General features: G+C 41.1%; 6 protein-coding genes and 1 long non-coding RNA gene across 20 annotated transcripts; 1 reads left to right on the forward strand and 6 right to left on the reverse strand.

Annotated features, from left to right (window-relative positions):
* The first annotated feature begins 25,658 nt into the window (after positions 1-25,658).
* LOC132866630 (interferon-induced protein 44-like) lies at positions 25,659-53,752 on the forward strand. Of its 2 annotated transcripts, XM_060899422.1 has the most exons (9): positions 25,659-25,716; positions 25,914-25,955; positions 26,261-26,290; positions 28,958-28,988; positions 29,169-29,361; positions 45,838-45,981; positions 46,268-46,439; positions 52,520-52,620; positions 53,300-53,752. In XM_060899422.1, exons 2-9 carry the CDS (start codon positions 25,916-25,918, stop codon positions 53,477-53,479), a joined length of 891 nt encoding a protein of 296 aa, XP_060755405.1. In that variant the 5' UTR covers positions 25,659-25,716; positions 25,914-25,915; the 3' UTR covers positions 53,480-53,752. The 2 variants fall into 2 exon arrangements, with proteins under 2 accessions (XP_060755405.1, XP_060755406.1); XM_060899423.1 differs by lacking the exon at positions 26,261-26,290.
* Positions 53,753-89,227: 35,475 nt separating this feature from the next.
* On the reverse strand, positions 89,228-112,553 carry LOC132866631 (interferon-induced protein 44-like). Its single transcript, XM_060899425.1, has 7 exons — positions 112,204-112,553; positions 110,765-110,795; positions 110,394-110,586; positions 98,356-98,499; positions 97,898-98,069; positions 89,871-89,971; positions 89,228-89,696 (listed from the first exon to the last, which is right to left on the reverse strand). Exons 3-7 carry the CDS (start codon positions 110,520-110,522, stop codon positions 89,517-89,519), a joined length of 726 nt encoding a protein of 241 aa, XP_060755408.1. The 5' UTR covers positions 110,523-110,586; positions 110,765-110,795; positions 112,204-112,553; the 3' UTR covers positions 89,228-89,516.
* A 2,697-nt stretch (positions 112,554-115,250) lies between these two features.
* On the reverse strand, positions 115,251-120,917 carry LOC132865980 (protein NYNRIN-like). The gene is made up of 3 exons (XM_060898508.1): positions 120,839-120,917; positions 117,981-118,063; positions 115,251-117,909 (listed from the first exon to the last, which is right to left on the reverse strand). Exon 3 carries the CDS (start codon positions 117,652-117,654, stop codon positions 115,339-115,341), a length of 2,316 nt encoding a protein of 771 aa, XP_060754491.1. The 5' UTR covers positions 117,655-117,909; positions 117,981-118,063; positions 120,839-120,917; the 3' UTR covers positions 115,251-115,338.
* Positions 120,918-130,439: 9,522 nt separating this feature from the next.
* LOC132865981 (interferon-induced protein 44-like) lies at positions 130,440-155,540 on the reverse strand. Of its 4 annotated transcripts, none has more exons than XM_060898510.1 (8): positions 155,462-155,540; positions 155,139-155,217; positions 154,287-154,320; positions 150,212-150,410; positions 142,295-142,444; positions 141,927-142,098; positions 132,701-132,801; positions 130,440-132,515 (listed from the first exon to the last, which is right to left on the reverse strand). In XM_060898510.1, the coding sequence occupies exons 2-8, from the start codon at positions 155,173-155,175 to the stop codon at positions 132,348-132,350; spliced, it is 861 nt and encodes a 286-aa protein (XP_060754493.1). In that variant the 5' UTR covers positions 155,176-155,217; positions 155,462-155,540; the 3' UTR covers positions 130,440-132,347. The 4 variants fall into 4 exon arrangements, with proteins under 4 accessions (XP_060754493.1, XP_060754494.1, XP_060754492.1 ...); XM_060898511.1 differs by having other exon boundaries at positions 150,212-150,407; positions 155,441-155,537; XM_060898509.1 differs by having other exon boundaries at positions 155,441-155,537.
* A 92-nt stretch (positions 155,541-155,632) lies between these two features.
* Positions 155,633-157,964, reverse strand: LOC132865983 (uncharacterized). Its single transcript, XR_009650533.1, has 3 exons — positions 157,644-157,964; positions 155,904-155,962; positions 155,633-155,767 (listed from the first exon to the last, which is right to left on the reverse strand). It is a non-coding gene; the product is annotated as an uncharacterized LOC132865983 (long non-coding RNA).
* A 1,229-nt stretch (positions 157,965-159,193) lies between these two features.
* LOC132866633 (SCAN domain-containing protein 3-like) lies at positions 159,194-160,864 on the reverse strand. The gene has a single exon (XM_060899426.1). It carries the CDS (start codon positions 160,855-160,857, stop codon positions 159,451-159,453), a length of 1,407 nt encoding a protein of 468 aa, XP_060755409.1. The 5' UTR covers positions 160,858-160,864; the 3' UTR covers positions 159,194-159,450.
* A 10,435-nt stretch (positions 160,865-171,299) lies between these two features.
* Positions 171,300-220,840, reverse strand: LOC132865984 (interferon-induced protein 44-like). 10 transcript variants are annotated; one of them, XM_060898519.1, is made up of 12 exons: positions 220,422-220,840; positions 213,543-213,622; positions 205,496-205,569; positions 180,201-180,347; positions 179,941-180,023; positions 175,454-175,535; positions 174,901-174,934; positions 174,418-174,616; positions 173,122-173,268; positions 172,794-172,965; positions 172,061-172,161; positions 171,300-171,901 (listed from the first exon to the last, which is right to left on the reverse strand). In XM_060898519.1, the coding sequence occupies exons 6-12, from the start codon at positions 175,500-175,502 to the stop codon at positions 171,713-171,715; spliced, it is 891 nt and encodes a 296-aa protein (XP_060754502.1). In that variant the 5' UTR covers positions 175,503-175,535; positions 179,941-180,023; positions 180,201-180,347; positions 205,496-205,569; positions 213,543-213,622; positions 220,422-220,840; the 3' UTR covers positions 171,300-171,712. The 10 variants fall into 10 exon arrangements, with proteins under 10 accessions (XP_060754502.1, XP_060754497.1, XP_060754499.1 ...); XM_060898514.1 differs by having other exon boundaries at positions 180,201-181,162; XM_060898516.1 differs by lacking the exon at positions 213,543-213,622 and having other exon boundaries at positions 180,201-181,162.
* Between the last annotated feature and the right edge of the window lie 16,982 nt (positions 220,841-237,822).

The following is a 237,822-nucleotide window of genomic DNA, read 5'->3' on the forward strand; positions in this document are numbered from 1 at the left end:
TATGTAGGGCTGGGTTCAAAAGATCGATCCACGATCCGATATCGATTCACGTTCAAAAAATACGAGATCGATTCAAAAATGTGTGGATCGATCTCTTCCAGGTGGCTATAGGCACTATTTTCTCGACCGCGCAAGGACCACTATAAAAAGCGGGTGCCAGCAAACGAAACCGAAACTTAAGAACGCGCGATGGCTGAAGCTGCACAGCTAAAATCACCGCCTGGCCTGAAAGCTGATGTATGGCATTACTTTGGATTCAAACGTTACAAGGACAGAGACGAAGTCGACAGAACAAAAGCAGTGTGCAAACTGTGCCACATAGAGGTAAAATATAGTGGCAATCGAGGGCGTGTCTACGGGGGGGGGGGGGCAGGGGGGGGCAGTGCCCACCCTGAGATAAGCCTTGCCCACCCTGATAAATTGGTTGCCCATCCTATAAAAAACACCTGTGAATATCATCACAATATGCGCGATTTTGCTCGGAGGTGGCGTCTTGTGTTCTCCTTTAAATCCATTTTGCACTCTACTGCTTTCTCATTGGCCATTTCGAAAGGGAAGGGGAGGGGGGGGTGCCCTGCCCACCCTATATATAAAAAGCTGCGTGCGTACTCGCTCTACGCACATGCGGTAGTAGCAAAGTCAGTGTGTACGGCAGTACTGTAGATTCCGAGTTAATAGTTAACAGTAATACATTGCTTACTTTCCCTTCTGATAGTCATGCATAGGTTTCTCATTAAAAAGCAGACACCCTCACCCCCCGTGCCCAGCACTTCCTCCGATACTGAGGACGTTTCTCAGCCCAGCACCTCTGCCCTCAACCAAAGTTGCCTCAACTCGCGCTGCATCTTTGTCGGTGGGTGCTAACATCGTACATGTCTCTGTTCCCGTTGACGCTAGCACCTCTGCTACAACAGATATTACCGATAAAGATGCATTGCTCTGCACAAACGTTACAGGCATACAGTCTTCCGTTCCCCTTGATTTAAACACGGATAGCCCATCTCAGCCCATTCTAAAAATTTATCCAAAACGCCTTTTTGGCCAAACCTACCGGTCATTTAGTGCAGGCTGGTTTCAGTCACGGCCATGGTTGGAATATTCAGTCTTGCAAGATGTCAGCTTTTGCTTTGCCTGTCACAAATTTAGTTTAAATTCGGACAACATATTCACCAAACATGGGTACACTAATTGGAAAAAGGCTCTGGAAAAAGACGGTGGCTTTAACAAGCACGCTTCCAGCCTTGTGCACATTAGGGCGATGTCCGCCTGGCAGGAGTGTCAACGCCGTGGAGAGACAGGAGAAAGTATCGTTCACCTTCTCGGTCAAACTCAGATTGAAAAGAACAGATACTATGTGAAAAGTGTAGGTGAAGTCATACAATTCCTCGCAGTAAATGAACTGGCTTTTCGGGGGCACACTCACGGGGCTGAGAATGAGGAAGGGCTTTTAATCTGGCTGTTCGAGTATACACTCCTCAAAGATCAAAAACTGAAGGATATCGCAAAATGCATCCCCGAAAATGCTAAATACACGTCTAACACCATCCAAAACGAGATAATTGAAACTCTGGCAAAAATGGTTCTAAAAGAAATCAAAAGGAAATATGATGAGGCTGACACCCCTGGCATGAGCATCAAGTGTGATGGCACCAGGGACCGCTGTAACATTGAGAACCTGTCAATAATAATTTGGTTTGTCCGGAATTCCATTCCAGAGGAACATTTAATTGGCTTAGTTGAATTGGACCAGCTTAATGCTGAATATATGTGCAATCAAATCCTTTCACATTTGTCTGATCTGGGTTACAGTGCAAATAATTTGGTCTCCCAATGCTATGATGGTGCTTCTGTTATGTCAGGAGTGAGGGGTGGTGTCCAGGCCTTGCTACAGAGCAAAGTTGGCAAAGACATCCCTTATGTCCACTGTTACAATCACCAACTACATCTGGCAGTGGTACATGCAATGCAGTCTGAGCCTCTAGCAAAGAAGTTCTTTGACTGGTCTGGTGCAATGAACACATTTTGTCACAGACATTATGTTGTACATAGATATGACACCCCCACACTGAAAAGACTCCTTGAAATCCGATGGACCAGTCATCATGATGTCACAAAATCAATTGTTGACAATGAGGATGCCATCAGGCAGCTTCTGTCTGAGGTAGCAGACGATAACACTGCTCCTTTTGACCTCTGTACAGAAGCGTGTGGTCTTCTGACCCAGCTGAACTGCCTGAACTTCTTTGACACTGGTAGATTTCTCCTTCGTGTGCTTGGTGCGCTGAAGCCAGCCAATTCAATTCTCCAGTCACAAACAGTAGATTTATGCACTGCAGGAGAGGTGGTGGCAGCCTCACTGAGTACACTGAAGGAGTTACATTGCGACTCCTTCTGGGAGGAGCATTTCTCTCACTGTGGAAGCACTCCTAATCCACCTAAAAGGAGATGGACAGTTAACTCCCAGCTTGATGGTAGCATTATTTTGTCAAGTATAGGGCATGGTGACTCCAACAACCTAGCAAGTGCTCCTAATCAGGCATTTAAAAGGGCTATGTACAACATTCTTGGCAGAGCTATTGTGGAAATGGAGACAAGGTTCTGTCAAAAAAATGTTGACTTAATGAAGGCGACATCATTCCTCCTGCCCAAATCTGTGTCTCTTCTTGACCCCTCTCTCCTACAGCCACTTCAAGTGCTTGCAGGCCAGGAACTTAATGATGTGGGCTTACAAAATGAAATTGCTGTGGCAAAAACACTGTTAGTCAATAATCTAAGCACAGATGCTAACCTCTCTGAAGTGTGCAAATGCATCCAGCAGTACAAGGAGGCCTTCCCCATGCTGCATAAACTGTATGTCACCGCAATCATCATTGGTGTGTCATCAGCAGCATGTGAAAGCTCTTTCTACTCTGACTCGCATTCTCACACCTCTCCGAAGAACAATGCTGCATTCAAGGAAGACACATTTAGTCATTCTGGCACATGAAAAACAAATAACAAAGAATTTGGATATGAATGAATTTGTTTTAGAATTTTCCAAATCTAACCGCAGACTAATACTGTAGATATTCCAGGTTATACACTAGAAACTGATCACTTATCTAACTAGACTGAGAGCAATTTTCCACTATTCTTGTTCTCTAGTAGGTATAGTTCTTTAATACACCTATATTGCAGCCTATAAGTTCTGTTTGTATTCATAAAAAAGGGAAAAAATATTGATATAAAAATGTTCCATTGCTTCTATTAATCACACAAGTCCATGTAATGACAGGTCATTTCCTTTTATCACTAGATGCAGATATGGTGCATAATGAAGCCCAACCTTTTTTTCATGTGTCTGTTTTTTTCATGTTTGACCCTCTGAATGTTTATGTGTGAGTATGGATCTCAACTTACACTACATTCCAAATTATTATGCAAATGACTTTTTTCACTGATTTTCCTGAAGAGTCAATAGAAATGACAATCGTCCTAATTTTCAAGTCATCAACCGTCAGTGTACAAATCAACTGTTTTTGAACGAACCTTCCAATGCTAACTGTATTTTTTTTAATTAAAAAAAACTAAAAATGGACTGTTCCAAATTATTACGCAAAATAGAGTTTCAAAAGATTTTTGTTCTTGTAAAGAACTAAAAATGGCCATTTGTGAAATTGGAAGCATTAGTAGGTGATAATTACTGGAATCAAAACCTAGTTCAATCAAAACATCTTATAGATCAAATTGCATTACTGGATTTGTAGCAGATTCAGAGCCCAGTGGGGCTACCCAACTCCCTGGGGTCAAGCAGATGATGATGGTGAGGACGATGATGATAAAAAGTAGCAAATGTCACAAGAGCAATAAACAAAACCTCTTCCAAGCAGTGCAGATTTCCCACCATTATGTTATTTTATCCACTTTGCTTCAACCAATCACCAGCAACTATCATTTAGGAAATTTTTGTCCTATTAATTTGCTCATACCCGTCTGAATGCGCTATTAATCATGGGAAACACGTCTGATCACGAAAATGGGGGACTTATACACACATACATATACACATACACTACAATAAGAAATGTAATTTGTTGCCCCTCCAAATAAACCAAATGCCCACCCAAGCATGACATCCTGGCAACGCCTCTGGTGGCAATACAACCAATCTCTGCAACCACTTATCCAGGCACCACGCTGACACAGTTTCAGCTAAACCTGCGGCGAATCAAACTGCACTGGAGAAGGCATTTGGTGTTAAATTACATGCACAAACACATATGGGGCTGTTCCTGTCAATAGGGACAGTTTTTACTTTAAAGTGACAATCCAGCAATATCTAAGTAAATCAATATCGAATCGGAATCGAATCGATCCAGGAAATCTGGATCGATTCCCAGCCCTAGACATATGATGTCACAAATTGAAAATGCCATTAAGAAAAGATATTTTTTCGATGTTTTGTTAATTTTTGTACCTGTCCCAGAGGTTTTTGTCAGTTCTGTTACCGTGATTAATCACATAACAAAAATAAATGCTCCCAAAAGCTATTATTGAAATTATTTGTTGCCAAGGATCTACATATTCTCACCTTTTATATGGATGGCAGAATGAACTGAATCTGAGAATATTTACTTAAAAATTTCAGTTTTGGTAAGTAGTCTATGCATGACTAATTTTTTTGTGTCAATCCTGTTACCCTGTCTAAACGGGGTGTGCAGTAACTTAATCAAATATTAGAAGTTGCCATACATAAGAAGCAAAGCGGGAGACTACCAGGAGCAATAGAGTTTAATAAATAATGGTGGATGAATTCTTATGTTGCATCATGTTTGTTTGAAAAGGCACATTTAGGTATGTTCAACTTCTACAGTAATTGAAAGTATAAATTTTGTTTTTCCTTATACAATTTTCTATTTATTCTAATGCAGATGATTTAATTTAGAATGACATTTTTAGGTTTCATGTTTTGGCTTTTTGTCAGTTAAGAATCATTGAATTTACTATAGGGGCTCAGAGTTGCATGTTGACCATTAAATTGGCTTGAATTTGTTAATCATGACAAGTTTTTTCTTGTGTGTTTGCTTGCCATTTTAGTACAATTTTTAAGTCAGAAAACCCCAGAACCCAGGAGCTTCGGGGGGCTTCGCCCCCCTTGTCCCCCCACCAGAGCGCTGCCCTGGACCAGCTGGGGGCCACAGGCCCCCAGACCCCCGGCTAAAATTTTCAGATAATTTCACCAGCCCCAAATCACATCCCTGAATATAGGTCTTAAACTATTTTTATACATACTTATATATATTATACAGAGTCTACCTGTAATGTGCATTTTTTTCCAAGCCTAGATAATGCAAATAGCCCTCTGTATTTAATCTTTCGTTTGTCTAATTTTTATTTCAGTTTTATTTTGTTATCTGTATGACATTTTCTTGCTACTGTAACACGTGAATTTCCCCGATGTGGGATCAATAAAGTGAATCTAATCTAATCTAACTTTAGGACTGCAGTTGTCATGAACAGTTTTGCATTCAAGTTTCCATCAATGAAGAGTTATAACATCAATGAAACTGACTTCATGTTAAAACTGTTAATGTTATAGTCATGTTGTCTGTTGTTGCCCAAATAAGGATGGGTTCCCTTTTGAGTCTGGTTCCTCTCGAGGTCTCTTCATGTTGTCTGAGGGGTTTTTTCCTTGCCACCGTCGCCACAGGCTTGCTCACTGGGGATAGATTAGGGATAAAATTAGCTCATGTTTTAAGTCATTCAAATTCTGTAAAGCTGATTTGCAACAATCTTTATTGTTAAAAGTGCTATACAAATAAACTTGACTTGTTCCTCAAATCTGTCTTTCCATATTGTTGAATGTGAAAAAGTGTAATAAAGTGCAAAGAGAGTTCAGGATCTTAATCATTGACTTCTATTTAACATGGAGGGCTAGAATGCATCACAAAAGTATAAGCCTTGGAAGCTTATAACTTTGCAAAGCTATCTCAGCTAATTTGTAATAAATTACACTGCCCAGTGTACTAACCTTATTTCCAGAAAAGTTGGGATATTTTCCAAAATGCAATAAAAGCAAAAATCTGTGATTTGTTGTTTCACGTGAACCTTTATTAAACTGACAAAAGGACAAAAAAAAGATTTACAATAGTTTTATGGACCAAATTAGGAAGCATACAAAATGGGAAAGAAGGGGGGGGGGATACCCACAGAAGAGCCACAACACTGAATAAAAGGCTTGGCCACAACATGCAAAGAACACCATGTATTGCTTTCCACTCTGTGTATGTGAGGAGTCCTTTTAAAGCTTGTGTTGTGTAATGAGCTGCAGGTGTAACTGGTTAATAATCAGAGACTGAGAGCATGGCAGTGACGGGTGTGTGTGTGTGTGTGTGTGCGCGCGCGCATGTATGTGGGTGTTGTAGTCTTGGGCGGCCATGTTTATAGGCTGCAAGTGCTCATGTAATTTGGAGTTCATGATTGAGGCTTGTGGTATGGACATAACCAAATGTGCAATAACCTGGTTGCATAAGTGTGCACACCTTTAAACTAATTCCCACTTGAATAACCTTTTGATTATTTTTATGCCATTCATTATTTTTGGGCAAGAGTCAATCAGTTTGTTACATCTTGACTTCGAAATATTTTTTAATTATTTCTTGCAAAAGCATTCTAACTCTGTTAAATTGGCTGGGCATCTCCTGTGCACTGCCCTCTTCAGGTCACCCCACAGATTTTCAATTGGTTTTAGATCTGGACACTGGCTGGGCCATTCCATAGGGTGATGAAATGTCCCTGTTCTCCGGGGACAGTCCCCGTTTTTGGTGGCCTGTTCCCAGCTGGAGCTGTCCCCGGAAATGTCCCCATTTTTAACCATGACTGACAGACCCCCCGATTGAAACATCCACCAGATTTCACCAGACACCTCATGTATTGTTTTGTGGATCCCTTTAAGACGGGCTCAGGCTGATAGCAGAGATGTTCTAGAACACCTCTGATGATAGCCTTTCTAGTATTTTGATTGGTGGAGCTGAGGAACAACTTTTTACCAGAATACTTAATCTTTGCCTAAACTAAAGTTATTAATTCAGCTTTGACAGATCACTTCATCCGCTCCTGGACAGGTGAACCATAGTCTTTTCTTGTAAGCCTAAATGAAATTGTTTGTCACCTATGTTATTCAGTTTTGAAATGTGTCAGCTATGTTTTGCAATGTTTTATATGACATAACATTGCTTGTCACACTGTATTGAGATGTAGTGGTTGACTGAACAAACCATAGCCTACTGCAGCCAATGCTAGCAGGAGAAAGCTCAGTGTAGCACCAGTCAGTCAGCTGAAGTTGTTGCTAGATGTACCGTAGCGTTGCTGTAACAGAAATCCAGCTGAGGTAAAATTGTAACAGTTCAACTGCATAAACTAACTTACACACAAATTGGTGTGTTATCCCACAGAGTAGCTGGCTGTGTAAAGCTGTAGGCTTATGGTAATGTTACCAAAGTGTCAGTAATTTGTATAATTTGTTGTGATATGTAGCAGACTACGCATTTTGATTAAGGTTACTCATTTAAGCTAAGTCATCAATTCAGCTGTGGCTACAATTTAGGCTATGGAAGATCAAGAATCATTTGTATCCTCAATACTACTACTACTACTACTACTAATAATAATAATAATAATAATAATAATAATAATAATAAAAATTATGTTAACATACCTTGAAATTGCTTTGATTGGAGTAAACCATTTATTTAAATTGTGTTGTGTTTTGTATATTTTTAAATACATTGTCCATTACTAGTGGCATACAGTGCCTTGCAAAAGTATTCATCCCCATTCATACAATCTGGAATTAAAATGGATTTTTGGGGGGTTCACACCATTTGATAACTGCTGGTGGGATAAAAAAAAGAAAGTGGGAAACAAAAAGAAAGTTGTGAGCTGCCTACAACAACTAGAAAAGGACCATGCCATCAACTGATCTCTGTACTACAGACTGTACCCTGGGGAAGCCGTTCCTCTCATTTATGGACTCCCCAAGATTCACAAGGAAGGAGCTCCACTCAGACCCATCATCAGCAGTATAAACTTGGTCACCTATAACATTGTCAAACACCTAGCCACCATCCTGGCTCTTTTTGTCAGAAACATGCCACATCACGTCAGTAACTCCCAAGATTTTGCCACTAAAGCTGCAGACCTGAAGCTAGACTCAGATGAAACCATGGTTTCCTATGATGTCACTTCTCTTTTCACCTGCATTCCCACCACAGAAGCAGTCAACTCGGTTAGGAAATGACTTCTTCAAGACCGCACCTTACTGGACACTCGTTTCAGGACTGCAATGTATGAATTTTAGCCAAAGAAGGCTGGTGGTTTGAAAGAGGAGTAAAAGAAGCCATCTTTGTCAACCTGGAATGACCATCACTGAACAGAGGAGGTGGTCTGAGACACCATTTACCTGCCACCTACAACACAGTCCTTGGCACACTTCCCAGAAAACTGAATACACATCCACACCAAGACTCAGCTGACTTCAGTGACTCACATGATGGCAAAGATAGCCAGTAACCCACAGATCACCCTAACGACTCTTTAGACTGCTAACATCGTTCACACTTGGCCCCCAGTGACCTACAGTACACCTACAGGATGACTCAACAACCCATGTGACCTCAACGACTCTCCTTAGGTTTGCTTTTGGTCCACTAGAGGATAAATACCTGGAGCTCCCCACCAGTCAGACAGAACTGAAGAAGCCTTTTGGATGAGAGGTGAAACGTCTTCAATAATCTCAAGCAAGTCCAGTTGCCTTCTTTAGTACCTACGGTTGGGCTGTGAATTTGATCTGTCTGATTTTAATTCTTCTGATTATTTGTCTGATTGGGCCAAGTTATTATCTCAGTGTTTCTGGGAATAAAAGTGTCTTTGAGTCTTACTCAACCACACATATTCTAAAGCTGTCATATACTACCAGTATGTGGATATGGTCTCAGTGGTGTTCCCAGAGACAGATTGAGAGATTTATACACTCTAAGCTAAAAAAATATTTCCCAGTATTATTTTTATTGAAAATTTTACCTTACTCTCTGTCAAGGAAATTCTCCTCCTTTGTGTTTTCTATTTTGTCTTTTGTGTGTGTTGTATTTTTTGTGTGTAAAAAATGGGTGGGAGTGGTCAGTCTAAGAATGAATATAGTACTTCAAATCAATTCATGTATGACAAGGGCTTTGGCTATTTTTTGCAACCTTTTACTGATAATTTGGCCGGATGGACAGAGGGCCACCTTATCTTAGGTACCTTTGATGAGAACTATTTGTTAAGTATTAGTTTGATGATAAATAATAAGCTACCATGGCCATGCTCATAAGAAAAAGGTTGATGGCACTGACAGATAAAAGAGTAGCTCAAAAAGTGTGAAATTATCTAGACCTGTAAATGTGTGTGTGCAGGCTTCACTGCCTCCTTAAGCTCCACTGTATGAAAAATTTCTGAGTTTTATTCAACATGAGCTGTAATGCTTGAACAGTTAAAAATAAATGTTGATCTGCTTCTAATGTCTCCCAAGCAACAGGTGTGACACTATGTGACACTATGTTTTTTCATAACAACCATTTTTAATAACTTGCTTCCTGAAAATACTGGTGTTTTGAGAATTTCTACTGTAGGTGTCCTCAGTGACATGACCATTGAGGAGGAGAGTTGCAAGACTCAAGACTTCTCATCTCATCTCATTATCTCTAGCCGCTTTATCCTTCTACAGGGTCGCAGGCAAGCTGGAGCCTATCCCAGCTGACTACGGGCGAAAGGCGGGGTACACCCTGGACAAGTCGCCAGGTCATCACAGGGCTGACACATAGACACAGACAACCATTCACACTCACATTCACACCTACGGTCAATTTAGAGTCACCAGTTAACCTAACCTGCATGTCTTTGGACTGTGGGGGAAACCGGAGCACCCGGAGGAAACCCACACGGAGACGGGAAGAACATGCAAACTCCACACAGAAAGGCCCTCGCCGGCCCCGGGGCTTGAACCCAGGACCTTCTTGCTGTGAGGCGACAGCGCTAACCACTACACCACCGTGCCGCCGTAAAGTTCTCTTGTTCAGGATTTTTTTTTTTTTCAGGAAAACATTTGTGTCTTACATCACTGGCTGTCATGGTCTCATATTTTCAGATTGAGCAGTTTTTCTCCTAAAATTAAAATACAGTCTTGTTGTAGAAGAGCTTCTAATGTGAAGATGACAAATTCTAATGACTACTAGATTTCTTTCTAGAATGCTTCATTAACAGTTATTGTCCCTGATATTCAGAAATATATTAAAAAAATGAATAAAAGAATGAACTCTAAAAAAACCATATTCATTGTAAATTATATTACATGGCATTTAGCAGATGCATTTGTCCAGAACGACGTACAACAGGTGCAAAATAGACATCACTTCAGTAAACTTGCGTTAAGTGCTTATCGCTTTATCATTCCCCTTTTAATCTATTAGGTCATGATATTTTGACAAAGCTCAATTGTTCTTCTTTTGAACAAGGATGTACTGTTCTATGCACACCACATAACCTATCTTTTGCTTTTGCTGAATATGACCTGAAGGACAACATGGGCACTGAAGTCTCTGTTCCTCAGATTTTGAATCAGATGCCTCAAACTCTCAGGGTGTCGCAGCCCAATGAGGTTAGACATGTACAGGTAACCCCATATACTGCCAGTCTGAAAACACCTGTTTGTACACATTAATCAATTGGTTATATCTGTCAAACCTCCGATATCAGACATTTTTTTCCATGTTTTTTATCTCTTCCTAGTCAACAGGGTTCCCTCTGGGTTCTGAAAAATATTCTCCACTTTTTTCCTTGAAAAATCAAGTCAAAGAAATATTCATTTTTTTCTTCACTTAGTCTGCATTTTTTCTTCATTACTGACTTATCAAAGTGGACTTAATACAGGTTTATACCAACCAAACTGGCACAATTCAAATATTTGTACAGATACAGCTAAGCCTCTCCATTACATATACAATTTGGGCTCCACTCCAGCATCTGATAAGAAAGACTTGATTTTGGGCACCCTGTGCACCGTCAAACTAAAATAAACCTCTTTGGGTTGAGCTTACTTAAGGATATTTTAGCATGGAATTATTCAAAAGAGATATGAGGACTCCCCTTACCTTTTACTTCAACACAAAACTTGATTTACAATTGAACAGAATCAAGAAGAGTCTTGGACCAAACAACAGTGAAGGATGATCTTCTTCTTCTTCAGGTTTTTATGGAGTGAAGGAATCTGAATTTGCTGTTGATTTCCGAACCGAAAACAGAATCACACTGCATTTTTCATCATAATTCTGCCATGGGGACTCAACACGCCATGGCCCCCGAAACATAGAATGCTTTTGTCGCTTGCTGGCTGACAGCACTTTCACTTTGGCATATTATTTAAAAAAATTACATCGACCCCTGTATAGAGATCTTGCAGTCACGTGACCAGAAAGTACACAACCGCCATCGTGTCGGTCAAAAACACCGCTGAATACTGCTGCACTCGTGTACAGAATGGATCAATTTCAACCGACGGACTACACGGCTCATTTTTCTAATGAACAGATATCAGATATATGTCTAAAATAAACGATCTACAGATTTGTGACCCTTATGGCTTACCGGACGGAGTTTTCACGACCGGATGTTGACCTGCCAGCGGAATACCCGGACGTGTATAATTACCTCATCAACTTTCCCTCGCTGTTCAGTGGTGAAGCACTGCGTGCTTATAAATCTCTGGACAGTTATCTTTACAGAATTTCAGGATTTGTCAGCGACTCAGATGTGGCATCTTGTAAACAAGAATATGATCCTCACTGGATGGGTAAGTCACTTAAGTATTGAGTATAGCACTGACCAGCCGATTATAGAATAAGGTAATTCCAAATCGTCCGTGTTGTTTACATGGATCTGGCGTTGGAGAGGTAGAGGCTTGGCAGTGGAGGTTTGAGTGGCTGTTTTCTGAGCTTCGTCAACAGGCCGGCTCTGCCTGTAGCCTCGCTTTTGCTTCGGCTCCCGGCGCCGCCTCCTTCGCTTTGCTTCCGATAACAATCCACGGAGACCCTGCTGGTCTCGCAATCTGGTCTCGTCCGGAATGTTTTTTTTTTTCTCGTCCAGAATGTTGTGCATGCGATGGAAATCACTACAAACCGTCATTTTCTGCTGGAAACCAATGTCCAGTAAGTCCATATGGTTGTAGTGGATATTGAAGTCCGGTACAGACGAACAACACGCAAAAATACACACAAAAAACATAAAAACCGTGCACAGGTAGGGAGACATTGTAGCCACAGCCGTTGTAGTAGAATTGTATATAGTAGGGTTTTCCAGAAGAAAAGGTAGAAGTAAAAGCAGAAGTAGAACCAGAAGTAGAAGTAGAAGGCGGAATATGGCGTTTGACCTACAAGATGGCATCTGACACAATCTGGATCGGCTGTGACGTCACATGCAAGATCTCTATTACTGACACTGTCCGATGTGCCCGGGGATGGTTGGGGCACTGAGTGTGCTTCCCCTGTGAATGTTTCAGCCCTTAAATCATCTTCAGTGCTTGGAGAAGCCCACCCAAAAAACTTCATCAGTTTAGCCTGCCCCATTGTTTGGTTCATGCAGAGATGATTACACCACCACACCAGGCCGATTAAGACGCACTGCGATTGGTTAAAAGCTTGGCACTCATGTGGTCATTATGTGTAGTCAATTTTTATTGGTCACAAGCATGTGCTCATTGTTTACACTCTGGCTTCCTGCCATCTCTTCATCAGGGTTGGATTTCAGCAAATGGAGGTTTTTCTATAAAAGATGACATGGTAAATATGAAAAATACATTCGTCACTGTGATGACTGCTCGTAATTTTCTCTTCATCACTGATGGATTATATTGGTCAATGACGAGCATGATGAGCACCAGTGGGAACTCTGAGTCAATGTACCCATTTCACTGTCATTGATCTTTGCAGTGCATTTTTCAGTGTCCCCGTGAGTATTGAGACTCAACCCATATTTGCTTTTACTTTTAAGGAGCAAAAATACACATAGAACCTCAAGGGTTCATTGACTCCCCAGCAGTTTTCTCTGGTGTTGTTTGAGACTCACTGACCTCTCTGACCCTCCCTGATACCTGCACATTGCTCCAATACACAAACAACATTCTACTCTCAGTTGAAGATGATTTCATGTGTGAACATGCCTCTCTGGCTCTTCTCGTGCATCTGGCTGGTGTGGATTTAAAGCCTCACAGTCCAAGCTGCAGTTCTGTAAGCCTTTTGCGATACCTCGGCTATGATATCTCTCAAGGGGACTGTCATTTCTCATTTGATTGACTCTTTGTGATACTCAAGGTCGCTCCTCCCTTGAATAAGACTGCCATGTTATCTTTTTTTGGACTCATTAACTACTGTCATCAGTACATTCCAGACTGTTCTCATCATGACAAGATCTTGAGAAAGTCCTGTCTCAAAGAGCAACCCAATGACATTGTATGATCCTCTGAAATGATGCACTCATTTTGTTATCTGTATTATCATCGGCTATCACATCAGCTCCAGCACTGGTTCTACCTGACTCCAGTCTGCCATTCCACCTGTATGTCTTGGAGGATGGAGTGACTGTGGTAGGGGTCCTGGCCCAAGAGCATGGTGGACATTGTCATCCTGTCACTTATTTATCAAAGATGCTGGACTCTGTGGTCCAAGATATACCTGCATATGTGTGCTGTTGCAGCCTCTGCTCTCATGGTGACTGACACTGAAAAACTGGCACTGTCTCACTCTCTGATTTTACATGCATCATATCAGGTATGCTTGATAGTAAATAATTTGTAGGACTGCTCAGCAGCATTCTTGGTTATGAGTCTATTCTGTGTGCCACTCAAAACTTGTCTATTATGCCTGTCATGTCAGCTAATTCCCCAGCTCTTTTGTTACACCACCTGATGTTATCCTGCAGATCCAACCCAGATCCAGCATGGTTGGAAGATGACTGTCTAGCAGAAATTACCTCCACCTCAGTGCTGAGGTCTGATATGTGTCAGACTCCCTTTGAGCATGGTGTGCACGTTTGTTGATGGCTCTTGTTCAAAAGAGTGGCATGGTAGTGTAGTGGTTAGCACTGTTGCCTCACAGCAAGAAGGTTCTGGGTTTGAGCCCAGCAGTTGATGGGGGGGCCTGTCTGTGTGGAGTTTGCATGTTCTCCCCATGCCTGCATGGATTTCCTCCAGGTGCTCCAGTTTCCCCCACAGTTCAAAGACATCTGGTTAGGTTAACATGAGATGGCCTTGGGCTGAAGTGCCCTTGAGCAAGGCACCTAACCCCCAACTGCTCCCCAGACACTGTAACATGGCTGTCCACTGCTCTGGGTGTGTGTGCTCATTGCTGGTTCAGATGGATTTCACTGTGCCTAAGTGTATGTGTGATTGATAAAGTTCTTCTTCAAAATACAATGATTTAGATTTTCTGTGTGGGTATTCTGTTTGTTCTACTGATTCCCATTATGCCTCTGAGGTAGCTCATGATTTTCTGAAAATTTGGCACTCATGCGGCTTTAAGCCCACGAAGGGTAACCTATATTGCATGCCTCTCTTGGCACAGATCTTTTGGAAGCATGTTCCTTGCCTAAACAATTGTCCATCATTGAAAGCAAAGGTCATGACTCTGGTGACTCAACTCAGGCCAGTGGGAACTGCTTAGCAGACCAAGCTGCTAAGTGGGCAGCCAAAGAGGGCAAACCTTGCCCAAATGTTTCTGAATTACCCATTTATTCAATTATTTCTCATTTTTATTTAGACATAGCTTTTCTACAGACTCAGGCTACTGAACCTGACTTGACCTTCTACTGTCCATCCCTTGTGAAATTAGAATGACTCCCAATTTGACATCCAAACTGTTTCTTTTTGAGGTAATAATAGGCAGACCATTCCCAACCCCTTAGACCAAAAGTAACCTTGGTGTTTCATTTACAGGTGATTTGAATGTGACTGTCAGTGATTACTTAAGCTTTGATTGAAAACTTGAACACTGCACATAGTCATGTCTCTGCGTCTGTCCCTCTGCTTGCAGAAAAGATCCTTTCAGGATCTAAGAGGGCATTGGTAGAGATATTTGCTTGGCATGCTTGAAATTGGTACAGACTGTTCTGATTGCTATTTGTTTTGCTAAGTTAAATCCTTGAGATTTATATTTGCTCGCACATCTGATCTCTGTTTAATTATGGTTATTCTAGCCACTGATGTAATGCTTCATTACCCATTAATGTTACACAGATAATTTAGCTTCATCAATAACATCACCATCATCATCCAATCAGATAGCTACAGTACAGTGGTGCTTGAAAGTTTGTGAACCATTTCAAATTTTCTATATTTCTGCATAAATATGACCTAAAACATCATCAGACTTTCACACAAGTCCTAAAAGTAGATAAAGAGAACCCAGTTAAACAAATGAGACAAAAATATTATACTTGGTCATGTATTTATTGAGGGGCGGCACGGTGGTGTAGTGGTTAGCGCTGTCGCCTCACAGCAAGAAGGTCCGGGTTCGAGCCCCGTGGCCGGCGAGGGCCTTTCTGTGTGGAGTTTGCATGTTCTCCCCGTGTCCGCGTGGGTTTCCTCCGGGTGCTCCGGTTTCCCCCACAGTCCAAAGACATGCAGGTTAGGTTAACTGGTGACTCTAAATTGACCGGGAATGTGAGTGTGAATGGTTGTCTGTGTCTATGTGTCAGCCCTGTGATGACCTGGCGACTTGTCTAGGGTGTACCCCGCCTTTCGCCCGTAGTCAGCTGAGATAGGCTCCAGCTTGCCTGCGACCCTGTAGAACAGGATAAAGCGGCTAGAGATAATGAGATGAGATGTATTTATTGAGGAAAATGATCCAATATTACATATCTGTGAGTGGCAAAAGTATGTGAACCTCTAGGATTAGCAGTTCATTTGAAGGTGAAATGAGAGTCAGGTGTTTTCAATCAATGGGATGACAATCAGGTGTGAGTGGGCACCCTGTTTTATTTAAAGAACAGAGATCTATCAAAGTCTGATCTTCACAGCACATGTTTGTGGAAGTGTATCATGTCATGAACATAGGAGATTTCTGAGGACCTCAGAAAAAGCATTGTTTATGCTCATCAGGCTGGAAAAGGTTATCAAACCATCTCTAAAGAGTTTGGACTCCACCAATGCACAGTCAGACAGATTGTGTACAAATGGAGGAAATTCAAGACCATTGTTCCCCTCCCCAGAAGTGGTCGACCAACAAAGATCACTCCAAGAGCAAGGCGTGTAATAGTCGGCGAAGTCACAAAGGACCCCAGGGTAACTTCTAAGCAACCGAAGGCCTCTCTCACATTGGCTAATGTTAATGTTCATGAGTCCACCATCAGGAGAACACTGAACAATAATGGTGTGCATGGCAGGGTTGCAAGAAGAAAGCCACTGCTCTCCAAAAAGAACATTGCTGCTCACCTGCAGTTTGCTAAAGATCACTTGGATAAGCCAGAAGGCTATTGGAAAAATGTTTTGTGGATGGATGAGACCAATATAGAACTTTTTGGTTTAAATGAGAAGTGCTATGTTTGGATAAAGGAAAACACTGCATTCTAGCATAAGAACCTTATCCCATCTGTGAAACATGGTGGTGGTAGTATCATGGTTTGGGCCTGTTTTGCTGCATGTGGGCCAGGATGGCTTGCCATCATTGATGGAACAATGAATTCTGAATTATACCAGCAAATTCTAAAGGAAAATGTCAGGACATCTGTCCATGAACTGAATCTCAAGAGAAGGTGGGTTATGCAGCAAGACAACGACCCTAAGTACACAAGTCATTCTACCAAAGAATGGTTAAAGAAGAATAAAGTTAATGTTTTGGAATGGCCAAATCACCGTCCTGACCTTAATCCAATCAAAATGTTGTGGAAGGACCTGAAGCGAGCAGTTCATGTGAGGAAACCCACCAACATCCCAGAGTTGAAGCTGTTCTGTACAGAGGAATGGGCTAAAATTCCTCCAAGCCGGAGTGCAGGACTGATCAACGGTTACCGGAAACATTTAGTTGCAGTTATTGCTGCACAAGGGGGTCACACCAGATACTGAAAGCAAAGGTTCACATACTTTTGCTGCTACTCAGATATGTAATATTGGATCATTTCCCTGAATAAATAAATTACCAAGTCTAATATTTTTGTCTCATTTGTTTAACTGGGTTCTCTTTATCTACTTTTAGGACTTGTGTGAAAGTCTGATGATGTTTTAGGTCATATTTATGCAGAAATATAGAAAATTCTAAAGGGTTCACAAACTTTCAAGCACCACTGTACAACACACTCTTGAATGTGGTTATATATGTACTCATGTTTGTCCTAATAAACTGAGAAACATCTCTGAACAGCTGTGTCTGTGTCAGTGACCTTTGCTCCCGGATCTGTGAGGTAGAATCTCCTGGGTGGCAGAAGTCTACATTCCTAGATCATGCTTTGTGAATCCAACCTCTGTCTGTACAGACACATCAAAACCTATCAGGAATAATAATCAAAGGAAATTTAAATTAAGGCAAAGGTCCTGTCATTCTATATACCATATAACCTTTCATGTTCTGATGCACTTTTCTGGAATCAATTTTTTATACTTGGCATTTCATACATACTGTAGTTTGATTGTCCTCTGAGAAGAAAGGTGGTGTTTTTTAATTGCTGAGGTTTTATACAGATTGGAATTGCTGCCCGATTAATGATTACTAGCCTTGCCAAAGAAATGAAGTATACCGTACTAATACTAAATCTGTAGTCAGGTCTTGTTTATCACTTTACCCCATATTTGAGTCGAGTACATCAAAAGTAGTGTAGAGACATGACCCATTTATCATCTTGGAATGGGGGACTGATGGAGTAGAGGAATTTTTCTCATTGTCTTTCCTTTCTCATATGAACTGTATTGTTTTGTATCTGCATTTTATTTGGACATTTTTTAAACTTCTGTTTGTACTTGATCTTCTGCACTCATCTTTCTCACGATCCACTACATGTTTCTTTTTTTCTTGTCATGTGCTTGTGGTTGCTGAGGTTGCAATAACGCAGTGTGTGATCTTTACACTGCATAGTGCTGTACATTAGAAGTGGAACAAAGCATTTAAAACTATAATCAGCATGAATGGCTCATTAAATTGAGAAAAGTAACGATTCAATTGAAAATATATTGGGAAGTTTAAAGACTATTAAAATGTTCAATCTTACTGATGAACAGTAAGATTGAAATTTACAAGCTGATGCTCCACTTACAATGCTGTAATCCTCAGTCATACTTATATACAATGAGTATTCATTGAGTCAAAACTTTTATGTTACATGTTAAAAATTATAAATATTAAAGTATGTAAATGAAAAAGACAAAACTCTGCACTTTGTTCAATTTAAAATGCTTCTTAAATGATAAATACATAATTTTTACTTCACATTACAAAATGAATGTAAAAAAATAGAAATTACTTCATAGATTAAAAAAGTAATTTTGACATTTGTTTCAAACATTGAACTGATTTTAATCAATTGTGTGATATTGCATATCTGGCTTTTTCTTATCCACTATTTCAATATTCCTTGAAACTCCATGGCTTCATATTGTATTGTCTAGGTGATACCATGTTGTAATTGTAGGATTTCCTGTGCATATGAGAAATAACTCATGATTGTTATTATTATTACTCTTATCACTGTTATTCACTGTTGTGTTGGTGGAAACTGCCATGCCATGCTCTGCATTGTGCAGCTCGGTGAGTTGTGCATGTAACTTGATTTAATGGAGCGAGAGCGGGCCGAGAGGTTGCGCGGGAGCGAAGCTGCGCGAGAGCGGGCCGAGAGGTTGCGCGAGAGCGGGCCGAGAGGTTGCGCGGGAGCGAAGCTGCGCGAGAGCGGGCCGAGAGGTTGAGCGAGAGCGGGCCGAGAGGTTGCGCGGGAGCGAAGCTGCGCGAGAGCGGGCCGAGAGGTTGCGCGAGAGCGGGCCGAGAGGTTGCGCGAGAGCGGGCCGAGAGGTTGCGCGGGAGCGAGGCTGCGCGAGAGCGGGCCGAGAGGTTGCGCAGGAACGGGCCGCGTAATAACAAACGCAATGCCCCCGAAGAAAGCTCCTACGGTCGAGGAGATTGAGGATATTAAAAAATCCCTCGACTTTCTGGGGGAAGAAATCTCTGCTGTCAGGGTGCAGCAGAAGACCATCCTGGACCTGGTAGAAGAGGTCAAAGCTCTGAGGCTGCAGAATTCAGAGAAGGCAAAGAGGATCGCCATTCTCGAGAACCGAGTGGAGGAGCTGGAGCAGTACACCCGGATGAATGACATCATTGTGACCGGACTGCAAATTCAACCCCGCTCATATGCTGGAGCAGTGGCGAGAAGAGACGGAGAGGAACTGAACGAGGAGGATGCTAACTCTGTGGAGAAACAGGTGTTAGCATTCCTGCACTCCAAGGGGATTGAGGTAAAAAGCAATAACATCGAAGCATGTCACCCTCTCCCACGGAGAAGCAACACAGGCAAACCAGCTGTAATAATGAGATTTGCCAACAGAAAGCATAAGATGCAATTGTTAAAACAAGGGAAGAAACTGAAAGGCTCAGATGTGTTTTTAAATGAGCACTTAACAAAAAAAAATGCAGATATTGCAAAAAAGGCGAGACTACTAAGGAAACAGGGGAAAATCCAAAACACTTGGACACAAAACTGCAAGATTTTCATCAAGTTGAGGGGATCTCCAGAAGAGGCCAAGATCTTGGTCATCCGAGATATTGGGGAACTGGACAAATTCTGAGGGAGCCAAATAAAGCAATTTACAATCATGACACAAGGACTGGACGCTGGACACTGGACACAAGAACTGGACACTTTCCATTATACTGAGCACAAAATACAAGATATGGAAAATAATATTGATCCGGAAAATAATCTTTTCAGCAACATCAATATCAGCTGCCGGTATTACACTGAATATCAATACAATGCAAAGATCAGAGACGGAAATAAGATATCAATTATTCATTTCAATATCAGAAGTCTGTATGCCAATTTCCATAAAATGAAGGAATATCTCAGTCAGTTCAATACTCCATTCAATATAATAGCCATATCAGAAACTTGGATCAACGATGAGATGGGAGTAGATTTTGAGCTGAACGGGTATGAATTAAATTATATCAATAGAAAGAACAAAAGAGGAGGGGGAGTGGCAATATATGTTGATAATAGTTTGGAATATAAAATTAATAATAAAATGACGGTAGCTGTTGATGATTGGATGGAGTGTATTACAATAGAAATATGCTGTGAAAAAATGAAAAATATAATGGTGAGCTGTATATACAGATCTCCTGGATCAAGCATAGAAGTTTTTATAGATTGGATGGAAAGTATGTTTATAAAATCAACTCAGAAGGTCATGTACATCTGTGGTGATTTTAACATCGACCTCTTAAATCATAAGAAACATAAAATGACAGAAGAGTTCATTAATTCAATGTTAAGTATGGGACTGTACCCAACTATTACCAGACCAAGCAGGATCACTTCTCACAGCACCACTTTAATAGATAATATATTTACTAATATCCTGGAAAATAATATAGAGAGCGGTCTACTATTAACAGACATCAGTGACCATCTACCTATTTTTAATGTATATTACTGTAATTATAGCAAGAAAAAGGATAATAAAAATTATAAATATATAAGAATGAAAACTGAAGAAACCATGATTGCACTAAAAAATGACTTAATAATACAGGACTGGAATGTAGTTTATAAAGAAAAAGATGTTGATAAAGCATATGAGGAATTTTTAATAATATTCAATGAACTATATAATAAAAATTGTCCTATAAAGAAATACAGTAATATACATAAATATACAAATAGTCCGTGGGTCACCAAGGGGCTACAAAATGCCTGCAAAAAGAAAAATATATTATACAGACAATTCTTAAAGCATCGAACTATAGAGGCAGAGGAAAAATATAAAAAATATAAAAATAAATTAACTAATATTATGAGGATATGTAAGAAAGACTATTATAATAAATTAGTGGAGAAAAATAAAAACAATATTAAAGGTATATGGACTGTATTGAATGGTATTGTGAGAAATGGATCCAAAACTACAAATTACCCAGAGTACTACACTGTAAATGATAAGACCATAAATAATATGGAGGATGTGGTGAATGGTTTTAATCAATTCTTTGTAAATGTGGGACCAGATTTAGCGGCAAAAATAAAGGAACCCGAAACAACACAATGTGGGGACATAGAAGATATGGGGGACAGAAATCCAAGTACAATTTTTCTAACTGCAACTGATGAGGAAGAAATTATCCAAATTGTAAGAAAATGTAAAAACAAAACTTCTGCAGACTGGAATGATATAGACATGTCAACAGTAAAGACAGTTATTGAGGGAATTGTGAAACCACTCACCCACATCTGCAATTTATCTTTTCAATCAGGTACATTTCCAGACAAAATGAAAATTGCAAAAGTGATACCATTGTTTAAAACCGGAGATAGACACCATTTCACAAACTACAGGCCTGTTTCTTTACTCCCCCAATTCTCCAAAATACTCGAAAAACTTTTTTCAGATAGACTGGACAAATTCATTGAAAAACACAACCTCCTTACAGACAGTCAATATGGATTCAGAACGGACAGATCAACATCGATGGCACTAATGGAACTAATAGAGGAAATCACAAAATGTATAGACAATAAAAAAATAGCAATTGGAGTATTTGTGGACCTAAAAAAAGCATTCGATACTATTGATCATAGTATATTATTAAGTAAACTAGAAAAGTGTGGTGTTAGGGGAGTTGGGTGGAGCTGGCTGTCGAGCTATCTAAGAAACAGGCAACAGTTTGTGCAGATAGGTGACCATAAATCTGATTTCATGAACATTACATGCGGGGTACCACAGGGGTCAATATTAGGTCCGAAATTATTCATAATATACATCAATGACATATGTACAATTTCGCAAGAATTGAAATTTGTTTTGTTTGCAGATGACACCAATATTTTTTGTTCCGGTGAGAATTTGCAGCAGACTTTAGAGATAATCACAACTGAAATAAATAAACTAAAACTATGGTTTGACAAAAATAAATTATCATTAAATCTAAGCAAAACAAAGATTATGTTGTTTGGGAGACATAAAATAGATTGTAATGTAGAATTGATAATAGACAATACTAAGATAGAAATGGTAGAGGAAATTAAATTTCTTGGTGTGATTTTGGATCCTAAAGTCTGCTGGAAACCTCATGTAGGATACGTACGAGCAAAACTGGCAAAGTGCTCGGCAATTCTGTGGAAAACAAAATATATTCTTGATTGTAAATCTTTGCATACTATATATTACTCATTATTTTTGCCATATCTGACTTATTGTGTCGAAGTCTGGGGAAACACCTACAAAACCACTCTGCAGCCGATATGTACAATACAGAAAAGAGCAATAAGGACAATAAACAAAACAGGATACAGAGATCACACAAACCCACTATTCATAAAATCACACATGTTGAAATTTATGGATCTGGTCAAATTCAGAACAGCACAAATAATGTACAAAGCAAGAAATAATCTATTGCCAAAAAATATACAAGGAATGTTTAGTGAGAGAGAGGGGGGATATAATCTAAGGGGAGACCTAAATTTTAAAAAACCAAAGGTTCGAACAAATATGAAAAGCATGTGCGTATCGAGCTGTGGGGTGACTTTATGGAACAGACTGGAGACAGAAATAAAACAAAGTGCAAATATAATTCTGTTTAAAAAAAGGTACAAAAAAATATTTTTAAACAAGTATATTGCAGAGGAAATATGTTAATGGAGGATGATGAGGGATAAATAGAATAGGGTTGATTGTTATATTAGAACTAGCTTAGTATATGGTATATATTTATTTATGGGGATAGATATCTTCATATTTACAGGGATAAGTATGTAGTAGATATTTTTTTTTTTTGTAATTATATATTTATATAGATAGTTATGTGTATATGTATATATATGTATATGGATATGGTATGTAGTATATATTTATTTTTGTAATTATATATTTATATGGATAATCATGAAGTGTATATGTGGTATATATTTTTATAAGTGTATTAATGTAGTTTGGATTTCGGGGTAGTTAAAAAGGGGTGGGAAATTAAAAAAAGTATTGTACTTCTTCCCACTCCTTTTTCGAACAATGTGCGGTGTATTGTAATGTAATAGCTCTTTATATTATTTTATTTATTCTTTTTTTGTCACTTTTTTCATTTTCTTTCTTTTGTATGTATAAATAGTTACATACATTTTTATACATGTTCGAAATAAATAAATTCATTCATTCATTCATTCATTCATTCATTCATAATCTGAACCACTGAGTGAGTCTTTTTTTTTTTTTGCAATGTTTAAGAGTGCATAATACTCATTTTCATTATGGTCTGTACAATAAGGTGCACAGTGAATATGCAATACAAGAAGAAACAACGATGAGGAAGGAGGTGAAGTGTCTTAAGTGATTTAGTACGCAGTGTGTCTCATGCATGGCACACATATCACTGGCAACCACAGGTTTCAGAAAAAAACGTTTCCTGTTTTTTTTTTTTTTTTTCTGGTTCTAGATTTGTTCTTTGCAGAAACAAAAAGATCACATACATTTCTTTGATTTTTAATTACATAAATTATAAAACTGCAGGATCTGTCCAGTTCAACAATGTCTGACAAATGTTTAATGACATTAATTTTCTTTTCAGGAGTTATTCTTCACAGAAACAGGTTCAAGAATGTTCAATAAAAATGTTTCATTTCCTTTCTGCCATTGTGTGACTGCCTAATTGGCTTTATTTTACACGCACATACATTTTATATATATATATATATATATATATATATATATATATATATATATATATTCATTCACAATGCTCAGCGTAAATGAGTACACCCCCTTTGAAAAGTAACATTTTAAACAATATCTCAATTAACACAATTTCAAAAATGTTGACGAGACAAAGTTTAATATAACATCTGTTTAACTTATAATGGGAAAAAGTAAGGCTAATAATATAACTAAGATGACACATTTTTCAATTTTACTCAAATTAGGGTGGTGCAAAAATGAGTACACCCCACAACAAAAACTACTACATCAAGTACTTTGTATGGCCTCCATGATTTTTAATGACAGCACCAAGTCCTCTAGGCATGGAATGAACAAGTTGGTGACATTTTGCAACATCAATCTTTTTCCATTCTTCAACAATGACCTCTTTTAGTGACTGGAAGCTGGATGGAGAGTGATGCTCAACTGAACTCTTCAGAATTCCCCAAAGAAAATAATTTCTTTACACCACAAAGGTGAAAGCTACAAGAAGATCAACAAAGCTTTACTTATCAGTCAGAATACTGTAGCAAAATTGGTACAAAAATTTAAGAAAGATGGAACTGCAACCATCTCACAGAGACGTCCAGGTCATCCACGGAAGTTAACACCTCGACAGGAACGTCTTCTGATGAGAAGGGTTGAAGAAAATCAGCATGCAAGTTCACTGCAGTTATCTAAAGAAGTAGAAAGTCAAACTGGGGTGACTATTTCCCGTGACACAATACGGCGTACACTGCAGAGGAATGGCATGCATGGATGCTGTCTACGAAAGAAGCCTCTCCTAAAGCCCAGGCACTAAAAAGCTTGCCTAGACTTTGCCAGGGCCCATGCTGACAAAGATGAAGACTACTGGGACTCATCTACTCTGGAGTGATGAGACCAAGATAAACGTTTTTGGAACTGATGGCTTCAAAACTGTATAGCGTCGCAAAGGTGAGGAATACAAAGAAAAATTCATGGTGCCTACAGTGAAACATGGTGGAGGCAGTGTCCTTATGTGGGGCTGCATGAGTGCTGCTGGTGTCGGGGAGCTGCATTTCATTGATGGCATCATGAATTCTCAGACGTATTGCTCCATACTGAAAGAGAAGATGCTACCATCACTCCGTGCCCTTGGTCATCGTGCACTTTTCCAACATGACTAAATACACATCTAAGGCCACTGTTGGATTTCTGAAGAAGAACAGGGTGAAAGTGATTCAGTGGCCAAGTATGTCTCCTGATCTGAACCCAATCGAATACCTATGGGGAATTCTGAAGAGACAGGTTGAGCATCGCTCTCCATCCAGCATCCAGTCACTAAAAGAGGTCATTGTTGAAGAATGGAAAAAGATTGATGTTGCAAAATGTCGCCAACTTGTTCGTTCCATGCCTAGAAGACTTGGTGCTGTCATTAAAAATTATAGAGGCCATACAAAGTACTAGATGTAGTAGTTTTTGTTGTGGGGTGTACTCATTTTGCACCACCCTAATTTGAGTAAAACTGAAAAAATGTGTAATTTAAGTTATATTATTAACCTTACTTTCACATTATAAGTTAAACAGATGTTATATTAAACTTTGTCTTGTCAACATTTTTGAAATTGTTTGTGTTCATTGAGATATTGTTTAAAATGTTACTTTTCAAAGGGGGTCTACTCATTTACACTGAGCACTGTAGCTCACATAATGGGCTATAGGTTATTCAGAAAGTGAAACTATTTCACAAACAAGGGCATACTGTAGCCAGATTTGAAAAACTCTCAATAGCAGTACGATCATCCAAGGTAATGGAGTCTTTTTCCCCCACCCACAATATCAATATTAAATGAAAAGTTTATACTGTAAATATAATTAACAAGTACACTTTAGAAGCAAAATATTTCTAAGTAAAGTATTCTTATGATACCACAGAAGTATGTTGCGGTAAATTGTCATACATTCTTTGTCTTTATTTCATCTTTGTCACCTACATGTTACACAGAAATGGGAAATCAATCATCCACTCCGACTCCTTCCTCACCAGGTGAGTTTGATATTTTAAGGATGATTGAGAGGTTTTTTTTTTCATGAAAAAAAAATGAGTGCAACAATAAAACTAAACACCAGCACAGGGGGCATAAGAGTAGAATGAAGTAGATTGGTGTTTCATAAACCTGGTCCTGGAGAATGTTACTCAAATTATACAAACATTTTAAAGCTTTTTTCAACTGATCGAAATATGTTCTATTTTCATACAAGTTTGCCATTTAGTGTCCTGTTTGGAATGTAGCCAGTGGCAGTTAGCTTAATTAAAACTGTTGAAAAAGAATGTGATTTTTCTGGTTCCAGACTTGTTTTTGCCAGTTCCTGAACCAGCTGGTAAGACTCACACAGTGTTTTTTCACCTGAATGCATTGGTATGTTGTGCTGTGATTAAAAATGCACACAACATTTAGTAATATAATTTTAGAACCCCGATTCCAAAAAAGTTGGGACAAAGTACAAATTGTAAATAAAAACGGAATGCAATGATGTGGAAGTTTCAAAATTCCATATTTTATTCAGAATAGAACATAGATGACATATCAAATGTTTAAACTGAGAAAATGTATCATTTAAAGAGAAAAATTAGGTGATTTTAAATTTCATGACAACACCACATCTCAAAAAAGTTGGGACAAGGCCATGTTTACCACTGTGAGACATCCCCTTTTCTCTTTACAACAGTCTGTAAACGTCTGGGGACTGAGGAGACAAGTTGCTCAAGTTTAGGGATAGGAATGTTAACCCATTCTTGTCTAATGTAGGATTCTAGTTGCTCAACTGTCTTAGGTCTTTTTTGTCATATCTTCCGTTTTATGATGCGCCAAATGTTTTCTATGGGTGAAAGGTCTGGACTGCAGGCTGGCCAGTTCAGTACCCGGACCCTTCTTCTACGCAGCCATGATGCTGTAATTGATGCAGTATGTGGTTTGGCATTGTCATGTTGGAAAATGCAAGGTCTTCCCTGAAAGAGACGTCGTCTAGATGGGAGCATATGTTGCTCTAGAACCTGGATATACCTTTCAGCATTGATGGTGTCTTTCCAGATGTGTAAGCTGCCCATGCCACACGCACTAATGCAACCCCATACCATCAGAGATGCAGGCTTCTGAACTGAGCGCTGATAACAACTGGGGTCGTCCTTCTCCTCTTTAGTCCGAATGACACGGCGTCCCTGATTTCCAAAAAGAACTTCAAATTTTGATTCGTCTGACCACAGAACAGTTTTCCACTTTGCCACAGTCCATTTTAAATGAGCCTTGGCCCAGAGAAGACGTCTGCGCTTCTGGATCATGTTTAGATACGGCTTCTTCTTTGAACTATAGAGTTTTAGCTGGCAACGGCGGATGGCACGGTGAATTGTGTTCTCAGATAATGTTCTCTGGAAATATTCCTGAGCCCATTTTGTGATTTCCAATACAGAAGCATGCCTGTATGTGATGCAGTGCCGTCTAAGGGCCCGAAGATCACGGGCACCCAGTATGGTTTTCCGGCCTTGACCCTTACGCACAGAGATTCTTCCAGATTCTCTAAATCTTTTGATGATATTATGCACTGTAGATGATGATATGTTCAAACTCCTTGCAATTTTACATTGTTGAACTCCTTTCTGATATTGCTCCACTATTTGTCGGCGCAGAATTAGGGGGATTGGTGATCCTCTTCCCATCTTTACTTCTGAGAGCCGCTGCCACTCCAAGATGCTCTTTTTATACCCAGTCATGTTAATGACCTATTGCCAATTGACCTAATGAGTTACAGTTTGGTCCTCCAGCTGTTCCTTTTTTGTACCTTTAACTTTTCCAGCCTCTTATTGCCCCTGTCCCAACTTTTTTGAGACGTGTTGCTGTCATGAAATTTCAAATGAGCCAATATTTAGCATGACATTTCAAAATGTCTCACTTTCGACATTTGATATGTTGTCTATGTTCTATTGTGAATACAATATCAGTTTTTGAGATTTGTAAATTATTGCATTCCGTTTTTATTTACAATTTGTACTTTGTCCCAACTTTTTTGGAATCGGGGTTGTACATTTAGGGCGGCACAGTGGTGTAGTGGTTAGCGCTGTCGCCTCACAGCAAGAATGTCCGGGTTCAAGCCCCGTGGCCCGCGAGGGCCTTTCTGTGCGGAGTTTGCATGTTCTCCCCGTGTCCGCGTGGGTTTCCTCCGGGTGCTCCGGTTTCCCCCACAGTCCAAAGACATGCAGGTTAGGTTAACTGGTGACTCTAAATTGACCGTAGGTGTGAGTGTGAATGGTTGTCTGTGTCTATGTGTCAGCCCTGTGATGACCTGGTGACTTGTCCAGGGTGTACCCCGCCTTTCACCCGTAGTCAGCTGGGATAGGCTGCAGCTTGCCTGCGACCCTGTAGAACATGATAAAGCGGCTAGAGATAATGAGATGAGATGAGAATTTTACATTTATTTATTTTAGTATATTGCAATATAGTTATCACAAGGGCTGGGAAATGATTGTATGCATTTCGAGATTATGAGGAGAGAAAACACCAAAAAGTGCAGGGTGGTTGTACTTTAGAACCAGGATTGAGAAACACTGAAGTGCTTTTCCCCCCTTTTTTTGTGTGGAACAATGTGTCATTTAAAAAAAAAAAATCTATACAGTGCCTTAAGAAGCTAGATTGAAAAATGTTGAATTGCTTATGATTTACTTATTACTAATAGAAAATACCAGAAAATTAAATTTATTTAAGGAAAAATAAGTTTACAAGCTATATAACTGCTCATACTGGTATAATGACTCATGAAGCTAAAATGAATAAACAATCTGTCTTATTATTAATAATATTTTCCCTCATATATTCAGTGCAATGCTCTGCAGAATGAATGAGTAACATTTTAAATCTTAAGTCAAAAAGGCATTAAAATATAAATAAACTAGAGTAAGGTCTATATTGTTTTATCCAGAAGAATGAGGATACTGAAAATGTATCATTCTGCGATCCAGAAAATGAGTAACATTTAAACTATTTTTATTTTATTAAGAGCTCCAGAAACCATGGAGAGAAAGAGTCTGGTAAGAATTTATGTTCAAATCATTTTATTCTATAAACAGTTACTTACCATGACACCACCCCACACCCCTGTCAAATATATTGAGCATACCTCAGTTCAAACTGCGTAACATTGTACTGCTAGTGCTGGAAAGACTTGTAGTCTACAAAGTCTTCACAAAACTCTTTCTGCTGATTCACAGTGAAAAAGATGAAATACTGCAGGAAGTGAAAGAATTCAAGCCCAGCACTGAGGTCCTCAGAATTATGTTGTATGGACCGATTGGAGCTGGGAAATCATCCTTCATCAACTCAGTCCAGAGGGTCCTCTTAGGCCGCAATGCCATGATAGCTCTGGAAAACTCCACAATAATTGGAGGAAGATTCACAAAAAAAGTAAGTAACAATCAATTATGAGGTACAGAGACAATATAATAGACTTCCACTTCAGCAGTGGCATCTTCTTCCTGTCCTGATTCTCCCTCAAAAGATGGTTGGTAGTCTGGACCATGTTTTAGACCATGCTTGTCTTCTGTTTTAGACCCTTCTTCCTCCATATCTGGGCACATTTCTTCTTTATCAGAGCCATAATCAGAATGTAAACAATCCTCACAGGGTTGTATTCAGAGCTGGAGACTTGAGTCCAAATGATGACCCATTTCAGAGGTTTGCCAGATTTTGTTGAGTAGAAAGTTGAGAATTGTCCTTGAGTAACAGCCTTTAAGCAAGAAAGAAAAAAAAAAGTGAACTGAAGAAGGAAACAATTTTTCTTTGTCACAAGTGGAGCTAATTAGAATTAGATTTATGCTGCCCACTCAGGGACGGACTGGGACCAAAAAACGGCCCTGGACTTTCCCCCCAAATAGGCCCACTATACTATCCCTTTGCAAAAAGAAGTTTATTCAAGCGTACTATGAGTATACTTATTTTTTTACTAAAACTGAGGAAGTATACTTGAAGTTGACTTTTTATGAACTATATTTTATATACTTAAGAATAGTATAGTGAAGTATACTTGGCTTATACTGAAAAGTATAAACAAAAGTCTAAGACTAAGTACATTAATACTAAGACTTATACGGTACTTATACTTTAATACTAAAACTTGTACTTTAGTATACTTTTTACGTTTTTCTGCCACAAAGTACTAATACTTAGTGTATCTTGCTCCAAGTGCATAATAAGGTCAAGTCATTGACTCATGCTTAACATTTAATTTATATATTAATATAATATTATGCTGGAGTTTAAAACTTTGCAGTATATAGTGTGTGTGCTCAATTGCATTATCTTTATGTACCTTAAAATCATACACAAAAACAGAAAAACTTTTGACTTGACTTTATTGATCAAGCTAGTCCCTTTCATAAGGGTTTGGCAATGGTGTTATGTACATAGCGTCACCTGTTTCAACACGAACACATTTTGTTTTGATCATGTCAGGCCAGACAGCATTAACAGTTTCAGTTTTTTTTAACAACATATAAGAAAGTACTTTGTACATTGATTTGTGAATTTTTACATACAGGCCTGTCTGATCATAAAAGTACAGATTTTGTTTCTATCTAGTTATTTATTTTTGGTTCCAAAGGTGTGCACTCGGTGGTGTAGTGGTTAGCGCTGTCGCCTCACAGCAAGAAGGTCCGGGTTCGAGCCCCGTGGCCGGCGAGGGCCTTTCTGTGCGGAGTTTGCATGGTGTCCGCGTGGGTTTCCTCCGGGTGCTCCGGTTTCCCCCACAGTCCAAAGACATGCAGGTTAGGTTAACTGGTGACTCTAAATTGAGCGTAGGTGTGAATGTGAGTGTGAATGGTTGTCTGTGTCTATGTGTCAGCCCTGTGATGACCTGGCGACTTGTCCAGGGTGTACCCCGCCTTTCGCCCGTAGTCAGCTGGGATAGGCTCCAGCTTGCCTGCGACCCTGTAGAACAGGATAAAGCGGCTAGAGATTGAGAGATGAGGTGTGCACTTTTCTTTTACCTTTTTTGACAAGGAAGGACGTTAGTTCTCAGTTGAAGATGTTATGTTTACATTTTTACAAGCATATGCACAAGTTTTGCTTTACCACTTTTTACAAATAAGGACTTGATCTTGGAGAGACCATTATGTTTACATTTTTACATGCAAATGTGCACTTTTTCTTTTCATTTTCTCCAGTAAGGACTTGATTTCATAGGTCTTTGTTTTTGAAATGTTTGAAAATATATCAAACTTGTTTTCAACATTCTGTCTTGTGATTTTGTAAATACATCACACTCTTGTGTACATACAGTATGAGTAAACTTTAAGAATACTTTAAGGAGTATATTTCCAGTATATAAATAGTAAGCTACAAGTAATATGCCAAGCAAACTTAAAGTATAACAAGTAAACTAGTGAAATAACCAATGTTTATAACAGTATACTTAAAGTATACAATAATAAACTAAAAATAGGGACTCGAAGTATATAATGAGTACAATGGCAGTATATCGATAAGTGTACTTGTGGTATACTTTTAGCATACGAGAGGGATATACCAAGTACATTGATAGTATATAGATGAGAGTACTTGTTGTATACTTTAAAGTGTACTTTTGCAAACTTAAAATGAACTTTAAAAGTATACTTTTATAAACTTGAAATGTTCCAATTTAGTCCGAAAAAGTATTAAATTTGTATACTTTCTAGTACACTAAAAGTACATGGTCTGTAGTATACTTGCTATACTTATACTGAAGCATACTTAATAAAATGAACTTTAAGTATACTACTTTTTGCTAAGGGATAGTATACTATACTATAGTGCTATAGTAAAGTGCTATAGTGGTATATTGTCCGTCATAACAAAACCCACACAGATGAACTATTTTCATAGCATTTTTTTTTGTCATACCAAAACCCATTTACAGATGAACAGGTTTTTGGGCTTTTGCTGGGGGTGGTAACTGAAAAACTGCTCCAGGCTGTAACTGTCTGAACTGGGGCGGCTGAAATATTGGGGCACTGATCCCTCATTCTGGCACTTTCCTGGACTCTCCCTGTCATCTTTTGAGCTGCCACTATCTTCAACCTGAATAAACAAACAATTGAAAAGATGAAGTTGGATGCTAAATGCTATTGTTGATTATATCTAAACTTTGCAATGGCATCTAGGAAAACCCTTCACACTGTGCACTGACATACACTACTGTTCAAAAGTTTGGGGTCAGTTTGAAATTTCCTTATTTTTGAAAGAAAAGCACTGTTCTTTTCAATGAAGATCACTTTAAACTAATCAGAAATACACTCTATATATTGCTAATGTGGTAAATGACTATTCTAGCTGCAAATGTCTGGTTTTTGGTGCAATATCTCCATAGGTGTATAGAGATCTTGCAGTCACGTGACCGGAAAGTACACAACCGCCCTCGTGTCGGTCAAAAACACCGCTGAATACTGCTGCACTCGTGTACAGAATGGATCAATTTCAACCGACGGACTACACGGCTCATTTTTCTAATGAACAGATAACTAGATATATGTCTAAAATAAACGATCTACAGATTAGTGACCCTTATGGCTTTCCGGACGGAGTTTTCACGACCGGATTTTGAACTGCCAGCGGAATACCTGGACGTGTATGATTACCTCATTAACTTTCCCTCGCTGTTCAGTGGTGAAGCACTGCGTGCCTATAAATCTCTGGACAGTTATCTTTACAGAAATTCAGGATTTGTCAGCGACTCAGATGTGGCATCTTGTAAACAAGAAAATGATCCTCACTGGATGGGTAAGTCACTTAAGTATTGAGTATAGCACTGACCAGCCGATTATAGAATAGAATACGGTAATTCCAAATCGTCCGTCTTGTTTACATGGATCTGGCGTTGGAGAGGTAGAGGCTTGGCAGTGGAGGTTTGAGTGGCTGTTTTCTGAGCTTAGTCAACAGGCCGGCTCTGCCTGTAGCCTCGCTTTTGCTTCGGCTCCCGGCGCCGCCTCCTTCCCTTTGCTTCCGATAACAATCCACGGAGACCCCGCTGGTCTCGCAATCTGGTCTCGTCCGGAATGTTTTTTTTTTTCCTCGTCCGGAATGTTGTGCATGCGATGGAAATCACTACAAACCGTCATTTTCTGCTGGAAACCAATGTCCAGTAAGTCCATACGGTTGTAGTGGATATTGAAGTCCGGTACAGACGAACAACACGCAAAAATACACACAAAAAACATAAAAACCGTGCACAGGTAGGGAGAGCTTGTAGCCGCAGCCGTTGTAGTAGAATTGTATATAGTAGGGTTTTCCAGAAGAAAAGGTAGAAGTAAAAGCAGAAGTAGAACCAGAAGTAGAAGTAGAAGGCAGAATATGGCGTTTGACCGACACGATGGGGTCTGTCACAATCTGGATCGGCTGTGACGTCACATGCAAGATCTCTATAGAGGCCCATTTCCAGCAACTATCACTCCAGTGCGCTAATGGTACAATGTGTTTGCTCATTGCCTCAGAAGGCTAATGGATGATTAGAAAACCCTTGTACAATCATGTTAGCACAGCTGAAAACAGTTTAGCTCTTTAGAGAAGCTATAAAACTGACCTTCCTTTGAGCAGATTGAGTTTCTGGAGCATCACATTTGTGGGGTCGATTAAATGCTCAAAATGGCCAGAAAAATGTCTTGACTATATTTTCTATTCATTTTACAACTTATGGTGGTAAATAAAAGTGTGACTTTTCATGGAAAACACAAATTGTCTGGGTGACCCCAAACTTTTGAACGGTAGTGTATGCTTGATTAACATTCGTTTAATAGTATTATTTGGAATGACAGCCTTTAAACCTGTACTTATACCTCAAAATTCTATTTTTAAAAAACAGCCAAAAGTTTGGATAAACATAGCATTTGATACCTAGGCTACAGACAAGAAGAATAAAACAGATTTGGAGGTTTTTCCTAAATCCTAATTACACTTTTAGCCTTTTAGGTCTATTCTGTGTAAGAATTAGCCTGCTTGACACATTTTATAATTTTAATATTATGCTGATTTTTTGGTAGGTAAGCCTGACAAACCGATCTAAAATTAGGCTATTAACAAATTGCACAATGCAATGCTGCTGTGATTAGTTATGATACCATTCAACCAATCATCCTTCAAACAACATTTGTAGCCTATTCCACAGACATTCCACCACGCACCACGAAAGAGAAGACAAAGATAAATAGTGCCAAAATGGAAAACACTTCTCCCCCTCAAACTTTTGGTTAATGATAGGCTAGAGCTTTGGTTCTCTTGAACGTAAAGAGCCTAATCTGCATGAATTATGCAGAGGTGAACATATGAAATCGCGGCCATTTGTGCTTGCCTATCTATTTATAATTGGCTTGCTTGGTAGTTATGTGTTTGTTTTGACAGCAATAAACCACATATTTCTCATCATCACACCGCAAATCCAGTCAATAGAAGATTGGCCTACTATGAGAGGGGTCTATGAGTGGCCTTTACGTAACCTGTTTTATGCTATGGTTTTATGTCGTCACTTACCGGTACCTCCTCCTCTGGTGAAATTCCCTCAGCTGCCTGCCCCTCATCGTGACTATCATCATCAGCATGTGGTTGGTCAGGTTGGATGTCCTCCTGGTTCTCAGTCTCGCTCAGTGATAACGTGACATGAACGTTACTGCTGCTGCTTGCAGTTGCACTACTGCCAAAAAGCTCTGTGAGCTTTCTACATTTTGAAGCATCTTCTTCAAGTGACTTCACTTTCTTTTGTTTTAACTTTTCCCATCCACCTTTCTCCTTACGTTTTCTGCTTGCCATCTTTCTGTTGACAGACACTAACGTTACTCTTCTTTGTTGGCTTTTAGGCCTATGGAATAATGATTGACGGATAAATTATCGTCTTAGCGCCACCTGTTAGTTGATAGACTGAAAAGTTTGGTTATTGAACAGGGCCGATGGCCGTAGACCGGACAGCCGTTCTGGACTTTTCCAGAACGCACAGATTGTCAGTCTGCCCCTGTGCCCGCTTATTTGAATATCACCAGATAACTGCCTTTGCGAATGAATATTCATGAAAAAAGTGCTGGCAGAAGACGGGGTGGGGTGAGCAGTTGCTCATTATCATTTAAATGAGCAGGCACTCAAATTGAACAGGGGTGAGTTTCCTGAAAGCCCCTTAGCCCATGTTTACATTAGACCGTATCAGCGGATCATCAGATTAACGTTTTTAAAACGATTAGTGTGCACACAGCAACACCAATACACGATTTGCGTGCACACAGCAACACCAATACACGGATACGCTCAGCTCCGCAGGCATCCTGTGCTCCAAATCACTCCGCCCTGAACAGCGAGTGCCCTCTGGAGGGTGCGCACTCCGGCCCTGCGCAGCTCACAGAGCACGTGAGTGAAGTGCACGAGCCACGATTCGGGACTGAGCCGCTGTGTGTGTGATCCCAGCGCATATCACTTACCACTTGCAAGTGGAAGGATGGCAAGCCTAAAGACAATCATAACTACACAATGGGCAGTATTTGCATCAGTATTTGCAGTATTTTCATACTTTTATACTCTTTAATGAAAGGTGATACAAGGCGGAAGTCCGCGCCGTTTTTCAGCAGTCGCGTCACATGACCAACGCCAGCGAATCAGGAAGGTGGATGTCACAGTGACGTTGTCCAATGACGACGCCAGCTAGAGCTCAGCACAGCGTATTCGCGTATTCTCAATGTTTACACAGCACCGGAGCTGACACGATCTGGATTGAATACGTGGACCCTGGCGGATTCCCATTTCCCGGCGTTTCCAGGCGGTTTAATGTAAACGGACAGTGCATCCGCGAAGAAAGCGAGACAGATATGGTCTAATGTAAACTTGGCCTTAAAGTGCTGATGACACGAACATGACTCTATGCAATTTCTTAAATAAACTATACAACATGGCAAACATGTTAGATTTCTGTTATAATTACGTGAAAAGAAGCTGTTGTTACGCGAATATCCAACTTTTAATTGCACAGCGCAAGAAAACTGGGTCCGTGGCTCGCGGCCATGTTGTGACGTCAGCGGAAGAACACGCTGCGGTTCACTGGCTGTTCTACTCAATGGAAATGGCGCATGGAAACGCCGGTGAACTCCCTAGTGCTAGCTCTTCAACAACCAAATACTGGTACTTTAAGCAGTGATCATGATGGCATGATTTTATCTGATTTTAAATAAATGAGATTGATAATAATGTGAATGTTCACAACTAGTACATACAAACTCTGCAGCTTCTGATTCAGCAGCTGCGTCATACTCCGCAAAAACATCAGCAAGAACCTACAATATAAATGGAAATGCAATACACTAAGCTCAAATGACTTTTGGAAAGTATAATTTCTAAATTTTTTCTACATATTCTTGAAGTCGGTCATCGGGGTACTTGCTACCGTTCCCTAACAACGCATGGCAAAGGGTAAAGTGTAGTGTTGCTACGAGTACTTGCTAAAGCCTCCGGTGGAAGATCCTCGATGTGCTGATAAGACATACAGTTCTATATAACACACAAGTGTCACGATAATCACAAAACAGATGCAAATTGTTAAAATACCTAATTTTTAAGCAATCATGTGTTGATCTCTTCCGAATAGAATCTATGATAGCCTACCCTCTTTACCCTTTGCCTCTCGTTGCTAGGCGGCAGTTACATGAAAGCCGCAAGCTTTCACAAGCAAATACATGGCTGATATCACGCCGACTTTATGATTACATTTATGATTATCATGAATGTGTACTCTATGATGTGTACTCTATGAGCGCTCTGGAGCGAGTCACTTCCAAGATGGCCGTGCAGACCGCATGGTTACTATTTTTAGCATCATGTCGGAGCACTCTATAGCTCTACGTACCTTTATCTTATGTCGTTTCTCAACACATGTTCTGACAGGAGGACTGTCTTTGGAGGAGTCGCCTTGTCCCAGGCGACTGCTGGATCCAGCATAGCTACTAGTAGACCCCCTCCGGAATACTGTAGGCACTGCTGATGGTAGCAGCACACGTTTGTGCTGAACTGAACACCCAAGAGATTCCTTTAAGCTGGGAAGGATGTCAAAACAATCCAAATCGAAGTGTTCAGAGCACAGGATGGATGTTGGTGAGGGCTCCCACTTCTCACGAGTGCGCCTGACTTGCCTCACCCACTTCGCATGCAGCTCGGGATCTCTGGGAAACTTGAATAAACTTACCCCATCCTTGTGGGTTTTGGAGCAAAAGCCGGCAACACAACGCGAAGGCATAATAACTTATATATTAGTGCTGTCAAAAATGTCGCGTTATTAACGCGTTAACTTGACTCAATTTTAACGGCGATAATTTTTTTATCGCGAGATTAACGCTCTGTGACATGATGCCACGCCCCGCACAGCCAGAGTCCTCTGCCCTCCCCCGAAGAGCCACGGTGCTCCGATCGTTTTCCCATCGGCGGCTCCAGCCCCACTTTGCAATGGTTGTGACAAGATGTGTTATGCTGTGCAATAAAAAAAAAAAAAAATTGGTACAACCAGGGGGCGGCACGGTGGTGTAGTGGTTAGCGCTGTCGCCTCACAGCAAGAAGGTCCTGGGTTCGAGCCCCGGGGCTGGCGAGGGCCTTTCTGTGTGGAGTTTGCATGTTCTCCCCGTGTCCGCGTGGGTTTCCTCCGGGTGCTCCGGTTTCCCCCAAAGACATGCAGGTTAGGTTAACTGGTGACTCTAAATTGAGCGTAGGTGTGAATGTGAGTGTGAATGGTTGTCTGTGTCTATGTGTCAGCCCTGTGATGACCTGGCGACTTGTCCAGGGTGTACCCCGCCTTTCGCCCGTAGTCAGCTGGGATAGGCTCCAGCTTGCCTGCGACCCTGTAGATGGATAAAGCGGCTAGAGATGAGATGAGATGGTACAACCAGTGTTCGAACTATGCCGATATTTTCGGGGGGTCCCTTTTTTTTTCCCTTGGGGGGGTGCTTGCGCTTGTCTCAGAGTGCGGATCTCTGATCGCGCGCTCACTTCGGATATGCAAATGCTTCCCGTTACACACGATTGCTATGTCAATAAACATAATTTTGCCAATATTTTAGAGACCCCCCAACATTTCCCAAATCATGTTTTCAAGGGATCTCATGTCTGTTTCAGGGGATCTCGGATCCCCCGAGTACCCCCGTAGTTCGAACGGTGAGCAAGCCCATTCACTTTTTTATGCTGATAAGAGAATTACAATGGTTTTTCATGTGACAAAAATGTGCAGTTAAATTGCGATTAATCGCGAGTTAACTATGACAGTCGCGACATTAATCGCGATTAAATATTTTAATCGCTTGACAGCACTAATATATATATATATATATATATATATATGTGTGTGTGTGTATATATATCTCATCTCATTATCTCTAGCCGCTTTATCCTTCTACAGGGTCGCAGGCAAGCTGGAGCCTATCCCAGCTAACTACGGGCGAAAGGCGGGGTACACCCTGGACAAGTCGCCAGGTCATCACAGGGCTGACACATAGACACAGACAACCATTCACACTCACATTCACACCTACGGTCAATTTAGAGTCACCAGTTAACCTAACCTGCATGTCTTTGGACTGTGGGGGAAACCGGAGCACCCGGAGGAAACCCACGCGGACACGGGGAGAACATGCAAACTCCACACAGAAAGGCCCTCGCCGGCCCCGGGGCTCGAACCCAGGACCTTCTTGCTGTGAGGCGACAGCGCTAACCACTACACCACCGTGCCGCCCTGTGTGTGTATATATATATATATATATATATATAATAATGTATAATAAAAATACTAATAATGATAAACTGAACACCTGCCGCATCAACAACAAACTGGTAAGTTAGGAGGAAGGTTCATTCACTGACGTCATATAGCTCCTCCTCATTCGTCTCCTGGGTGCTGCAGCCCCGTCAAATTTGCCCAAATAGCCGCGTTTTTTATCATAACTTGTAAAGTAGGCGCCTTCGTGAATTAATATATGGATCATCGGGAATTACTTTTTATGTTATAAAACATCACCAAAGATGTCAAAAATGTGTCATCAGCACTTTAAAGCAGATACGCAGAGCCTTTATTTTTAAATAAATTTCTGAGTGGATAGTATCTCCATCCTTGACTCTTGTATGCTGCATAAATGGGAATAAAATAAAAATATATTTTTGAGAGTTAATATCGACTGCAAAGTTGGCATTTGAGCTGCCCTGTTGAGCCAGCCAGGCTTGAGTGTGTGACGTCACAGCAGGAACCGGTTTTAAGGCCGAGGCCTTTTACAGCTATAAACCAAAGTCATATAAATAACTTATGGTGAAAGTAAGAAATACCATTACTGACTCGCTCAACTAAGACTGTTTTGACTTCACTGATTGTGGGTTGACCCTCATTAAAACAGGATAGGTGTTATAACTTACGCAACATACATGTATGTGCATGCATTTTCACTGATAAAACATCTCTTTCTTCTCTTTCTCCATGCTCTCACGGAAGGCAGTTGCATTTCTCTGCCTCTCCTTCCTTATCTTCCCTGCTTCTGCTTCTCTGTCTCGTCTGTCTATTGTCTATACTTTTTAGAGACTCTCTCTGCGCTGCTCTTCAAACTAAAAATCATGGAATTGATAAACTGGTCTCTTCACACGATTGACACAATTTTCTCGACGAGAAGCCTGGGTTCAGGGGGAACCGGCCTGTCCTGCCAGAACGTTCACAGCTGGCTACACGATGGACACGTGGGAGAGGTGGCGGGTCGTGTGCCTGGCAGTTCTTTCTGTGGAGGACATTGAAGACATCTACCTATTCGGAACCATGATTACAGGACTTTTGCTGATTGGATTAGGCATTGCCCTGGTTTATCGAGGAAATCAGAAAATGGTGACAGCTGTCCAAAGCCCCATAAAGCTGCCCGACATGATTGAAGAGGTGGGCAGAGCTGTCGGCACTCAGGCTGTGGCTATTCAGAACTTGAACCGCAACATGGATAACATCATGGAGAAGCTTTTGGCTTTGCAAAGGAAAATGGATCAATTCGGAGACCAGAATGGACAAACAGAGTAGTCGTGTAAAAGAATGCGTCTACTTGCCCCAAGACCAAACAATCCCAATCTTAACCAGGGCTTTGAACCGGTTCAAGGAATGAAAACGAAAACCGGGAACTTTTTCTATTTCACATGGAACAGAAACGAAACCAGAAACTTTATTATTTTTTATGTTCCGGAACAGAAACGCTTATTAAAAATAATGGTAACCGGTTAATACCGGTTTTTATTTCGTTCCTCAAAGTTTCCGTAGCCTACAAATAAAAAAGCCATTCTCCTCCTGCGCAAGTTTCTATGACCTGCTGGGGTTCACTTCCTGTGTGACGTTCGCTGACTGAATGGAGAGAGCGGGAAGGTGGACTACTATCACGTCTCCATGTGATAATAAGTGAATTACTGAGTGTCTGAGCAAAGAAGAGCCTGAACGTTGCAACCTCCCTATTGGCTGTTTGTAAAAATGTATCAATTGTTGCCCTTCCCATGGGAATCATCGCGGGCTCGAGAGACGAGACCTGACGAGTTAGTTCGTTGGTAACGGAACAAAATGTCTGGACACAAATCGGGTTTTCAGAAAAGGAAAGAAAATAAACGGAGGGTTGAAAATACAAAAAAGGAGTCAGAAAATGCAAAACGAGTTTTAAGGTAGGACAAATGGTTACTTTTCTGAGGCAGCCCGCCATGGCTGCAGGCTTTCAGTTGTGTCATTGAATGGTTACTTTTCTGAGGCGGCCCGCCGTGGCTGCCTGCAGGCTTATTTATTATAGCCCATTTAGTTAAAATAGTTGATATAAAATGTTTATAGTTATAGTTATGTGATGGTTGTCCTGATTTAGACTGTTTTTTTTGGGGGGGGGGGGTTTGCGCGATGTTGCACCCGGGTCCAGATTAGGGCAGAACCGGCCCTGGCTACATTTCAGGTGTAGTTTGTTTTATGTATGTATGTACTTGCATAGATGTGGACTTGGTCTTTCAATATGGCGCCTAACAAAATCTCGCGGCGCGGTGACGTCATGCGGTAGCCCTCTATAGGGCCTGACTAGCCTTTGGTAACACACTAAACGAATTATCTTTCATTTTTGGCACTTTTTCTGTTTGTGTAGATGGGAAGACATACTGAGAATCCAAATCGCCAACATTTGAAATAATAATTGTTTTGAATTATTTCTTGTCTTATTTAATGAAGGTTGTAATAGAATTAGCCTACATTTGGCTTAAGCTGGATAAGACAGAGACATAATTTTATAGCCATTTGTTAAACAGCTGACAGGGAACGTAATTAACCGTTCCGGGAACGAAGTTTTTTTGTTCTAACCGGTTCGGGAACGTCTATTTAATGGTGGAACCCCAAACCGGAAACGTTAAAATTCCGTTTCTGTTCGGAACGAACCAATAGGAAAAAAATTCTGGTTCAAAGCCCTGATCTTAACTGCTTTCGGCTCCCTCAGACAGCACTGGCCTTGGCCAAGGCCATTGCTGGAACAACAACTCCCCCTGAAGATCACTGGAGTGAGACGCTGTTGCATTCCTTCCCCCACTTCCCATGGTCGCCACTTTTTACCCCCAGTGTGACAAGCGGGTAAGCGCCGTCATGGCTGCAGGACCGGACTGCTTGTTTGCGCTGGGTTACCTATACCTCTGCCCCTCCCCCCACCCCTCCCCCTCACATGATCGCCCCCACCCTCACCCCCTTCCCCTTCGAGTCCCAAGTTTTCATGTTGTAAAGTGTACTGTGTTATTTTGTGCTTATGTGCTGAGGTGTTTTTTAATGTTCCCACACTGTACTCCCCAGGAGCATAGTGTGGGGGTTGCTTTTTTCTCCTCCCCTACCCTCATGTTACTCTGTATTTTTCATCCCTGTCTTCCTGTCCTGTCTACTCCCCCTGTGTCAATTGTATGTATGTGTATATGTACGGACGGGTTGATGGCCAATTTCGCTGGTACTTGTGACTAGTGACAATAAAGGGTTCATTCATTCATTCATTCATTTAAAAGGCTAATTAAATAATCAGATGAACTGAGACAATCACATTCTGAAGCAAATTAAATAATCTTATACCGCTAACTTAAACACACCATACAAGTTACATGTATTAATCTGAATGCAGGTAAACTGCTAGGGGAGGTGAAGGTGTGGTAAGATCAGGATCCGCAAGCAGAACACAGACAGTAATCCAATAAATAAGGTGCTTTAACCCAGGGAAAAGGGTGTGGCAAAAACGGGACAAAAACAAATGGCAAAAATAGTCCAGATAAAAAGAGACAAAAAAAACTTGACAAAAACACGAGACAGACAAGGACAAAAATGCTAGAGCAAAAAAAAAACATAAACAAGAAAAAAACCCTAAGTGCAAAAACCATGAACTAGAAAAATAGCTTGAGCAAAAACCATGAAACGCAATAAAGGCACAGAAATGGCAAAGGACTGGAGACCAGGGGTTTAAGCTGTGATACGTGAAAGGTGGGGTGAACACATCGCATGGTGAGTGGTAAAGCCAGTCTGACGGAACATGGATTGATTACCTTGCTGATGAGGAAAGGTCCTAGGTACCTGGGAGCCAGCTTGCGGGAGACAGTTCTAAGTGGCAGGTGGTGTGTGGAGAGCATGACTCGTTGCCCCACCCGGTAGGTGGGTGCCTTAGAGCGGCGTTTGCCAACCTGCCTCTTCGATGCTAAGGTGGAGCGAATGAGTCTTCTCCAGGCCATTGCCCATGTCTTCCTGCAGCGGCGTATGAAGATCTGGGCTGAGGGTACGGTGACCTCCTCCATCTGAACAGTGGTGGATGGTACCCTAGTGAGCACTGGATTGGAGAGAGACCTGTGGCAGTGGAAGGGAGTGTGTTGTGTGTATTCGATCCAAGGTAGGCACTTGCTCCAAGAACTGGCATCCCTGGATGCCATGCACCTGAATGCAACCTCCAAAGCCTGGTTAGCCCATTCTGCCTGGCCGTTGGTCTGTGGGTGGAAGCCTGAGGAGAGACTACAGGTGGCCCCGATGAGTTTGCATAAGGCTCTCCAGAACTGTGCAGTGAACTGAGGACCCCAGTCAGAAACTGTGTCGGTAGGCAGACCGTGTAGGCGGAAAATGTGGTGGATGAGTAGTTCTGTGGTCTCTTTGGCTGAGGGGAGCTTGGGCAGAGGAATGAAATGAATGGTCTTGGAAAAATGGTCAATGACAGTGAGGATGCATGTATTGCCACCTGAGTTGGAGAGTCCTGTGATGAAGTCCAGTGCGATGTGAGACCAGGGTCGATGAGGAATTGGGAGGGGTCTTAGCAAGCTGGCAGGGGGTTGATTGGCTGTCTTGTTCCGGGCACATGTGTCGCAGGCTGCCATGAACTCCTGGATGTCTTCCTTGATGGATGGCCGCCAGAAGCGCTGTTGGACAAGCGCCAGGGTTCAAGCAGCTCCTGGGTGACAAGCCAACTTGGAGCCATGACCCCACTGCAGCACCTGGGTTTGCACAGAACAGGGAACAAACAGATGATTAGGTGGTATGTTGCTTGAGTTACCTTCTCCAGGGTCCTTCTCCAGGGCCTTCTGCATAAGCGTCTCAACCTCTAGAATGGCAGCTCCCACCAGGCAGCGTGGAGGAAGGATGGTCTCGGGTGGCTTGGACTCCTCTTGGTGGGAGGAGAACATCCTGGACAGGGCATCGGGTTTGCCGTTCTTGGAGCCTTGTCGGTAGGAGAGCATGAAGTTGAACCGGGAGAAGAAGAGAGACCAACGGGCTTGATGGGAATTGAGACGTTTGGCAGACTTGAGGTACTCCAGGTTTTTATAGTCGGTCCAGACTAGGAAGGGGAGTTCCGTCCCTTCAAGCCAGTGCCTCCACTCCTCCAAGGCTAGCTTGATAGCCAACAACTCTCTGTCGCCGATGTTGTAATTACGTTCAGCAGGGGACAGCCGGCGAGAGAAGAAGGAGCAGGGGTGGACCTTGTTATCGCTGGCCCTCTGGGAGAGAATGGCTCCAACCATGGACTCGGAACCGTTGACCTCCACGATGAACTGTTTGGTCAGATCGGGTATGGTGAGAATGGGTGCTGTTTTGAACATGCTCAAGCACAAGGAGAAGGCTTTCTCTGCTTCCTCCCCCCACTTGAACAAGGTCTTAATCGAGGTCAAGGCAGTGAGAGGTCCGGCCACCATGCTGAAGTCGTGGATGAAGCGCCTGTAGAAGTTAGCGAATCCCAGGAAATGCTGGCGCTCTCGTTGTGAGGATGGGGTAGGCCAGTCTGCGACTGCCTCAAGCTTGAGGGGGTCCATCTGGATCCTAGCTGGGGAGATGACGAACCCCAGAAATGAGACAGAGCTCTGGTGGAATTCGCTCTTTTCCGCTTTGACAAACTTATGGATGTATGCACTTATGGATGTATGTGCAGGGAAGCATGGGAGAAGCAAACTGGGAATGAAGCCAAAACACTGGATGAGAATCGTAGTCAAAGAACAAGCAAGGGTTGGTCATTCAGCAAACAGAGCAATGAAGACAGGACTAGAGAACATAGTAGAGAAAATGAGAACAAGGGTCAAAATAACTAGAGCACATGCAGAAGGTAAACAGCTTGGTATGCCAGGAGTAAACACTGAATGATACTTCACAACTAGGGAGCCTGTGAACGAGGCTTAAGTAACAGGAGTGATGATTTGTAAAGGAGAGACAGATGTAATTAATAAGCAGGTGATAGAGGGCACTGTGGTTCTTGGGCATTGTAGTTTTGAGAAGCCATGTTAGTAGTCTGTTCCGAGCGGTCACTCTCAATGCCATTACTGACATGAGGAATTTAATTCTGGTCTAATTCTATTTATTGCAGTAGGATTCCAAATACTCTATAAATATTCCATTCTGTTATGAATCAGAAAAAAATATTATAAATCACAGCACTTTTATTTTTTTAAAAGTACCTTCTGTACTTCAACAATGTTACACAAAGATCGATACATAACAGTTGTAAATGTCACTTAATTCCACAGGGTGTCGATAATGGTGGACACCGGTGAAAATGATCACTATTATTGACACCTCATGTGACTTCTCAAATGCACGTTTAGATACAAAATGGCAACTGTCAAATGAAAGAGTAAGAAACAAAGTAGGTTTTGACAAGGAGATCATGAAATATCGGTGAATTTGATCAGTAAAAACATGTTCATGAGCTTTCCACCATGTTTACCTGTGATGATAACATCCAGGTTTTCCTCAAATTGCTGATTGTACTGAAAAAATTCCATCTCAGGTAATGAGCTGTGTCATCAGACGACAAGATGAAAGGGCGAGGGGGGGGGGGGGGGGGGTCTTCTGGTTGATTAATTAACCAATAATAACTGTTGTAACTGAAACTCACCTTTGTAAAATTGTTTTTTATTGGTAAATCTGAAAAGGTGTCGATAATTATGAACTGTCGATAATTGTAGCCATCACTCTATTTTTGATTATTAATGACCTTAATGATGATACAATATATTAACATATTTTAAACATTTTATATTTCTTTTTTTTTTGGGGTAAAAAACTAATGCCATGTGACCTCATCGACTGGATTTAGCAATGCCTATATCGGGGATGTGCATTGCAAAGACGCTCTTCATCCTGTTGCTCTTTAGACTCCTTACGAGAGAGTTTGGGAAAACCACATACAGAGACAACATTCATTGCTTCAGAGAGTCTCTCAACTCTCTCTTTAGCCCTAAAGGGCAACGTTATCAGGAAACCTACCTCAGGGCTGCTAGACAGAGTGAGAAGGCGCAGTGGTGCTTTACTCTTGTGGTATTTTGACCAAACTATGTCACAGACATTTCATTGAGACCTCAGGGAGCTGTGGAAAAGGGGTATGTTACCTCTGAAGATGATTTTTCTAACCATATTTGACTGTAATTTAGATGAACATACACAAGCTGAAGATGGGCAGAGGAGAGCATTATCCGCTGGAGATTGTTGACATCATGGGGATTGAAGCACAAGAAGGAATAAAACATGATGACATCATCAGTGTGTTTAAGGGACACATTTCAGATGAGTACAGTGTAAGTACCGGTGCATTCTATTATTTCTAGTATTTGAGAAAAGATCACAAGATCAAACTTTGTCACTCTGTATCAAGCACCACACTCCTCATGCATTCATTTTGTAGAACTATACATTTTGTATGTATTATTCCATACATATTATAAATCTAAACAAAATAATCAGTGAGGATTAATCTTTCATGATCAAAGACTAAAGTTAATTAAATGTGCGAAATCTTGCTTGTGGATAAACGGGTTTAATTTAAACTTTATAATTCATGAATAATTTTTTTTTCTGTTCTAGTTTAATCCTTGGGTAACAATAGCTGATGACGACCCGCATTACAAAAAGAACCCAACTTTGGGTGATAAGGTTCACTGTCTGGTGTGTGTTCTGCCTGCAGACTCGTTCTCAATGTTGGACTCCACAATCTTTGAAAAAATGGACCATGTTAGGACGAGTGCTAGCCTGCTTGGTAAAATAAATTATTCATTCATTTTGGTAATTTTTTTCTGCTTAAGCTTACCCATTACTGATTATTATTATTCAAACTTGTAAGTGTTATTAATTCATGCTGGGAACTGGAGGCAGGGCAGAGCAGTTAAGTCAGCTGGAAACCAGTGTAGAGCAGTAGGCAACAGATATGGTGTTTTAATGGCCACTAGTGGATAAGATACTGAAAAGAAAAGAAAATAGAAAAAAAAAAACATTGGCTAGTTCATTCAAAAATGAAAGTAAAGTGTTTTATTAGACAACAATTTTCAAATGACTACAATTTTTTTTATCAATGAAAGAGTACATTAAACTGTTTAACTGGTTTCAGAACATCCATGAAACAACTTAGCTCCTATTTTCAAGTTAAATAGGAAAACAAACCCCACAGTCTTTCATGTTACCAGATAAATCTAAAGTATAAATTTTTTTCAGACAGCTTTATCTCTGACTGTTACAAAACCTGGGAAAGCCAAATGAGCCACAACCAATACTCAAGAGATAGGACCCAAGTGCAGATCAGGGGTAGGTTTCCCAATAACATTGCTCTTTAGGGCTAAAGAGAAAGTTGGGCAACCCTCTTAAGCAACGAACGTTGTCTCTGTACGTGGTTTTCCTGAACTCACTCGTAAGGAGTCTTAAAGGTTGACTGCCTTTCAGATTTCTCAAGTTTAGGTCATAAAAAGAATTTTCCCTGCCACCCAATTATTTTTGTTTAATGGCCCGAAAGCTACTGAATTCAAATCACAGACTTCCAATTTTATGAGATTTTTTAAAATAGAACAATTTTCCTGCTTCACCATGACGCAATTCAAGATACTACGTCATGCATCACGTGGTGGGCTTTTCCCGTTCGTGAAAGGCATTGTGGGATACAAATTTGAAACAGGAGAGGAAAATGGAGGACATGAATAAAACGTGAAAGACCGACGACAGTAATGGACAGCGAGAAGAAAAGACATTATGTTGCAAAGGAAAAGAAACGCAGGACCAAACTAATAAATATTGGCGGTCAGCGAGCACCTCGGTGTGATCAGCTGTTCATTTAGCAACAGAAGGATATAACTGTTAGTGCATGGTCAAGGTAAACCTGTAGATGGCAGTAATGCAACACTGTGGATGCCAGCTGCCATAAAAACCCAAAAGAAGAAGACGACAACTTAGATAAACCTGCACATGTGCACAGGACTTCCTCTGTCTGCTTGACTGTGCAAAGCAAGTGATTTCTTGTACATTATTTGCTAGGGAATCCCCTCAAATTAAACAACTTCCCAGTCACAGAATGGCCTGTTTGGTTTGTTTATATATATATATATATATATATATATATATATATTTTTTTTTTTTTTTTTTTTTTTTTTTTTTTTTTTTAGATATTACAAAAATAAACATATCACAATGACCAAATTTCAGAGGGAACTAAATTTCACTGATTTTATGAAATCAAAACATCGTCTAGTTTTAATAGCAATATTATGAAGTGTGTCTTTGCAATGGGCGTCCCCGATTTAGGCATTAGTAATTGCTAAATCCAGTCAACGAGGTCACATGGCATTCATTTTTTACAAAACAAAAAACAAAGTGTTTAAAATGTTAAAATATTGTATTGTCATTAAGCATTACATACAGTGGAAATAAAAAGTGTACACAACCCATTAAAATTATAGATTTTTCTGATGTAAAAAAAAATGAGACCATGATAAATAATTTCAAAACTTTTCTCACCTTTAATGTGACCCATAACCTGTACAATTCAATTGAAAAACAAACATAAAAAAAAATGTACAATAAGCTGGTTGCATAAGTGTGCACACCCTTAAACTAATACTTTGTTGAAACACCTTTTGATTTAATTACAGCATTCAGTCTTTTTGAGTTCACACCTCCCATCAATTAAAATTACTCTGATTAACCCCAAATAAAGTTCAGACATTTACTCAGTTGCATCCTACAGCAAAAGCCAGGGTTCACAGAGAGCTTATAGAGCGTCAAAGGGATCTCATTGTTGAAAGGTATCAGTCAGGAGAAGGGTACAAAAACATCTCCACGGCATTAGATATACCATGGAGCACAGTGAAGACAGTCATCAAGAAGTGGAGAAAATATGGGACAACAGTGACATTACCGAGAACTGGAGGTCCCCCCAAAATTGATGAAAAGATGACAAAAACTGGTCAGGGAGGCTGCCAAGAGGCCTACAGCAACACTGAAGGAGCTGCAGGAATTTCTGGCAAGTACTGGTTGTGTACTACATGTAACAACAATCTCCTGTATTCTCCAAATATCTGGACTATGATGTAGGGTCAAAGAAAAACATCCAGGCCCGGCTAAATTTTGCAAAAAAAATACATCAACTCTCCTAAAAGCATGTGGGAAAATGTTATGGTCTGATGAAACCAAGGTTGAACTTTTTGGGGACAATTCCAAAAGGTTTGTTTGGCCCAAAAACAATGAATCACATCACCAAAAGAACACCATACCGACGGTGAAGCATGGTGGTGGCAGCATCATGTTTTGGGGTTGTTTTTCCTCAGCTGGAACAGGGGCTTTAGTCAAGGTGGAGGGAATTATGAACAGTTCTAAATACCAGTCAATTTTGGCCCAAAACCTTCAGGTGTCTGCTATGAAGATGAACAGGAATTTCATCTTTCAGCATGACAGTGACCCCCAAAAAAGTTTTGGAATGGCCCACCCAGAGCCCAGACCTAAATCCAATTGAAAATCTGTGGGGTGACCTGAAGAGGGCTGTGCACAAGAGACTGACAGATTTGGAGCGCTTTTGCAAGGAAGAGTGGGCAAATATTGCCAAGTCTAGATGTGGCAGGCTGATCGACTCCGACCCAAAAAGACTGAATGCTGTAATTAAATCAAAAGGTGCTTCAACAAAGTATTAGTTTAAGGGTGTGCACACTTATGCAACCAGCTAATTGTACATTTTAAAAAAAAAAATTGTTTTCCCCTAATAGATTTGTTTGTTTTTCAATTGAATTGTACAAGTTATAGGTCACATTGAAGGTGGGAAAAGTTTTGAAATTACTGTATTTATCATAATCTCATTTTTTTACATCAGAAAAAAAACTCTCATTTTAACGGGGTGTGTACACTCTTTATATCTACTGTATATAATGTGGTAATTAATAAGCGAAACATTTTTACATTTTTGGACAATATTTTTTATTCCAAGCATGTTTTTTTAATTAAATGAATATACATTCACACGAAAGAATCAACAAATAATAATAAATAATTAAGTAAATGTGTTCCCCATGCCCACTTATTTCACAGTTACTCAAACATAGTCAGGATTATTTCAACTGTTATCCACAATGCAAAGGTAGCAGTGTTCTTCCTTATATGTGCTCGAACAGAGAGAGACAGGTGTTTTGATCTGTGTGCACCTAAAGAGGTTGACTTGACCTCCTTTTTTATATATATACATATATATATATATATATATATATATATATATATATAGAGAGAGAGAGAGAGAGAGAGAGAGAGAGATAAATTCAACCTCTTTAGGTACACACAGATCAAAACCTCTCTCTCTCGCTTGCGCACAGGTGCTTGTGCACACACACACACAATATTAGACGTGCAGAAATTTGTCTCATTTATGACACTAAATGAGAGAATCACTCGCCTAATGGAATTAAATTTGATGAAAATGTGGTGATATCAATGTGACATTATGATATCCATACGTAATTCCATAACATATTGAAATATATTCATAATATTTTGTGTGTATTTATTTTAAAAATTGATGTACTTGCAGTGTACAAGAAAGATAATTGAACCAGTTTCCCCCATTGATTGTGAGAGTCCCTTGGAGGCGCATGCACAGTCTATGTATTTGGCTGTGAGGAAGTTGCTTTTTGTTTTGAATGAGTGATCTGGGTCTCTCATAAATTCAAAGCAAACTAAAGGACCACTTAGGCTACAGTGTTGTTTGGGAAAACCACGTTAGCTTGACGATGGATCTTAAGAGGTAATTAAAGACACTCTTGGCCTTAAGAGGCTTTTGGGAAACCCACCCCAGATAATTAGGGGACAAACCTTTTGCCACTTTTCCACTACCAATGCGGCTGAGTCGGGCTGAGCCGTGCGGTGCTGAGTTGGGCTGAGTCGAGCTGAGCGGGGCTGTTGGAGTTGCATTTCGACTACAACCGCGCTGAACCGTGCTGGCTGGAAGTGGGTGGACACATTGGGTGGAGTTAGCGAAAGTGGGTGGACGTCACGTGATGTCGTTAGGCGGCGCAAACAGTGACATCAGTGATCTTTAGTCTTACGACCCAGATAGTAAACAATAAACATGGAGGACATGGAGTCGTTAGTGTTGCTGGTCTTGGTGCTGTGGCTTGTTGTCACCGACAACGCCAACAGATACGGGCAAGAGCGTATAGATGAAGCGAGGCGCATAAGGCTTCAGAAATTCTCGTAATTCGTAATTCTTCTTCTTCCGGGTTTACGGTGTTTACAGATCCCAGCGTGCTCGCGGGGTGTGTGTGGGCATGTAAGGACACTCCCCCTCACCAATCAGTGCACAGGGGAGTGTCTCCTCACGCCCCTAGCCCCACTCGGCTCGGTTTGGCTCGCTTCAGCCCCACTCCAAAACCGTGCGAGTTTTGGGTGCTGAGTAGGGCTGAAGCGAGCTGAGTCGTGCTGCTTTGAGGTAGTCGAAATGCGAGCCGTGTCGGGCTGAAGTGAGCTGAAAAAGGGTAGTGGAAAAGGGCCATTTGACTACTCGTTACAAAAATTTAACCAGGAAAAAAGAGCCGAAGCCTTGAGAGAGTGGGTCGGTTAATAAGGCGAGGCCAACATAGCGCCAAGGAAAGGACTAGAATAGAACTCTAATTTTCAAAATACCAATACAGGCTTAGTCTTGCACCCAGATACCTCTTTTAGACCACCAGGAAATGGCTTCTTCAACCAGTTCCATTCAGGATTCTTTGTATCTTGGTGCCTGCGAGCAGACTAGCCCATAATTTCACCAGTTTTGAGTGGAAACGTTGTAATCAAGGAAGTATCATGAACGGAGGGCACAGCGGGAGTAAACAGTGACAGCAAGATAGTGGAGCACATTGATTACCTACGAGCTTTTGTTCAGTTATTGCAGATAAGTATTTTCTTTCCATTTTTTTTTTTTAATGAAGAAGCGTCATGGGGGAAGCCATGGCCTAATGGATAGAGAAGCAGCTTTGGGAATAAAAGGTTTGATTCCCTGGACCAGCAGGAATGACTGAAGTGCCCTTGAGCAAGGCACCTAATCCACAACTGCTCCCCAGGCTGCTCTGGGGATGTTGTATGTTGCTCTCGATAACAATGCCATTAATGTAATGTATCCTTTTCCGTTGCATTCTCCATTGTTGTGCTCTACTTCCTCTCCAAACTAATGACATGCCCACTGATGTCATTCTAGTTTGTGCTGGAAAAACCAGCTGCATTTTGTTTCCAGCTGGGAACCAACTTTGCAGGTTCTGAACCAATTAATTTTTTTGGTTGCAATACTCTAAATGGGTCAAAATGTGGTGCATGAACCAGAGCAGAACCTGTTCCCTGTTGGTGGAAAAGGGGTAAAATTTGAGCAACCTGTCAGCAGCCCTCACTGATGGAGCCGGTTGCCACTAACATCCAAGAAGCAGCTCTTTGGCTCCCTCTGGTGGCGGGTCAGGGCCAGGGCAGCCTGCCTCTGACATTCTTTTAGGAAACTTTATATACCATATCTAAGTTTACACACATTTATGAATCCGTTTACAAGTCACTGCGAATTAGCTCTTATTATTGGAACGATAACATTTCAATAACAATGTGTCATAGTGTTTATAGTTACGTTCAATGCTGTGGAGCCACTGCAAATGAAGCTCTTGTTCCAGCACTATAGAAGCTAAAACAAACAAACAAAAATAGTTGTTTCTTCACCACATCACCAATCTCTAACCAATTTGTAGTCCATACACAGTTATCTTGGTAAGTGTTCAGGGTCTCATTGGAGCAGAAATTAAAAATAAACCAAGCCTGAAAATTATTTGATAATTAAATTATTAAATTTTAATTTTGTAGGAATCCCTCAGGTCATTGTGATGACCAGGGTGGATAAAGCCTGTGAGCTGGTTGAAGGGGATCTAAAGAAAATGTATTATAGCAAGAAGATCCGAGATAAGGTAATGTGTGTGTGTGTGTGTGTGTGTGTGTGTGTGTGTGTCTTTTTAGCACAAGCAATGTCCCCACTTGTATAGCAATACTGACACTTGTAACCATTTGGCAGGTCCCCACAAGGTTCAGGTTCACATGTCTTACACTACGTTCACACTGCAAGGCTTAATGCTCAATTCCGATTTTTTTGTGAAATCCGATTTTTTTGTGAGGTCGTTCACATTAACAAATATATGCGACTTGTATGTGATCCTCAGTATGAACGAAAAGTGACCTAAAAGTGTTCCGCATGCGCATTGCAGGATACGACGACGTCACACGCAGTGAGCATGGCCAGTGTTTACGGAAGTTTTGAAAGACCCGCCGCCTACTTCAGCGCAGAATAGTGACGTTTGTGGCTTGTTGATGACGTGTAAGTCAGATGAATGCGACCTGGCGGTTCAGACTGAAGTCGCATATGAAAAGATCAGATAGGAATCGGAATTAGGACCACATATCCAAACGGCCTGGGTCGGATTTGAAAAAAATTGGATCTGTGTCGTTCATATTGTCAATAAAAGATTGGATACAGGTCACATATGGGCGAAAAAATCGGATTTGAGTCACTTCAGCCTGCAGTGTGAACGTAGTGTTAATGATCTCATTCTCATGTCTCCACATAATGCCTGCTGATCTTTATTTCCTCAGGTTCATGAGTGCAGTAATAATGTCGGCATCCCATTAAATGCCATCTACCCTGTGAATAACTACTCTGAAATAATCACCCAAGATCCTGATATCGACCTGTTCCTCCTCATTGCACTGAGAGATATTCTCAGTTTTGCCAATGACTATGTAGAACGTGAGTTGGAAAAAGATGACAACTGATGAGAGAGATATGAACAAAAGCTTCAGCTTTCATGCTAACATCCCTTCAACACTGTTAACTAAATGCATTCTGGGACTGGGATTTCTCACTAATCTGTGATTGAACATTATCTCTTGTGTTTGAGATTGTTCAAAGAAATATTTTAAAGATTCATGGTGAAGTTTTCCTGAAATGGTCAGTGGTTTTTAGGAATCTTTATTTATTGTATATTGTCTTGGTTGAAAAATTTTGTTTGTGTACACAATCTTTATTATAGGTAATAGTAGTGACTTTAGTGCTGCATAAATGTAGTTATCATTAAAAAATATAATCAGTGATGAATTTGTTTCTTTGTTTTGTGTTATTTGTATCTGTAAAAGTATATTTGTGTAATAATCTAAACCTTGACAAACAGGACAAACAATGAGAATAAACTCCGAGTTAGTTATATTAATTCATTTATGAATATGAATTTTATGGCACATCAAAAGTGACTGTATCAAAAGCATGTGCTCCTCATCCTGAATCCCATCACCTACTACACTACAGACATGAGGTGGATTCATCAGCGTACATTGACTGAAAGAGAAGATGCTACCATCACTCCGTGCCCTTGGTCGTCGTGTACTTTTCCAACATGACTAAACACACATCTAAGGGCACTGTTGGATTTCTGAAGAAGAACAGGGTGAAAGTGATTCAGTGGCCAAGTATGCCTCCTGATCTGAACCCAATCGAACACCTATGGGGAATTCTGAAGAGACAAGTTGAGCATCGCTCTCCATCCAGCATCCAGTCACTAAAAGAGGTCGTTGTTGAAGAATGGAAAAAGATTGATGTTGCAAAATGTCGCCAACTTGTTTGTTCCATGCCTAGAAGACTTGGTGCGGTCATTAAAAATCATGGAGGCCATACAAAGTAGTAGATGTAGTAGTTTTTGTTGTGGGGTGTGCTCATTTTTGCACCACCCTAATTTGAGTAAAACTGAAAAAATGTGTAATCTAAGTTATATTATTAACCTTACTTTCCCATTATAAGTTAAACAGATGTTATATTAAACTTTGCCTTGTCAACATTTTGGAAATTGTGTTCATTGAGATATTGTTTAAAATGTTACTTTTCAAAGGGGGTGTACTCATTTACACTGAGCACTGTATATTAATTTAGTGTAATAGCACATTCAATGCAAATTAAATTAGTTTAATTATTCAGTGTTTTTGCATTAGTTTAATTATTCAGTGTTTTAAATCGTACCAGGAAAGCAAACAGGAGAACATCCATCCATTCATTATCTGGTGCCGCTTATCCTCAAACAAGAGAACATACTGTATCTAATCACATAAATATCATTCAGAAAGAGACGCAAGTGTTATGTAAATGTAGGTATGTTGTTTGAACCTTTAAAACAGCTCTCACAATACCTCAGTCCAACATGATGGTCCAAGGTAAGCGAGTCTTTTCTTATGTTCTCGCACAATTTTGCGCAATCACAACATTTGCTTATTACAAAATGTTACAGTACTTATCATTATCAACACTGCAGTAGTGTTTAAATACAACCCTGATTCCAAAAAAGTTGGGACAAAGTACAAATTGTAAATAAAAACGGAATGCAATAATTCACAAATCTCAAAAACTGATATTGTATTCACAATAGAACATAGACAACATATCAAATGTCGAAAGTGAGACATTTTGAAATTTCATACCAAATATTGGCTCATTTGAAATTTCATGACAGCAACACATCTCAAAAAAGTCGGGACAGGGGCAATAAGAGGCTGGAAAAGTTAAAGGTACAAAAAAGGAACAGCTGGAGGACCAAATTGCAACTCATTAGGTCAATTGGCAATAGGTCATTAACATGACTGGGTATAAAAAGAGCATCTTGGAGTGGCAGCGGCTCTCAGAAGTAAAGATGGGAAGAGGATCACCAATCCCCCCAATTCTGTGCCCACAAATAGTGGAGCAATATCACAAAGGAGTTTGACAGTGTAAAATTGCAAAGAGTTTAAACATATCATCTACAGTGCATAATATCATCAAAAGATTCAGAGAATCTGGAAGAATCTCTGTGCGTAAGGGTCAAGGCCGGAAAACCATACTGGGTGCCCGTGATCTTCGGGCCCTTAGACGGCACTGCATCACATACAGGCATGCTTCTGTATTGGAAATCACAAAATGGGCTCAGGAATATTTCCAGAGAACATTATCTGAGAACACAATTCACCATGCCATCTGCCGTTGCCAGCAAAAACTCTATAGTTCAAAGAAGAAGCCATATCTAAACATGATCCAGAAGCGCAGACGTCTTCTCTAGGCCAAGGCTCATTTAAAATGGACTGTAGCAAAGTGGAAAACTGTTCTGTGGTCAGACGAATCAAAATTTGAAGTTCTTTATGGAAATCAGGGACGCCGTGTCATTCGGACTAAAGAGGAGAAGGATGACCCAAGTTGTTATCAGCGCTCAGTTCAGAAGCCTGCATCTCTGATGGTATATGGTTGCATTAGTGCGTGTGGCATGGGCAGCTTACACATCTGGAAAGACACCATCAATGCTGAAAGGTATATCCAGGTTCTAGAGCAACATATGCTCCCATCCAGACGACGTCTCTTTCAGGGAAGACCTTGCATTTTCCAACATGACAATGCCAAACCACATACTGCATCAATTACAGCATCATGGCTGCGTAGAAGAAGGGTCCGGGTACTGAACTGGCCAGCCTACAGTCCAGATCTTTCACCCATAGAAAACATTTGGCGCATCATAAAACGGAAGATACGACAAAAAAGACCTAAGACAGTTGAGCAACTAGAATCCTACATTACATAAGAATGGGTTAACATTCCTATCCCTAAACTTGAGCAACTTGTCTCCTCAGGCCCCAGACATTTACAGACTGTTGTAAAGAGAAAAGGGGATGTCTCACAGTGGTAAACATGGCCTTGTCCCAACTTTTTTGAGATGTGTTGTTGTCATGAAATTTAAAATCACCTAATTTTTCTCTTTAAATGATACATTTTCTCAGTTTAAACATTTGATATGTCATCTATGCTCTATTCTGAATAAAATATGGAATTTTGAAACTTCCACATCATTGCATTCCGTTTTTATTTGCAATTTGTACTTTGTCCCAACTTTTTTGGAATCGGGGTTGTATAGCATAATGATTCTGACAACACAGAAAGGATCTCAAACAAACAGACAGACTTTAAGTTTTTGTGAGAAACTTCACATATCTATTTTGATCAAATCTGACATTTATTTATGTTCCTGCATTGAGACCCTTGTCAAAATGTTTTTTTAGAATTCTATAGAAACTCTATAGAAAATCCTATAGAAACCCCTCTTTCTATACAATCTCTATAGAACGCTATAGAACTAATACTCTACAGAAAATAGTTTCTATAGAAGTTGTATAGAAATAGTATAAATTCTATAGAAGTTGTACTCTATAGAAAACAGCTTCTATAGAATCTCAACAGAATTCTATATAAATAGTAGTCTATAGAAAATGATTTCTATAGAATTGATACAGAAAATCAAATGCCTTTAAAGACCACCCTTGGTAAAAATTTCTATAGATTTCTATAGAAAAAAAATCTATAAAAATTCTATAAAATTTCTAAATGAAATTTTATAGAATTTTTATAGACTTTTTTGTAGAAATTTTAGTTTTAATATAATTTTATAGTTTTAATAGAAATTTTATAGAGTTTTAAAAGAAATGTTATAGAGATTATACATAGAAATCTTATAGAATTCCTATAGAAAGTCAACAGAATTTAACAAAGTTTCTATAGAATTCTTTATAGAGTACTGTGAAAATCTCTACAGCAATTTCTATAGAGACTATAGCAATTTCTATAGAGATTGCTATAGTTATTGAAGTCACCTGCATAATAGATACTCGAAGACCTACCCATGAAAATACAGTGAGCAACTAAAACTGTGTCCACCACCTGAATACTGGATCGTATAACAAATAATCATAACAGTAACACGAGAGAATACCAAATTATAAAAATTGGACAGATTCATCTCCAAATTCATCTTGAGAAAAAGCTATCAAAGGCAGAAAACATAAGGATGCAAGGTGCCATAGAATTCAGGACATCCTACCAAATCACTCTTAACTTCCAAAATGCCAGACCCTGGTACAGTATGACAAAAGCACTTCTTGCTGAAAGTATTGAAATTTATTAGTTTTATCCTACCAGTACATGTAAGCTAGTTTGCTGCCTTTTTTGTTATTTCCTTTAGCTTGTTGGCAAGAGACATCTTTATAGTTGCTGGAGGGCATCCAAATTTACGGCATGCAAGATCTGAAACAAAAAATGGGATTTTGAAATTTAAAAAAGGAAATACAATTAATGCATTGCTAATCTATTATCAATAACACTTGAGCTATGAGAAAGCAATTATAACAGTGCAAAAATGAGTAAATGACTTTTTAAATACTGTGCACTACATGAACATCTAAAAATTCAGGAATTTACAGATATGGCTACTAGCTCCATGAATGCACTGTCAATTCTGGCCTTTATTATACAACTGATAGAATATACAAAGACCACTTACCAACAATTGCCTCCACTTTAGTTGGGTCAAGGGCAGGCTTCTGATCCTGGTCTTTAAAGGCATTTGATTTTCTGTATCAATTCTATAGAAATCGTTTTCTATAGACTACTATTTATAAAGAATTCTGTTGAGATTCTATCGAAGCTGTTTTCTATAGAGTACAACTTCTATAGAATTTATACTATTTCTATACAACTTCTATAGAAACTATTTTCTATAGAGTATTAGTTCTATAGTGTTCTATAGAGATTGTATAGAAAGAGGGGTTTCTATAGGATTTTCTATAGAGTTTCTATAGAATTCTAAAAAACATTTTGACAAGGGTATAGTGTAAGTAGGATATGGGGCTATGCCATACCCTACACTGTAGATTTGATGCAGAAGTATAAATTGGCCTTAAAATAACATGAAACTGTTTGTAAAGTATGCTAAAGCTCACAACATCCTGGACAAGATGAACAGACCAACAACTACTGGAACTTTAAGAAAAACACTGTCATGGATAGCATGTAATGTTGATATTGCTATTAAAGTAAAAGTCATTTCTTCATTTACTCATAACCGTTTTGAGTTTCCCCTACTAGAACTGCCACCTTATTGTGGTGGAGGGGTTTGTGTGCTTGAATGATCCTAGGAGCTATGTTGTCGGGGGCATTATGCCCCTGTCAGGGTTTCCCAAGGCAGACAGGTCCTAGGTGACAGGCCAGACTAAGAGCAGTTCACCAAAACCCCTATGGAGAAAAATCTGAGGACCGTGACGTCACCCGGGATGACGCAGCCGGGGCCCCACCCTGGAGCCAGGCCCGGGGTTGGGGCTCGTGTGCGAGCGCTTGGTGGCCGGGCCTTTGCCCATGGGGCCCGGCCGGGCTCAGCCCGAAGAGGTGACGTGGGCCCGACCTCTTGTGGGTTCACCACCCACAGAGGTAGCAGTAGGGGACTGGTGCAATGTGGATTGGGTGGCAGTCGAAGGCAGGGGCCTCGACGACCTGATCCCCAGACACAGCGGCTGGCTGTTGGGACATGGAATGTCACTTCGCTGGGGGGGAAAGAGCCTGAGCTTGTGCGGGAGGTTGAGAGGTACCGGCTAGAGATAGTCGGGCTCACCTCCACGCACAGCTTGGGCTCTGGAACCCAGCTCCTCGAGAGGGGCTGGACTCTCCACTTCTCTGGAGTCACCCGTGGTGAGCGGCGGCGGGCTGGTGTGGGCTTGCTTATAGCTCCCCAGCTCAGCCGTCATGTGTTGGAGTTTACCCCAGTGAACGAGAGGGTCGCCTCTCTGCGCCTTCGGATTGGGGAGAGGGCTCTTGCTGTTGTTTGTGCCTACGGCCCAAATAGCAGTATAGAGTATCCAGCCTTCTTGGAGTCCCTGGGAGAGGTACTGAGGAGTGCTCAGACTGGGGACTCCATTGTGCTACTGGGGGACTTCAATGCTCACGTGGGCGATGACAGTGACACCTGGAGGGGTGTGGTTGGGAGGAACGGCCTCCCCGATCTGAACCCGAGTGGTGTTTTGTTATTGGACTTCTGTGCTAGTTACGGTTTGTCCATAACGAACGCCATGTTCGAGCATAGGGGTGTCCATAAGTGCACGTGGCACCAGGACACCTTAGGTCGGAGGTCGATGATTGACTTTGTAGTCGTTTCATCTGATCTCCGGCCCTATGTCTTGGACACTCGGGTGAAGAGAGGGGCTGAGCTGTCAACTGATCACCACCTGGTGGTGAGTTGGATCCGCTGGCGGAGGAGGAAGCTGGACAGACCTGGCAGGCCCAAACGTATGGTGAGGGTCTGCTGGGAACGTCTGGCCGAGCACTCTGTTGGGGAGGTCTTTAACTCCCACCTCCGGGAGAGCTTTTCCCAGCTTCCGAGGGAGGCGGGGGACATTGAGTCTGAGTGGACCATGTTCTCTACCTCCATTGTGGACACAGCTGTTCGGAGCTGTGGCCGCAAGGTCTCCGGTGCCTGTCGTGGCGGCAATCCCCGAACCCGGTGGTGGACACCAGAAGTAAGGGATGCCGTCAAGCTGAAGAAGGAGTCCTATCGGGCCATGTTAACCTCCAGGACTCCTGAGGCAGCTGACGGGTATCGGCAGGCCAGGCGTGCTGCAGCTCGGGCAGTTGCGGAGGCAAAAACTCGGAACTGGGAGGAGTTCGGGGAGGCCATGGAGAAGGACTATCGGTCGGCCTCGAAGAAATTCTGGCAAACCGTCCGGCGCCTCAGGAGGGGGAAGCAGTACTCTGCCAACACTGTTTACAGTGCGGGTGGGGAGCTGTTGACATCGACTGGGGACATTGTCGGGCGGTGGAAGGAATACTTTGAGGATCTCCTCAATCCTACCATTATGTCTTCCACTGAGGAGACTGAAGCTGATGACTCAGAGGTGGACTCGTCCATTACCCAAGCCGAAGTCACTGAGGTGGTTTGCAAGCTCCTCGGTGGCAAGGCACCGGGGGTGGATGAGATCCGCCCTGAGTATCTCAAGTCTCTGGATGTTGTGGGACTGTCTTGGTTGACACGCCTCTGCAACATCACGTGGCGGTCAGGGACAGTGCCTCTGGAGTGGCAGACTGGGGTGGTGGTCCCTCTTTTTAAGAAAGGGGACCGGAGAGTGTGCTCCAATTATAGGGGAATCACACTTCTCAGCCTCCCAGGGAAGGTTTACTCCAGGGTACTGGAGAGGAGAATTCGACCGATAGTCGAACCTCGGATCCAGGAGGAACAATGCGGTTTTCGTCCTGGTCGCGGAACACTGGACCAGCTCTATACCCTTCATAGGGTGCTCGAGGGTTCATGGGAGTTTGCCCAACCAGTCCACATGTGCTTTGTGGATCTGGAGAAGGCATTTGACCGTGTCCCCCGTAGTATTCTGTGGGGGGTGCTTCGGGAGTATGGGGTTCGGGGCTCTTTGCTAAGGGCTGTCCGGTCCCTGTACGAACGGAGCAGGAGTCTGGTTCGCATTGCCGGCAGTAAGTCAGACCTGTTCCCAGTGCATGTTGGACTCCGGCAGGGCTGCCCTTTGTCACCGGTTCTGTTCATAATTTTTATGGACAGAATTTCTAGGTGCAGCCAGGGGCCAGAAGGAATCCTGTTTGGGAACCACAGGATTTCATCTCTGCTTTTTGCGGATGATGTTGTCCTGTTGGCTTCTTCAAACCAGGACCTTCAGCATGCACTGGGGTGGTTTGCAGTCGAGTGTGAAGCGGCTGGGATGAGAATCAGCACCTCCAAGTCCAAGGCCATGGTTCTCGACCGGAAAAGGGTGGCTTGCCCTCTCCAGGTTGGTGGAGAAGTTCTGCCTCAAGTGGAGGAGTTTAAGTATCTCGGGATCTTGTTCACGAGTGAGGGAAGGATGGAGCGTGAGATCGACAGGCGGATCGGTGCAGCCTCCGCAGTGATGCGGTCGCTTTACTGGTCCGTCGTGGTGAAGAAGGAGCTGAGCCAAAAGGCGAAGCTCTCAATTTACCAGTCGATCTACGTTCCGACTCTCACCTATGGTCATGAGCTTTGGGTAATGACCGAAAGGACAAGATCGCGGATACAAGCGGCTGAAATGAGTTTCCTTCGCAGGGTGGCTGGGTGCTCCCTTAGAGATAGGGTGAGAAGCACAGTCACTCGGGAGGAGCTCGGAGTAGAGCCGCTGCTGCTCCACATCGAGAGGAATCAGCTGAGGTGGCTCGGGCATCTTTTTCGGATGCCTCCTGGACGCCTCCCTCGGGAGGTGTTCCAGGCATGTCCCCCCGGGAGGAGGCCCCGGGGAAGACCCAGAACACGCTGGAGGGACTATGTCTCTCGGCTGGCCTGGGAACGCCTCGGTGTTCTTCCCGAGGAGCTGGCCGAGGTGTCTGGGGAAAGGGAAGTTTGGGCTTCCCTGCTTAGACTGCTGCCTCCGCGACCCGGTCCCGGATAAAGCGGAAGAAGATGAGATGAGACGAGACGTTTTGAGTTTCTTTTTACTGTGTGCTGCCCACTGCTCTGGGTATGTGTATGCACGTGTGTTCACTGCTTCAGCTAGGTTAAATGCAGAAGACGATTTCACTGTGCTTGAGTGTGCATGTGTCAAATAAAGGCTTCTCTTCCTCTTCTTCTTCATATGCTCAATAATTTTTAACACATAACCAGCTTAGCCTGAATACAGTACACAACAAGGAGAACTAAAGACTAAATGTTTGTTCAACTTGTGACTGGCCTGTTTAAGGGCTGCTTACAAGTGGAGCTGGTTGCCACTAATTACCAAGTGGCAGCTCTCTGTCTCCCTCTGGTGGTGGGCCATTGCAGTTGTGGTCTGCCCCTGACATCATTGGAGTCATTTAGTAATCGCCAAATATTCATTCCTAATTTTTTTTTTTTACATTTCTCCTGCTGAAATACTCCAAATTAACTTTTATTTACAACTGAAAAATCAACTAGGAGATGTACGAGCAACAATGCCAACAATTGAATGTTGATACTCTTCAGACCACAGTGGTACTGAAAGCTCAATTCTGATTTGTCAGAAGGTATTAATTCCTTTTCTATAACAGGATCTCTGACAGTAGTTCCAACTGTCAATTGTTTGGTGACATTTCCTGTACATTTTATTTATCTTTTTTATTACATCCACCTGCCAAGGGACTACAGGCGGAAACTAGCATGTACTGCTATAACCTGGTACAGACATCTGTCCTTACCACAAGGATAATGTTTAATTTGTACACTGTCCCTTTTAAAAATAAAATAAACTCTAAACTCTACAAGATAAATCATAGGTTTATATTAAAAGCACTCGTGTTTCATCTGAAATTTTCTGTAAGGAGGCATTTATTTAACATATATGGAAAGAGTCTCCAGTGTCAGTGCTTTTTCCAACACTAAGAAAGTCTGTTATCAGTTTTGCAGTAATGAGACAAGCTGCTTCGTGAAGAGAAAGTGAGGGAACTAGCTTGTTCTTTGTGATACAGCTATCTGTCACAGGATACAGAAGAAGGTTGTGCAGTAGCACTTGCCTCACAGCAAGAAGTTTCTGGGTTCAAACCTCATGGCCGACTGGGGCTTTTCTGTGTGGAGTTTGCATGTTCTACCCATGCATGCATGTGTTTACCCCCACAGTCCAAAGGCATTTGGATTTGGTCAACTAGCTACTCCAAATTGCCCATAGGTGTGAATGTGATTGTGAATGGTTCATCTGTGTGTTAGCCTTGCCCTGCTCAGGGTGAACCCCACCTCTCACTTGAAGTCAGCTGGGATTGGCTCCAGCTTTCCCCATGACCTGATGGATATGTGGTACAGATAATGAAGGGATGGATGTTTAACCTTTTAATGATGCAGTGTGATTTGAACTACATATAAAACAAAACATTCAATAAAATGCTCATACTTGTCATGATGAAGGTGCTCCATTGGTCTACTGCTGTCTGGGAACAAGGTGGTGAGTTTCTTTGCTTACATGAACAGTTCTGTTGTGTATTTTGAGTTCCTATAAGATCCATAGTGGGGATCACCCAATGCATTATGGGTAACCTTTAGCCTCAGAATATTGTTATCAGGCATGTGCTATGAAGTCGTGTTGCTATGCTAATAAACAGTTCGTGTTACATCAGACTCTGCGTTATCATTGTTATCTTAAGTAACGTGAAACAGTGAAAGATATAACAAATTGTTTCACAAAGTTTTTGACCATGCTCCCAAGGGAAGAGAGACTAGTGAATACTGCTGGCTATGAAACAGGGAGAGAGAAGCACCACTGAGTATGCGCTTGAGTTTCGCACGATAGCAACTGGAAGTGGATGGAGTGAGTCGGCGCTGATGTCCACCTTCCACTATGGACTGAAAGCAAAGTTGCTCATGGAACTAGCTTGTCGGGATGATTAAGTCTTCCTCAATGTCCTAATCGATCTGGTCAACCACCTCAACCACCTGCTGAAAAGCCGACAAAACCTCAGACAAGTAGTCAGTTACCTGCCACTGAATCCATGCAGGTTGGACTCCCTAAGCTCAGCCTCATCAAATGCAAGAGACAGAGAGAGAAGTGGCTGTGCTTTTGCTGAAGCACTGCTGACTACATTGTGCCAGATACTCAAGTCATCATAGAAAACTGACTTTGTCACCCCAGCTCAAAAGGACACCAGCCCCCATGTTCAATCCCCCAGTGAGTCTTTTCAAGTTATTTTCTCACCAATCCTTCACACTGCAAGTTCAAATAATGCACTCAGGATCTTTCTTTGTTCTCTCAGCCTTGGTGTACAACACAGCTGTGGGCAACTTCATAGAACACAACATGGTGAAAAGGCTCAACCTTCCCACACAACTGCTTTAGAAACCGCTTATGATTCATGCCATCAATGGAGGTCCCATTTTGACTGACACTGTTCCTCATTATACTGCTCTCCTTCTGCTCCAAGTCAGCACACTACACAGTGAATCTATTTCCTGACTAGTCATAGTGGCCAAGCATCTGATTATCCTGGCATTTCCTTGGATGTGCCTTTATGACCCCCAAATCTGCTGCCATAACAAGGAAATTGCCAAATGATCAGAACACTGTTTCCACAAATGTCTTCCAGTCCCATGTCTCATCCTCATATTCACATCTGCAGAATGCTTCAATGCTCATCCGAACATTCTCAGCCCTGAGGTGTACCATGACCACAGTGAAGTGTTTAGCAAAATCAAGGTGAGCGACCTGCCACTGCACAGACCCTACAATTGTGCCATAGACCTCCTGCCTATCAACACCCTTCCTTGCAACAATACGTACCCACTTTCCATTACAGAACAACGTGCCATAGAGGAGTATGTGCATGAAGCCCTGTAGGAAGGGTATATTTTACCCTCAATGTAACCCATGTCAGCTGGTCTTTCTTTGTGGAAAAAAGTGGAAGTGTTTGCACCTTTGCATTGATTATCAGGTTCCACTACCTGCTTCGACTAGTTCCATCAGACCTTGAACAACTTTGGGTTGCCGAGGTGTTCACCAAGATCAACTTCTGCACTGCTTATAATCGAGTATGTATCAGATTTGGCAAGACTGCCTTTAGCACCACTAGAGGTCACTATGAGTATTGCATCATGTCATATGGGCTTCCTTGCACCCCCTCAGTTGCCTAATAAATAATCGGTAGATTTCTAATATCATATTGATGATATTTTGATATATTCACCATCAAACAAAATCCACATAACCCATGTCAAACAAATGTTGTCGTGACTCCTGGAGAGCCAGCTCTATGCAAAGGGGGAGAAATGCAAGTTTCATGTCTCAGAAATCTTGTTCTTGTGTTATGTCATTAATCTGGAAAGAGTGGAAATGGATGTAACCAAAGTGAAAGCAGTTACAGACTGGTCAATGCCAAGGACTGTAAAGGAGCTCTAGTGCTTCCTCAGCTTTGTTAACTTTTAATAGAAGTTTATTTGTGGCTTTAGCTCTGTAGCTAGCCCCCAAACATTTCTCTTCAAGAAGGCCCCAAGCACCTATCATGGACCCTGGCTGCTAACAAGGCCTTTGCAAGACTTAAAACAGTTTTCACCACAGCTCCCATTCTAAAACACTCCATCAAAGCCATTCACAGCCAAGGTTGGCACCTCAGAATCAAGAATGGGAGCTGTGTTATCACAGCAATTTTGAGAAAAGACCCTAGCTCCACCCAGTGGCCTTCTTTAAAATAAAAACTAATCACCTGCAGAACAAAACCATGGCATGCATAACCGAGAGCTGCTGGCAATAAAGGTCACCTTAGAAGCGTGGCTGCATGTCAGTCCTGCGCGCTTTGGTGTATGCACCTGAAGGCATGCCTCGGGCTGCGCGCGCACCAAGTGAGCTGTATATACCTTTCAGCATTAATAATGCCTTTCCAGATGTGCAAGCTGCCCATGCAGTAGGCACTAAAGTAACCCCATCCCATCAGAGATGCAGGCTTTTGAACTGAGCACTGATAACAGGGTGGATGGTTCCGCTCCTCTTTAGTCCGGAGGATGTGCCATCCATGGTTTCCAAAAAGAATTTCAAATTTCAATTCATCTGACCACAGAACTGTTTTCCACTTTGCCACAGTCCATTTTAAATGAGCTTTTGGCACAGAAAAGACAGTGGCATTTCTGGATCATATTCACATATGACTACTTCTTTGCATGATAGAGCTTGAACCTGGATTTGTGGATGACACAGGAAACTGTGTTCACAGACAATGATTTCTGGAAGTGTTCCTGAGTCCATGCAGTGATTTCCATTACAGAATCATGCCTGCTTTTAATGAGGTGCCACCTGAGGGCCCAAAGGTCATGGGCATCCAATAGTGAATTGTATTGAATTGCATTTCTTGTCATTGTAAATGTATACAATGAAATTAAAATTGCTACTCTATGGTGCAAATATAGAGAAACAGGACAATGAAGACAAAAAAAAAGACATAAAATGAGAATTGTGATACTAGAAATTGAATTAAATAATCTGTATGAAAATAAAGTGCAGGTGCATAGCAGCATGGATGAATTATATACTTGTTTGTGTTTGTTATTATTTAAAGTGCAAATTGCTTTCGGGGAAAAAAAAAACCTGTCTCTGAGTCTGGAGGTGCGTGTTTTGGCCGACCAATAACGCCTGCCAGAGGGTAACAGTACAAAGAGGTGGTGGCCAGGGTGGGTGGAGTCCTTGATGATGTTGGTAGTTCTGCTGAGGTACCGTGAGGTGGCAATATTCTCTAGAGAGGGGAATGAGCAGCCTGTTATTTTCTCTGCTGATTTCACCACTCTCTGGAGCGCTTTCTTATCTGCAGCAGAGCAGCCTGCATACCATACCATTATGCAGTAGGTTAGTAGGCTCTCTATGGTTGCCCAGTAAAAGGCCAGCAGCAACTTCCTTTCAGTGTTGTGCCTCCTAAGCACTCTCAGGAAGTGCAGTCTTTGCTGTGCTCTCTTGATGTTTGCTGTGGTGTTGGATGACCAGGAGAGGTCCTCTGATGTGAGGACTCCCAGGAACTTAAAAGTTGGCACCCTTTCCACACTTGTCCCATTGATGCAGAGAGGGGCCAGCTCTGAGTCTCGTTTCCTTCTGAAGTCCAGTATTAACTCCTTGGTCTTTGTAGTGTTCGGTGTCAGATTATTCACTGAAGACCAGTCTGACAGTCTCTGAATCTCATCTCTGTATGCTGACTCATCTCCCCCGTAATGAGTCTGATGACAGTTGTCATCAGCAAATTTAATTATGGTGTTAGATGAATGTACTGGTGTGCAGTCATTGGTGTAGTGGGAGTAAAAGACTGGATTCCGCACACAGCCTTGGGGTGCACCAGTGCATAGTGTGATGGAGGAGAAGTGGGGGGCTATTTTGACTCTCTATGGGTGGTTTGTGAGGAAGTCTTTAATCCATGTGCAGGTGGGGATGGAGAGGCCCAAGTCCTGTAGTTTGTTGATTAATATGTCTGGGATGATAGTATTGAATGTAGAACTATTGTCAATGAAGAGCATCCTCACATAGCTCCCTGATCTGATTGTCCGAAGTGAGGGAGAGTAATAGTTCTGTAAGCATGTTTTATGTTGGAATAAACATGATCAGAAGTATCGTCCCCTCTTGTTGGACATTCCACATGTTGATGAAAATTAGGGAGTACTTTTTTTAAAACATGCTTGATTGAAATCTCCTGCTATAATGTGTATACCATCAGGATGGGCACGCTGTTGTTTGTTAACAATGGCCAGCAGTTGTCTGAGGGCAGCGCGAACATTAGCATCAGGTGGAATGTAGACAGCAGTGACGATTACTACACTTAGCTCTCAGGTTAGATAAAAAGGTCTGCGTAAGACTGAGAGAGCTTCAAGATCAGGACAACAATGTTGGGCAACAATCCATCTGTTAACACACCACTTATTGTGTATATACATACACAGCCCTCCTCCTCTGCTCTTACCCGAGTCCTTGTTCCTGTCTTGCCAGTAGCAAGTGAGGCCTGCTAACTGCACCGCAGCATCAAGAAGCGGCGTGTGTAACAAGCTTTCACTTATAATCATCAGGCAGCAGTTCTGGATGAAGCTGTTGGAAGCAATCAGAAGCTCCAGTTCATCAATTTTATGTGTGATGGATCTGGCCTTTGTGAGGAAAATACTCAGAAGTGGAGATCTGTGTGGTTGCTTCCTTAGCCTAGCCTGCACACCTGACTGAAATCCTCACTTCTGCTTGCACTCTCTTCACTGTCTACATCACCTGCTGGTCCAGCTGACAATCCATGGTGACCCCGGTGATCTAGCCATTTCCTCCAGTATGTTATGAGCTCTCTGGAAGTCACTTGTGATGGCTTGACTGTAGCTTAATCCAATTTCAATTAAGTCTTGTTGACTGTACACCAGTGGCGGCTCCTGAATTTTTTTTCGGGGGGGGGGGGCAATTTTCCCCCATTATGTCTACACGGACCATAAATGTCCACAGGACTGAAGTAAATTGACCTAGGTAGCAAGTCAATAGTCAACCAAACCCAGAAAAACACCACAGTGACTGGAGGCCTCAGTTTCGTCTTTGCCTCGTAGAGCTAACTCGAACACTCCACAAAATTTCACGCACTGGATGAGCCGGTTTAATATGTGCCTGTTCTTGCTCACCTCATCGTTGTGGCGGCGAACTGCTAGCCTGTAGCCCTCATCCGGTTGTGTAGCGATGTTCACTCTCCCAAAAGCCGAAAATTTCAGGCAGCTGCCCATGTGAATCTTTGATGACTCATGTTTTTTTTATTTTCTCTGACAAATGATGCATGTCCGAAACTCCAGTGACCGTCCAAGCAGTGTTGTCCGTGGAGCCACCTCCAGGGTGGAAAAGTAAGCAGGGGGAGCAGAAAACCGCTGAGGCGTCCTTGCAGCCAGCTCGCCAGGATTTGCGCTGGGACCATGTTGAAGTAAAATCTCGAGTATATGATTCCCCCCCTTGTCGAAATTTATGTTTATATTTGGTTGAGGGGGGTCCAGCTTGTTTTGTTGCCAATTTAGCTTGATTTGATTGCTGACTAAATGGAACTTCTTTTAAGGACTGCACTGAATTGCTTTCCGCATCCATCTCACCTCAGAAACTGAGCGGATCGAACGCAACATAGACATATAAACATAGACGCCGCATTGAGCTGGTGGCCCCGTTGCTGGGATACGTCAGAGTGTTCGCCATATTGGATGTGGCAAATCTTCCCCGTAAACCAATGCAAGTAAATGGACTGAACTTCATAAAGCCCCTTTCTACAATAATATTTAACTCGATGACTTTTATTCACCCATTAAGACATACACGTATATATTTGGGAAACAAACAGGCATCAAAACAACACATATAACTTTTAATGTGATGGTTATAAATAGTGTGCGAAATACCCTGTACAGTGCAAACTAGCGACAGATACACGATAGATAGCTCAGGTAAGCTAATCAGTCAGCACACCGTAGCAAGCTACCAAAACCTGAGACCACAATAACCAACCTACAAGACTGAATATGATAAATGATGGAAATAGTGGAAAAATTGGAAATAGTGAATGAAAATAAAAATTTACTGTTTTATTTATTGAGTCACCACACAGACCTACTCTCGTTGAATAAAGTGAGCTGAATGACCACCAAACTGAGTTCGGCCAGGTTCTAACGTCATACCAAAACAAAATACATCACTGATTCCTTCACATTCAGAAAGGTTAAAAACATTCATCATACATTCAAAAACGTTCATCATAGTGTGGCACTGTATTCTCTAATTCTCACTGCTTATAACTATACACCTACTCGGTGGAGATGAGCTGGGAAACCGAAGACTGAAGGAACAGTATTGAAAAGCATTTTTCCAGTCTCACCTGTGAAAGGTAATCCCATGTGATCTCGTTTGGATGGTAAACCTGTTGGTACAGTTAAACGCAGCACATGAATGAGGCATCTTTATTCTCGGCTACTGTCTAGTAGAGGTCTGCGCGGGTTGGATTTTTCAGTCCCGCTCCCACCCGCGCCCGCATTGTGCAGTCCCACTCCCGCCCGCGCCCGCAAAGAATTATGATTTTCAGTCCCGCTCCCACCCGCGCCTGCCATATTTTGTCCCGCTCCCGCCCGCAAATCCCGCATGATGCAGACGTTCGCGTTATTTCTCAAGAAAGTTCTTGTCTTGACACAGCATGATGGTGCCCCGCCCCCTACTTTGAGTGGATTTGAGCATAAATATCTACAGCTCACGTTTGTTATTGTTTACCTTCTTTCTGAATTCAGCATGTAGTGTCTCTAATAATAATTAGTGCTGTCAAGCAATTAAAATATCTAATCGCAAATCGCACATTTTTATCACATGAGAAACCATTGTAATTCTCTGATCAGCATAAAAAAGTGAATGAGCTTGGTTTGTACCAATGGTGTTTCTTCTTCTTCTTTTTTTTATTACAAAGCAGAGCAAGTAAGAGAAGTGAATTGATTTACTTGTTGCGTTAGTCTACAACTTTAATCAGAGAGACAGATTACACAGTAGACTTGACTCAATGCTATCCCAGAAATCCTTCCTGTAATATGCAAATTTGGCCGCCTCTGATTGGACAGCTAAATTTGCATATTACAGGAAGGATTTCTGGGATAGCATTGAGTCAAGCCTACCGTTACTGTGTAATCTGTCTCTCTGATTAAAATTGTAGACTAACTCAAGCAGTAAATCAATTCACTTCTCTTAGTAGCTCTGCTTTGCAATTAAAAAAAAAAACACCATTGGTACAAAGCAAGCCCATTCACTTTTTTATGCTGATCAGAGAATTACAATGGTTTCTCATGTGATAAAAATGTGCGATTCGCGATTAAATATTTTAATCGCTTGACAGCACTAGTTATTATTAGAGACACTACATAACTCAATACGTAACTCAAGCAGTAAATCACTTCATTCATGGTTATCTTGCTAGCTGGGTGTGAACTGCGAGTCATTAGAGTGATCAAAGGATTTCCCGTTAGGGTGCTCAATGGCAAATTTAAGATGCCATTCCTCACTCAATCTGGCAATCTGACTCTCTCTGTAAATTTAGGCATCTTAAAATGTTTTTATTAATGCCAAATAAAATATCCAGCACAAATTATATATGATAGACACAAATTAATAATTTATAAATTTTAGTTAGCGGGACTGCAGCTTATTACCGCTCCTGCCCGCGCCGCATATGTGCACTCCCGCTCCCGCCCACGCGTGCATATGTGCACTTCCGGTCCCGCCCGCGCCCACAATGAGCTTTCAAAATTTGTCCCGCGCCGCACTGCTTTGCGGCGGGTCCCGCGAGTCCCGCGGGACTCCCGCGGGAGTGCAGGGCTCTACTGTCTAGACGCTATACCAGAGACGGTTGAAGAATCTCCACTTTGCCATATCCAATATGGCAGTGAGGATGATGTATGATTCTATGCAGAAGGTGGCGTCTATGTTTATATGTCTATGGAACGCAACTTTGCTGCGCTTCGCAGTGACGTAAGCACGTTAGGGCAAGCCCCCCCGGAACCCATAGAGATTGCATTGAAGTGTCAGTTAGGAGAAAAAAAAATATTAACATGGGACTCTATCAGTGAACTCTTGGGCGATTTTCAGCGTGACTGAAATCGGTACTCTAAAAGCAAGACCACCCTGATTGGACAATGATACCCAGAGACAGATTAAAATGGCCTCGAGCAGTGCTGGTGAAAGTTTGTTTTAAAAAAAGAAAAACTTTTTTTTTTCGTTTTGGCAGTGCATCGCCCAATCGCCCTTATGCACCAGCCGCCCTTGGCTGAGTATATTATATTGGAATACATATTTTTCTGGATATGAATTAAACACAGCTACAATTTGGAAAACATTTTTAAACAAAAACACAGCCAAGAACATTTCACACTACAGACCTGGATTAAAAGTGAAGGGTTATCAAAATTGTCAATAAAATATTTCTCAGTCAAAATAAGTAAAATATAGGGAAAGTGTCATTGAATGAAATGTGTGGCACCCAGCTCTATGTTTGGCTCCCCAAGGTCAGTGCTTGTGCCTATTCCAGAACACTCTGCTGTTACTGCTGAGGTTCCTGACAAAGAGCTGCTTTCAATAATGATCAATTTTTAAACAACATGCCACATGCCACAATTTTAAAATATAAAATGTTAAAATATACCCCGGGTGGCATGGTGGTGTAGTGGTTAGCGCTGTCGCCTCACAGCAAGAAGGTCCTGGGTTCGAACCCCGGGTCCGGCGAGGGCCTTTCTGTGTGGAGTTTGCATGTTCTCCCCGTGTCCGCGTGGGTTTCCTCCGGGTGTTCCGGTTTCCCCCACAGTCCAAAGACATGCAGGTTAGGTTAACTGGTGACTCTAAATTGACCGTAGGTGTGAATGTGAGTGTGAATGGTTGTCTGTGTCTATGTGTCAGCCCTGTGATGACCTGGTGACTTGTCCAGGGTGTACCCCGCCTTTCGCCCGTAGTCAGCTGGGATAGGCTCCAGCTTGCCTGCGACCCTGTAGAAGGATAAAGCGGCTAGAGATGATGAGATCGTAACCAACCAGCCTCCCCTGTTTGAAAGACTACCAGCCGCCACTGGTGGACACGTACAGCTGCCAGTGGTCCTGGGTCTCTTGTAGTATAAGTTACTGATGATGTGACTGCTGACAGCTGCATTTCACTTGCTGAAGGGAAAACTGACTACAAAATGACCCAAGAACAAGCACCATAGCAACTGAAGTCAGCTGCAGTAAAGACCTGACAGAACATCACCAGGGAAAAATCACTGCATCTGGTGATGTCTGTGAGTTCTAGACTACAGGCAGTCATTGACTGCAAATACCTGTATTTTGCAACCAATTATTAAAAATCACAAATTAATTTATGATTGTGACCTTGTCCTTTTGGGTTCTTTAAAAAGTTTGGAGCACATCTAAATAGTTCACCCAACAATTTCCACCAATTTGGATGTAAACACCCTCAAATTAAAGCCAAAAGTCTGCACTTTGAGTTCATATTTCACCTCCAATATATGGCAGTAAACAGCGAAAATAAGAATAACCTTGTCTAATTTTGACTGTATCTATTCACATATCTCATGTTGGCAATTTAAATATGGCCCCTAGGCATTAGACAGTACAGGATATATAAGACAATGTAAAACTGCACCCTTAAACACAAAAAATAAAACTTTTGTGATGGGCATTTTGTCACTGCTAATGCTAGGAGGTGAGACAGCTGAACAGTTTAAAGGACTAAAGTGCTACTGCATCAGTTGCTTTAGGTAGAGATGAAGCAAGAGTTAAATCACACTGCATTACAATCAACAGATATACAAAATATCTTGGATGCCATTGAAGATCACATGTCAAGTTTAAAATGCAAGTTGTTTAGAGTGGATTCACTTGCCATCTTTTTCTAACACATGTTCTACATGGGCATTGGCAAAATACAGAATATCTGTCAATGCCAATGAGGACCACCATGTTGATATCTATACTCTGGCTGATCTATTCAGTGTAGTTCTTCACTGGGTAGATGGCGGGGGGGGGGGGGGGGGGGGGGTTGTTTTTTTGACATGCCAATGTAAACACTGCACATGTCCATCTGAGGAAATAAACACTGCCATAATAATGGAAGGCTACATATCTGTGAAGATACTCAGTCATCCAGGTACATAGTAATCTGTGGTTGGTAGAAGAGAGCAACTGGACTTGCTTGAAAAGTCTTGAAGATGTTTCGCCTCTCATCTGAAAGGCATCCTCAGTTCTGTCTGTCTAATAGGGAGTATCAAGTATTTATCCTCTCATGGATCATCATAGAATCCGAATCAGAATGCTGATGGCTACATTGTAGGTGGCTGATAGATGTCTTAGACACCCACCTCTGTTCAGTGATGGTCGTTCCAGGTTGACAAAAATGAACGATCCTCTCTGGCCAAGATGTCTGCCAGACTTCTGGAAGTCCTCTCATACTCCTGCACCAGTCGAAGGGATCTCATCCCAAAGTGCGTAGAAACATATCTGTGAAGATACTCAGTCATCCAGGTACATAGTAATCTGTGGTTGGTAGAAGAGAGCAACTGGACTTGCTTGAGCAACTGATCCATGAGATCATCATGAGATATGATGATCTCATGGATCATCATATCGCACACTTCTTTGGGTTGGCTGTGAGACCCGCTCGCCTCAGCGACCTAAGGATGGCCCTTAGGTGTTCCAAGTGCCGCAGCCAGTCATTACTGTAAATAATAATATTATCTAAGTAGGCGGCCGTGTAGGTGGCGTGGGGGCAGAGGACCCTGTCCATAAGCCGCTGGAACATAGCGGGCGCCCCAAACAGCCCAAAAAGAAGTGTGACAAACTGGTGTAAACCAAACGGTGTGGAAAAGGCTGTTTTCTCTTGGGATAGAGGGGTCAAGGGGATCTGCCAATATCCCATTGTCAAATCCAGTGTCGAATAAAAACGAGCCATGCCTAGTCAATCGAGCAACTCGTCAATACGAGGCATTGGGCACGCGTCAAATTTAGACACCACGTTGACTTTTCTATAGTCCACACAGAACTGGACCGACCCGTCGGCCTTGGGAACCAAGATCACTGGGCTGCACCAGTCACTGTGGGACTCCTCGATGATGCCCATTTCGAGCATGGCCTCAAGTTCTTCCCGAACCACCTTTTTTTTTGTGTTCGGGCAGTCTGTAAGGGCGGCTGCGCACTACTACCCCCGGGGGCATCTCAATGTGGTGTTCTATGAGGTGGGTGCGGCTGGGCAGGGGCAAGAATACATCAGAACATTCTGTCTGCAACTGGGCGACCTCCGTGAGCTGGGTCAGGGAGAGGTGGTCTCCACAGGGGACCAGAGCAGTGGGCGATGTCAATTTTCCTTTTTGAAACTCCGGCCCCAGCTCCGTCTTCTCCGGAACCACTGACACCAACACCACGGGGACCTCCTCGTTCCAGCGTTTTAGCAGATTGAGGTGGTAAATCTGTAGCGCCCCACCCCTATCCGTTCACCTCACCTCATAGTCGACATCTCCGATTCGCTGTGTGACCTCAAAGGGTCCTTGCCACCTGGCGATCAATTTGGAGCTCGACTTGGGCAACAACACGAGTACTTTATCTCCCAGTGTGAATTCCCTAAGGTGCGTGCCCCTGTCGTACAGATGGACTTGATGTTCTTGGGCCTGCCGCAAATTCTCCTGGGTTAGGTGCGTGAGTGTGTGGAGTTTGGCGCACAGATCGATAACGTATTGAATTTCATTTTTACAGGTTGAAGGTCCCTCCTCCCAATTTCCACGCAGCACATCCAGAATGCCACGCAGCTTACGCCCGTATAATAATTCGAACAGGGAGAACCCCATGGAGCCTTGCGGGACCTCTCGCACTGCGAATAACAGGGGCTCGAGCCATTTATCCCAGTTGCGTGCATCTTCGCTTACAAATTTCCTAATTATGTTCTTGAGGGTGCGATTAAACCATTCGACTTAGCCATCCATTTGTGCGTGATAAACGCTGGTGCGGATAGGCTTAATTCCCAGTAACCCATACAGTTCGCGCAGTGTGCGTAACAAACATAGTGCCTTGATCAGTCAGAATCTCTTTGGGGATTCCAACTCGGGAGATGACGCGGAAGAGCGCTTCTGTAATACTACATGCTGAGATATTGCAAAGAGGCACTGCTTCTGGATATCGTGTTGCATAGTCCACCAGAACTAAAATAAAGTGATATCCTCGTGCTGACCAATCTAATGGCCCGACGAGATCCATCCCAATTCTTTCGAACAGGGTCTCGATTAATGGCAGAGGGCACAAAGGCACTTTTGGAATGGCCGCGGGATTTACTAACTGGCATTCGCGGCATGCCATACACCACCTACGGACATCGCAGTGAATCCCTGGCCAATAGAACCTGGCCATTATTTGGGCTAGTGTCTTATCCTGCCCTAAGTGTCCGGCCATGGGATTAAAGTCAGCCACTTGGAATATAAATTCCTGGAGGCTCTTTGGGATTAAAAGCTGTGTTATTGGTTCCTTAGTCTGAGTGTCCTGCGTCACTTGGTATAATCTATCCTTAATAATGGAAAAATAGGGGAAGGATGGTGTGGCGTTTGGCTGGAGAGTTTGACCATTGATTACTCTTACTTGGTCAAACACATGCCGCAGAGTCCCGTCTCACAACTGCTCTAATGGGAAATCCGCAAGGGAATCCCCGAGAGAGGGAGGAGGAGCAGGCTGCTCCTCACTCTGCCACGGTGATGACGTAGACGGCTCTGTGACAGCTGCTCCCACCAATGCCACTCCGGGACCTCCCCTCGCTAAACTATGGCAGGCCCCACTCTTCACTAAATGCATCATTCATTCCCAAAATCCTGCCCAATCAGTCCCCAGAATTATCGAGTGGGTAAGGCGAGGATTAACTGCCACCTTTACTCTAAGTTTTTCCCCTTGAAATAGAATGTGGACCGACACTAAAGGGTAGTTGTGAACATCCCCATGCACACACAACACCTTCACCAATTGTGCTCTCCCCAATGCCTCGTCTTGCACCAGGCTTTGGTGGATTGAGGTCTGATTACAGCCAGAGTCCAACAAAGCCTGATATGTATCCCCTTGGATACTCACCGGTATGTGATACGCTCCGGCCCGATCGAGGACGGTCCCTGGCTCGTCGGGGATCTGGACCACCGTGCCCACCTCCATCGCCGAGCACTGATGCTGGAGGTGCCCCGGTTCCCCGCAGCGCCAGCATACCAGCCCAGGCTCTCCCTCTGCACCGTTGTTCCAGACATCACTCACCTGAAGGGGGGAAGACACAGACAAGGAAGTAGGAAATGGTAGGGCACCACAGGTGTGGCAGGCCAGCTGGGGTGGAGCTGGTCCCCGCCTCTGCAGTGGGGGAATGGGGCGAGGATGAGGAGCAGAGGGAGAGAGAGAAGAGAGGGGAGAAGAGGAGACACGCTGTCCTGCCGTCGGAACGGCCGCCATATGGTCCTCCACCAGCTCGTTGGCCTGATCCAGCAATGCCGGGCGATGGCACTGGACCCACTCCACTGTTCCTTCCGGACGTCGGGCTATGAATTGTTCCAGCGCCACTAGGTCGATGATTCCCTTGGCGTCACGGTTGTCGGCCCTCAGCCACCGCCGGCAGGCGTCCTGGAGTTGCTGGCCAAATGCGAATGGCCGGCCAACCTCCTCCAGGCGCAGCACACGGAAGCGCTGCCATTGCTGTTCCGGGGTGCGACCCACACGTTGAAGGATGGCCCTGAGGAGGTCCGCGTAGACCAGCCGACTGTCAGCGGGGAGCTGTAGCGTGGCCAGCTGTGCCTCCCCCATTAGCAGGGGGAGGAGGCACGCCACGCGTTGTTCCCCGGCCAACCCCACGCCTCTGCTGCCTGCTCAGAAAGAGCGAGGAAGGCTTCGGGGTCATCATGCGGACCCATCTTCATTAGGGTGAGGTGGGGAGGGTCCTTGCGGTGGTGATTGTGGGCCCTGCCGATGCGAGCAGGTGCCGGAATGCCTGGCGATCTTCCTGCTGCGCCAGTACCAGGGCTTCGAACCATTGTTCCTGCTCCTTCTGGAGGGCAATCAGGGCCTGGTGCTGGCTCTGTTGGGCTGTGGCGAGGGCATGGATCAGGTCCTTGAAGGGGGAAGACTCCATGGGGCTGTTCTCTTCTGCACTCCGTCCTGGGTTTCAGCACCACTGTAGAATCCGACCAGGTGGGTAGAGCACAGAAGCACGGCAGGCCAGAACTGAGTTCTAAAAACTGCTTTATTTTTAGCTTTTCAGCTTTGCAACCATTAACTCTCCCAGGCATCCACGCACGCACACAAGTGTTCTGGTTAGGGGAGAGCTCCCTTCCTCTGCTCTCCCTCTCCTCTTATAGGGCATGGTCACTGGGGAAGACACACAAACACAGGTTAATTCCCATCAGGTGCAGTGATTCTACCACTTACCTCCCCTGACTCCACCCTCCATTCACAGACCGACGCTTGACCACGCCCCCGCTGCCACACATGTTAAAACTGTTAATGTTATAGTCATGTTGTCTGTTGCTGCCCAAATGAGGATTGGTTCCCTTTGGAGTCTGGTTCCTCTCTGGAGTCTGGTTCCTCTCTGGAGTCTGGTTCCTCTCGAGGTTTCTTCCTCATATCGTCTGAGGGAGTTTTTCCTTGCCACCATTGCCACAGGCTTGCTCATTGGGGATAGATTAGGGATAAAATTAGTTCATGTTTTAAGTCATTCACATTCTGTAAAGCTGCTTTGCGAAATGTTTATTGTTAAAAATGCTACACAAATGAACTTGAAACTTGAACTTGATTTTTAAATCCACTAAAGTTGTATTGCAAGCCCGAAGAAGACTTGGCATTAATTCAATTCGTAGGGCTTTATACCACTCTGAGGGAAGATCGTCGGGACCTGGGGATTTGTTTGCTTTCAATCTGACACAGGCGCAGATAGAGGGGGGGAGGGGGGGGATTTGTCCCACCCAGATTTAAATTCACCTTGTTCGGTCCCCCCCACTTATAGGGAGGAAAAAACGTCTATGCTGTCTTTCTTTGCATAAGGCAAACCTCACGGAAAAATCAAAAGACTAATTACCATTCGGTTTATTGAGGTGCACAGCAGTACATACATAGTTGCAACTGTGCAGACTGCACAGGTTGCGAGCTCAAGCTTGGTTGCTATGGTTACCCACAACAAGTTTGACAAGCATATCGGGGACAGCTCCTAGTTCAGGACCCCAACACGGCATGATGAAGCGTGCCAAAAGGCAGAAAACGATTGCATCGTTTTTTCAAAAAAAAAAAACGACTGTAAGTAAACTGTGCCTTACTTTATTATATCACCTTGCAATTTGTTGATAGTCTGTTCAAAGTAATGTCGTAGTGAAAGTAAAATCGTACGGAGTGATGCCTTTCTGGTAGCCTCCTTCTTTCGGTGGTAGCCTGTAGATACAGTGCTCAGAAGGCAGTTTTAATGTTTAATCTGGTGTTCCCTGCCATAATTTCAGCGAGCATATTGTTTCATAAGGAAACTTTGCGAAGAGTTGTTGACTGACTGCCGCTCACGCAACACACAGGCATAGTTAGAAAGTCAGGATGCACTGGTTTACACTTTACACACACACACGTAGCCCAGCCTCTCGCTATGTTTAACAGTTGGAATTTAGCGGTTTTAAAACTAGTTTTGCAGTTTCTGTGCATGATGACAATGTGTAAACTTTGGATTTCCATAAGCTATGTTAAAATGTTATCATTGTCCTGGCCTGCAGGTAGTTCCTGGTGATGGCAGTGAGGGAGGTGAAATAACATGTATACACACTACCGTTCAAAAGTTTGGGGTCACCCAGACAATTTTGTGTTTTCCATGAAAAGTCACACTTTTATTTACCACCATAAGTTGTAAAATGAATAGAAAATATAGTCAAGACATTTTTCTGGCCATTTTGAGCATTTAATCGACCCCACAAATGTGAAGCTCCAGAAACTCAATCTACTCAAAGGAAGGTCAGTTTTATAGCTTCTCTAAAGAGCTAAACTGTTTTCAGCTGTGCTAACATGATTGTACAAGGGTTTTCTAATCATCCATTAGCCTTCTGAGGCAATGAGCAAACACATTGTACCATTAGAACACTGGAGTGATAGTTGCTGGAAATGGGCCTCTATACACCTATGGAGATATTGCACCAAAAACCAGACATTTGCAGCTAGAATAGTCATTTACCACATTAGCAATGTATAGAGTGTATTTCTGATTAGTTTAAAGTGATCTTCATTGAAAAGAACAGTGCTTTTCTTTCAAAAATAAGGACATTTCAAAGTGACCCCAAACTTTTGAATGGTAGTGTGTGTGTGTATATATATATATATATATATATATATACGGGGCGGCATGGTGGTGTAGTGGTTAGCGCTGTCGCCTCACAGCAAGAAGGTCCTGGGTTCGAGCCCCGGGGCTGGCGAGGGCCTTTCTGTGTGGAGTTTGCATGTTCTCCCCGTGTCCGCGTGGGTTTCCTCCGGGTGCTCCGGTTTCCCCCACAGTCCAAAGACATGCAGGTTAGGTTAACTGGTGACTCTAAATTGACCGTAGGTGTGAATGTGAGTGTGAATGGTTGTCTGTGTCTATGTGTCAGCCCTGTGATGACCTGGCGACTTGTCCAGGGTGTACCCCGCCTTTCGCCCGTAGTCAGCTGGGATAGGCTCCAGCTTGCCTGCGACCCTGTAGAAGGATAAAGCGGCTAGAGATAATGAGATGAGATATATATACACAAAATGGAATCATTTGCTGACAGCTCAGTCCCCCCCAGTCCAAAAATCCTATCTGCGCCCCTGCAATCTGGAGACAGTGCTGTTAAGTTCTGCCTCAGTTATTGCCGTTGTTAATATCTGATTGTGTTCCTTTGAAGCTGCAGATAGATGAAGACAGTTGAGAAATTCACCAATCTGCTGTTCTCCTGCTGATTCAGGTTGTGTATATAACAATTTATAATATTCTTTAAAGGTTATTTGTATTTCACTTGGACTGTATTGTATATTTTTAGAATTTGGATCTCTTATTTTGTATATTGTGTTATCCACTTGTTATTTTTGTAGCTTTCTTGCCAGGAGTTTCGCTGATTTTGAGCCTGATTCATAATATTTCTGTTTTGTGAATACCATCTTTTTTTCAATTTCTTATATATACAACATGCTTATTTCATTCCAATCTTTCTTTATTCTTATCAACAGGCTTGGGTTTGGTAGCAGTTTATGTTGTGTCTCAAGATCTCTTAATTCTTTATTAAGGTCCATTGGCCGTGATTGTCTTGCTTTTTTTCTCATGAGCACAAAAGGACATAATTTTACCTCTAACTACCCCCTTCAGGGTATCCCATACTATACTCGGGCCAACTTTCCTTGTATCATTTTCTTCCAGAAATATTTTAATTTCTTTTCTCATTTGGGATGTAAATGTTGGGTTGTTTAGAATACTGGTGTTTAGTCTCCACTGTGATCTTCCTGGATTATCACTAATATGAACAGTGCAAGCCAGAGGAGCATGATCAGAAATATAAATATACCCAATATCACAACTACGTATGCTATGGTGGTTTTTCTGTAACACACACAAAAATAATCTATTCTTGAATATGTGTCATTGGGACATGAGTAAAAAGTGTAATCACGACCTGTAGGGTAAAAATTTCTCCAAAGATCTAATATGCCCAGCTCTGACATTAAGACATTGATTTTCTTGTGTAGTGATGTAACAGCTTGATCAACAGATGAATCTATTGTAGGGTCAAGATGGATATTCCAATCTCCACCATATATAACAATTTCTGTGGCCTGTATCATTAAGTCAAATATCTTTCTATATAAAGCAAAGTGACTTCCAGGGGGTACATAAACATGGCACAATGTTATTATAACTCCATCTACTTTGCCTGAGATGATTATACAGTATACCTCCCTTCCTTATCTGTTACTTCTGAAAGATGTTCAGATGGTATATTCTTTGATATTAAAACTACAACACCTCTCCTACAGCCTGATTTATAGGATGAATAGTTAACCCTTGAATATCCCATTCTCTTTAATTTTTCATGTTCTAAAGAAGTGAGATGTGTCTCTTGTAGGAACACCACTTGAGCATTTTCCTTTTTTATTTTTGAGAGTATTTTGCTTCTCTTGACTGAACTTGTAATTAAACGAAACAATTCCCTTCACATTAAACGAAACAATTTTGACATCCTACTTGTTCATAGATTTCTTAAATCTATAATCCAAAACATAACCTCCCTCTTCCTCACTACTTTTAACTATGCCGAAACAGTGCATGAAACAAATCTCTCCCAGTGAACAAACATAGAACAAAACATCACCAGAACGGTGCAGAACAGTTGTTTCCCAGGTAGAGGCTCGTTTCCGAAGAGCCTTGTAGGGTCTTGTGGACATAAAGTCCTCAGGAGGGTGAGTCCCACATTTCGTCGTTGGTGGGGCCCTCAAATTTTGCCACATGTCCGTGTTCAAAGTTTCTGCAGATTAAACCATGGATGTCACATTGATTAATGAGTCCCAACTCCTTCAGTTGAGCAAAAGGTAGATGTAGGAGTCCTACAGATCAGTCCAAAGATGTCCTGGCAGTCTTGACATAATTTAGATGAGGTATGTGTCGTCCCCCCGTAATCAAGCAATGTTTATCCGCCGTTGTGATTCTATTAAGTCATAAACTTTTAATCGCCTGCTGGTGTTGAACAGCATCTAAATACCTGAAGTTTTTCCTTGTATTGCAAACAGGGACTTGTATCTGACAGTGAGCCACTGTCTGCCACAGCTGGTTCCTTATTTCCACCCCGGTCGCGTCATCTCCCTGCCACTTGCCAAGTTTTCAGGAGTTGCATCTCCTCTTGGTCTGGGGCAGTAGGGGTGCTCACCACTTTCACTAGAAATCCTCATGAAGCCATGTCCCTTGTTGCCACCGCCACATCCTGGTACAGCCGAGCGCCATCTTTGTAGAATACTCACATCTATGCAGGATACGGAGTCTGAAACTTTATTTGCTTTTCTTTCAGCATTTTCTTAGCTTTGGCATATTCACTGGGTTTCCTTAGCACCTCTGACGGGAAGTCGTGGTCAATGTAGAAACAAGTATCATTACAAAACACTTCTTTTTTCTACCATGCTCTCCAGAGAACCTCTCCTTTTGTCCGGTAGCTCCCAAATTTAACCACAATAGACCGGAGTCGAGCCTGATTGTTGGGCTTCAGTTGCAGAGCTCGATGGCCTCGTTCAATTCCGAGGTCCTGATAACGGGGGAGGTCGACCACGTCTTTCAATAAGTTGTCAAGAAAACCAGCCATATTGCTGCCCTCTTTATTCTCCAGTATCCCATAGATCCTTACATTGTCTCACCGCGCTCAACCCTCCTAGTCAATTAGCTTAGCCTCCAGATTAGTTTGGCGCTGTGCTAAAAAAGCTTCTTAATTACCGTTGATGCTACTTGAAGTACCATCTCTGTTTCTTCAATTCTCTCCTCCACTTCATCTAGTCTGTTGTTTACTCTCTTTGACTTTTTTTTTTAATGCCTGATAGCTGTGCCTGGTTGTCTCTTCTGAACTCCCATATTTCTTTGAGGATACTTTGCAGGCTAGCTTCAGAACAATCATCAACATGTAGGCCCAGTCTGAGGGGGTTTTGGCTTCAGTTATCTTGTCTTATTTTAGACTTGCTTTCCATCATATTTGTAGTTGTCCTACTTCTAGTAGTAACCCCTCTCTCCATCGTGAAGCAAAACACGCACTTGAGTTGATAAAATAGAGTTCTAGGGGGTTATTTCAAAAACTGCCGAGGAGCTCACAAACTAAGCTGCCACCTTCTCTATGACAGAACCGGAAACCGTCTTATTGTAATCTTTTATTAGGATTTATGAAATGAAAATCAGTATATTCTGACATACTAAGATGTATTTTTTTTCAGGGCTATGAAGCATTTCACTGCAATGAATATACTCTGTGTTTCTCTTTGTATTCACAAATGAACCTTGAAACAACCCATAAAATAAGTTATTGTTACACTATTGTCATTCCATCACCAGCTCCCCCCCCCCCCCCCCCCCTTGGGTTAAGTTAAAACCAAAAATGCATGTTGCCATGTTACCAAAACACCATCTCATCTCATTATCTCTAGCCGCTTTATCCTTCTACAGGGTCGCAGGCAAGCTGGAGCCTATCCCAGCTGACTACGGGCGAAAGGCGGGGTACACCCTGGACAAGTCGCCAGGTCATCACAGGGCTGACACATAGACACAGACAACCATTCACACTCACATTCACACCTACGGTCAATTTAGAGTCACCAGTTTACCTAACCTGCATGTCTTTGGACTGTGGGGGAAACCGGAGCACCCAGAGGAGATCCACGCAGACACGGGGAGAACATGCAAACTCCACACAGAAAGGCCCTCGCCGGCCACGGGGCTCGAACCCGGACCTTCTTGCTGTGAGGCGACAGCGCTAACCACTACACCACCGTGCCGCCCCAAAACACCAGAAAACAAAAATAAACTCCTCTGTCCTGAGGAATTTCACATGGTGTAAAACTTCTGACAATGAGAAAGTCCTTCTATAAAACATTTGATAAATGTCTCCACACAGGAAACCTCATCATAGCAAATATTTAAAAAAAATAATAATAATATTATTTATTTACTGCCCATCTACCATACAACCCCCTGTGAATTAGCTGGTACTATAAAAATGATCATGTATTAGAACGCGCGCATCAATACACATAAACCTGTGATATGCAGCTGCACGACTTTCAGAGCTGCTGTTATAGAAAATTAATCAACAGTTTCCAACCAATCACATTTGAGAGTGAAATTTATACATAGAAATGCTTGAGTGACATTGACAGGCCTTTTTAAAATACACATTTTGTTTTTGATGATTATTTTATAACTTCTGCATCACTGAGTCAGTTGAAAAACATTGTTTCCAAACATTTTTTCCAACAAAAAAATAACCTGACTTTGTGGATTTCTGTTTACCACTCATTATAGTGCGTATAGTTCTTATAAGGCTAAGAACGTCTGTGAACTCCGCAGGTACGGGTGCTCTACTTGGATGAGGTACTCCACCCAGCGGCGAGCTCATCCAGCTGTCCAAGTGAGCATGAGACTCACCCAGATTGGTTCTGGTGGCTTGGGTTCTTCAAAGGCCTTGTAGAACAGATTACACTGCAGGCTGAATCCCTTAGGGTGATATATGCCATAGTACATAGCCAGGAGGCCCATTACAAAACACTGCCGGAAATACGAGGCAAGGGACCGAGATACGGGAACCCGGTAGATGCCTTGGTATGGCAAACTGGATCACTTCCGCTACATCCATAGTTTGGCGAAGTATTCTGTCAGGTACGAGGTAGGCGGATGTACTAGTATGTGCAGAAGTGATTTATTACAAAGGTGAATATATATATATATATATATATACACCGGTATATATATATATATATATATATATATATATATATATATATATATGTGTATATATATATATATATATATATATGTGTATATATATATATTAGTGCTGTCAAAAATGTTGCTTTCTTAACGCGTTAACTTGACTCAATTTTAACGGCGATCATTTTTTTATCGCGAGATTAACGCTCTGTGACATGATGTAGGTTTTTCATAAGCTTTTGAAACTGCCAGGAACTTGCAACAGAGACAAACGATAGCAGCTAGTCTGTAATGCCACGCTCCGCACAGCCAGAGTCCTCTGTCCTCCTCCCAAAGAACCAGCGCAGGCAGGGCGCACTAGTAGAGATGGGATTTATGGCTCTTTGATGGGATCCGCATCTTTGTGATCCGTTCTTTGAAAAGAGCCATTCAAAAGACTGGCTCATTTGGCTCTTTTTAAATATTTATTCAGTTTTAAGAAGACAGCGTCTAAAGAAGCCAGATCCCTCTGAACTGTAAACTCAATGCTATCCCAGAAATCCTTCCTGTAATATGCAAATTTGGCCGCCTCTGATTGGACAGAGCTACGCATCAACAGGCAGAAAGTGTAAAAGTACAAAATGTGTTAAGTGAGCTGAAACAGTAAAGATCAGATTCAATGCAATATTTATCAACGAACAACTTAAAGTTAATATAATAGTGTACTTTATATTATAATCAAGCATGTCAAGCCTACCGTCACTGTGTAACCTGTCTCTCTGAGTTGTAGACTAACTCAAGCAGTAGATCACTTCACTCATGGTTCTTTTGCTAGCCTCGGTGTTCGGCTTAGGTTTCGCTTTGCAGTGGCTGTGTCAAGACGTGTTATGCTTTGCAATACAAAGCAAGCCCATTCACGTTTTTATGCTGATAAGAGAATTACAATGGTTTTTCATATGACAAAAATGTGCGATTAAATTGTGATTAATCGCAAGTTAACTATGACAGTCGCGACATTAATCGCGATTAAATATTTTAATTGCTTGACAGCACTAATATATATATATATATATATATATATATAAAATCTCATATATATATCATATATATAATAGTGAAAACACATAGGCAATCAATCCAAATCAGCAGGCTAAATCAAAAACATAAAATAAGCAAATGGTCAGGCGAGGCACAAACAGGATATCAGAGGCAGAGCGAGAATGGTAACGAGAAACAGGAACAATCAGGAACAAGAGTAGAAAGGCTTGGTAAAGCATATTAATGTAGCATAATACTTCACACTGATCGTGCATCAGAACACAGTCCTTAAATAGGTGCACAGGAAGCTCCTTAATTAAGTTCACGTGTGCGTCATTAACAGCGCGCATGCTGGAGTCCTCTCGGCGCATGCGCAGCCCAGGGTGTGCCTTCAGGTGCACATGCCACAGCGCGCACGACTGATATGTACTAATTCTCACCTCCACTCTACTGGTCTCTGAGGCTTCTGGAGTTCTCAGTGCAGGAATATAAATAAATGTCAGATTTGATCAAAATGGATATGTGAAGTTTCTCACAAAAACTTAAGTATGTCTGTTTGTTTGAGATCCTTTCTGTGTTGTCAGAATCATTATGTTATATTTAAACACTACTGCAATGTTGATAATGATAAGTACTGTAACATTTTGTAATAGGCAAATGTTGTGATTGTGCAAAATTGTGCGAGAAGGTAAGAAAAGACTCGCTTACCTTGGACCAACATGTTGGACTGAGGTGTTGTGAGAGCTGTTTTAAAGGTTCAAATGACATACCTACATTTACATAACACTTGTGTCTCTTTCTGAATGATATTTATGTGTTTAGATACAGTATGTTCTCTTGTTTGAGGATAAGCGGCTAACGATAATGGATGGATGGATGTTCTCCTGTTTGCTTTCCTGGTACGATTTAAAACACTGAATAATTAAACTAATGCGAAAACACTGAATAATTAAACTAATGTAATTTGCATTGAATGTGCTATTACACTAAATTAATATACAGTGCTCAGCGTAAATGAGTACACCCCCTTTGAAAAGTAACATTTTAAACAATATCTCAATGAACACAAACAATTTCCAAAATGTTGACAAGACAAAGTTTAATATAACATCTCTTTAACTTATAATGGGAAAGTAAGGTTAATAATATAACTTAGATTACACATTTTTCAGGGCGGCACGGTGGTGTAGTGGTTAGCGCTGTCGCCTCACAGCAAGAAGGTCCGGGTTCGGGTCCCGTGGCCGGCAAGGGCCTTTCTGTGTGGAGTTTGCATGTTCTCCCTGTGTCCGCGTGGGTTTCCTCCGGGTGCTCCGGTTTCCCCCACAGTCCAAAGACATGCAGGTTAGGTTAACTGGTGACTCTAAATTGACCGTAGGTTTGAATGGGAGTGTGAATGGTTGTCTGTGTCTATGTGTCAGCCCTGTGATGACCTGGTGACTTGTCCAGGGTGTACCCCGCCTTTCGCCCGTAGTCAGCTGGGATAAGCTCCAGCTTGCCTGCGACCCTGTAGAACAGGATAAAGCGGCTAGAGATAATGAGATGAGATGAGACACATTTTTCAGTTTTACTCAAATTAGGGTGGTGCAAAAATGAGTATACCCCACAACAAAAACTACTACATCTAGTATTTTGTATGGCCTCCATGATTTTTAATGACAGCACCAAGTCTTCTTGGCATGGAACGAACAAGTTGGCGACATTTTGCAACATCAATCTTTTTCCATTCTTCAACAATGACCTCTTTTAGTGACTGGATGCTGGATGGAGAGTGATGATCAACTTGTCTCTTCAGAATTCCCATAGGTGTTCTACTGGGTTCAGATCAGGAGACATACTTGACCACTGAATCACTTTCACCCTGTTCTTCTTCAGAAATCCAACAGTGGCCTTAGATGTGTGTTTAGTCATGTTGGAAAAGTGCACAATGACCAAAGGCATGGAGTGATGGTAGCATCTTCTCTTTCAGTATAGAGCAATACATCTGTGAATTCATGATGCTGTCAGTGAAATGCAGCTCCCCGACACCAGCAGCACTCATGCAGCCCCACATAAGGCCACTGCCACCACCATGTTTCACTGTAGGCACCATGCATTTTTCTTTGTAATCCTCACCTTTGCAACGCCATACAGTTTTGAAGCCATCAGTTCCAAAAATGTTTATCTTGGTCTCATCACTCCAGAGTATAGAGTCCCAGTAATCTTCATCTTTGTCAGCATGGGCCCTGGCAAACTCTAGGCAGGCTTTTTTGTGCCTGGGCTTTAGGAGAGGCTTCTTTCGTGGATGGCATCCATGCATGCCATTTCTCTGCAGTGTACGCCGTATTGTGTCACGGAAAATAGTCACCCCAGTTTGACTTTCTACTTCTTTAGATAACTGCAGTGAACTTGCATGCCGATTTTCTTCAACCCTTCTCATCAGAAGACGCTCCTGATGAGGTGTTAACTTTCGTGGACGACCTGGATGTCTCTGTGAGATGGTTGCAGCTCCATCTTTCTTAAATTTTTGTACCACTTTTGCTACAGTATTCTGACTGATAAGTAAAGTTTTGCTGATCTTCTTGTAGCCTTCACCTTTGTGGTGTAAAGAAATTATTTTCTTTGGGGAATTCTGAAGAGACAAGTTGAGCATCACTCTCCATCCAGCATCCAGTCACTAAAAGAGGTCATTGTTGAAGAATGGAAAAAGATTGATGTTGCAAAATGTCGCCAACTTGTTCATTCCATGCCTAGAAGACTTGGTGCTGTCATTAAAAATCATGGAGGCCATACAAAGTACTAGATGTAGTAGTTTTTGTTGTGGGGTGTACTCATTTTTGCACCACCCTAATTTGAGTAAAACTGAAAAATGTGTAACCTAAGTTTATATTATTAACCTTACTTTCATGTTATAAGTTAAACAGATGTTATATTAAACTTTGTCTTGTCAACATTTTTGAAATTGTTTGTGTTCATTGAGATATTGTTTAAAATGTTACTTTTCAAAGGGGGTGTACTCATTTACGCTCAGCACTGTATATTGTCAGTATTTACACATAGTTGTGTGACTCTGAAATGATCGTGCCATCCATGTACGCTGATGAATCCACCTCATGTCTGTAGTGTAATAGGTGGTGGGATTCAGGATGAGGAGCACACACTATAGATACAGTCACTTTTGATGTGCCATAAAATTCATATTCATAAATGAATTAATATAACTAACTCAGAGTTTATTCTCATTGTTTGTCCTGCTTGTCAAGGTTTAGATTATTACACAAATATACTTTTACAGATACAAATAACACAAAACAAAGAAACAAATTCGTAACTGATTACATTTTTTAATGATAACTATATTTATGCAGCACTAAAGTCACTCCTATTACACAAACAAACTTTTCAACCAAGACAATATACAATAAATAAAGATTCCTAAAAACCACTGACCATTTCAGGAAAACTTCACCATGAATCTTTAAAATATTTCTTTGAACAATCTCAAACACAAGAGATAATGTTCAATCACAGATTAGTGAGAAATCCCAGTCCCAGAATGCATTTAGTTAACAGTGTTGAAGGGATGTTAACATGAAAGCTGAAGCTTTTGTTCATATCTCTCTCATCAGTTGTCATCTTTTTCCAACTCACGTTCTACATAGTCATTGGCAAAATTGAGAATATCTCTCAGTGCAATGAGGAGGAACAGGTCGATATCAGGATCTTGGGTGATGATTTCAGAGTAGTTATTCACAGGGTAGATGACATTTAATGGGATGCCGACATTATTACTGCACTCATGAACCTGAGGAAATAAAGATCAGCAGGCATTATGTGGAGACGTGAGAATGAGATCATTAAGACATCTGAACCTGAACCTTGTGGGGACCTGCCAAATGGTTACAAGTGTCAGTATTGCTATACAAGTGGGGACATTGCTTGTGCTAAACACACACACACACACACACACACAGATTACCTTATCTCGGATCTTCTTGCTATAATACATTTTCTTTAGATCCCCTTTAACCAGCTCACAGGCTTTATCCACCCTGGTCATCACAATGACCTGAGGGATTCCTACAAAATTAAAATTTAATAATTTAATTATCAAATAATTTTCAGGCTTGGTTTATTTTTAATTTCTGCTCCAATGAGACCCTCAACACTTACCAAGATAACTGTGTATGGACTACAAATTGGTTAGAGATTGGTGATGTGGTGAAGAAACAACTATTTTTGTTTGTTTGTTTTAGCGTTGGAACAAGAGCTTCATTTGCAGTGGCTCCACAGCATTGGACGTAACTATAAATGGATAAACACTATGACACATTGTTATTGAAATATTATTGTTTCAATAATAAGAGCTAATTCGCAGTGACTTGTAAACGGATTCATAAATATGTGTAAACTTAGATATGGTATATAAAGTTTCCTCAAAGAATGTGAGAGGCAGGCTGCCCTGGCCCTGAGCCGCCACCAGAGGGAGCCAAAGAGCTGCTTCTTGGATGTTAGTGGTAACTGGCTCCATCAGTAAGGGCTGCTGACAGGTTGCTCAAATTTTACCCCTTTTCCACCAACAGGGAACAGGTTCTGCTCTGGTTCATGCACCACATTTTGACCCATTTAGAGTATTGCAACCAAAAAAATTAATTGGTTCAGAACCTGCAAAGTTGGTTCCCAGCTGGAACCAAAATGCAGCTGGTTTTTCCAGCACAAACTAGAACGACATCAGTGGGCATGTCATTAGTTTGGAGAGGAAGTAGAGCACAACAATGTAGAATGCAATGGAAAAGGATACATTACATGAATGGCATTCTTATTGAGAGCAACATACAACATCCCCAGAGCAGCCTGGGGAGCAGTTGGGGATTAGGTGCCTTGCTCAAGGGCACTTCAGTCATTCCAGGGAATCAAACCTTTTATTCCCAAAGCTGCTTCTCTATCCATTAGGCCATGGCTTCCCCCATGATGCTTCTTCATTTAAAAAAATGGAATGAAAATACTTGTCTGCAATAACTGAACAAAAGCTCGCTCCACTATCTTGCTGTCACTGTTTACTCCCGCTGTGCCCTCCGTTCATGATACTTCCTTGATTACAACGTTTCCACTCAAAACTGGTGAAATTGTGGGCTAGTCTGCTCGCAGGCACCAAGATACAAAGAATCCTGAATGGAACTGGTTGAAGAACCCATTTCCTGTTGGTCTAAAAGAGGTATCTGGGTGCAAGACTAAGCCTGTATTGGTATTTTGAAAATTAGAGTTCTATTCTAGTCCTTTCCTTGGCGCTATGTTGGCCTCGCCTTATTAACCGACCCACTCTCTCAAGGCTTCGGCTCTTTTTTCCTGGTTAAATTTTTGTAATGAGTTGTCAAAGGTTTGTCCCCTAATTATCTGGGGTGGGTTTCCCAAAAGCCTCTTAAGGCCAAGACTGTCTTTAATTACCTCTTAAGATCCATCGTCAAGCTAACGTGGTTTTCCCAAACAACACTGTAGCCCAAGTGGTCCTTTAGTTTGCTCTGAATTTATGAGAGACCCAGATCACTCATTCAAAACAAAAAGCAACTTCCTCACAGCCAAATACATAGACTGTGCATGCGCCTCCAAGGGACTCTCACAATCAATGGGGGAAACTGGTTCAATTATCTTTCTTGTACACTGCAAGTACATAAATTTTTAAAATAAATACACACAAAATATTATGAATATATTTCAATATGTTATGGAATTACGTATGGATATCATAATGTCACATTGATATCACCACATTTTCATCAAATTTAACTCCATTAGGCGAGTGATTCTCTCATTTAGTGTCATAAATGAGACAAATTTCTGCACGTCTAATATTGTGTGTGTGTGTGTGTGTGTGAGCACAAGCACCTGTGCGCAAGCGAGAGAGAGAGGTTTTGATCTGTGTGTACCTAAAGAGGTTGAATTTACCTCTCTCTCTTTTCTATCTATCTATCTATCTATCTATCTATCTATCTATCTATCTATCTATCTATAAGGAGGTCAATTCAGCCTCTTTAGGTACACACAGATCAAAACACCTGTCTCTCTCTCTGTTCAAGCACATATAAGGAAGAACACTGCTACCTTTGCATTGTGGATAACAGTTGAAATAATCCTGACTGTATGTTTGCTGTATGTTTGAGTAACTGTGAAATAAGTGGGCACGGGGAACACATTTACTTAATTATTTATTATTATTTGTTGATTCTTTCGTGTGAATGTATATTCATTTAATTAAAAAAACATGCTTGGAATAAAAAATATTGTCCAAAAATGTAAAAATGTTTCGCTTATTAATTACCACATTATATACAGTAGATATAAAGAGTGTACACACCCCGTTAAAATGAGTTTTTTTCTGATGTAAAAAAATGAGATTATGATAAATACAGTAATTTCAAAACTTTTCCCACCTTCAATGTGACCTATAACTTGTACAATTCAATTGAAAAACAAACAAATCTATTAGGGGAAAACAAATTTTTTTTTTAAAAATGTACAATTAGCTGGTTGCATAAGTGTGCACACCCTTAAACTAATACTTTGTTGAAGCACCTTTTGATTTAATTACAGCATTCAGTCTTTTTGGGTCGGAGTCGATCAGCCTGCCACATCTAGACTTGGCAATATTTGCCCACTCTTCCTTGCAAAAGCGCTCCAAATCTGTCAGTCTCTTGTGCACAGCCCTCTTCAGGTCACCCCACAGATTTTCAATTGGATTTAGGTCTGGGCTCTGGGTGGGCCATTCCAAAACTTTTTGGGGGTCACTGTCATGCTGAAAGATGAAATTCCTCTTCATCTTCATCTTTCTAGCAGACACCTGAAGGTTTTGGGCCAAAACTGACTGGTATTTAGAACTGTTCATAATTCCCTCCACCTTGACTAAAGCCCCTGTTCCAGCTGAAGAAAAACAACCCCAAAACATGATGCTGCCACCACCATGCTTCACCGTGGGTATGGGGTTCTTTTGGTGATGTGCTTCATTGTTTTGGCGCCAAACAAACCTTTTGGAATTGTCGCCAAAAAGTTCAACCTTGGTTTCATCAGACCATAACATTTTCGCACATGCTTTTAGGAGAGTTGATGTATTTTTTTTGCAAAATTTAGCCGGGCCTGGATGTTTTTCTTTGACCCTACATCATAGTCCAGACATTTGGAGAATACAGGAGATTGTTGTTACATGTAGTACACAACCAGTACTTGCCAGAAATTCCTGCAGCTCCTTCAGTGTTGCTGTAGGCCTCTTGGCAGCCTCCCTGACCAGTTTTTGTCATCTTTTCATCAATTTTGGGGGGACCTCCAGTTCTCGGTAATGTCACTGTTGTCCCATATTTTCTCCACTCTTGATGACTGTCTTCACTGTGCTCCATGGTATATCTAATGCCGTGGAGATGTTTTTGTACCCTTCTCCTGACTGATACCTTTCAACAATGAGATCCCTTTGACGCTCTATAAGCTCTCTGTGAACCCTGGCTTTTGCTGTAGGATGCAACTGAGTAAATGTCTGAACTTTATTTGGGGTTAATCAGAGTAATTTTAATTGATGGGAGGTGTGAACCCAAAAAGACTGAATGCTGTAATTAAATCAAAAGGTGTTTCAACAAAGTATTAGTTTAAGGGTGTGCACACTTATGCAACCAGCTTATTGTACATTTTTTTTTTCATGTTTGTTTTTCAATTGAATTGTACAGGTTATGGGTCACATTAAAGGTGAGAAAAGTTTTGAAATTATTTATCATGGTCTCATTTTTTTTACATCAGAAAAATCTATAATTTTAATGGGTTGTGTACACTTTTTATTTTCACTGTCTGTAATGCTTAATGACAATACAATATTTTAACATTTTAAACACTTTGTTTTTTGTTTTGTAAAAAAATGAATGCCATGTGACCTCGTTGACTGGATTTAGCAATTACTAATGCCTATATCGGGGACGCCCATTGCAAAGACACGCTTCATAATATTGCTATTAAAACTAGACGATGTTTTGATTTCATAAAATCAGTGAAATTTAGTTCCCTCTGAAATTTGGTCATTGTGATATGTTTATTTTTGTAATATCTAAAAAATATATATATAAACAAACCAAACAGGCCATTCTGTGACTGGGAAGTTTTTTAATTTGAGGGGATTCCCTAGCAAATAATGTACAAGAAATCAGTTGCTTTGCACAGTCAAGCAGACAGAGGAAGTCCTGTGCACATGTGCAGGTTTATCTTAGTTGTTGTCTTCTTCTTTTGGGTTTTATGGCAGCTGGCATCCACAGTGTTGCATTACTGCCATCTACAGGCTTACCTTGACCGTGCACTAACAGTTATATCCTTCTGTTGCTAAACGAACAGCTGATCACACCGAGGTGGTCGCTGACCGCCAATATTTATTAGTTTGGTCCTGCGTTCCCTTGGTAAAATTTTCTATAGATTTCTATTGAAAAAAATCTATAAAAATTCTATAAAATGTCTCAATGAAATTTTATAGAATTTTTATAGAAATTTTATAGTTTTAATAGAAATTTTATAGAGTTTTAATAGAAATTTTATAGAGTTTTAAAAGAAATGTTAGAGATTATACATAGAAATCTTATAGAATTCCTATAGAAAGTCAACAGAATTTAATGAAGTTTCTATAGAATTCTTTATAAAGTACTGTGAAAATCTCTACAGCAATTTCTATAGAGACTATAGCAATTTCTATAGAGATTGCTATAGTTATTGAAGTCACCTGCATAATAGATACTCGAAGACCTACCCATGAAAATACAGTGAGCAACTAAAACTGTGTCCACCACCTGAATACTGGATCGTATAACAAATAATCATAACAGTAACACGAGAGAATACCAAATTATAAAAATTGGACAGATTCATCTCCAAATTCATCTTGAGAAAAAGCTATCAAAGGCGGAAAACATAAGGATGCAAGGTGCCATAGAATTCAGGACATCCTACCAAATCACTCTTAACTTCCAAAATGCCAGACCCTGGTACAGTATGACAAAAGCACTTCTTGCTGAAAGTATTGAAATGTATTAGTTTTATCCTACCAGTACATGTAAGCTAGTTTGCTGCCTTTTTTGTTATTTCCTTTAGCTTGTTGGCAAGAGACATCTTTATAGTAGCTAGAGGGCATCCAAATTTACACTATGCAAGATCTGAAACATAAAATGGGATTTTGAAATTTAAAAAAGGAAATACAATTAATGCATTGCTAATCTATTATCAATATCACTTGAGCTATGAGAAAGCAATTCTAACAGTGCAAAAATGAGTAAATGACTTTTTAAATACTGTGCACTACATGAACATCTAAAAATTCAGGAATTTACAGATATGGCTACTAGCTCCATGAATGCACTGTCAATTCTGGCCTTTATTATACAACTGATAGAATATACAAAGACCACTTACCAACAATTGCCTCCACTTTAGTTGGGTCAAGGGCAGGCTTCTGATCCTGGTCTTTAAAGGCATTTGATTTTCTGTATCAATTCTATAGAAATCGTTTTCTATAGACTACTATTTATATAGAATTCTGTTGAGATTCTATCGAAGCTGTTTTCTATAGAGTACAACTTCTATAGAATTTATACTATTTCTATACAACTTCTATAGAAACTATTTTCTATAGAGTATTAGTTCTATAGCATTCTATAGAGATTGTATAGAAAGAGGGGTTTCTATAGGATTTTCTATAGAGTTTCTATAGAATTCTAAAAAAACATTTTGACAAGGGTTTCTTTTCCTTCGCAACATAATGTCTTTTCTTCTCGCTTTCCATTACTGTCATCGGTCTTTCACGTTTCATTCATGTCCTCCATTTTCCTCTCCTGTTTCAAATTTGTATCCCACAATGCCCTTCACGAACGGGAAAAGCCCACCACATGATGCATGACATAGCATCTTGAATTGCATCATGGTGAAACAGGAAAATTGTTCGATTTTAAAAAACCTCATAAAATTGGAAGTCTGTGATTTGAATTCAGTAGCTTTCAGGCCATTAAACAAAAATAATTGGGTGTCAGGGAAAATTCTTTTTATGACCTAAACTTGAGAAATCTGAAAGGCAGTCGACCTTTAAGACTCCTTACGAGTGAGTTCGGGAAAACCACGTACAGAGACAACGTTCATTGCTTAAGAGGGTTGCCCAACTTTCTCTTTAGCCCTAAAGAGCAATGTTATTGGGAAACCTACCCCTGATCTGCAGTTGGGTCCTATCTCCCCTTGGTAAAATTTTCTATAGATTTCTATAGAAAAAAAATCTATAAAAATTCTATAAAATGTCTAAATGAAATATAGTTATAGTTTTAAGGCCAATTTATACTTCTGCATCAAATCTACAGTGTAGGGTATGGCATAGCCCCATATCCTACTTACACTATACCCTTGTCAAAATGTTTTTTTAGAATTCTATAGAAACTCTATAGAAAATCCTATAGAAACCCCTATAGAAGTTGTATAGAAATAGTATAAATTCTATAGAAGTTGTACTCTATAGAAAACAGCTTCTATAGAATCTCAACAGAATTCTTTATAAATAGTAGTCTATAGAAAACGATTTCTATAGAATTGATACAGAAAATCAAATGCCTTTAAAGACCAGGATCAGAAGCCTGCCCTTGACCCAACTAAAGTGGAGGCAATTGTTGGTAAGTGGTCTTTGTATATTCTATCAGTTGTATAATAAATGCCAGAATTGACAGTGCATTCATGGAGCTAGTAGCCATATCTGTAAATTCCTGAATTTTTAGATGTTCATGTAGTGCACAGTATTTAAAAAGTCATTTACTCATTTTTGCACTGTTAGAATTGCTTTCTCATAGCTCAAGTGTTATTGATAATAGATTAGCAATGCATTAATTGTATTTCCTTTTTTAAATTTCAAAATCCCATTTTTTGTTTCAGATCTTGCATGCCGTAAATTTGGATGCCCTCCAGCAACTATAAAGATGTCTCTTGCCAACAAGCTAAAGGAAATAACAAAAAAGGCAGCAAACTAGCTTACATGTACTGGTAGGATAAAACTAATACATTTCAATACTTTCAGCAAGAAGTGCTTTTGTCATACTGTACCAGGGTCTGGCATTTTGGAAGTTAAGAGTGATTTGGTAGGATGTCCTGAATTCTATGGCACCTTGCATCCTTATGTTTTCTGCCTTTGATAGCTTTTTCTCAAGATGAATTTGGAGATGAATCTGTCCAATTTTTATAATTTGGTATTCTCTCGTGTTACTGTTATGATTGTTTGTTATACGATCCAGTATTCAGGTGGTGGACACAGTTTTAGTTGCTCACTATATTTTCATGGGTAGGTCTTCGAGTATCTATTATGCAGGTGACTTCAATAACTATAGCAATCTCTATAGAAATTGCTATAGTCTCTATAGAAATTGCTGTAGAGATTTTCACAGTACTCTATAAAGAATTCTATAGAAACTTCGTTAAATTCTGTTGACTTTCTATAGGAATTCTATAAGATTTCTATGTATAATCTCTATAACATTTCTTTTAAAACTCTATAAAATTTCTATTAAAACTCTATAAAGTTTCTATTAAAACTATAAAATTTCTATTAAAACTAACATTTCTACAAAAAACTATAAAAAATCTATAAAATTTCATTTAGAAATTTTATAGAATTTTTATAGATTTTTTTCTATAGAAATCTATAGAAAATTTTACCAAGGGTTCATTGATAAAAAAAAAATTGTAGTCATTTGAAAATTGTTGTCTAATAAAACACTTTGGCTAGTTCATTCAAAAATGAAAGTAATGTTTTTTCTATTTTCTTTTCTTTTCAGTATCTTATCCACTAGTGGCCATTAAAAACCCATATCTGTTGCCTACACTGGTTTCCAGCTGACTTAACTGCTCTGCCCTGCCTCCAGTTCCCAGCATGATTTAATAACACTTACAAGTTTGAATAATCATAATCAGTAATGGGTAAGCTTAAGCAGAAAAAAATTACCAAAATGAATGAATAATTTATTTTACCATGCCGGCTAGCACTCTTCCTAACATGGTCCATTTTTTCAAAGACCATGGATTCCAACATTGAGACCGAGTCTGCAGGCAGAACACACACCAGACAGTGAACCTTATCACCCAAAGTTGGGTTCTTTTTGTAATGCGGGTCGTCATCAGCTATTGTTACCCCAGGATTAAACTAGAACAGAAAAAAAAATTATTCATGAATTATAAATTTTAAATTAAACCCGTTTATCCACAAGCAAGATTTCGCACATTTAATTAACTTTAGTCTTTGATCATGAAAGATTAATCCTCACTGATTATTTTGTTTAGATTTATAATATGTATGGAATAATACATACAAAATGTATAGTTCTACAAAATGAATGCATGAGGAGTGTGGTGCTTGATACAGAGTGACAAAGTTTGACCTTGTGATCTTTCCTCAAATACTAGAAATAATAGAATGCACCGGTACTTACACTGTACTCATCTGAAATGTGTCCCTTAAACACACTGATGATGTCATCATGTTTTATTCCTTCTTGTGCTTCAATCCCCATGATGTCAACAATCTCCAGCGGATAATGCTCTCCTCTGCCCATCTTCAGCTTGTGTATGTTCATCTAAATTGCATTCAAATATGGTTAGAAAAATCATCTTCAAAGGTAACATACCCCTTTTCCACAGCTCCCTGAGGTCTCAATGAAATGTCTGTGACATAGTTGGGTCAAAATACCACAAGAGTAAAGCACCACTGCGCCTTCTCACTCTGTCTAACAGCCCTGAGGTAGGTTTCCTGATAACGTTGCCCTTTAGGGCTAAAGAGAGAGTTGAGAGACTCTCTGAAGCAATGAATGTTGTCTCTGTATGTGGTTTTCCCAAACTCTCTCGTAAGGAGTCTAAAGAGCAACAGGATGAAGAGCGTCTTTGCAATGCACATCCCCGATATAGGCATTGCTAAATCCAGTCGATGAGGTCACATGGCATTAGTTTTTTACCCAAAAAAAAAAAGAAATATAAAATGTTTAAAATATGTTAATATATTGTATCATCATTAAGGTCATTAATAATCAAAAATAGAGTGATGGCTACAATTATCGACCGTTCATAATTATCGACACCTTTTCAGATTTACCAATAAAAAACAATTTTACAAAGCTGAGTTTCAGTTACAACAGTTATTATTGGTTAATTAATCAACCAGAAGACCCCCCCCTCGCCCTTTCATCTTGTCGTCTGATGACACAGCTCATTACCTGAGATGGAATTTTTTCAGTACAATCAGCAATTTGAGGAAAACCTGGATGTTATCATCACAGGTAAGCATGGTGGAAAGCTCATGGACATGTTTTTACTGATCAAATTCACCGATATTTCATGATCTTGTCAAAACCTACTTTGTTTCTTACTCTTTCATTTGACAGTTGCCATTTTGTATCTAAACGTGCATTTGAGAAGTCACATGAGGTGTCAATAATAGTGATCATTTTCACCGGTGTCCACCATTATCGACACCCTGTGGATTTAAGTGACATTTACAACTGTTATGTATCGATCTTTGTGTAACATTGTTGAAGTACAGAAGGTACTTTTAAAAAAAATAAAAGTGCTGTGATTTATAATATTTTTTTCTGATTCATAACAGAATGGAATATTTATAGAGTATTTGGAATCCTACTGCAATAAATAGAATTAGACCAGAATTAAATTCCTCATGTCAGTAATGGCATTGAGAGTGACAGCTCGGAACAGACTACTAACATGGCTTCTCAAAACTACAATGCCCAAGAACCACAGTGCCCTCTATCGCCTGCTTATTAATTACATCTGTCTCTCCTTTACTAATCATCACTCCTGTTACTTAAGCCTCTTTCACAGTCTCCCTAGTTGTGAAGTATCATTCAGTGTTTACTCCTGGCATACCAAGCTGTTTACCTTCTGCATGCGCTCTAGTTATTTTGACCCTTGTTCTCATTTTCTCTACTATGTTCTCTATTCCTGTCTTCATTGCTCTGTTTGCTGATTGACTGACCCTTGCTTGTTCTTTGACTATGATTCTCATCCAGTGTTTTGGCTTCATTCCCAGTTTGCTTCTCCCATGCTTCCTTGCACATACATCCATAAGTGCATACATCCATAAGTTTGTCAAAGCGGAAAAGAGCGAATTCCACCAGAGCTCTTTCTCATTTCTGGGGTTCGTCATCTCCCCAGCTAGGATCCAGATGGACCCCCTCAAGCTTGAGGCAGTCGCAGACTGGCCTACCCCATCCTCACAATGAGAGCTCCAGCGTTTCCTGGGATTCGCTAACTTCTACAGGCGCTTCATCCACGACTTCAGCATGGTGGCTGGACCTCTCACTGCCTTGACCTCGATTAAGACCTTGTTCAAGTGGGGGGAGGAAGCAGAGAAAGCCTTCTCCATGCTCAAGCACAAGTTCACCACAGCACCCATTCTCACCATACCCGATCTGACCAAACAGTTCATCGTGGAGGTCAACGCTTCTAAGTCCATGGTTGGAGCCATTCTCTCCCAGAGGGCCAGTGATAACAAGGTCCACCCCTGCTCCTTCTTCTCTCGCCGGCTGTCCCCTGCTGAACGTAATTACAACATCGGCGACAGAGAGTTGTTGGCCATCAAGCTAGCCTTGGAGGAGTGGAGGCACTGGCTTGAAGGGACTGAACTCCCCTTCCTAGTCTGGACCGACTATAAAAACCTGGAGTACCTCAAGTCTGCCAAACGTCTCAATTCCCATCAAGCCCGTTGGTCTCTCTTCTTCTCCCGGTTCAACTTCATGCTCTCCTACCGACAAGGCTCCAAGAACGGCAAACCTGATGCCCTGTCCAGGATGTTCTCCTCCCACCAAGAGGAGTCCAAGCCACCCGAGACCATCCTTCCTCCACGCTGCCTGGTGGGAGCTGCCATTCTAGAGGTTGAGATGCTCATGCAGAAGGCCCTGGAGAAGGACCCTGGTGAAGGTAACTCAAGCAACATACCACCTAATAATCTGTTTGTTCCCTGTTCTGTGCAAACCCAGGTGCTGCAATGGGGTCATGGCTCCAAGTTGGCTTGTCACCCAGGAGCTGCTCGAACCCTGGCGCTTGTCCAACAGCGCTTCTGGCGGCCATCCATCAAGGAAGACATCCAGGAGTTCATGGCAGCCTGCGACACATGTGCCCGGAACAAGACAGCCAATCAACCCCCGCCAGCTTGCTAAGACCCCTCCCAATTCCTCATCGACCCTGGTCTCACATCGCCCTGGACTTCATCACAGGACTCTCCAACTCAGGTGGCAATACATGCATCCTCACTGTCATTGATCATTTTTCCAAGACCATTCATTTCATTCCTCTGCCCAAGCTCCCCTCAGCCAAAGAGACCACAGAACTACTCATCCACCACATTTTCCGCCTACATGGTCTGCCTACCAACACAGTTTCTGACTGGGGTCCTCAGTTCACTGCACAGTTCTGGAGAGCCTTCTGCAAACTCATCGGGGCCACCTGTAGTCTCTCCTCAGGCTTCCACCCACAGACCAACGGCCAGGCAGAATGGGCTAACCAGGCTTTGGAGGTTGCACTCAGGTGCATGGCATCCAGGGATGCCAGTTCTTGGAGCAAGTGCCTACCTTGGATCGAATACACACATAACACACTCCCTTCCTCTGCCACAGGTCTCTCTCCAATCCAGTGCTCACTAGGGTACCATCCACCACTGTTCAGATGGAGGAGGTCACCGTACCCTCAGCCCAGATCTTCATACGCCGCTGCAGGAAGACGTGGGCAATGGCCTGGAGAAGACTCATTCGCTCCACCTTAGCATCGAAGAGGCAGGTTGACAAACGCCGCTCTAAGGCACCCACCTACCGGGTGGGGCAACGAGTCATGCTCTCCACACACCACTTGCCACTCAGAACCGTCTCCCGCAAGCTGGCTCCCAGGTACCTAGGACCTTTCCTCATCAGCAAGGTAATCAATCCATGTTCCGTCAGATGGGCTTTACCACTCACCATGCGATGTGTTCACCCCACCTTTCACGTATCACAGCTTAAACGCCTGGTCTCCAGTCCTTTGCCGTTTCTGTGCCTTTATTGCGTTTCATGGTTTTTGCTCAAGCTATTTTTCTAGTTCATGGTTTTTGCACTTGGTTTTTTTTTCTTGTTTATGTTTTTTTTTTTGCTCTAGCATTTTTGTCCTTGTCTGTGTCGTGTTTTTGTCAAGTTTTTTTTTGTCTCTTTTTACCTGGACTATTTTTGACATTTGTTTTTGTCCCGTTTTTGCCACGCCCTTTTCCCTGGATTAAAGCACCTTATTTATTGGATTACTGTCTGTGTTCTGCTTGTGGATCCTTATCTTACCACACCTTCACCTCCCCTAACAGTTTACCTGCATTCAGATTAATACATGTAACTTGTATGGTGTGTTTAAGTTAGCGGTATAAGATTATTTAATTTGCTTCAGAATGTGATTGTCTCAGTTCATCTGATTATTTAATTAGCCTTTTAAATGAATGAATGAATGAATGAACCCTTTATTGTCACTAGTCACAAGTACCAGAGAAATTGGCCATCAACCCGTCCGTACATATACACATACATACAATTGACACAGGGGGAGTAGACAGGACAGGAAGACAGGGATGAAAAATACAGAGTAACATGAGGGGAGGGGAGGAGAAAAAAGCAACCCCCACACTATGCTCCTGGGGAGTACAGTGTGGGAACATTAAAAAACACCTCAGCACATGAGCACAAAATAACACAGTACACTTTACAACATGAAAACTCGGGACTCGAGGGGGAAGGGGGTGAGGGTGGGGGTGATCATGTGAGGGGGAGGGGTGGGGGAGGGGCAGAGGTATAGGTAACCCAGCGCAAACAAGCAGTCCGGTCCTGCAGCCATGACGGCGCTTACCTGCTTGTCACACTGGGGGTAAAAAGTGGCGACCATGGGAAGTGGGGGAAGGAATGCAACAGCGTCTCACTCCAGTGATCTTCAGGGGGAGTTGTTGTTCCAGCAACGGCCTTGGCCAAGGCCAGTGCTGTCTGAGGGAGCCAAAAGCAGTTAAGATTGGGATTGTTTGGTCTTGGGGCAAGTAGACGCATTCTTTTACATGACTACTCTGTTTGTCCATTCTGGTCTCCGAATTGATCCATTTTCCTTTGCAAAGCCAAAAGCTTCTCCATGATGTTATCCATGTTGCGGTTCAAGTTCTGAATAGCCACAGCCTGAGTGCCGACAGCTCTGCCCACCTCTTCAATCATGTCGGGCAGCTTTATGGGGCTTTGGACAGCTGTCACCATTTTCTGATTTCCTCGATAAACCAGGGCAATGCCTAATCCAATCAGCAAACGTCCTGTAATCATGGTTCCGAATAGGTAGTTGTCTTCAATGTCCTCCACAGAAAGAACCGCCAGGCACACGACCCGCCACCTCTCCCACGCGTCCATCGTGTAGCCAGCTGCGAACGTTCTGGCAGGACAGGCCGGTTCCCCCCGAACCCAGGCTTCTCGTCAAGAAAATTGTGTCAATCGCATGAAGAGACCAGTTTATCAATTCCATGATTTTTAGTTTGAAGAGCAGCGCGGAGAGAGTCTCTAAAAAGTATAGACAATAGACAGACGAGACAGAGAAGCAGAAGCAGGGAAGATAAGGGAAGGAGAGGCAGAGAAATGCAACTGCCTTCCGTGAGAGCATGGAGAAAGAGAAGAAAGAGATGTTTTATCAGTGAAAATGCATGCACATACATGTATGTTGCGTAAGTTATAACACCTATCCTGTTTTAATGAGGGTCAACCCACAATCAGTGAAGTCAAATCAGTCTTAGTTGAGCGAGTCAGTAATGGTATTTCTTACTTTCACCATAAGTTATTTATATGACTTTGGTTTATAGCTGTAAAAGGCCTCGGCCTTAAAACCGGTTCCTGCTGTGACGTCACACACTCAAGCCTGGCTGGCTCAATGGAGCAGCTCAAATGCCAACTTTGCAGTCGATATTAACTCTCAAAAATATATATTTATTTTATTTCCATTTATGCAGCATACAAGAGTCAAGGATGGAGATATTATCCACTCAGAAATTTATTTAAAAATAAAGGCTCTGCGTATCTGCTTTAAAGTGCTGATGACACGTTTTTGACATCTTTGGCGATGTTTTATAACATAAAAAGTAATTCCCGATGATCCATATATTAATTCACGAAGGCGCCTATTTTACAAGTTATGATAAAAAACGCGGCTATTTGGGCAAATTTGACGGGGCTGCAGCACCCAGGAGACGAATGAGGAGGAGGAGCTATATGACGTCAGCGAAAGAACCTTCCTCCTAACTTACCAGTTTGTTGTTGATGCGGCAGGTGTTCAGTTTATCATTATTAGTATTTTTATTATTTTTATTATACATTATATATATATATATATATATATATATATATATATATATATATATATATATATATATATATATTAGTTATTATGCCTTCGCGTTGTGTTGCCGGCTTTTGCTCCAAAACCCACAAGGATGGGGTAAGTTTATTCAAGTTTCCCAGAGATCCCGAGTTGCATGCGAAGTGGGTGAGGCAAGTCAGGTGCACTCGTGACAAGTGGGAGCCCTCACCAACATCCGTCCTGTGCTCTGAACACTTCGATTTGGATTGTTTTGACATCCTTCCCAGCTTAAAAGAATCTCTTGGGTGTTCAGTTTAGCACAAACGTGTGCTGCTACCATCAGCAGTGCCTACAGTATTCCGGAGGGGGTCTACTAGTAGCTATGCAGGATCCAGCAGTCGCCTGGGACAAGGCGACTCCTCCAAAGACAGTCCTCCTGTCAGAACATGTGTTGAGAAACGACATAAGATAAAGGTACGTATAGCTATAGAGTGCTCCGACATGATGCTAAAAATAGTAACCATGCGGTCTGCACGGCCATCTTGGAAGTGACTCGCTCCAGAGCGCTCATAGAGTACACATCATAGAGTACACATTCATGATAATCATAAATGTAATCATAAAGTCGGCGTGATATCAGCCATGTATTTGCTTGTGAAAGCTTGCGGCTTTCATGTAACTGCCGCCTAGCAACGAGAGGCAAAGGGTAAAGAGGGTAGGCTATCATAGATTCTATTCGGAAGAGATCAACACATGATTGCTTAAAAATTAGGTATTTTAACAATTTGCATCTGTTTTGTGATTATCGTGACACTTGTGTGTTATATAGAACTGTATGTCTTATCAGCACATCGAGGATCTTCTACCGGAGGCTTTAGCAAGTACTCGTAGCAACACTACACTTTACCCTTTGCCATGCGTTGTTAGGGAACGGTAGCAAGTACCCCGATGACCGACTTCAATAACATGTAGAAAAAATTTAGAAATTATACTTTCCAAAAGTCATTTGAGCTTAGTGTATTGCATTTCCATTTATATTGTAGGTTCTTGCTGATGTTTTTGCGGAGTATGACGCAGCTGCTGAATCAGAAGCTGCAGAGTTTGTATGTACTAGTTGTGAACATTCACATTATTATCAATCTCATTTATTTAAAATCAGATAAAATCATGCCATCATGATCACTGCTTAAAGTACCAGTATTTGGTTGTTGAAGAGCGAGCACTAGAGAGTTCACCGGCGTTTCCATGCGCCATTTCCATTGAGTAGAACAGCCAGTGAACCGCAGCGTGTTCTTCCGCTGACGTCACAACATGGCCGCGAGCCACGGACCCAGTTTTCTTGCACTGTGCAATTAAAAGTTGGATATTCGCGTAACAACAGCTTCTTTTCACGTAATTATAACAGAAATCTAACATGTTTGCCATGTTGTATAGTTTATTTAAGAAATTGCATAGAGTCATGTTCGTGTCATCAGCACTTTAAGGGGCTTTCAGGAAACTCACCCCTGTTCAATTTGAGTGCCTGCTCATTTAAATGATAATGAGCCACTGCTCACCCCACCCCGTCTTCTGCCAGCACTTTTTTCATGAATATTCATTCGCAAAGGCAGTTATCTGGTGATATTCAAATAAGCGGACACAGGGGCAGCCTGACAATCTGTGCGTTCTGGAAAAGTCCAGAACGGCTGTCCGGTCTACGGCCGTCGGCCCTGTTCAATAACCAAAATTTTCACTCTATCAACTAACAGGTGGCACTAAGATGATAATTTATCCGTCAATCATTATTCCATAGGCCTAAAAGCCAACAAAGAAGAGTAATGTTAGTGTCTGTCAACAGAAAGATGGCAAGCAGAAAACGTAAGGAGAAAGGTGGATGGGAAAAGTTAAAACAAAAGAAAGTGAAGTCACTTGAAGAAGATGCTTCAAAATGTAGAAAGCTCACAGAGCTTTTTGGCAGCAGTGCAACTGCAAGCAGCAGCAGGAACGTTCATGTCACGTTATCACTGAACGAGACTGAGAACCAGGTCTACATTCAACCTGACCAACCACATGCTGATGATGATAGTCATGATGAGGGGCAGGCAGCTGAGGGAATTTCACCGGAGGAGGAGGAGGTACCGGTAAGTGACAACATAAAACCATAGCATAAAACAGGTTACGTAAAGGCCACTCATAGACCCCTCTCATAGTAGGCCAATCTTCTATTGACTGGATTTGCGGTGTGATGATGAGAAATATGTGGTTTATTGCTGTCAAAACAAACACGTAACTACCAAGCAAGCCAATTATAAATAGATAGGCAAGCACAAATGGCCGCGATTTCATATGTTCACCTCTGCATAATTCATGCAGATTAGGCTCTTTACGTTCAAGAGAACCAAAGCTCTAGCCTATCATTAACCAAAAGTTTGAGGGGGAGAAGTGTTTTCCATTTTGGCACTATTTATCTTTGTCTTCTCTTTCGTGGTGCGTGGTGGAATGTCTGTGGAATAGGCTACAAATGTTGTTTGAAGGATGATTGGTTGAATGGTATCATAACTAATCACAGCAGCATTGCATTGTGCAATTTGTTAATAGCCTAATTTTAGATCTGTTTGTCAGGATTACCTACCAAAAAATCAGCATAATATTAAAATTATAAAATGTGTCAAGCAGGCTAATTCTTACACAGAATAGACCTAAAAGGCTTAAAATGTAATTAGGATTTAGGAAAAACGTCCAAATCTGTTTTATTCTTCTTGTCTGTAGCCTAGGTATCAAATGCTATGTTTATCCAAACTTTTGACTGTTTTTTAAAAATAGAATTTTGAGGTATAAGTACAGGTTTAAAGGCTGTCATTCCAAATAATACTATTAAATGAATGTTAATCAAGCATACACTACCGTTCAAAAGTTTGGGGTCACCCAGACAATTTTGTGTTTTCCATGAAAAGTCACACTTTTATTTACCACCATAAGTTGTAAAATGAATAGAAAATATAGTCAAGACATTTTTCTGGCCATTTTGAGCATTTAATCGACCCCACAAATGTGATGCTCCAGAAACTCAATCTGCTCAAAGGAAGGTCAGTTTTATAGCTTCTCTAAAGAGCTCAACTGTTTTCAGCTGTGCTAACATGATTGTACAAGGGTTTTCTAATCATCCATTAGCCTTCTGAGGCAATGAGCAAACACATTGTACCATTAGAACACTGGAGTGATAGTTGCTGGAAATGGGCCTCTATACACCTATGGAGATATTGCACCAAAAACCAGACATTTGCAGCTAGAATAGTCATTTACCACATTAGCAATGTATAGAGTGGATTTCTGATTAGTTTAAAGTGATCTTCATTGAAAAGAACAGTGCTTTTCTTTCAAAAATAAGGAAATTTCAAAGTGACCCCAAACTTTTGAACGGTAGTGTATGTCAGTGCACAGTGTGAAGGGTTTTCCTAGATGCCATTGCAAAGTTTAGATATAATCAACAATAGCATTAGCATCCAACTTCATCTTTTCAATTGTTTGTTTATTCAGGTTGAAGATAGTGGCAGCTCAAAAGATGACAGGGAGAGTCCAGGAAAGTGCCAGAATGAGGGATCAGTGCCCCAATATTTCAGCCGCCCCAGTTCAGACAGTTACAGCCTGGAGCAGTTTTTCAGTTACCACCCCCAGCAAAAGCCCAAAAACCTGTTCATCTGTAAATGGGTTTTGTTATGACAAAAAAAAATGTTATGAAAATAGTTCATCTGTGTGGGTTTTGTTATGACAGACAATATACCACTATAGCACTTTACTATAGCACTATAGTATAGTATACTATCCCTTAGCAAAAAGTAGTATACTTAAAGTTCATTTTATTAAGTATGCTTCAGTATAAGTATAGCAAGTATACTACAGACCATGTACTTTTAGTGTACTAGAAAGTATACAAATTTAATACTTTTTCGGACTAAATTGGAACATTTCAAGTTTATAAAAGTATACTTTTAAAGTTCATTTTAAGTTTGCAAAAGTACACTTTAAAGTATACAACAAGTACACTCATCTATATACTATCAATGTACTTGGTATATCCCTCTCGTATGCTAAAAGTATACCACAAGTACACATCGATATACTGCCATTGTACTCATTATATACTTCGAGTCCCTATTTTTAGTTTATTATTGTATACTTTAAGTATACTGTTATAAACATTGGTTATTTCACTAGTTTACTTGTTATACTTTAAGTTTGCTTGGCATATTACTTGTAGCTTACTATTTATATACTGGAAATATACTCCTTAAAGTATTCTTAAAGTTTACTCATACTGTATGTACACAAGAGTGTGATGCATTTACAAAATCACAAGACAGAATGTTGAAAACAAGTTTGATATATTTTCAAACATTTCAAAAACAAAGACCTATGAAATCAAGTCCTTACTGGAGAAAATGAAAGGAAAAAGTGCACATTTGCATGTAAAAATGTAAACATAATGGTCTCTCCAAGATCAAGTCCTTATTTGTAAAAAGTGGTAAAGCAAAACTTGTGCATATGCTTGTAAAAATGTAAACATAACATCTTCAACTGAGAACTAAAGTCCTTCCTTGTCAAAAAAGGTAAAAGAAAAGTGCACACCTTTGGAACCAAAAATAAATAACTAGATAGAAACAAAATCTGTACTTTTATGATCAGACAGGCCTGTATGTAAAGATTCACAAATCAGTGTACAAAGTACTTTCCTAAAACAAAATGTGTTCTTGTTGAAACAGGTGACGCTATGTACATAACCATTGCCAAACCCTTATGAAAGGGACTAGCTTGATCAATAAAGTCGAGTCAAAAGTTTTTCTGTTTTTGTGTATGATTTTAAGGTACATAAAGATAATGCAATTGAGCACACATACTATACACTGCAAAGTTTTAAACTCCAACATTATCTCATCTCATCTCATTATCTCTAGCCGCTTTATCCTTCTACAGGGTCGCAGGCAAGCTGGAGCCTATCCCAGCTGACTACGGGCGAAAGGCGGGGTACACCCTGGACAAGTCGCCAGGTCATCACAGGGCTGACACATAGACACAGACAACCATTCACACTCACACCTACGGTCAATTTAGAGTCACCAGTTAACCTAATCTGCATGTCTTTGGACTGTGGGGGAAACCGGAGCACCCGGAGGAAACCCACGCAGACACGGGGAGAACATGCAAACTCTGCACAGAAAGGCCCTCGCCGGCCCCGGGGCTCGAACCCAGGACCTTCTTGCTGTGAGGCGACAGCGCTAACCACTACACCACTGTGCCGCCACTCCAACATTATATTATATTATATTATATTAATATATAAATTAAATGTTAAGTATGAGTCAATGACTTGACCTTATTATGCACTTGGAGCAAGATACACTAAGTATTAGTACTTTGTGGCAGAAAAACATAAAGTATACTAAAGTATAAGTTTTAGTATTAAAGTATAAGTACCGTATAAGTCTTAGTATTAATGTACTTAGTCTTAGACTTTTGTTTATACTTTTCAGTATAAGCCAAGTATACTTCACTATACTATTCTTAAGTATATAAAATATAGTTTATAAAAAGTCAACTTCAAGTATACTTCCTCAGTTTTAGTAAAAAATAAGTATACTCATAGTACGCTTGAATAAACTTCTTTTTGCGAAGGGATAGTATAGTGGGCCTATTTGGGGGGGAAAGTCCAGGGCCGTTTTTTGGTCCCAGTCCGTCCCTGAGTGGGCAGCATAAATCTAATTCTAATTAGCTCCACTTGTGACAAAGAAAAATTGTTTCCTTCTTCAGTTCACTTTTTTTCTTTCTTGCTTAAAGGCTGTTACTCAAGGACAGTTCTCAACTTTCTACTCAACAAAATCTGGCAAACCTCTGAAATGGGTCATCATTTGGACTCAAGTCTCCAGCTCTGAATACAACCCTGTGAGGATTGTTTACATTCTGATTATGGCTCTGATAAAGAAGAAATGTGCCCAGATATGGAGGAAGAAGGGTCTAAAACAGAAGACAAGCATGGTCTAAAACATGGTCCAGACTACCAACCATCTTTTGAGGGAGAATCAGGACAGGAAGAAGATGCCACTGCTGAAGTGGAAGTCTATTATATTGTCTCTGTACCTCATAATTGATTGTTGCTTACTTTTTTTGTGAAGCTTCCTCCACTTTTTGTGGAGTTTTCCAGAGTGTTCATGGCATTGCGGCCTAAGAGGACTCTCTGGACTGAGTTGATGAAGGATGATTTCCCAGCTCCAATCGGTCCATACAACATAATTCTGAGGACCTCAGTGCTGGGCTTGAATTCTTTCACTTCCTGCAGTATTTCATCTTTTTCACTGTGAATCAGCAGAAAGAGTTTTGTGAAGACTTTGTAGACTACAAGTCTTTCCAGCACTAGCAGTACAATGTTACGCAGTTTGAACTGAGGTATGCTCAATATATTTGACAGGGGTGTGGGGTGGTGTCATGGTAAGTAACTTTATAGAATGAAATGATTTGAACATAAATTCTTACCAGACTGTTTTTCTCCATGGATTCTGGAGCTCTTAATAAAATAAAAATAAAAATAGTTTAAATGTTACTCATTTTCTGGATCACAGAATGATACATTTTCAGTATCCTCATTCTTCTGGATAAAACAATATAGACCTTACTCTAGTTTATTTATATTTTAATGCCTTTTTGACTTAAGATTTAAAATGTTACTCATTCATTCTGCAGAGCATTGCACTGAATATATGAGGGAAAATATTATTAATAATAAGACAGATTGTTTATTCATTTTAGCTTCATGAGTCATTATACCAGTATGAGCAGTTATATAGCTTGTAAACTTATTTTTCCTTAAATAAATTTAATTTTCTGGTATTTTCTATTAGTAATAAGTAAATCATAAGCAATTCAACATTTTTCAATCTAGCTTCTTAAGGCACTGTATAGATTTTTTTTTTTTTTAAATGACACATTGTTCCACACAAAAAAAGGGGGGGAAGCACTTCAGTGTTTCTCAATCCTGGTTCTAAAGTACAACCACCCTGCACTTTTTGGTGTTTTCTCTCCTCATAATCTCGAAATGCATACAATCATTTCCCAGCCCTTGTGATAACTATATTGCAATATACTAAAATAAATAAATGTAAAATTCTCATCTCATCTCATTATCTCTAGCCGCTTTATCCTGTTCTACAGGGTCGCAGGCAAGCTGCAGCCTATCCCAGCTGACTACGGGTGAAAGGCGGGGTACACCCTGGACAAGTCGCCAGGTCATCACAGGGCTGACACATAGACACAGACAACCATTCACACTCACATTCACACCTACGGTCAATTTAGAGTCACCAGTTAACCTAACCTGCATGTCTTTGGACTGTGGGGGAAACCGGAGCACCCGGAGGAAACCCACGCCGACACGGGGAGAACATGCAAACTCCGCACAGAAAGGCCCTCGCCGGCCACGGTGCTCGAACCCGGACCTTCTTGCTGTGAGGCGACAGCGCTAACCACTACACCACCGTGCCGCCCTAAATGTAAAATTATATTACTAAATGTTGTGTGCATTTTTAATCACAGCACAACATACCAATGCATTCAGGTGAAAAAACACTGTGTGAGTCTTACCAGCTGGTTCAGGAACTGGCAAAAACAAGTCTGGAACCAGAAAAATCACATTCTTTTTCAACAGTTTTAATTAAGCTAACTGCCACTGGCTACATTCCAAACAGGACACGAAATGGCAAACTTGTATGAAAATAGAACATATTTCAATCAGTTGAAAAAAGCTTTAAAATGTTTGTATAATTTGAGTAACATACTCCAGGACCAGGTTTATGAAACACCGATCTACTTCATTCTACTCTCATGCCCCCTGTGCTGGTGTTTAGTTTTATTGTTGCACTCATATTTTTTTTCATGAAAAAAAAAACTCTCAATCATCCTTAAAATATCAAACTCACTGTTGGGTTCACCCAGAAAGAGACCCTGGATTCCTTCGTGAATGCCTTCCCTTCGGGCCCGAAGTAGACAAGGAGACAAGGAGACGAATCGCTCAGAAACGGACAGGAGAACACGTGTGGGTTGTTCACATGCCAGTTTATTCGCTCGCTTCGTCTGAATGAAAACATTTGTGGGAATGTCTTATAGTGTTGCTGTGTTTATGTTTTGTCTTCGTGTGTGTGTGTGTGTCTATGTGTGTGTGTCTATGTAGAAGTGTGTAATGATCTTGAATCAATCATAATAATATAATAACATATTTTTGCTGACAATAAGGTACAGATAGATGTTATGTCTGATTCTTCATGGAATAGTTTGGAATGTATAAACATAGATAATGTTTAATGTTTGCCTACGAAGAAGGTCAAAAAACACTAGTTTGCACAGAAAGGATCGTACTAATTCTTAATGATTAACATGAATAATTCTTAACACATGAATGTGTGGTCAGTCAGTAAATTACATCTTGATTATCTTGATTCCATCAACATAAGTAATTAACAAATAACAATCAGCTCTTAATAATGAATGTTATAAGAGAATAAACATAAAAAAAAGAACAACTTAACCACAAGTACAATGAGAATATGTCTGAAAGAGAGAGAACAATTAAACCACTAACAGGATTAAACATAACTAAATTAGGTTAATGCTCTTAAACTAAAAATCCTTAGAATCATGAGATCTTAATTATAATTATAATGTCATTATGAAACTAATCTAGAACTATGAAACTAACATTAATCACGGAATGTATTCATTAATTACGGGATCTATAAAACTAATATTAATCATTACCATAGTATATTTCAATATATTTCAGTGTATTTCATAGCCTTTATGAAGCCATGACCTAAGATTCAACTGAATGAATAAGCATAATCATGAACTTTAATTCTACTATTTCTGAGTGTGGTATGAGTCGATCTGACACTAAAACAGACCTTCAGACACGTCTCTGTTCAAAAATACACATTCATAAACAAAATGTTCCCAAACAATGTCCAGCCGGACCTAAGGTCATTTCAAACTAAATCTTAACACAGAATAAGCTAAGAATCACTATTTCACTAAACTTACATATACACCTACATATATCCTGATTTAACCTACTGATTCTGATTCATATTCTGATCATAATCTACATATAATAAATTTTGACCCAACAATCCCCCCCTTTAATACTAATCACAGTATTAACTTTAGATTTTAAGTAAATATGTAAGTAAGTAAGATTATGATTAAGATTAGTGTTACACCCTAGCAGGACGATAATATACATTATTCTCTCTATGCAGAGGTTTGCGGGTAAGACTATAAATCATCTTATGCATTCTGTCCATCAAGCATCTCAGAATGCAAGGTCCCAGAAAAATAAACAAAAGAACAATCACCACTACAGGAATACACATAGAAAAAATAGCAGACCAACTAGACAAATTACCAAACAGTCCAGAAAACCACACCCACCCTGCCGTATCCCCATGTTCATCATGTTCTAATTGTTGAGCAATCTGTCTCATTTGATGTACGGCTGCACCTATTTCACCATCCGGGTTATCATTAGTGGGAATAAAAGTGCAACAGCTGTCTCCAATCATAGCACAAACACCCCCCTTTTCTGCTAACAAAATATCAAGGGCCATACGATTTTGAGTAGTCATTAGACGCAGGGAGGTTAATTCAGTCCTAATACCATCGACAGCTTTAATGGTTTCATTAACAAAGCTGGCCAAGCGATAATGTGTTAATTCTACATTCTTCCATAGATCAGCTACACCAAAATGAGGAAACATTGATGTCCAAAACCTGTGCCACTGAGTAGTAAGATGATGTTCCAGGGGTGGAAAATTATGAATAACATCTCGTTTTGGGCGATGAGCAGAGAGAGGATGGATAGCAGTGATAGCGTTTTTGAGTTGTATGGGAGCGCAAATGCCTGACCACTTAGTGGGAAACGAAACAAGGAGATTACTATTACCGCAGTACCAATACCAGTTTAATGCCAATTTAACACCAGGATAATTATTAGGGTGTGGTGGAACGCAATTAGGATGAGCTCTACATGTATTTTTGATATATCCGATACTGTTGAGTGTACAATCAGTTAGCGGAGGTTTACATCGGCATGAATTTGGGATCCAGCGAGGACATGGAGAGGTGACGGAATTCTGATCATATATCTGCTTACATTGAGACTTAGGAATGTGTCCTAAATAAATATTACTTTTTTGAGAGTAATTCATTCTAAAACAATGAGGGAAAGTGAAATTAGAAGGCATATCTACTTTCAGAGTAGTGAGAATAGAATCTTGTAATATAATGTCGGGGGTATTTGTGCCATGTACTGAAGAAGTCTGGTTTAACTTTGCTACCACAGAAGGGTGAGGAGAGTAATTACAGAAAGGGCCCCAAAATTTAGAAGGTTGGCCTTTTGGCCCCCAAGCATAATATAAAGCTTCAGAGCATAACGGCAAAGGTGGGCGTGTAATAATAGTGGAGGATGGCATCAAATGACATACATAACAACTTTCATTTGTGTGAGCCCGTGCAGTCCAGTTAGCAAATTGCCAGAAGATGTTGTCCCGAGGTCCAGCTCCAGCGGGTAACCCTGCTCCGAGCAATAGGAAAATGGTCACGAAGGCTCGGGCGGGTAACCCTGCCCCGAGCAGAGATGCAGCAGCCACGAAGGCTCGGGCGGGTAACCCTGCCCCGAGCAGAGATGAAGCGGACACGAATGCTCGGGCGGGTAACCCTGCCCCGAGCAAGGAAGTGATCCTGAAGGCTCGGGCGGGTAACCCTGCCCCGAGCAGTGATGTCATGAGACCCGCGATGTGGACCATCATGGATTGTAGTGAGGTGGTTCGGTTCCACGGTTCCAAATCTGGACTGGGCGCAAGATCTCTTCCCCCCTTTGTTCACAACGTCTCACGGGCAGTAACGGATTCTCAGTCAGCCGGGCTGCACAACTCAGTCAGCGCTTGCACACAGGTCAATTCTATAGCACAGAGAAAGGGAGAGAGAAAGAGAGAGAGAGAGAAAGAGACTAGATAGGGACACAAAAAGCGTTAATAGCAACTGATTGTAAAACAACTTTATTACGGAGCCTTCTTCAGTCGGGTGGCATGAATCCACTGTGGAAAAAGGTCAGTTAAAACAGCAGTACGAGTAATGGCGACTATTTCTGCAGGCTCACTATATCGAGGTTTTCCCAATTGTCCAAATCGTTTAAAAAATTGCACCAGCACCTTATCTCCCACTTGGAAGGGGTGTGTGTTTGCCGATGGTGGAAGTGATATTGTACTATTGACCTTATTACAAATTTCATGCAATTTATCGATAAGGGCTGCAGAATACTCATCCATATGTGTCTTCAAATCAGAGGTACCCAGAGCCGGAGTCCCTTTTCTCCAGGGGACAGGGAACGGTCGCCCAAAAATGATCTCGTAGGGGGAATAGCCGCCGAGACTAGGCTTCGATGTCATGCGAATTTCGGCCAGTGTGGCTGGCAATAGGTCTACCCAATTTCTGGAACCCGTGGTCTGCATAGCCTTAGTTAGTTTGTCTTTCAATGTTCGATTAGTACGCTCTACGATACCAGAAGATTGAGGATGGTATGGAATGTGAAAGCGCCAGTTTAGTGAAAGATACTTACACAGATCTTGTGTGACCTTTGAGGCGAAAGGGGTACCTTTGTCTGAGTCTATGGCATCTGGAACCCCATAACGAGGTATTATTTCTTTTGCCAACGTACGAGTCACTACCTTTGCATTCTCTCTAGAACACGGAAAGGCTTCTACCCATTTAGAAAATTTGTCCACAATCACCAAGAGATATTTAAACGGCCCACAGGGAGGCATGTGTGTGAAGTCAATTTGCCATTCTGAGAATGGAGATGTCGGTATGGGTAAACACTCGTGTTTCGCGACTGCTTTGGAGTGATTGTTCTGTGCGCAGATGAGGCATCTCTCGATAATTGAATCCACCAAACTGTTTAGATTAGCTATACAGAAAAGTTTGTTCATGTCCCCCTTTACTCCCCTTCGTGCACGGTGTGTTACGCCATGAAATTCACGCACAAGGAAAGGAAGGCAATGTGATGGAAGGCAAAGACGGCCATCTTGGCTGTACCATAGGCCATCAGAGGCGACATAAGCATCTTGTAGCTGCCAAAAGGCAGAATCATTTGGAGAAGCTGAAGCCTGTAAAGAGATAAGGTCTAAATCTGGGATCAAACTACTAGCAAGACAAGATGTATTACATGATGAAGAGTCTAGACCAGGAGACATGACACCAGAAGCAGCAGCAAATTTCGCCATATGATCAGCAAGAGAGTTACCCATGCGTTCAGGGGTGTTTCCCGAGGCATGCGCTTTAGTCTTGACTATAGCGAGTGACCTAGGGAGATGACAAGAATCAATAAGATTTTGTACTAAGGTTGAGTGTGAAATGGGCTTCCCATCTGCTGCGTGGAAGCCCCGTGACTGCCAAATCTTCCCAAAATCATGAGCCACCCCAAAGGCATAACGAGAGTCTGTGTAGATAGTGACGTCCTTGCCCTGAAACAAAATACAGGCACGCATTAGTGCATACAATTCGGCTGCCTGAGCGGAAGAGAACGGGAGAGCATAGGCCTCGTGTACAATGTCAGGCAGGGAACACACAGAATAGCCACAGAGGAAAACATTATCTGAAGGTTTAGAACAAGAGCCATCAACAAAGATTACTTCCCCAGTCTCCAGAGGGCTGGAGGAAAGATCAGGCCTGATACTGGTAGTATGCAAGATTTCAGATAGACAGTCATGATCAGTGTCCTCTAAGGTGTCGTCCTGAGAGTTAAGAAGGCGTGCGAGAGCGTGACCTACAGTATTAGAGGATGCGGTTCGAATTTCGAGATTATCAGTAGAAAGGAGAATGGTTTCATATCCGGAGCGTCGCTGTGCAGTCATATGTTGAGTCTGCAAATTTTGCAATACCTGTTTAACTTGATGTGACGAGTGCAAGATCAGTGGGTGAGACAAAACCAATTTCTCTGCATCTGAAACCATCATAGCACAGGCGGCGACAGCTCTTAGACACGCAGGCAAGCCTTGAGCAACAGTGTCTAATGTTTTAGATAAGAACGCACACGGACGAATCCCCCCTCCATGCTCCTGAGCCAAAACACCAGACGCCGTACCTTGTTGTTCACAGGCGTAGAGATGAAAGGGCTTGGAGTAGTCAGGTAAACCCAGAGCTGGGGCGGAGCAGAGAGCGCTTTTGAGGGAGTGATAAGCGTTAATCATAGTGTCAGTCCAGGTCAAAGGATGTCGCTGTGGGTCTTGAGGAGAGATTGCGGCACGGAGAATCTTGTCATAGGAGGAGCAGTCAGGGATCCATTGTCTGCAGTAATTGATAAGACCCAGAAAAGACATGAGGGCATGCTTAGTGGCAGGGCGTTTCGTGTCTAGAATCGCCTGCACCCGATCAGCTGACAGCTTACGACAACCTTGTGAAAGTTCAAAGCCCAGATACTTAACAGTGTCTTTGCAGAACTGGAGCTTGGTTCTGGAAACCTTGAAACCCTTTTTTGCCAGATGTTGGAGCAGGTGCAATGATGCGGCTTGGCAGATTTCTGGGGACTCAGCGGATATCAGAAGATCATCGGCGTAGGTCAGGATCACAGAGCCCTGGGGGAGGGAGAGGTCACAAAGTGCGTTACGAATTACAGCTGAAAACACAGCTGGAGAGTCAATAAAACCTTGTGGTAGGCGTGTCCAAGTATACTGCTTCCGTCTGTGCGTGAACGCAAACAAAGGCTGTGTGTTTTCTCCAACCGGAACGCTGAAAAAAGCAGAGCAGAGATCAATGACGGAGAAACAGCAATGATCAGCAGGAACTTGTGATATTACAGAGGAAACGTCAGGTACAATAGGTGCTACAGGAACAATTAGTTCATTAATCTTACGCAAGTCCTGCGTAAAACGCCAGGTACCGTCTGGCTTGGGCACGGGGTTGACAGGTGTATTATACGGGCTGATACACTCTCTCACCACGCCTTGTTCAAGGAGAGACCGTAGGATGACATCGATCCCTTTGACTTTATCCTCAGAGAGAGGATACTGGTTAGCATAAACAGGGAGCAGATGTTTCAGCTTAGCTTCATAAGGAACACAATTAACCAGGCCTACCTCATCCTTCTGTTCAGCCCAAAGAGAGGAGGGAATTTCAGCCAAAGCCGTAGAAGGGTCAGCAGAGGGAATAACAGAGTTTACAGAAGTCATGCAAACAACAGCAGAGATATTTGGTACAGTCTCATGTGAAGAAAGATAAGATAAAGCAGGAGGCAGCGAGTCAGGAGTGCAAATAGTCATCTTGGATCCCTGAAACGAAATGGATAAATGTAACAGGCTCATTAGATCCCGTCCCATTAAGTTAAAAGGACACTGTGACATCAACACAAAAGAGTGATGTTTACGAAGTGCTGGGTCAGCGGGACAGGTTACCAGTAATGGAGGAGTGCAAGGGGAAGGAAAAGGGACCCCATCAATTCCCACAGAGCGAACGGTTTTGTTAGACATCGGACCCTCATATGACTTTCCCACCGAGGACATTGTAGCACCAGTGTCAATTAAGAAAGGGAGCACCTTTCCATCTACAACCAATTCTACAACAGGCAAATCACTAGCTAGATAAGAGTCGAAAGAACAATGTAACATCATGGGGTCACAGCTCTGTAGGCAGCTCTATGCTCGATATGGGCCTACGTTTGCAGTAGGCAAAGCAGGAGAAGGAGGGGGAGGAGAAGGAAAAGACACACCACGCTGAAGATTAGAAGAAGAAGCAGAAGCAGCTCTTTGACGTGCCCTATCCTCATCTATCCGTTTCTTTCTACACTCGCGCTTCCAATGTCCTTCTTTACCACAATAATAGCACAATCTATCACTGGGGAATCCCTTATTCCCCGCCCGTCCTTGTGGATCACCCCAATTCTGTTGTGAGTAACCACTAGCAACGGAAAGACAAGCCACCTGCTTAGTATCCAAAAGATCATCTCCCTCCAAAATTCTAATCTTTTCCCCTAGAGCTCTCACTATCATATTACTCCGGTCACTCAAATGATGTTTCAACACCTTCTGCACATCAGGACGACAATTATTCAGAAATGTCGAGATAAAGAGAGGATTGCTTTGCTGCTGGTTCAGTGGCATATTTCCCAAACAAGTCCATGTCTCGCTAAAGCGTGTCAAAAACTTGGAAGTGAGTTCAGCCTTCTCCTGTTTACAATTAGTAACCTGTGAAAGATCACGGCTAGCCTGTCTTCGTGAGAGCAGATAACGCGTCAATTGTTCCCTTAATTCTCTCATAGCTCTATCAATATCTTTCCAGTAAAACCTCATTACCTGTTTGGTCGTGGTCTGACCGTTTTCTTCCTCTTTAACCTCCGTAACAGCATAATCGTCATTTTCCGGTTTTAGACAAGGGACGGCGGCTAGCAATGCATCTTCATCATATTTATCACCGAGAACAGCATGCATGAGAAGGCGATAATCTGCACCAACCATTTGTTTGTGCCTGCACATTCTTACGAGCATGTCTACGAAATTGACTGGGTTGTTTATCGAAGGCAATAGCTTGATAATGTCTTTTAATTCTGATGCTGAAGGCGGATAGATCTTAAATCCCTTTCCTCTTCGCGCCCACACACAAGCTGTGTTTATTTCATCGTCAGAATCCGTATGAGATTCGTTTGTCTCGTTTCTTCTGCTCATTACAGTTTTCCTTCTAGCGCCTGTGTTATCAGCGGGACATGAAGCGTTCGCCGGTGTATCTACAGGAATGTTTGGAATGTTTCTTGTTTCCTCGATCAGCGGAGGAGCAGAGGCTAGGGATCGAAATAAAGCAGGTTGCACCTCTGCATTGCGCTTGGGATGTGGTATTGAATTCTTTTGTTCTTTCGTCTCTTTAATTTTCTGAAAATGATCCCAAATTGGCTTCATTCTAATCCACTCTAAATAACCTTTGGTCATGTAATCATAATCCCATTCTGGGTTGCCAAATCCTTCATATATCTGTTTGTGTGCCGAAATTAGATACTCTGGTCTAAAAGTCCCTGCACGAGGATAAATTAACCGAGACTGAAATTGTTTCGTAGACCAATCGGCTAGAAGGTCCAGCCAAGGAGCAGTATAGAATCCCAAATCACATCGATTCATCCAATCCCGTGGAGTGTCTTCAGAATCGGGTCTGAGTACCTCTTTACTACCACAACTACCCCCCATGGCCGCACGAAGGAATCAAAGATTAAAAGTGCGCTCTTCTCGTGACAGTTCTCCCCCTTGAAGTGTCTTCACGAGGCTTACCGTCCCGTAAACAAATTACGAGGTTTACCAGCCCAATCCCGTGGCTCTACTAGCCCCGTCTCGTCCCGTAAACAAGAGTCTAAAATAAATAAAGGTCTAATCTAATCTTCAGTCTACGAGGGTCCTTACGTCCCGTGCCTCCACACGAGGATTACCAACCTGAATTTACGGGTCTCTATTTTTGAAATTACTACCAACCAGGCGGTCAACCAATCAATAACCAATCAAATTATAAATTAAAATTAAATTTACTCACCTGGTTGGCAGTATCCCACTTCTGACACCAAATTGTTGGGTTCACCCAGAAAGAGACCCTGGATTCCTTCGTGAATGCCTTCCCTTCGGGCCCGAAGTAGACAAGGAGACAAGGAGACGAATCGCTCAGAAACGGACAGGAGAACACGTGTGGGTTGTTCACATGCCAGTTTATTCGCTCGCTTCGTCTGAATGAAAACATTTGTGGGAATGTCTTATAGTGTTGCTGTGTTTATGTTTTGTCTTCGTGTGTGTGTGTGTGTCTATGTGTGTGTGTCTATGTAGAAGTGTGTAATGATCTTGAATCAATCATAATAATATAATAACATATTTTTGCTGACAATAAGGTACAGATAGATGTTATGTCTGATTCTTCGTGGAATAGTTTGGAATGTATAAACATAGATAATGTTTAATGTTTGCCTACGAAGAAGGTCAAAAAACACTAGTTTGCACAGAAAGGATCGTACTAATTCTTAATAATTAACATGAATAATTCTTAACACATGAATGTGTGGTCAGTCAGTAAATTACATCTTGATTATCTTGATTCCATCAACATAAGTAATTAACAAATAACAATCAGCTCTTAATAATGAATGTTATAAGAGAATAAACATAAAAAAAAGAACAACTTAACCACAAGTACAATGAGAATATGTCTGAAAGAGAGAGAACAATTAAACCACTAACAGGATTAAACATAACTAAATTAGGTTAATGCTCTTAAACTAAAAATCCTTAGAATCATGAGATCTTAATTATAATTATAATGTCATTATGAAACTAATCTAGAACTATGAAACTAACATTAATCACGGAATGTATTCATTAATTACGGGATCTATAAAACTAATATTAATCATTACCATAGTATATTTCAATATATTTCAGTGTATTTCATAGCCTTTATGAAGCCATGACCTAAGATTCAACTGAATGAATAAGCATAATCATGAACTTTAATTCTACTATTTCTGAGTGTGGTATGAGTCGATCTGACACTAAAACAGACCTTCAGACACGTCTCTGTTCAAAAATACACATTCATAAACAAAATGTTCCCAAACAATGTCCAGCCGGACCTAAGGTCATTTCAAACTAAATCTTAACACAGAATAAGCTAAGAATCACTATTTCACTAAACTTACATATACACCTACATATATCCTGATTTAACCTACTGATTCTGATTCATATTCTGATCATAATCTACATATAATAAATTTTGACCCAACACTCACCTGGTGAGGAAGGAGTTGGAGTGGATGATTGATTTCCCATTTCTGTGTAACATGTAGTTGACAAAGATGAAATAAAGACAAAGAATATATGACAATTTACCGCAACATACTTCTGTGGTATCATAAGAATACTTTACTTAGAAATATTTTGCTTCTAAAGTGTACTTGTTAATTATATTTACAGTATAAACTTTTCATTTAATATTGATATTGTGGGGGAAAAAAAAGACTCCATTACTTTGGGTGGTCGTACTGCTATTGAGAGTTTTTCAAATCTGGCTACAGTATGCCCTTGTTTGTGAAATAGTTTCACTTTCTGAATAACCTATAGCCCATTATGTGAGCTACAGTGCTCAGTGTAAATGAGTAGACCCCTTTGAAAAGTAACATTTTAAACAAAATCTCAATGAACACAAACAATTTCAAAAATGTTGACAAGACAAAGTGTAATATAACATCTGTTTAACTTATAATGTGAAAGTAAGGTTAATAATATAACTTAGATTACACATTTTTTCAGTTTTACTCAAATTAGGGTGGTGCAAAAATGAGTACACCCCACAACAAAAACTACTACATCTAGTACTTTTTGTATGGCCTCCATAATTTTTAATGACCGAAGTCTTCTAGGCATGGAACGAACAAGTTGGCGACATTTTGCAACATCAATCTTTTTCCATTCTTCAACAGTGACCTCTTTTAGTGACTGGATGCTGGATGGAGAGCGATGCTCAACTTGTCTCTTCAGAATTCCCCATAGGTGTTCGATTGGGTTCAGATCAGGAGACATACTTGGCCACTGAATCACTTTCACCCTGTTCTTCTTCAGAAATCCAACAGTGGCCTTAGATGTGTATTTAGTCATGTTGGAAAAGTGCATGATGACCAAGGGCACGGAGTGATGGTAGCATCTTCTCTTTCAGTATGGAGCAATACGTCTGAGAATTCATGATGCCATCAATGAAATACAGCTCCCCGACACCAGCAGCACTCATGCAGCCCCACATAAGGACACTGCCGCCACCATGTTTCACTGTAGGCACCATGAATTATTCTTTGTATTCCTCACCTTTGCGACGCCATGCAGTTTTGAAGCCATCAGTTCCAAAAACGTTTATCTTGGTCTCATCACTCCAGAGTAGATGAGTCCCAGTAGTCTTCATCTTTGTCAGCATGGGCCCTGGCAAACTCTAGGTAAGCTTTTTTGTGCCTGGGCTTTAGGAGAGGCTTCTTTCGTAGACAGCATCCATGCATGCCATTCCTCTTGCAGTGTACGCCGTATTGTGTCACGGGAAATAGTCACCCCAGTTTGGTTTTCTACTACTTTAGATAATTGCAGTGAACTTGCATGCTGATTTTCTTCAACCCTTCTCATCAGAAGACGTTCCTGTCGAGGTGTTAACTTCCGTGGATGACCTGGACGTCTCTGTGAGATGGTTGCAGTTCCATCTTTCTTAAATTTTTGTACCACTTTTGCTACAGTATTCTGACTGATAAGTAAAGCTTTGCTGATCTTCTTGTAGCCTTCACCTTTGTGGTGTAAAGAAATTATTTTCTTTGGGGAATTCTGAAGAGTTCAGTTGAGCATCACTCTCCATCCAGCTTCCAGTCACTAAAAGAGGTCATTGTTGAAGAATGGAAAAAGATTGATGTTGCAAAATGTCGCCAACTTGTTCATTCCATGCCTAGAAGACTTGGTGCTGTCATTAAAAATCATGGAGGCCATACAAAGTACTAGATGTAGTAGTTTTTGTTGTGGGGTGTACTAATTTTTGCACCACCCTAATTTGAGTAAAATTGAAAAATGTGTCATCTTAGTTATATTATTAGCCTCACTTTTTTTTTATAAGTTAAACAGATGTTATATTAAACTTTGTCTCGTCAACATTTCTGAAATTGTGTTAATTGAGATATTGTTTAAAATGTTACTTTTCAAAGGGGGTGCACTCATTTACGCTGAGCATTGTGAATATATATATATATATATATATATATATATATATATATATATATATATGTGTGTGTGTGTGTGTGTGTGTGTGTGTGTGTGTAAAATAAAGCCAATTAGGCAGTCACACAATGGCAGAAAGGAAATGAAACATTTTTACTGAACATTCTTGAACCTGTTTCTGTGAAGAATAACTCCTGAAAAGAAAATTAATGTCATTAAACATTTGTCAGACATTGTTGAACTGGACAGATCCTGCAGTTTTATAATTTACGTAATTAAAAATCAAAGAAATGTATGCAATCTTTTTGTTTCTGCAAAGAACAAATCTAGAACCAGAAAAAAAAAACAGGAAACAACATGTTTTTTCTGAAACCTGTGGTTGCCAGTGATATGTGTGCCATGCATGAGACACACTGCGTACTAAATCACTTAAGACACTTCACCTCCTTCCTCTTATCGTTGTTTCTTCTTGTATTGCATATTCACTGTGCACCTTATTGTACAGACCATAATGAAAATGAGTATTATGCACTCTTAAACATTGCAAAAAAAAAAAAAAAAGACTCACTCAGTGGTTCAGATTAAATCAAGTTACATGCACACAGTGGCGGTTCTAGACCAAAATTACTAGGGGGGCCGAGGTGGGGCCAGTGTTTTTTCAGGGGGGCACATATAAGGAAAAAACATGGCAATATTTAAGCGTTCAAAATGTTTTGTTTAGTTTATTTAAAACCAAAACAAAATACATTGAGCATAAATACAATGAGATAAACATTCTGTCTCAATAGCCTAAACATAAAATAAATTGTGCTCAATAAATCTTAAAACCATGTTTCTCTTTTTTGTAAAATAAGATTTCTATTTTTGCATACAATGAACCTTTTATCTGTCCAATGACACTTTTTAAATTCACAGCATGAATTAATTTTCTTTTTCACAGCATGAGACTTGAATGTACAATCACTATCTTTATCTAAATCACACTGTCATCATCTCACTCTTTCTTTATGTACAGCAGGGGGGAAAATAGAAAGAAAAAATAAATTCACACCCAGTGGTCTCAGAATCACCCTATAGCATTCACAGCAGGCTGAAACACTACAACAACAAGATTCTGCGATTGTGACTCCTTGAGAAACGGTCTACAAATGCATCAAGGTTCAAAGCCTTGGACCTTCTGGATTCAATGCTGAGCACACCAAGATTGCTTAGACGCTCCTCACTAATGGTGGATCGGAGGTACCGTAGGTCTTCACCAGTTTCAAAGTGGAGAAACTCCGCTCACAAGAGGCAGATCTCACTGGGAGTGCCACAGCTATTTTGCATAGTCTAAAGAGCTCAAAAAATACTTCTTTATATGGCTCAGTGAAACGTGTCAACGCTACTGTATCTGATGGCTTTTCAATCAAAAAACTTCGGACGTGACAGCTGTTATCACTCACGTCCGAAGTTTACAATTCGCGCTGCTGCTGCTGGTCTTTCTGCTGCAGGTAACAGTGTGCGTGTAGCGCTTTAAGGAGTCCGTGTAGAACACTCCGTCATGTCAGTTCCGATCTTCGAGCCAGCGCACGTCGAAATTAATAAATCTTATTATCTGTTCAGCACAGGGGCCACAACAGGGGCCAGGAGCAATTTTACAGGGGCACTGGCCCCCTCTGGCCCCCGTTTAAAACCGCCTATGCATGCACAACTCACCGAGCTGCACAATGCAGAGCATGGCATGGCAGTTTCCACCAACACAACAGTGAATAACAGTGATGAGTAATAATAATAACAATCATGAGTTATTTCTCATATGCACAGGAAATCCTACAATTACAACATGGTATCACCTAGACAATACAATATGAAGCCATGGAGTTTCAAGGAATATTGAAATAGTGGATAAGAGAAAGCCAGATATGCTATATCACACAATTGATTAAAATCAGTTCAATGTTTGAAATAAATGTCAAAATTACTATTTTTTAATCTATGAAGTAATTTATATTTTTTTACATTCATTTTGTAATGTGAAGTAAAAATTATGTATTTTTTATCATTTAAGAAGCATTTTAAATTGAACAAAGTGCACAGTTTTGTCTTTTTCATTTACATACTTTAATATTTATAATTTTTAACATGTAACATATAAAAGTTTTGACTCAATGAATACTCATTGTAGATAAGTATGACTGAGGATTACAGCATTGTAAGTGGAGCATCACACATCACACATCACATTATCTCTAGCCGCTTTATCCTTCTACAGGGTCGCAGGCAAGCTGGAGCCTATCCCAGCTGACTACGGGCGAAAGGCGGGGTACACCCTGGACAAGTCGCCAGGTCATCACAGGGCTGACACATAGACACAGACAACCACTCACACTCACATTCACACCTACGGTCAATTTTTAGAGTCACCAGTTAACCTAACCTGCATGTCTTTGGACTGTGGGCGAAACCGGAGCACCCGGAGGAAACCCACGCGGACACGGGGAGAACATGCAAACTCCACACAGAAAGGCCCTCGCTGGCCCCGGGGCTCGAACCCAGGACCTTCTTGCTGTGAGGCGACAGCGCTAACCACTACACCACCGTGCCACCCTAAGTGGAGCATCAGCTTGTAAATTTCAGTCTTACTGTTCATCAGTAAGATTGAACATTTTAATAGTCTTTAAATTTCCCAATATATTTTCAATTGAATCGTTACTTTTCTCAATTTAATGAGCCATTCATGCTGATTATAGTTTTAAATGCTTTGTTCCACTTCTAATGTACAGCACTATGCAGTGTAAAAATCACACACTCCATTATTGCAACCTCAGCAACCACAAGCACATGACAAGAAAAAAAAAAAACATGTAGTGGATCGTGAGAAAGATGAGTGCAGGAGATCAAGTACAAACAGAAGTTTAAAAAATGTCCAAATAAAATGAAGATACAAAACAATACAGTTAATATGAGAAAGGAAAGACAATGAGAAAAATTCCTCTACTCCATCAGTCCCCCATTCCAAGATGATAAATGGGTCGTGTCTCTACACTACTTTTGATGTACTCGACTCAAATATGGGGTAAAGTGATAAACAAGACCTGACTACAGATTTAGTATTAGTATACTTCATTTCTTTGGCAAGGCTAGTAATCATTAATCGGGCAGCAATTCCAATCTGTATAAAACCTCAGCAATTAAAAAACACCACCTTTCTTCTCAGAGGACAATTAAACTACAGTATGTATGAAATGCCAAGTATAAAAAATTGATTCCAGAAAAGTGCATCAGAACATGAAAGGTTATATGGTATATAGAATGACAGGACCTTTGCCTTAATTTAAATTTCCTTTGATTATTATTCCTGATAGGTTTTGATGTGTCTGTACAGACAGAGGTTGGATTCACAAAGCATGATCTAGGAATGTAGACTTCTGCCACCCAGGAGATTCTACCTCACAGATCCGGGAGCAAAGGTCACTGACACAGACACAGCTGTTCAGAGATGTTTCTCAGGTTATTAGGACAAACATGAATACATATATAACCACATTCAAGAGTGTGTTGTACAGTGGTGCTTGAAAGTTTGTGAACCCTTTAGAATTTTCTATATTTCTGCATAAATATGACCTAAAACATCATCAGACTTTCACACAAGTCCTAAAAGTAGATAAAGAGAACCCAGTTAAACAAATGAGACAAAAATATTAGACTTGGTAATTTATTTATTCAGGGAAATGATCCAATATTACATATCTGAGGAGCAGCAAAAGTATGTGAACCTTTGCTTTCAGTATCTGGTGTGACCCCCTTGTACAGCAATAACTGCAACTAAACATTTGCGGTAACTGTTGATCAGTCCTGCACTCTGGCTTGGAGGAATTTTAGCCCATTCCTCTGTACAGAACAGCTTCAACTCTGGGATGTTGGTGGGTTTCCTCACATGAACTGCTCGCTTCAGGTCCTTCCACAACATTTTGATTGGATTAAGGTCAGGACGGTGATTTAGCCATTCCAAAACATTAACTTTATTCTTCTTTAACCATTCTTTGGTAGAATGACTTGTGTACTTAGGGTCGTTGTCTTGCTGCATGACCCACCTTCTATTGAGATTCAGTTCATGGACAGATGTCCTGACATTTTCCTTTAGAATTTGCTGGTATAATTCAGAATTCATTGTTCCATCAATGATGGCAAGCCGTCCTGGCCCACATGCAGCAAAACAGGTCCAAACCATGATACTACCACCACCATGTTTCACAGATGGGATAAGGTTCTTATGCTAGAATGCAGTATTTTCCTTTATCCAAACATAGCACTTCTCATTTAAACCAAAAAGTTCTATATTGGTCTCATCCATCCACAAAACATTTTTCCAATAGCCTTCTGGCTTGTCCAAGTGATCTTTAGCAAACTGCAGGTGAGCAGCAATGTTCTTTTTGGAGGGCAGTGGCTTTCTTCTTGCAACCCTGCCATGCACACCATTATTGTTCAGTGTTCTCCTGATGGTGGACTCATGAACATTAACATTAGACAATGTGAGAGAGGCCTTCAATTGCTTAGAAGTTACCCTGGAGTTCTTTGTGACTTCGCCGACTATTACACGCCTTGCTCTTGGAGTGATCTTTGTTGGTCGACCACTTCTGGGGAGGGGAACAATTGTCTTGAATTTCCTCCATTTGTACACAATCTGTCTGACTGTGCATTGGTGGAGTCCAAACTCTTTAGAGATGGTTTTATAACCTTTTCCAGCCTGATGAGCATAAACAATGCTTTTTCTGAGGTCCTCAGAAATCTCCTATGTTCATGCCATGATACACTTCCACAAACATGTGCTGTGAAGATCAGACTTTGATAGATCCCTGTTCTTTAAATAAAACAGGGTGCCCACTCACACCTGATTGTCATCCCATTGATTGAAAACACCTGACTCTCATTTCACCTTCAAATGAACTGCTAATCCTAGAGGTTCACATACTTTTGCCACTCACAGATATGTAATATTGGATCATTTTCCTCAATAAATACATCTCATCTCATTATCTCTAGCCGCTTTATCCTGTTCTACAGGGTCGCAGGCAAGCTGGAGCCTATCCCAGCTGACTACGGGCGAAAGGCGGGGTACACCCTAGACAAGTCGCCAGGTCATCACAGGGCTGACACATAGACACAGACAACCATTCACACTCACATTCACGGTCAATTTAGAGTCACCAGTTAACCTAACCTGCATGTCTTTGGACTGTGGGGGAAACCGGAGCACCCGGAGGAAACCCACGCAGACACGGGGAGAACATGCAAACTCCACACAGAAAGGCCCTCGCTGGCCACAGGGCTCGAACCCGGACCTTCTTGCTGTGAGGCGACAGCGCTAACCACTACACCACTGTGCCGCCCCTCAATAAATACATGACCAAGTATAATATTTTTGTCTCATTTGTTTAACTGGGTTCTCTTTATCTACTTTTAGGACTTGTGTGAAAATCTGATGATGTTTTAGGTCATATTTATGCAGAAATATAGAAAATTTGAAATGGTTCACAAACTTTCAAGCACCACTGTACTGTAGCTATCTGATTGGATGATGATGGTGATGTTATTGATGAAGCTAAATTATCTGTGTAACATTAATGGGTAATGAAGCATTACATCAGTGGCTAGAATAACCATAATTAAACAGAGATCAGATGTGCGAGCAAATATAAATCTCAAGGATTTAACTTAGCAAAACAAATAGCAATCAGAACAGTCTGTATCAATTTCAAGCATGCCAAGCAAATATCTCTACCAATGCCCTCTTAGATCCTGAAAGGATCTTTTCTGCAAGCAGAGGGACAGACGCAGAGACATGACTATGTGCAGTGTTCAAGTTTTCAATCAAAGCTTAAGTAATCACTGACAGTCACATTCAAATCACCTGTAAATGAAACACCAAGGTTACTTTTGGTCTAAGGGGTTGGGAATGGTCTGCCCATTATTACCTCAAAAAGAAACAGTTTGGATGTCAAATTGGGAGTCATTCTAATTTCACAAGGGATGGACAGTAGAAGGTCACGTCAGCTTCAGTAGCCTGAGTCTGCAGAAAAGCTGTCTAAATAAAAATGAGAAATAATTGAATAAATGGGTAATTCAGAAACATTTGGGCAAGGTTTGCCCTCTTTGGCTGCCCACTTAGCAGCTTGGTCTGCTAAGCAGTTCCCACTGGCCTGAGTTGAGTCACCAGAGTCATGACCTTTGCTTTCAATGATGGACAACTGTTTAGGCAAGGAACATGCTTCCAAAAGATCTGTGCCAAGAGAGGCATGCAATATAGGTTACCCTTCGTGGGCTTAAAGCCGCATGAGTGTCAAATTTTCAGAAAATCATGAGCTACCTCAGAGGCATAATGGGAATCAGTAGAACAAACAGAATACCCACAAAGAAAATCTAAATCATTGTATTTTGAAGAAGAACTTTATTTATCACACATACACTTAAGCACAGTGAAATCCATCTGAACCAGCAATGAGCACACACACACACATACCCAGAGCAGTGGACAGCCATGTTACAGTGTCTGGGGAGCAGTTGGGGGTTAGGTGCCTTGCTCAAGGGCACTTCAGCCCAAGGCCATCTCATGTTAACCTAACCAGATGTCTTTGAACTGTGGGGGAAACTGGAGCACCTGGAGGAAATCCATGCAGGCATGGGGAGAACATGCAAACTCCACACAGACAGGCCCCCCCATCAACTGCTGGGCTCGAACCCAGAACCTTCTTGCTGTGAGGCAACAGTGCTAACCACTACACTACCATGCCACTCTTTTGAACAAGAGCCATCAACAAACGTGCACACCATGCTCAAAGGGAGTCTGAGACACATCAGACCTAAGCACTGAGGTGGAGGTAATTTCTGCTAGACAGTCATCTTCCAACCATGCTGGATCTGGGTTGGATCTGCAGGATAACATCAGGTGGTGTAACAAAAGAGCTGGGGAATTAGCTGACATGACAGGCATAATAGACAAGTTTTGAGTGGCACACAGAATAGACTCATAATCAAGAATGCTGCTGAGCAGTCATACAAATTATTTACCATCAAGCATACCTGATATGATGCATGTAAAATCAGAGAGTGAGACAGTGCCAGTTTTTCAGTGTCAGTCACCATGAGAGCAGAGGCTGCAACAGCACACATATGCAGGCATATCTTGGACCACAGAGTCCAGCATCTTTGATAAATAAGTGACAGGATGATAATGTCCACCATGCTCTTGGGCCAGGACCCCTACCACAGTCACTCCATCCTCCAAGACATACAGGTGGAATGGCAGACTGGAATCAGGTAGAACCAGTGCTGGAGCTGATGTGATAGCCGATGATAATACAGATAACAAAATGAGTGCATCATTTCAGAGGATCATACAATGTCATTGGGTTGCTCTTTGAGACAGGACTTTCTCAAGATCTTGTCATGATGAGAACAGTCTGGAATGTACTGATGGCAGTAGTTAATGAGTCCAAAAAAAGATAACATGGCAGTCTTCCCTTGGTAAAATTTTCTATAGATTTCTATAGAAAAAAAATCTATAAAAATTCTATAAAATTTGCAAGAAGGTTTTGGGTTCGAGCCCAGTGGCCAATGAGGGCCTTTCTATGTGGAGTTTGCATGTTCTCCCCATGTTTGCGTGGGGGTGTTCTGGTTTCCTCCACAGTTCAAAGACATGCAGGTTAGGCTAATTGGTGACTAAATTGATTGTAGGTGTGAATGTGAATTGTTGTTTGTCTCACTGTGTCAGCCCTGTGATGATTTGGTGACTTGTCCAGGGTGTACCCTGCCTCTTGCGCATAGTCAGCTGGGATAGGCTCCAGCTTGCCCGCGACCCAGCACAGGATAAGTGGTTATGGATAACAGATGGATGCTGTTAGCCTCATTTTATTAAAGGCAGCGGTCTAGATGCTATTGATGCGAAAGCTTACCTCATATGAAACCCTCAGAGGGCATGAACTACACAAAGGTAATTTAAATAATCCAGAAAATCAACTTTTCCAGCTGCATAACCCGACTCTGGCTACAACAAACTCTTTCTGCGGAAATGTTGATGTAACCTTTGGTCTCAAGTTAAGTGGCCTCTGAATATAGCCCAATGTTTGTAGTAACTGCTACACAGCAGAGATTTAATTTGGCTGATTCAGAAAGATTAATTAGGAATGAGTGTGTAAAGAGCAGAAAGTGTATTTTTAATAAAACATACCATTAGTTGGTCACTGATGCTCATATTTAATATTTGACTTACATAAATTTCATGATAAAAATGAACTAGGTTGTAATCCCTTTTTCAAATGGATGCTTTCGCAGATAACTCAGATGTTATAATCTTCAATGTAATCTTTAATAAATTCAGCAATCGCCTTAAATGCCAACAGAATAAGTACATCTTTTGCATTATTTGGTTCACATTCCTCATAATAGTTGCTCACTGGGAAGATGCATTTCACTGGTGGACCAAGTCTGTGGCTGCATTTCTCCATCTAGACATACAGAGAATATAAGTCGTCATGGAAAAATACTTCACAAAAACTGTACAGAAAAAGTGGATTGTAATTTGCACATGAAAGCTAGAAGCAGGAGCAAATTTGTATTAATTATTAGAAAAAATGAGGCACATAATAGGACAATGTCTGTAAGATGGATATCAAATGTAGGTTCAACAAACCGTATCTTTGATTTTCTTGCTTTTGTAAACCTCGGTTAGATCCTTCTTAGCCAGTGGGCAAAGAGCATCTATCTTCGTCATCAGAACTACATGAGGGATGCCTGGCATACACAGATAATTAAAAAAAACAAACCAGTTAAATATAAATAAAGGCATTTTTCTGTTATTCTGTGTCATTGGCTCAGACTTTGGCTGAAGCCTATAGAGTCACCTGTCTCTGTGTATGTTTAACCAAGTTTGAGCGTGAATGTAATTGGTGTGCCAGGCTCAGGTACTAATTCCACAGTTGCGGTGTGGCACCACTGCATACTGACTATGTAAGTGCCATGTTACATAACCTCAGTTCGCGATGTAATCTGTGACTGGAGCGGTTCCGGAAAGAAACAGAGTTTGCAATGTCAATTCAAATCCTGGTGTCGACGTATTTCTGAGCGGGCTATTTTTTCTATTTATGTACCGTAGCTTCCATCTCCCAATCAGACAAAGGCTGAGCTCAGACCTGCACAGCTCTCTAGTTTTTATAGTAAAATTGAAGATTTACAAAATTATAATAATAAAAAAAGCACAGAAAAACAATAAGAATTGTTATTCATTAGTCAGCCAGTGCTGTGGACACAGATGTCTCCATCAATCAGTCTAGTCCTTCTTGCTTCTACATCATATGTCTGAAATGTACTTAAAATATATTTCAAATAGGAAGGAACTATTTCAGACATATGACTTTGCTGTGACCATCAGAATATTATCTCATCTCATCTCATTATCTCTAGCCGCTTTATCCTTCTACAGGGTCGCAGGCAAGCTGGAGCCTATCCCAGCTGACTATGGGCGAAAGGCGGGGTACACCCTGGACAAGTCGCCAGGTCATCACAGGGCTGACACATAGACACAGACAACCATTCACACTCACATTCACACCTATGCTCAATTTAGAGTCACCAGTTAACCTAACCTGCATGTCTTTGGACTGTGGGGGAAACCGGAGCACCCGGAGGAAACCCACGCGGACACGGGGAGAACATGCAGACTCCACACAGAAAGGCCCTCGCCGGCCCCGGGGCTCGAACCCAGGACCTTCTTGCTGTGAGGCGACAGCGCTAACCACTACACCACCGTGCCGCCCAGAATATTATTGAATGGTAAAATAAAATATATTCTTTTAAGCCACTTCATGATGGCAGTGTATTGCTACCATGCCAGAAAAAGAAAAATGAATGAGCATCAGGTTATAACCTAAAAACTATTGTGATATGTTTTTTTTTTCCACATTATAACAAGATATTTTCACGTTATCACAAGATATTTGTTATTTTTTCAGACAAACTCATACAAATGTTTCATGTTATAACAATTTCATCTCATCTCATCTCATTATCTCTAGCCGCTTTATCCTTCTACAGGGTCGCAGGCAAGCTGGAGCCTATCCCAGCTGACTACGGGCGAAAGGCGGGGTACACCCTGGACAAGTCGCCAGGTCATCACAGGGCTGACACATAGACACAGACAACCATTCACACTCACACCTACGGTCAATTTAGAGTCACCAGTTAACCTAACCTGCATGTCTTTGGACTGTGGGGGAAACCGGAGCACCCGGAGGAAACCCACGCGGACACGGGGAGAACATGCAAACTCCACACAGAAAGGCCCTTGCCGGCCCCAGGGCTCGAACCCAGGACCTTCTTGCTGTGAGGCGACAGCGCTAACCACTACACCACAGTGCCGCCCGTTATAACAATTTTATCACATAATTACAAGCTAAATAGTAATTCTTATAATAACAAAAGCTCCTTATTAAGATTCAAGATGTTTATTTGTCATATACACAATAACAGACACAGCGGTTTATTATTGGGTAATGAAATTCTTATTTTGCAACTGCCCGACCAAACTATGCTTACCAATATAAAAAGAAATATATATATAAAATATGAAATATAAAATATAAAGTGCATATGGAATGCAAAATATAAAAGTAGAATGAAAAATGAAGATAACATTTAAAAAAAAAGGAGAGGCAAACAAACAATGTGCAAACATAGGTAGATATACTGTGCAATGACTTGTGCAAAATTGCTAATATAATCCGTGGTTCAAAGCCTGATGGAAATATAGAGGTAGATGGTGATTATAATCCGTGGTTCAAAAGCCTGATGGAAATATAGAGGTAGATGGTGATTTATAATCCGTGGTTCAAAAGCCTGATGGCCTGGGGGTAAAAACTGTTTGTGAGGCTACGTTTACATTAGACCGTATCTGTCTCGTTTTCTTCGCGGATGCACTGTCCGTTTACATTAAACCGCCTGGAAACGCCGGGAAACGGGAATCCGCCAGCGTCCACGTATTCAATCCAGATCGTGTCAGCTCCGGTGCTGTGTAAACATTCAGAATACGCGGATACGCTGTGCTGAGCTCTAGCTGGCGTCTCATTGGACAACGTCACTGTGACATCCACCTTCCTGATTCGCTGGCATTGGTCATGTGACGCGACTGCTGAAAAACGGCGCGGACTTCTGCCTTGTATCACCTTTCATTAAAGAGTATAAAAGTATGAAAATACTGCAAATACTGATGCAAATACTGCCCATTGTGTAGTTATGATTGTCTTTAGGCTTGCCATCCTTCCACTTGCAAGTGGTAAGTGATATGCGCTGAGATCACACACACAGCGGCTCAGTCCCGAATCACAGCTTGTTCACTTCACTCGCGTGCTCTGTGAGCTGCGCAAGGCCAGAGTGCGCACCCTCCAGAGGGCACTTGCTGTTCAGGGCGGAGTGATTTGGAGCGCAGGATGCCTGCGGAGCCGAGCGTATCCGTGTATTGGTATTGCTGTGTGCACACAAATCGTGTACTGGTGTTGCTGTGTGCACACTAATCATTTAAAAAACGTTAATCTGATGATCCGCTGATACAGTCTAATGTAAACATGGGCTCAGTCTAGTAGTCCTTGCTTTCACACTCCTGTAGCGTCTGCCAGATGGTAGGAGCGTGAATAGTCTGTGTTGTGGGTGTGTTTGGTCCCTGATGATGCTCTGTGCCCTTTTTGTGACCCGGGTGTTGTAAATGTCCTGTAGTGGGGGGAGGACAGCTCCACAGATGAACTGTGCCATTTTAATGACACGCTGGAGAGCCTTTCTGTCCTGAGTTGTGCAGTTCCCGTACCACACAGCGATGGAATTTGTCAGGACACTCTCCACTGTGCACCTGTAGAAGTTGCTGAGGAGTTTGGTGGACAGTCCAAATTTCCTCAGCTTCCTCAGGAAGAAGAGTCTCTGTTGAGCCTTCTTGATGGTCTGCTGTGTGTTGTGTGTCCAGGTGAGATCCTCACTGATGTAAGTTCCAAGGAATTTAAATGTTTTCACCCTCTCCACCTTTGTCCCGTTGATGTGCAGCGAGGCGTGCTGGTCTCTCCTCCTCTTCCTCGGGTCAATAATCATCTCCTTGGTCTTCTCAGCATTCAAGGAGAGGTTTTTTCCTGGCACCAGGAGACCAGCTGAGCCACCTCCTCCCTGTAGGCTCTCTCATCTCCACCGGTGATCAGCCCAATGACAGTGGTGTCGTCAGCGAACTTGATGATGGAAGTGTTACTCTGGGTGGGGGTGAAGAGGGTGTACAGGAGTGGACTGAGCACACAGCCTTGGGGGGTCCCTGTGCTCACTGTCTTGGTGCTGGATGTTCTGGTACTGACTCTGACAGCCTGGGGTCTGTTTGTGAGAAAGTCCAGGACCCAGCAGCAGAGGGAGGATGTCAGTCCAAGGGTGGAGAGCTTCTCTGTCAGTCTGCTGGGGATGACAGTGTTGAAGGCTGAACTGTAGTCCACAAACAGCATTCGAACATGGGTGTCCCTGTGTTCCAGGTGTGACAAGGCTGTGTGGATGGCTGCATTGACGGCATCATCAGTTGAACAGTTCTGACGATATGCAAATTGAAGGGGGTCTATTGTGTCTGGGATGCCCTTTTTGATGGATGACATGACTATCCTCTCAAAACACTTCATTACAACTGAAGTGAGTGCAATTGGGCGATAGTCATTCAGGCATGTTATATTGTTTTTCTTTGGGAGGGGCACTATGGTGGTGGTCTTGAATTAAAAGGTGATAAGTTTGTATTATTAACTTATCACATTACAACAACATAAGTTGTACGTGTCACACCTGCATGCCTTGGCGCATACATCAGTCAGACTCTTGGGCGCGTGCCATTAACTATGCACACCTGCACAGGATTAAGGTGTATCAGCACACCTACATAAAGACTCTGAAAACACGCGCTCAGTGCGAAGTATTGTGCTACTTTACGCACACATTACCGAGCCTTATTTTCCTGTATTGATCTCCTGATTTCCTGATTCCTGTTTTCTGATTATGCTTTCATCTGTGCCTTGGATAATCTATTTGTGCCTCGCCTGACCTTTTAGTTCTTTTCCGTTTATGATTTATGCTCGCCGATTTGGATTGTTTGCCCAGTGTCACTTTCAGTAATTAAAACGCTTCTACACTTATATCTGTCTCCAACCCTTCCTTGACAGTACGTGATAAGTTTGTATAATGTGAAAATATCTTGTTCAGACATGAAAAACATCTTGCTATAACAAACTTTTAACGTTATAACATGACACTGATCTGTTTTTCTTTTTCTGGAGTGGAAGCAATACGCTTCCTTAATCTATGGGGAAAGTCTGTGAAAACATACATTTTCATCAAAGCCTTTTAGACATTTATGATGTTTATACAAACTACCAAAGAAAACTGAAAATTGCTGCCTACAATATAGAGCAGCGGCTACAATTATCGACACCTTAATGATCTTTTGGCCATCACAAAAGTAGAAAAGATTTTCAATCCATAAATTGTGCATGAATAATTACTCAAACTTCCACTGGAAAAAAAAAAGAAAAAGAGTTGATTCCTGATTACTTTGCGTATCAGATCACATGACACCGTTCCACAAGTATTGACATCTTTGGACACAGTTATTGACACCGTTCCACAATTATTGACACCCAGATGATTATTTATTTAAAAATAATAATAATAATAATAATAATAATAATAATAATAATAATAATCGTTTTGTGGTATTAAGTTAACAAAACATAGTTTTTATTTCAAATTTGTTTTACATAGACTTATATTTAGGACAAAATATCTTTTATATAAATATATTAATGTTGGTGCTTACATACTGTAAATGAGGAAGTAATTCTAATGTTTGTCAACAAATGAACTGATAATGTTTAACCCGAATCAGAAAATCTTTTTGTTCCACTTTCTAAGTATTTTTGTAGATCACATTTTGTTAATCATTCACTGTTGTTTGTATTAATTTCAAGTTTTGTAGTTTACTAATAAATGTCAACAGGCAACTGACATTGTAAACACATGAAAATCCAGGTCAAAGGTCACGTGTCATTCCTTGAACCAAAATATAAAATGTCTACTGATATTGTAATATGTGGTAGAGATTTACAACAAACTGCAAAAAAAAAAAAACATTCTGAATGGAATAGAAAAATATGAATAGTTCAAGCATGTAATTTTTTTAATATGCTAGGAATTTAATTCTGGTCTAATTCTATTTATAGCAATAGGATTCCAAATACTCTATAAGCATTCCATTCTGTTATGAGTCAGAAAAAAATATATAAATCACAGCACTTTTTTTAAGTACTTTATCTACTTCAACAATGTTATACAAAGATCAATCCATAACAGTTGTAAATGTGACTTAAATCCACTGGGTGTTGATAATGGTGGACACCGGTGAAAGTGATTGCTACTATCGACACCTCATGTGACTTCTCAAAGGCACATACAAAATGGCGACTGTCAAATGAAAGAGTAAGAAACAAAGTAGGTTTCAACAAGGATATCATGAAATATCAGTGAATTTGATCAGTAAAACCATGTCCCTGATCTTTCCACCATGCTTACTTGCTGTTCCCTTTTCTTTTGATGAGTTGTACATTAACCTCCCTCCTGTTATGATTACGGGTAGAAGGGATCAGTTTAGTTTTTCAAATTTACATGGCAGGAACAGACTAACACTGCATTGTTTTAGTATTGCAGCTTGAATAAAATGCTGTGCATTTAACTTGTCTGGGTTTGGTTTTAATTTATTTGTATGAGCTACAGTACCATGCCACAGGGAGCCACTAGAAATTTTGGACCTATGAAAGAATATAATATCAGCAATTACTTGCTTGCTGTCAGGGTACAGGCACTTATGGACGCAAATGCAGGGGGGAACGGGTGTGTCGCAAGCTGGTAAACAAATCCAAATCTTGAGACGAGAATCAGAGTCAAGTTCATGCTAGGGGTCAGTCAGAGGATGTCAGAGGTAAATAACAGTCTCAGGTTTGAGAGAATAATGTAGCAGGGGTTCAGAAACACAAAGAATCAGGCCGAAACAACAATAGCTTAGTATGATCAGGTCTGCAGAATGATACTTCGCAATGAGCTGGAGTGTTTGGCATGCTTATATAGGTTGTTGGAATAAGGAACAGGTGTAATCCCAATCAGTGCCCAGGAGAGGGAGGGCGGTGTGATGCTTGGGAGTTGTAGTCTGTGGCGGCCATGCTTGAAGGCAGCCACGAACTTGCACAGTCACTGACACTTGCTTCTAGCAAGTGTAGGAACCCTGTTGATATATAAATATGTGATATTTTGGACACAATATGGTCAAAGTTCTGTTATTTTTGCTCTACTAGTGGAAATAGATCCTGAAGAAGCCACAATCATTTTATAGCATGCTGACTCGGTAGCTCACATTCATTTGCACATTCACATTAAAGGTGCTTCAGGTTAAACTGGTGTCCCTTCTTCCTTTTCATTTTCATTTTATGAGATTACAGTACATATTTAAATCAAAAGTTATATTCCTGAAAAATATCATTTGCTGCAGTTGAAGTCAGAAGTTTGCACACAGGGACATGAATGTAATGGCAATATTGGGCTTTCAGCGACCTCTGAGCTGTTCTTTTTCTGTGGCAGATTGATTGTACAACATACATCTTTAATCGGAGAAAAAAACCCAAGAGTTTGGTGCACAATTTTCAATTTATTTATTTTTTCTTAAATCAACACTGGGTCAAAATGATGCATACCGGGTCAAGAATTTACATATAGCACACCTAATATTTGGCTAAATGTCCCTTAGCAAGTTTCATCTTCATCAGATACTTTTGGTAGCCATCAAAAAGCTTCTGGCAGAATCCACTATGAGCAATGCACTAGTTCCACTGGCAGCAAAACAGCCCCAGAGCATGATGCTACCACCATCATGCTTCCTTGTACTTACGGTATGGTCATTGTGGAACAAACAGTCAGTCTTGTCTGACCATAAAATTTTCCTCCAGAAGTTTTTTTTTCTTTGTCCATGTGGTCACCTCCAAACTTTAGTCAACCTTGAAGGTGTTGATTTTGGAGCAGGAGCTTCTTTCTTGGACAGCAGCCTCTCAGTCTGTGACAATGGTAAACTCATACTGTTGACCTTGAAGGTGTTGATTTTGGAGCAGGAGCTTCTTTCTTGGACAGCAGCCTCTCAGTCTGTGACAATGGTAAACTCATACTGTTGACCTTCACCTTCTCAGGGCTTGAGCTCTTTTACGGTGGACTGAGACAAAGTGGAAAATTGTCCCGGTGTCTGATGAATAAAAATTTTAAAAATTTTTCAGAAATCATTGGCATCATGTCCTCTAGGCTAAAGAGGAGAGGGACCATCTGGCTTGTTATCAGTGCACAATTCAAACGCCAGCATCTGTGATGGTATGAGGGTGCATTAGTGCACATGACATGGGTAGCTTGTACATCTGGGAAGGGATCAGTGATGCTGAATGATAAATACATGTTTCAGAGCAATATACTGCCATACAGACAAAATCTTTTTCAGGGAAGGCCTTTCTTCTTTCAGCAAGACAACGCCAAACTGCTTTCTGCACATATTAAAACTGCATGGCTCCGTAGTAAAAGAGTCTGGGTGCTAAACTGGCCTGCCTGCAGTCCAGACCTGGCTCTCATTTAAAACGTGGCGCATTATGAAGCCTGAAATACAACAAAGGAGACCCCGAACTGTTGAGCAACTAAAATTGTATATCAGGCAAGAATGGGACAACATTTCTCTTTCAAAGCTACAGCAGTTGGTCTCCTCAGTTTCCAAACATTTACAGAGTGTTGTTAAAAGTAGAGGTGATGCAACAGTGGTAAACATGCCCTGTCCCAACTTTTTTGAAGCGTGTTACTGACATCAAATTTAAAATGAGCATATATTTTTCAAAAAAACATAAAATGTATCAGTTTCAACATTTGATATGCTGTCTTTGTACTATTTTCAATGAAATATAGGGTTTCCATGATTTGCAAATTATCACATTCTATTTTTATTTACAGTTTACACAGCATCCCAACTTTTTTGGAATTGGGGTTGTGTATACAGTTGTTGAACTGATGATCTTAGCATCTGCAGCTGTTTAGAAATTGCTCTGAGAGACATTCCTGAGCATATATTTTTCAAAAACACATAAAATGTATCAGTTTCAGCATTTGATATGCTGTCTCTGATTGAAACTGTATGTCTGCTAATGATTTCAAGACTATTTCAAACTAGTAAGTGGAATTTTACATAAAGGACGCACATGAGTGGAGTGATACACACAATGAAATATCCCAGTGTTGTTATGGGAAATATCAGCACTCTTGGAATGCTGCTCTACTGATCAAATTAGTGGACCAGAACTAACTGTTTTATATAAGGTTTTAAGGTTAGAAGGAAAAAAAAGGGTGTTGGCTTGGGAAAACTCTTTATGTGCTGGCTTTGTACCCAACATGATCTGTCAAGACCATTCCCAAGACATGGATGGAATGTAGCATCAGTAAAACTGTTTGGGATTTTTCACACTATTTTGGGTTTTTCACAGACTACCAATAAATAAATAAATAAATAAAACCTTTGCTTAACTTATTTAGTTTAGTGCCAGTGTCACCAGAGGATTTTCATTGCAACTAAACGGGGACATTACTTCATGAATGAATGAATGAATGAAAGTTGACCATTCCTAAATAGCCCTTAATTCAAACACATTATTAATAAAACATCTACAAATTCATCTACAAATGAATGTACAAAAATGAATACTAAATGTTACATGCAAATCAACAAATATAAAACAACCAATATAATAAGGTAATTCATGCAACATTATTATATATTGCATCTTTTAGTCACTCACCCAAGCTGAGTGCTTCCTTCCTGACATTTTTCATCTTCTGAATGACCTCATTTGGCATTAGGGTGATGCTATCTGCAGGCACTACACTCACCAAACAGTGCACTTTGTCATTTGGATTGGGGTCATTTATGAAGTCTGGGTCTGCATGACTCAGTGGAGAAGCAGGATTAAACTGAGGACAAAGAAAAGAAAAATGAAAGGATATACTGGAGAGTATAAAATATTGCATCTTTTCTTGATGTCTGTAGTTGTATAAAATACATTTTTTATGTGTTTTATATTTTCTGCCAATGATCTGGTCTGTGTAAACATTGTAAAGCACATATTAACAATTAACTGGAATTAAAATATGTTCATTCTTTTTCTACCTTATAGTCTTCTTTTACATGGCCATGCAGTGCATGAATAATATCATGAGGATCAACTCCATCTTCCTCATGATTTTCCAGACCCATAACGTCATTGAGGACAAATGGCAAAGTCTGAGAATTTGCATCAGTGATTTTGTAGGTTTTGTACTGTGAAAAGAAAACCAAAGTGTAATAAAAGGCTGATGAATAATGACATACTGTAGTCTGAGATCCAACTAAGGGTAATCACATCATAATATTTTTAGAATTTTCTTAAATGGGACATGCCATGGAAAACCATTTTTCCTTGTTGTTTTTGAAATATGTTGATGTGATTTTGGGATGTACTGGGCCTTTCAGAGTGAACTGTTAAATTCCCAGTCTTCTCAGTCCAGCAATAGACAGAAAACAGGCAGAGAGAATAGGTCAATAACAAAAGTGCATGCTTCTTACATAGAATCTCCTCTCATTTTTTATGATACCAACCTCCATTAACATATGATCACCCATAGCAATCTCAATCAAGAAATGGAGCTGTACCAGTTCTGTTGGAGTCAATTGCCAGTCCACTAACCACAAGTAAAATGTTTAAAATTTGAAATAAATAAATAAATAAATTTAAAAAATCAAATATTAAAAGCTCTATTGTATATTGTTATAGATTTCTCCTTTTGAACTGAACCTTAGTTTGCTCGCATAGGCAAAGCCTTCAGGTAACATTACTCAGTCAGCTAACATTAACATTCTTTCCATGCTGCTAAATTTGATAAAACATGTAGTTTGACATATGTGGTTTAGAATAAGAAGCAACTCCCTGTTGTGTGATTTTGGTAAATTTGTTAGACACCATGCACTGAGATGAGCTCTCGTAATGTTACAAAGGCTTCTTTTTCACCACTTCAGGCAGTTAGCTGTTGCTAGTTCAGGTTAACTTGGCAAGGTAGCTTACTAGTACAGGGTTACTTTATCCCCTCCATTAGTTTATGGATGTCCTGCATTGACGTGTGTGTGTGTGTGTGTGTGTGTTTCTCCTTCCTGTTCTTAGTTGGAACAGGTTCCATTTTGGTAGTGCTGGAGGGGGTATATAAAGGAAACTTCTCATCAACCTTAACTCCATGTTGCATGCCATGTGCCAGACTTGTTTGTATATTGGTCTGGGCAATATTCCTTTATGTAAAAGTTGTTACCTAAATTGTTTGAGAGATGAATTTGGTCATAATATGTTGAAAAGTCTTGTTTGGATGTTTGTTACCCTGGCTGGAAAGATGTAAGTTATCGTGGATTTTTCTCCTGCTTTTGGATTAGGTAGGGAGACAGGGAAGTAAATTATATTTTTGTTGTTTTTGTTTTGCTTTGTTTATGGATTTGTACATTTTGGGATTGAGCTTAGTGGTGGGTTTTGTTTATTATTTTGCCATTTACTTACCCCTGCAGAAATGGCCTGGGTGTTGCCTTGGTGGCTTGTCATATGGTAAATGTATTATTTATTATATCATTGCTGTGAATACAATTATTTGAAGGAAATCTGTTGTAGGAGTCCTTTGTGTTTTCCCTAGTCTCCTCATTCACCCCATGTCCTTCATACCCTCAACTGACATCAATATTGGGGTGCTCATCTGGGATTTGAATTCAGAACTTCTTGCAGCCCAAGTAGAATCATACTCCTAGATAAATGTTAGGGATGTGATGAGGTGCACAAGCTATGTAAATATTGTATTATATGTCAATATATTCTGGAATATTTGTTTCACATGTGCACAAACATCTGGATGTTATCATAAAAATAACAACGTGAAGACTGTAGCAAAACAATTCTATGGGTGTGGATGTTAGAGTTCTCCTTTAAAGATATTAGCCAATCAGAAGAAAGCAAATTACATATTTAATATTTAAATGCACAGCTGCAAAATCTGCCTGTTGTATCCTATAGGCTTTTCATACCATGCTAAAACAGCATTGAGAAAAAAGAACCAAGGCTTTGTTTGTTTGTTTGTTTGTTTGTTTGTTTGTTTTAATAAACAACCTCAGAAACTTTACAAATGCATTTTGGGAATAATATAAAATAATTGAAAGTGTATGGTATGTCCCTTTAACAAAATAAATTAAAACTGATTTGATGTTTGTGGACATTCTCTGGTTGCAAAAATACTTTCTTTTTGATAATAAAGTGGTGTTTGAAAAGTCAGGAACTGATATGCCTTCAGCAAATATACTGATCCAAATATTTTGAGTAAAACTCATAAAAACATGTCAATGATTATGACACAGTGCTAATATACTATGGTGGTATGATATTTGTGTCAGCCCCACGTGCTTTGGCATGCACACCAGAAGGACTCTTGGGCACGCTCCGGACTGCGTGTGCGCCAAGCGGACTCTCGCATGCGCGCCATTAACAAGGCTCACCTGCACACGATTAAGGTCCATCAGTGTGCCTGTATAAAGACACTGAAAACACATGTTCAGTGCAAAGTATTGAGTACCTTGTGACACTTTATCAAGCTGTGTTTTCATATTTGGGCTCCTGGTTTTCCAATCCCTGTTCCTTGTTTTCATTTTGTCTGTGTCTAGTATACTCTGTTTGTGCCTCACCTGACCCTGTGCTTGTTTAACATTTATGATCTTGTCTGGTGAATTGGATTGTTTGCCTGATTGTCACACTTTTCTCAACAAAACTATTTCTGCACTTACACCTGTCTACTACCATTCCCTGCCAGAATACTTTGCCAAACAATGGATGTAGCAGAATTCTTCCAGTACGCCATTCCACGCCGCTTCCGGATTTCCATGTCTCAGCCCTTAGCCTTTTATTTCCAGCGGCATTTTGGAATGAGCCCCCCGGCACCTTATGAGGGAATAGATCATCCTCGGGGATTCAGTCTGCAATGTGATATTTTCTATGCAAACCTAGAAGAACCCAAGCCACCAGAACTTATCTAAGTAAGCTTTATGTTCACTTTGATTTCTGGATGAGCATGCTGATGGGTGGAGTACCTGATCCAAGTAGAGCAACCTTGTCTTTGGAGCTCACAGACTTTTCTAGACATGCTCTGGTTCATCTATGAATCATTAGAAAAGGACGACCCCCATGAAATATTTTGGGAGGGGACTACCCCGTCTGAGGTCGACACAGCAGCAGAGGAGGCCGTTGTTCCAGAGTCCCTCCTAGAAGCCATCGTTCAAGAACCAGTCCCACAGCCTGATCCACAGTCAATCCCAGAGCCAGCACCTGAACCAGAACCAGGGATAGAACCAGAACCAGTGCAAGAGCTGGAGCCTGCATCAGTGCCAGTACCTGAACCAGAGCTAGAACCAGAATCAGTGCAAGAGCCAGAGCCTGCGTAAGAGCCAGCACCAGAACCAGAGCTTGTGCAGGAGTCAGAGCCAGCACCTGAACCAGAGCACAAGCCTGAACCAGAGCCAGAGCAAAAGCCAGTGCCTGAACCTGAGCCAGTGCCAGTGTCAGCTCCAGAGCCAGTGCCAGCACCAGCACCAGAGTCAGAGCCAGTGACAGTGACAGTGTCAGCTCCAGTGCCAGTGCTAGTGCCAGAGTCAGAGCCAGTGCCAGCTCCAGCACAAGAGCGCATGCCAGAACCTGAGGAAATTCCACAACCAGTGCCAGAGGATGACAGAGTGGCCTCTGCCTCAGCTGGCTATGAAGACATCATCATCTTGCTGCCGCTCAGCTATGAAGATGTCGTCACCCAGCCGCTGCCTGGCTATGAAGCTGTTGTCGTCCCATCGCTAAGTCCTGACCAGGACCAGAATGATGCACAAACAGAGCTCGAGCCCATGCCTGAGTCCAGTGCAGAGTCCAAGTCAGGTCCAGAGCTCGAGCTCACATCCAGTCCAAGGTCCAGTCCAGAGCTCCAGCCCATGCCTGAGTCCAGTCCAGAGTCCAAGCCATGTTCAGAGCTCGAGCCCACACCAGAGTCCAAGTCATGTTCAGAGCTTGAGCCTGAGTCCAGTTCAGAGCTCAAGCTCATGCCAGAGTCCAAGCCATGTTCAGAGCTCGAGCCCAAGTCCAGTCCAGAGTCCAAGCCATGTTCAGAGCTCGAGCCCAAGTCCAGTCCAGAGTCCAAGCCATATTCAAAGCTTGAGCCCATGCCAGAGTCCAAGTCATCTCCAGAGCTCAAGCCCACTTTTAGTCCAGAGTCCAAGTCCTGTCCTGAGCCTGAGCCCAAGCCCCCACCTGAGCCGAGTATCCGGTGCCACGTCAGCTCAGAGTGATGCGCAGATGGCATGGCTTCCAGCATCAGGACCTCATCCCCGAGGTGAGGAAGGATGGATTTTTGCTGCCAGAGGGAGCTCTTTGGGGGGGGGGGTCTGTCAGCCCCATGCGCTTTGGTGTGCACACCAGAAGGTCTCTCTGGCGCACTCTGGACTGCGCGTACACCAGGGAAACTCTCGCACGCTCACTGTTAACAAGGCTCATCTGCACATGATTAAGGCGCATCAGCTTGCCTATATAAAGACACTGAAAATGCATGTTCAGTGCAAAGTATTGAGTTCCTTGTGACACTTTACCGAGCCATGTTTTCGTATTTGGTCTCCTGGTTTTTCAATCCCTGTTCCTTGTTTCCATTTTGCCTGTGCCTAGTATACTCTGTGCCTCGCCTGACTCTGTGCTTGTTTAACCTTTATGATCTTGCCTGCAGAATTGGATTGCTTACCTGATTGTCACGCTTTTCTTAATAAAACTACTTCTGCATTACATCTATCTACTATCAATCCCTGACAATTTGGGGCATGGCCTCAGCATTTGAGACTTGAACGATAGATTTTCTTTGTCATTCTCCTCATTATTCCAGAATACTAATCCAGCCACTGGGGGTGCATAAGCGTACTCTTGGCACCAGTCCCAAGCCCGGATAAATTGGAGAGGATTGCATCAGGAAGGGCATCCAGTGTAAAACTGCACCAAATCTAACATGCGGAATGAAAAGAGAAATACCATACCGGATCGGTCGGGGCCCGGGTTAACAACAACCGCCTCCGGTACTGTTGGTCAACAGGGTGTCGGTGGAAAGTGTGCTACTGTTGTGCCAAAAATGGAGAAGGAGAAAGAGAGGGGGGAGGTGTGTTAGGAGAGAGCGTGAAAGATGGAAGAGAAGGAGCTTAGAATTGAGGGTAGGAACACTGAATGTGGGAACATTGACTGGCAAAGTGAGAGAGTTAGCAGGTATGATGGAAAGAAGGAAGTTGGACATTTTGTGTGTGCAGGAGATGAGGTGGAAAGGAAGCAAGGCCAAGAACATTGGAGATGGATGCAAGTTGTTTTATTATGGAGTTGATGGAAAGAGAAATGGTGTTGGTATTGTTTTGAGGGGATAGTTGGTCAACAGTGTGATTGATGTGAAGAGGGTGTCAGATAGAGTGATTGGCATGAAGTTGGAGATTCAAGGAGTAGTAATCAATGTTGTGTGTGCGTACACCCCACAGGTTGGATGTGAGAATGAAGAGAGAGAGTCTTTCTGGAAAAAGATGGATGAAGTGGTAGAAAGTATACTGAGGGAGGAGCACGTGCTGATAGGAACAGATTTCAATGGACATGTTGGTGAGGGAAACAGAGGAGATGAGGACATGATGGGCATATATGGTGTAAGAGAGAGAAATGTGGAAGGGCAAATGGTGGTTGATTTTTCAAGGAGGATGAATTTGGCAATAGTCAATACATACTTCGAGAAGAAAGAGCAGCACAGGGTGACGTTTAAGAGTGGAGGAAGATCTACACAGGTGGACTACATACTCTGCAGAAGGGGTAACCTGAAGGAGATTGGAGACTGTAAAGTGATGGCAGGGGAGAGTGTAGCTAGACAACATCAAGTGGTCGTGTGCAGGATGAGCTTGAAAGTGAAAAAGAGGAAGCGTGAAATAGTGGAGCTGAAGATTAAGTGGTGGAAACTAAAAGAGGGAGAACATCAGAAGGAGTTTAGGGAAGAAATGAGACAAGCATTGAGTGGTCATGGAAGTCTGCCAGAAGATTGGAATACTACTGCTGTACTAGTAAGAGAGGCAGCAAGAAAGGTGCTAGGGTGGTCATTGGGAAGGAGGAAGGAAGACAAGGAGACATGGTGGTGGAACAAAGAAGTGCAGGAAATTATAAAAGAGAAGAGGCTAGCAAAGAAGAACTGGGATGATCAGAGAGACGAGGAAAGCAGGCAGTTATACAGAGAGATGAGACAGAAGGCAAAAAGAGTGGTGGCAAAAGCAGATGCATACCAGGAGTTGTATGAAAGACTGGAGACCAAAGAAGGAGAGAAATACCTGTACAGACTAGCTAGGCAGAGAAACAGGGAAGCGAGGGATGTACAGCAGGTAAGAGTGATGAAAGATGTAAATGGAAATGTGCTGACAAACAAAGAGAGTGTATTAAGAAGGTGGAAAGAGTACTTTGAGGATTTATTAAATGAGGAGAATCCAAGAGAGAAAAGGTCAGATTCATTGGAGACAGAAAATCAGGAAGTAGAGTTGGTTAGTAAGGATGAGGTCAGGGCAGCCATGAAAAGAATGAAGAATGGGAAAGCAGTCACACCAGATGGTGTCCCGATTGAGAGATGTTTGGGTGAGATGGCTGTGGAGTTCCTAATGAGATTGTTTAATACGATCCTAGAGAATGAGAAAATGCCAAATGAATGGAGAGTGTGCTAGTCCCAATATGCAAGAATAAGGGAGATGTACAGAGCTGCAGTAATTACAGAGGAATAAAATTGATGAGCCACACCATGAAGTTATGGGAAAGGGTATTGGAGGCGAGATTGAGAAGAGAGGTAGCAATCTGTGAACAGCAGTATGGGTTTATGCCAAGGAAGAGCACGTTGGATGCAATTTTTGCTTTAAGATTGTTAATGGAGAAGTACAGATAAGGCCAGAGAAAGCTACATTGTGTGTTAGTAGACCTGGAGAAGGCATACGATAGAGTGCCAAGAGATGAGTTATGGTATTGTATGAGAAAGAGTGGAGTGAATGAGAAGTATATTAGAGTGGTGCAAGACATGTATGAGAACAGTGAAACAGCAGTGAGGTGTGCAGTTGGAACAACTGAATGGTTCAAGGTGAAGGTGGGACTCCATCAAGGATCTGCTTTGAGTCCTTTCTTGTTTGCCATAGTGATGGATAGCTTGACAGACGAAGTGAGGCAAGAGTCACCATGGAGCATGATGTTTGCGGATGATATTGTGATATGTGGTGAAAGTAGAAAGGAGGTTGAGTTGGGTTCGGAGAGATGGAGGTATGGATTGGAATGAAGAGGAATGAAAGTGAGCAGCAGCAAAACAGAATACATGAACATCAATGAGAATGGGTATGAGAGTGGTGAAGATGCAAGGAGTAGACGTAAAAAAAGTTGGTGAATTCAAGTACCTGGGGTCAACTGTGCAGGAAAATGGGGGCTGCGATAGTGCAGTGAGAAAGAGAATGCAGGCAGGGTGGAGCAGTTGGAAAAAGATTTCGGGAGTCATTTGTGATCGGAAAGTTCCAGCAAAAGTGAAAGGTAAGTCCAGCTGTGATGTATGGATTGGAGACCGTACCCTTAATGAAGAGACAGGAGGCAAAGTTGGAGGTGGCGGAGTTGAGGATGTTCAGGTTTGTGATGGGAGTGACAAGATTGGACAGTATAAGGAACGAGCACATCAGAGGGACAGCACATGTGGAGAGCTTGGGAATTAAGCTAAGAGAGATGAGACTGAGATGGTATGGGCACATCCTGAGAAGAGATGCAGAGCATGCTGGAAGGAGAATGTTGAGGATGGAGCTGCCAGGCAAACAAAAACGAGGAAGGCCAAAGAGGAGATACATGGATGTGGTGAGAGAGGACATGAAAGTGGCAGGTGTGGTAGAGAAGGATGCAGAAGACAGGGAGCAATGGAGACGAAAGATCTGCTGTGGCGACACCTAATTGGGAGCGGCCAGAAGAAGAAGTATAACAGGTCTTACTGATTTTGTGCAGCTCTTTCCTGCAGATGACTCTTCCTGTGCCTTCATGACAATTTTTCCTTTGAATACGCTCATCACAGAGTTTATAAAGCAGGATTTCCCAGCTCCGACAGGTCCATGAAGCAGTATTCTAAAATGGCTGATTTCTGGATGATTCAACTGGAATTGACGTAACTCAGATTTCAAGTGTTCTTTTCTGCTGTTTAGGGCAAATCAGTTGACAGTTTAAAATGAAATACAAGCAAAATATAACTTTCAGAGAGCCTTTGAGGGGGGCGGCACGGTGGTGTAGTGGTTACTGCTGTCGCCTCACAGCAAGAAGGTCCGGGTTCGAGCCCCATGGCCAGCGGGGGCCTTTCTGTGTGGAGTTTGCATGTTCTCCCCATGTCTGCGTGGATCTCCTCCGGGTGCTCCGGTTTCCCCCACAGTCCAAAGACATGCAGGTTAGGTTAACTGGTGACTCTAAATTGACCGTAGGTGTGAATGTGAGTGTGAATGGTTGTCTGTGTCTATGTGTCAGTCCTGTGATGACCTGGCGACTTGTCCAGGGTGTACCCCGCCTTTCGCCCGTAGTCAGCTGGGATAGGCTCCAGCTTGCCTGTGACCCTGTAGAACAGGATAAAGTGGCTAGAGATAATGAGATGAGATGAGCCTTTGAGGTAATTTATATTAATTAAAAGATGAAATTATATCCACAACCAGTCAAATGTTTGTACATCATACTCATTTTTCTATTTTTTACCAGTTTATAATAGTAATGAAGACATTAACACTATGAAATAATATGTATGGCCTTATACATTTTCCAAGAAAAGTATAAAACAAATCAAAATTATTTTGTACTTATTATACTAGCGCATCTCAAACAATTAGAATATTGTGAAGAGGTTCAATATTTTCCATGTTATTTAAGATAGTGAAAATTTACATGTCAACTAAAATGTTTCCAGCATTTTTCTGTTTTAATTTTGATAATGATGGCCTACAGCACAAATTAAAAAAAAAAAATCTCAAAAGTTTAGAGTATTTCATTTCGAGTTTGGGTAAAACAGTATAAATATCATGTATCTCTAGGTTTAGTTCAGTACATGCAACCACAATCATGGAGATTACTGCTAACTTGACAGTTGTCCAGAAGACAATCATCAACACTCTCCAAAAGGAGGGTAAGTCACAGAAGGTCATTGTTGAAAAGGCTGGCTGGAAAAGGTGCACAAGCAACAGAGATGACTGCAGCCTTGAGTGGACTGTCAAGAAAAGTTGATGCAAGAACTTAGGAGAGCTTCACAAGGAGTGGCCTGAGGCTGGTGTCAGTGCATCAAGAGCCACCACACACAGACGTCTTCAGGAAAGTGGCTACAACTGTTGCATTCCTAATATCAAGCCACCCCTGAACCAGAGACGATGTCAGAAGCTTCTTACCTGGGCTAAGGAGAGAAAGAACTGGACTGTCACACCCGCACGCGTTGGTGCACACAACAGACTTTCTCCCATGTATGCTCTGGACAGCGTGTACAACGAACTGACTCTCATGCACACCCTGAACAGCACACATTGCTAATGACTGACACCTGCCTCGGATTTAGGCACAATCCTTATATAAGCACAGTCCTTATATAAGGATGCTCAATAATCATTCACTTCACGAAGTACTGTGTTGCTAGTCACACATTACTCAGCCTTGTTATCTTGTAGTTTTCCTGGTTTCCTGATTCCTGTTCTGTGTTATTAATTCTGATATTGTCTAGCCTTGTTTAACCTGTTAACCTCACCCGATCCTTTGCCTGTTCTTCAGTTACGATTGCAGCCTACCATTTGGATTGTATGCCTGTTTACTGTTTCTTTTATAATAAAGACTCTCTTCTGCAAATACATCTGTCTCCACTCCCATTAACCTGCATCCCAGTATACTTTGCCTTAGTGACAGAATACCTCACCTGACTGACAGACTCTTGCTCAGTGGTCCAAAGTCCTCTTTTCAGATGAAAGTAAATTTTGCATTTCATTCAGAAATCAAGGACCTAGAGTCTGGAGGAAGACTAGAGAGGCACAGAATCTAAGGTGTTTGAAGTCCAGTGTGAAGTTTCCGCAGGCTGTAATGATTTGGGATGTCATTTGCTGGTGATGATCCACTGTGTTTTATCAAGTCCAGAGTCAATGCAGCATGTAACAGATTTTGGAACACTTCATGCTTCCATCTGATAACAAGCTTTATGGAAGTGCTTATTTCCTTTTCCACCTGCCCACTGTGCCAAAACTACTACCAAATGGTTTGCTGGCCATGATATTACTGTGCTTGACTGGCCAGCCAAATCACTTTTTCAGAAGTTGGACATTTCTGTATTGTAAATCCTTTTTTGATTGTTCTTGGGAAATATTCTAATAATCTGATATACTGGATTTCTGTTTTTCATGAGCTATAAGGCATAATCATCAAAATAAAAACAAAAAAAGGCTTGAAATATTTCACTTTACATGTAATGAATATAGAATAATTGAAAGTTTGTTTTTTAGTTAAATTATGAAAAAATACTTTTCAAGATATTCTGTTTGTTTGAGATGTACAAGTAACATCAAGCTGTTATCTGGTTAAAACAGTCTTTGAACAGTCCATTCAGAGTTCACTATTTTAAACAGGACATCTGCCATTCTACAGTAAGGGTGACATGACACCAGGCCATGTCATGGCATCACATGATGGCTTTCTCATAAACTCTTGGCCTCCCAGGGATATATATAATAACACACACACACACACACACACACACACCTACTAGCCATAAAATAAAAAACGCTGACAGGTAAAGTGAATTACACTGATTATGTTGTCACAATTGCATCTTTCAGGGATATACTAGGCAGCAAGAGAGAAGTCAATTTTCAAAGTTGATGTGTTGGAAACAGGAAAAAACAGCAGGTGTGTGGGTGGATCTAATAAAGTGGCCAGTGAGTGTGTATGTATGTACGTGTGTGTAATTCTATCTATCTATCTATCTATCTATCTATCTATCTATCTATCTATCTATCTATCTATCTATCTATCTATCTATCTCCACGTTCACTGGATATGAGCAATCATATGCTCTGATTGGCTACTCTACTACTAGGATATCAACTCATATACCATGAGTTGAGAAAAACAAAATGGTGGACCATGTTACTGAACCAACAGAGAACAAAATAAAAACCCTACTCAAAAACAAAACCCCAACAAAATATGGAATAAAAGTATTTTATGGTAAGAATGTCTCATCTCATTATCTCTAGCCACTTTATCTTGTTCTACAGGGTTGCAGGCAAGCTGGAGCCTATCCCAGCTGACCAAAGGCAGGGTACACCCTGGACAAGTCGCCAGGTCATCACAGGGCTGACACATAGACACCCGTTCACACCTACAGTCAATTTAGAGTCACCAGTTAACCTAACCTTTATGTCTTTGGACTGTGGGGGAAACCGGAGCACCCGGAGGAAACTCACGCAGACATGAGGAGAACATACAAACTCCACACAGAAGGGCCCTCGCTGGCCACGGGGCTCGAACCCGGACCTTCTTGCTGTGAGGCGACAGCGCTAACCACTACACCACCATGCTGCCCTTGGTAAGAATGTATCTTTTTTTATTTTTCAAGAATGATTATTTTTTGCATTTTTCACAAATTACTACTGTCATTTCACCGGTTTGTTTACGTTCTAAGCGGAAATTATATTGTTGTATGTTTTGTTTAAAGTTTTTATTCATCAAATTTGCAAAAAATAAAAATGCTCTGCTTCTCAAAATCCAGTGAATGTGGATAGAATAAAACAGTTATTCCACTCAATCTTGTCGTACATGGCTTAGCCAACTCAGTGTTGCATGCCTTGTCGGCTGTCAGCTTATGTACAACTCGATTTCGTGGAACAACTGTTATATATGTTACTAATCTAGGGGTTTACACCAACAAGTTTGATGTACACAATCACAACTTTTTTATTTATTTGTTACTGTTGTAAATATTCTTACAAACAATGCAGATTTTCCTCCACAAAACCTGATTTAAAAAAAAAAAAAAAAGCATTACTAAAATCAATTACTTACTCCCAGTCCACATTTCTCCATGGTTCCTCAAAGTCTACAAATAAAAAGATAAGACAGAATTCAATATAAGGACCCTTGTTAGTGTCCCCTGTTGCAGAGTGCAATGTTGCATCCTGACAGCTCTAAAGTTTGACCCTGAGCTTGGGTTAATATCTGTGTGGTGTTTCACATATTTCCCCTGTGTCTGTATGGGTTTCCTCGCATCTCCCATAAACAAGTATAAAGTTCACAGAATAAAGAAAGATCATGTTCATCAACGTGAAGTTCTACTTAATAATGACTTGGTCAGGGTTACTGTCATTCAAATTAGACTTCTAGCTTGTAGCCTACTAACATGTTTTTCATTTGGGAAATCAAACCAACTAAACTCATTCGAAAATATTGCAGGAAGATCCAAACAAAAACTGATATCAACAATAATGTGTCAATAGCTAGCTAATTTGGAAACATGGCTGTTTTAAAACATATGACTGAGAAGCCAAGAAGCTATCAGCGAGAAAACTTATCAGAAAGTTCCACAGGGCATCTTGATGAGACCAAGACTGTACAGGTTAAAGAGTTATTATTTGCTGTTGCAATATTTTTTTTTCTGTAGGCCTGAGGTTCTTTTCAGTGCTTTCAAGCTTTTTTCAGTGATCTAATGGGAGGATTCACTTCCAGAATTTTTGCAGTGCTAAACAGATACAGATCGTGCCATTACTTTGCACCCCTAGTGTTATGTTTTAGTTTTCTGTTTCAGCAACTTTCTTGTTAAGACTGCACACAAATTTACAGTAATTTAACAGCTTAATACAAAGAGCTAAGTTTATTTCAGTGTATCTCTGTTAAATTATTCCAACAAAGTTATCTAACCTTTTAGAGGTGCTGGTTTTGATTTCTTTAAACCCATTTTGGTCGATTGTCTTCCGTTGAAGCTGATCTTCTTCACAGCCTAAGTACATCAACACAATTTTAAACCAGTAACATAAATCCAACATGGTGTAGTGGATCATGTGGGTGACACCCAGCATGACTTAACATACAGTATGTCCTGTTCTTAATCATAAAAGACGTTACTTTGAGAAGTATTTTGTATCAGAATAGACATTATATGAAGACAAGGTGTGGGGCACTTAATTTTCTCCTTGATAGAGCAAAAATAAAATGGTACTTACCAAATAAGAACGCAGACTAACCTTCACAAAAATACTGAAGAATTCTGTGCTTTCACTTTCACTTCACAGCCAGCCCTCCCCTTCCTTTATCTTCTTCTCTCTCACACACAAACACACCATTATCATGATGTACTAGATTTGTTGCACAATGAATTTGTTGCAGAAGAAATTACTTTCAAATTCAGTGTACAGCTTCATAAATTACCCAAAGAGTCATGGATATTGTCTTTCCAGTACTCTGGATATAAAGTTACTTACTTTAAATTTAAGCTTATTTTTTTTCCCTTAGTGAGGAAACCAGAGGCAACAGTGGCAAGGAGAAACTCCCTGAGAAGATATGAGGAAGAAACCGTGAGAGGAATCAGGTTCAAAATGGCAACTTTTATCATCCTTAATATGGATTCTGACAAGTAAACATTGTATATTTACCAGTAAAAATTTCATTATGAATTGTTACACTTACAGTGTCTTGCAAAAGTATTCATCCCCCTTGATATTTGTCCTGTTTAGTTGCATAACAAGCTGGAATTAAAATTGATTGTTGGGGGGTTAGCACCATTTGCATTACACAACGTGTGTACCACTTTAAAGGTGCAATTTTATTTATTTATTTATTTATTTATTGTGACACAAATAATAAATAAGATGGACAAAAAACAGAAATCTGGAGTATGCATAAATATTCACCCCCTTTCATATGAAACCCCTAAATAAGAACTGGTCCAAACAATGCACTTCATAAGTCACATAATTAGTTGATTAAGATCCACCTGTGTGCAATCAAAGTGTCACATGATCTGTCACATGATGTCTGTATAAATCAACCTGTTCTGGAAGGACCCTGAATCTGCAACATTACTAAGTAAGCAACATGAAAACCAAGGAGCACTCCAAACAGGTCAGAGACAAAGTTGTGAAGAAGTATATATCAGGGTTGGGTTATAAAAAATATCCCAAACTTTGCATATCCCAGGGAGCACCATTAAATCCATGCTCCCCTGAAAAATTTTGAAATTAGAGACTTCAAATGGTACATTCTGGTGTCATCTATGGCTGACTTAGGCACAATTCAACATCATTAAATTTGCTGGGTTTTTTTTTTACCTTGTCAAATATGAAAGGGGAAAAATTTACAGGGAAAAATTAGATCTGAAATGAAAACACTCTGTAGCATGCCTCTTCATTTTCTAGTTCCAGGATGCCTGGAACAGAATCAAGGTCAAATTATGCAACAGCACCATCTAGTGAACAGCACCTAGAATGTGATTTTATGTATGGTTGTGAATGGCAGTCAGTCCACACAGCAAAACCTTTTATTTTCACTGCTGGGTTGAGTACCAGGATAGTCTAGACCTTTAAATTACAATATCTCCAATATAGGGGGTGGAGCAATGAGTGTGATACCCGTGCCCAACCATTCACACTCACATTCACACCTACGGTCAATTTAGAGTCACCAGTTAACCTAACCTGCATGTCTTTGGACTGTGGGGGAAACCGGAGCACCCGGAGGAAACCCACGCGGACACGGGGAGAACATTCAAACTCCGAACAGAAAGGCCATCACCGGCCACGGGGCTCGAACCCGGACCTTCTTGCTGTGAGGCGACAGCGCTAACCACTACACCACCGTGCTGCCTGTGATTATTATTATTATTATCATCATCACCACCACTGTTGTTATTCACTGTTGTGTTGGTGGAATCTGCGATGCCATGTTCTGCACTGCGCTGTGAGGTGAGTCGTGCATGTAACCTGATTTAATCTGAACCACTGAGTGAGTCGTCTTTTTTTTTTTTGCAACATTTAAGAGTGCACAATACTCATTTTCATTATGGTCTGTACAGTAAGGTGCACAGTGAGTATACAATACATGAAGAAAGAACAATAAGAGAAAGGAGGTAAAGTGTCTTCAGTGATTTAGTACTCAGTGTGTCTCATGCATGACACACATCACTGGCAACCCCAGGTTTCAGAAAAAAAAAGTCATTTCCTGTTTAAGTCCTATTTATTTATTTTAAAAAAAAGGAACACACACAAGTTGCTTTTAGAAACTGTATCTGTGATTTCTGATAATAAAAAGGAAAACAGCTTGTCCCTCCTGTCTACATTTTGAAACTATAAGCAAATTACAATTTATGTTTTATTTTTAAATTTTCTATTGATGTAATATATAGTGCAAAGGTGAGTAATGGATAGTTACCTGTTGTTTCTGACCAGGTGGGTGGAGCACAGAAGCACGGCAGGCCAGAACTGAGTTCTCAAAAACTCTTTTTTTTTTTTTTTTAGCTTTTCACACTCTCCCAGCCACACACACACACACACAAGTGTTCTGGTTGGGGAGAGAACTCCCTTTCTCTGCTCTCTCTCTCCTTTTAAAGGGTGCGGTCACTGGGGAAGACACACAAACACAGGTTAATTCCCATCAGGTGCAATGATTCCACCACTTACCTTCCCTGACTCCACCCTCCATTCACAGACCGACACTTGGCCATGCCCCCGCTGCCACATACCTCCACAGCCCGACTCAGGCTGGGGCGCCGTCCGGCCTGTAGCCGACTCCCCCAGTTAGCGGGCTGGTGACGTCCGAATAATTAGGTATAAACCTACGATAGTAGCCGGCCAGCCCCAGGAACTGTCTCACCCCCTTTTTGGTCTTGGGCCTCGGGCAGGCCGCAATCGCTGCTGTCTTATTAATTTGGGGACGCACCTGCCCATTGCCCAAGTGGAAACCCAGATACCGTACTCCCACCCACCCAATCGCACACTTCTTCGGGTTGGCTGTGAGACCCACTCGCCTCAGTGACCTAAGGACGGCCCTTAGGTGTTCCAAGTGCCACGGCCAGTCATTACTGTAAATAATAATGTCGTCCAAGTAGGCGGCCGCGTAGGTGGCGTGGGGGCGGAGGACCCTATCCATAAGCCGCTGGAACATAGCGGGTTCCCCAAACAGCCCAAAAGGAAGTGTGACGAACTGGTGTAAGCCAAATGGCATGGAAAAGGCCGTTTTCTCTCAGGATAGTGGCGTCAAGGGGATCTGCCAATATCCCTTTGTCAAATCCAGTGTCAAAAAAAAAAGAGCCATGCCTAGTCGATTGAGCAACTCTTCAATACGAGGCATTGGGTATGCATCAAATTTAGACACTGAGTTGACTTTTCTATAGTCCACACAGAACCGGACCGACCCGTCGGCCTTGGGAACCAAGACTACTGGGCTGCTCCAGTCGCTGTGGGACTCCTCGACGATGCCCATTTCAAGCACGGCCTCAAGTTCTTCCCGAACCACCTTTTTTTTGTGTTTGGGCAGTCTGTAAGGGCAGCTGTGCACTACTACCCCCGGGGGCGTCTCACTGTGGTGTTCTATGAGGTGGGTGCGGCCAGGCAGTGGCGAGAACACGTCAGAAAATTCTGTATGCAACTGGGCAACCTCCGTGAGCTGGGTCGGGGAGAGGTGGTCTCCACAGGGGACCGGAACAGTGGGCGATGTCAATTGTCTTTTTTGAACCTCTGACCCCAGCTCCGCCTTCTCCGGAACCACCAACACCAACGCCACGGGGACCTCCTCGTTCCAAAGTTTTAGTAGATTGAGGTGGTAAATCTGTAACGCCCCACCCCTGTCCATTCGTCTCACCTCATAGTCCAGTGGTTCTCAACCTTTTTGGGGTCCTGGACCCCCTGCATATTTTTGATCGACCCTGAGGACCCCGCCCCCCCCACCAGATTGATGATTCCCTCAGCGTCGCGGTTCTTGGCCCTCAGCCACCGCCAGCAGGCATCCCGGAGTTGCTGGCCAAACATAAGTATGAAATCTCAATGAATATAATATATAATTAAGCAATAATATAATATAATAATTATGTAATTAAGTCTTGGTTTTATCTGTAGAGGCAGATGGGGTGTGTGTGTGTGTGTGTGTGTGTGTGTGTGTGTGTGTGTTATCAAAGCAAAGCATCCTCACTTCTGTTTTTGTGTCACTTGGGTGTGGTGTAGTGAGGTGTGCTGTGTAACTGTTAGTGAGACACTTGCACTTGTCTGCCACTCATGAGTTTCTGTAACCTGGGTTGAATAGTGGCAACAGCTGTAATGATACTTCTCTCCAGTTGAAGTCTGTTCCTGTGTTTGGTCTTTATGTGTGTCAGAGCTGAGAAAGTGACCTCACACAAGTATGTCGGCCCAAATGGCTGCAACTGGTAGAGAGCCTCTTTTGCAAGCTCTGGGTACTCTTTCTCCACACAGCACCAAAACTGTGTCAGCGATGTCTCTGAAAACTTCAGTCTGAAGCCACTGTCTGAAGACAGGTCAGTGAGGCTCTCATGGAGTTGCTCTGGTGCTGTATCCATGCTGCTGTGCATGAACGGCCTGCGTATCCAGTCAAGTCTAGTACACATGTCCTCAATGTCTGGGAAGTAGGATTCAAACTCAGCTGTCAGTTTGGCCAGGTGCATTTTTACAGTTTTCAAAATGTTCTGCTTCATGTTCTGTTTCATGTCAGCTATCCAAGAGTTAAGCTGAGGGAAATTACTGACATCCCCCTTTTCACACCTTCTCAACCAGAGGTCAGTTTTCCTCATGAATGCTGAAACTTTATCATACATCTGAAGAACAGTTTTGTCATTACCTTGCAAGCTTGTGTTCAACTCATTCAGACGGCCAAAAACATCAGTGAGGTAAGCCAGGTGAGCCAACCAGGTCTGGTCTTCAAGTTGAGCAGCCAGAGGATGTCCATGCTCTGAGAGGAAATCGTGCACCTGCTCTCTCAGTTCAAATAGTCTCTGTAGTGCTTTCCCCCTTGATAGCCAACGTACGTCTGTATGTAGCAGCAGCTGATGATGGTCACTGCCCATTTCCTCGCACAGCTTGTGGAACAGTCTTGAATTGAGAGGTCGTGATTTAATGAAGTTAATCACTTTCACAGCGTCTGTCAAAACACTGTCCAGTTCTGGGCTCATGCGTTTGGAAGCCAATGCTTCTCTGTGAATTATGCAGTGCATGCCTTGGATATCGGGGTTTACCTGCCTGATGCGAGAGACAAGTCCGTGGTGCCGACCTGTTATAGACGCTGCCCCGTCTGTGCATACATGCGAGCAGCACTTCCAGTCCAACTCATGCTCTGTGAAAAAAACAATCAAATTAAAAATGTCCTCACCCGTGGTTTTATCGGGTAGTGGCTTGCAGAAGACGATGTGTTCAACTATATCGTTGACTGTGTCATCTTTGAAACGAGCAAACATGATCAACTGGGCTTCTCCATTCACGTCAGTAGACTCGTCTAACTGTAGCACAAAAGATCCCGCTCCTTTCAGTTTGTCGGTCACCTGCTGAACAATGTCACCAGCCATCTCATCCACCCTGCGGCATATAGTGTCGTTAGACAGCGGTACTGACCGGATTGCATCCGCGGCTTTTTTATCCACCATGGTTTCAGCTAGGATAGGTTCAGCTGGTGCAATTAGCTCCTCGGCAATCATGTACGGCTTTTTAGCTTTGGTGACAAGCAAAGCTACCTGGTAAGAAGCTTGGAGGGAAGTTGCTGAAGTCTGACTTGCGGCGCACATGTGATTTTGCGCCCCCTTGAACTCGGACAATTTTCGCGTGAAAAAGTCTTGCCCACTGATGATTGATGCCTGGTGCTCAGATGCCGCTGCATGTGTGCCGGTTTCATGGCATGGTTAGAAAGCACCTCTCCACATAAAAAACACAGAGGCTGCTGAGGGTCCGAATCAGTTGCAGTAAATCCCAACATGATGTATTCTTCTTTATACAATCTCTTTTTGCTCTCTGTTTTCTTTTTCTTTTCCGATAGCCCAGAGTCTGCTTCGTCCGAAACAAGCAGTCTCTTTTTTAATTTGAGCCACCTCTCCACCTTGTCAAGTTCAAACGTCTCTTCTTTTTCTTCTTCTTCTTCGTGTAACTGTGCTTATCATCTGCTTTGTTTGTAACATTAGCTTAATTTTGAGCGCCAACCGGAACCTTGCAAGTTAATGAGTTTTACCACATCAGCTTCCTGCAAATATTTTTATATATCTTATATTTTATATATTATACAACTCTGTAGTTTAGCGAGATAAAGGTCTCAGTCACATATTAGCAAAATTTTTATTTTTTTTAAAGATAATTTTATTTTCACGGACCCCTTGCAATTACACCACGGACCACTAGGGGTCCGCAGACCCCCGGTTGAGAATCACTGTGTCGACATCCCCGACTCGCCATGTGACCTCAAAGGGTCCTTGCCACCTGGCGATCAATTTGGAGCTCGACGTGGGCAACAACACAAGTACTTTATCTCCCGGTGTGAATTCCCTAAGGCGCGTGCCCCTGTCGTACAGATAGACTTGATGTTCTTGGGCCTGCTGCAAATTCTCTTGGGTTAGGTGCATGAGTGTGTGGAGTTTGGCGCGCAGGTCGATAATGTATTGAATTTCGTTTTTGCTGGTCGAAGGTCCCTCCTCCCAATTATCCTGTAGCACATCCAGAATGCCATGCGGCTTATGCCTGTATAATAATTCGAATGGGGAGAAGCCCGTGGAGGCTTGTGGGACCTCTCGCACTGCGAATAACAGGGGCCCGAGTCATTTATCCCAGTTGCGTGCATCTTAGATTACAAATTTTCTAATTATGTTTTTGAGGGTGCGATTAAACCATTCGACTAAGCCATCCATTTGTGGGTGACAAACGCTGGTGCGGATAGGCTTAATTCCCAGTAACCCATACAATTCACGCAGTGTGTGTGACATAAACGTAGTGCCTTGATCAGTCAGAATCTCTTTGGGGATTCCGACTCGGGAGATGATGCAGAAGAGTGCTTCTGCAATAATATGTGCTGAGATATTGCGAAGAGGCACTGCTTCCGGATATCGCGTTGCATAGTCCACCAGAACTAAAATAAAGTGATATCCTCGTGTTGACCGATCTAATGGCCCAACGAGATCCATCCCAATTCTTTCAAATGGGGTCTCAATTAATGGCAGATGGCGCAAAGGCGCTTTTGGAATGGCCGCGGGATTTACTAACTGGCATTTGCGGCACGCCGTACACCACCTACGGTATGGACATTGCCGCGAATCCCTGGCCAATAGAACCGGGCCATTATTCGGGCTAGTGTCTTATCCTGCCCCAAGTGTCCAGCCATGGGATTAAAGTGAGCCGCCTGGAATATAAATTCCCGGCAGCTCTTCGGGATTAAAAGCTGTGTTATTTGTTCCTTAGTCTGAGTGTCCTGCGTCACTCAGTATAATCTATCCTTAATAATGGAAAAATAGGGGAAAGACCAAGTTATGTGCCGCTAAAGACAAGGGGAGATTAGCACTATTATGGATTGACTGGTATCATTTGTCATTCTCTTTATCTCAGCTATCTAAAATTCACTTACCCCCCACAAGGATCCCTTTCTGGGTCAGGATAGAAGAGCAGCTAGTGTATCCTTTTTCGGTGGAGGTCTTTCTTTCACAGACTGATAGGCCGGTCCCCTCCCAAGACCCGGTACTGGCATTTGCCAGAGAGTCGTGAAAAATTGCACATCAAATAACAAAAACCGATCCATATTTATCAAGTAGATCCTCCATATGGCACAACAAGAAACTGTTAATAGAAAAGAAGAGTTTCTTTTGGGATAAATGGATTAGGTCTGGTATTCATGTTCTCGAGGATGTGATGGGAGATGTTGGGTTCAGATCATTTGATCTCAATGGCAAGCTATGAGTGGGTCACCTATAAAGTGGCAGGGAGGGAAGATATATTCAACGAAGTATGGGGCCCTTTTCTAGCTCAATTGCAGGACATGAATGAATGATATTACCTACTTCTGCATAATGCTTTTTATGGTTCAGGTACAGGTTGTGTATATGATGTAGACTTCCTAGGGTGTTGTGTTTTTGTTTTTTGGATTTATGTATTTCTTAGTATTTGTCTGACCAAAACATCAATTAAAAAAAAGGAAAAATAGGGGAAGGATGGGGTGGCATTTGGCTGGAGAGTTTGACCATCGATTACTCTCACTTGGTCAAACGCATGCTGCAGAGTCTTGTCTCGCGACTGCTCTAACGGGAAATCTGCGAGGGAATCCCCGAGAGAGGGAGGAGCCTGTGGCTCCTCACTCTGATGCAGTGATGTAGATGGCTCTGTGACAGCTGCTCCCACCAATGCCACTCCGGGACCTCCCCCCGCTGAACTATGGCAGGCCCCACTGTTCACTAAATGCATCATTAATTCCCGAAATCCCGGCCAATCAGTCCCCAAAATTATCGAGTGGGTAAGGCGAGGATTAACTGCCGCTTTTACTCTAAATTTTTCCCCTCAAAATAGAATGTGGACCAACAATAAAGGGTAGTTGTGAACATCCCCATGCACACACAACACCTTCACCAATTGTGCTCTTCCCAATGCCTTGTCTTGCACCAGGCTTTGGTGGATTGAGGTCTGATTACAACCGGAGTCCACCAAAGCCTGATACGTATCCCCTTGGATACTCAGCGGTCTGCGATATGCTCCGGCCCGATCAAGGGCGGTCCCTGGAGCGTCGGGGATCCAAACCACTGCACCCACCTCCATCGCCGAGCACTGATGCTGGAGGTGCCCTGGTTCCCCGCAGCGCCAGCATACCGGCCCAGGCTCTCTCCCTGCACAGGTCTTCCGGAGATCACTCACCTGGGGGGGGGAGACAGAGACAAGGAAGTAGGAAATGGTAGTGCACCACGGGTGTGGCGGGCCGGCTGGGGTGGAGCCGGCCCCTGCCTCCGCGGTGGGGAAATGGGGCGAGGACAAGGAACAGAGGGAGAGGGAGAGAGAGAAGAGAGGGGAGACATGCTGTCCTGCCATCAGAACGGCCACCATATGGTCCTCCACCAGCTCGATGGCCTGATCCAGCGACGCCGGGCGATGGCACTGGACCCACTCCGCTGTTCCTGCCGGAAGTCGGGCGACGAATTGTTCCAGCGCCACCAGATTGATGATTCCCTCAGCGTCGCGGTTGTTGGCCCTCAGCCACCGCCAGCAGGCATCCTGGAGTTGCTGGCCAAACGCGAACGGCTGGCCGACCTCCTCCAGGCACAGCGCGCGGAAGCGCTGCTGTTCCGGGGTGCGACCCACGCGTTGGAGGATGGTCCTGCGGAGGTCTGCGTAGACCAGCCGGCTGTCGGCAGGGAGCTGTAGCACGGCCAGCTGCGCCTCACCCATTAGCAGGAGAAGGAGGCATGCCGCGCGCTGTTCCACTGGCCAACGCCACGCCTCTGCTGCCTGCTCAAAAAGAGCGAGGAAGGCTTCGGGATCGTCATGCGGACCCATCTTCGTTAGGGTGAGGTGGGGAGGGTCCACGGTGGTGGTGATCGGGGACCCTGCTGACACGAGCAGGTGCCGGAACTCCTGGCGATCTTCCTGTTGCTCCAGCACCAGGGCTTCGAACTGTTGTTCCTGCTCCTTCTGGAGGGCGATCAGCGCCTGGTGCTGGCTCTGTTGGGTCGTGGTAAGGGCATGGACCAGGTCCTTGAAGGGGGAGGACTCCATGTGGCCGTTCCCTTCTGCACTCCTTCCCGGGTTTCAGCACCACTGTTGTATCTGACCAGGTGGGTGGAGCACAGAAGCACGGCAGGCCAGAACTGAGTTCTCAAAAACTCTTTTTATTTTTTTAGCTTTTCACACTCTCCCAGCCACACACATGCACACACAAGTGTTCTAGTTGGGGAGAGAGCTCCCGTTCTCTGCTCTCTCTCTCCTTTTAAAGGGCGTGGTCACTGGGGAAGACACACAAACAGGTTAATTCCCATCAGGTGCAATGATTCCACCACTCACCTTCCCTGACTCCGCCCTCCATTCACAGACCGATGCTTGGCCACGCCCCTGCTGCCACATTACCTTAATTTCTTTTTTCACAAATTGTTTGATCAATATATTGACCAATCAATAAAAAAAATAAAAAATATAAAAACCACACACACCTCACTGCCATGCTGTCAGTCTCCAGTAAGTAACAAGTTACACCTGCAGCGCATTAGTATGTATGTATGTATGTATGTATGTATGACATACTTTCCCTGTGTGACGTATTGCCTGCATTATACAGAGATGGGAAATAAACAATCCACACAAACTCCTTCCTCACCAGGTAAGTTTTATTTTTTTCAAGAAAATTTTGAAAGTTTTATACTGTTTTCCTCAGTAAGCATTTGAGTTCAAAAGGGAAACTAAACATCAACTCACAGAGACATAAGAGTCAAATGAAACTGATTTAAACAAGTATTTCATAAACATGGTCCTGGAGTATGTCTCAAATCAAACTCATTTTTGAATTTTTTTGATAATAAAAAAAAAAAAATGTATATAAACAAACAACTCTGATTCCAAAAAAGTTGGGACAAAGTACAAATTGTAAATAAAAATGGAATGCAATAATTTACAAATCTCAAAAACTGATAATGTATTCACAATAGAACATAGACAACATATCAAATGTCGAAAGTGAGACATTTTGAAATTTCATGCCAAATATCGGCTCATTTAAAATTTCATGACAGCAACACATCTCAAAAAAGTTGGGACAGGGGCAATAAGAGGCTGGAAAAGTTAAAGGTACAAAAAAGGAACAGCTGGAGGACCAAATTGCAACTCATTAGGTCAATTGGCAATAGGTCATTAACATGACTGGGTATAAAAAGAGCATCTTGGAGTGGCAGCAGCTCTCAGAAGTAAAGATGGGAAGAGGATCACCAATCCCTAATTATGCGCCGACAAATAGTGGAGCAATATCAGAAAGGAGTTCGACAGTGTAAAATTGCAAAGAGTTTGAACATATATCATCATCTACAGTGCATAATATCATCAAAATATTCAGAGAATCTGGAAGAATCTCTGTGTGTAAGGGTCAAGGCCGGAAAACCATACTGGGTGCCCGTGATCTTCGGGCCCTTAGACGGCACTGCATCACATACAGGCATGCTTCTGTATTGGAAATCACAAAATGGGCTCAGGAATATTTCCAGAGAACATTATCTGTGAACACAATTCACCGTGCCATCCGCCATTGCCAACTAAAACTCTATATTTCAAAGAAGAAACCGTATCTAAACATGATCCAGAAGTGCAGATGTCTTCTCTGGGCCAAGGCTCAGCCTGCAGTCCAGATCTGTCACCCATAGAAAACAGTTGGCGCATCATAAAACGGAAGATACGACAAAAAAGACCTAAGACAGTTGAGCAACTAGAATTCTCCATTAGACAAGAATGGGTTAACACTCCTATCCCTAAACTTGAGCAACTTGTCTCCTCAGTCCCCAGACGTTTACAGACTGTTGTAAAGAGAAAAGGGGATGTCTCACAGTGGTAAACATGGCCTTGTCCAAACTTTTTTGAGATGTGGTGTTGTCATGAAATTTAAAATCACCTAATTTTTCTCTTTAAATGATACATTTTCTCAGTTTAAACATTTGATATGTCATCATATGTTCTATTCCAAATAAAATATGGAATTTTGAAACTTCCACATCATTGCATTCCGTTTTTATTTACAATTTGTACTTTGTCCCAACTTTTTTGGAATCGGGGTTGGGTATATTTTATATATATATACACACACAGTGCTCAGCGTAAATGAGTACACCCCCTTTGAAAAGTAACATTTTAAACAATATCTCAATGAACACAAACAATTTCCAAAATGTTGACAAGACAAAGTTTAATATAATATTTGTTTAACTTATAACGTGAAAGTAAGGTTAATAATATAACTTAGATTACACATTTTTTCAGTTTCACTCAAATTAGGGTGGTGCAAAAATGAGTACACCCCACAACAAAAACTACTACATCTAGTACTTTGTATGGCTTCCATGATTTTTAATGACAGCACCAAGTCTTCTAGGCATGGAATGAACAAGTTGGCGACATTTTGCAGCATCGATCTTTTTCCAGATTTTTCTTCAACAATGACCTCTTTTAGTGACTGGATGCTGGATGGAGAGTGATGCTCAACTTGTCTCTTCAGAATTCCCCATAGGTGTTCGATTGGGTTCAGATCAGGAGACATACTGTACTTGGCCACCAAATCACTTTCACCCTGTTCTTCTTCAGAAATCCAACAGTGGCCTTAGATGTGTGTTTAGTCATGTTGGAAAAGTGCACAACAACCAAGGGCACGGAGTGATGGTAGCATCTTCTCTTTCAGTATAGAGCAATACATCTGTGAATTCATGATGCCATCAGTGAACTGCAGCTCCCCGACACCAGCAGCACTCATGCAGCCCCACATAAGGACACTGCCACTACCATGTTTCACTGTAGGCACCATGCATTTTTCTTTGTATTCCTCACCTTTGCGATGCCATACAGTTTTGAAGCCATCAGTTCCAAAAACATTTATCTTGGTCTCATCACTCCAGAGTATAGAGTCCCAGTAGTCTTCATCTTTGTCAGCATGGGCCCTGGCAAACTTTAGGCAGGCTTTTTTGTGCCTGGGCTTTAGGAGAGCTTCTTTTGTGGACAGCATCTATGCATGCCATTCCTCTGCAGTGTACGCCGTATTGTGTCACAGGAAATAGTCACCCCAGTTTGGCTTTCTACTTCTTTAGATAACTGCAGTGAACTTGCATGCCGATTTTCTTCAACCCTTCTCATCAGAAGACGCTCCTGTCGAGGTGTTAACTTCCATGGATGACCTGGACATCTCTGTGAGATGGTTGCAGTTCCATCTTTCTTAAATTTTTGCACCACTTTTGCTACGGTATTCTGACTCATAAGTAAAGTTTTGCTGATCTTCTTGTAGCCTTCACCTTTGTGGTGTAAAGAAATTATGTTCTTTGGGGAATTCTGAAGAGACAAGTTGAGCATCACTCTCCATCCAGTCACTAAAAGAGGTCATTGTTGAAGAATGGAAAAAGATTGATGTTGCAAAATGTCACCAACTTGTTCATTCCATGCCTAGAAGACTTGGTACTGTCATTAAGAATCATGGAGGCCATACAAAGTACTAGATGTAGTCGTTTTTGTTGTGGGGTGTACTCATTTTTGCACCACCCTAATTTGAGTAAAACTGAAAAATGTGTAATCTAAGTTATATTATTAACCTTACTTTCACATTATAAGTTAAACAGATGTTATATTAAACTTTGTCTTGTCAACATTTTGGAAATTGTTTGTGTTCATTGAGATATTGTTTAAAATGTTACTTTTCAAAGGGGGTGTACTCATTTACGCTTAGCACGGGAGATTGCTCTAAAACAACGAGGGAGGCTCAGCCTCCTCTAAAAATGACGAACATCGTGTAGGATGAATTGCGCTAGGCTTATGTTATAGCCGACCTTCTAACATTGCTATTTCAGATCCAGAATCATAGAAATATATGTGCTCAACCCAACTACAGTGCGAAATCATTCCATTATAACTTTCCCCATTTCGCCTAATGTGTGCGTGAGTTTTTCCCCCTCGTGACAGCGCGATGCAGCCCAGCCTCAGTGGACTTCAATGGCATTTGGGAGCTATGCGTTTTTCAATCTCAAAATGCAAGATGATGATTGGACAAATACTGCGAAAACACCCGCCCACAGACTCCCACGGACTCCCAGCCTCAGTGGACTTCAATGGCATTTGGGAGCTAAGCGCTTTTCATTCTCAAAATGCAAGACGATTATTGGACAAATACTGCGAAAACACCCACCCACAGACTCCCAGCCTCACAGTGGGAGGGACATGGCAAAGCTTTCCGCGAGGAGACTGGTGATTGGTGAAAGCGGCCGGATATTTTCTTTGATTGACAGCTCGCTTCAAATATAGACAGGCAGCGGTGAATTTCAGTTCAGTCCCATGCGAATTCGCAAGTGCTGTGGTGTATTGTAAGAGATCAGCTTACATTTCGATTTCATTCATTACATACGGTTTCTACCAGCTTTTTTAGTTTGTATATATTTTCATTGTAAATAAAGTGTAAATATAGTGTTGTCAAGTTTGCTATCTTAGTTCCAGAAATTTCATTTATTTGAGTGACTGAACTTGAACTTGAGGGGGCTAGTCAGCTAGCAAGAAAGCTGCGCACGGATGCCGAGCATTGTTGATTTAATTTTGGCGAAGCCATTTGCCAGTCTTCCTTTCGAGGAAAAAATTAAAATTAAAGAGCAGGGTAGACCAACGCCTCAAATTGACTTGGTGAAAAAGGTAGGGAATAATACTTGTTCCTTTCAGCTCTCCTGGTATGAGAAAGTGAATTGGCTAACAGCAAGTGACCCACATCAACAACAGTAAATAGGCTACTTTAGTAATATGTCATGGATGGACCAAAAATATAGAATCTATTTAAAATGTTTATGCGGAGTATATTATATTGGAATATATATATATATTTCTGGATATAAATTAAACACAGCTACAATTTGGAAAACATTTTTAAACAAAAACATAGCCGAGAACATTTCACACTACAGACCTGGATTAAAAGTGAAGGGTTATCAAAATTGTCAATAAAACATTTCTCAGTCAAAATAAGTAAAATATAGGGAAAGTGTCATTGAATGAAATGTGTGGCACCCAGCTCTATGTTTGGCTCCCCAAGGTCAGTGCTTGTGCCTATTCCAGAACACTCTGCTGTTACTGCTGAGGTTCCTGACAAAGAGCTGCTTTCAATAATCAATTTTTAAACAACATGCCACAATTTTAAAATATAAAATGTTAAAATATACCCCCCCAACACCACCATCATGTATATTGGACAGTAGGCTAATGGGCCAAAAGAACCTGTTATTTCACAGTTTGTGACCCTGCCAACAATCAGCCAGATCAGAGGCAAGAGTATGGGCAAAATTGATGTGTTTTTTCTTTTTTCTTTTAAAATCTGGAAATATCGTAACCGACCAGCCTCCCGTTTGAAAGACTACCAGCTGCCACTGATATATATATATATATATATATATATATATATATATATATATATATATATATATATTGGGATAGTATACAGGAACATCTGCAACCAGTATGGAATAGAAATACCCAAGTCCCAATGGGCCATACCACAGAAGGTGGCTGAGAACAACAGGGCCAAGATTCTGTGGGACTTCAGCTTCCAGACTGACAAACAGATCCTGGCTAACCAACCGGACATAGTGGTGGTGGACAAAGAGCAGAAGAGGGTGGTGGTGATAGATGTGGCGATCCCAGCTGACGCCAACATCAGGAAGAAGGAACATGAGAAACTTGAGAAGTATCAAGGGTTGAAAGAGCAGCTGGAACGGATGTGGAAGGTCAAGGGTTGCGTGGTCCCCGTGGTAGTGGGGGCACTTGGGGCAGTAACCCCCAAACTGGGAGAGTGGCTCCAGCAAATCCCAGGAACAACATCTGAAGCCTCAGTCCAGAAGAGCGCAGTCCTAGGAACATCGAAGATACTGCGCAGAACCCTCAAACTCCCAGGCCTCTGGTAGAGGACCCGAGCTTGAGGATGACATGGATACCACCCCCCCGCCGGGGGTGAGAAGGAGATTTTTTATATATATATATATATATATATATATATATATATATATATATATATATATATATATATATATATTTATTAGGATCGATTGTCAAAACTGAACCATCAATACAAGTTTTATTAGGTACTCGCTTGGAGTGAGGAATTGACATTGATTCTGGAATCTAGTGTGTCTGTGGTAAAGAAGTATCTCTATTTTTTTTTGTTTGTTTGTTTTTGTCAAGTAGATCTTTTTTTGTTCTCATTGCCCAGTTTAACTTTGTTGCTAGTCTTCTGTTATATTAAACTCAGTGTGTTTCTGCAAGTTTTCTGTTTGGAACATGCCTGCAGTCTTGAATCTGCATCTGCACACCAAGTCTGCCTGTTTCCTGTGTGTTCGTTTTGTGCTGCAAAAAAGTTCTTATAAAAAAATGCACAAGAAATATTTTTAGTGTAATTAATGATAACAGTACAAAAAAAGGCACATTTTCAAATCAAAGACAGATAAAAAGCCAAAAACCTTAGCTAATGTGCTCATTTTAAAATCTGAGGACTGAGTGAGTATACATGACTGAGACTGATATGTGAGACGTCCTGGGAATTGTCTTAGTTTATCACAATAACTTCATCTTTCTCCTAGTTACACTTAAGGTGTATTAACTCTGAAAATTAATGAAATCATTGTCTTATTGTAACTGTAACTAAAGTGACAAACTAATGTACTCCATAAAGACAGAATATTACATTACATTTACGTTACGAATGCATATTTGTTAACCGTCTTCAATTATAAATCATATGCATAATGTGTTTTTCATGTACTTGAGGTATTGGGTTCTGAATCCCTACTTAGGTTTGTCACCAGAGTTAGAGGATTTTTTCTTTAGCGCGTCACAGGCAATGTTCACAATCTGATCAAGTGCCTTGAAAATCAGGGCATCAATGTCATCGTCTGTGTCCATCTCCTCATGGTAGTTTTTCACAGGGAAAATGTGACTCATTGGAATTCCCAGCAGATGACTACACATTTCCATCTGGAAAAAATAAAAACATGGATCAACTGAATCAAAGAAAAAAAAAAAAGAAAAGGCCAGTGAAGGCTTTCTATGATTTTTCACTCAGTTTTTCCACTTGATCACAGTTTTTTTTTTTAACTTAATTTATAATCTGCATGTATATAACCAAATAATTACCTTCTCTTTGATCTTCTTGCTGGTGTAGACCTTCCTTACATCACCTTTAACCAGTGGGCATATTATATCTGGTCTTGTCATGATGATTACTTGAGGCAATTCTGGATGATAGAATAAATTATTCACAATCAATCCATGCAATATAAGAAAGTTTCTATGCAAACTTAAGAGTCAGTGTTGCAATTTGCACTGAGGGTTGTATTTAGGAGTTAAGAATATTTGGCAAGGATTTAATAAGAATTGTGCCCACTGATATTCGGACTTCAGATGTACTGTAACTACAAATGTTTCAGAAGTTATGTTTTTTTTCTTAATCTGAGACATTGCTTCTGTCAAGAACCATTTTTTAAAAAATACATTAATGAATTAACATAGTAAGCTGTAAACAGAAGAATGCACTGAATAATGCATAATGTAGGTGGAAGCCATATTGTCAAATTGTCATAAATCAAACCACAATTTTAATGATAATCATGCCTCCACCACTATAACCCATGTTTCTCAACTTAAGTAGGTGCACAGATAAGGTCCCACTCTAAATATTGCTGTAAATGTTGCCAACTCTGAATATCACTGACAGACTTAAACACAAGTTGTTCCCTGGCTTGAGAACTCGGCCATAATTTGACTGAGCATTATGATTTACGTACTTCTGTGCTCTGTGAAAAACATTTTATCATGAAAATTTTTCTTCAACTAAGGGAAAATTATAGTCTCTAACAATTAGCCTTACTCAATTCTGCAGCTGCTTCACGGATATTTTTCATCTTATTAATAACTGAATCGTTCATCATGGATACTTTGTCTGCTGCAATAATGTTGACCACGCAGAAGGTTTGTTCCTCAAGACTGGGGTTGCTTCTGTAGCAAGAGTCCTGCACACAGCTGGATGATGCCTTCTGAAACTGAATGTGTACGGGGGGTCTTATAGATCACTTAATGATATGCAAAATTTCTGAAATCAGCTACTTCATCAGTGGTTCAAAATGCAATGTATTATCAATGATATAATTAATTGTCTATTCTTTCTCCTTTAGCAATTAAATTTCTAATTTTCTCACATTGTATCCTTCTGGAAGAACACCACTTAAGGCTCTGATGAGGTCCACCGAAAGCGCACCAGCTTCATTTGCTTGAAATCCCATGACATCATTAAAGGCAAAAGGCAAAAGTGAACCATCCTCTCCTTCAATGTAATGGGTTTCGTACTGTAAGACAAATACAAAGGCATTATATCGTATAATATGTTCTTGTATTCCCTTGTGTTTGATCTTTTTTTCCATTAGTCACCAGCAACAAAAACAAAGTTCCCATCAATTCCCATAGACAGATTTGCCTTTCAGCAGTAGGAAATGAAAATCTTTTTGCCATCAAGAGCAAAAATGGATATAGCCACACAAGCAGATTCCTGAGGAGAACCTGTTCCAGTTCGCCAGAAATGTGTGTCTAGGGCAGAAATGTATGTGTGAAAAGGACAGTCAGCCAACACATGGGGCAAAACCTACAAAGAATTGCTTGAATTAAAAGAAGCTTTGTGTTCTGGAATGGTTGAGTCAAAATCCAGAATTCAAATGAAAATCTGTGGGATGACCTAAAATTGCTGTCTTCTAACATTCTTCATCTAATTTAGGAGACTTGGGAAGGAGGGAGAGAAATGGCAAAAAATAAAATAAAAATGCAAAGCCGATAGAGACAGATGAACTCCAAACTAGTTGATACAAAGGGACAATAGAATAAACTATAGACTTGAGGTGAACTGTCGCGAATGCAGCGGAGAGACGGACGCGAGTGCAGGGAGGTCTTTATTACAGGTGCAATATTTACAATTGTGAAGCAAGGTTAGAGAAACGAACTGAAACAAACAAAACCGAAAGCAAACAGAAGCATGAACAGAAAGCAGAGCCATAAATCCAGTGTCATATAAACGGAGTCAGAAGCGTGCCAAGAAACAAACATGACAAAGCAATACTTCGTAAAGTGTTTGAGCAGCCAGCAATTTTAAGCGCGCGTGCCGATTGTGCTCCAATCAGCAACAGGTGTTTGCAATGATCCACTGTCCCATGGGCACGTGCGAGGTGCTCAAGCGTGCAAAGGCGTGGCATGAATATAAAGCAGTGTTTAGATTTTTGGACAAAAGTCTCTGGGATAGGCTCCGGCTTGCCTGCGACCCTGTAGAAGGATAAAGCGGCTAGAGATAATGAGAGATGACAAAAGTCTCTTTCTGTGAAGAATCACTTCAAAAGACACTTTGAAAAAAATATATATTTAAATTTGATGCCGGAAAGACAGAAAAAGGAGATATAAATCAGGGGTGATATACTTAGTAAATTGTCGACTAAAAATTCTGCAGTACTTACAGTTTTTGTAAAACTTTTTCCACATACTGTTGTGTTAGCTAGAGCACCAGAGGTGATTCGTTTTTGGAAAGCATCGTTGACTGAGTTGATAAAGCTGGACTTTCCAGCTCCAGTGTCACCAACAAGCAGAATCCTGACAAACTGAATGTTTGGTTGGTTGAGCCTGAAATCCCTGAGTTTCTTTTCCAAGTCATTTTTCCTATCACATAAAACAAAAGGGGAAAAAAGGAAGGTAGCATCCTACTATTTCATTTCCTGGTGTTTAGTGATTTGAAGAAGAACCTTTTTAAAATAATAGCCAGTAGTCAAAATCAGAAAGTCAAACTGAAATGTAAGCATAAATGTTTCCGTTTCTGTCAACAATTGATAGATTTTAAGGCTGAAATAAGAACAAGTGCATAAATGCTCAGAGTGAAATGAAACAAAGGCTTAAATGATCAAATGGCTATAGATATTTCTTTTATGGATGGTAATGCCACTTACCCCCAAGGCATCGTCCTCCATGGCTTATCAAATTCTTTTTAAAAAATTAGAATAATAGTTACCCAAGTTACAGTTTTGTACTTATGTATGAAATATAGCAAACTTGTATGTTTCTAAATCAATGAAAATACAAAGTGTTCAGTATATTTCCATGAGATACAGAAGCAGTGTTAAAAAAGGGGACCTGACTGTTAGATTCATGCACTTTATGATTGTACTTTTAACATAAGGATCTCATTTAATTTTTTTCATTTGTTATTATGAATGGATAGTTTCTATCCCAGAAATTGTGTCTAGAATGCATGAGAAATGATCACTGCAGGAGGGTGTGGTTTTAAACCTCTCCCAATAATGTTAATTCTACGCTGTGATCCATGATTTTAGTCAAGCCACATCAATTACTTGTGAATTGCACACTTCCTTGTAGATTAACTCCCATAATTAAAAAAAAAGTCAACAAAATCTCAAGGCTTAATTGTAAGAAACAGTTAATCTGACAGATATTATAAGACTAAGAGGTGTTTGTCCTACTGTTAAAAAAAAAACAACTCACCTTGAGACGGAGGAGGAGAAGGCTCCAATGTGGACAAGTGCTCTCCCATTTTATTCAATTTAATGAATCCGGATAAACAATACTGATGAGAAAAGTAGAAAATATAGACAGATGTTTCATGTAGGGTTCCATCAAAAAAAGTAATAATTCTATACATGCAGTCATCCAAACAAAGAAATATTCAAAAAAAATTATGCTGCAAAATTTTAAAGGCTCACTCACAACCCGCCGTACGTGCTACTACGGGTGGTCTACGCTAAAAAATTTGGCAAACCCGTGCTTGAGACTTGCACGATACTTGTGTGTGTTCAGTGCCGTAGAAGGTCGCAGACTGGCCGTGGAGACTTTTGGTCCTGCACATACAAATTCTATGGGTGTTGCGAAAAATCAAGAATGCATACTCTACGTACGTGAACCGTACTCCTTTTGTACACCTGAACCAAGTCAGCAGCACGGCTAGTAGGGGCTTTTTGTGATGACAGTAAGACACACGAGTGACGCACGGTCATTGTACGAGTGACGTGCCTCAGAAGTACTACACAAGTATTCCACACTTGCTATTTGTGCGGCCCGCAAGACAGAAGTACATCTCACTTTCTTCCTGTATGTGTGGCGTGCACACAGTGCATGTGACCCGCATGCAACACGAGGGGCAAGACTCTGGGTATATATATTGGGGGAGGAACCAAGGAACCAATCATGTAGCATGTAGCATTGTAGAAGGGAAGAAGACCACCTCATTTGCTGTTTTTATTTGAGTATATGTTAATTTACCATGCAAACGTCAATTAATAAAACATGAGTATAAGGGAATAATGTATTTTATTACATTGTAAAAAATCCCAACTAAATAGCCCAACAGTTTGAGCACTGAAACACACTCTGACTCCGAGCTGCTGTCTTGCTCCTACTCCTGCTGAGTGGTGGGATGGGGTGTCAGGATGTCCTTGTCCTCATCACTGAGCATGGCACAATGGCCTGACAGCGATGATGGGATTGCAATGTCCTCACTTCTGGGTGTCGTTAGCTGAAACATACATGAAATTCAGCATATATAATATTAATTACATAAGCATATAGATACCAAAATGAATGTTTAAAGCATGTGTATTACAGTGCAAGAGGTTTAATTAGTATTTACCTGTGAAAATCCCTCTGGCAGGGTGCTGTGCCTTCTGCCGGCTTGAAGATATACTTCCCCCTGGCTGTGCAGGGCTCACCGGTGCTGCTACCATCATCATCAAATTCTTCCTCCTCCTCCCCCTCTGCTGTTTCAGGCTGGGTTACTTCACTTTTGCTTGCTTCTGCTTGGGTCTCATTTTCAAAACTTTTAAACTGAAAATTTTTAAATTTTTCCCACAAAATATCCAATGTTCTTTAGTCGAAAGACAGATGCAGAATGCTGCAGACACGCTGGTTTTATACCCACTCCTGGCTTGCATCACACGCAAGTTATGAGTGATTGTAAGATGCTAATCACATGCGTCACACATGCTTCACAAGTGTGGCCCATACTCGTAGTGCAGGAAACTGGTAAAATGCAAGTCACACGCACTCCACACTCATTGAACACACACTGATCACGTGCATCAGATATATGTTCTCCACGGGCTAACAGCACAATTTTTCCCACGCCTTGAGGAAGTCAGGGGTGCAACCTGTACTTGACAAGTACTTTGCCCGTACTCCTCCCCCAAACTTTTCCCCGGGTTCACCACGACCCTGCAGCACGGCTGCAAGCTACCTAACCCTGCAACTCATGCATGCCCAAAATACTTACGGCGGGTTGTGAGTGAGCCTTAATTTGTTTGTTAATTCACAAATCTGTAAAGACAGACTCACACCTTCTGACCGGGTTGACTGTTTGAACAGCTTCCCCAAGTCCTACTTTTATACTTTCAGTTTCTGTCACAGACACACGCACACATGCACGTAACCTGATGACACTCTTTCTTGGAAGAGCATGATTTACTCTAAGGTGAAAGTGAAATTATTTTATAGGGGCGGAGCCCCGAAAATGGGGGGGGGGGGGGGGGGGGGTGTTGTCAAACCAGTAAGGCTGGGTGTCTGGGGGCTGCCAGAGGGCCCTGGAAGCTTTGCAGTTTTTAAATGCTTGGAAATGCATTGAGCTGTCAGAGACATGTTATAAATGAAATGTCTTAAAGAAAATTACCATCTCAAAAATATTTTTTAAAATTAGGAACTTTCAAAACAATTTTATTTGTCACTGAAAATGATATTGTCAGAGTTGCAGGTATATGCGTAGAACATAATTACAACTGATATATGGTCATATTTATGAAAGTTGCATTGTCATATAAACCATTACCACATGACACACTACAGTGTAGTACACTGACCACAAAACACCTTATATCAATAAATTATTACAATTTTAGCAACTACAATCTGAGCTCCTGCTCAGGATATTCAATGTACATATAAGACAGTGAAGATACCCAAGTAAACTGAGGGAATGTAAGTGGCCGCTTAAGACAGAGCTCAATACCGAGATAACTACAGTGTTGCTTGAAAGTTTGTGAACCCTTGAGAATTTTCTATATTTCTGCATTAAATATGACCTAAAACATCATCAGATTTTCACACAAGTCCTAAAAGTAGATAAAGAGAACCCAGTTAAACAAATGAAACAAAAATATTATACTTGGTCATTTATTTATTGAGGAAAATGATCCAATATTACATATCTGTGAGTGGCAAAAATATGTGAACCTTTGCTTACATTATCTGGTGTGACCCCATTGTGCAGTAATAACTGCAACTAAACATTTCCAGTAACTGTTGATCAGCTCTGCACACCGGCTTGGAGGAATTTTAGCCCATTCCTCCATACAGAACAGCTTCAACTCTGGGATGTTGGTGGGTTTCCTCACATGAACTGCTTGCTTCAGGTCCTTCCACAACATTTCGATTGGATGAAGGTCAGGACTTTGATTTGGCCATTCCAAAACATTAACTTTATTCTTCTTTAACCATTCTTTGGGAGAACAACTTGTGTGCTTAGGGTCATTGTCTTGCTGCATGACCCACCTTCTCTTGAGATTCAGTTCATGGACAGATGTCCTGACATTTTCCTTTAGAATTCGCTGGTAAAATTCAGAATTCATTGTCCCATCAATGATTGCAAGCCATCCTGGCCCAGATGCAGCAAAACAGGCCCAAACCATGATACTACCACCACCATGTTTCACAAATGGGATGAGGTTCTTATGCTGGAATGCGGTGTTTTTCTTTCTCTAAACATAACAATTCTCATTTGAACCAAAATGTTCTATTTTGGTCTCATCCATCCACAAAACCTTTTTCCAATAACCTTCTGGCTTCTCCATATGATCTTTAGCAAACTGCAGATGAGCAGCAATGTTCTTTTTGGAGAGCAGTGGCTTTCTCCTTGCAGCCCTGCCATGCACACCATTGTTGTTCAGTGTTCTCCTGATGGTGGACTCATGAACATTACCATTAGTCAATGTGAGAGAGGCCTTCAGTTACTTAGAGGTTACCCTGGGGTCCTTTGTGACCTCGCCAACTATTACACACCTTGCTCTTGGCGTGATTTTTGTTGGTCGACCACTCCTGGGGAGGGTAACGATGGTCTTGAATTTCCTCCCTTTGTACACAACCTGTCTGACTGTGGATTGGTGGAGCCCAAACTCTTTAGAGATGTTTTTTTAACCTTTTCCAGGCTGATACTCATCAACGATGCTTTTGCTGAGGTCCTCAGAAATCTCCTTTGTTTGTGACATGATACACTTCCACAAACGTGTTGTGAATATCAGATTTTGATAGATCCCTGTTCTTTAAATAAAACAGGTTGCCCACTCACACCTGATTGTTATCCCATTGATTGAAAACACCTGACTCTAATTTCACCTTCAAATTAACTGCTAATCCTAGAGGTTCACATACTTTTGCCACTCACAGATATGTAATATTGGATCATTTTCCTCAATAAATAAATGACCAAGTAAATATTTGTGTCTCATTTGTTTAACTGGGTTCTCTTTATCTACTTTTAGGACTTGTGTGAAAATCTGATGATGTTTTAGGTCATATTTATGCAGAAATATAGAAAATTCTAAAGGGTTCACAAACTTTCAAGCACCACTGTATAAACAAAGACTGCAAGATTTGAATGTCTCTCATACAAAGTCAGTAACTGCAATCTGAGCTCCTGAGTCTTGAATCTAAGCTCCTGAGTCACTTATGTTTACAGCATCGGAACTGTCTCTTGTGAACTTTCAGCACTAATGTGTATATTGCACTTATATCAAGCATGTGAGTACAGGGATTTTTCTCTTTGTCAGGTGTTGCTTTGCTCAAACTGGCCTGTACTCAACATTTGCATAATGATGTAAAGTTGCATGGGTGGAAAAAAAAAACTAGGCTTAATTATAAGTAAAGAAACAGTTCATCTGACAGATATTTTAAGACTAAAAGGTGTTTGTCCTACTGCTCAAAAAACTCACCTGGAGACTTGAGGAGGTTCTTGTACAGGTGTAGACTCAGACCCTCCAATTTAATTCAATTGTATAAATCCTGATGAATACTACTGATGAGAAAAGTAAAAAATATAGAAAGATGTTTAATGTAGGGTTCTAGCAAAAAAAAAAAAGGGTATAATTCTATAGTCATGCAAACAAATAAATATTCCAGAAATAACTTTAAAAATTTTATGCTCCAAAATTTAATTGTTTGTTAATTCACAAATCTGTGACGACATACTCACAGCTTCTGACCGGGTCGACTGTTAGAGCACCAACCCCAGGTCCCACTTTTATACCTTCAGTTTAACAGGCTAACTGGAACAGGTTTCTCTTCAGGAATTTGCTTGTGTGGCTCCACCCATGTTGCCCTTGATACATCAGCAAGAAGACTGAAGAGAAGGTAATTATTTGGATATGTAGATGCAGACTTATTTGTGGACACAAATCATACTCATTTATTATTTTTTTCCAGGTATGGTAAAGAAAGTGATCTTGGAAATGGAAATTGACAAAAAAAAAATCTGTGTAAATATCTCATCTCATCTCATTATCTCTAGCCGCTTTATCCTTCTACAGGGTCGCAGGCAAGCTGGAGCCTATCCCAGCTGACTACAGGCGAAAGGCGGGGTACACCCTGGACAAGTCGCCAGGTCATCACAGGGCTGACACAGACACAGACAACCATTCACACCTACAGTCAATTTAGAGTCACCAGTTAACCTAACCTGCATGTCTTTGGACTGTGGGGGAAACCGGAGCACCTGGAGGAAACCCACGCGGACACGGGGAGAACATGCAAACTCCGCACAGAAAGGCCCTCGTCAGCCACGGGGCTTGAACCCGGACCTTCTTGCTGTGAGGCGACAGCGCTAACCACTACACCACCGTGCCACCCCCCGGAACATTATTTCCACATAAAAATATACATAAACAGACATGGGTATCACCAGATGGTAAGGCAGCAAACCAGATCAACCACATCCTAATCAACTGCAAGTTCAGAACCTCTGTTCTAGACACCAGGGCACTTAGATCAGCCAACATAGGTAGTGATCATTATCTGGTAAGAACAACCATAAAGTTTAAACTTAGCTTCAACTTCCTTAGGAGAGAAAACATCAGGAACACATTCGATATGCAGCAGCTCATGGATGACGAGGTGAGGAAAAGGTTCAAAGTCCAGTTAAGGAACAGGTTCCAGGTCCTAACAACCAAAGAGAATGAGGTAAGTGGAGAAGAAGAAGATTTGGAACAGAAGAGTAAAATCCTGGAAAAAGTCTATGTTAAGACAGCAGAAGAGGTCATAGGTTATAATAAAACACGGAAGAAACCCTGGATAAGTTCGGAAACATGGTCCTTAATTGATCAAAGGAGAACCATCAAGCAGAAGATGTTGAATGCCAAATCAGAGAGGCTGTAGAAGAAATGACGGGCTGACTATAGGAGCAAGGACAAGGAGGTAAAGAAGCAGGTACGATGTGACAAACATAAGTGGTTAGAGGAAGTTTCTCAAAACACTGAAACAGCTGCATGGAAACAACACATGAAGACACTTTACAACCTTACTAAAACCCTTTGCAATGAAAAACCTAAGCAAACCACGGCAATAAGTGACAAAGGAGGAAAGATTCTTCAAGATAAAGAGAGCAAGAACACAGGGTGTCTACAGGTTTGTCCAAGTTAAATTTAAGACTTTTTAAGACCATGTTCCAAAAAAAATTAAGACCAAATCTAAAGTCACGCAAAAACGTACTCTTTTGAAAAAAAAAAAAACTATATAATTTAATGTAACTTATTGTTCTTGTAAACATTCACCAGAAAACACTATTCTAGTAGAAGTACTTCATTTCTTTTCCTTGACAGGCATTCACACACTCAGAACACAATATAAGGATCGGATAAACTTGTAACTATGTGACAATCAGAATGCAGTCACGTTTGAATCCAAGGCCATCCTTAAAAAAAAAAAAAATCCATTTCCTGTCCACCGGGTAAGCAAAAATAATTTTCAGTCGGGAGGGAGGGATTTTTTTTTAATGGATGGATAAGAAATCGCAATGCTGTGTTTGCTTTTTCTTTCAGTACTTTTTTATTACAAAAGCAGACACATTTAATAATATGACAGTTTAATCAACTGAAACTTGTACAAAAACTTTAAGTTAGCATTTTAAATGCTGACTGCAACATTTGCAAAACTTTTACAAAGGTACTTAATGTCCGACACACGGACTTTTTGTAGTTCTAAATCGAGCGTTAGGCCGAGTTCGGATGAAATTACACTATTAAAATGATCACTGAATGATTTGTTTTTCTGAATCTTTACTATTTTGTTGTTTGCTAGAATACCATTTTGCGATTTCACACTTAAGCAAATGTTTGAAAACTCCGGATCTCCTTCCTTCATGGTGGCTGCCATTTTTTTGTGCCGCACGGCGCATGCGCAGAGCTGATTCGACAGGGCTTTCCACAAGCGCCGGCTGCCGGCCATACAGCCGACTACACAATTAAGTCCAGCCGGCTACTTTAATGACTTATTTTTGTAGCCCACAGGCTCTAAATATTAATTTTCGAGTTTAATAAAATTAAATGTTTATCTAACGGACTGACAATAATGTCAAACTGAACCGCACTCATTTAAGTTGCGATTCGCGCTGTTTGTACCGATAATAACCACAAATTCCCCGCCGACTTCGTTGATCAAGGGAGAGTAACTCATCCGCGGCCCTGACATGCGGTGTGCGCGCGCGCACTCGGCGGAGGCAGTAGTGTGTCGGGGCCGTCAGAGGCGACATCAGAGGGAACAGAAGCAGAGATGACGCTTATTTTGTCTCCGGTAAACCAATCTTCTCTCGTTCAATTACGTGCTGGCATCAAAAGACACCATTGGTTGTAAATGAAACCAAACTGAGTGGTTGGAGTGTATTTGCATACAGAAATGGAGAAATGTTCGCTGAGTGTGTAATTGTGTAGCCGCCACTGCAGACCGTTGTCGTTGTTAATTCATAGCATGCTCAGCTGCGTGAATGTGTCATGCACCGAAAATAAGAGATTTACAAGCCAGGAACGCCTCATGATGCAATACGCAAGAAAAGAAAGATGATTTACTGCCATTTTACTTTGTATTTGAGTAAAGTGAATAAATAAATGGTCTGTGGAAAATACATTTAATCCTGGGAACTGCGTGCACAGGAGTTTATTATTAGTGATGCAGTGCTATGCATTGCAAACTATTGACTCCCATATAGGGAGCAAAGCACAGCAAACTCTTGTTCTTCCGTTTTTCATCTTCTGTACAAATTTCAATTTCGAATAACCCAATAACCGTACATCGCGCACACAGACAAACAATACATCAAAATGTGCGGCTCGATCGGACTCGCTATGCTATTACTTTGTTCAGCATTCTACGATTTTTTTCGCGACATAGTCGCGAAAAAAAATCACACAAAATTTCCCATTCATTTTCTATGGAATTAATTGAAAAAATCGCACATTTTCAATGTTTTTCAAACATCCGCTGCTCTGGCATGCTTTCACCTAGAGACATGATTCAAACTTTAAAATGGAGACACAATTCTCCTGTGTGGATCTGGCATTCAACTTTTTTGCTAGGTTCTATACTTTTTAATCAGTCACAGATCAAACACCATGATCAAATCTGGAGAAATTCAGACTTTATAATGGGTGTCTATTGCGTTACACACCAGTGGAGCTCAGGAGTTTAGAGTGTAGGCAGCCTGAAAAAAAAAGCTCCAACTTTCTCATTTAAACTGTGTTTTCAGCCACAATTTTCACTCTACACACAATTTTCTCAAAAGTAGTAGCCACACTTGTCTTGATTCACACAATGTGTCTACCTGAGCGATAGGATTTACAGTTTTTGAATGAGAAGCCTGAAAGTGAGGAGAGGACAGGCGCGCTGCTCCATAGACTCACATTATAAACGTGGCAGCGCTTTTACTGCAAAATCAGAAATGTCACTTGTTTTTAACTCGCTCTATTGTCCACATTTTTTACACTAGGGACAAAAAACTTACATCAATGTGTTTATGAGAGCCTTGTAGCGCTCAATGTGCAAGAATTTTGTGAATAGCTCCTTTCGTTTCCATGTAAATCAGCGTTGTTCGAGGAGAGGGAACTCTGAGAAAAAGCGCTCTTTGCTTGTTATATTGTGTCTCTTCCCTGCACCGTTACCAAGGCGACGAGTTCCACTCAGGAGCAGAGAGGGGCGGGGCTGCTCTCTCACACGATAGGACTTACACAACAGATCAGGCACTGAGTGGTTGTCAAGCACGCGTGTGTCTAGCAACCGGTGGATTCGGAGCCTGCGCGGTATAATTGTGAGCATCAAAAACGATTAAACTTTTTCCCCATCCAAAGTGTACCACATTTTAACGATATGACTGAGTAAAATCTCCATAAATTTAAGATTGAAAATTTAAGACCACGGGGTTTGAAATTTAAGACTTTTTAAGACTTTTTAATGGCCTTATTTTAGGAAAATTAAATTTAAGACCAGGGATGTGATTTGGGGCTGGTGAAATTATCTGAAAATTTTAGGCGGGGGTCTGGGGGCCGCAGGCCCCCAGCTGGTCCAGGGCAGCACCCTGGTGGGGGGACAAGGGGGGGAAGCCCCCCGAAGCTCCTGGGTTTTGGGGTTTTCTGACTTAAAAATTGTACTAAAATGGCAAGCAAACACACAAGAAAAAACTTGTCATGATTAACAAATTCAAGCCAATTTAATGGTCAACATGCAACTCTGACACACACACACTCACACACACACACACACACTCTCTCTCACTCGCGCACACTCTCTCACTCGCGCGCGCACGCACTCTCACCCTCTCTCTCTCTCACTCGCTCGCGCTCTCTCTCTCACTCGCGCTCTCTCTCTCGCTCGCGCTCTCTCACTCGCTCGCGCTCTCTCACTCGCTCGCGCGCACTCTCTCTCGCGCGCGCACTCTCTCTCTCACTCGCGCGCGCACTTTACACTCGATCACGGAGGCTGCCATCTTTCAACTCTGTTTGAAGCGAGCTTACGTACAGCTAACTAACAAGCGCGTTCATTGGTTGTTACAGAGCGATGGGCCAATCACGTACCTCGTTTCATCTCAATGATGTAATTGCGTAAATGACGTAATTATGTCAATGAGATGAAACGAGGTACGTGACTGGCCCATCACTCTGTAACAATCAATGAATGCGCTCGCTTCAAACAAAGAGTTGAAAGATGGCAGTCTCCGTGATCGAGGCGTAAAGATGCAAATCCGAGGCTGCCATCTTTCAAACAAAGTCGGAACGAATAGGATACGAATGTAGATTTGAGGGAAAAATCGGAAACATTTTTTTTTCAAGTTTTGAGGTAAAAAAAAGCGGAATTCCGCGAATTCGCGGAAAAAATCACATCCCTGTAAGACTTTTTAAGACTTTTTAAGGACCCACGGCCACCCTGGAACAAGAGTTGGCTGGAGCATTTCAACAATGTCTTGAATCGAGAGAGTCCGAGAAACCCGATTAGTGAGAATGACATAGAGTTAACTGAAGTAATTGAAGAGATAGACATATGTGCACCAACTAGAAGTTAGAGAAGGGGAGCTATCAATAACTTAAGGAATGGCAAATCATCCAGAGTGGACAGAATACCCATGGAGTTTCAAAAAGCTGACATCGAGTTTGCAACCACAGTGGTCAAAGATATAACAGATATTGTCTGGACAGAGGAGCAAGTACCATCTAAATGGAAGAGGGGGCTGATTTTTCGGCTTCCCAAAAAGGGGAACCTTAATCATTGCGAGAACTGGTGAGGAATTACGCTGCTTCCTGTTGTCAGCAAGGTGCTGAGCAGCATTACAATCAGCAGGATGCATGAGGGATCAGAGGCTAAGCTTAGGAAGGAACAGGCCGCATATCTTTGTGGGTGGGGAACTACAGAACACATCTTCACATTGAGGAACATCATTGAGCAATCAATAGAATGGCAGTCATCGTTATATGTCTACTTTGTCGAGTTCAAAAAAGCCTTTGATTCTATCCATAGAGAGAGCCTTTGGGTTATCATAAAGAGTTAGGGAATACCACCTAAAATCATTAACAGAAAAGTAACGATTCAATTGAAAATAAATTGGGAAGTTTAAAGACTATTAAAATGTTCAGTGTTACTAATGAATGGTAAGACTGAAATTTACAAGCTGATGCTCCACTTACGAAGCTGTAATCCTCAGTCATACTTGTATACAATGAGTATTCATTGAGCCAAAACTTTGTTACGTGTTAAAAGTTATAAATGAAAGTGTGTAAATGAAAAAGACAAAACTGTGCACTTTATTCAATTTAAAATGCTTCTTAAATGATAAAAAATATGAAGATTTCGAGTGTGCAATCTTAGATGATGATGGGGAAACAAATGAATGGTTCAAGATCAGAACGGGAGTCAAGCAGGGGTGCAATATGTTGGGTTTCCTTTTTCTGTTAGTTATCGATTTTGTTATGAGGCGAGCACTAAGAGAGGGCAGCACGGGAATAAGATGGACTTTCACCATCAAGCTTGAAGACCTTGACTTTGCCGACAATATAGCATTACTATCATCGAGTAAAAATCACATACAAACAAAAACCGACCGAGTGATCGAGGAAGCGGAGAGCGTTGGACTTAGGGTTAACGTGAAGAAGTGTAAGTTGTTGTGCATTAACACGCGAAACAAGGAGGCAGTTAAGATAAATGGTCAAGAAATCAAAGAAGTAGAGAAGTTTTTGTACCTGGGTGCCACCATTTCCAACGCTGGTGGTGGAACGGAGGATATCAACAACAAGATGGCAAAAGCAAGAGGAGTTTTTTGGAAGCTAAGAATGATCTGGAGTAGTAAGAGTATCAATAAAATAATGAAAGTTAGACTGTATAAGACCCCTGTTAAGCCAGTATTGATGTATGGATGTGAAATTTGGAAAATGAATCAGAGTGACGAAAAGAAGACTGATGCATTCCAGAGTAAGTGCTTAAGACAGATTTTTCAGATACGATGGCAGAACAGAGTGCCTAATGTTGAGATCTTGAAGATGGCAGATACTGAACCCCCTAGTTATGATGTCAGGAGAAGAAGATGGAGATTCATAGAACATGTAATGAGGAACGAACAGGACAGTATCTGCAGAATTGCATTGTCATGGACGCCCGAAGGAAGAAGGAAGTGTGGCCGGCCTAAAACAACATGGTGACGGACTGTAGAAAAAGAAAGAGTAAGGGCAGGATGGAAGACCTGGGATTCAGTGCATGCGAAGGCAGCAGACAGAGTCAATTGGCGATGTCTTGTCGCAGCCTTATGTGCCTCTTGGCACGAAGAAGATAGGTTACAGGTAACAGAGAGTCACTTCAAAAGGAAGAGGATAATATATGTAAATTTGCTGTCATAATACAGCAAAAGGAGAAATAATCAATAACAAGAACACAGAGTCACCTATATCCCGTCCCTATATAGCAACTATATACCAAGTTTCAAGATACTGTCATAAAGTTCTGCTGCAGGAACCCAACCCTACCTCTTGACACTGACCTCAGCAGCCCATGGCATAAGCCCACTGGACCTTTGGTCCAGGTGAGCTAAAAATTTAAATCTCTCACATTTCTTGGTATCAAAAGGCACATATACATTGCTTAATCAACACATATACCAACTTTTAAGTCAAGTCAACTTTATTGTCAAATATGCTATACATGCTCGACATACAGCACAGATGAAATTTTAGTCCTCTTTGACCCACGATGCAAACAGGCAATGCAATAAATAAAAATAAAAATAGAATAATTGAAAAAAACAAACAATATAAACAGTATAAACACTCTAGATAGGAACTAGACATAGACTAAACACTCAGACAAACAATATAAACAGTACAAATAAACAATATAAACACTAGATAAGAAGAACTAGACATAGACTAAACATTCAGACAATATAAACAGTGTAAACACTAGATAAGAACTAGACAAAGACTAAACACTCAGACAATATAAACAGTATAAACACTCTAGATATGAACTAGACGTAGACTAAACACTCATATACATACACACACACATATATATATATATATATATATATACACATACACACACACATAAATTGGTTCAAATAAACAAACAGTCAAGGGCACTTGAGGTATAGCAGGTAAACAGTGAAATCTCATCTCATTATCTCTAGCCACTTTATCCTTCTACAGGGTCGCAGGCAAGCTGGAGCCTATCCCAGCTGACTACGGGTGAAAGGCGGGGTACACCCTGGACAAGTCGCCAGGTCATCACAGGGCTGACACATAGACACAGACAACCATTCACACTCACATTCACACCTACGGTCAATTTTAGAGTCACCAGTTAACCTAACCTGCATGTCTTTGGACTGTGGGGGAAACCGGAGCACCCGGAGGAAACCCACGCGGACACGGGGAGAACATGCAAACTCCACACAGAAAGGCCCTCACCGGCCACGGGGCTCGAACCCGGACCTTCTTGCTGTGAGGCGACAGTGCTAACCACTACACCACCGTGCCGCCGTAAACACTGAAATAAGCAGTATAAACAAACTAGCAGCTGTTAGGATGAGGTAGTGCGGAATAATGCAAATGAGCGAGGTAAAGTGAGATGTGCGGTCCCTGAGTTCAGTGTGTTAATGAACAATGAGATGTGTGTGTGTGTGTGTGTGTGTGTGTGTGTGTGTGTGTGTGTGTGTTGGGGGGGGGGGGGGGGGGATGTATTTACATAGATGTGTATTTACATTTTCAAATGTAAATATTTGAAAATACATTCAAGTTCACCAGTTCACATGTTGCTCGATATGTATACATGAAGATATCTTCAGTAGTTTTAAAGATATGACCCGGAAATGAAAACATGACCGGATGGACAGAACCTGTTTCTATATCCCCCACCCAAAATTCATTTGGGTGGGGGATAATCAATCAAAAATACTTAGTAAGTTGTTCACTATAAACTCTACAGTACTTACGTTTTTTGTAAAACGTGTTCCATCTGTTGTGTTAGTAAGAGCACCAGAGGTGATTCATTTTTGAAACGCATTACTGACTGAGTATATAAAGGTGGACTTTCTGACTCCAACATCACCAACCAGCAGAATCCTGACAAACCATACGTTTGGTTTGTTGAGCTTAAAGTCTCTGTTTCTGTTCAGTGTCTCACGGGGGAAAAAAAAAAAAAACACCTCATACAGACTGCATAAATAATATAAAACAATACTGTGAAAGTGCAAGGAGTTTCTGCAGTGTATATTCACAGATGAGGTGGGTAGGTACAACCCCGATTCCAAAAAAGTTGGGACAAAGTACAAATTGTAAATAAAAACGGAATGCAATAATTTACAAATCTCAAAAACTGATATTGTATTCACAATAGAACATAGACAACATATCAAATGTCGAAAGTGAGACATTTTGAAATTTCATGCCAAATATTGGCTCATTTGAAATTTCATGACAGCAACACATCTCAAAAAAGTTGGGACAGGGGCAATAAGAGGCTGGAAAAGTTAAAGGTACAAAAAAGGAACAGCTGGAGGACCAAATTGCAACTCATTAGGTCAATTGGCAATAGGTCATTAACATGACTGGGTATAAAAAGAGCATCTTGGAGTGGCAGCAGCTCTCAGAAGTAAAGATGGGAAGAGGATCACCAATCCCCCTAATTCTGCACCGACAAATAGTGGAGCAATATCAGAAAGGAGTTCGACAGTGTAAAATTGCAAAGTATTTGAACATATCATCTACAGTGCATAATATCATCAAAAGATTCAGAGAAGCTGGAAGAATCTCTGTGCGTAAGGGTCAAGGCCGGAAAACCATACTGGGTGCCCGTGATCTTCGGGCCCTTAGATGGCACTGCATCACATACAGGCATGCTTTTGTATTGGAAATCACAAAATGGGCTCAGGAATATTTTCAGAGAACATTATCTGTGAATACAATTCACCATGCCATCCGCCGTTGCCAGCTAAAACTCTATATTTCAAAGAAGAAGCCGTATCTAAACATGATCCAGAAGCGCAGACGTCTTCTCTGGGCCAAGGCTCATTTAAAATGGACTGTGGGCAAAGTGGAAAACTGTTCTGTGGTCAGACGAATCAAAATTTGAAGTTCTTTATGGAAATCAGGGACGCCATGTCATTCGGACCAAAGAGGAGAAGGACGACCCAAGTTGTTATCAGCGCTCAGTTCAGAAGCCTGCATCTCTGATAGTATGGGGTTGCATTAGTGCATGTGGCATGGGCAGCTTACACATCTAGAAAGACACTATCAATGCTGAAAGTATATCCAGGTTCTAGAGCAACATCTGCTCCCATCCAGATGTCTCTTTCAGGGAAGACCTTGCATTTTCCAACATGACAATGCCAAACCACATACTGCATCAATTACAGCATCATGGCTGCCTAGAAGAAGGGTCCGGGTACTGAACTGGCCAGCCTGCAGTCCAGATCTTTCACCCATAGAAAACATTTGGCGCATCATAAAACGGAAGATACGACAAAAAAGACCTAAGACAGTTGAGCAACTAGAATCCTACATTAGACAAGAATGGGTTAACATTCCTATCCCTAAACTTGAGCAACTTGTCTCCTCAGTCCCCAGACGTTTACAGACTGTTGTAAAGAGAAAAGGGGATGTCTCACAGTGGGAAACATGGCCTTGTCCCAACTTTTTTGAGATGTGTTGTTGTCATGAAATTTAAAATCACCTAATTTTTCTCTTTAAATGATACATTTTCTCAGTTTAAACATTTGATATGTCATCTATGTTCTATTCTGAATAAAATATGGAATTTTGAAACTTCCACATCATTGCATTCCGTTTTTAGTTACAATTTGTACTTTGTCCCAACTTTTTTGGAATCGGGGTTGTATGTAGATGGATATATTGAAGTCCATACTCTAAGACCTTCATGGGGGGGGGGGGGGGGGGGGGGGGGGGGTCACGTGATGCAAATGGCTGAGGAGCAAGGTCATTGTCTGTGCTCCCACAGCTCGATATCCTTTTGGTCATTTTTTTTCAGAGAAAGTGTGGTCACAGTGAGCGGTCATCCTAGTCAAGAAGTAGGAGAATGCCTGGCACTCAAAGAAAACTCAACCTTATCATGAAATCCGCTAAATCAGGAGAATTTCAGTCACCCCAGAGCAGCCAAGCTAACATGGCGGACAAGCTGCCGCCACTTCTGGGTCAATTCGACGCCAACGGCTTGGTGAAAAGAATAACCGCTGAAGTGCTCAAAGGTGTGGAAGCTTCCTTTGACAAAAAATCGACCCGGTTTTGAAGAAGTTCGAGGCTTGCTCGTCCAAAATCGCCACACTGGATACATGGATTACAGAAGCTGAAAGCCACATCTCAAACTCCAAGGACACCGCAGCAATTCACATCACTAAGCTCTCTGAAGTCGAGAACAAGCTGGAGGCAGCCCTGGATAAGATCGACGATCTAGAGAACAGGAGCCGGCGGTGCAACATACGTGTCTTCGGGCTTCCTAAAGGCAGTGAAGGCACTAACCCTGTTGCTTTCTTCAAAACCTGGTTGCTGGAGCTACTGAAGATTAGCTTCAAAGAAGGATATGTTAGACTGGATCGCTGCCATCATGCCCTCACATGCCGTCCCCTTCACAGACAGCGGCCCTGGGCTGTTAGCATAAAGCTCCACAATTTCCAGGACAAAGTCTGGATCATGCAGGTGGCAAGGAAAACTCAGTTTCTGGTCGACAACGGCGCCCCAATCATGATATTTGAGGATTTTTCTACAGCTGTTATACGGAAGTAACAGGAATTTTACCCGGTGAAACAACAGCTTAAGGAGAGAGGGATTGCCTTTGCCATGCTGTACCCAGCCATGCTCAGGATTAAACATGATGGGGAGGAGAAATTCTTTAAACATCCTAAAGAGGTGACTGCCTTCTTGGATAGTGTCATAGAGCGGAGGATCTTCCTTCATGGTCCCTGCTGACGGAGAGCTTCCCTTCATTTCATACACTACATGCTACTATGGTCATCTACTGAACTTCTCTGAAAACATGGGCGCTGCTAGGGGGGGAAAAGTTAGGATGATTCTAAGGGCCTGGCACTGACAGGGGAGCCTGTGCGGGATATTAATATTATTTTAATAGTATTGCCTTGTGTAAGTTTTTGAAATAAAATATTTTATTTCATCTGTTAAAATATGCAAATTATACATGGTTATGATCTGCTATAACATTTTTCTTGAATTATTTATGATATTATCATTTCACCCCTCCACCCTTTTTACTAATGGTACAGTCTGATTCTGGGTGCGGGACACGTGAAATGTGTAGCTCCGGGTATGCACAGCGCCGCTATTAGCGCAGCTTAGAGCAGCTGGCAGTTTTTCTATGTGCGCAATAGAGGTGAACATTCTAGAAGTTGCTAAGCAGGGACAGGTGTGATAAATTATGAAGTCCGGATATCACACTGTGTGTGAAAAAAAAAAAATCACCTTTTTTCATAGGTATCTTTATTGTATAATTAAGTCTAGATGTTTTGCCATTGTTCATGTGTGGATTTGTTGATATTGTTAAGTATTTAACTTTAATATTTTGCACATTAGCTGTGGTCATAGATATCATTGCTATTGTTCATGTGTGGATTTACTGATACTGTTGCTAAGTATTTAACTTGAATATTTGAACATTTGCTGTGTTTTCTAATAAATGTGTGATGCCTAAAAGAAACCAAAAACACTGAGTGGATTTCTTGCAGTGCACTATGTAATTGTATCAAAAAACTAGTGTAGTTATTCATCAAGGCATACATTTGATCACATACAATAAGTCAATAAATGGAGGAAACAAAGGAATCCTGATTGTAATCCTGATTATTGATGATGTTTGCTGGAGGGCTCTGGAGTCTCCATAATGTGCATACAGAACGTTATGAATCCATACTGATACAGTGATGCATGCAATTTCTCTCAACACAAACATTTGGATTGAATGAACTCCATAGGCTACTGAGTGGCCTAATAATAGTTGCTCATAAAAGGAAAAAATAAATAAATATTTTATATATATATATATATATATATATATATATATATATATATATATATATATATATATATATATATAAATGGAATTTTCATTTTAAGGCAACAGTCTATTCAGTCTAATTCTGAGAGTTCTGCATTTAAAATGTTCATATACCAAATAATTGTATCTCCTAAACTTGCTGATCACATGCATAGTAAAGTAGAAGTGCCAGCCAAAAACAGACTTCAAATTCAGTTGCTTGAGCTTGAAAATTTTACTGGGGGGGGGCTAAATTGTAATCTTTCATAGGGCCCAAGATTTCTAGCGGCGCCCCTGTCTGAAAATATCAGGTTTGACTTTTAAAGGAGCTGGTGAGCATAAAACTTAATGTTATGGTACTGGGACTGGTATGGCTGTCTCCTTATTTTCTTAATTTTTCCCCCTCTCTTGTGCTGATAGGAGATTTGCCATATATCATTGAATGCGCTGTCTAGATACTTTAGCTACATAGTCTGTAGGTTAATGCTGGAGTGTGGATCCTTTTTTTTTCTTTTTTGTATACATATTGATGGTTGCTCATACACTCACTGTTGACTTTATAATTTTTTCTTGAATAGAGCTGCGAGCCAGCAGTTGAGATGTGTTACAAATTTAAGGTTAGAAAGTAGTTTAATAGCTGGTCCAGCGTCTTCCTCTATTAAAGTAGGGAAGTTTGCTCACACCCCTGATGGGTGTAACAGACCAAAGTCTGACCCCAGTGTCTACCTTTTAACTTTGCTTGATGTTCCTTGTACAACCCCAATTCCAAAAAAGTTGGGTCTTTTTTGGAATTGGGGTTGTACATAGTTCTGTTTTAAATGTTAGCAAAGCAGTGTTTCTATTTTTGTTTTGGGTTGTGTTTCAGTCTAGCTTCAGGGAGCTCTAGTTGTTTTCATTATTCTCATCCACAAGTAGCTAAGATGGTTTTCTTAATCCAAAATGGCCAGTGACAGACCCACATTGAAAATGTGCAGCTGGAATGTAAGGAGTATACACAATCCTATTCAGCAGAAAAAGATTTTTAAGTTTTTTAAAAAAGGAACATGTTCATATAGCCCTCCTGCAAGAAACACACCTACAGTGATGCTTGAAAGTTTGTAAACCCTTTAGAATTTTCTCTATTTCTGCATAAATATGACCTAAAACATCATCAGATTTTCACACAAGTTCTAAAAGTAGATAAAGACAACCCAGTTAAACAAATGAGATTAAAAAAATTATACTCGGTCATTTATTGATTGAGGAAAATGATCCAATATTACATATCTATGAGTGGCAAAAGTATGTGAACCTCTAGGATTAGCAGTTAATTTGAAGGTGAAATTAGAGTCAAGTGTTTTCAATCAATGGGATGACAATCAGGTGTGAGTGGCACCCTGTTCTATTTAAAGAACAGGGATATATCAATGTCTGATCTTCACAACACATGTTTGTGGAAGTGTATCATGGCACGAGCAAAGGAGATTTCTGAGGACCTCAGAAAAAGCATTGTTGATGCTCATCAGGCTGGAAAAGGTTACATAACCATCTCTAAAGAGTTTGGACTCCACCAATCCACAGTCAGACAAATTGTGTACAAATGGAGGAAATTCAAGACCATTGTTACCCTCTCCAGGAGCGGTCGACCAACAAAGTTCACTCCAAGAGCAAGGCATGTCATAGTCGGCGAGGTCACAAAGGGTAACTTCTAAGCAACTGAAGGCCTCTTTCACATTGGCTAATGTTAATGTTCATGAGTCCACCATCAGGAGAACACGGAACAACAACGGTGTGCATGGCAGGGTTGCAAGGAGAAAGCCACTGCTCTCCAAAAAAGAACATTGCTGCTCATCTGCAGTTCGCTACAGATCACATGGACAAGCCAGAAGGCTATTGGAAAAAGGTTTTGTGGATGGAGGAGACCAAAATAGAACTTTTTGGTTTAAATGAGAAGCGTTATGTTTGGAGAAAGGAAAACACTGCATTCCAGCATAAGAATCTTATCCCATCTGTGAAACATGGTGGTGGTAGTATCATGGTTTGGGCCTGTTTTGCTGCATCTGGGCCAGGACGGCTTGCCATCACTGATGGAACAATGAATTCTGAATTATACCAGTGAATTTTAAAGGAAAATTTCAGGACATCTGTCCATGAACTGAATCTCAAGAGAAGGTGGGTCATGCAGCAAGACGACGGCCCTAAGCACACAAGTGCTTTAACCAAAGAATGGTTAAAGAAGAATAAAGTTAATGTTTTGGAATGGCCAAGTCCTGACCTTAATCCAATCGAAATGTTGTGGAAGGACCTGAAGTGAGCAGTTCATGTGAGGAAACCCACCAACATCCCAGAGTTGAAGCTGTTCTGTACGGAGGAATGAGCTAAAATTCCTCCAAGCTGGTGTGCAGGACTGATCAACAGTTACTGGAAATGTTTAGTTGCAGTTATTGCTGCACAAGGGGTCACACCAGATACTGAAAGCAAAGGTTCACATACTTTTGCCACTCACAGACATGTAATATTGGATCATTTTTCTCAATAAATAAATGACCAAGTATAATATTTTTGTTTCATTTGTTTAACTGGGTTCTCTTTATCTCCTTTTAGGACTTGTGTGAAAATCTGATGTTGTTTTAGGTCATATTTAATGCAGAAATATAGAAAATTCTCAAGGGTTCACAAACTTTCAAGTACCACTGTATCTGCAAATGAGCACTTAAAGTTAAAGCGAGACTGGATCAGGCATGTGTTTAGCTCATCTTTTTTCCAGCAAGAGCAGAGGTGTTGTCATTTTAATAAATAGGGATCTATCAAAGTCTGATCTTCACAACACATGTTTGTGGAAGTGTATCATGGTATGAACAAAGGAGATTTCTGAGGACCTCAGAAAAAGTGTTGTTGATGCTCATCAGGCTGGAAAAGGTTACAAAACCATGTCTAGAGTTTGGACTCCACCAATCCACAGCCAGACAGATTGTGTACAAATGGAGGAAATTCAAGACCATTGTTACCCTCCCCAGGAGTGGTTGACCAACAAAGATCACTCCAAGAGCAAGGAGTGTAACAGTCGGCGAGGTCACAAAGGACCCCAGGGTAACTTATAAGCAACTGAAGGCCTCTCTCACATTGGCTAATGTTAATGTTCATGAGTCCACCATCAGGAGAACACTGAACAACAATGGTGTGCATGGCAGGGTTGCAAGGAGAAAGCCACTGCTCTCCAAAAAGAACACTGCTGCTCGTCTGCAGTTTGCTAAAGATCCCGTGGACAAGCCAGAAGGCTATTGGAAAAATGTTTTGTGGACGGACGAGACCAAAAGAGAACTTTTTGGTTTAAGTGAGAAGAGTTTCTTTGGAGAAAGGAAAACACTGCATTCCAGCATAAGAACCTTATCCCATCTGTGAAACATGGTGGTGGTAGTGTCATGGTTTGGGCCTGTTTTGCTGCATCTGGGCCAGGACGGCTTGCCATCACTGATGGAACAATGAATTCTGAATTATACCAGCGAATTCTAAAGGAAAATGTCAGGACATCAGTCCATGAACTGAATCTCAAGAGAAGGTGGGTCATGCAGCAAGAAAACGGCCCTAAGCACACAAGTCGTTCTACCAAAGAATGGTTAAAGAAGAATAAAGTTAATGTTTTGGAATGGCCAAGTCAAAGTCCTGACCTTAATCCAATCGAAATATTGTGGAAGGACCTGAAGCAAGCAGTTCATGTGAGGAAACCCACCAACATCCCAGAGTTGAAGCTGTTCTGTACAGAGAAATGGGCTAAAATTCCTCCAAGCCAGTGTGCAGGACTGATCAACAGTTACCGCAAACGTTTATTTGCAGTTATTGCCACACAAGGTGGTTACACCAGATACTGAAAGCAAAGGTTCACATACTTTTGCCACCTACAAACATGTAATATTGGATAATTTTCCTCAATAAATAAATGACCAAGTATAATATTTTTGTCTCATTTGTTTAACTGTGTTCTCCTTATCTACTTTTAGGACTTGTGTGAAAATCTGATGTTTTCAGTCATATTTATGCAGAAATATAGAAAATTCTAAAGGGTTCACAAACTTTCAAGCACCACTGTACCTTTATCCAACATCCAAACTATTTCTAATAAACCTGGTAGATATTTAATGTTAAAGGGCCATCTCTATGGCCAGTTGGTGTCCTTCCTGAATATTTACTTTCCCCCGGTACAGTCGAATGACTTCATCTCTCATGTTTTTTTTTTTCGTTGTTTGCTGATTGGATTGGTGAAAACAGTCATAGCTGGAGATTTTAACTGCTACTTTTCTTCGGTGATGGATAAATCACCATCAGTACAAAATTCAGTGTCAAGAAGAGCTAAAGCTGTATCAGATACCTGTAGTGAACTTGATCTACAACCCCGATTCCAAAAAAGTTGGGACAAAGTACAAATTGTAAATAAAAACGGAATGCAATAATTTACAAATCTCAAAAACTGATATTGTATTCACAATAGAACATAGACAACATATCAAATGTTGAAAGTGAGACATTTTGAAATTTCATGCCAAATATTGGCTCATTTGAAATTTCATGACAGCAACACATCTCAAAAAAGTTGGGACAGGGGCAATAAGAGGCTGGAAAAGTTAAAGGTACAAAAAAGGAACAGCTGGAGGACCAAATTGCAACTCATTAGGTCAATTGGCAATAGGTCATTAACATGACTGGGTATAAAAAGAGCATCTTCGAGTGGCAGCGGCTCTCAGAAGTAAAGATGGGAAGAGGATCACCAATCCCCCTAATTCTGCGCCGACAAACAGTGGAGCAATATCAGAAAGGAGTTCGACAGTGTAAAATTGCAAAGAGTTTGAACATATCATCATCTACAGTGCATAATATCATCAAAAGATTCAGAGAAGCTGGAAGAATCTCTGTGCGTAAGGGTCAAGGCCGGAAAACCATACTGGGTGCCCGTGATCTTTGGGCCCTTAGACGGCACTGCATCACATACAGGCATGCTTCTGTATTGGAAATCACAAAATGGGCTCAGGAATATTTCCAGAGAACATTATCTGTGAACACAATTCACCGTGCCATCCACCGTTGCCAGCTAAAACTCTATAGTTCAAAGAAGAAGCCATATCTAAACATGATCCAGAAGCGCAGACGTCTTCTCTGGGCCAAGGCTCATTTAAAATGGACTGTGGCAAAGTGGAAAACTGTTCTGTGGTCAGACGAATCAAAATTTGAAGTTCTTTATGGAAATCAGGGATGCCGTGCCTTTCGGACTAAAGAGGAGAAGGACGACCCAAGTTGTTATCAGCGCTCAGTTCAGAAGCCTGCATCTCTGATGGTATGGGGTTGCATTAGTGCGTGTGGCATGGGCAGCTTACACATCTGGAAAGACACCATCAATGCTGAAAGGTATATCCAGGTTCTAGAGCAACATATGCTCCCATCCAGACGACGTCTCTTTCAGGGAAGACCTTGCATTTTCCAACATGACAATGCCAAACCACATACTGCATCAATTACAGCATCATGGCTGCGTAGAAGAAGGGTCCGGGCACTGAACTGGCCAGCCTGCAGTCCAGATCTTTCACCCATAGAAAACATTTGGCGCATCATAAAACGGAAGATACATACAAAAAAGACCTAAGACAGTTGAGCAACTAGAATCCTACATTAGACAAGAATGGGTTAACATTCCTATCCCTAAACTTGAGCAACTTGTCTCCTCAGTCCCCAGACGTTTACAGACTGCTGTAAAGAGAAAAGGGGATGTCTCACAGTGGTAAACATGGCCTTGTCCCAACTTTTTTGAGATGTGTTGTTGTCATGAAATTTAAAATCACCTAATTTTTCTCTTTAAATGATACATTTTCTCAGTTTAAACATTTGATATGTCATCTATGTTCTATTCTGAATAAAATATGGAATTTTGAAGCTTCCACATCATTGCATTCCGTTTTTATTTACAATTTGTACTTTGTCCCAACTTTTTTGGACTCGGGGTTGTAGTTGCTACCTGCTGTGTTTTACATCCTAATGATAAGCCATTTACATTTTATTCTGGTGTACACAAAACATGCAGTAGAATTGACTTTGTTCTCACCCCTAAAATCTCATTGAGCAATGTTAAGAGCTGCACTATTGGAGACATTATTATATCAGATCATGCACCCATCTATATAACTTTAAATAACTTGAATCCTGGGTGTCAAAGCCAACCTTGAAGATACAGCGTGTTTCTGAATCATGACTCTAATTTTGAGAAATTACTGAAAGTGCAACTGGACTTTTTTTTTTTAAAGTGAATAAGACTCCTGATGTTTCTCCTGGTCTGCAATGGGATACCATGAAAGCCTATGCTTATGGTCTGATCATATCTTACACCACTGGGCTTAAAAAGAACAGAGCAAAGGAAACTCAAGCTGGAACTGCATGAACTTCAGACTAAATACAACTTATCTCCATCAGAAGAACTTAGAAATGATATACAAGTGGTTAAGACAGCTTTAGAGAGGTTACTAACAAAGAAGGCTGAAAAATTTATGTTTTTCCTGAGGCAAAGGATGTATGAGTTTGCTAACAAACCTTAGTCCGGGAGCCAAAGGCCCAAATTTGGCTGAACCTGGCTTCGTCGGTTAAAGTTTTTTTTTTTTGCTGTTTGTTGTTGTCCAAGGTCTACTCATTAAGATAAGAGAGGGTGCCCGGTGATATCCCTTGGGCAATTCCGGATATTGGCCCTTTATTGTTGGATGTGCTGCAGTCATAGCCTAAATTCTGACATTTTGACATTCTTCACTTTATGTTCACCAAAGTCTATATATCATACTTATTTTTGTGTTTGTTAACATAATAGGATGAGTTTAAGGCCTGGGGGTGGGGTTCCAGCCATGGTTGGGGGTGTGGCCATGCAATTGGGGGTGGGGCTTATACCAAAAAGCCCTTTATTACTCTATTACTTTGGTTGTTAATGCGAGCCTTAAACTATTAGGCATACACTCCATTGTCATCCTTGTGTTTACTTCTGCAGGGGCATATGAGGGACACAATTAGCTAATTCAAGCCAACTTGTGTAGCTATCTTGCTAACTCTGTCAATCACACTGCCCCCAAAAGATCACAGCACGCATAAGCTAAGCAGAGAAACTATTTGACTGTAATCATGAAAGAGCAGTGACATGTACTCACTGCTCACCAGTGAACTAGACCCATAGTTTCACAACACTGGCTAGCACACCCAACTCTCACCTAGTAAACGCTAGTCACTGATTTTTTTAAGCTAATACATTAAGCTAATAGATTGCTTATTTTAACGATATTGACTGTTGAAATAGTAATGTCCCTGGTTCCCTAGTAAAATTCAGGGCATTGTCCCCGATTATCATCTCAAAAGTCTGTTAACCTTACCCTCACCCCCACTCCAAACCACACTGCTTGTGGACTGAGAGCCATGTGCACTAGCCAGTCCACTGACTAGCATGACTTTTAAAACGTTGGGCAGTAAGGTTTCCTTAAGCTAATACATTAAGCTAATAGATTGCTTATTTTTACGATATTGACTGTTGAAATAGTAATGTTCCTGGTTCCCTAGTAAAATTCAGGGCATTGTCCCCGATTCACCCCCACTCCAAACCACACTGCTCTTCCACTGACTAGCACGACTTTTAAAACGTTGGGGAGTAAGGTTTACTTAACATTCTCCTCTGTACTAGCTGGCATCCAGTACATTAGCATATTTTTACAGACACTAAGCAATGGCAAAGGGTTTAGAGGTTTTTTTTTTTCATCTGAACTCAGTTCTTTCCTTAAATAGTTTTTGTGTTTTGTGTGTGTGTTTGCATACTGTATGTAATTATTTTACATAATTATTGCTCATTAGTGTGTGTGCATGTGTATGTGTGTGCGTGTGCATGCATGCATGCACGTACATGCTTTATGTACTGTAGTTCTTGTATCAAAATTGTTAATTTTGCAAATTTATCAAAGGGTCAATTACACGTTTGACTAATTTGAATGACAGTAAAGCGTGAATACTGTACAGCCAATTTGGTTAATTGAAAATCAGTATCTTTTGCTATTCTTGTGTGTGTGCGCGCGCGCATGCTGTATATGCCATTTTGCATGCTTGATATATTGCATACTGTAGTTTTACATAGTGGATCACTGGTGTGAGTGTATATGCATGCTGTATATAGTTCTATTGCATGCTGTATATAGTTCTTTTACATAGTGGATCACTGGTGTGAATGTATATGCATGCTGTATATATTTCTATTTCATGCTGTATATACAGTAGTTCTTTTACATAGTGGATTACTGGTGTGAGTGTATGCATGCTGTATATAGTTCTATTGCATGCTGTAGTTCTTTTACATAGTGGATCACTGGTGTGAGTGTATACATGCTGTATATAGTTCGTTTACATAGTGGATCATTGGTGTGAGTGTATGCATGCTGTATATAGTTCTTTTACATAGTTATTGGTCATTAGTGTGTGTGTGCATATGCTGTATATAGTTCTTTTGCATGCTGTATAGTTCTTACATAGATATTGATCATTATTTTGTATTAACTGTAGAGTTTATGTAATACTTGTATAAAAATCGCTAATTTGGAAAAGTTATGAAAGGGTTAATTAATCCACATTTGATGTATTTGAATGACAAATATAGAGAAAAATGTGAATACCTATCAGATACAGCCAACTTGGTGCATTTAATATCAGTATTTACACTGATTTTTTTGTATTTTCTTCCATTATTTGGGCATATAGGGCATTAAAGGGTTAATATATTAAATTGCCCAAGGGATATCACCGGGCACCCTCTTAAATCTTGAAGAGCTACCTCAAATCTATAAGATAAAGCAAAAAAAAAAAAAACAAAAACAAAACTTTAACCAAAAATTCCGGGTCCGACCCCATGGCTCCCGGACTACCTCATCGATATCTGGCCAATCTTCTTCGAAATAGGGCCCAGGCCCAGAATATGTCATATATTACAGATTCAACTGGCATACTTAACTATGATAATAATCAATGACACTTTTAAAACATTTTATAAGCAGTTATTTACTTCACAGTTCAATCCACTCTTAAAGCAAGATATGATTAATTTTTTCACAAAGGTGGATTTACCAAAAATTTCAGATGAGCAGAGAGAGATGATCTGTGCAAACCAATAACTCTGAGTGAAATTATGAATTGTATCCAGCTACTCCCCAACAACAAAGCCCCAGGCCCCGACAGATTTAATGCAGAATTTTATAAAAAGTTTAACACCATCCTAGTCAGTCCTTTATTTGAAATGCTGCAGTCCTTATTTGCGGCTGGGGCTCTTCCTCCATCTCTAATGGAGACTAATATCTCCCTGGTATTAAAATAAGGGAAATAATTTGAAGAGTGCTCTTCGTACAGACCTATATCTGTTTTAAATTTGGATTTGAAGCTTCTTGCAAGGATCCTAGCCTCACATTTAGAAAATATTCTTCCAATTGTCATCGCTAATGACCAGACTGGTTTCATACATGGAAGGTATTCTCCACATAATGTGAGACGTCTGCTTAAACTTATTCAGCATTCCTCCTTGTACAGTGCAGAAGCTTTGGTCATTTCTCTTGATAACTCTAATTCATGAAAACCCTGACTTTCAACCTGGCCTTCAGACCGGTCTCACTGAATGGAGGCACAAGGGTATCACAGTTGTTGCAGACATGATTCAGGGAGGCTCAGTCCTTACATTCCAACAAGTGAAAAGCAAATATGGTGTCACCAATAATGATTTCATTAAATTCCTACAAGTTCAAAATTTTATTCTGTATAATTTGAAAGATGCGGCACGGTGGTGTAGTGGTTAGCGCTGTCGGCTCACAGCAAGAAGTCCGGGTTCGAGCCCCGTGGCCGGCGAGGGCCTTTCTGTGCGGAGTTTGCATGTTCTCCCCGTGTCCGCGTGGGTTTCCTCCGGGTGCTCCGGTTTCCCCCACAATCCAAAGACATGCAGGTTAGGTTAACTGGTGACTCTAAATTGACCGTAGGTGTGAGTGTGAGTGTGAATGGTTGTCTGTGTCTATGTGTCAGCCCTGTGATGACCTGGCGACTTGTCCAGAGTGTACCCCGCCTTTCGCCCGTAGTCAGCTGGGATAGGCTCCAGCTTGCCTGCGACCCTGTAGGACAGGATAAAGCGGCTAGAGATAATGAGATGAGATGAATTTGAAAGATTTCACTGGAGGACTGGCTATTTTTCCTAGAGAATCCTTATTGGTAAATAATACACATCTTAAATTTTTCATCAAAAAGCTTTATAAGACCCTCTGTAGTCTTGTTGTATATAATTCTGACAAAGTAAAAGGCAGATAGGAACCTGATCTGGGTACTACAGAGTCTGAGGACTGGAATGCCTTATGCAGCCAGCCCTCTGATGTTCTGGTGTCTAACTCTGCCTGGGAGAGGCAATTCAAGATTTTACATAGGCTCTATATCACTCTTGAAGCCAGACATAGAATGAACCCAACTCTGTCAGAGCTTTGTACTAAATGTCAATCTGCTGTTGGATCATTTATTCATTGTTTGTGGAGCTGTCCTTATGTCCAGCAATTCTGGATTACAATTGTTCAACAGTTTAATGTAATTTTCAAGCGCCATCTACATCTGAGCGCCAGGACTTGCCTGTTGGGACTAAATGATGAGTTACCTGCTGATTTTTTTCAACAGACCTTTTGCACATTTCTGCTGCACTGTGCCTGGAAATTAGGGTTGGGCGGTATCCAAATTTTGATACCTTTAAACCGTCTCTGTGTTTTCCCGGGGTATACGGTATTACCGAGAAAAAAATAATATTTTGTTTCGGCCTACTGTGTAACGTGCGCCTATGCCTCAAATGTACTATTTAAAAGCAGCATAGCGAATTGTGTGCATTGTGGTATGGATTAAGCAGCAAAGCGAATTTTGTGCATTAAGAGATATTTCAAAGTATCACGCAACTCTTCCTTCATCTTGAAAATAGCATTCAACTGTCGTTTACACATGTCTGCGTTGAAACGCCATTTGCAGCACTATTTCACCTGCTCCATCAAAAAAAAGTACACGATGAGCAGGATCATACCCTTTCAAGCATGGGAAATAAAAAAAAAGAAAAAGAATCAACCAACACCCAAGTCCGTTTAGACTGCGCGATAAACCATATTCTTCAGCGCAAATGAGGCGAACCTAATTCAAATGCGTGATAGCTGCACAAGGCAAAATCATATGGGCCCACGTCATGCCATGGCGGGGAAATTAATAATCAAATGGCCTTACCTTGCTTAAAACGTTGTCTTGATCACATAACTCCTTACAATTATTCCACTTAAATCCATACGGTTTAACACACCCAACAAAGATAGCAAGCGCATTGCTAATTCCCACCAGAAACCTAACAGTTTACGCTACGATGTTTTCTTCCGTTTCTTCAGTAGATGACATTTCAAACGTTTATTACCCACATCCCAAATGTCATACGTTATATTATTTTACCTTGTTGTTACTCATGTAACCTACTCAAAACACAACTCATTGGAGAGATCTCGTGGAAGTGGAGTACCCCAGGCTATGGTGTGCCTTAGGGGACATATTAGATTTTTCGTTTGGTTTGAAACCAAAATACTGCCACACTGCCAATGTTGTATTTTTTTTTGCCACTAACTCGTTATCTTGACTTGTCATCTTTCAACCGCGGTCTCAGTCTCTCTTTTTTTTTTTTTTTAGATAGGACAGTATAGAGAGACAGGAAATGAGCGGGGGAGAGAGAGACGGGATCGGGAAATAACCTAAATCGGGTCCCCGGATTTATGGTGCGGTGCCTTAGCCATCTGAGCCATGACACCCCCGGGCTCAGTCTCTTGCGAAGCTTTGTCAGACTCCAAATGTCACGCAGGGTTGCCATGGTAACGACATAAACAACCCTGCACGCGATGAGAACTTCTTTAGGAAATTGATAGAATTAGTGAAAATACGATCACACAGTTATTCGGGATGATCTTCAATTTATTATTTTATATTATGACCTCATGTACTCCATATTTATTTAGATATTATATATTTTTTTAAAATGACGGTAACGAGACCGATACCGTTGGTACTTTTGGATACCTCGGGATACCTTCTTACCGTAATACCGCCCAACCCTACTGGAAATGTATTCTGGCCTTATGGATCACTGATAAAGGCTCCCACTCTCAATCAGTGGCAGTAAACTGTGACAAGTATCACTCCATTTGAAGCTTTTTCTACAGCATTAAAGGATAAACCCTTCTATTCTACTGGACCTGGGATCCATTTCTTGATTGCCTGGGTACCATTGCATCTCGTAGGATGAGGTCAGGGCTTATAGGTCTGGCCTGGAATAAGGATATAGAGCCATAGTTTTATATGATATCAAACTGCAGTGTGTATTATGCTGTCTTCCCTGGACTCCCAATTTTAACTAATATTATTATATTGTCTTTTATTCTGTTTTTGTTTTGTTTTCCTTACCTCTGTGTCAGGTTTTGTTGCTTGTATTTTGTGCACTGTTGCTAGTGCTACGTTTTGGGTTGTCCTTGTCACACCTGCATTGCAAAAAAGTTGAATAAAAATATATGTTTGAAAAAACAAGACCTGAGTAAAAAATAAATAACTAAAACACAGATTGGAGTATGCAGGTCATCACCAAGACAAAGAGCTGACCTTTTGGTACAGTGCTCTCTATTCATATGAAACAAAACTCAAATTAATCTGAAGAGCACTGTTCTAGCTGTGAAAATTTTTTGGAATGACCTGAAATTGTATCTAAACAAGGACAACCACAAACCTAACCGAGTTGCACAGTTATATCTGGAGGAATGAGGGGAACAAATTCTAGCGAAGTATTGTAAGAGGCTTGTGGGAAGTTGTCCCAAGAGTTTGATTTGAGTTTAAAAGACAATACCTCCATATATTAACAAAATGTTTGTAAATTTTTGACCCACTGTAAATCTGATACAATAAATGAAAGCTGAAATAAATGTATTTTATTTGAAAATACATGAAATAAATGTATTATTTTTGAAATATAAATGTATTAAAGTAGACTAGGCAATAAATTCTAATTGCCTTAACACAGGAAATATCTGGTAACATGAAATGCATGTAGTTGTGACAGACTGAGTCTTCAGCCTAGGTAGAGGTAAACTTTTGGGTCGTTGCCATCTGGTAACTGTTATTCCAGGGTGTTGCAAGGGGTTTGCTATGCTATTCAAGCTGGTTGCAAAGGTGTTTCTAAGTGGTTACTATGGTATTCCAAGTGGTTTCTCAGGTGTTACTAGCTGGTTGCCATGTTATTCCAGTTGTTAGGATGTTGAAGGGTAGCTGTTTTGTGGTCTCAGATAGTTACTATAGTGTTGCTAGGAGTTTGCGTTGATATTCTAGGTGGTTGCTATGCTATTCCAGCTGGTGGTAAGGCATTATGAAGTGGATGCTTTAATATTCCAGGTGGTTGACAGGGTGCTGCTTGGTGTTTGCAATGTTATTCCAAGTGGTTGCTATTGTATTTCCAACATGCAAGAAAAATAGATTTGGAAAATAGAGTGTGCTTAAAAGCACTGATGTAAAATTGCTATAATAAGTAAACCTGTAAAGTGTATTTTCTTCCAGGTTATGGTCAGATCTAGTGTTCAGCACTGTTCCCACTGCTGAACATTTTATATTTCATCAGTTCTTGGAGTCACCTCCTCCTCCTGTTTGACTTGCTCATTATTCCCATTACAACCACCCACCCACTGGGACATGTCCTGACAATAACAATGTAAATGGAAAGTGAAAGACAGGTGTTGGTACTGTAAGCCATTGGGAGAATCCTTACAATAACATCAACCAAAAGTGAACTTCCTCCTCCATAAAATTCAGTGTATACCTTCAAGGTTATCAACATTAGTTCTTAACCTTAGACTTCATACATCAAAATAATGCAAATGAAGGTAACAGTCTCAGAATGCGAATTTAGTGGCTTTACATTTACAGCAAACGGAATATTTGCACGTTTGGCATGTAATATCATGCCAGATAAACATCTCTGCTTCATGGAACAGATAGATTCAGATCCAATTAACATTTTTAAACACCACATTGGACTGGAGGAATGGAAATGAATGACATGAACAGTGGATTTTACTTAAAACCCAGCAGGCACAACTGTCAATACCACTAGTTTCATCTGCTCGTTACACAAAATATCCAAGTGAACCTGAAGTTAGGGCTATTATTTGCATTCCATGCATAATAAATATTGTAAATAAAACTAAAATTCAGCATGAATTTAATGTATTATGTTGAATGAAAACATGGGTTAACTACATAAGTTTGTCGCTTTAAACAAACCTAACCTTCTTGGATACAGTGGAGTCAGGTGACTGAATCAGAGATGGATGCAAATACAGGCTGTACCTGTAACCTGTTCTGTTAAAAAAGACAAGTAAAGAGTTCCAAATTCTAAAGCAGATTCGTGAATCAGGTGCCGGCTTGAGATCAGGTGATTAGCAAACAAAACAACATGGGCAAATTCACAATTTCAATGTTTTCAAGCATAAGAATATGAATTTGTTCATTTATTAGATCCCTCCCCTTCTCTGCAAAATCTTTTCCTTTGCTCTCACCAAACACCCCTCATGCAAGGTGCAGAGCTTCGCCTCTGAAAATTTCAAAGGTATCCTACCAAAAGTAAGTTACTTGAATCTGTTTTTTTGTCGTGTTTTAGCATTTTATACTTCAGCTGTGTTAAAGTCTTGATTCTGAGATAAACTGTATAAAAATAACATTGTCATATTTGAGAAAACTGTCTCTCATAATGTCATTTGCAAGATCCATCCATCCATCCATCCATCCTTCAATTATCTATAGCCGCTTATCCTGTTCGACAGGGTCGCAGGCAAGCTGGAGCCCATCCCAGCTGACTATGGGCGAGAGGCGGGGTACACCCTGGACAAGCCACCAGGTTATCACAGGGCTGACACAGAGACAAACAACCGTTCACACCTACGGTCAATTTAGAGCCACCAATTAACCTAACCTGCATGCCTTTGGACTGTGGGGGAAACCAGAGCACCCGGAGGAAACCCACAGACACAGGGAGAACATGCAAACTCCACACAGAAAGGCCCTCGCCAGACGCTGGGCTTGAACCTAGGACCTTGCTGTGAGGCGACAGTGCTAACCACTACACCACCCACCGTGCCACCCATTTGCAAGCTCCACTGCACTCAAATCAAAACAACCAATCAGAGCCAGGAGGAGTGTCTGACGGAGTGTTAATCACTGCTCATGTACATGCTACCTGAAAGGATTCCAAACCGATGCCGAGTTAGCCACATTTCTGCTTGACAGGTAATTACACCTGCTTGGTTTATATATGATTTGATTTTTTTTTTTTTATGAAAACACAAAACTAAGATAATGGTTACAGTAACACTCCGTCCTGCATATCTCATGCACTGTGAAGTTGCAGTTGGGTTAATGTTAGCTTGTTTCTGATGCTAAGGCTTCTGGTTAGCATTTTTTTTTTTTTGTTAAGTTGTAAATATCTTTGTGAAGTGCCCAGACAGTCATATCAGTTTGACGTTTGTCCTGAGATTTTTGTGTGCTTGTGCTATTATGGTTTGCTGCTTATGTAGTACCATTCACAAGAGTTTCTGTTATCAAACAACTTCAGTTGGTGTGGTTGCTAACTTACATGTGCATGGCAGCCTCCTCTGTAGGGAGGGGCTTCGGAGGCAGGGCTAGAATGCAGTGGAGGGGGAGGGACTCTACTCAATACGGAGCTTTTTGAGGTCCATTCTTTTGAAGTCTTTTCTCAATAGACTGGTACCAAAATTCAAAAAAGTGCTTATTTAAGGAGTTAAAGGCATTTTTGAGACAAAGTCGGCAAACAGTCTTATTTTGTCGATTTGGGTATGCCGAATTCAAATCTGCAATATGCCGAGCTCTATCTGACCTCTGTTGACCTCTAGAGGTCATTGAACTTTGGGCCTGTAAACGTCTCAGCTGAACCCAGTTTCTCAGCTTTCTAAGGAATGAAATGTACTAAAATGATTAATGAAGTTAGCAAATGGCCTTGTTTGTTAAATGTTTGGGTGCTGAATTCATTTTTCATTTGTAAAACGACATATGACCTCTGATAACCTCAAGGTCATTAAACTTGGCCTATAGGCCTATGCATTTAATGGCATTTTTAAACTGACTTTACTCCCCCAAAAAGAATATGAACAGACAAAAAACAAATAGAAAGGAACAAATACAACATTAAATGCCAGTCCATGTACGTGACTTACTTTTCACAGTGAGAATGCCTCGGCGATCACCTTACATAACATTGCATTACATTTAGCGGTTATTGTTTATACAAAGCTACTGAAAAAAGGACAGATTCAGCAGCATACAAAATGTGGGGGCATACAGGGTATACAGGTTAATCAGGGTTAGTATATATGAGAGGTTTTTTCTTTGTTGTTTGTTTTTTGTAAAGGCTTTACCCCGTTTAAAACAAAACAAAAAACAAAGAAAAAACCTCTCATATATACTAACCCTGATTAACCTGTATACCCTGTATGCCCCCACATTTTGTATGCTGCTGAATCTGTCCTTTTTTCAGTAGCTTTGTATAAACAATAACCGCTAAATGTAATGCAATGTTATGTAAGGTGATCGCCTAGGCATTCTAATTGTGAAAAGTAAGTCACATGTACATGGACTGGCATTTAATGTTGTATTCGTTCCTTTCTATTTGTTTTTTGTCTGTTCATATTCTTTTTGGGGGAGTAAAGTCAGTTTAAAAATGCCGTTAAATGCATAGGCCTATAGGCCAAGTTTAATGACCTTGAGGTTATCAGAGGTCATATGTCGTTTTACAAATGAAAAATGAATTCAGCACCCAAACATTTAACAAACAAGGCCATTTGCTAACTTCATTAATCATTTTAGTACATTTCATTCCTTAGAAAGCTGAGAAACTGGGTTCAGCTGAGACGTTTACAGGCCCAAAGTTCAATGACCTCTAGAGGTCAACAGAGGTCAGATAGAGCTTGGCACATTGCAGATTTGAATTTGGCACACCCAAATTGACAAAATAAGACTGTTTGCCGACTTTGTCTCAAAAATGCCTTTTGGTGTCACAATTCTGGATTTTGGTACCAGTCTACAATACATAGCTTTGATGTTAGACATGCTTAAGTCTCATTTCATTTATTAGGAATACTAAAACAAAGTAACTGTAAGGTTTATTAATTCTTAAGAATAAAGACATCCAGTTTGGAACATCATGCTACACTGCAAAAAACTGAAAAGTGAATTTGAGGAGAAAATTACTTTATACTAGTGAAATTATCTTGTTACATGGACAGATATTTTTACTTGATAAGACATCTTAGAATAAATTGGTTGCAATCTAGAATGAGGTTTAATAATCTCAGAAGTGGTGTCTTGTACTCTTCTAATAGGAAATGCTAGATCATTTCAACTATTTTCAAGATATTTTCACTTGCTAAGATATCATTTTTTGCAGTGTAGCTAGGTCAGCTTGTTTATTTCTTCTTCTTTCAGGTTTAATGGCGGTTGGCGTCCACTATGGTGCATTACCGCCACCAACTGTATTTTTGCGGAACTGCGACACTATCTAGTTGGAGTTTCAATGGAGGAGTGACCAAAAAAAAAAAACCCCAATAAATACACTAAATCCTACCTAAAAGGCCTGTATTTTTAAGGAACTCAAAAACATGCTTCCAAGCAGATGGTACTGAGAAGGCAAGTAACCTATCAAGAGTGAGCCTAGTCTCCCCTAGCTCTCTAACTCGTTCTAACAGAATTGCTCTCTGGACACTATAAGCTTGGCATTCTAATAACACGTGATTTACAGTCTCTCTTTCCTGACAGTAGATGCAGTGACCAGTGGCATTTTTGCCAATTGTGTGGAGGTTGCCATTTAATCTACTATGACCTATTCTAAGCCTTGTGATTACTTGTTCTTCTCTACGGCTACCGCTGCCCAGTCTTCTTGAAGGGACCTGTTTTTGAATTGCTCGTAGAAAGCTGCCCCTACTTTCCCCATCCCACTGCCCCTGCCATGCACCCAACATTTTCCTGAATATAATAACCTTGACCTCCGCTTTGCTTAGTGGGATGTTAGACTGGATTTCAGATTTCAAAGCCTCTTTGGCAAGCTGATCCACAGCCTCATTTCCTGCAATGCCCGAATGGGATGGAACCCATAGGAAATTTACTAAAATGTCTTGCTGGTGTAGTCTAAAAAGATATTGAAGTACCTCACAAAGTAAATCAGGCCTACACTTAGACTTGCCGTGAAGGATACTATTCAATGCTGACAGGGAGTCAGAACATATGACATTGAATCTAGATTTAGTGTCATCAATCCACATTAAAGCAAGATAGATGGCAAATAACTCCACTGAATAAACTGCAAGGTGGTCAGACGTCCTTTTTGCTATTTTTGTCTTATACTGTGGGATAAAAACCGCAGCTGCAGTTTTCCCAGTTTCAGGGTCTTTAGAGCCATCTGTAAAAATTTGAACCCCTTCAGGATAGTTATTGCGAATGTGAAAGTTGGTTAAATATTTCACATTACTATCATCCTCAGCTTCCTCGCGCATCTTCACCAGGTTAAGATCCACCTCAGGCATAATAAAAAACCAGGGGGGAATAGCTGGCAGTGGTACCACAGAGCTATGGGCCACCTTGGTTAAGCCAAGCTCTCCAGCCTGATCATTTCCAACCCACCCAAAACTATTAAAGTTTGCCTTGCCATGCTCCCAACATTGATTAAGGATATGCTTGGTTGGATGATCCCCTTTATAACCCTGCAGGTTCGTCCAGTACACCATCCCCAACTGCTGCCGCCTTAAAGCCAATGGCATCTCCCCTGCTTCAACCTGAAGTGCAGGGACTGAAGAGGTTGTGAATGCCCCACTGCACACTCGCAAGGCCTGTGCCTGGACCACATCAAGTTTCAATAAGTGTGTCTTTGCTGCCGATCCATACGCAATGCACGCATAATCCAGTGACGATCTAATAAGTGCTATATAGACACGTTTTAATGCCATCATAGTGGCACTCCAATCACTCCCCACTAGACACCTAAGTATATTTACTGCCTTTTTACACTTGACAACAACTCTCTGAATGTGATCTCTAAAAGTAAGTTTACTATCCATCCAAACCCCTAAGAACCTCACCACCTCAACCTGTTTGAGCGGCTGCATATATAAAATAATTTGCACAGGAGGTACACGTCTTCTCTTGGTGAAACAAATAACCTGTGTCTTCTCCACTGAAAAACGAAAACCCCACTTATCGCCCCACTTCTCCACAAGACTGACCGCCGCCTGAAGTTTCTGACTAATGAACACTGAGTTTCGGCCCCTAATCCACAGTGCTCCATCATCTGCATACAATGAACGTCCAATATTAACATCTATTCCAGAAAAAATATCATTAATCATTATACTGAACAACAGAGGGCTGCACACACTACCCTGTGGAACTCCATTATCCACAGGATAAGTACCAGAATATGACTGTCCAACACGCACCTCAATGGTCCTATTTAACAGGAAGTCCATGACCCAGTTATACAGCCTACCACTTATTCCCATTGCCTCTAACTTGATAAGGAGTCCTTCACGCCATAGCATATCATATGCCTTTTCTATGTCAAAGAAAACTGCATTGACTTGCTCTTTGTTTGCTTGAGCTTTCCTTACAGTATCCTCCAAGCACAACACAGGGTCCATAGTCATTCTTCCCCTGCGAAACCCACTCTGACATGAGGTAATTAAACCTCTCTTTTCAACGACATAAGTCAACCTATCTGTGACCATCCGCTTCATTAACTTGCAGAGGTTAGAGGTCAACGCAATAGGCCTGTAGCTTGTTGCCTCGCTCTTTTCCTTACCTGGTTTTAAAATTGGTACCACAACAGAGTGTTTCCAAGCTAGGGGAATAGTCCCCATTTCCCATATCAAATTAAAATGCTTCAAAAGTACCATTTGTGCTTCAGGCCTTACTACACCATTACATAACAGATGTCATCTTTGCCTGGAGAGGTAGATCTAACTCCCCTAAGGGCCCGCTTTAACTCAGACATAGAGAATGGTGCATCAAAGGCCTCATCAGTAATAATCTTTTTCTCTAACACATTAGGGTGCAACCTTACCAATTCCTCCCTAGCCACTCTAGCCTCAGCAGACACATTATTCATACTATGAATTCTGGCAAACACTGTAGCAAGGGCTTCTGCTTTCTCCTTGTCCGTTCCCATGACTTCATCATTAAACTTGATAGCTGGTAAGGAATATTCCCTCCTAATTCTCCCCATTCTTCTAATCATCCCCCACACTTCATTAATTGCCGTATCTCTTCCAATAGTGTCACAAAATGCTCTCCACCGCTCCCTCTTTGCCATTCTAATCACCCTCCTAACCATAGCTTGGGCTTTTTTATACTCAACTAGATCAGTGAAAGAGAAAGTAGACTTAACCTTTTTAAAAGCCTTATTTCTTACCTGTATTGCTTCCTTACACTCATCTGTCCACCAGGGCACCATTTTCCACTTCCCACTGCCTGACGTTTTCCCAATGAATTCTAAAGCAGAAGAATGCAATATCTCTGTAACCTTACTGTTAGCCATATTAACATCCTCATACACATCCAAATTGAGGCACATCAGCCTAGTACTACAATTTGAGGTAAAATCCTCCCATTTGGCCTTTTTAAAATCCCACCTGGGGAAGATTACTTCCTCAATCTGAACAGATCCCACTCCAATTTCACACAGGATGGGGTAATGATCACTACCAACACAGTCATCCTGCAATACATTCCATTTAGAGCATCTTGCATACTGCGCAGACACCAGGGTGAGGTCGATAGCTGTCTCCCGCCCACTTGAGACATCAATTCTGGTTCCCCTCCCATCATTGAGGCAAATTAGATCTCTTTCCTCTAGCAACTCCTCAATTACCTTACCATTACTATTGGTGTCTGTGCTCCCCCAAAGGGTGCTGTATGCATTAAAATCCCCACACCATACCATCTTGTGGGATACATCCCCCAGGAACTTATCAAGAACATCTTTGTGTAGGACAACGCAGGGATTGTAATAATTAATCAAAAAGGTGGAGCTACCTATCCATACCTCAATAATAATTCCCTCTACCTCCCTACTTACCTTTATTATTCTATATCCCAACCCCTGCATGATAAATAAAGCCACCCCTCCACCAGGGCCATTATCCCTGTCCCTACGCACAGCTACATATCCTTGTAGGACAAAGTCCAGGTGAGGCCTAAGCCATGTCTCCTGAACACATATAACATTTGGCTTAATATCCAAATCGTCAACAAATTTCTTAAACTCCTGCCCATTAGAGCAAAGACTTCTAGCATTCCACTGTAAAATACTAAAAATCATTAGGAACCCCCACATGATGCTGACTGTGAGGTGGCTTGTACGCCCTGGAGAATATTCAATGCTTTAGTAATTTCATCAACTGAAACTTCCGCCCCCACACGAAAATGCTTCTGTGCAGCTTTGACAATAACTTTAATCCTCTCGCTCCTGCTCTCTGTGACCGCTGAGCAGTTTATGACTTCAGCCAAGAACGCCAAGAATTTCACACTATCCACCTTTATAGCGTCTGCACATATATGGCTAGGTGATTCCTTACTCTGCTGAGAAATAACACTTTGCCTTTGTCCCTGCTGTCGTTGGCCCGTTTCAAGCGTCCTTCTTCCATCAACCTTCTTAATTGCCTCTGCATAGGTAAGTTTCTCCTCAACCTTAACTCTTTGTACTTCAGACGCTTTTTTGTGTGCTTGACAACCCTTGTATGCTGCACTGTGTGAACCTCCACAGTTGCAACATTTAACACTAGTACCCTCCTTACATTGACCATACTCACGATCTTCTCCTCCGCATTTACCACATCGTCTTTTTCCTCTGCAAATGGCTGCTACGTGCCCAAATTTCTGGCAATTAAAGCACTGCAATGGAGGCGGGATGTATGGATGAACCTGGAAGCTCATATATCCTACCCTAATCCTCGTAGGCAATACCTTCTCATCAAAAAATAACAAAACAGAAAGGCTCTCCTTTTTTATTCGATCTCGGGTAAACATCAATCTGGGCAATTCCATGTAAATGTCAACCTCACCATGCAAAAATAAAGCAGCATATAAAACATCAAAACCACTCCCAGAGATCTCACCTAGGCCTGTATTTTACAGATGTGAATAAGTTGAACCAATTTGTAACCAACCTAATATGTCACTGTCAGTCTTTCTTTCTTATAATGTAAAACCCAAGCTAAAATCAACTTTGATCATGTACAATTCTATATTATTGCCACAAGCCACAGAAATGTATGCTAAAATCCACAAAACAGCAAAACAATAGCCATCCTAAATATTATTTAAGAACTTTGATAGTTTTAGCTGATATTTAGAGAGTTTTTCAAAGGGTTATGGTGGTTAAATTGCTGATTTTCTAAACATATGCCATGTCTATTTCAGACGCGTCACATCCATAACGGAATTTCGTCACATCCATAACGCTGACTTTTCCTTCTGAAACTCTGCATGAAATACAAAATATTTTAAACAAAGATTTAATATTCACCTTGGACCCCTCTATCAAACGGATATCTCCATTTCGACATTAGGTTTACGATTTCACAGAGTTTGATAAAAATGTACAGTCACCCAAGAAAAGTGATACTTTTTCTGTCACATCCATAACGCATCTTTGATTGGCATTTTCTGGCATGCCCTAGATGTACTATGGGAATTGTTCTTGTTCTATCACTTCTCCAGTATGGTACAGCCTTAAAATATGCAACACCTGTTTAAATACTGGGAGACAATAAAACATGCACTGGGTCATTTGTTGCCATTTTGAGTTCAAGTGTCACGTCCATAACGCTGGAATTGCTCAATTGTAGAAACATTCTTACTAACATTCAACATGTCTTAATGCAGTGCAAAGAAGATCTATTTTATCTTTTTTTCTATTCAAAAATACACTGCATACTCATGACCTAAACAAAAAAGTCACAAATATTCCATTTATAACGCAAAACATATAACTGTCAACATTCACCCTTGTTCTATGAGTCTCTCAGGAGGCTTCCTGATTCTGGTGGATCACCTCAAAGCTGGAGTGTCAATCACTGGGGAAGGTGAAGGAGGCTCAGTGTGTTGCAAGTCTAGTGTCACACCAACGCTCTTTCCAGACTCAGTTTCCTGAGAATGTCCGTCAGTGTCCTCCTGAGTCTTCAAAAGACTCTTCCTGTTTCTCCTGAAAACTTGTCCATCCTCTGTTCTCACAGTGTAGGATCTGGGACCCACTTCACTGAGAACTGTTGCCTTTCTGGTCCAAGCATCAGGATCCTTGATTCTCACAATGTCCATTTCATGAAGAGGTTACAGTCTCCTTGCTGCTCTGTCATAGTTCATTATCTGTTTGAGTTTCAGTTTGATCCTCTTGTTTGTCAGTTCTCTGCTGTTGACCTTGTCATTCTCTGTGGAAATGTGTGGCAGTTTGGTATGCAGCTTGTGACGCATCAGAAACTCAGCAGGTGATGCACCACACTCCAGGGCTGCCATCTGGTAACTTACCAAATCCAGGTATGGGTCAGTATTACTGTTGCTTGCCTTTTTCAACAGTCTTTTTACAATTTGGACTCCTTTTTTGGCCTGTCCATTAAAGATAGTGTGTTGAAATCCATACTGCTTGGCAAACTCCCTGAATTCCACACAGTTGTACTGGGGGCCATTGTCACTAACCACACACTGTGGGATTCCATGTCTGGCGAAGAAGCTTTTCATGTGTATGATGACAGACTGCGCTGATGTATTGGTGAGCTATGCTACCTCAGGGTAGTTTGAATAATAGTCTATGACCAAGACAGTCCTTGCCATGCAGATGGAAAAGATCAGTGCCCAGCTTTTGCTATGGTGCAGTTGGTTGTGCTGCATTCAGCATTGGCTCTTTTGTCTGTTTGTAGTGGTGTCTGAGACACGTGTCATATTTTCCTATCATGTTCTTGATAGGGCGGCACGGTGGTGTACAGTAGTGGTTAGCGCTGTCGCCTCACAGCAAGAAGGTCCGGGTTCGAGCCCCGTGGCCGGCGAGGGCCTTTCTGTGTGGAGTTTGCATGTTCTCCCCGTGTCTGCGTGGGTTTCCTCCGGGTGCTCCGGTTTCCCCCACAGTCCAAAGACATGCAGGTTAGGTTAACTGGTGACTCTAAATTGAGCGTAGGTGTGAATGTGAGTGTGAATGGTTGTCTGTGTCTATGTGTCAGCCCTGTGATGACCTGGTGACTTGTCCAGGATGTACCCTGCCTTTCGCCCGTAGTCAGCTGGGATAGGCTCCAGCTTGCCTGCGACCCTGTAGGACAGGATAAAGCGGCTACAGATAATGAGATGAGATGAGATGTTCTTGATAGCCATGTTGATACCTGGCCAATAAATTGCTTTTCTGGCTGCCCTTTTACATTTTTCCATGCTGAGATGTCCCTCATGGATACAACTCCGCATGTCCTGGCGCATGGACTGAGGGATAACAATCCTGTTCTGTCTCAGCACAAGGCCATTTGCCACACTCCAATCTGCTCATACTGGATAGTACTGAGGGCAGCATTCTTTTGACCAACCTTTGTGAATATGGTGGACAACTTTTTGCAACATAGGGTCCTTTGCAGTTTCCTGTGCAATTTGCTTTCGCATCACGCCAGATGCGGGAAGTGAAGCAGTCACCATGTTGACATGTGTTTCAACATCATCTGTTGTGGAGCTGGACTCCGCAGCTGCTTGATACTGGTACCCTCGACAAAGCATCTGCCAGCACTATGTATTTGCCTGACATGTAGATTAACTCAGTCATATCGCTGGAGCTTCATCATGCACTGAATTCTCAGAGACATGTCATTGAGGTTTTTCTTAACAATTTAAACCAGCAGTTTGTGATCAGTCTCTGCCGTAAAGGTTGGCAAACCATAGACATGACTGTAAAACTTACTACACCCAAACACTAAACCCAGAGTCTCTTTTTCAATTTGGGCATCGCATTTTTCAGTCTCTGTCCTTGATCTCAACGCATATGTTACTGGCTGCCATTTGTCTCCTGTAACTTGAAGCAGAACAGCTCCCAAACCATCTTTTGAGGCATCTATGGAGATTTATGTTGGTTTTAAGGGGTCAGAGAATGTGAGGACTGGCTCTGTGGTTAGAGTTTCCTTCATTTTTTCCCATTCTTTTTCATGTCAAGCCGTCCACTCAAACTCCTTGTTGTGCTGGAGCAACTCTCTGAGGTATGCTGTCTTGGAAGAAAGATGAGGAATGAATTTTCCAGTCAAGTTGCTCATTCCCATGATTCTCAGGACTCCTTTTGTATCAGTGGGAGGAAGCATCTCCAGTATAGCCTGTACTTTTGACTGATCAGGCTCCACCCCCTCACCTGAGAGCTTGTCTCCCAAAAAGGTCATTTCTGTGACACTGAACTGACATTGTTTTTTCTTTCAATTTTAGTCCACTCTTCTGGACTCTATGAAGGAGTTTTTTTCAGTCTTACATCATATTGCTGGTGTGTCATTTTCCAGACCACCAAGTCATCAATGTACACTCTTGTGCCTTCGAGACCCTCTATTATGAACTCCATAGCCCTGTGAAAGATCTCTGGAGCCAAGACAATACCAAATGGGAACCTGAGAAAATGGTACCGCCTAAACGGTGTGTTGAAGGTGCAGTACTTACTGCTTTCTGGGTCCAGCTTCAGCTGTCAAAATCCCTGGAAAGCATCCAGCTTACTGAAGTATTTAGCACCTGCCATTTCACTGGTTATCTCGTCTCGTGTTGGGATTGGGTAGTGTTCTCTTTTAATATTCTCATTCAAATCCTTAGGATCAAGGCCGATTCGTAACGCTCCACTCAGTTTTTTGGTACATGTGATGGAATTCCCCCAATCAGTGGGCTCTTCCACTCACTCAGTGATGCCCAGTTGTGTCATTCTGTCCAGCTCTTTTTTTCAAGCCAGCTCTAAGTGCTGCTGGTACTCTCAGTGGGCCATGCACTACAGGCTTGGCATTACTCTTGAGCTGGATCTTGTAGGCATATGGTAATGTTCCGTGTCCTTTGAAGACAGAAGGGAACTGTTTTACAATGTCTGCAGATCCTTGACACTGTGTCTGGTTTGTTTCTTGGCTATGATTGTCCAATGTTATGTTTTCACTGTTTATCTGGGACTATACATCCTCTTAACCAAACTTAGGTCCTCAGAGGCTTTGTCTCCTCGGAGTGATTCATGCCCATTAGATACAATGACAAACAACAGGTTGTACTGCTTGCCTTTCACTGCAAGTCTGCATCCTCCTTTTTTCTCAATTGGCTGACCATTGTACACCTTCAGCGGTGTGGTTTTGTTGGTGATTCTTTTAGGCTTTACTTTAAGTGTCTTGACATCATTCTTATTGATTAAGTTCGCTTTAGCTGCTGTGTCAATCCTGAATGGCACAACTGTGGCATTGACCAACAGTGATGCAATCCACTTATCGCTTTTAACTGCACTCACTGTTTGACCAGCGTCTCTAGTCTGCGTGGGCTGTGTACTGTCATTATTTTCATCACATGACACCCTCTTGATGAAAAATGTTTCACTCAAATCATCACTGTCATCTGTTTCTGCCACTGTGTGCACTTGATGTCCTTTTTAAAAATATTTTTAGAGAGACACATTTTTGTATAATGGTGTTTTCCCTTGCACTTTGCACATGTTTTTCCATAAGCAGGACGTTGTCTCAGTTTGTGCTTTTCACTGCATCTCTTGCACTGTAAAAAATGATTTGTTGTTTTAACTTAAAAAAGTTAGTGCAAGGGTTGCCTTAAGGGCTGCCTTAAAATTTTGAGTTCACTGAAATTAATATAGTAAGTTCACAACAATTTAACTTACTATGTGAATTCCAGTGAACTCAAAATTTTAAGGCAGCCCTTGCACTAACTTTTTTAAGTTAAAACAACAAATATTTTTTTACAGTGTGCAGGAAAACGCCTCTTTTTCATTGCTTTTAACTCTGCCCTGCTGTTTCCCTTTCACCGACAAGGCATGCATCATCTCGCCACCTTGGATCACTGCTCCCAAAGCAGGATCATCAAAAGTCATTACAAGTTGGTGTGCTAGCTTACTGGCTTGACATATTTTTATAGCACTTTCCAACGTGAGTGCCGTTTCTTTCAGAGCTTCTTATCTTTTGGCCCAAACACGATCTGATCCCTTATCTTAGAGTCTCTGAGATCACCAAAATTACAAGATTGTGCTTTTAGCTTGAGGTCTATGAGAAAGTTATCAAATGTCTCTCCCTGGTGCTGCATACGTGAGCAAAAGACATACCTTTCATAGGTTTTGTTTTTCTTTGACAGACAGTGCTCGTCGAACTTTTTTAGGACTTCATCAAACTTGTCTTTGTCCTCGGGTTGAGCAAATACAAGAGTGTTGAAGACTTCTATGGCTTCTTTGCCGGCGACATGGCTATTTTTCTCTCGTCTGCCCATCTATCCACTCCGACAGCCGAAAGATACAGCAGAAATTGCTGCTTGAAAGTATTCGAATTTACATCCATGTTTCCAGTCAGTTTCAATGAACCTGGCAGTTTTAATGCATCCATCTTTGTTTTGTGCCACTCCTGACAAAGTTAACCCTGTCCTGGTACCATCTAATGTTTCTTAATTCTTAAGAATAAAGACATCCAGTTTGGAACATCATGCTAGCTAGCCCAGCTTGTTTATTTCTTGCTTCCATTTCCACATGTTCTCTACTTGTTCACTACTTCCTGAATCTACCTGCTATATCAAGTGGTTATACTGCCACCTAGTGATAACGTATGGTAACACCCATCAGTACAGGAACCATAAACATATGGCGATGACGATACCTCCACCATGCTTGACTGATATGCTCATATGTATTGGATCATGAGCAGATCCTTTCTTTCTCCACACTTTGGCTTTTCCATCACTTCGGTACTTGATGCTGATGAGTGGTTTGCATTTTATGGTATAGCCTGTATATTTATGATCTTAAAGTCTTCTTCGAATGGTCGATTGTGAAACCTTCACCCCTACCCTGTGTAGATTGTTGGTGATGTCACTGGCTGTTTTTTTTTCTTCTTCACAGCTCTCACAATATTTCTGCCATCAACTGCTGCTGTTTTCCTTGGCAGACCTGTTCCATGTCTGGTGTACTCACAACCAGTGCTTTCATTCTTTTTAGGACATTACAATTTGTCATATTGGCTGCGCCCAATGTGTGCACAATGGCTCGGATTTATTTTCCCTTTTTTCAGCTTCAAAATGGATTGCTTTTTTCCCATGGACAGCTCTCTGGGCTTCATGTTGGTTTAACCTTATAAACAACAAATGTAGTCTTTACAGGTGATACCCAGATTTCAAACCAAGAGAAGACATGTTAAAGTCTGCCCCATTTTCTGTGGTACCCTGTGTGTTGTGTTTTGTTTTTTCCCCCAAGAGGAAACATTTCAAAAGAGGAGACAGGATATAAGGGGAAGAGAAAGGATGCATTTCTTTTTACGATGCACAATAGCAAACCACAGGCAGATACAGTCAGAAACCAAAAACCTTGGCTAACATATTGAAAAGGGCTAGGCTAATGGCTAAAGGGGTCAGTCACAGAATATGTACAAGACAAGATGTATGTCAGCAACTTTAAGGACAAGTGACCTGGCAAACACAACAGTGGAGGTAGGTGTATTCTTGTAATAAAATCCAGGTATTTATTTGTAGCTGTAAGTGATGAGTCGACTGATGAATCTAAGCATGACGGAGGAAGTGATCATAACCAATTGCATGAGTTATTGAAATGTTTCTAAAATATTTTGTCATTATGTATACAGATTGGATAATATTTTAAGTCACTATTACAACCCTAATTCCAAAAAAGTTGGGACGCTATGTAAAATGTAAACAATAACAGAATGTTTTGATTGGCATATCCTTTTCAAACTTTATTCAGTTGAACACAATACAAAGACAAGATATTTAATGTTAAAACTGATAAAGTTGTTTTTTGTGAATATACATTCATTCTGCTTTCATGCCTGCAACATGTTCAAAAAAAATTGTGACCTTCATATTTTAGATTCTTCAAAGCAGCCATTCTTCAAACCTTGAAACTTTGTACACCACTACCTTCATGAGGTAGTCACTTGGAATGCTTTTCAATTAACAGGTGTGCCTCATCAAAAGTTAATTCGTGGATGAGTTTCTTGCCTTCTATGCATTTAAGAAGAAACAGTAGATAGTAAATAATAGAAATACAGTAAATAGCCCTATTCCACAACTGTAGTATGTCAAGAACTAAGGAAAGAGAAACAACATCCATCATTATTTTAAGACATGAAGTGACTTTTAATGAATAAAAATAAGGAAAAATTGAAAAATGTTGAATGAGAAAGTGTGTTCAAACTTTTGACTGGTATTATATCTATATTGAGGATCTTACACAGTTGCATGAAAATATGAATATATTTTCGTGCAACTAATATATATGACACAAGTTTTACTGGGAGATACGCCACTCGTCTTGTTCATACAAGCTCTATCTGGGACATGGAGAACAGCAACCGTGACATAAATCTCTACATGTCACTTGTGATGAAATTGATGAATTGTTTTGATAAATGTGGGTACTTTGTTTGATTGTGAATGTGTCTATATAATAAAAAAGAAAATCACAAGTTGGTTTGAAGATATGGAGTTTATCTTCTCGTGTTGAAAAACTCACATTTTTCATATGAAATATATCACTGATCTGAATGACATATTTCCTGATATTTCACTCCAATGACGTCACTCCCAGTGTTTTCCCGCTGACTAGACCCGCATTGTCAAAATGTCAAACTGGTTCAAAATTAAATTTTTTTTGATTAACTTGTGTATTTTTTGTGGATTCACCACTCAGGGGTATATATATATATATATATATATATATATATATATATATATATATATATATATCAGCAGCAAGGAGCTGGCAGTCATCAATAAGGATCTGGAAAGACTGAACATTGACATTGCTAGCCTACAGGAGACCTGTCTGGCTGACAGTGGCTCCATTAGAGAGTCTAAATATACCTTCTTTTGGCAGGGTCTGTCACAGGATGATCCCAGGCAGTATAGTGTCGGTTTTGCTGTGAAGAACTCCCTTTCTGCAGCTATCGAAACACCAACAGGCATAACAGAGAGAATCCTCGCTCTCTGTGTGTCATCATCATCAGGCACTGTTAACCTTCTCAGCATCTATGCTCCAATGCCCCTGCTCTACCCCAGAGGTGAAAGATCAGTTCAACGAGACACTGGATGAGGCAATATCCAGGATCCTCAGCACTGAAGGATTGTACCTTTTGGGAGACTTCAATGCTAGAGTGGGGGCTGACTTTGTAGCCTGGCCATCCTGCTTTGGTCATCATGGCATAGGCAGGATGAACAAGAATGGACAGAGACTGCTAGAATTGTGCTGTCACTGTGGTCTGTGTGTTACCAACACTTACTTCAAGTGTAAGGAGCTCCACAAAATCTCCTGGAGACACCCCTGGTCCCACCACTGGCAACAGCTTGACCTCGTCATCACCAGGCCTGCAGACCTGAGCAGCATCCTCCACACTCGCAGTTACCATACCACTGACTGTGACACAGACCACTCCCTTATTGGCAGCAGAGTGAGACTGGAGCCCAAGAAGATCCATCATGCCAAAACCAAAGGTCTCCCACGCATTAATACCTGCTGTACAAATGATCCTGCAAGATCTACGGCATTTGAAGACACCTTCAAAGAGAAATTGGAGACCTTTACCACCAGTGACAACGATGTTGACACCAAGTGTTCACAACTCTGTGATGCGATCTACTCCTCAGCAGTCACAGCTTTTGGAAGGAAAGAGTGCAGGAACACAGACTGGTACAAAGCTCACTGGACAGAGTTGCAGCCAGTTACAGAAGCCAAGAGGAATGCACTGTTAGCCTACAAGCAGAACCCCTGCTCCAGCACATGCAACACCCTTTGAGCTGCATAGAACAAAGCCCAGCAGACTGCCCGCCGGTGCACCAATGACTACTGGCTGAACCTGTACAGCAAGATCCAGTCAGCTGCAGACTGCAGACAGTGGAAATGCCAGAGGCATGTACAATGGCATCAAAACAGCCACAGGCCCCACAGCCACCAAGACTGCTCCACTCAAGTCCAAGACAGGGTACGTCATCACTGACCAGAGCAAACAGCTAGAATGCTGGGTGGAACACTACCTAGAGCTGTACACTACCCAAAATGTGGTGACCGATGCTGCCCTGGAAGCTCTATCGAGTCTTCCAGTCATGGAAGACTGCCCTACCAAGTCTTCCAGTCATGTCACACATGCATTCTGGTCAGGAGACAGCTCTTCTCTGCTTCCCCCCTCCTTTCATGCTCCATCCCTGCAACAAACACACACACACACACACACACACACATTAATTGACACCAGGTGTAATGACTTCGCCACTTACCTTCCCTGACCCTGCCCTCCATTCACAAACTGCTGCTTGGCCACGCCCCCATTGCCACACTGGTGTAACAGGCCAGGGCACTACCCCTGTGCCACAAGGTGGTGTAATAATACCCAGATGCAGAGACAGAGACAAGGTTATGCAAGGGTTATACAGATATGCAGAGGTTATGTTAGGGTTTTTACTTGATAGCAGAGTAGGAATATCCAAACAGCAAAAGACAATAAATCAGAAGTGCAGCCCAGGCAAGGGTCAAAATCCAGTGTCAGTCCGAAATAGCATACGCTCCAAAGTGGCAGGCGAAAACAAAGTCCATGAGGCAGACAAATGTCAACAACAGGAAAACAAACAGGAGAAAACTCAGGAACAGGCTTAGTCACTGGGTTAGAGCAGAATATTAACTCAAGACTGAGCAAAGAACTCAGGAGGAGGAGTTAAACAGCAGAAAACGACAGTAACAAAGTACATTTACTTGAGTACTGTACTTAAGTATACCTTTTGAGTATCTGTACTTTACTTGAGTATTATTTTTTTGGAAACTTATGACTTTACCTTCACTACATTTGAAAGACAAATCATACTTTTTACTCCACTATCAAGGTCCTCTTTACTATGAAGCAACTTTGTACGTGGATGCTTTTTTTCTTTTCTAAAATGTAATTGTTTTTTTCGCAGGTGACACGGAGACAGCCGATCAGTAATCACTAGGGTCACATCACGTCCATAGACTGGATAAAATCGAGTTCAATGATTTCTCAGCAGCATTATTTGAACATGATCAGTTGATGGCAGAATGAAAAGAGGCGGTTCTTCTGGGGAATGCACACGCCCATGGCCATACTTAGAACCCATGTTTCAGTTTTCTGAAAGGATTAAAGATTCTTTTCATTTTAAATGTTTACTTTGTTTGCTGAAAATGAACCACATCACAGCCTATAAAATCTTGCCATCCAACCTGCAGAAGCATATTGAGATATGTAAACATTTTATTTCAAGAGAAAACTTGCAACGAAATTGTCTGTGCTTTTAGAGCTAGCAGTAACGTTGCAATAGTTATGCAGTCTGGTTAGTCAAATGACTTTCTATGGATTTGCCCGCCAAGTAGCTATAGCCTTATCCACAGCTAACATTTACACATAGCTAGTTAACTTGGACACTGTCAGTTAGCATGTAAAAACTGAGTTATGCTAACATGAATCACGTTAACTTATCTGAAGTCCTTTCAAAATATGTTTTAGCATATTTCTTAACATTCTTGTGTAAGTGCCATTTCATGATTGAACAATCTGTTTTGTTAGCATCCAACTTTCTGATCCATATAATAGTCCTGTTTCAACTGTGGCAAAGAAAAATGACAGCTTTACAGTGCGTGATATATTGGATTTCCACACAGTTTTCATTTTATTCAGCGCTTTCCATGCTAATGCTTTTCTTCTCTTTATATCTTGCTCAGAAGATTGTACCCATGAACCAAGATATGTAAAGTAATTTACTACTTTGACGTACTGTCCTTCTGCTGTTTTAAGTGGGGCATATGGGGAAGAAACATTGAAAGTCATGAATTCTGTCTTAGCATTCAGTTTAAAGTGCCATTCCACCATTGGATATATTCTTTGGCATAAAATACAATATATTTTATGACAACATGACTAGACAGAGAAATCTTTTAGCTTCAAAATGATATATCAAACATAATTTTTTGACGACAAGTATATTAATTTTGCGACCAAAGTCACCTACCCTTTTAATTTCCGCGCGGTAGTGAAACGTGATGTCATCGGCAGGTTCCCCTTCTTGTGTACCACGTGTCGGTCTATTTTTAAACCAGGAAACCCCCAAAGTGAGAGAGTCATTTCTCCTCGTATATGGGGGCCAAAAAAATTGCGAAAAATTGAGTTAATCTTTCAGTTAGCTAGATTTATTGGTATTAGCTAGATTTATTGGTATTATTTTTATCGCGTTCTATCCGCCATTGCTGATAATATGTGCCACGTCACACGTCACGTGGTACACAAGAAGGGGAACCTGCCGATGACATCACGCGCGGAAATTAAAAGGGTAGGTGACTTTGGTCGCAAAATTAATATACTTGTCGTTGTCAAAAAATTATGTTTGATATATCATTTTAAAGGGCGGCACGGTGGTGTAGTGGTTAGCGCTGTCGCCTCACAGCAAGAAGGTCCGGGTTCGAGCCCCGTGGCCGGCGAGGGCCTTTCTGTGCGGAGTTTGCATGTTCTCCCCGTGTCTGTGTGGGTTTCCTCCGGGTGCTCCGGTTTCCCCCACAGTCCAAAGACATGCAGGTTAAGTTAACTGGTGACTCTAAATTGACCGTAGGTGTGAATGTGAGTGTGAATGGTTGTCTGTGTCTATGTGTCAGCCCTGTGATGACCTGGCGACTTGTCCAGGGTGTACCCCGCCTTTCGCCCGTAGTCAGCTGGGATAGGCTCCAGCTTGCCTGCGACCCTGTAGAAGGATAAAGCGGCTAGAGATAATGAGATGAGATGAGATATCATTTTGAAGCTAAAGGATTTCTCTATCTAGTGATACCATTTATATATGTTGTTAAAATATATTGTATTTTATGCCAAAGAATACATCCAATGGTGGAATGGCACTTTAAGTCGTACTTTCATGCAATAATTTTCCATTAGTGCTGTCAAAAATGTCGCGTTATTAACGCGTTAACTTGACTCAATTTTAACGGCGATAATTTTTTTTATCGCGAGATTAATGCTCTGTGACATGATGTAGGTTTTTCATAAGCTTTTGAAACTGCCAGGAACTTGGAACAGAGACTTTGCTTAGAAAAACGATAGCAGCTAGACTGTAATGCCACGCCCCGCACAGCCAGAGTCCTCTGCCCTCCCCCCAAAGAACCAGCGCGGGCAGGGCGCGCTAGTAGAGATGGGATTTATGGCTCTTTGATGGGAGCCGCATCTTTGTGATCCATTCTTTGAAAAGAGCCGTTCAAAGACTGGCTCATTTGGCTCTTTTTAAATATTTATTCAGTTTTAAGAAGACAGCGTCTAAAGAAGCCAGATCCCTCTGAACTGTAAACTCAATGCTATCCCAGAAATCCTTCCTGTAATATGCAAATTTGGCCGCCTCTGATTGGACAGCGCGACGCATCAACAGGCAGAAAGTGTAAAGTACAAAATGTGTGAAGTGAGCTGAAACAGTAAAGATCAGATTCAATGCAATATTTATCAACGAACAACTTAAAGTTAATATAATAGTGTACTTTATATTATAATCAAGCATGTCAAGCCTACCATCACTGTGTAACCTGTCTCTCTGATTAGAGTTGTAGACTAACTCAATCAATAGATCACTTCACTCTTGGTTCTCTTGCTAGCCCCGCGCCGGTGCTCGACTTAGGTTTCACTTTGCAGTGGCTGTGTCAAGATGTGTTATGCTTTGCAATTAAAAAAAAAAACATTGGTACAAAGCAAGCCTATTCTTTTTTTTTATGCTGATAAGAGAATTGCAATGGTTTTTTATGTGACAAAAATGTGCGATTAAATTGCGATTAATCACGAGTTAACTATGACAGTCGCGACATTAATCGCGATTAAATATTTTAATCGCTTGACAGCACTATTTTCCATATTTGAAAGCTGTTGTTATGCTTGCTCCATTGTGTTGGACAATGAACTAATGTCGTCTGCCAGGTCAAAGCCCATTATTGCCACTGCTGGATATTTAGATGAATGTCTAGGTCTGATAGTAAGGCCAAGATCAGCTTCATGATCATTGACAGCTTCATGTAGACTATAGTCTAGCACAATAATCAAAAGTTAGGGTGCAAGGGTATCTCGTTGCAATACTCCAGCTTTGATTTTGAATTCATCAGTGTTACCATCTGGGGAAATGACTCTTGTACGAGTGTCTGTGCACATGATTTCAATAGCATTGAGATGTGGTGGGATGTCATATGCCTTAAGTATCTTATGCATTTTACTTCAATGGATACTGTCAAACGTTTTCTTGAAGTCAATAAAATGGAGGATGCCGGACAAGTTGTTCTTTTTGGTTTCCTCAATAATTATATATATAAAATATACTGTGTGTATGTATGTGTGTATATATGTGTGTATATATATATATATATATATAATATATATGTGTGTGTGTGTGTGTATATATATATATATTATATATATATGTGTGTGTGTGTGTGTATATATATATATATTATATATATATATGTGTGTGTGTGTATATATATATATATATATATATATATATATATATATATATATATATATATATATATATATATATATGCCTATAACCCGAAACGGGCAAAAATACAATTATCAAAAAGTAACAGTGAAAGCAAGGTAAATGTTCAACTGGAGTAAAGAGGGCGAATAAATAATTGGTAAATAGTTAGTTTGGTTGATTGTTCATGTTCTTTTGTTGTGCAGTTCTTTTTTCTTGACGCTTGACCCTTTTCTTTTTATTTTCATCTTTCCTTTCCATATCAATCTTGTTGCTTATGTCATGTATGCACTTCCGCCATTCCAGTCTTTCATGAACAGCCAAGTTCCATGTGTGAAGCATGTCGCCACATTTCAAAATATCCTTGATAGTGTCTTTGTATCGAAGGATAGGCCGTCCAATCTTTCTCAAGCCTTCTGCTAATTCCCCATAGAGTAGCACTTTAGTTGGTCTATCATCCGGCAGACGTGCAACGTGCCCCACCCAGCGCAGTCTGTTTCTGATAAGTATGTTCTCAATGTCTTCAGCCATGGCGCGGAATAGAACTTCATCATTCATTATATAATCATCTCATCTTATCTTCAGAATGGATCTGAGATGCCGCTGTTGGATGGTCCTTAACTTTTTTATTTGGTGTCTGTATAAGGTCCAAGTCTCACTTCCATACACCAACACTGGCATGACGCATTGATTGTATACTTTGAGCTTAGTTTCTATTGTAAATTCCCTGCAATTAAACACTCTGTCTCTAAGCCTGCCTACAGCGCATGAGGCAGCTTGGATGCGTAGTTATTTCTTTATCTAAATTGCAGTCGCTGCTGACATAACCACCAAGATATTTGAAGTGATCTACTTTTGTCAGCTTCTCGCCGTTTACATAGAAGTCTGCGTACTCTCGTGTGCTCATGGTCTCTGTCTTTTTAGTGTTGATTCGGAGACCCATTTTCTGTGCTAGTGTGTTATAGGAATGCAGATGATGTTGGAGAGAGGTGGCATCATTGCAAAATATTGCAATGTCATCGGCATATTGGGCTTCTCTTATATAGCTGGTTGATACCTTGGTTTTAGCTTTCAGACGCTTGAGATCAAATATGTCACCGTCATATCTGAAGCGGATCTTGATACTATGTGTCAGGTTTATGTTTTTGAAGGCAAGAAAAAGCAGTACAGCTGCATATATTCTGAAAGAGTTGGAGCAAGTTTGCAGCCTTGCTTTACTCCACTGTTGTACTTGATTGGGTCAGACAGTTCACCATCAATTATCAGTCGTGCTTGTACATTTGTATATAATGCCTTTATCACACGGTTGAGTTTGGGAGGGCAACCAAGCTTTTGTAGAATGGTGAAAAGGAGGTCGCAATTCACATAGTCGAAGGCCTTGGTGAAATTGATGAAAGCAATATGCAGGTTCTGGGTTTGTTCTCTGCTCTTCTCCATTATTTGGCAAAGTGTAAAGATGCCATCAACAGTGCTTCTGTTTTTCCTGAATCCTGATTGAGATTCAGGTAAAATTGACTCAGCCAGATGTTGAAGTCGCTGTAGGAGAATGTCAGCAAAAGCTTTTCCAACGACACTGAGCAGAGAAATCCTGCGGTAGTTTCCACATTGATTACGATCGCCTTTTTTGAACAAGATGCAGATGTTGGCATCAATCCAGTCAGATGGTAAGTCTTCTGTTGACCACAGAAGATTTTAGATAGATAACAAGAAAGATCACAGAGTACCACCTCCATGCACTAGGATTTCTGGTAGGATCCCATCTGGGCCTGGACTTTTTCTGAGTTTGGTATTGTTGATTGCCGTCTCAACCTCTGCCATTGTTATTGACTCATCAAGTTCTTTAAGGGTTGGATGTATCCGTATCTCGTCAAGGATATCCCAGTCAGCATTTGTTGGTTGATTGAGGAGCTCATTGAAGTGCTCAGCCCATCTTGCTTTGATATCGTCTGTTGATGAGAGAAGTATGCCATCTTTTGATCTCACTGGGTGAAGAATTCTGGATTTGGGGCCATAGATAGCATTGAGAATTGCGTAAAATTCTGTGTGATTCTTTTCTCTTACATATTGTTCCACCAGAAGTGCTTTTTATTGGAACCATTCATTCTTAAGTTTCCTGATTTCCTTTCTAAGTTCACACTTGTCTCCACATAGTTTCTTTTCCTTAAGAAGCCTTTGAATGTCATCGTCTTGATCGTCAAACCAGTCAGCATTCTTTTTCTTTCTCTTTTCAAAGACGTGCTTTGCAGCATTTTGTAGCACCTCCTTCAAAATGTCCCAGGATTTTTCACAGCTGGGGAGCATTGTTTCCAGAAAAAGTTCTAGCTTCTTTTTCTTTTCAGCATTTAGTGAGGTGTCTGGTCTTGGGGGTGGTTTTGTCTTTCTTCTCTTCTTGATCACAAAGCAGCATTTGGCAATGAGAAGTTTATGATCCATAAAGCAGTCTGCATTGGGGTTGATCTTCGTGACATTAATAAACTGTCTGGCGTTTCTATCAGCTAGCACGTGATCGATTTGGTGCCAGTGTTTTGAACGCAAGTGTTGCCAGGTATTTTTGAGGTGATCTTTCAATTGGAACATGGTTCCCATGATTGAGAGATGATATTGAGTGCAAAACTCCAGTAGCATTAGGCCATTTGAGTTCATTTTGCCAGTTCCATGCTTTCCAATGACAGAAGGCCATAACTGCTGGTCTTTCCCAACACGAGCATTAAAGTCGCCGAGGACAATTACCCAATTACCCAATTACCGAGTAGCATTTACCCAATTATGCTGTCACCTTTCGCTTTTTCAATACATTCACCGAGTTTCTCGTAGAAACTCTCTTTTTCAACTGTGGTACGTTGCATAGTGGGTGCATAGACACTGATCAGTGTGAGGTGGTTATTGTCCTTGAGTGGAATACGGACTGTCATTAACCTGTCATTTATAGGTACAGGAGTAATATGATCAAACTTGTTGGAGATGGCGAAACCAACACCAGCATGTCTTTCTGTACCACCACTCCAAAAGAGGGTGTGGCTCTTTTCCTTGATGTTGCCAGAGCCTGGGCGTCAAACTTCACTCAAGGCGCAGATATCTACGTTTGCTTTTTCAACTTCTCTGCAAATAATTGCAGTGGCACGCTCTGGCCTTATGCTGCCTTCACTGTCATTGGTAGTTCAGACATTCCACGCTGCCAAATTCAAAATTTTTCTATCTCTAGCTGTGACTTCAGTGTGTTTATCTCTGTATGGACTTCGCATTTTTTCCTCCACGGCCATACGACGTGGGGCGTCGGCTACCTCGTACGCAGTAGCATTTACCCAATCTTCTATAGTACTCATCTCATAAATGTAAGGCTGCACTGATGATGTCGGCACTAAACGGCACAAAATAGTGCCCCTTGGCAGACAACCCTGTTACTCGATGGGGCAGCCTAGCTGACATGGTCGCAGGGTGGCCTGTTGCCCACCAAGATGTGTGGTGGGATTTGTTTTCAGGGTTTACTCCCCAAGATCCACCATGTTCTGTGTTGGAAACAGGAGCACCACAGGTAGGACACATGGTCGGTCTTCACCTTGGAGAGGCTAGTGTGGTCAAGTCTTGAGTGACCATGTTTTGCGCTTCACAAGGTGCTGGATATGGGGAGACCAGTCTAGGACGCCTGCAGAAGGCCACTAGGAAAGGTACTACTCCGCCAGTGATCCTTGACCCCCAGATTATACAGAGGGCTTGAATTTGAAGGAGCATTGAGCAACTTTTCTGAAAACCATTCTGATTGAATCCCAAGTGAGAAACAAGCTTTTCTCTAATGCGGTTTAGGATCATGCAATTCATTAGCTTGGAGATAATACAAGTTAGACTTATTCCTCTATAGTTGTCAGAGAGATTACCTGATTTTGGGACTGGCTGAATGTTAGATAATGACCAATGTTTTGGCCATAGTCCAGTGATTAAATGTCAGCGCAAAACTCTAGAATTATGTCATCAAAATCAGTTTTTGATGACTTCTGGCAGAATACCATCAGGTCCTGGACTCTTTCCATAAATTAACTTTCTTTTTACTTTTTGAAGCTCGTTCATTGTAAATGGACCATCTTCGATATTCAGATCGCTTATCACCGTTAGAATAATGTTATTTTCATTGTCTGTTGTTGGTACATTACTGAGTAGGTTATTAAAATGGTTAAACCAAGATGTTATCCTTTCATGTGCATTAGTGCCATAAGCACATATTTTAAGTGCTTGCTGGATTTTGATACCCATTAACCTAGTTTTATTCTTGGGACGAGTTCAAACCAGGGTCCACCAGTTATTTCTCATCCACCTGTTGGTCTGTTGAGGAAAATCTAGTTCCACTTCTACCCTTTCAGCCACTGAAATGAGCTGGTTATACCACCAGAGACTTGGTCCCATGGGTAGACATAGCCTGTAGTCAACAAAGCTCACTACAGTTACCACCCTTTGGGTGGTCCTCCCAGGAGGAGAATCCCAGACTCACTACACATAGAATTGCCCAACATTGCCCTGTGCAAGCTGCAATGGACTAGGGGGACTTGAGGTAGAATTAACAGAATGTCAAAAATGAAGTGTAAGGAAGTAAAATAATGTAAGTCTTTTTCCCTATCACATACACAGAAATTCACAAAAGGAAGGTAACATCCTACCATTTCATTTCATGGTGAATATTGATTTGAAGAAGCTTTTAAAATAAGTCAGTAGTCAAATAAAATCAAACTGAAAAGTGAGCATAACTTTTTCAGATTTTGTCAACCATTGACAGGTTTTGAGGCTGAAATAAGAACAAGTGCATAAATGTTCAGAGTAAAATTAAACAAAGGCTTAAATGATCAAATGGCTATCAATATTTATTTTTTGGATGGTAATGCAACTTACCCCCAAGGTATCGTCCTCCATGGCTTATCAAATTCTTCAAAAACAAAAGTTACCTTGGTTACAGTTTTGCACTTATGTAGGAAATACAGTCAGTGAACCTGTATGTTTCTAAATAAATGAAAATAGAAAGTGTTCAGTGTATTTCCATGAGATGCAGAGGCAATGGTTTTTAAAAAGGACTTGACTGTTATTCATACACTTTGTATTTTTAATGTAAAGAATTCTCAATTAACTTTTTTGTGGTTATGAATGCATAGTTTCAATCCCAGAAATTGTGTCTCTAGATTGCATTAGAAATGATCACCGCAGGAGGGTGTGGTGTTAAACCTGCACCAAATAATGTTAATTCTACACTGTGACTCATGATTTTAGTCAAATCACATCACTTACTTGTGAATTGCACTTTCTTCCTCATAGATCAACTTCCATAATTAGAAAAAAAAAAGAACTAGGCCTAATTGTAAGTAAAGAAACAGTTCATCTGACAGATATTATGAGCTGAAGCGGTATTCGTCCTATTGCTCAAAAAACTTACCTAGAGACAGAGGAGGAGATGGAGGAGGAGGAGATGGTGTGGACCCAAACCTTCCCATTTTATTCACTTTAATGACTCCGGACAAACAATACTGATGAGAAAAGTAGAAAATATAGACAGATGTTTCATGTAGGGTTCCATCAAAAAAAAGTAATAATTCTATGCATGCAGTCATACAAACAAAGAAATATTCCAGAAATAACTCCAAAAGTATTGTGCTCCAAAATTTTAATTTTGTTTGTTAATTCACAAATCTGTAAAGACAGACTCACAGCTGTTAGAGCAGCTTCCCCAAGTCCCACTTTTATACCTTCAGTTTCTGTCATGTGCGCGCACACACACACACAATCGGATTACACTCTTTCTTGGAAGAGCATAGTTTACTGTAAACTGAAATTATTTTACAGGGACAGAGCCCCGAAAATATATATGTGTGTGTGTGTGTTTGTTTGTTTCAAACCAGTAAGGCTGGGTGTCTGGGGGCCACCAGAGTAGGGTGACCATTTCCATAACACCAAAAAGGAGGACATTATTTGGATGGGGGGTCTGGGGGCCCTCCCCCAGAAAATTTTGTATTTCTTAGATGCAATTTCCTGCATTCTAATCAATTTTAGGGTGAATAATGGCAAATCCCATCTGATTCATAGCCCTCAAATTTTTATGTAAACCACAGTGGCAAGATTGAGAATGGATTATTTTTATGCAAGCCACTCAAGTTTGGTGAAATCAACATCGCAATTTTGTAGGGTTAAAGATTATGATTGTGGGGAAAAAAGAGTAAGGTCAAAGCATTCATAGTATTTATTATAATTCATGTATTAGCTCTTAATTGGCTAGAACACACAGTATGAACTTGGCTTACCTGAAAACTTTGTCTTGGCCACAGACAGAACACAACTGTTGATCAATACTTTTGACGTAGCCTGGCCAGTACAGTTGAATGTGTTAGCATTGCTATTCGCCTCGGCATCATCAAAGTCGACTCGTCTGCTGACAGAACTGTCCGAAATAAATACAATCCTCTCCGTGCATCTGTTGTAGTAGATGTAGATGTAGATATAGATGTGCATTTGCACTGTCATCCATATCCTAACAAGTTAAGTTGTGAGCAGCTGGTCTACCGGACAGACTCATGTTTCCAAGTCCTAGCCAAAAAGCATCGAGCCATAGACTCTTTATTGTAGATTACTAGTGTGCAGCACAGATCTGCAGTTTCCCTACAAAACGTTATTCTAGAACTCTGCTCTTCCAGTCTGGCAAGTCGATATTATATAATTCCGCTCATCATCTCTAAAAGGAGGACAAATGTGCGTCCGGCTTGATGCTGCGCTGGACGCCGGACAAGACATTGAAAAGACGGACGGTCTGGCCACCCTACGCCAGAGGCCACCGGAAGCTCTGCAGTTTTTAAATGCCTGAAGATGCATAGAGCTGTCAGAGACATGTTATAAATGAAATCTCTTAAAGAAAATTACCATATCAAAAATATGTTCTAAAAGTAGGAACTTTCAAAACCATTTTATTAGTCACTGAAAATGATATTGTCAGAGTTGCAGGTATATGCGTAGAACATAAGTACAACTGATATATGGTCATCTTTATGAAAGTTGCACTGTCATAATGAAACACTACAGTGTAGTACACTGACCACAAAACACCTCATATCAATAAATTATTACTATTTTAGCAACTGCAATCTGAGCTCCTGCTCAGGACATCCAATGTACGTACATATAAGACAGTGAACATACCCAGGAAACTGAGGGAATGTCAGTGGCCACTTAAGACAGAGCTCAATACCAAGATAACGATAAACAAAGACTGCAGGAGTTGCATGTCTATAATACAAAGTCAATAACTGAAATCTGAGCTCCTGAGTCGAATAGACTGAGACAACTATACAATAATTGTGTGAGTTGCATGTGAACAAGTCCTATAATAAGTCTTAATTCACAAGGCTCAGGGGAGTTCAAGCAGATATTCTTCAGAGCCGTTGCAAAAATCAACATCTCTCACAGACTTATTCTGCCGCTGTCGTAAGATTCAAAGTGAGGCTCACTCCCAAAACGGCATGTGTACCATGTACATACACAGCATATGGTCAATACAGGGATACCTTATTAATGAATACAAGCAGCAGCTGGACAGCCGACACGTGTGTGTGTGTGTGTGTGTGTGTGTGTGTGTGTGTGTGTTTGCGCGCAGTAAGGCTGCTGCAGCATCTTATCATTTTGGCTTGTGAACATGTGTGTTAATGATACCATAAATATAAAAGGATGGCGCACAACCTTTACATGTAGTCTAGCAGTGTTTCTCAACCACTGGACCATGGTCCAGTGGTTGAGAAACACTGCTAGACTACATGTAAAGGTTGTGCGCCATCCTTTTATAACACTGCTAGACTACCACGGTCCAGTGCTATCTAGTGGGCCATGGATTTTTTTTTCCAAGTTTGAAGACAAACACTAAATAGTTCAGGATGTTGTAGTGTCCCCAATCCGGTAGCTGGTTTGCCGTATCCTTATCAAGTGGAATAAATACATTTGTGGGTAAATTAAGACAATCATGCCTCTATTTTGACACATTCCACCTCTACATTTAACCCATGCATGCACACGCGCACACACACACACACACACACACACACACACACACACACACACAGAGAGAGAACGTTATAAATTAAATAAGTTTGTGGGTAAATTCTATGGATCTGTGATGCCTGCTGGAAGAGAAGAGCAGGGAGTATTGAGAATCAAACGGCTGTCGTTTGTTTATACCCGATACCAAAACTTGTAGTGTCCTACCAACCATGGCAAAGACACAGACAAAAAGGCCAGAAACTCCTATTTATCCAGGCAAAAACGATACAGGACTTATCTTGTAGTGTCCTGATCCCCAGATCTTTAACCCAGCCACATATAAAAAGTTGTTCTCCTCCATGCTCCAGGTTTTCATCTGTTTGTCCATGTAGAATGATGTCTGTAGCACCAGGTAGTTTGAGATGTCGAAGAACTCAACAGATGGATAATTTTCCAACTCATAATGAATGAATAACTTTATTTAAACACGATAAGTTGATCAGCAGAGCTGGTGGGGTCGTACATGTACAGATACAAATAATTACAAATTCAAAAGACTAAAAATATACACAAAAAAAACCCCTTAAAATCTGTTGAGTTATCTGTTAATTATCTTTCCATTAAGTTAATTAATAGTATGCATAACTATTGTCTTTGTAGTTAGTTATGGCTACAATATGATCAAATTTTATTCTACTAATGTTAAATTTAGCTCGGAAATTTTTCTTTCATAGGAAACACCCTTCTTTGTTAGCATGTAAGGATCTAATCCCACTGAATGGTTTCTATATCCACTTCTTTTGAGTGTACTTCTTGGTTTTAATAATTTGCTTGTTTGCTGAACACAAACATGGCAATAAGTTTTAATTAGTTAATTGACCAGACTCCACTTTTGGATCATTAATCCCTTTTGACTGAGAATGCCCTGCATGCATGGTTTGGCTTCTGGCACATCCATACAGTTTTTAAATACAATACCTACAATTAATAACAGTTTGTTTTTACTGCATTTATTTAAT

The sequence above is a fragment of the Neoarius graeffei genome, chromosome 18 (genome assembly GCF_027579695.1).
Source record: "Neoarius graeffei isolate fNeoGra1 chromosome 18, fNeoGra1.pri, whole genome shotgun sequence".
NCBI classification, from domain to species: domain Eukaryota; kingdom Metazoa; phylum Chordata; class Actinopteri; order Siluriformes; family Ariidae; genus Neoarius; species Neoarius graeffei.

Coding starts and splice junctions, on each gene's coding strand:
- LOC132866630 (XM_060899422.1), top strand. CDS start 25,916: ATGGGAAATCAATCATCCACTCCGACTCCTTCCTCACCAG. Junction 26,291..28,957: donor GCCAGTTCCTGAACCAGCTG/GTAAGACTCACA, acceptor TATTTTATTAAG/AGCTCCAGAAACCATGGAGA. Junction 29,362..45,837: donor GAGGAAGATTCACAAAAAAA/GTAAGTAACAAT, acceptor ACTGTAATTTAG/ATGAACATACACAAGCTGAA.
- LOC132866631 (XM_060899425.1), bottom strand. CDS start 110,522: ATGTTGTATGGACCGATTGGAGCTGGGAAATCATCCTTCATCAACTCA. Junction 98,500..110,393: donor GAGGAAGCTTCACAAAAAAA/GTAAGCAACAAT, acceptor AATGCAATTTAG/ATGAACATACACAAGCTGAA. Junction 89,697..89,870: donor GCAAGAAGATCCGAGATAAG/GTAATCTGTGTG, acceptor TTATTTCCTCAG/GTTCATGAGTGCAGTAATAA.
- LOC132865980 (XM_060898508.1), bottom strand. CDS start 117,654: ATGTCTTTTCTGGGTCTTATCAATTACTGCAGACAATGGATCCCTGAC.
- LOC132865981 (XM_060898510.1), bottom strand. CDS start 155,175: ATGGGTTTAAAGAAATCAAAACCAGCACCTCTAAAAG. Junction 132,802..141,926: donor GAAGGAAGCACTCAGCTTGG/GTGAGTGACTAA, acceptor TGTGTATGCCAG/GCATCCCTCATGTAGTTCTG. Junction 132,516..132,700: donor GCAAGAAAATCAAAGATACG/GTTTGTTGAACC, acceptor CTGTATGTCTAG/ATGGAGAAATGCAGCCACAG.
- LOC132866633 (XM_060899426.1), bottom strand. CDS start 160,857: ATGGTGGATAAAAAAGCCGCGGATGCAATCCGGTCAGTACCGCTGTCT.
- LOC132865984 (XM_060898521.1), bottom strand. CDS start 175,502: ATGGGAGAGCACTTGTCCACATTGGAGCCTTCTCCTCCTCCGTCTCAA. Junction 174,617..174,900: donor TGGAGGACGATGCCTTGGGG/GTAAGTGGCATT, acceptor TTTATGTGATAG/GAAAAATGACTTGGAAAAGA. Junction 172,162..172,793: donor TGAAGCAGCTGCAGAATTGA/GTAAGGCTAATT, acceptor TCTATCATCCAG/AATTGCCTCAAGTAATCATC.